The sequence below is a fragment of the Furipterus horrens genome, unplaced genomic scaffold (assembly GCF_987537825.1).
Source record: "Furipterus horrens unplaced genomic scaffold, mFurHor1.1.pri manual_scaffold_17, whole genome shotgun sequence".
Classification (NCBI taxonomy): Eukaryota; Metazoa; Chordata; class Mammalia; order Chiroptera; family Furipteridae; genus Furipterus; species Furipterus horrens.
The window spans coordinates 113,143,723-113,414,545 of record NW_028327187.1 but is presented as its reverse complement, the minus strand read 5'-3'; the positions used below and the strand labels follow the sequence as shown (position 1 = coordinate 113,414,545).

Below are 270,823 nucleotides of genomic sequence, written 5' to 3'. Positions count from 1 at the left end.
AGCACAGACCAGTGACTTTTAGTTCAGTGCTTATGTCTTGCTACTCTGATCAATTGCTGTTGCAAAATGACCTCCCTTTAAAAGAAAAACCTGAGAACCAAAATGAAGCGAGGCTTTTCATGGAGGAGTCTACACATCAGGATTGCTGGCAGACTGTCTTCCTCCTGGTAACAAGCCATTCTGACCAAATGGAATTCCAGTGATGGGCTTCAGCCTCAGATTTCTTAACAGTAGTACCAGTGGCAATTGAGTAGGAAGGTCTTTGAATAGAGTTGCTATCCTTTCATCCCATTTCTTTTTGTAGTTTTCCTCTTTTTAAATTATATTTTATTGATTATGTTATTACACTTGTCCTGATTTTCCACCTTTGCCCCCACCCAGCACCCCCACTCCCTCAGGCAATTCCCCCCTCCATTGTTCAAGTCCATGGGTCATGCGTATAAGCTCTTTGGCTACTCCATTTCCTATACTGTACTTTATATGGCTATTCTCTGACTACCTGTTTGTACTTCTCAATCCCCTCACCTCTTCACCCATTTCCCCACACCCCCTCCCATCTGGAAACCATCAAAACCCTCTCCATATCCATGATTCTGTCTCTGCTCTTCTTGTTTGTTTAGTTTGTTTTTTAGATTCAGTTGTTGATATGTATTTATTGTCATTCAATTGTTCATAGTTTTGATCTTCTTCTTCTTTTTACATAAGTCTCCGTAACATTTCATATAATAATAGTTTGGTGATGATAAAGTCCTTTAGTTTTTTCTTGTCTGGGAAGCTCTTTATCTACCCTACAATTCTAAATGATATCTTTGCTGGGTAGAGCAATCTTGCCTGTAGGTCTCCGCTTTTCATGACTTTGAATATTTCTTGCCAATCCCTTCTAACCTGCAAAGTATATTTTGAGAAATCAGCTGACAGTCTTATGGGTACTACCCTGTAGGTAACTAACTTCTCTTGCTACTTTTAAGATTCTCTCTTTATCTTTAGCATTTTAATTATGGTGTGTCTTGAAGTGGGTCTCATTGCATCCATCTTGTTTGGGACTCTCTGTGCTTCCTGGACTTGCATGTTTATTTCCTTCACCAAACTAGGGAAGTTTCCTTTCATTATTTTTTCAAATAGAGTTCCAAGTTCTTCCTCTTTCTCTTCTCCTTCTGGGACCCCTATGATGCAAATGTTGGACTTCTGGAAGTGGTCCCAGAGGCTACTTACACTATCCTTATTATTTTGGATTCTTTTTTCTTTTTTTTTAATTCTGATTGGTTGTTTTTTGCTTCCTTATGTTCCAATCATTGATTTAATTCTTGGCTTCATCTACTCTCCTGTTGTTTCCCTGTAAATTGTTCTTTATTTCAATTAGTATATCCTTTGTTTCTGACTGGATCTTCTTTATGCTGCTGAGATCCTTACTAAGTTCCTTGAGCATCCTTATAACCAGTGTTTTGAACTCTGCATCTAGTAGGTTGCTTGTCTCCATTTTGTTCGGTTCTTTGCTTTGGAGTTTTGTTCTGTTTTTTCTTTTGGGCCATCTTTCTTTGTCTCCTCATTTTGGCAGCCCCCCTGTGTTTGTTTCTGTGTATTAGGTAGAGCTGCTTTGACGCTGTGTCTTGGGAGTGTGTCCTAATGTAGTAGGTGTCCTTGTAGGGTCCAGTGGGACAGTCTCCCCTATCACCCAAGCTGGGTACTCAAGGTGTGCCCTTCATGTGGGCTAAATACACCCTCCCCTCGTAGTTGAGCCTTGATTGCTATTGGCAGGTCAATGGGAAGGATTTACCCAGGCCAGTCAGCTGCAAGAACTGGCTGTGACCACTGATCACTGTCCTCTGCCCTCTGTGGAGGATCAGCTGTGCAGGGGCAGGGTGGTAGTGCTCTGATGTGGTCTGTAGCTGCCTGCTAGGTGCACAGGCCCTGGGATTGCCCAGGGGGTATAGGCCAAGGTCAGCACCCCACCTGTGTTTTGCCCCGGTGCTGTCCTTCTGGAGCTATAAAGCAATCTGGATGGCTGCTATTGTGCTGGTCTTGGAGATTCTCAGGTGAAGCCAAGCTGGGAATCTAGGCTGGCCGCTGCTAGTGCTAGGCCTGAGGTTCACTGAGGCCAGCTGTTGCTTGTTTGAGAGGATTTAGGAAGTCATGAAGCATGAGCCAAGACCAGCCATTCATATGGAAAAACAGCTTGGGTGGGCCCGTAAGTTGGGTGGGGCTGAGTCTCTGGGGATCTCCAAGGTGGGCCAAACAGTGTTAGCCAGGTTGATGGAGTCTCGGATGTGGCACCAGCTTGCCAAGTCAGTGGTTCTGTGTGTGTGTTAGGTGGGGGGGTTCAGAAAAGGGACAATGGCCTCTGCTCACCTCAATGCCAGACACTTCAATTTCTCCCTGTATGCCACTGGTGCCTTTCAAGCTGCTACCCTGGAGCTGGAGCTCAGAGGGAGTTAGTCTGAGTGGGTGAGTCTGTGTGTGGGTTCTTTTTTTTTAAATTATTTGTTTGTTTGTTTATTTTATTTTTAGAGAGAGGGGAAAGGAGAAAGAGAGGGAGAGAAACATCACTGTGTGGTTGGTTGCCTCTCACTTGCGCCCCCAACTGGGGACCTGATGTGCAACCTAATAATGTGCCCTGACTGGGAATCGAACCAGCGACACTTGGCTTGCAGGCCGAGGATCAATCCACTGAGCCACAGCAGCCAGAGCTTGTGTGTGGGTTCTTTAAGAGGAACTGCCTGGGGCTCCAGAAGTTTCTTTCACCGACTCAATCCCCACTGGTTTTTGCAGCCAGATGTTGTGGGGACTCATATTCCTGATACTGGAGCCCTGTGCTGGGGGGCCTGGTGTGGGGCTGGGACTCCTGGCTCCCGAGATGCCCCTCCCAGATTTCTATCCACCACACGGGTGTGGGACCAGCCCGTCCCATGTCTGCGCCCCTCCTACCTGTCTGGATGGATGTGGTTTCTTTAATTCCGTATTGTCAGACTTCCATTCAACTGGATTTCTGATGGTTCTGAGTGATGGTTTGTAATTTTATAGTTGTAATTTTTAATATTTTAGTTGTAATTTTGATGTGGTTGTGGAAGGAGGTGAGCCATGTCTGCCTACGTCATTATCTTGACTGGAAGTCTAGACTTTTTCTATATGTTTTGAATTAAATGGAATTTTGAAGCCTCCTCAGTAACCAAGTGGTATAAATATTGTTGCGTTGCCTCTAAATTTCCATCCTATGATCTGCACCAAGAAGTGATTAAAAAGCCAGACTTGCTGGTCCTTCATTTCTCTGCTAATCTGTTGCCATAAATCCAGGGTAGAATTACTCCCATTCTAGAGAAATGGCAAAATGGACCAATGGTGTCGGAAAGGAGGACAAGAGGTATGAAAATGACCTAAAGATTATTACTACAGGTACAGATGGTGTTAAAAGGGACTCTTCCTGACTTGGAGTTTTGCCCAAGGCCCCAACACAGAACACAATGTTAAGTACCCACTGATTCTAAGGAGACATGCTAGACCATCTACACAGGGCTCAGTGGAGAGCCCAGACTACTTCTGCCATCCAAGGCCCCTCACCCCTCTTCAGCTCATGTAGAAGAGAAGGCAAGAGTGAAAGAGGCCTGTCAGAATTCTGGAAGCTTCCTCCCACCTTCCAGGCAAGTGGAGAGGACTTTGAGAGAACCACTCAGAGAGATTGACAGGTTCTCCTGTCATGAAGGGGCACAAGAAATGGTGCTCGATTCACCTGAAAAACTAAACAGGTGAGAAGGCAGCGGGGTTTGCCTAAGAATACCTATGGCAGTGAAGAGAGAGGCTGCAAGAGGGAGCAGCCACTGCCCCGGGGATTAGCGCGGGTGTGGATGCTGGGGTTTTTCCATGGGCTAAGTGCATATTAAGCAAGTAGTTGGGCTTAGGTTGGTTTCGAAGGACCCTGCCCAAGAGGCCTGTCTGCAGGTGAGATCGCCAAACAGAAAAATGCTGGGTGGCTCATGCCACCAAAAGCGGGAGCTAGTGGTTAACCAGACAGTATATCATCTGAACCAGAGAATGGGTAAGAAGGGGCCCAGAGGGAGACTCCAAGAAATCCCCAAAATGAGCCCGTAAAAAGAAGAAAAGAGTCAGCCTTTGGACATTAGCACACAGTTTCAATCCTAGGTAACAGCATCATGAATCATATTAGTTTCCTGTGGGTGTCGTAACTGGGTGGCTTAAAAGATGGAAATTTATTCTCTCACAGTTCTGTAGCCAGAAGTCCAACTTCGAGAAGTTAGCAGGACCGCACCCCCTCCCAAAGCTCAAGGAGGAAACCCCTCAAGGCTCCTTCCAGTTTCTGGTGGCTCCAGGAATCCCTTGGCCTGTGGCTGCCTAACTCCAATGTCCATCTTTCTCTTCACTTGGCCTTCTCCTTTGTCCTCCATTCTTGTTCCTTTTCTGTTTCTTATAAGGACATTTGTCATTGGATTTAGGGCCCACCTGGATAATCTGGGATGATTGCATCCTGAGATCTTTAACTTAATTATATCTTCAAAGACTCCCCCTTTTTTTTCCCAAAAAAAAGGTCGCAGTCACAGGTTCCAAGGATTAGGAAGTGTACTTATCTTTTCGGAGGGGCGACCAACATTCAACCTACAACACTAATCAAAGAAGACCTTATCACTCCTTCCTCCTCCTGCCGTCACCCTGGAGAGACCAGAAAATAGTGGAATAAGCAGAAAAGTTGTTCAATAATGGGAATGAAGAAACGAATCCATACACCTTACCATTTGCTATTCCACAGAGTTACAAACCACACCTGAGCTGAGGAAAGGTCAGAGCTTGGAACTGGATGAGTATTTGAAAATTTTATGTTAGGTTAGAATGGAATTTTTTAAAAAAAGGTTTTATTTACTTTTTAGAGAGAGGGGAAAAGGAGGGAGAAAGAGAGGGAGAAAAAGATCAATGTGTGAGATACATCAATTGGTTGCCTCTCGCAAGCCCCCAACTGGGAACCTGGCCCACAACCCAGACATGTGCCCTGACTGGGAATCGAACCGGCAACCCCTTGGTTCACAGGCTGGCACTCAATCCACTGAGCCACACCAACCAGGGCAGAATGGACTTTTTAACAGCCTAAAAAATAAAAGGATTTCTTTATACCTGTAATTGGAAAAGCCGTGGGGTTATCTCAGTCCTCAAGCTCCAGCCCTGGAGGAGCCTTCAGGCAGGGGAGAGAGACCACAGAGCTTGTTTAAAGGCAATGGTGAGAGCGAAAAAGAAATGAGTTCCTTCTCACATACACCCTGCGGAGCCCAGCTTGTTCAATAAATTAGATTTATAGATGTCTCACTTTGTTCCTGTGATGGAAACAATCCTATAGCAATAAACTTTTGAAACTACGGCCTGTTAGGTTATCTCCAGAATGGACTTGCAATATAGTATTTCAACAGTTTTGTCACTGCTGGTTGTTTGTTTTTGTTTGTTACTAATTACAGCTTTAGTCATGGTCTTGTCTTCCCTCCTTCTAGGTGAGCTTTATTACATTGCAGATTCACAGAATCACCCTGCTTCCCGAGAGCATCTAATCTAGAGCAAAGCCTTGCTTCCTCGAACCTTCCCCTAAGTTACCTTATAGGAGGGGATCAGCAAAGAAGGCTGCCACATTCTCTGGTTCTACCGTCACTTCGGTTTAATTGGACCCTCGCAGGGAAAGGTGTGTACAGGTGAGTAGTGCACATGGCTGCTTAATGAATGCCTACTACTTTCGCATCAACTCACGCATGCTAGGGGTGCAATAAATACTTGTAGAATTAACTACTGTTAAATAGATAACGTCATAGCCAATGTTTTGTCAATATTTAGCTGAGCCTGTCTTGACCGGAAGCAGAAAGGGTACATTGTAGAGTAGCTCAACAAACATTGCTGCTCAATAACATTAGCCAGGCTAGTTTTTTCAATGCGTGCCAAGATGCTGGACTATGGGCGCTGGGCCAACCTCCTCCGGCGAGCTGCGGAAAGGCCGCCTCGCGTCCTCTGACAGCTCTGCTCTGCGCAGGCGCTAGTTCCCCAGCACGCATGCGCTCACTGCGCCCTGTGCTCTAACCTGCGGGCTTTGATTGGTCGAGCCTTCTTGGTCCGGCCCTGGGAACCTGGAGTTCTCTCTAGCCGTGGAGGTCGCCGCGGAGGGCTCCCCTTCTTTGCCTGCGCTTCTCTGTGAGCCACGCCCCGTGTTCGCCTGGGTCTCTGCCCACCCCTGCTAGGGGAGGGTCTAGTGCCCTGGGCGGGCTTGCTCTGCGAGGGTGGGGGCGAGGGAAGGAGGGTCTCGGGGAGCCCAGGATGGGCCTGCTGGGGGGGCGGGCGGGAAGTGGGGAGGGTCTCCGGCGCGCCCTGGGCGGGCCTGCGCCGGGCGGGGGAGGGGTGGGGGTCTGTCTGCGCTCTGAGCAGTGTAGACGTGACGGTTATTGCGTCCCCTCTGCTCCTCTAGATGAGGTCGCTGGGGTGCGGCAGGCAGATCCCTCAGGCTGCCGCTGCTTATGTGTTTGGTGCCGGGCTGTCACCCTGGGACAGTTTGCAACAGGTTTTGCTTGTCGCTCCACCTGACCCGCTGGAACCCGAACCCGGGCAGGCCCTTGAGCTGGTCCCTTCCACTCGTTGCGCCTTTGCAAGGGATGAGCATAACGTGAGAGGGCCCTGGCACAGCGCTGAGTGACAATTCCGAAACGTCGATGGCCCTACCAACACTTCGCATTTCTCCCCATAGAGGGAAGGGGCTCCCTGTGTAGCTGGAGAGGTGTTATGTGGGTTACAGCTAGAAAGTTAATTTTTCTCTTTAGATCTTAGAAATACCTAAAACTCTAAACATATCCAGGTTACTGATTTGTTACCAGCTTTTGGACGTTTTTCTTTGGTCTTTCTGTTCTTTAGGGTTTAGGCCAGGTATGTGCAGACTGTAGTATTAATATTTACAAGCTCTTATACGCATTCGGTCAACTGATATTTAGGGCCTAGTCTTGCTGGCGCTGTATAAGCCTTTTGATATGTATTCAGAAGCTGGCAGTATGGGTGGGTATCTAAGCATTGTCTATATTAGCATATGCTCTAGAACTGGGATATCCAGTATGGTATCCACTATCTACATAAGGCTATTTAGTCCCTGAAAATGTGCCTAGTCCGAACTGAGTTGTGCAGGAAGTTTAAAACAGCGAACTTTTGAAGAATTAGTATGAAAAAGTGTAAAGTATTTCAATAACTTTTTATACCTATTACATGTTCAAATGGCATTATTTTTGGATACACTGGGTTAAATAAAATGTATTATTAATTTCACCTGTTTGTTTTTTAACGCGGCTACGAGGCAATTTTAAATTCTCTCTGTGGCTTGCATTATGTTTCTATTGGAGAGCATTGCTCTAGACTGGGATCAGCAAACTATGACTTGCAGCCCTATCTAGCCTGCCTGTGTTTGAAAAAAAGATGTATTGGAGCAAAGCCATACCCATTCTTTTATGTATTGTCAATGGTTGCTGTTCCTGCTACATGAGCAGCGGAATTGAGTAATAAACACACAGAATGGATGGTCTGCAAAGTATAATAAAATATTTACTATTGGGCCTTTTCAACAAGAGCTTTGCCAACCCTCTGTTCTAGAATAATGCCTGGTATGGTAGGTACCGGTAGATGCTAATGTCGACCTGTGCAACTGTCAGTCAGGCTTACTGTGTGACAGACAGAGTTCTAAGGACTTCATAAGGACTATCTAATTTAACTCTTGCATTACTCCTAGGATCAGCCCTGGCTGGTTTGGCTCAGTGGATTGAGCGTCGGCCTGCGAGCTAAGTGTCGCTGGTTCGATCTTCCAGTCAGGGCACATCAGAGAAGGAAAACTCTGACTCCAAAAAACCTCCGCTGCCTTGCGGCATACCTCTTCAGGGGAAAGGCTAAGGGAGTAAACCCCGACAGAAAATCCGGAGCCGGAGTCCCTAAGGCGGTTTGACGTTGTAGTCAACACCGGCAACTCCTGCGGCGCACCTGAACCCAAGCTGTATTGACTCCGTCTTTCCCTTGGACCCTTCAGCTGCGAAGAGAGGGGGGGTCTGCTGCATGGGCAACAGCAGACCCTCCATATCACCCTGCCCAGGCTCTGTAGCTTCAGCTTCACTGGAGAGGACACTCCAGCGTCATCACAAGATGTCGATTCAACACGGGAGGAGACAGATACCGTGTCACTCCCGAGTTGGACTGCACAGCCATTCTCGTTGGTGCAGATAGACACTTAAGAAGCTACACCATCGTCTCTCGAGACGGACGGCTGCCGACGACTCCTAGGATATTGGATTTCCCCCATTTTGTAGATGAGGAAAATGAAGTGCGGAATGGTCATGACGGTAACCCAGCATGCTGAACATGCATCATTTCTGGGAACTACCTTCTTGACCCTCCTTACCCTCAAATGGCTTGACTCCTAGAGCCCACTGGGTTAGCCTACAGTAGACACCACACCTCTTTTTTTTTTTTTAACTAGAATTTTTGTTAGTGATACTTTTGGTACTAGAATTGAGATGAGGTTGGTCTCTTGTGGAAGTGGAGGGGGCCCTGATCCTAGGTGCAGTGGGTACAAGCAAGGCGATCTGTAGTGAAAAGAATGAAGCTCACGAGCAGACAGGAGAAGAGAGCATCCTGAATGCTCTTCACTCATTGAACAAAAACTATTTGTTGAGTAGTAAATAGTGAGCACCGGCCAGGTGTTTGCCAGCTGTGTATCAGTGAATGAAACAAACGTCATTCTCATGGTCTTGTGGAGTAAGGCAGGCAATGAAAAAAATTAATGGGATATGCACCATGAAAAAACAATGTGCAAGTACTTTATGTTTTTCACAGGTTTCCTCATCCGTAAGAGGGAGATAACGCCTGTCTCAGTGATTATGAGAATTGGGACGACATGAGTGTATACAGCACGTAGAGTTGCTCAATCAAAGCACATTGCCTTCTGCCGTTAAGAGGTAAGTGCGGGAATTGGGTGCATCCTGACACTTAAAACATGGCAGCCCCCACTTGTAATTTGTAGAGAAGGTTCTCAGATTCGTTGTGCACAGCAGAATGTTTTTAATGTTTCCTGATTTAATGGGGGCTCATCTAGCAAAATCGCGGCCAGAGAGGGTCTGTGTGCTCAGTCTTAGAACAGAATGGAAGCTGTCTTTGGGCTGACAGCAGCATACCTGGGACAGCCCTGCCGCCGGAAGGGACTGTGCCTCTGCGGTGGTGGCAGCTCTGGTTTAAATCAGAATCACCTGGAGAGCTGAGACACTACCCAGGCCTGCCCTCAGAGATTGTGATTCATTCTGATACTGTTTTACCAAACAAGGGCCTGGCGTTCTTTGTTTTTGTGTTTTGCTGCTTCGTTTCTCCAGATGGTTTGGATTTGCAGCAAGGATTGAGAGCCACTCACAGTGAGAGAGAAGCCAGGGTCAGGGAGCTACTGGAGCAAAGGCCAGAGCTGTGACGTGGGCAGTGCCTGTCGGTAGTTCAGCCTGGGCACAGAGGAGGCTGGAAGGGGCTATTTTATTAACTGGCCAAGGACCTTGGCTCCATCCTGAGAGCAGCGGGGGAGCCCTGAAGGGCTCCAAGTGGGAAAATGAGGGAATATCTTGCTAAGATATGTACTAAAGAATGGGCCCTCTGACAAAACCCAGTGAAGGCGGTGAGGAAGCACCGGGAACCGGCCAGATGATGGCGAGCCCACATGTGGTTTCAGTATTCCTCCTGTCTTTGTCCCCTACTGGATGACGTCTGTCCTTAAGGAATGTAGTTGGCCTGCTTCTTTGTATTCCTTCCTTCCACTGGACCGGTAGCTCCTTCAAGATGGAGAGGATCTCTTTAGGCTCAGTGTCTAGCATGTCCTAGATACATAATAAATATTTATTGAATGAACTGTGCAGAACTCTAAAGCAGACACACAGCTCACTTTGTCTTTTTATGGTAGTTCTCAAAATTTTGTATCCCAGTGCTCCCATACTGTACCATCCTAGGCTCATAAGTGCTTTATGTTACATGGCTGTCCCATACGGGGAGTAGAAAGTTCGACAGGATTGAAATGCTGCTAGAAATAAGGAGGACAATGGAAAACAGCGTGGCAGATCCTTGAAAAATTAAAAACAGAATTACCATATAACCCATCAGTCCCACTTCTGGGTATACACCCAAAAGAGTTTGAAAGCAGGGCCTTGAAGAGGTATTCGTACCCTCTGTGTTCATAGCAGCATTATTCAAAAGAGCCAAAAGGTGGGAGCAACCCAAGTGTCCATCAAAAGATGAATGGATAATCAAAATGTGGTCTCTTCATTCAGTGGAATATTTTTCAGCCTTACAAAGGAAGGAAATCCTGCCCTGGCTGGTGTGGCCCGGTGGATTGAGTGCCGGCCTGTGAACCAGGGGGGTCACTGGTTCAGTTCCTGGCATGTGCCTGGGTTGCGGGCCGGGTCCCCAGTTGCGGGTGCGCAGGAAGCAACCACACATTAATGTTTCCCTCTCTTCCTCCCTCCCGTCCCCTCTCTCTAAAAATAAATAAATAAATAATCTTAAAAAAAAAGGAAATCCTGACACACGCTACAACGTGGATGAAACTCGCTGATATTATGCTAAGTGAAAGAAGCCAGTCATAAAAAGACAAATATTTGTGATTCCCCTTATATGAGGTATCCAGAGTAGTCAAACCCATAGAGATAGAATATAGAATGGCTCCAGGGGTGGGTAGGGAATGGGGAGTTCGTGTTTAATGGGTACAGAGTTGGTTTTGAAAGTTGAAGAGTTCTGGAGGTTGATTGCACAACACTGCATGTGCTTAACACTCCTGTATACTTAGAGAGAGAGTTAAGATGGTAAATTCTGTGGTATATATAGTTAACCACAATTAAGAATTGAAAATGAGTAAATATGGAGAAACGGTAAATAAGGGACAGATGGAGCAAAGAACAAATTGCTTACGCATGAAAGGAAAACATATGTGGATTTCCGTGAGTAAGGGACAGGTTTTGCTGGGACACCAGACCGCTGCTCTCATGGCACTGTCGCCCTGCCACTGTAGCCAGGTTTCCCCTCAGAATGTCCTAGAGACTCTGACCCTTCGTTGAGAAATTCTAACCTAAGTTAAATATTGCCTAACCTCCTTCTTGGCGTGCTAGACCTGTCTCTTATTAACCAGCTCGTTGATATCCAGCCAACTCCACTCCTGCTTTTTTGGTGTTCGTGCATATAGAATGAGTATAGAATGCAGGCAGGACAACTGTTTCTTCTTTGTTAGGGAACCTTCCAGCAAGTGGGGGAGAGCCTGAGACCTCATCACTATGACATGGTTCCATGACTTCCTCCAGACCCCGAGATCTCAGGCAGACCATGTTGAGGCAAATGTTACAGAACCCCTGGGCTGCTCCAATTGAAAACAAACCCACGGGCTCTTTAGTTAGGGGCCCGATTGCCCGCCGCCAAAATTATAACTCTCAATGCCAGAGTTTGGTGAAAAGAAAAAGAATTGTTTATTTAACAGTTATATAGATTTAGCTATTTGCAGATTTCTGTTGTTAAGTCTTATGTTCTTTAAAACACCCATAAACACATATCCTTGCCTCCCCCCCACCAAACCAGCCTAGTTTTAGAAAAGTCAGAGAAACCCTTTCCCTACTTTCCAAACACAGTTCAGCTTTACCACTAGCTGCCAATCATTCATTTCTGACTGGGGAGACCTCGTCTGTGTTATGGGGTCCACCAGCTTTTAACCCAGAACCTCATGGTTTCTCAGCCTCCTTGTAAACTGTATAGTTAGTCCTTTTGTAATCCACACAGTCAGCCTCAGCCTCAGTCCAATCCGCACGGTCAGCCTGGCTAAAATGTCTGCCGCTTATTTTTAAATCCCTGACTGCGTCCTCTGATGCAGCGGGTGCGGTGACCAGTTCTGACCATTCACAGAACCTCACGCAGGCTCTGTGTGCTTTCTCCATACCGTCCCCTGGTCCAAGACCCCTCCCATCCGCCTGAGGCTTTGGATGCATTAAAGCCATTTTGCATAAGAAAGACACTAGCCACCACCTCAGGCATGTGGAGGCATTCTAAAAGCTGCTTCCTTCTCCCCATCCCCCAGCAGCAAACTCTGGGGTTTTTTGGAACACCCCTGTTTCTGTAACACAAATGCCCAGCAATTGAGGGTGTGTATATTTTATTTTTCTGTGCTATCTTGCCTGGTCTTTGTTTACCGAGCTTTTGATTTTGGGGAAGACCTCTTTAAATGTCTTCAGTCTTTAGAGGTGGAACTCTAAAAAGGAAAAACGCCTGTCTCCTAGCGTGGGAGGAGAGCCATAAAGCCCCAGGTACGTGGTACGTGAGGAAGCGAGACTGTGATCGCGGAGAAACCGAACTGAACAAAACCGGGAGCAATCTCCTTACGCCCGAATAAGAGCAGTGAGCACGCTCAAAAAGCCTAAACAGCATCCAGGTCACATGCTGGTAAATAGCAGGGATTCAAACCCTTAATTTCCAAACCCTGTCTATAGATAAGCTGCCTCTTTGGGATATGGTGTAACCAAATGGGTAGACCCAAACTTCAGATCCGGAGACAAAGGTCCTAATCATAGCCACCAACAAAGGAAAGCCTGCCTTCTTGATAAAACTTTTTTTTTTTTAAACCAAGAAGGTTTAAAACCTCTAAAAACACCTCCCTGACCTCATCCACCCTTTGCCTCAGGCAACACTGTTTTGCCTGCTTAGGTCTCTCATTGTTCCTGTTCCTCCCTGTGTCCCGGCTTTGATCACCCTGGAACGTTACTCCATCCTTGAGTCTGCAGCCTGCCCCTCAAAGACTGAGAGCCCTTGGAGGGCAGGGACCGGTTCTGCATCATTTTGGTGTCACCGGCATCATCCAGCAAAGGGCCTCTAGACTCAAGAGAACTCAGGAAGTGAGAGCCAGTGTCTGTGGTTTTTCATCCTTAAAATGGGATGTTGTGAACCTCTTGTAAGAAGGTCCATGTTCAAGGGGACTGTGCAGGCTGAAGACCTTGCCTCATTGATTCCCCATTACCCGCCCCAGCAGTTCTGCAGCAAGTCCTGATAGTTTTCCCTCCAAAGTACCGGTAGTTTGCTTTTGAACAATGTGGGTGTTAGGGGTGCTGACCTCTGTGCAATTGGATGTTCTCGAGTGTGACTTTTGACTTCCTCAAAACTTAACTACTTACAGCCTACTGTTTACCGGAAGCCTTATGGAAAACATAGACAATTCACACATCCTGTATGTTCTATGTATTACATGCTGTATTCTTATAAAGAAAATATTATTAGAAAATCATAAGGGAGCGATCATACAGTACTGTATGTATTTATTGAAACACATCTGCATATAAGTGGACCAGCACAGTTCAAACCCATGTTGTTCAAGGGTCACCTGTACATCTCGAATTCATTCCTATCTTTCCATCTCCACCACCTTGGTGTCACTGCTACCCCTTGGCAGACCATAGCAGCTTCCTCCCCAGGCTTCCCGGGCTTTCATGCATCCACGCTCACTTTCCACTACAATCCATTCTCCAAATTGCAGACACAATGCTCTTCTTAAATCATGAGTCAGATGTCACATCCCTTCTTTCAAATGTTCCAAGTCATCCTACTATTCTAGAAGTGAAAAAAAAAATGTCCAGTCTTTACTGTAGCGTATAAGGTCCTTTGCAGTCTGCCTTCTACTTGTGTCTCCATTAAAAACAGACTTTGGCCCTGGCTGGTGTGGCTCAGTGGATTGAGCGCCTGCCTGCAAACCAAAAGGTCACTGGTTCGATTCCCAGTCAGGGCACATGCCTGGGTTGTGGACCAGGTCCCCGGTTGCAGGCGCACAAGAGGCAACCACACATTGATGCTTTTCTCCCTCACTTCCCCTCTCTCTAAAAATAAAATGTTAAAAAGAAAGAAAGAAAAGGGAAAAACAATGATCTTGAAGTACTGAATCTTGATTATTAGAAAAATAGCTACTCACTTTAGACCCTAAATGGATGGCCCATGGGTCCTTTCAGTGACCTTTAAATGACGGGCTGACTAAATAAATAAATAAAAGATTGCCCAGGTGGTCTCCATTCCAGCTTTCCCTGGTGGTGAAAACGCAAGGCTGGGAATCTTGGTTGTTCTTGAGCTGACCTACAGGGAAACGCTGGGGGGTGACGTTTGAGGGGAGAGGGAACTGTTTTAGAGGCAGGGACAGCCTTCGGAGGAAATTGTGACTGCTCATCTAGACACGAAGCCCCAGCGATGGAGCGCCTTCCTGGTATTCTGATTCCAGGCACATACAATATGTGGTCCTATGTGCCTGTAACTTGGTGTAGTGTTTTCGAGGCTCATCCATTTTATAGTGTGTATCAGAATTTCATTTGGTTTTATAGCCAAATAGCATTTCACTGTATGGATATACTACATTTTGTGTATTCATCAGTTGATGGACATTTGGGTTGTTTCTACTTTTTGTCTGTTATGAATAATGTTTCTGTGAACATTCATGTGGAAGTTGAATCATTTGGGACCTTCAAGTTTCTTCTCAATTTGAAGAAATTTCTTACATATACAGCTTCCACATCTCTCATTTCCTTAAAGTTTGTAGAAATAAATTTGCTAAGGAAAAGGACATTACATTTCACATGAAGGTTTTAAAAGACAAGATACCTGCCATCAGGATGCTCAGGTTCACATATAGACCAGATGGGCAGATTCAGGCCCACAGGTATTATGTAGGCAAGATTATGTACATTAATTATGTGGAGGGAGAAATAGACTGGTTAGGTAAAGTAAACATCTGCCTGCCCAGGATGAGATTTACACAGATGTAGTCATCAAGCAACTTTTCACACCTAAAAGTTAAAAACAGAAAAAAGTTAACAGAAATATTTTTTGGCCTAGGGACCACTTAGTCCAAAGGCCTGAGTCCTCTGAATTGCTTAGTCTGAACCTTGACCCTGTGGTTCAGAAATCTCAGATGCCCGCACAGTGGGGCCTGCTGAACACTTTGGGGTGCATCAAACCTGACTGCTACTGCCTCCCAAGCTGTGCTAGCTCACAACTTCTTTAGATCCCTTGGGACATCTAAACAGCATCCCTTTTGCCCTGTTTCTCATTCTTTTATATTCAGAAAAGTACTGTGTAAAGATGATAAAATCAACCAGTAGTTCCGTTATATAGCCGAGTGTTGGGAGGAAGTAGTCTAGCCTTGCTCAGCTGTACCCTGTGGGTGTTGACACTGGCACGATTTCATCCCCAATGTGACCACCAAATTCCATGCATGCAAGGGAGGTGACAAGTCTGGATCCTGGAAGCTCATTGATTGTAAAATTGGAGGTGGCAAAGGTAGTAGCAGATCTTCCAGCAAGCTTCCTTTAAGCAGTGGTTAATGCAGAAGCTGTTTCCAGTGCCATTAAAAAAAAAAAAAAAAAAAAAAAACAACTGAGAATCAAACTTAGGAAACTAAATCATGCCACACTGCAGATCCCATTTTCTAACACGTGGTGCCTATTTGTGGTATGTAACTCCTAGAAAACACGGAGTAGCGGAATGTGCTACGCTACCCTCAGGAAGCTGTGACTGGCAAACGCAGGCCTAAGAAAATGGAAAACTCTCTTTTCTTTACAGCTGTGAAAATGTCTGACAAGACCCAGATAGCTGCCAGAGCTTCCCTTATTGAGCAGCTGATGTCTGAAAGGAACTTTGAGGATCTTGGCAGCCCCCTGACTGAGCTACAAACTCTGCATGTGACTAAGGAGCATCTCCAGCAGACAGATGTGGCCAGGGCTGTGTACAGAGTCCTCAAAAACTGCCCCACGGTGGCTTTGAGAAAGAAAGCCAAATGTTTGCTGTCAGAATGGAAAGCTCTTTATAAGGATCCTCATTTCAAGGCGAGGGACCCCATGTTCTTCCCCACGGGTGGAAATAACAAAACTTCAGCACTTTCTTATGACTCAAGTCAAGATGAGACATCGGGTGGTTCCAGTTCTGATTCTCTGCTGTCGTCCCCGGATGTTATGGCAAAAGCCACTGAAATGATTGTGCCTGAAAATAGCACTAGTCGAATGGAACCTAAGGAAGAGCATGTCAGGGGTGGTGACCCTGAATCCACTGGCAAGAGATCAAGTGAGTTGCCGGATCCTGCCGTGCCCGTGAGAATGAAGTGCACAGAGCTTCTTTATGAAGCTCTGGCTCGTTCTTCCACGGATCAGCCCAAAGCCGAATTGTGGCAAAACTTGGCAAGAGAAATTGAAGAGCACATTTTTGCCCTTTATTCAAAGAACCTCAAAAAATATAAAACCTGTATCAGAAGCAAAGTTGCCAATCTGAAGAACCCCCAAAATTCTCACTTACAGCAAAACTTGCTCTCTGGGACCATGTCGCCGAGAGAATTTGCCAAAATGACTGTCATGGAAATGGCAAGCAAGGAACTGAAAGAGCTGAGAGCCTCCTATACGGAGTCTGGCATCCAGGAACATTGCCTTCCCCACATGGCAGAGGGCACACAGACAAAGAAAATAAAATGCAGACGCTGTGAGAAGTTCAATTGCAAAGTCACTGTCATCGCCAGAGGGACACTTTTCCTTCCGAGCTGGGTGCGGAGATCGAACCCAGACGAGGAAATGATGACCTATGTCATCTGTAATGAGTGCGGGGAGCAGTGGTACCACAGCAATTGGGTGTGCTTGTAATTGTAAAGAAATGTGCTCAGCAGCAGGTAATGGGTGACACCTTTTATTCGCACCACCCTTTTATGCTTGTTGTTTAAGTCTTATACACGCTGTTCTTCAAACAACCCCGAGAGGAAGGAAAGAAAGTCGTTTGCCGATGTTTACCGCACTGTCACTGAAAGCTGAGGGTTTGGATGGAGAGTGGCTGACTGTTTGCTTTGTGCTTTGTGCCCCTTAGTACTTTGCTGTCCTCAGAGTGGCTGAGAAGAACTCAACATAACCTAGGAGCGTGTTAGAAACGCAGGCACTCAGGCCCCAAGCTGCCGAATCCGAATCTGCACTTTGGCAGGATCCCCACGCCATCCTGTTCGAGACAGTTTGACAAGCGCTGTTTTAGCCAATAGGCCTGGAGTTTTCAGCAGTGGCTGCATATTGCAATCGTGTGGGGAGCTTAGACAGCCCACCGAGGCTCAGGGCCCGCCCTTGAACAATTACATCTGAATCTATGGGCTGCAGCCCAGGTGTGGACATTTCCTTTTTAATTCCTCAAGCTCTTTTAAAATGCCATCAGAGTTGAAAACTGCTCATACCTGGGCTCTCACTGGATTTTTTTCCCACAGCTCTGAGAAAAGACTGTTACTCTGGATACTTTACAGATGATGGAATGGGTCCACAGAGGTGCCGTGAGTTGCCCAAGCTGCACAACCAGAGATAGCCCAACTTGAACTGCTCCCAGATTTTCTTCCTCCAAACTCTGTCAGAGACTGCCCCAGCATTGACTTCTGATCAGTGTGTTCCTGGAGCTGTGGGACTAAATGCATAGCACCTTTAGGCTCTAACATTGAGTAACTAGAGCTTTGTTATTCCCCTCTCTTCTCTCACTCCTCAGCTCTCCCTTAAGCCGTGAAAGTTACCCTATAACTAATCCCACAGTGTTTTGTTTTGAGTCCTTGATTAGTTGAAGGAGTTGTTTTTTGTTTTTTTTTCTTTGCAAAGTTCTCCAAGGCATATAAACTCTTCAACTATGACATTTGGTTTCTGCTGTTAGGGAATGTTCATGTTCTCTAGGGCTTGTGTGATAGGTCTGTAGGGAAGGACAGAAAACTTCCTAGGCTCTGTAGCTGGGAGGCTGCAAATTAGACTGACAAAAGATGGGTTAGCAAGAGAAAACCAGTTTATTAACACTTGCAGCGTAATACACACAGGAGAAAACTCAGTGGTGAGGAACTCAAAGGGATGATTAGAACTTGGCCTCTTAACCAAGAACAATAAATTTGTAGAGAAGTAACAAGACAGAGAAAAGGGGCTTTAGGCTTCTAGGGGCAGCAGGTTGGGAAAGTAAATATATGAGGGGCCTAATGGAAGATAATATTTAGTCTGATTTATTTGTTTTAGATTCTTCTCAGTGCTATCTCCTCTCTGGTGATAAGCTTGTTCCCTTCCTGGTACAAAATTCATGAGGGGAATTTATGTTCTGCTTTCAGGGAGGACAGGGAGCTCATCCTGTGTCTGCTTTTTCTCATTTGCTTTCAGCTCAGAGTGACCCTTATGCCAGGATGGCATATCTTGGGATGGCATACTCTGAACCCCTCCAGGTCTGAAGTTCCAATTCTGCTTATGTCAAGACAGGAATGAATCTGTCAGCGGAAGTTCATTGCTTCAGCCTTTGAATCTACCAACATTTCTCTAATAAATGAATTGAAAAGGAAATGACGTCTTTGAGGCCTTACAAACAGTGTGTAACCAATCGATATAATTGGTTCAACCCAACAAGCCTTCTACGTGATTACAACTGATTTTTTTCTCTTTTAAAAATTCATAGAATGGTAATTATAATAGCTTTAAGAAGCTTGCTTCTGAGGTATCTACAAACCTAGACAACCTACACATTTTCATGAGTTCTTTTCGCTTACCTTTCTTGACTTGCACTGCCTGAAGACCTAAGCACATGTACAGTGTACCTGCCTCATGACAGAATTCCCCAGAGGGTGCTCAAAACTAAATTATCTTTGTGTGTTCAAATGGTTTTGAAGAAATCAGCTTGAGGCCATCAAATGTGAATTCTATTTTCATCTCTTTTCTCCCTGTTACTTTCCGGGGCTGCTTATTGAGATGTGACATGTTAGTCTTTTGAAGAGAAACTTGCAAAGTCACCTAAACCTTCAAGTGTCTTGAAGTGCGGTTTCACATGACGTGGAATGGTCTTAAAAACTATTCAGCGGGTATGAAAGAGCCCCGTACGTTAAAAACAGATGTGATTAGTTCATGTCAGTATTTCCTTTTTCTTTAGGGTTTTTTTTTTTGTGTGTGTGTGTGTGTGTGTGTGTATGTTTGAAGTTTGGTTTCTTTTGGGGGGTGTGGGGTGAGTAGTTTTTATTTATACTGGAATTTTGCAAACAATTTTAGGCAAAAGCACCTGAAATGGAAATTTCTTTACACTCCAAGATGTAAAAATCTAGGTACTCTTTCTCATTTTGTATTAACTTTGTCAGTGACTTTTGCAAGTAGATTTAGGAAAATAGTAATCTGGGTTTTTTCTGTGTTTTTGTTTTTGTTTTTGCCAATGAGGTAGCATTACATTTTCTAAGCATACTTTGTTTTTCTTTTATATCCTGTGGCTTATTCACTAAAAATAAAGGGTATTTAAAAAAAAAACAACCCTGCCTGTGGGGTAAAGGATCTTTCACTTAATTAAACATGTTGCATGAAGGACACGTGTAGGGGACCGCCCTGCATGGTTTTGGGAATTGTAGCCCGACTGTAAGCTAGGCCCCCCCAGGGGGCATATAAGTCTTGACCGGAAGACCGGGAAGGCTGGAGACGGATATGACCGAAAAGCCCGTTCAGGGGGTCCTTGTGGGAATTGGATTTAAAGAATGAATATTCTGCTTTGAAGCTTGCTCTGTTAAGTTAGCTACAGACCCTTTGTGACATCAAGTGCCCGGAAGGCGTATGCACTTGACGTCCATATAGTGCCAGGATGCCTAGCGGACTGTGACCCAGAATGCTTGCTGTGTTCTGTACATTGTTATTAGTATCCAGTGATTGTTAACAGTAATCCCAGCGTTTGAAATTGATGGATGATTTGTGTCTCCTGACTCTGTATCCCCTGGATACCCTCCTCAGTAAAAGGAGCTTGGAAGGCTTGATCGGGGCTCTTCTCCCCTAGAGAGACCAGCCACCTTTCCTCCTCCCAGACTAAACACAGTGTTTGGGTTGCCTATTGTCTCTCATCCGTGACCCTGAGACCACTGCCGGACAGGGAGTTTCCACTGAGCCGAGGGCGCTGGGGGTGGCCCGCCTCACACACGGAAGATTACATTTTTTGCAAACTGCATAGAGTGCCTTTATCTTTCATAATAACGATAAAGAATACATTCTAAGGTAAGAAAATCAAAGTTTCATAAAGAAAATTCAAAGTACTTTTTAATTTTTAGTGATTTTACATAATGACAAAATTCGCATGCATGTTTCAAAAGATCTCCCACTCTCAGCATAATACATTGGCACAAAGTGCCCACATACAATGTGTTAAAACATTTTTTATAGGTAAAGTCCTCACAACTGAGGGTGCCTGTCACAGACAAGGTACAGCAAGGGTCCACTGGGGCTGAGGCGTAGTGGCAAGGGAAAGGAGGGCAAGAGGGGAAGTCACAGAGTCCTTGGGTTCATGGAGGCCCTGTCAGCCATGATAAGGACATTGGGGTGTTTTCTAAGCCTGACGGGAAGCCACAGAAGCTCGGGAGCTGGCAGTGGTAAGATGTGAAAGGCCTTTAGGAAGGGTCCCTCTGGCTGCTATGTTAAATTAGACGAGGAGGGAAGCAAGGACTGATCCAGGGACGCCAGTTAAGTGGCCATAGCAATGGGTCAGATTTCACGTACCTGATGACAAACACGAGTGCACGGAGACGGCTCTCCCTATATCCTTATGGTTGACAAAAGTCCTCGATGACGGGCTTCAGGACATGCTATCCCAAAACACAGCACCTTGGCATATTGGATATTTTAAGCTGAAGGAGTTTGAGAAATGGCAGGTGCAGGAAGGACTCTCTGATCTCCCCCTTCTCCCCTGAGCCAGGTCATAGGACCCCCGAGTGAGAGGTGCTCTCCCCACAGCCACGGAAAAGGCCATTCTTACGTCCACACATGGAGGGATGCCGAGAGGGACTGGAACAAACAGGCCTTGCTGGCTTTCCCTCACTTTACTACCCTTTGTCCTCACATTTCCCCATGACTTCCCTCTCTTGTCAGACCTAGCATAAAACCACTTGGATTTAACTGTTTCTTTGGATATTTATTTCCTTACGAAGGCTCCTGTGTCACGTACAACGTATATTAAGTAAATGTGTATGCTTTCCTCTTGTTAATTTTTCTTCTGATACAGAGCCCCAGCCAAGAACCTAGATGAGTAGAAGAAAAATGATTTTTCCCACAGTCAGTTCCCTGGGAAAAATTGGTTTCCTTGACTAGACCCTTCCCTTTCTTTCCCCCGGGTGGGCGGGCCAGGGGAGAGCAATGGGGAAAAATCAGGACAACTGTAATTGCACAACAATAAAATGAAGTAATATGTATTTTTTAAAATATTTTAAATTAAAAAATAAAAAGCAAAAAATATAATTTTTCCCTCCCTACATTGGCAATATTGCAAATTGATGTTTCATAAAATACTACCAACCGCAAATTCCCTACCTGTGGCCCATACTAAAAAATAACGAACAGCACAGGAACTCTGCGCATTGGACGTATAGCCTGGCTCCTGGTTGCTGTGGTTACGGGGAGTCCTCTGCATTGGGCACAAACATCAGTTGTTATACCTGAATGCAGAAAGGCTCTCTTCATGGGTTTGCCCACATCACTCTCCTTTTGTCCATGTCATTTCTTTTAGATCAAAAGTTGGTACAATCGCAGCTCTGTCCCTTCCCCGGCCTTTCCTGTGATCAGAGGCTCCTTTCATTCCCGATTTCCATTTCCAAGGAGCAGCCAGGAAGCCCGCAGCTGGCAGTGCTCCATGGCCTCTGCAAGGGCCGGGCCTTCATCTCTTAGGTCAGATTGCTTTGTTATTTTTAACTTATCAGTAAATGTAAAATAATTGACTCCAATCTCTTTCTGTCTCAGAGGTATTTACTGTAAGGGTCTATGTTACAGAAGACACCTTCCTGCTTTCACAAGAGCCCACAATCTGAAGGGAGAACCCATAGCAACTTCATATGATCTTGTTTGCAATATTATTTAAAACTATTTCCAGAGACGTCACTATGTTATCAGAAAGGCGAGGCAGCAATGATTGCACATTGCTTTACACTCTGCCAGGCGCTGGGGGCAAAGAGAGGACCAAGACACCTTCCTGGCCTCAGGACCCACAAATGCAGGCCAAGCACCAATGCCAAGTAGCCAGCAGTCATTTTACACTTTAAGCGACTAAAGAGGCCGAGGCTCAGGGGTCTGAGGGCATTCGGGAGGGCTTCACAGAGGCTGTGACTCTTCGGGCAAATCTTAAAGTTAGCTGGGCAGAGGAAGGGCTAAGGATGTTCCATCACCATATTTACTGGGTTCCTGGCACTTTATATACAGGATCTCATTTAATCTTTACAACCATCCTGCCAGCATTTTATATGTGAGGACAGCAAAGCTGAGAGAGACTGTTAACGTGCCCAGCGGTACACAGGGACAAAGGCAGGATATGTCATGAAACAGGTGGGGTTTTCTTCTGCATATCAGTTTGCGTCCAGGAAAGACTGGACTTCCTGTTAATTCCATGCAAGGTGAAACCGATTTTTAAAACTTGTGGTTTGGTTATTTCAGTGACAGCAGCTTGTGGTCTGTAGACTCTTCCTTGGCTGTGCGTTCCTCCCTCTGACGGAGAGATCAGCCAGAAACACCTGGCATGGGTTGCCGGCTTTCCTGACAACTGACTTCGTCCAATTTTCTGAAACGGAAATGATTTTTAAAATATTTAAATGTTAAAATAAAAACATGTAACTTTTGAAGGGACATTTATATGTTTATGTTTTTATGAATTTGAAGGCTATAGGTACATGAATACAGTTCCAAATACCATTTCCTATAAAATATAGTGACCTTTATATCTTTATTCTCTTATCTGTATGACTTAGAAAAAATAGGTAACTCAGATAGCAGTTATGACAAAATAGCCAAGCTGCTTTGCATCCTTTGTTAAATTATTGCAAGTGTCCTACAGGACTGTAAAAAAATAAGAATTAAAATTAATTCGTTGAAAAAATTAATTTGTTGGACGTATTCTTGCTTTCTTTTCAAATATAAACAAGGTACAAATAGGAGTAGGCATTAATCTTTTTCTAATGATGACCCAAACTTTAAAAAAATGTAGAACAGCCATGGAAAATTAACTGATCTTATGAATAAGCAAATTAAAATATTGATCATTCAAAATTTTATTATTTTTGAACTACATATTCACTTTCAAAATGTATATAAACAGAGAGTTCTCCACCAGTTGCTTTTATTTATTTTTATTTTTTTTTTCAATTACAGGTTTTATGCAATATTGTTTTGTATTAGTTCTGGTGTACAGCATAGTAGTTAGAAAATCATAAACTTTACAAAGTGCTCCCCTGATATTTCCAGTACCCACCTGGTACCACACATAGTTATTAATTATAATATTATTTTTTGCAGGGTCTACAAATAACTTTATTGAAACTGAAGAAATAACACCACAGCCCTCCTAGATTGGGGACCACCCTCCCCACACGATTTCCCAGTCTTGAAGCACAGAGCTTGCACAGTAAGGAATTATTTAAAGTCATTTCTGTGTAGAAATCAGACTCTGCCCTCAAAACGTCATGGACTAGACTATTTACAAACTTCCACATTTTAAGTATATTCCTATTATATTGTTCTGTCCTTTGTCCCTGCCCAGGGACTCCAGTACTTTCCCCCAACTGACCTGAGGGACGGGCATAGTGCCAGGGAAAGGGTGGTGGGCTCCTCAGAGTTATTGGCACCAGCCCTTGGGTGCTGTCCCTCACCACAGGGTGGTGGATGGTGTCCTCCCAACGAGGGGTGCTGGTGCAAAAGGCAAGGGATGTACGTGGGTTGGCACACGCATCCGTAGCCCTTCCTGATCCCATCCTTTGTCCTCTCAACTGGGGGGAGGGGGAGAGGATGACATCAGGGGACAACAGCTAGTTGTAGTGAGGGGGCGATCAGTCCAGTCCTGGATGCAGGGAGAAGCCTCCCACACCAGTCCCTACTCCTATTAACAGCCAGCAAACTGGCCATCCATCTGGGGGTGGGAACACAGGCAGGGGGCAGGAAGGATCAGGCTCGCATGGCCCCCAGCCTCTGTCCAACAGAGGAGGAATTGGGTAGCAAACGGCTGAAATGCTCCAACAATAGGGTAATAAAAAGTGAGGGAAAGGAAGTTCCCGCTTGTGCACAGCTCCCGCAGCTCAGGGGCTGGAGGAAGGCAGGCCCTGCCTTGTAAGGTGCTGTGGCCCCTAGCAGGGTTGGGCCCTGGACGCACTTGGAAGAAAGCAGGCTGGGCAGGGCACAGGAGCCAGGCATCCGCGCTCAGCATTTGCCCTGCCCTGCGCCTCGTAGGCATTGCTGGGGAAGGCGGCATGGGAACTCTGCTGTTAGCCCTCAGCGGCCACCAGCCACTCTTGTCTGCACACAAACCAGCACCCGCTCCCCGCTCGGGTTTCAGGCCCGGAGTTTATTCAGGATTGTGCCTGCAGCCCAGGGTCTGCACTGGAAGCCACACCTTGAGCTGAGGTGAGGGTTTCTTGCTGGGGCAGGAGGTGGTTAGGCCCGCAACCCCCCCCCCCAGGCTCACCCCTCGTGGAGGGTCACAGGGAAATGCACGTGGATGAGGGGCTGGGCTGCAGCTTCACGGTGCCCTGAGGAATCGGGTCCTTAGGCACCTGCCTCAGCTTGGTGATGACTGTCCCCTCACGGAATTCGTGAGCCAGCTCTCCGTCCTCGTCACAGAACAGGGGGCCACAGCACATGGATACACTGGGGGCACAACTCGGCCTTGCAGATGCAGCAAAGCTTGCGGAGAGTTGTAGCAGGCCTAGCAGACTGAAGGGGGCAGAGGGCGAGGGAGGGGTCAGCCACGGGCCCATTACTTTCAGAGGTGCTGGAAGTGTGGCCTTCTGACAGCGCAGGCTCGATACCATGCACTGCTTACCTCTAACGGGACCCTCGCCATCCTGAGGTTCTGGGGTGCAGGGCAGGTAAAGGGGGGTCCATGCATCCTCGGCCGCACTCCCGTTGCCTCCAGTATGTGCCTGAGCGTGTCCCCACCGCCCTGTCCTGGTACATGTCACCTACCGAGTGGCAGGCCGCGGACACTTTCTCTAGACAAGCTTACTCAGCCAGGAACAAAGGGCGGCCGCTGCATGTGCCTACTACCTTCCCCGGACAGGCGTGCGCACCGGCCACTTAGCACCCGGGGTTGTCACCTGCCCGCCCCTGCCCCGGGCTCACTCGTGAGCAGTTAGCGAGTTCAGTTGAGCCACAGCTGCCCTAAGTCAATAAAGGTCACGTGAGAGAAACCCGTCGCTTCAGTCCGCAGTGCCTGGCTGGCTGCATGGGGGACGCGTCGTGGGTATTGGGTTCGCCCTGTGACACAACGACAAGTTCGGGCTACTGCTGGCGGAGTGTGCGATTCCCCGAAACCCTCCCAGTGCCACAAGCTCCCGCCTTCTCTGCCGTCCCCGCCTATTGGGAGTTGGGCCCCGGTAGCCGAGGGCCGTAGCCCGCATCTGCTGTTCTCCATCACCTGGGGCTCCTCTCGCCGCCATCCGCCGTGGAGCAGGCGAACCGACAACGGAGTGTGCCGGTCCCCGGTGCGAGGGCGTCTGCGCTCTGCACTGAGGGGTGGTAAGTTTCAGAGTCGGAGTTTTAAATTTGTTGCTTTTCCATGAAATCTTGCCGAGTGCCGCTTGCTAGTACCACCTCTTCTTTCGGTGATGACGGAAAGAAAATGGCGGCGGGAAAAGAGAGCGGCGAGAACAAGGACGGATCTTTAAGCCTGACAGCCGAAGAGAAGGAGGTGCTCAGCGGGTTGGACAGGTACGGACCGCCGTCGCAGTCTTACCTGGCTGCACGGAGGCTGCCGCCGCTTTCTGGGGAGACCCCGTTACAGCTTGCCTTCGGTGGCAACAGGGGGTGATTCCACAGCTTTCCAAGCGTTGGATACCGGGGCCTTGAGCTCGGGAAGGGACGGGTCGGTGGCTCTTATACAATGTGACGAGCCTCCTGTATCTCCTTTCACAGCCGGCTCTTTGGGGTCCTTAGGCTTCATGAAGATGGCGCCAGGACCAAGACCCTGTTGATAATTTGACGGTGGCTAAATGGTGTGGGGGTTTCTTTTGGGAATGATGAAGACGTTCAAAAATTGACTGTGGTAATAATTGCACTATTCTAAATACACACCATTGAATTATAGGCTTTGAATGTGAATTGCATGGTCTGTATATTATTTTTCAATAAAGCTATTATGAAAAAAGCAAATGAACTGGGGGAGGGAATTGGAGACAGGATCTCTACTGGCTGTTTAGCTCAGTCAGTTATTCTGAACCTTTCTGTACGATCCCATGTCCCACTTGACTCATCTCTCTAATGGAGAAATACAGCAGTTCTCCTCAAAAGGCTTCCGTGGAAGCATCCCAGCCAGTTCCACCGACAACAAACCGGCCCAAAGCTTCAGTCCACCATCAGTGCTCCCCATTCCTCTCTGTTTTTTCCCCATTTCTCAAGCCACAGATTTGAGCTGCATTGTAAATGATATCAAGCCCCTGGAACCTACAGAATCTTCTAGAATCAAACCAGAGCACTTGCCATATACGTCCCTGCTTAGATCTGTACTCAGAAAATCAGCCCTACACTGACTACTCACAGTGCATTCTGGGATCAGCAGTATCAGCATCACCTGGGAGCAAAAGCAGAAATGGGGACCCCATGCAGACCTACTGAATCTGAATCTCCCTTGTCACAAAGCCTTCAGCGAGTCCCACGCATGTTCCAGAGTGCAAAGTGCTGTCCTGTCCATAGCAGTTGGAGCTGTGAACTCTGCATCCCACTTATACCTTTGTATGAGATGGCCAAGTTCCTAGCTAGCACTGCTCTCTCCACTGGTCTTGGTCACAACCATCTCCATCCTCCGTGTTGCTATTTCCAAGGGACAGTTCTCAGCCATGAAACCTATCAGCAGCATTTACACTCTTGCTTCCTTCTTGAAAACACTTTTTTTCACATGTCTTGTAGTAGGTCACTAGCCACCTTGCTGGTCCTTGACTGTGCCAGGCACACATCTGCCACAGGACCTTTGCACTGGCTCTTGCTTTTGTCTGGAATACTCTTATCCCAGATTCCCAATGACTTAACTTACCTCTCTCAATCCCTAGCTCAGATGTCATCATGGGCAGTGAGGCTTTCCCTGGCTGTTTAATATGTTCCTGGGTATCCTTCCTGACTTTTTTTTATAAAGCTCATTCACGATTTAATACAATGCTTCACTTATTTATATGGTTTATTGTCTGTTTCCCACCCACTTCCCTTCACTAAACTGTAAACTCCATAGGGTCAAGGATTTTTGTCTGTTTGGCTCACAGCTTATCCCCAGCCCCTAGAACAGTTACGTAAAGGGTTAAAAACAAGTTTAGAGGGAGCCATTGTAGTTTACCACATGCAAAACAATTTGAGAGTAGAAAGAATGGAGAATTGGAAAAGAGGAGACATACTTTTCCCAGAATATTTTTGATCTTCCTCATGCAGTGTCTTTGAATGAGTACCAGATATAATATAAAATCTCAGGTCATACAAGGGGACCCACAAAAACCAGAATTTACTTATAAAAATTTGTGTATTCTTACATGTTTAGACTTCGGTCACCTTCAGAATACTCTCCATTTGATGCAATACAACTATTGAGACATTTTTTCCACTGCTCAAAAGTTTTTGAACTCATCGATTTTTATGCCTTCTAGTGCTTCCACCGTTTATTGTTTCACCTCTTTTACATCAGCAAAACGTTTCCCTTTGAGGACTTTTTTCATCTGGGGAAATGAATAAAAGTCACTAGGTGTGAGATCAGGTGTATAGGGAGGGTGGGGCATGGGGATCATGACATTTTTTATCAAAAACTGCTGCTCTCAGTATGGTGTGGTCTAGTGCACACTGGTAAATCACCCATTATGAAATGGGCAAACAAATGCATTGAATCTTCAAAAATATTCACTGAAGCCGAATGCAGCCTCTCACAACAATGCCAGCTGGTACACTGATACAGGTGGGTTTCTAGAACACTCACTTAGCAGGGGAAGCCTGTACTACAAGGGGCCCACCCCCAGAAGATAATCCCGATTCTTACTGAGCTCCCCCCCCCCCCCCCCGTATATGCTCAAACTTGAGGGTATAGATAATTGTCTGGTTGTCTTGTGAACTTTCCCTTTTTCTGCATTGTTCTCCATTTTAGTATTCAGTCGCATTTTAACTGGAAACAAGGAAAAGGAGGTCAGAAATAAAATTCCATTTGTTCATTTCAAGTATTTACTAAGGAATATAGTTGAAAGAGTTGTTTGGTGATTTTATTGTTGTTGACTTAATTATGCATTACAGACTGTACTTGCCTGTGTGTCAGTGATTCAAAAATGGCTCTTTGAAAATAATCATCCCCAAAACATTTACGTAAACACTGTTTGCAACTTGAGTCTTTTAAAGCTCATGTGCATTTATTTATTTATGTTCCAATTCAGTGTTTTTTAGGATATTTACAAAGTTGTGTAAGCATCACCATTATCTAATTTCAGAACACGTTCATCACCCCCAAAAGAAACCTAGTCCCCATTAGCAGTCACTCCCCATCCCTAGGTCCCTCCAGCCTCTGGTGGCCACTCACCTGCTTTCTGTCTCTATGGATTTGCCTGTGCTGGACATTTCATATAGTGGAATCAGACAACATGTGGCCTTTACGTTGGGCTTCTTTCACGTGAGTTTTTAAACTCCAGAATTAAATCATATTTTGCTAACCAAAGGAACTGTACTGACCTTTATTTAAAGTGCAGCTTTAGCGGAATTTACATAAATAATGTAACATTTACACCTGTCACAATTACACTTCTTCAAACTTTTGTGTCAGTAATTATTTTTGGTTAACCACATGCAAAACTTGACATATTGAACATGCAGAACTTCAACTCTTATCCACAAAATAAAGGTCATACAGTTTTTTCTTTAAGAAAAAGGAAATATATCCCTGGCTAGTGTGGCTTAGTTGATTGAATGCTGGCCTGCGAACCAGAGGGTGGCTGGTTCGATTCCCAGTCAGAGCACAAGCCTGGGTTGCAGGCCAGGTCCCCAGCTGGCACATGAGAGGCAACCACACATGGATATTTCTCTCGCTCTCTTTCTCCCTCCCTTCCCCTTTCTCTAAAACTAAATAAATAAAATTTTAAAAAACAGGAAATAAGATATTTTTCCTCATTTCCTAATTTAGTTGGCAAAGATGAGTTCAATCAAATTTCATCACTCTACTGCCTTTAGTAACGACTTGCAGTCATTGCGTTTAGTGAGGACTAAAGTTCAGAACTCTTAGCAACAAGTAGAATCGGTTCCCTCTGGCATAAAATGACTGTGCTTTTGAATTGTGTGGCTTTTTGTAAACTAGTCCCTTCCTCACATAATTCCATTACATCACAAGGCTGGGGGATTTCACATTTAGCTCGTCCACTGAATTTTTTGTATTCTGTCTCCTCTATTTTATCCCTGCTTTATATTGTCTGTGTATACGTTTTTCCCCTTTAATTGTCCATCAAGTTCTGTTTGTAACCCTCAAAGCTCCAGCGTTAACTCTGGGCATGGTAGATGCTTAATGCAATTTTATAAAGTTGATTTTTACTTTAGGTGGGGGTGGAATTTCAATATGATTTCCTATGTGTTTCTGTTCCGTATATTTCACCCCGCACTTTGGAAGCACTGCATCTCACTTTAATAAACTGGGTCATTGTTACTTTTATTGTTTCAAGCCCAATCTCTAGAAAAAATAATTTATTCCAAATAAATTTATTTAATTCATGTTATGGAATTTGAAACTTACCAAATTAATAAAACAAAGAGTCATAAGAGCCATGCTAGATGTATTATTGATTGAATATTTGATGACCCTTCTGGTGGGGCGATTCTAGAACACCACAGCACTCAGATCAAACTGGCCATGTGACAGTTTTGAGTATGTGAAACAAGAGTTTCTTCTTGTATTATTATTGATTAGTTACTGTATTATTTTCCATAAAAACAACTGTAAACCTACTTTTGCCCACCCCCGTATAATGTTAAGTGAAAAAGAATGTTCAACTCTGGCTGAATGGCTTAGTTGGTTGGAGTATGGTCCTGTTCACCAAAAGGTTGCAGGTTCCATCCCCAGTCAGGGCACATATGGAAGGCAACCAATCTCTGTTTCTGTCTCTTTCTCTCTCTCCTTACCCCAAGTCAATAAACATATCCTTAGGTAAGGATTAAAAATGCAAAATAATTTTTAAAAAATTTTAAAAAGGAATGTTACCCAATAGTATATGGAAGAAAATCCCAATTTGGTGAAGGAAACATTTCTTATATAACTTTTCAGTATATATTGAAATATTTATGTAATATACTATGTTGTTATCTATTTTCACTCTGACTTTACCTTCAAAGGTAATACAATGTGGTTTGAGTTAATGTTTATGCTTGTTTCCTTCTTAGTACAGCTATACAAGAACATCTATGCAATATTGAGAACAAATCTCTTATTTTGGCCAATGGCTTGAGAAAAGTATCAAATTTCTGATTATTTAGATGGCGTTTAATGATAACATTGCCTACTGTTGAGTTCTGTGTTTTCCCTCGTATGTGAAAAGTATAGAGGCATTCCTCGGAGATATTGTGGGTTTGGTGCCAGACCACTTCAATAAAGCAAGTATCGCAGTACGGCAAGGTGTAATCCTTTTGGTGGTGGAGGGTCTTGCCTTTAATTTGTAAAACAACACATTTGTGAAGTGCAATAAAGTGAAGCTCAATAAAATGAGGCATGCCTGTCATTATTTTAATTATAGTATTTATTATACCTGAATCTAGGGCCTACTTATAACTTTTCACCCGAGACACCAGCAGTGATTTCTTTCCGACTCCAGATTGAAATGGAGTATTAACACTCAATGCTCACATGCTAATGAGTAGGTGTCATTTTAAGGAGTGGAATCATTAATGCTTTGCAACCTTGACCTCTTTTTCCTCCATGAGTGATGCATTGCATGTTTATAGAATATGAAGATGAAAATCCTAATTAGATGAAGAGAGTCAAACTAGGTCAGTTCTTAAATGCGTTTCATCAGTAAGCATGTTCCTGGAGCAAGGGAGATGAGACCATCATACTCATTTGTCTCAGCTTGCCAACCCTACATGTTCCATCACAAAAGTCCCCCAAACTTGCCCTCCAGGGAAAAAGTCTACTCATGCACTGCCAAATCAATTGGGTAGAGAAGTGAACGGCAGAAGAAAATAGTATTCCTTTTTTCCCATATAAACACCAGTTTTATTCCAAATAATCACCTAATTTTAAGAATGTCTCTCAAGCAGTTTTACAAAAAATTACCCCAATGTCATTAATTCTGGAAATTCTGTTTTGCACATTAGTACTACCTTAGTTGAACTGTAACATTTCAAAAATCCCAGAGCTTCTATATATTTCATTTTTTAAGTTAAAAAATTGTTTTATTCACGATGAATGATGCTACTGAAAACTTTACTTGGTAGACTTTTAGTTACTTTAATGATATTTTTAATCTTATAAATTAGCAACACATATATAATATATATAAAATAAGTTAGTCTAATGGCTTGTATTAGAGGCCAGGGAGTTGCATTTTGTTAAACCCAAAATGAGGAGAGTTGAATTTAGATTCATACAGAGAAAGGCGGACTCTGGATGTGTCATCCTTTGTATTGCATTGAGCAAAGTCTATTTCCTTTTTTCCATAAAATCAAAGACATAGTTTTCATTTTCACCAATAACTTTATTTACTTGGATATTTTGAGTCCGTCAGCTCTCTCCTGCTAGTGGGTAGAGGCCAGCGGGTGATGCTAAACATCTTCCAATGCATGAGACAGCCCCACAGCAAAGAATTATTTGGCCACTATGTCAATAGTACCAAGAAACTTCCCAAACCACTTTTGATATGTTCGATGAGTCACAACACCTTCTCCACACACTGCACAATTTTTTTTCTTGCATTTCAGTTGCATTTTAACCTTGCTTGAAATAATAAAGCATAATACACCGAAAATGTTGCATATCTTCTTCCATCTTCAATATTAAAATGGCTGCACAAAAAAAAAATCACCAACTTTGATAAGTTTCTTTAAATGCACGCTGATGTGACAGCTGTCACAGTACAGTTTAACAAAACTGTTTTGGATGAAGTTAAAGACAACTAAGTGCTACTAGAGCCATAGTATGGAGAAAACTAAACTAATATTTTGGCCAACGCAATATATCCTAAAGCATCAGATGAATTGTAAGAAGTTCAAAGAGCTTCTTATTACTCTTGATTTTTGAAAGTTTCTCTTGAATAATTCTGAGCTTTTCTAGTATTTGAAGATCAAACTTAAGGGTGCAAAGCAGCACAGAGCAAGTACGAAAATAAAGTGTTGCTACAGGTTTCTAGGAAAGGCTGCAAGGATTTAGACTGCACTGTCATCTGAAGCAAACTATCATTGACATTGGCTAAGAGTATTTACTAGGTATACTCAGATTATTTAATATTACTGCCTCAGGCTGGGCAGCATAGAGCCCCCTTGGAGTTGCTCTCCACTCTCTGCTCCCGCCTCACCCCCCAGCTGGGTCTGCAGGATGCCCCACTCTAGCCTGAGCTCCATGTAGGCCATCCTTCTGGCAGAACTCACATGGCAGTGGGCAGGGAAAATCCCCCACGCCTGATTTCGTATTCCGTACACACTGAGAGAGCCCTGGAAGCTAAGCCAGTTTCCAGGAACAACCCAGCCTGGCTGCGGCCCTCCTGGCCCATTTGCCTCCACCACCTGGTGTGGGCAAGTAGGCAAAGTCGGAAGCCAGGTGTCTCAGCCATGGAAGGACGACACTCCAAGCCTGGGGTGCCCCAAGTCGGGGGACTGGTAAAAAAAAAAAGGGTATTCTTAAGTGTTATTTGGCTAGTGTTCAAGTAATACTTATTTCAGGAAAAGTAACTCATTATTCTTTCTTCAGGTGCTGAGTATAAACTACACTCAAGATACGTTGCGTGCTCCACTTAATTTCGGGAAAGCCTAAGAGTCACTTGTAGGACCTACTTAGAACCCTTTTTGAAAACTCAGGTTTCTCAAGGCTTCCTTTAGGCCAAGACGCGATAATTTATTTCATAAGAGCACTTGTTAATAGCTGGTTAGTACTAGCAGTTGCAGAGATACATTCCTATTCCATCACTCCTTGATTATGATTATGACATACGATTTTCAGGTAGCATTTCCTTAGTGACCCTGGGCATTGCTTATTGCAATTTAATCCAAAGTACATGACTCTATATTTTTTCTTTTGAAAAATTAACTGCAATGATTTTATGTTTTACTGTGTAGACTTAATTATGTGTTTGTGAATATCTCTTCCCTTTCCCTATTTTCAACAGATTTGAATTTAATAAACCTGTACTCATATTTTCTTGGGGAAACATCCTGCATGAATAAAAAAGATTTTTTTTTCTATAAAAGAAAACTTCATTTAAACTCAAACGAGAAGTCAGTCTTTTTTACATGCTTCATTTTCACAGGTATTCTAAAACTGTCTGTTACACTTGTGAGAAACTCAGACATAACCTTCCTAGTGCTGAATGAAACGACTACATAGGATTCATTGCCTGAAAATGACTCCCTGAACAGCCAGAAATTACTTAATGATAATCCAGCAAGTCATAAAAGTGAGAGATTTCTCCTGGGAAACAAGCAAACGAAATCTACTGAACAAAGTATATTGAGAAGTCACTAAAAGCCCCTCCATCCTCCTTGCATTGTTAAGACCCACGTGTTCAACTCCGTATATAAAGCGAGGAATTAAGAAGCTTTTCCAATAATGCCCTTTCCGACTACTGCTTTATTCTTAGAGATGACAGAGGCAGTATTTTAACAAGAATAAGAAAAAATTTAAATCTAATCCCTGTTATTCCACAATGTTGCAGTTGTTTTCATTTTTCATCTACCCGTTTGTTCTTTGCGCATTCGCTTTCCCATCGAATTCACAACATCCCGTGATGGTGCTTATGCGATCTGTTTATTTTCACATTACGTAAACTTTTAAAGGTAACTAGCACGTCGTGCCCTCACTCGCGGAACGCAGCCGGAGGACACGAGGAATAACCCAGACGAAGAGAAACCTCGATTTAGGGAAGACAGGCAGTCCCGGAGTGGGCGAGGCGGGGGCGCACGGCGACTTCGGGGCTCCCATTTCAGGCTCCGCCCCTCCCCTGCCCCGCCCCTCCCCCCGGGCCCCGCCTCTGCCCGTCGCCATATTGTTCCCTCGGCGCTGGGCGGGAGCCTCTGGAGTCAGACTCTGGGAGCGCTTTCGCCGCCACGTCCACCCCGCCGGTCCGCGACAGTCTCGTTTGTCTCGTTTGTCTCGTTGCCTCCGGACAGGGCAGGCCGGGCTCGCGGACATCCTCCGTGTGGCCGCGAGGTGAGTGGGGCGCGGACTCCCTCGGGGTCAGCCGGGGGCTGGAGCCGGAGCCGGAGCCGGAGCCGGAGCCGGAGCCGGGGGTGGGTGTCGCCAGGGTCTGAGCTCGCGCGGGGCGCCAGCGCAGTCTGGGCCTCCGGCAGCTGGGGAGCGGGGCGCGCGGGGCCTGCGCGGGTCACTCGCCGCACCGGCAGGGGCCGGCTGCTCGCCCCCTGCCTCCCGATGACAGACGCAGCGGGCAAGACGCGTCCCCAGACACGCACGCCCGGGGCGAGAGGCACACACAACCCACGGGGACGCACACATCCACCAGCCTTACGCCCAGCCACTGGGGGCGCGCATCCACACACCCCAACCCACCCAGACCAAACCTGCCCCGAGTGGTCCGCGCGGAGAAAGCAGAGGCGCTCGCCCAATTTGATGTGGGCGACTCATGCCGTGCTCCCTGGGTGAACCCTAGCGGCGGCTCCTGACCACCCGAGTGAGGAATTGGGAATGTAAAGCCAATCGTGGGGCTAGAGACAGTTTGGGGTGTTATCTGATTCAGACTGGCTAAGGTGTCAGAATCGAGTTCCTTACGTTCTTCCAACTTCGTATGTAAAGAGGCAAGATGAGAATTGCGAGTGCTGACCGAATCGTGGTGGAGGTATGGGTTTTGTTGTTTCTTTTTAAGTGATGACACATCCCGTGACCACGGCTCTTTTGAGGAATGACTCTCTTGCTGGTTTCCAAATTGTCACGTGACCATTCTTTATAGCATTTCAGAGCCCAGATGAACCAAAAGGTTGCGGGTTTGATTCCCCGTCAGGGCGCCTGTGGGAGGCAGCCGATCCATGTTTCTCACATCCATATTTCTATCTATCTCCCTTTCGGTCTCTCTAAAATCAATAAACATTTTTAAATTACAAAATTTTTTTTTTTACTTGTCTTTCAGTCTCTTAACACAGCGGTAATGGAAAATCCCTAAATTGCCTGTAATTTCAAAAAAACCAATACGTGGAGCTAAACTGTAGAGATGAAGGAAACCCACAACTCTTCGGTCTGGGACTTTTCTTTTTTTTAAGAGTTTTAAAATTTTATACCAAAGGCGTTTGGGAGAGAGTTAAACATTTTAAAGATTTTATTTATTTTTAGAGAGAGGGGAAGGGAGGGAGAAAGAGGGGGAGAGAAACATCAATGTATGGTTTCCTCTTGAGTGCCCGCAGCTGAGGGGCCCGTCCTGCAACCCAGGCATGTGCCCTGACTGGGAATCGAACCGGCGACCGTTTGGTTCACAGGCTGTGGCACTTAATCCACTGAGCCACACCAGCCCTGCCAGGGCTGGGCTTTTTAAGCAGACTTCTTCTTAGGCTCTTGTTTAGAAGCTTATGTTGAAGTTCTCACTACTTGTCTAGAACTCTCAGTATCTTATTTCGATTTCCAAATCTAAGACAGTGGTGTGGCAGTCTGGTGCTTTCAGTATTTTTGTGTGGACATTGTTGTGCATTCCTCTTGCTTGCCCTAAGAAGTTTCTGGCGTGGTGATATATTTATTTTTGAGAGTTTGGTGATGTGGGGATAGTTTTGGTTTATCATTGCTGAGGTTAAAGTGGACCAACAAAACTAAGGAAACATCTTTGGCCTTGATTCCATCCAGGTTCTTGGGGATAAGGGAAATACTTAAGTGCTGCTCCCTCTTTTCCAACCTCTCTTTTCATTTCTATCTCAACCACTTCCATCTGGGCTAAACTACTCTAGAGGCCTGAAGGTAAGTTCCTTTGGTTTCAAAAGTTAAATTTTAGCCTCCCCTCATTTCTTGGGCAGCCTCTCTGGCACTGGATGTTGTGTGTGCGTAAACCCTGTACGTGCATCATTTCATTTAATTTTCACAGCACTTCTGCGTTATTGCTCCCATCTTACAGATGAGGCATTTGCTGGGGGCATCGGAGGGTTGGGTCTCTTTCCCGTGGTCACACAGGGCAGAGCCAGGATTCAGAACAGGCCAGTGTGAGTTGAGAGTGGCAGTTCTCAAGTGGGGACTTTGATAGTGTCTGCACGTGTTTTGGGTGCTGCTGGCATCTGGTGGGCAGAGGCCAGGGATGCTGCTCAACATCCTACCATGCACCGAGCAGGCCGCACACAGAAAGTCGTCTGGCCCAGAATGTCACTAGTGTAGGGGGCGGGAAAACCTGCTTTTAGAACGGTCTGTGTAACTTCAGAGCTCATGTTTCAGGATTTCTGTAGTTCTTCAGATGCAACAGCATTTTCCTATTTAGGAAACCTCATGATTTTAAGAAAGAGCAGGGGGGAAATTTGAGAACTTCAAGAGATTTCCTTTGACCAAGAGGCGTATTTATTCATTTGAAAGATTAGGGGGTGAGCAGCTAATTTCTGATAACAGAATCCATTTTTTAAAAAGATTTTATTTCTTTATTGTTAGAGAGAGGAAAAAGGGAGGGAGAAAGAGAGGGAGAGAAACATCAATGTGAGAGAGAAACATCGGTCAGTTGCCTCTTGTTCAAGGGACCAAACCCACAACCCAGGCACGTGCCGGAACCAGGAATGCAGCCAGTGACCTTTTGCTTTGTGGGATAATACCCAGCCAACTGAACCACACCAGTCAGGGCTACAGAATCCATTCTTTTTTACAGGCAAAAAGTGACCAGAGGAACTTGAGAGTCATTCAGATCCGTGGAAGTAGACTTAGGGAGTTTGGTTTATTAAAATTGTTAACAAGCGTTTTCTGACGAGCCTGTCATGCGCTGATGGAAAGGCGCTGCTGAAAAGAAGGGCAGTAGGCAACTTCCAGTCTAATCACGATCGTAGGATCAGGTTAGGACTTGTCCTAGAACAGAATGTATTGCCGTGGCTACTCAAGGTGAGGGGCGGGGTGTCATTAAAAAAAAAACCAAACAGCAGGTGTGTGCGCATGCATAGGTAGCCATATCATGATAGTTACTGTGTGAAGAAAAGTTCATGTGCTTTTGATAGCTTTGGAGGTTGACCACGTGTGAATATTTACAAGAATCAAATCGAGGAGCCATTATGGTTGAGCACAGACATTCTTAAATTGAGCCTCAGTAGACAATAGCTATGCATGCATTTTATCGTTGAAATCAAGAAACAACTGATGAAAATATTTTTTTAAAAATGACCTTTGTTCCATTTTTTTTTTTTTTGTGCATGTTCGCCATGACTATCTAAGACTAGGCTCTTCAGTATATGTACTTCTTCATTCTGATGGCAGATGTAACTTTTAGGTGGACTTCGGGAGTGACTGATGGAGAGGAGGAGTCAAAAAAGAATGCTCTGAAAGTGTTGTTCACGCAGTCAACATGGCATCTTTTGTGGGTGGCTTTGCTTTTTGACTCATGCTGATGGACAGTGTAATTCTTTGCTAATGAATAGATTTGTCTGCCTCTTATCAGGAGTTGTCTACTGTGGGGTAGGTGGGATGCCAAATTATACATCTACAATGATTGCTATCTCATAGGATCTAACAGAGGAATGAATGCGTGTTCTTTCCTTAGTTGAGGGGTTTTATCCGGGGAAGGGTCAAGATGAATTGGTGCAGGAAGAACTTCCATGGGCCTCTGAGGAGTCTTGCTCAATCTCTGTAGCTGGCCTGCTGCTCTGGCCAAATTAGGTCACCACATTTCTCTTTATGAGATTAGGGGAGACCAAGTAGAGACATCAGATTATTGGTTTCCTAGGAGTTCTGCCCCAGGCAATTTGCTGGTTAAGCGGTAGGAGGAAATGAGCTAAGTGGAAGTGTGTGCGTTTCTGTTTGAAATGTGCCTCACTTGAAAGCTAGCTATGTAATATATTTGTTAGTCCAAACCAGGGATAAGAAAATAGGGCTTATGATTTAAGTAGGTTGTCAACAGAGGATATTTATTAAAGAATTTTTTTGGGGGGTGGGGAGGAGGTGGTGAACTCACAAAATGCCTCAGGAAGTTTGGAAAACTGTGATGCAAATGGAAGGTCAGGATACCTGAGGGCGGGGACCTGTGACTCAGGTGCGGAGGTGGAGGGAGGCCTGGCGGGGGGGGGGGGGGGGGGGGGGGCAGTTGCAGGCAGTGTTTACCAGGGAGCCCGGAGGCTCCTGGGCTCATTCCATAACCTGGGCAAGAAAGCTCTTTCCCGAAGTGCACCTTGGTACATGTTGTGAACTCGAGCTCTGGGTATGTCCACGTCTGAATTGTTCCATTACTTTTTATTTTTGACCGTGCTGGGTCCAGCTTTTGGAATGCCGTTGCTAATCATGAACATACAGAGGATCTTTAGATGTCAGTGAATGCTGAGTAAGGTAACAGCGAGATCTGCATGGGGCGGATGGGGTGCAGAGAGCCGGCTGTAAGTTTTGGAAGAGCAGGTGAGGCTTGACGGAACCTGGCCCATTTTATCGTGGGGAGTCTGGCTGCAGACTTCACTTTTGTCTCAGGTCGGATGCCTCACAAATGTATGGTACCGAGGGATGGAGGAACAGGATGGCACAGCGTGATGCCTTCATTCCACGGCCACATTTAATTATCCAAGTGTGAAGGGTAGCAGAGCCGTGTAAACTTAACGGAACTGTTTTAATTCGAAGTTCTTGTGCGCGGTGTTAAGTCTTCTGGGTACAGAGAGGCTAAGGCAGTTTTTAGGTTAGTTCTCATAAGACTGGTTGTGTTATCAGTGTGAGAGAAGCGCCCCCCCCCACCAAAAACAAAACCTGACAGATTTCTGTTTCTAGAACTTGCTTTGAAAAACTCGAATAGAGGAGTGTTTAAATGACTTAACACCCCCCAAAGGTTAGAACTCACTAGGCTATGTATGGTGTAAAGCAGTAGCTCCAGTCTCTCTGCAGCTTCAGGCTTGTGTAATCAGAGCAGTGATTAGATGAATGTGCCTGAAAATACATACCTGGTTTCCTTGGGAGTCACAGCGAGGAACAACAGAACTTGTTGAGGACCATATGTTGGTAAATCTAGAGCATTCTCTGGAATGAGTTCCTGCCTTTTATTTATTTGTTTTTAGAGATAGGGGAAAGGGAGGGAGAAGGAGGAAACATTGATCAGGTGTCTCTTCGCACACGCCCTGTCTGGGGACCGAACCCGCAACTCGGGCGTGTGCGGGACGACGCCCGACCGACTGAGCCGCACGGGTGAGGGCAAGTTCCTGTCCTCTTAAGTAAAATTTCATAAACAGTTGTTTTGGAGCAAAGGGCTGCCACCCTCGATACCCTGTTCCACATCACTATTTGCACAGTACTTGAGCTGAGTTTTTATCACACCAGCCCTAGAAAACCAGCCTTGCAAAGATATGATGTCATCAAAAGGAATGCGGTATGATCTAATGTTGAAACTGGGAACTACCTGGAGTGCCAGTTGGCATGGTGGCCTGCAGACGTCCAGTACCTCCGGGGTTCCCTGGGAGATTTAAAGAAGGCTGCCGTGCCCGTTTCCTGTGCAGACTGTGCCTTGATATCCCCTCTCCGTCATCATCCATCGTGTTTCATCCCCGTTTCCTGCTGCTCACGCTTCTTTAGGAGTAGATCTGGTGGAGGAAGGGGCCTCTGGGTGCAGAGCGGTGGTCATGGGCTCCCCAGCCATTCAGAGGAACCCTTGCGCTCCCATTCAGTCCTGGCCGCCTGTCTCGGGAAGTGTCAAGAGGTGCGTTAGGGTTCCTGGTCTCCGCAGTTTGTCACGTAGCGGGCCATTTCTTTCCCATCTTCTCAGTTTTGTTTCTGTCTCTCGTGTGTGGTTCCTTCTCATAGTCCCTTCTTGGGTTTGTACATTTTTTTGTCCGTTTGGCTGTTTGGTGGGAGTGAAGGTGTTACAGAACCCCTGGGCTGCTCCAGTTGAAAACAAACCCACGGGCTCTTTAGTTAGGGGCCGGATTGCCCGCCGCCAGAATTATAACTCAATACCAGAGTTTAGTGAAAAGAAAAAGAATAGTTTATTTAACAGTTATATAGATTTAGTTATTTGCAGATTTCTGTTGTTAAGTCTTATGTTCTTTAAGACACCCATAAACACATATTCTTGCCTCCCCCCCCCCTTACCAAACCAGGCTAGTTTTAGAAAAGTCAGAGAAACCCTTTCCCTACTTTCCAAACACAGTTCAGCTTTACCAGCAGCTGCCAATCATTCAATCCTGATTGGGGAGACCTCGTCTGTGTTATGGGGTCCACCAGCTTTTAACACAGAACCTCGTGGATTCTTGGCCTCCTTGTAAACTGCATAGTGAGTCCTTTTGTAATCCACATGGTCAGTCTGTTCCTTTTCAAAGCAGCAAGGTATGTCCCTTCCTTAAAACTGCATCGTCAGTCCCAGTTAAATTCACATAGTCAGCCTCAGCCTCAGTCCAATCCGCACGGTCAGCCTGGCTAAAATGTCTGCGGCTTATTTTTAAATCCCTGACTACGTCCTCTGATGCAGTGGGTGAGGTAACCAGTTCTGACCATTCACAGAACCTCCCGCAGGCTCTGTGTGCTTTCTCCATACCGTCCCCTGGTCCAAGACCCCTCCCATCTACCTGGGGCCTTGGATGCATTAAAGCCATTTTGCATAAGAAAGACACTAGCCACCAGCCTCAAGCATGTGGAGGCATTCTAAAAGCTGCTTCCTTCTCCCCGTCCCCCAGCCGCAAACTCTGGGGTTTTTTGGAACACACCTGTTTCTGTAACAGATTTAGTTTAGAAATCGCTGATGTTTATATCCCAGGGTTTGGGAAGACCTAAAGGCTTCAGCCTTAGCATATACCAACGTTAAGAGCTTGTTAGAAAAGGGAGCCGGCTGCCTTAGGTTGCAGAAAGGTAAGGGCGTGAAAGGGAGAGAAGGTGGAACCTATTGTCAAGGGTAGTTTTATGGACCATTAAGTAGGAAGCATTTTCAAGGTCACTGCCACGCTGTGGCTGAGAGCACCAGTTAAGATTTGAAGGTTTTATGCCTCCAGCTAGAGGTGTGATACTTGGTAAGATTCTTTCCCAGTTGGGCCTCCATTCCCTTATTTGTTTAAAAAAATGCTTACTTAGGGGCTTGAGATGTGGTTGTTGGCATTACATTTTATGGTGGGGTCTTGGATTCAATGATAAAATTTAAATTAAAACAAGCCAAAAATTACAGGTTTCTTTACTTTCACTAAACAGGCAATTGAAATACATGGTACAGGAAAAGGTAAGATTATTTTAAAATGAAATGGACAGAATAAATATTCAATTTAATTTTCCATCTATGATAATTTCACAATAAAATCATCGTTTACGTTGTAAAAAACACTAACAAAAAAAAATGCCAGAGTACCCTTTTGAGATTCTATATCATGTACATCCAGGTCCTGGCTACACCTGAGAGAAGTTACAGTCTACTGGGTGGGCCTCCAGGGAGGACACTGGTTAACCACCAGGGTGTTTTCTAGAAGCATATGATGGGACATCCTAAGGGAAGCAGTTTTCTCTCTATTCACTTTAGGGGTGCATATGCCTTAGGCCATTTAGATGAGGACCAAGGAGAAGCCTTTGGGGTGGCCATTAGGAATCAATTGTCTGGTGACTTCTGCATACATAGGAGTCGGGGAATCAAGCTGGGAACCTGTGTGAGCGGTGAGCTGTGGAGAGGGCTGATCAGGCATAGACGGGAACTGGGTAGTGATGGCACAGGAAGTTCAGGCTTGGAGAGCTTTCTGTAAGCAGAGTCAGCTTCATTGCCTGGGGGCAAACGGGCACCCATGATGGAGAAGTGGGATGAAGGGAACTCTCTGGAAAGCTCCCTCCAGCAGTCTTAGGCTCTCCTGTCATTTTGCCCGGGTGACAACTTTTCTGCGGAACGAGAGCCTTTAGTCTAGCTGAGTCCCATATGCCAGCCACAGAGCTGTCCTCTTGAACGGTATCTTGAGAAATTTCCACTTCTCTTAGCTTACTTAATTTCTCTAACAGTCAAGAAGTTCCACTTTGCTGTGGCTTTGTGCCTCATGGGCACTGTTTGTATACTAACTCTTCCCCAAATTTATTTGGTAGTTCTCCAGCTCATACACTTTTCTGCTCCAAATTAAAGACATCTGGTTTCTTATCGAACTTGAGAGGAGTCAGAACCAATGTTTCCTTAAGTTACAGCAGATCATGTTTTAATGTGTGTTCTGAAACACGTATTCGAATTCATTTCTTTCATAATGCATTCTTCCTGAAATAGCCGGTCTTAATTCCCAGTACTGAATTCCTATCTTGTGATCTTTATCTGGTTTTTGTTTTTTCTTTCTTTCTTTCTTTTTTTTCTTCTTCATTTTAACTCTGTCCATCCAAGTGAAACCTTAAACGACCCCATTCTTCTTTATTGTCAAGCATTTTAGGTGCCTTTTATAGGTAAGTGTCTTCTTACAGGTAGATACAGTTATGCTTGTTTCTTTTAAGGACCCCATTAAACACAGCAAAGAACAAAACACCTTTACTTCCAGGATTAGCAGTTTCCCCTAAGTCTGTGCGCTGAACCATCACAGTTCATGGCCATAGTATTAATGAAGTTTCATGAGTGGGGGAGAGAACGGAAAATAGTGATACCAAGTAAAGAGGACAGTTTTGAGAGTGTTATGAGCTACACAAATGGGTCACACGTAACATACTAATGATGCAGGCATGTATTGATCATTTCTTGAGGTCCAGATTCCTTTAAGAATCTGATGAAACCTTTGTTCCTCTTTTCAGAGGAAAGCTGAAGCTCACATGCTTCCATCCGTGCACTCATCCTTATTTCACATGTGATTCTAGGTTCATTTACCCCTGCAGCTCCTTCATGGACTCCCAGGTAAGCACGCTCTGTACATACATTGTCCAGTCCAGTACTCATGTAGCAATTTAAGTGGAAACTTAAGTGAAAGGAAATGAAGTTAAAAATTCGGTTCTAGTTGGACCAGCCACATTTCAGGTGCTCTGTAGCTGTGGGAGGTTAGTGAACACCGTATTGGACATCCTTGTAGAAAAATTCTGTCAGATAGTGCTGTGTGCTTTCGTGATGGTTTAAGGAGATGTATTGAGTTGTTCAAAAAGTTCTTACGGTTTTTTCCGTAAAATCAAAGACACATTTTTCATTTGCCCCAATACCTTTATTGATTGGGATATTTTGAGTATGTCGGCTGTCTCCTGTTGCAGGAAGACAGATCTCTAGGTAGGGGCATTCTCATGCCCCACCACCCAGGTGGCATCCCGTGACCCAGGACATGATGAGCAACTCTCGTCTCCGCCTTCGGCTTTAGGCTGTCGAGGCCACTGAGTCGTGGAATCCTGGGTAAAACAGGTTCTGTTGAGTACTCCATCTGCCTCCTTGTTAATGAAGTCTTAAAACGGAGCTGGCCTTGAGGATTAGTGTGTCTGCCTTGCTTCCTTGACAGGTGTTAGCTAAACCAGGAGTTACCCCGGCTGTATTTTACATATTAATGCTACTGTAAGAATTCTTTCACTTGTAAAATTCTCCTGTTGTTGGCTGGAATGTCACACCCCCTGTTCTGGTAGCTTTTGAAATCCTAATAAAAAGAGGCTGAGGCTTCCCGCTCTCCGCTGGTGGTCAGAGCGAGCCACAGTCCACAGTCCTCCGTTCGTTACTGGCCAATAATCCTGCCTGCCGGATTTATTTCAGCGTCCGAGATCGTAATCAACACTACAGTCTCCCGCTATTGGCTTCTAGTGGGTGGAGGCCAGGGGTGCTGCTATACATCTTCCAGTGCATGAGACAGCCCCCCACAGCAAAGGATTATTTGGCCAAAATGTCAGTAGTGCCAAGAAACTTCGCAAACCACTTCTGACACATTCCACCAGTCACAGCACCTTCTCCATACACTGCACAGATCTTTTGTTTGAATTTCAGTTTCTTTTTTACCTTTCTTAAAATCATAAAGCATAATATGCTGAAAATCTCGCATATTTTCTTCCATCTTCAATATTAAAGTGGCCGCACAAAAATTCACCAATTTCGGTAAGTTTTTTTAAAAAATGCATGCTGATAAGACAGCTGTCACAGTAGAATCTAAGAAAAACTTATTTCAAGTGACATTAAAGACAACTAAGCTCTACTAGAGCCTTCGTACAGGGAAAACTATAGGAACTTTTTTTGGCCAACCCAGTAGTTCCTTAACCAAATCTGGTTTTTCCTCTTCTGTTTCCCACTGTCTCCACAACTGTTAATGATTAGTTAGTATACCCAACTACAGACAGGCCTTGTTTTAAGCAAATGGTGAGCATGTGTCTCCTAAAAAGCTTCATTAGATGACTCATCTTCCGAAAAGAGACATCATGAAATGAGCCCTTTAAATACTGTAGGTTGAGGTGCTATGCCGTGAGAAGTGTGGTTTGATTCCGGTCTTATCCTCCTCTAGCTGTCTCTGCGAGGTAATGCTAAGGGGTCGGCTGGGTAATCATTTCATCTGTCAAGCTGTGTCCCCAAGTTGGTCTGTTCCTGCGGTATTTGCTTTAATTCTTCCTTTTTCTTTTTTCCAGTCGACCTCTTGTAGTGGAGCTAGACTTCACGACTTCCTTGACTTGCCTCTTGCTCAGACGCTTCAGCAGGACAATCGGGAAGCCTTAGAAACAAAGAGTGGAGTTAATTAGGCTAAGGGAGACACGCCTACATTAAGATATTATAAGGAAATAAATATAGCTCCACTTAAAATTGAAAGAATGTAGAGCTTGTCCATGTTTTTATTTCCTTGGTTAGTTTCTTGGAGCCTCAGTTTCTTAAGGTCTGAAATGAAATAAGCAGTGTGCCTCTAACTAGGGCAGTCAGGGTGAATGCAAAGGAATGTGTGGGTATGAAAAACAAAATCTGTTCCTAAACTTATACCAGGAGTGATAAATTCAATTTAGGTGTTTGGAAGTGAGAACTAGCCAGGGAACTGCAGAGTATGTGTTTGAAAATCTGAAATTTTGAGAAAAGCAGTGTACAAATCCAGCCTACTCTCCCCGTGGCTGCTTGTTAGAAGAATGTTATTTTTTTCAACTACCAGTTCCCTGTTGCAGTCAGCAGTACTTATTTTAAAGTGGTTTTCTCATTAGAGTCACAAGTAAGAATCAATTTTTTTGCCCCTTCCCATTGTATTATAATAGACCTCAAAAGTAGATGAGAGAAACAAAGAATTGTAAGGATGGAAAGTGCAAATGGAAAAATAAAAATAGAATAACAAGAATAAAGGAGAAAGTAATTTGTTCTTAGTTTAGCACTTCTTTGGTACGTCACCATGTGTAAAGCTTGGTATAAAATGTTGCAGAACAACAACAACAAAAAGAACAAATGAATGATGGCATTAGGTGTCGTGCGTCCTGCCCGGGGAGCCGAGCAGACTCCTACACAACTGACCGGTTAGAGCATAAGTGAACGTGAGCTGTCATAGAGCTGCAAATGATTAGAGTGAAGAGAAAGATTAGGCCGAGGAGGCATAGAAGGCCTCTTGGGCGAGGAATCTAAACGAGGCCTTTAGATGACTCGGATTTTCATAGCTGTCCTGGTGTAGAGAGGGGCCTCCCAAGCTAATGTAAGGGCCTGATCAAAGGCCGGACGGTAAATGCCTGTGATAGGTTTGGGGATGGTGACTTGTAGGGTTGTAATTGGGACAGGCTTGTAAGCGAGGTTGGGTAGCTCTTTGAATGCCTCGCTCAAAATCCTGTATAATAAAAATAATGAAGAAATAAAGGGCTGTAGTTGTCTGTAAGAATGGAGACAATTAGGCCCATGACCAGTAAAAATGTCTGCCTTTAATGAAACATTCCTGTTAAAGTGTTCTCCATGCTCGGGTCTGACTCCCTCTCGGTTTATTGTGGTATATGGCTTGGGAAACCAGCAAGGGGTCGCAGAAGGCCAGACAAAAGGCTACTACTGATAAACTATCCATAAACAATTGATAGTGCAAGATAAAAGTCCACAACAGAAAAATTGGAAAAGTAGTATTATGAAAAGGAAAGGGCTGACATACAGTTCTTTCTATCTTTAGTTTTGAGGTATCTGCTGAAAACATGGTTCTTTTTCCTTCCTGCCAGTGACCTACTTATCCAGGTCCCCATTGAGATTAGTGTGTGTCATATATGTGTGTTGGTGCCAACACATGGTATTGTAATCCTAAAATAGTATCTATTGTGCTTGTAACCGGTTTACTTAGAAGGACAGTGATGCAGGGACAAGGAGATTATTTGTGGCTCTGTGTAAATCTAATTTTAGGGTCTTGATAATAAGACCTTAGGCCGTGTGTGTGTGTCTATAAATTTATACCTACATTATTTAACTCATCATAAACTCCATCTTTCTAATATACGAGGCCTGTCCAGAAAGTATCCAGCAATGTAATGTGAAAAATAGACATTTATTGAAGAAGATACAAGAAATATTATACACAGGACAATGATGCCTCAGTCCCCTTCCAAGTAGACACCTTGGGACCTCACACAGTTCTCCTGATTGCCACCAGCTGCCTTGTATTTTCCTGAATCTCATCAATGGTCTTAAATCTCTTCGCTTTCAAAGGTGATTTTACTTTTGGGAAAAGCCAGAAGTCTCTGGGTGCCAGATCTGGGCTGTAGGGGCTGAGTCACCGGAGAGATTTGACGTTTCACCGAAAAACTCTGCAGGAGACGTGATGCATGAGCGGACGTGTTGTCTTGATGAAGCTGCCGGTCACCAGTTGCCTGTGGCTGTGGCCTTTGCATCATCTGAATAGTTTCCGAAGAGGAAGATTTGACGCAGATTCGTTGCTCTCCTTGCTCAATGACTAGTACAGTAAAGTCGTCATCGTTCACGTGTGTGCATTCCAGTCCCCTCTCCTTGGCTGCCCGCTTACATCAGTGGTGCACAAACCGTTCTTGTTAACAATGGTTGGACTTTTTCCAGACCTCATATACAGTTCAGTAGTTTTTAGTATATTCGCGAACTTGTGTGACTATCACCACTTTAATTCCAGAATATTTTCACCTCCCCCCACCCAAAGAAACTACTAATTAGCAGTCACTCCCTATTGATTTTCCCTCACCCACATTTCCTGAAACCATAGATGTACTTTCTGTCTATGGATTTGCCTATTCTGAACATTTCATACCAATGGAATTACATATATGGCCTTTTGTGTCTGGCTTCTTTCACTTATAATGTATTTAGGGTTTATCCATGTTGGGGTAGCAGTACTTTACTCCTTTTTATGGCTGATTAATCTCCCTTTGTATAGATAATGCCTATTTTATTATCCATTTATCAGTTGATGGACATTTAGGTTGTTTCTGTTTTGGGACTTATGAATACTGTAATGCTGCTATAAACATTGACGTGTAGGTTTTTATGTGGACGTAGGTCTTCATTTCTCATAGGTCTTTGCCTCAGAGAGGACTTGCTGGGTCATATGGTAACTAACTTCCTGCGGAACCACCAGGCTGTTATTCATTATCATTGTATCATTTTATATTCCCATCAGCAGTGTGAGAGAGTTAGTGTCTCCGCAACCTCTTCATAACTTACAATCTATCTTTTTGATTCTAGCCATCCTAGTGGCTGTGAAGTGGTATCTCGAAGTTTTTATTTGCATTTCTGTACTGGCTATTGATGTTAACTATTTTTTGCTCATTTTTAAGTTGGGTTGTTAATTTATTTTTTATTAGTTCTAAGAGTTCTTTATATATTGTTACTTATTTATTTTTTATTAGTTCTCAGAGTTCTTTATATATTCTAGATACAAGTCCCTTATCAGATATTTGGTTTCCAAATATTTTCTCCCATTCTGTATGTTGTCTTTTCACTTCTTTTTTTTTTTTTTATTCTTATTGATTATATTGTTACAACAGTTCCAATTTTCTCCCCCTTGCTCCCCTCCACCCAGCACCCCCCTTCCCCCAGCAATCCTGTCTTTTCACTTCTTGATAGTGTCCTTTTTTAAGCACAAAAGTTTTTAATTTTGATGAAGTTCAATTTATTTATTTTTTTGTTGCTAGTATTTTTGGTGTCATGATGAGTTATTTTTAATATAATCAAAATTATAGAAAAATTGAGCAAGCAGTTGTCCCTGGGGTCTGGTGGGTAGCAGTATTTAAAGAAAATTTAAAAGATGATTTTGCCCTGATCGGTGTGGGTCAGTGGGTTGGACGTCATCCCATAGACTGAAAGGTCAGTGGTTTGCCTTCCAGTCAAGGCACATGCCTGGGTTGCGGGCCAGGTCCCGGTCTGGGGCGTGGGAGAGGCAACCGATCGATGTTTCTCTCTCACATCAATGTTTCTCTTCCTCTCTTTCTCCTTCCCTTCCCTTCTCTCTAAAAATGAATAAATCAATAATCTTTAAAAAAATAGAAGATGATTTCCATTTCATTGCAGCATTCAGTCAAGCTAGACTTTAACTGAACATGAAACTTTTGATTCATTTTTATATATTTTTGATATTTAAAAAAAGTATGACTTTGCAACCAAACCAGAACTCTGAAGATTGAACTTGGTTTTGATTATTCTAGGTTTTCTGGAGGACTTTAATATAAATCTGTAAGCTTTTGCATGGTGTGATCATGATGTACCTGCTACTTGGGTTTATCACTCAACAGTGTATTTCTGTAGTCCCATGTCTCCTTGTGGACATTTAGGTCATTTCCAGAAATCCTTCCTTGGCTTCTGAGGCCCTGCCTGCCCCAGGTCTTCCTTCAGTCCCGTCCACCCGGAACTATCCTTTCTCTGGACTCCAGTGCTCAGGCCTACCTTGGACTCCCCCAGTACATGCCAGGCTGCCTCGGCAGGACCTTGGCCAGGGCTGGTCCCTCTTCTTGGTTGTGGCTCCCTCCCCTCTTCTCACATTTTCTTAGCTTGTTAACCAAACCCACTCTCCCTCGGTCAGATCAACCGATAGTAGAAGCAGACCTTGGAAGGCTGAGTTCTAAGGACAGCATGCAGCAAAAATGACCACTGAGACGTCCCTTTGGAATAGTACACACAGGAAACTGGGGTATAGTCGCTCACTGACACTGTTGAACACAGCCAGTTTTTCTCTGGCTTTGGAAGTTAGCGCTTTTTCTTTGACCGAGTGGCAGATGAAGTACCTGGCTGTGTTACAGAATCAGGGTGCAGGAAATGGACATCCACCTGGTGGGTGGAATCACACATAGCCCTGAGATGCCCCTGCAAGGGGCAGGTTTACACATCACATCTCTCACCAAGGGAGATGCTGGGTAGAATCCCCTGTATTGTTTAGGTTGTTCTTTGGTTTGTGGTTGAATGAGAATAGTTGTATTTTATACCAAGTACAGACTCTCATTTGTAGGACTCAGCACAGTCGTAATGTCATGGCTTTGCGTGTGATTGTCCCTCCTCAGCTCCCTGAGACTGCATTTGGCTCGCAGCCTCGGCACGTGGCACACAGTAAGCACAGAGACGGGGTGGGGCTCGCACCCTTGGCACGTGGCACACGGTAGGCACTGAGACAGGGTGGGGCTCGCATCCTCAGCACCTGGCACACGGTAGGCACAGAAACGGGGCGGGGCTCGCATCGTCAGCACCTGGCACACAGTAGGCACAGAAACGGGGTGGGGCTTGCATCCTCGGCACCTGGCACACAGTAGGCACTGAGACGGGGTGAGGCTTGCATCCTCGGCACCTGGCACACAGTAAGCCCTCACTAAGTGCTTGTTGAAAAACTGCTTTCCCACCGCTCCACTGAATGCTAGGCCTCTGGGGTGGTGCTCGAGAGTTCTACAAACATTTGCTGGGCATTTCACTTAATACATGTTAAGCCACTGAAGCTCTGATAAAACTTAGGTACACTCAGATGTGCTTTGTACTGCGTATTTTCATTATACTCGCCACAGCAACAGCCTCAGAAATAAATGCGAAGGCACCTAAGCATAGTGGGTCAGGTGCTGGGCTTTCGAGTGGTCTGCTGCATTCTGAACTCATTTCCACCTTTTACCAGCCGTGTGAGCTTGAGCAAGGTGTGTGACTTCTCTGCGTCAGTGTCCTCGTGTGCAGTGTGGGGACAGAGAGAGGCTTGTGAGGAGCGATGGCAGTAAAGCAGAGTACGTGGCTTTCGGGCTCCGTCGGTGTTGGCGTTGTTATGAAAGGCACACCTCGGTTTGTTGCTCTTTGCTTTATTGCTTTTTGAAGACAGTGCAGCTTTTTTCCCACAAATGGAAGGTTTGTGGCAACCATTAGCAAAAAGATTATGAGTCACTGAAGGCTCAGAAAATGGTTAGTATTTTTTAGCAATAAAGTTTTTTTTAATGTATGTACATTGGTTTTCTTAGACATAATGCTATTGCACACTTAATATCCAACAGTATAGTGGAACCATAACTTGTATGCACTGGGAAACCCCCAAATTCCCGTGACTTGGTCCCTTGTGACATTTCACTTTATTGCAGTGGAGTGGAACTGAACGCTTAGCATCTCTGAGGTATGCCTGTATCATTACTGCTCTTTGGTCTTTAACTCTGAAATGTCAAGGTTTGGAGTCTCATTTTTTTCGTTGCTTGAACTGATAAGTTAAGGACTGCTATACGTAAGTCCAACAAAAATGCCCTTCACTTTGGGGGGAGGTGCGGGGGCTTGAAACCATTGGTTTAGACAGAGGGAGGCGGGGTCTTGAGCACAGCTCCACTTCGTCACTGGGAACCTTCACGGTGCATTTGATCTCTAGGCTGGGATCCTTTGGCTTCCCACTGCCTGCCTGCATAATCCTCTCTTCTGTTCCACTGGTAACTAACTAAAATTTGACTCAAGAAATAGCCATAAAAGAAGCCTCTTTGTAATACTGCCAGTAAAAACTTCTTCTTGTATTAATTCCACAGAGACGTCCTGCATCCTATGAGGAGCCCGGCACAGTGGTGGATCTCTCTCCATTGTCTGTGCCTTGAGTGAATCTTCCCAAGAGTCCAAGAGGTAGGTACTGTTGTCACCATTGTCCCGTGAGCTTCAGGATATCAGGTCGATTGCCCGTGGGTCTGCGTTCTTGGCCTTCGACACCAGGAACCAGTTCTCCTTTCTGATAGTGGGCTTTTATTTGGTTCAGCAGAAAGTTTTCACCTTGGCCTTGGCTGCCCAGAAAGAAGCCTCATGACACTCTTTGCTCCCTTAGCCCGACTCTTCCTGTGTCCACTTGGTGCCCTTTCCTGGCGTGGCCCTTCTTTTTTCCTTCTTCGTGTTAGCTTTATTTTATTCTCTGGAGTATGATGATTTTAAGCCACTAAAAATATGGGCAAATGTTGAAGAGTGAGTGAAATATTTTACATTTCATCTTAACAAAACGTTATAGCTGTCTGAGTGAAACTTAGAAGAAAAGGGCAGGCAGGCAAAAAAGACTTCTAGGGAAAAAAAAAACAGTGATTAAAATGTAATATTTGAGTCCAGGACTTTTTTAGGCTGAGAAAGGTCATGGGCAGCTTTCAGGTGTAATTTTCCCTTTAAATTAAGAATTAAACCTTGACTGCTGTGGTTCAGTTGGTTGGGCATCATTCCACAACGCAAAAGGCCGCCAGTTCGATTCCTGGCCAGGACACATGCCTGGATCACAGGTTCAGTTCCCCAGTCTGGGCGTGTGCGAGAGGCGACCGATTGATGTTTCTGTCTCACATGGATGTTTCTCTCCTTCTCTTTCTCCTTCCCTTCCCCTTTCTCTAAAAGTAAAGAAATAAAATCTTTAAAAAAAGAATTTTGCTGCTAATGAAAGGCAGATCTTTCTTTCGTATTTTAATTCTTGTGTTTACTCTTAAAATTATGAAAACAGATTGAATATACGTTGGTGAGCTGATCTCTGATTTTTTCTTTGCAGATGATGATGCTTGAACTGAACGGTTAAGGTCAGCGTTATGACCTATGTAGTGTGCTTTTCTCATTCAGGTTTCCTTACAGAATTTCGTTCTGTCACCCAAATTGTGTTTTAGCCTTGGGGAGGATTGTTGTCTTTGGGCAGTCATTCCAAACTGTGGATTATAAAAGACTTGACATTACATTTCACGGTAAGTTCAGATAATAACATAGGGTATTTTTATTCATTCAGCTTATACTTCTACTAAAGAAGTTTTAAAGGATTTTATTGTTTTACAAAAGAAAAAACATTTTAAATGTCTGTAAACTGATTATGGTTATGTTAATGTATAGATTACATGGATCTACCTTTTTGTTAGATGTCATTGGGAAATGCGATGGTTTATACAATGATGTGTATCACCATGTATGTTTATATACAGTTCTATAGTTAGAATCAGAGAGGTGTGTGTGTATTAGTTGTTTTAATCAGTGCCAGCATACTCCCCAATAGGATATCTGGAAGGCCCCAAAATATAGATGGGGAAATGTAAACAGTGCACCCTGTTTCCTGGTGTGTGAGTCTAGCATTCCACAAATTTGTTTGATCAGAATAATGTCACTAACTAGGAAATCCCACTAACTAGGAAATGAAAAAAGAAAAGAAGTATCCATGTGGCCTGATGAAGTTATTAATGACCAGTTGCAAGGAATGTCTTAAGACTTACCGTATTTTTCGCACTGTAAGACGCACCTAGGTTTAGAAGAGGAAAACAAGGAAAAAAATATTCTGAACCAAATGGTGTACTAAAATCTTTAATAAAATATAACACAATCATGTTTCAACCACATAAAAGTGAACAGCAGTCAACAGCGGTATTAAGAACCATCACCACTGTCATTAACAAATGAGGAGAGACTTTAAGGTTCAAGTACTCTTCTAGTTTTCCGGGAACCCCAAGAATTCATCATCGCTAGTGTCAGAATTTATGAAGCTCGGTTGCTCACAATCACTGATATCACTTTCTTCGCTATCTTCAGACACCCTGAGGTTCAGCAGTAAAGTGGGACAGTTAAGCATCCACAGGGGTTTCACGTGAGCCCACCGCTTCCTCTTCTAACAACTGTCGCCACCGCTGACAGGTCAGGTAATACACACCATGGTCTGTGACGCGTTTGCTCTATAAGACGCACAGACGTTTCCCCCCACTTTTGCGGGGGGGGGGGGTGGTGGGGAATGCATCTTATGGAGTGAGAAATACGGTAATTTGGTAGACCTGCAGCCCGTCATCTGAGTGGAGATTGTAGATTGCATAATCTGGTTTATGATTTGATGTAGATATTCTTACAGTTCAGGCTGTACAATAAAACTTGGTGCCTGGTAAGGCAGGTATAGACCTATACAAAGCCTGGGACACACGATAGACTAGGATGACGCGCATCTGTGACACCCTCGTTACACAGCCCGGAACTTCTGTGCTCACATATCTTAAACATTGCGTGGAAGGAACAGCCTTGGGATGGGGGCTGCTGGGAAAGGCTCCCGGTGTTGGTGATGACCATGCTGATAGCTCTGAGGGCCCAGCAGTCCGTCAGCGGCGAGTTCGGTGGAGCGGGGTGGGATCACCAGCAGAGGGAACAGTATGCGCCAGGGCGAAGGCAAGGGAACGCGTGTGAGCTGAGCAGGTGGAGTTGAATTTCAGTTCCATCTGAGTGCGCTTTTCCGAATGACTGAAGCCAAGAATGGGGAGCAGGGCCAAGCACCTTGCCTTAGGAGTTGGACTTAGACTTGCACCTGTGGAGAGCTGCTGATGAAGGTTAAGGAGGGGCATTCAGCAGCTACTTGCCCTAAGTCAGAGCAGGCGGTGTGCTTTTTCGGATGTGTTTCTCCCTTTATAGTTAGTTGAAGTGGTTTAAGCAAGGCTGCCAAGAAAAGAGGAGGCTGTGTAGTACCTCGTTATATATGTCAGCAAATGAGAAGGCATGACATTCCTTCAATTTCCTCTGTAACAGTCATTTAGTCTGGGCATTGGGCTGAGTGATCCATTGGCAACGAGAAGTGTCCAAGAGCTGTGCAGCTTGATTGCCTCATACTTTTGTTGGCCAATTTAAGTTGTATTGATTATTAGCAGTAAGTACTATAGTAGTAATTGAAAAGAGCCAGTAAGAGTCAGGGACAAGTGGCTACAGGTTTTACCGGAACAGTATGGCAAGTAGTTGGAAATACAGAATTCTTGCACGTTGTAGGAAGTGTTTGGTTACGTTACACTGGGTCACGCTTGAATAGCTAAGAGATAGCCAGATAATGTTTACTGCCGAGATTCTGCAGATTCATCTCAGTAACATCACAGTTGTTCACGTCTTACCGTCCCACGGGGGGACTCATACTATCTACTGTCATGTTCAAGTTAATTACCATTTTTGTTCTAGGGCTCTGCTGTCCAGTACAGCTATTGGCTCTCTAATGATGGCTATTCAAATGAGTTAAAATTAAATAACAATTTAGTTCCTCCCCCCCCCCAGCCGTATGCCAAGTGCTCTGCAGCGCCATGTGGCTGCCGGCTGCCATGTGGGACGCTGCAGGTGGAGGGTGTAGCTACTGCCAAGGCCATCTTCTTTTATAGCTTTCCTTATGCTAAGGGCCACTTAGTTCTCAAATACGTACAGAGTCTGGGATGTAGTTGGATTCAGAATCACTGGGGAGAAGGGAGAATAGGGAGTGACAGAGGAAATAGGATAGCCACAGGTAGATAATTGGTGAAGCTAGGTTTAGGGTTCATGGGTATCATTATATTATTATCATTATTCAGAAATTTTATGTATGTTTGAAATTTTCCATAAGAAAGAATTAAAACAGAAGCTTAAATAGGAACAGCACTTAGAAGCAGCCTGGATGTCTGAACCTCCCCCTCCGCCCCCCAGGCTGGTGCCTGTAGTGTAGGAAAGTTGTTACCCTGCCTCAGGGTCTTCCCTAAGAGGTACTTGCATAGCACCATGCTTTTATTTTTATTAAAAAGATATATTTTTAAGATTTTTATTTCTATTTACTTTTTTTAGAGAGGGAAAGGGAGGGAGAAAGAGAAGGAGAGAAACATCAATACATGAGAGAAACATTGGTTGCCTCTCGTACACCCCCAACTGGGGTCCTGGCCTGCAACTCAGGCCCTGACTGGGAATCGAACCTGCAACCTTGCAGTTCACAAGCCAGCTCTCAATCCACTGAGCCACACCAGCCAGGGCACGCCATGTTTTTATTTAAGGTTTACTCTATTCCCCCTCGAAACTCACAAGTAACAGCATAGGCTCACACTTGTTAAGTTGGAACTGCCCAAATGAGTCTTGTGGGTAGAATGTGCTATATTACAATATTACATTAAAAATTCTATGCCCTGGCTAGGTAGCTCAGTCGGTTAGAGCATCGTCCTGATACTCCAACGTTGAGGGTTTGATCCCTCATCAGGGCACATACAAGAATCAGCCAATGAATGCATAAGTGGGACAACAAGTTAATGTTTCTCTCTCCTTCTCCCTTTCCCTCTCCCCCCACTCCCCCTCCACATCCCCCTCCCTCCCCCCCTCGCTCCTCTTCTTTCTCTTCCCCTTCCTTTCTAAAATCAAATAAAAATTAAAAAATAAAGTAGAAAAATTCCATTGCTACTGACATTAATTTTGGCAAACTCAAAGTAGTGTTCCTAATGAAGAGAATAGTTCATTTACTCAGTGTTTGGCTTGTTTTTGTTCACTGCCAAATCAGTTGGCTTCTGTCTCTGGTTTCCTGGTTACCAGCTCCTATGATGACAGCATGGGAAGAGAAGAAGGGGTGTCCTTGAGAAAACCCCTGGCAGGAGGGGAAAGCCACTGTCACTGTGTCACCAAAGGGCTGTTTGAAGTTGTCCCAGAGACTTGCCTACTTCAGCATCCTACTGCGTCTCTAACAAAAGGTGGGGGAGGGGGGAGGCTTTTTGTGAGTTGAGAAATGGTTGAGAGCAAGGTGTTTGGGGTCAGACTTGTCCTTGAGTGCCAGCTTCTGTCGGCTGAGACCCAAAGGAGGGGCCTAGTGAGCCCTCACCAGCTGTCGTGGGAGTAATGGTGGGGCGGTGCCTGGTGTGTGCTTGAGTGCTCTGTAAGTGGCAGTGCTTACTGTTAGGTATTCTCTGTGCAGAAAGGAGTTGGGGCTCTGTGTTTATTTCCTTTAACCGCTGCTATTCATAGAATCCTGTAGGACGGAGTACAGGTCTAAAGGGTTGTAATGGTACCGTTTTATTTTACAGGGTTCTGAAGTCAGAGATCTTGAGATTAATAATGGCAGGAAAATCATCACTTTTTAAAGTAATTCTCCTCGGAGATGGTGGAGTCGGAAAGAGTTCTCTAATGAACAGATATGTGACTAATAAGTTTGATACCCAGCTCTTCCATACAATAGGTGTGGAATTTTTAAATAAAGATCTGGAGGTAGATGGACATTTTGTTACCATGCAGATCTGGGATACGGCTGGTCAAGAGAGGTTCAGAAGCCTGAGGACACCCTTTTACAGAGGTTCTGACTGCTGCCTGCTCACTTTCAGTGTCGATGATTCTCAAAGCTTCCAGAACTTGAGTAACTGGAAGAAAGAATTCATATATTACGCAGATGTGAAAGAGCCTGAAAGCTTTCCTTTTGTGATTTTGGGTAACAAGATTGACATAAGTGACCGGCAAGTGTCTACAGAAGAAGCCCAAGCCTGGTGCAGGGACAACGGCGACTACCCTTACTTTGAAACAAGTGCAAAGGATGCCACAAATGTCGCCGCGGCCTTTGAGGAAGCAGTTCGAAGAGTGCTTGCCACGGAGGATAGGTCAGATCCCCTGATTCAGACCGACACCGTCAGTCTGCACCGAAAGCCTAAGCCTAGCTCCTCTTGCTGTTGATCGTTAGAGAGGTTGCCCCGTTATTCTGACCAACCCACACATACAGATAAATACAGTGGGGAGGTGAGAATGAGCATTTGCAGCAATGGATCATCTACTCATAAAATGAAACTAATCATATTGCTGCTTTATAAAATGGGTGGGAGAAGGGAAACATCCTCTCACAGAAGAACCTATTTACTCAGCAATGGCCTCTTACATTTATAACTTGTAGTGGTTGTTTAACGTTTAATTTAAATATGTAAGTTACAGAGCTAATAGGTGAGCAAGACTTTAATTATGATTAAAACAAAGCACTCGACTGTTCTAGAAATTGTCCTTCTTTTCCTGGGAAAATGGTGAACTACTTTTTATATATGTATATTTTTATGTAATTAGCATTCTATTCCTGGTTTGGGGGTAAAATTTCCTAAAGCAATAATGTTAGATATTAAAGATTAAAGTTGAATGCATTTGCACTGCAATTTGATGACTTCTTCATTCTCTTCAAAATTATTTGTGTTCACATTTTTGTTCTACATTCAGAATTGATCTCACCAGTAATTGCTCGTCATTTGTGTGCCACAGTTCACAGCGTCCCCTCCCCCAACCCCAGAAGCCAACGTTATCATTCTTAGAGGACATGGGAAGGACTGTACTTTGTGTGAAGGTAACAGAAGACATCTTTATATTTGGTGTGTATTTATTTAGTGTCTTCTCTTTCACTGCGCATTGTTTAGTGATTTGCTCTCAAGATTTTTCATCTTGCTGCAGTGACCAGACTTACTGATAAATCCAGTTGTGGTCTTTTGTGGGTAAAGTTCATGTGCTGCACATTCGTGCCAATTCCATCCTCCAGAGGCAAACCAGTGCCTAGACCACAGCTCAGTGAAGACAGATCGTGTGCCTTCAACAATGGGATTTTCTTTTCTTACAATGCTGGAAGCTAGAAGTCCCATTTCAGGGTATTGGTAGGTTTAGTTTCTGCTGAGGTCTCTCCCTGTGGCTTGCAGATCACCTTTGCTCTGTGCCATCCCCCACACCCTGAATCTATGTCTAAATTTCCTCTCGTAAGGACACCAGATTGGATTAGGGGCACCCAGATGGGCTCATGGCAACTTAATCACCTCTGAAAAGGCCAAGTCTCCAAACACAGCCACATTCTGATTGGTCTGGACGGGGCCTAGGTCTTCAACATAGGAATCTGGAGGGGAGGGGAACAATTTGACCTATGACTTGTGTGTGTAGGTCTTTATAAAATGTTATTTTGGTATTTGTATAGCTTTAACTAATACTTTAGTGTTTCTAAAAACTTAAGCATCTTTTCAACCACTCTTATTTTCAGATACCTACTTAAGGATTAGGTTAGTTGGCATTCAAGAGGTCTAAAGCTGGGCAGCAAAAATGATCAAAGGAACAGGTCTTCATGTGTGTAGACAGACTTACAGAAGGACAGAAGGGAGAGTAATCCAGCTTTAAACCACGATTTAAAGGGACCCGGTGAACAGTGGCTGGTATAACCAAATATGGTACTCAGATGTGATAACTAAGAACAAAACATGACTGAGTAGCTTTATCCTTCAAAGAAATCAACTGATGGAAAAGCTCTTCAGCCAGTAGCAAAAGGGAGCTGAACATGTTTTGGAGAAAGTAATAGGTGCTTTAATCGGTGTTACCTATAGAAAGATGAGAAGTACGGGGAATATAAGCCGGGGAACAAAGTAGGTGGGGCAGGAGTGGTGGAATAGCTGCAGATGCCCCAAAGCAAGTGGAAGAACTGTCGTTTGGGGGCGAGGGGCCAGTGGGTTCATTAATTCAAGGTAGAGCTTCATCAATGGGCTACTTGAAGTTTTAGTGACCTCCTTCACCCTTGTGAAAAATTGCCTCGTTGAAGTTAAAACATCCTAGATGTTCTTTGTCTTTAAAGAAAACCTTGTTTTACATTTACATAAAAATTTGTGCAAGCTTTCCTGTAATGACACTGACGCCAGTGTTAGTACAATACCAGTGGCTTGTGGGACAGTGAAGTGTTACAGAGAAAAATGGCTTGTGGATTCTGAGGAGTCACCACGCTGGACTGTCAACCAGGAAGTGCTGTTGTGACTGGAGAGGAAGAACATGAGTCTGTCAGGCAGAGCAGAGATCGATGGTCTGTCGTGGTGGCAGGGTAAGCAGCACTTTAAAAATTCGATATTTCCACAATCTTGGACAAACATCTTTATTTAATAGGGGGAAAATTATCCATCAAAGATACAAGACCAAACTTTGAATTACTTGCGCAATTTATTCAGAATGGAACAAAATTCTTCAACTATTCACAATTAGCACAGAAAATCCATGGTTATATTACTTGTTTTTTGAGCGACATTTACTCATTTTCAGTAAGATCCCACACTTGTTACAGCGTGAGAGGCCACTCCGGCTTCTCCGGTGTACAGCTAGGAGTGCAGATGTTAATAATGCGAGCTTTGCTTTGTTTACAACGCTAAGATTGCCTTACAAATTTTTACTAGCACAGATATCAACAGGTGTATTTCATCCTTGGTATACAGTCTACGGGAAAGGAAATAAAAGAACACGACCCGGCCCTTTGGGCCCAGCCCCTCATTCCAGAAGGACAGCAGGATCACTGTTCCCAGTCTGAGATGGGGCAGGCATGTGGCTTTGAGCACTGCAAAAGCTGTCTGCTTCAGCTTCCTGGGTAGCACTATGCAGAGTGCCTGTACATTTTTATAACATCTGCAGGTGTATAGGTAAGCCCAGGTATGTGCTATCAACTTCATTCCCCACTGCAGACGCTTTAGTTTCAGATCTGTCTGCCAAATCCTGCCAGTGACATTCGGTTCTGGACTGTTACATCAAGATCAAGCTATCTGAATGACGAAAGTCAAAAGTTTATTTTCAGATTTTTAAAATAAAGGTGTTTCAAGGTTATTGATAAAGAACTCCTTATAAATAACTATTCCTAAGCAACTAATGATCTATTGATAATTCTAAGAAAGTAGTATTTTTTACCAACCATAAAAGTAAAATTCATTAGGTTTAGATAAATTGAGAAAAGTAAAACTTTTCCAGGCTATTTTATCAAGTAACTTAAAATGTGCACATTCCCGAGTATATCCTGTTGTGACATTCGTTCCGAATTTCCTTGTCTTCAGCTTAAAAGGTGTTTCTTCCCAAGAAACTGGACTTTTCTGTCAAATGCACTGGATCGAATAGGAGAATTGGGTTCATAAAATGGATTCATTGCAAACTAGGAAAGAACATAGTATTAATGAGTTTGTCAGAATAGAAAGATAGACAAATCATAGGTCTAAATTTTTTTTTTGAGTTTTCAAACAAATCAGACATTCAAAACTAAAGTCTGAAGACTGTTTTTCATTTTAAGTTCCCATGAAAATGGTCCATGGTTAACTAGTAACTTCCCCTTAAGGAAATTTTTGTTTTGGTGTTTTAGTTTTGAGCAGCACCTGTGATCATATGGTAAGTGTTGCCTGTGTAAGCAAAATTACCTTGCAGGATTCACCGTGTGTGTAAAATACTAATCTTACGTTCATTTTAAACACATGGATCAACCTGTAAGGCCCTTTGGCTCCATGAAATACAAACTAAAAATCTGCCATATGCTCAGAGATAAGAAAGTTATGCCTCACTGATACTAAAAGTTGATCATGTGGTAATGTTTTAATAATCAGGTCTTTAATTCTCTCCTTTAACACAAGGCTAAGTGATCAGTTTCTCAGATAATGTAATGAGCATCTTATAACATGTAAGAGAAAATTAATAACAAATGGAATCACTAATGAGGAAAGGTGTTACCAATTTTTACACCTTAATCACTTTGTCCACCTTCCTAACAGGGCTAAATATGTTTATTTGCTAGTTCTGACTAGGAATATTGATTGTTAGCTGTGCTGATAGGCAAAAAAAAAAAAAAAAACCAAAAAAAAAACCCTTGTTCAGATACATAACACTTAAATTAGGAACATACTGTTGCCAACAGTGCAGTCTAACTGCTGATGTCCTATTATTTTTTTCCGATTAAGTATCAAGAAATGTGGGTGGCACTACTTTCCTTCAGTTACTACTTGATAATATAGGAATCACATCCCTCTTGTTTATGATCTTATTCTTGCATTGTAACTTACATATGAAGTATATGGAAAACATTTTAGATTAAAATTATAAAGCAGTTTCCCGTATGGAGAATACTTCCTTTCTCTCTCTCTCTCTCTCTCCTCTCTTTTGCTCTCTCCCCCTCCCTTCTCGCTCCACAGGAAAATCAACTATATGCACCAAGAGGGGGACAAGGAAATCAATTTAAACATAACCACTTGAGTTATTTTCCTAACTACCCGTTAACCTGCTGGGGAAGCCTTGCCTGATGGAGGAGCTGCAGGGATGGTTCTGAATGAGGAAGGGCCAGTCTGGGGTGAAAACTACCCTAAAGGAGTCACTTCAACAAGCCAGTTGCCTGTCAAAACTTGAAACCCTCTTCATAATGAGACTGAAGAAGTTGTAGAACATACCATACCTTTATGTATAAATCGTAGACATCAGTAAAGAAGTTCTTTATTCCATCTTCTTGCCTTATGTCATGAAGCATAATAAATCTCATATGTGAAATAATTAAGGTATAATCTTAGAAATGGACAACGAAAACCAATCAGTTGGTACAGTATTTTCAAATAAGTGACACGGTGCATTTTGCGATGGAAAAGTTGAATACAAAGTGGGTTCAAAGTTAGGTTGGTTTTATCTTAAAGAGAACATAATCTTTTAAGGTTAAAAAATAACTACAAAATTAACCACCCTTGATAGGGTTCAGATAAACCTTAGTTTTATATACAAGACTTGGTTTTAAAATGACATTAAACAAAATGTATTTTTTTTCCCTAAAAAGAAAAAAGCAGCCCCGTAAATGGCAATTTTTTACCTGACACTTAGAAGTCCACAGACTCAGCCCGGCCTCTGGGCCCCATGTTCTAGTCCCGTTATTTCAACCTTTAGTTAGACATCTTTATTGAAAAGGTAAGGATATGACCTGCAGTAACGAACGCTGAAACAAACCACTCATTGAACTTGTCCACAGTTTTCAAGTACATGTTGTTTGACAGCCACATGTTCTCGTCTACCAGGTCGAGGGCAGCGTGAGCTATGAACTGGTTCAGATGCCGATGGTCGTCCTAGGTGACAGTGTGAGCAGCACCAGATTAACATTCCCATACAGTGTCAAGAAAGCCAACACTGCCTTCTGTCAATTCTATATGTAGTTCTTGGGCGGGGGGTGGGGGGGGGACACTTTCTGCTTTTATTTCACTTATTATTGGCATGAGACTTATAGAAGATCTTGAGTGTTTTCATAATCATATTCTGCTTTTCAATTTGGTATCTAAAACTCAACAAATTAGAAACAGCCAATTATTAATTATAATATTAATAAATGAAACGCGTCCAAGAAACGGAAAAAACAAATACTAGGTTGAAAAAAAATAGGTCCTTCTTTCAAGAAGCTTGTATGTTTTAAGAGGAAGACAGCTATAGAGAGGTGCCGTTGGCACAGACCTCAAGGTGGGGTGAGGAGGGAGGCTTCCTGTGCAGTGACACCTGGTGAGTGGTATAGACAGGTGAGGAGGTGGCACTCCTAAAGGGCTAGCATATGCCTCTTTCAGGTGTAAGGAGTTTATATGGCAGGGGGACATGGGAGCAGGAGGAGGCCATACTCAACCCCTATGAGCAGTTGGTCACCTGTGTGATAGCAAAAGTGCCCTGTCAGAGCTGGGCTTGTCCTTTTCATGGGTCGATGTGGCTTAACGGGAGAAGGTGGAAATGTCCCACCATAATGTTGAGAGGGAATTCACAATCTGGAATGCAGCCATACTCCTGTGGAATTCTTATCTTCAAAATGCATTTTTCAAAGAACACCTCTTTTATGGGTTGAATTATGTCCCACGCCTTCCCCCATTCCTAGGTTGAAGTCCTAGCCCCTCAGTACCTTGGAATGTGGTCTTGTTTGGAAAGAGTGTCCTTGCAGATGTAATTAGTTAGCATGAGGTCATGCTAGAGTAGAGTGGACCCTGATCCAGTGGGACTAGTCCTTAAAAGGGGACATTTGGACAGACACACCCAGGGAGAATGCCCTGTGAAGACTGGAGTTCTGCTGCCACCAGCCAGGGAACTAGGACATCGGGACAGGCCCTTCCCTAGCACCTCCCCTGCCCTGGGCGGCACGGCCCTGACCCTGGATCTCGGACTTCTGGCCTCCAGAACCGTGAGACAATACATTTCTGTTGTTCTACACCACCCAGTTTCTGGTACTTTGTTATGGCAGCCCTAGGAAACTGATACAACGGCTGCTGAGAAGGCTGTTCGTTGGCCTGGAATCCCTCACACAGATGAAGCATGTTTACTTCCCTCCCATTGCCATGATGCAGCTAATTCAATCCTTAGAGAAATGGATGTATTTTGTGTCTGACTTACAGCAGCATTTCCCATTATTTTACACTGATGGCCAATATTGAGAGATCAGGACAAAACTAGAAATGCTTTCAGAAGGTAAGTGGTAGCAGGAAAAAAACTAAGATATGTCCTGCTTTATGTACCACCAGCCCACTGGAGTGCACAGGAACTATATTTAAGTAGCTGTGTAACACAAACCAAATATTGCTACAGAGATGCCTCAAATCAAAGCTTTAATGAGCAGTGAGCTTACAGGAATGTGGGGAAATAATGTAGCAACAGCTGGTAGGATAATCACTTAAATTTTTATCATATTTTGGTGGCAAGATGTGAATAGTTGGAAAGCACTGCAATGAATTTTAAAGCTCAATTCCTGCCTTAACATTAGAGCTTATTTTTGGAGCTTGGGAGAGACACTGCACAACTTGTCAGCATGGATTAGTACAGGAAGATGGCAGGGACCCACCTGTTCTCAGCTCAAGACTATGGCTCTGTTTACTCTGAATGGTGTTAAGTTCTCCAAACAAGCTTGCTTTTTTAGAACCATTCTTAACAACAATGAAGTTGGGTATGCCACTGGGGAGGAGCAGGGGGTACCACCCAGCCAGTAGATACCACAGAAGGCAACTGAAAACTGCCCTAGTCTCAGGGCAGCAGGAAGACATGTAAGTAAGGGTCTCTTTTAACCTCCCAGGTGTAAATGGGTGCACCACATATGTCCCGATGAAAAATGTGATTTGCTGGGACAGAATAGGCTTTCATGGCATTTAAGGCAACAACGACTGTTCTTCCAGACCCTCTGTGGGTGGAACATGTTTCTATGTGCTTAAGGAATAGCTTTTTCTAAGGGTAGCACAGTGACCTGAAGACCAGGTAAAGAAACCCAGAGTGTTCTGCTAGTACGTGCTAAGGCTATGCTGAATTACAGGAAGAATAAACAGTTCCCAGGACATTCCCCTGGCTGGCTTGTATCAACCCATGGGACTGCAGAGCAAGCCTCCTTTAATAGTGGTGGATTCTAGTTCCCTCATCTGTCCATGTCTCTTCCAGTTCTAAAATCATATCACACCATTATCATTAACACAGCATAACAATTCTTGTGGGATTTTTTAAGGTTCCATACGCACTTTGGATTCTGCTTTTCCAGCTGGCAAAAACTCCATTTCAAAAACTGGATTATCATGGTGGCCGACAATTACAAAGTAAAAGCTTCCAGACATTGTCTTCAATGTACGGCTCCTGATGAAATGAAAATGAGACGTAATTTTAGTAATCAATACTGAAAACCAAAAATCGTTAACAGGAAGTCTAGAATTCAATTTTTTAAACTTCAACCTGACAGTGCGGAAAAGGCCAGGAAGCTTGGCCTGCTTTCCAGTATACGGTTACCGCAGGTGCCTGGCTTTTGGACCTTACAGATTTATACCTGGGATGTGCCCTGTAGAATCCAGCACTGTATTTTCACAGGGAAACTGAAAGACCTCTAATATAATGGAGCATTTAGAGTAAGCTGGGGTGTATCTGGACTGGCCTAGTAGTTAGCATTAGCACTAACACAGGGGAAGATAGATAAAGGGGGCCGATGAGGACATAATTGGCTTGCCTTAGGGGTTTTCAGGAGAGATGGTTCCAAGTGGGCTAAAAACAACTCTACCTCATGTCATTTACACAAAGGATCCTCACAGCATTTAGCTACAGACCATAAGCTGTACTTGGCTTCTTCCTACCTGAGGCATGTATGCTACAGATACAAGTTTCTGCAAGTAAAAGAGCCTATGGTATAGCTCTTCAACACCATTTATGAGAAGATTCTACATTCTAGAGAAGATGGAAGAAATCATAATCCAAAAGAGAAAACATTCTGAGGCCTTAGGAGGACTGGAAACTAGGGTTCATAGGTTTGCTGAAGAAATGAAACAAATAGAAACTGATGGGTGGGATCAGTGATTTGTGGCTTTCAGCGCACAGTCAAAATCCAGACGGATGGATGGATTCACCTATGTATTTGTAGCACCGGGTATGTGGGATCAGACACAGCTAGGTTCAAGTCTAGCTGTGCCACTTACTAGCAGTGTGACCACCCAAGAGTCCTTAATCTCCCACTCCCAACGTGTGTCCTTTCTCAGAGTGGCGAGTCATTCCGAGTGAGATAGAACACTTGGATCTCCCTTAGGGTGAGCGTGAAGACTGCACGAGCTAAGGCAGTAAGGACCCAGCAGTGGCCCCTAGGGAGACGCTCAGTAAAGGCTCTCCAAAACAACACAGAAGAGCACATGCACAGGAGACGTGGTGACTAGTAGGGCCTCCACTCGGAGCGGGAATCCGCTTAGCCAGGAGGGTACAGTCCCGGGGAAAGTAGAACCAAGGTGTGCCAGAGCCCAGGGCGCCCCAAGCTTCACTGGGACCCCTGCTGATTCACACAGAACACGCATCAAAAACCAATGAAATCTGAAGTCAAGTTCCTAATGAATACGACATTTTGTAAAGGAAATCAGGGCCCAGCTGGCACGTTTAACTCTAGAACTGGAAGGCCAAGTCTGTACAAAAAAAGGCAGACAAGAGACCTCTCTGGCATGAAGAAGTAAGTAGTATTTAAAATACTATTTGGGGCAGAGGTTGGCACCCCAGAGCCTGCAGGCCAAATGTGGCCTACTCCATCCTTTTACTAGCATCGATGGCTGCCTTTGCCCTACATTGTGGCAGAGGTGAGCAGTTGTGACAGAGACCACCTGGCCCTTGACAGAAAAAGTTGGTCCCTGTTTTAGGGCGAAAATGAGAAAAAGGCCCAAAGAGTAAAACTGGGTAACAAAAACAAGTGGGAACGACACAAAAGCTATGTCAAACTAAAGCAACAATTCTCAAGAGAAAGTGAGGGGAAGAGGGATGGGATGGGAGCTTGAAATTTTAACCAAGTCAACAATGATATCATTCGTTTTTGCTGGAATAGGTTTCCTAGCTGCAGTTTTCCAAAGGCAGGGCTTACTTTCTTCAGTACAAACATTTAAGAAGCAGCAGAGGGGGAAAAAAAGGCAGCTACCCCACGCACAACCCATGCACGTTTAAGAAGTGGCAGAAGACAATTACCCCCCTACACACTCTCCCCTGTATGGAAATCCATGACTGGGAGAGAAGAGCAGTGCTAAGTGCAGTGTGAGGATAAACAGGGAACTGAAAGAAACACCACATAAAGGTGGTATCACAAACTACCTAGCTGGGCAGAACTGGAACTGCTAAGAATATGATTTCACAAAACAGCTGAAGAAGGGAAGTAACTTCCATTGTCACAAGGAAAAACTGAAAGGTGAAGTGTTAGGAAAGGAAAGCATGCGACCCATTGTCTCAGGAAGGGGATATCTACAATCATTTAATGTTTCAGGGCTTACCACGCCTAGGCAGTGGGCAAAGGGGAGACACTCCAGAATTCTGTGCTGTTTGTACGTATATGGAACTTCCTGCAAGAATGGAAACGCTCTGTACCTGCGCAGTCACTGGAGGCTAATGAGCATTGCAAATGCGGCCAGTGCATCTGCAGAACTGAATGTGAAAGGTTATTTAATTTTAATTGATTAAAATTTAAATACCCACATGCAGTTCATCGCTACTATATTGGGCAATACAGCTCCAGATCAATGATTCCAAACCTTTCTTTTAAGTACTGGGATTTCCTGTACCTTCCCTCTACCCATGAAGTATTAATTAAGCTCCAATATGTAACACAATACAAATAAAGCAAACTACATATCTTGGATTAACAAATGTGATTATATATCCAGTGATCAGTGACATTTGAGGAGTCACAAGCACAGAAAAGAGTGATAGCATCAGAAATAGGTGTTATTCCTATGTTAAGAAACAAAAAGGCTTATCTCCTAGTCAATAATTGGGTACTTTCAAAGAAATTAAAACACTAAGAGAAATATGTATTAAATGGCCATCTTTGGCCAGACACCATACTAGTTTTCATTATATATTAAGTCATTTAATGCAAATCCCTAGACGAAAAAGAGGAGGTTATTATTCATTCAGTATAACCAGGAGTTATACTGAGAACAAGTCATGCCAAACTTGGAAATCCAGGAGCTAATAAGTCCTCATTACATGTTGAATAAGGCACACAACTCACAGCTGACTAAGAATGTTAAAGTGCTCCAAGTCAGAAGACAGTATGAGATCTCTGGGGAGTCTTGGAAGTTGACCTTAGCCTAATCCAGCTCAACATCTGCATCAATAACTGTGAGTTGAAGCCAGCTCATCACATTCAAAGATAACACCCCAAGGACAGCAAATGTATTAGAAGGCAAAAGTCAAAATTCAAAAATATCTCATTAGGTATGAAATTAACAAAGAAATTAATAGGATGAAAAATAAAGCCCTGTCCTTGGGCTTAAAAAAATGAACTGCCCAACAACAGGATGAGGAAAGCTATTTTAAGAGCAACTGCTCTTAAAAGCCAAAAGTTTTCATTTACTGTAAGCTCGGTAAGAGGCAGTCTGATAGTGGTAAAAAAAAAAAAAAAAAAAAAAAAAAAAAAAGCTAATGGAAGTCTACGCTGCACTGAGAGAAGATTGTGTCCTCTTCACTAATCACATCATCCCCGGGTAATGTACTCAGTCCTGGGAATCACATTTTAAAAGAATCAATAACTGAACTGTGGGTTGGGAGGAGGGTGAGAGCTAAGCTAGGGAATGTTCAGACAGAAGCTGCTGAAGGAACTGAAGATGTTTAAACTGAGGAGGGGAGAAGAGTTTGGGGGGAGGGGATGGTGTACAAGCACAACTTTATAAAGACGATGTGCTGTCTAATGAAAAAGGGATTTGACTAGGGTTGGCAAGCGGGTTTCCTTTCCTGAGCCAGTTCTAATTAACTGGTAGTGATGGCCAGGAACTGGGAAGGATTCTAAGACTCAGTGTGGTCAGTGGGAAAGATCCCTGGGCTCCATTATCCACTGTCATGGGTTTGGGAGAGGGCAGTTGCCTACGTGTGAGTGCCACGTATTTACTCTTTTTGCCACCATCCACATCACACCCTATAAAAGCCCAGATGAAGTCACACTTTCCAGAGATGTGCTCCTGCTGGCTTCCATTTCCACCCGCTTCTCCTTTTTTAAATGCTTTGCCCGGTCTACAATGCATCTTAGTTCTTATCCAATTCTCTGGCTACGTTTCCATTACTGCTTCTGGAGAGACTGCCTCCTTTTCTAATTAGATTTAAGCATCCTGAGTACTCTGCTGACTTTTATCTTCCTCACTTCATGCAAAGCTGAGGGGGTACTCAAAGTTTAGCTCACTGATTTTCAACCAGTGACTTCTGCCTTTCAGAGGCCATCTGGCAATGTCTGGAGACATTCATGATCGTCAGAACTGGTGGGGAAATGCTACGGGCATCTATCTAGTGGGTAGAGGCCAGGGATGCTGCTCAGCACCCCATAGCGCACAGGACAGCGCCCACAACAAAGACTTTTCGGGCTCAAAATGCAACAGTGCCACAGTTAGGAAGCCTTGGGTTAGCTGAGTGACCTAGGCAAAAGAAGCAAAGCCCCCGAGCTGGCAGACGTTTGCAGGGTGCGATGCGTGGGCTGTGTGGGATCTGCCAACCCGGGCATAGCCGGGTGGCGCCAAACGCCCCAGGCCGCAGCAGCATGGAGACAAGGTGAACAGCCGGGTCACGCGGGGCCCCGACCTCCCCCGGAGCATCCGCCTCCTCCCCAACCTTCGCCCTATCCCCTACCTGCGCCGAGACTCAGACCATTTAAATATCCTGGGAATTTCAGGGGCAGCAACCCGCCTCCCGCAGCTTCCGGACGGTCGGACACTCCTCGCGATACTCGGATGTTTCGCTCTCGCGACAAGTGGGCGGGGCTTCCGGCGGCCGCGTGGCGCAGGCCAGGGCGGGAGCTATGGCGCTCCTGACTAGGTTGCCTGGGGTTGGCGGGCCTTGGGACAGGGCGGGCCCGGCTGTGAGCAATGCCGACTCAAGTGGTGCCCCGCCCTCCATGGCCTCAGGTTTCCCAGACCTCCTCCTTCGCTGTCGGGAGAGTCGCACTCCCGCCCAGCGCGCGGCCCCGCCCACCCGTAAGAACCCGGAGAAAGGAAGTACATTTGTTTGCTCACGTTCCGAGTTTGGAACGGGAGCCCGGTGTTTCGCAGCCCAGTGCTTCCCGGTTCTCTGGCACAGAGGCTGGCCTCTGAGACAGAGGCGGATTGCCCTCGTCCCCACCTCGAGGCGGGGCAGGCAGGGCTGGCTTGGTCGGAAGCCGCCGCGGGCGGGCAGAAGCAGGTAGATAAACCTGCCCCTTGGGCACGGGAGGAAGTGAAGCGTCCTGTTTGTTTTCGTTAAAGCGCCACTTCCCGCGGGGCCTCGTTCCGTGCGTTTTCAGAAATTCACATCCCCTCTGCTTGCCAGGTAATCCGTAACCATCTTCTCTTCCAGCCCACCATGCCCCCCAAATATGACGTGTTGACTCAAGATGAGCTGCGCAAAGGGCTGTACCAGATGTTTAAGGACCGGGGTATACTGGACTCGCTCAAGGTATCAGTTCTAGGCATATCTGTTATATAACTTCGACAGGTGTGACTTGTAACAGGTACTCCGCACTTAAATCCATCCAGGTCTTGGGTTTTTTTAAATAGTATGTTGTATAGCTTGTATTGGTGAGTGACGATTTTATGTTTTGTATAACTCGTTATCCTGGGACAATAGGCTCAAATGGTTTAGAGTTTGAGTCGTCTCAGAACATATTCAGATAGGTTTATTGAACTTACGTGAAGATAGAAGCGAGTAACTTTATCAAATGAGCACATTATAGTAAGATCAGGGTTGTTTTATGAAGCTGGTTTATAAGTTCCTGAATTAAGTGGTTTTGTAATAGTCACAGTTGAATAAAGTATATTGGTACCATATAGGAAACATTAAGTGTACTGCTTACCCTAAAATAGTTTGGGGAATGAGAACATTCTGTTGTGAAATTGTTGAAAGGTATGACTATTTCATTTGGGCAGCAAATACTTATTAGTATGAATTAACAGCAAGGAGTAGGATGACCTCAAGCGTGTTTTCACTACTAATATACATTTTAAAAGAATGTTTTACACTTAAAATGGGAAATTAAGGAAGAGGGAGCTTCGTTTCCCCCTCCCCCCCCCGTTGTTTTTGTAACTTAAACATTTGACTCATCTGAAAAATAAAGGGAGAAAGTCATCTCTGATAAAAGCACTAATTGGCATAATGGGGTGTGTGTATGTGTGTGTATTCTTAGTTCAATATATGGGGAACATTTTCCTGTGTCCTTAAAAGTTTCTTGAAATTGTCATTTCGCTGGCATCAGGCTCATGTTTGGGTGTATCGGTAATTTATGTAGCAGTCCCCTGTTGAATATCTAATTTGGGCAGCAAATATTTAATCACTACACTTCGTGTATAAATTAACAGCAAGGAATAGGATGAGTTCAAACATGTGTTCTTTACTATGTATTTCAGAAGTGTATTTTACACTCAAAATGTGGAATAGGTTATGCCCATGTCTACACATCCTTCAAATGCAGTTCTCATTTTTCACCTAGGGTAGATTAAGTGGCATTGCTTATGTTGTCATATTACTCTTATTCCTGGAAAATCAAATCAAAGGGCATGAGCATTTCTTTTTAAGGCTCTTAGCGTCTTGTTCTAGAAAGAGTGATATATAGTGAATATTCCACCAGCAGTTTGAGAATGCTTGTCTCACTCCAATATTATCATCACGACATTTTAAAAAACAATCTAAGCCCTGGCCGGGTATGTTGGTTGGTTAGAACATTGTCCTGATGTGCTGGGGTTGCAGGTTCGAACCCTGGTCAGGGTACATACAAATTGGACCCCCACACTGCCCCGCTTGCCTCTCCCTTTCCCCCGCCCTCTCTCCCTCTTTCTTTCTAAAATCAGTAAGTTAAAAAGTAAGAACCAATGGAAGATTGAAAATCTGTTATTTTATTATTCATTCCTTTGATTATTAATGAGATCGCATATATTTTCTGGCCATTTGTATATTTTCTATGGGTTGGCAGTTTGTGTCTCTTGCTCTTTTTTTAAATGTCTTAGTGTTTTCTTATTAATGTATAAGAATACTTTTAATTGAAATTATTAATCTTTTCAATTTTAATTTGGCTCTAAAGTATTGATGTTATATGCTTTTAAGGATTTTATTTATTTACGAGAGAGGGGAAGGGAGGGAGAAAGAAGGAGAGAAACCTCAGTGCACAAGAGATATGCTGATCAGTTGCGTCTCCCACTCTCCCAACTGGGGACCCGGCCTGCAACACAGGCATGTGCCCTGACTGGGAATCGAACTGGCAACTTTTCGGTTTGCAGGCCAGCACCCAATCTACTGAGCCACGCTAGCCAGGGCTGATGTTATATTTTTATATGGTCAAATCTATTGACTTATTTTGCAGATTATTCTCAGTAAATTTTTCTCTAAGAGCACAAATATACACTTTTAAGTTTTTAAAAGGCTTCAGTTTTTTTTTTTTTTTGCAATCCTCTGATATTTGATTTTATTTATTTTTTGTTTTTTTTATGTGTTTTTTTAAGTATATTTTATTGATTATATTATTATAATAGTTCCAATTTTTTCCCCTTTGCTCCCCTCTGCCCAGCACCACCCCTCCCCCAGCAGTCCCCCTCGCCCCCAAGTCCATGCCCATGGGTGCTACATATTAAGTTCTCTAGCTTCACCCTTTCCTATATTATTTTTTTAATAATTTTTTTGACAATAAAAAATAACAAGCTCCCCCTCTCAGACTTAAGACCCTTTATAATCTTATAAAGGACAATGGGCGAAGGTCTTGAGCTCCTCTAGCTGCTTCAAGCTGGACATGGTTGTCGTCCTACCTACCCTTGGGTCCAGAAATCCCTAATAAGAGTGAGGGTGTGGAAGGGAGGGTGGCCTTCCCACATGGGGAAGGATCGTGCAGACTTCAGGTCAGTTGGCTATCCCTGGCGGACCATGGCGTGCTTGGTTTAACCGGCTGGCATCCTTGTTGTATTCTGGGGGCAACAGATTTGGCAGCAGGGTTAGAAGGCATCATTCAATCCATAACCACTAGATGACAAAAGGCAGGGATTAATTTTTCAATGTCCCACATTAGGGAAAAGAGGGGCTTCTTTGGAGGAAGGTGTGCCAGGCACATCTCACCTGTCCAAAACCCTTTTGCCCACTATACTTAGCTTGGGCTGAGGGAAATATTTTAGGTTTCCCTCCTCTCAGACCTCTGGGCTCTTTCTGTCCAACCCATTAGGATAGAAAAGAGAAACCAGTTTTAAATTGAAGCCCATAGACCACCAAATTCTCCCCAACCCAGCCACTTAGTTCAGCCACACCATTGAGTCTCAGGAGGCAGCGCTGCAGAGAGGATCAAGTGAGGCCTATGCGTACAGACAATCACTCAGGTAATGTGATCCTAGGCTTATGCCCTCTGGTTCAATTTTGCTCATTTGTTTGTGTTGTTCATTAGTTTCCTATATTAGGTGATAGCAAAAGGTATTTATCTTTCGTTGCCTGGCTTATTTCACTAAGCATAATTCTCTCTAGTTCCATCCATGTTGTCGCAAATGGCAGGAGTTCCTTCTTTCTTTCTGCTGCAGAGTATTCCATTGTGTAAATGTACCACAGTTTTTTGATCCACTCATCTACAGATGGGCATTTAGGCTGTTTCCAGCACTTGGCTATTGTAAACAGGGCTGCAATGAACATAGGGGTGCATAGGTTCTTTCAAATTTGGGTTTCAGATTTTTCAGATATAATCCTAGCAGTGGAATCGCTGGTTCAAAAGGCAGTTCCACTTTTAGTTTTTTGAGGAAACACCATACTGTTCTCCACAGTGGCTGCACCAGTCTGCATTCCCACCAGCAATGCACCAGGGTTCCCGTTTCTCCACATCCTCGCCAGCACTTGTTGTTTGTTGATTTGTTGATGATGGCCATTCTGACAGGTGTAAAGTGGTATCTCATTGTGGTTTTTATTTGCATCTCTCTGATGGCTAGTGATGTTGAGCATTTTTTCATGTGTCTATGGACCCTCTGTATGTCCTCCTTGGAGAAATGTTTGTTCAGGTCCTTTGCCAATTTTTGAATTGGGTTGTCTGTCTTCTTGGTGTTGAGATGAGTAAGTTCTTTATATATTTTGGAGATCAACCGCTTGTCTGAGGTATCATTGGCAAATATGTTTTCCCATATGGTTGTTTTCCTTTTCATCTTGCTCATGTTTTCTTTTTCTGAGCAGAAACTCTTTAGTTTGATGTAGTTCCATTTGTTTATTCTTTCCCTTATTTCCTTTGCCTTAGGAGATATATCAGTGAAAATATTGCTATGTGGGATATCTGAAATTTTCCAGCCTATGTTTTCATCTAGGACTTTTATGGTGTCACGGCTTACATTTAAGTCTTTGATCCATCTTGAGTTTATTCTCGTGTGTGGTGTAAGTTAGTGGTCTAGTTTCGTTTTTTTGCACGTCCCTGTCCAGTTCTCCCAGCACCATTTGTTGAAGGGGCTCTTCTCACTCCGTTTTATGCTCCTTCCCCCTTTGTCAAATATTAGTTGACCGTATAAACCCGGGTTTATTTCTGGGCTCTCTATTCTGTTCCATTGATCTATATGTCTGTTCTTATGCCAGTATCAGACTGTTTTGATTACTGTGGCCTTGTAGTATAATTTGATATCAGGTATTGTGATTCCTCCTACTGTGTTCTTCTGTCTCAAGATTGCTGTGGCTATTTGGGCTCTTTTTTGGTTCCATATGAATTTTTGAAGTATTTGTTCTAGGTCTGTGAAATATGTCATTGGTATTTTAATAGGGATTGCATTGAATCTGTAAATTGCTTTGGGAAGTATGAACATTTTAATGATGTTGATTCTTCCCATCCATGAACATGGTATTTGCTTCCATTTATTTGTATCTTCCTTAATTTTTTTCTTCAGAGTTACGTAGTTTTCTGAGTACAGGAGGTCTTTTACCTCCTTGGTTAAGTTTATTTCTAGGTACTATGGTAAGTGGGATTTTTCTTTTAGTTTCTATCTCTGAAATTTTATTGTTGGTGTACAGAAATGCCTTAGATTTCTGAATATTGACTTTGTACCCTGCTATTTTGCCGAATTCACTTATTAGGTCAAATAGTTTTTTCATGGAGTCTAGGGTTTTCTATGTACACTATGATGTCATCTGCAAATAATGACAGTTTTACTTCCTCTTTTCCAATTTGGATGTCTTTTATTTCTCTTTCTTGTCTGATTGCTGTGGCTAGAACTTCCAAGACTGTTGAATAGGAGTGGAGAGAGTGGACATCCTTGTCTTGTTCCTGACCTCAGGGGGAATGCTCTCAGTTTTTGCCCATTGAGTATGATGTTGGCTTCAGGTTTCTCGTATATGGCCTTTATTATGTTGAGGTATGCTCCCTCTATTCCCATTTTGCTGAGTGTTTTCATAAATGGGTGTTGTACTTTATCAGATGCTTTTTCTGCATCTGTTGATATGATTGTGTGGTTTTTGTCTTTCATTTTGTTTATGTGGTGTATTACGTTTATTGATTTGTGAATATTAAACCATCTTTGCATCCCTGGGATGAATCCCACTTGATCGTGGTATATAATCTTTCTAATGTGTTGCTGGATCCGATTTGCCAATATTTTGTTGAGGATTTTAGCATCTATGTTCATCAGCGATATTGGCCAGTAGTTTTCTTTCTTTGTTGTGTCTTGACCTGGTTTTGGAATTGGGGTAATACCGACTTCATAGAACGAGTTTGAGAGTCTTCCTTCTTCTTGGATTTTTTGGAATAGTCTGAGGTGGATAAGAGTTAGTTCTTTCCTAAATGTTTTGTAAAATTCACCAGTGAAGCCATCCAATCCAGGGCTTTTGTGTGCCGGGAGTTTTTTGATTACTGCTTCAATTTCACTAGTTGTTATTGGTCTGATCAGGCTTTCTGCTTCTTAATTCAGTTTTGGAAAATTATATGTTTCTAGAAATTTGTCGATTTCATCTAGGTTGTCAAATTTCTTGCCATACAGTTGTTCATAATAATTTCTTACAATCCTTTGTATTTTCGTGGTATCAGTTGTGATTTCTCCTCTTTTGTTTCTTATTTTATTTGGGTCCTCTCTTTTTTTCTTGATGAGCCTAGTTAAAGGCTTGTCAATTTTGTTTATCTTTTCAAAGAATCAGCTCCTACTTTTGTTGATCTTTTGAATTGTTTGTTTAGTCTCTATGTCATTTAATTCTGCTCTGATCTTGATGATTGCCTTCCTTCTACTCACTCTGGGCTTTGTTTGTTGTTCTTCGTCTAGTTCTTGTAGCTGTAGGGTTAAAGTTTTTATTAGAGATTCTTCTGTACTTTTTAGGTAGACCTGTATTGCTATGAACTTTCCTCTCAGGACTGCTTTCGCTGTATCCCATAAGTTTTGGGTTGTTGTGTGTTCATTATCATTCATTTACAGAAACTTTGATTTCTTCCTTGATGTCATTGTTAACTCATTCATTATTATTATTATTTTTTTATAATTTATTTATTTGTTTGTTTATTTTATTTGTAGAGAGAGGGGAAAGGAGAGAGAGAGGGAGAGAAACATCACTGTGCGGTTGCTTCTCACGCACGCCCCCAACTGGGGACCTGACGTGAAACTTAGTCATGTGCCCTGAGTGGGAATCGAACCAGCGACACTTGGCTCGCAGGCCGATGCTCAATCTACTGAGCCACAGCAGCCAGGGCCTAACCCATTCATTATTTAATAGCATGTCATTCATTCTCCATGAGTTTGAATGTTTTTGAGTTTTTTCCTTGAGGTTGATTTCTATTAAGGCATTGTGATCTGAGAAGATGCTTGACATAATTTCAGTTTTCTTGAATTTGTTGAGGCTGTTTTGTGTCCTACCATGTGGTCTGTCTTTGAAAATGTTCCATGTGCACTTGAAAAGAATGTATATTTCGCTTCTTTGGGGTGAAAAGTTCTATATATATCAACTAAGTCCTTTTGATCTAGAGTGTTGTTCAATGCCTCAATATCTTTGGTGTTTCTTTGCTTTGAAGATCTGTCCATTGTTGATAGTGGGGTGCTAAAGTCCCCTACTATAAGTTTGTTGCTGTCTATATCCTTCCTGAAGTCTTTCAAAATTTTCCTAACATATTTGGGTGCTCCTAAGTTGGGTGCATATATGTTTACAAGGGTCATATCTTCTTGATGGATTTTTCCCTTAAGTATTATGAAATGCCCTTCTTTGTCTCTTTTTTTTTTTTTTTTCTTTCTTTGTCTCTTTTTATGGACTTTGCTGTGAAATCTGTTTTGTCTGATTTAAGTATTGCTACCGAAGCTTTTTTTTTTTTTTTTAAATTTGTTTATTTTATTTTTTAGAGAGAGGGGAAAGGAGAAAGAGAGGGAGAGAAACATCACTGTGTGTTGCCTGTCACTCATGCCCCCAGACTGGGGACCTGACGTGTAACCTAGTCATGTGCCGTGACTGGGAATTGAACCAGCGACACTTGGCTCACAGGCCGATGCTCAATCCATGGAGCCACAGCAGCCAGGGCTTACCCCAGTCTTTTTTTCATGTCCATTTGCTTGAAACACTTTTTCCATCCCTTCACTTTCAGTCTGTGTAGATCTTTTGTTCTAAGGTGGGTCTCTTGTAGACAGCATATATGTGGGTCATGCTTTCTAATCCATTCAGCTACCTTATGTCTTTTGATTGGAGCATTTAATCCATTTACATTTAAGGTTATTATCGATAGGTACTTATTCATTGTCATTTTACCCCTTTGTACTTGTGTCCCTCTCTGTTTCTTCATCTTTTTTAAGCAGACCCTTTAGCATCTGTCGCAATAATGGTTTGGTGGAGATGTATTCTTTTAGCCTTCTTTTGTCTTGGAAACTCCTTATTTCACCTTCCATTTTGAATGAGAGCCTTGCTGGGTAGAGCGTTCTTGGTTGTAGGCCTTTGTTTTTCATTGCTTGGAATATTTTTTGCCATTCCCTTCTGGCTTGTAGTGTTTCTGCTGAGAAATCTGATGATAGCCTTATTGGAGCTCCCTTGTATGTTATTAGTTGTTTCTCTCTTGCTGCTTTTAGGATTCTCTCTTTGTCTTTGGATGTTGCCATTTTAATTATGATGTGTCTTAAAATGGGCCTGTTGGGGTTCATCTTCATTGGGACCCTCTGTGCTTCCTGGACTTGCATGATTCTTTCTCTCCTCATGTTAGGGAAGTTTTCTGTCATTAGTTTTTCAAAGAGGTTTTCTATCCCTTGCTCTTCTTCTCCTTCTGGAATTCCTATGATACGGATATTATTACGTTTCATGTTGTCCTGCGGCTGTCTTAGAACCTCTTCAGTCTTGTTCAGTCTTTTTTCATTTTGTTGCACTGTCTGGGAGTTTTTGTCTACGTTGTCCTCCAGCTCGCTGATCCGATCTCTGCTTCCTGTAGCCTGCTTTTAATTCCTTCTACTGTGTTCTTCAATTCAGAGATCGTATTCTTCATTTCCTCCTTGGTCTTATTGATAGCTTCCATGTGCTTTTTCATGCTGGTGTAATTCTCAGTAAGTTGTTTGTAGTTTTCCTGAAGTTTCTTGTAGTTTCTCTGGAGTTCTTTGTAGTTTTTTTTTTAGCTCGCCGAGCTCATTGAGCTTCCCCATAATCCATGTTTTGAATTCCATATCTGATAGTTTGCTCCCCTCTATTTCATTTAGCACTCTCTCTGGGGATTCTACCTTTCCTTTTGATGGGGAGTTGTTTCTCTGTCTCCCCATTTTTGTGACTCCTATTGTTTGCGGCTGCATCTTAGATTGATCTGCCTTTACTGGATCTGCCCCTGGTGGCGTGAGATCGTGTCCCAGTTTGGGCTTAGGCAGCCTGTTGGAGACAGGGATCTACTGCCTTTGTCTGTCTCCTTTTGTGGTTGATCTATTCAATCTGTGATTAGCCTCCGGCTTAAGGACCGAGGGTGTGGCAGCCGAGTTCCTGTAGGTGGGGCTCTTGCTTCCGCTCAGGCTGACGCCACTCGAACCAGATTCGTCTGGCTGCAGTCAGTACTGCGGATGAGTCAGCGCTGGGAGCTGCTCCGCTGCTCCCCCAGTTCTCCCCCCAGAACTAGCGCCCCAAACTCTCCCGAAGCGTCTCCAGTCCTGTCTGCCTTCCCTCCGCTTGAGCCCAGGGTAAGTGGGGGTAAAATATTTTCGTAGGTGATCCGGTTAAGAGCTTTTTCTCCCGCCGTTTCTCTCCCGCTAGCAAGGAACGCAGGCCCGCGGCTCTTCGCTTTTCCCAGCTGATACTATTTTACTTTCCTCTCTGTTACTGTCGGCTGGGGGTTTAGACGCTGTCCTTCTCAGGGGGAACCCCTGGCTTCTTTGCTGTTTCTCAGTCCCTTCAGTCGCGCCCCCCCCACCCCCAGACTGGTCCCGGGAGGAGGTTAGAGTAGCTTCCAGGTACTGCGCCACCATCCTCCTCCGCCATTTTGGGGTCCTACAGTCCTCTGATATTTTAAGCGCTCAAAGGGCTTCGGTTTTTGTCGTTAGCGCCTTAACCCGCCTGGAATTAACTGTAGCGCGTAATGCCTTTTAAAATACGCTTTCTAATGTGGAATGGTCCCTTGCGTTCCTGGGCATGGCATTTTTTGTTTTCTCGGTTAGGTTTGAGGGTGTTTCACTTCCTGTCTGCGCTCGGTGCGTTTCGCTGTTGGAATGGCGCTAGCCTTGTCCGCTGCGCGGTGCGGGGCGTCGCCTGCGGTTGGCTGTCTTTCCTGGGCGCCATCTTGGTCAGTGGCGGGCGGAGTTTTCCCGAGCCCGAGCTAAGTTTTGTCTGCTCAGTTCAGCGACTGGGAACTGCGTGAGTTCTGATTTTTAAAATTTATTGCGTGTTTTAGCGGCTTAGCTCGTATTCTATTTGCATGTTTGAAAAGAATTCGTATTTATCGTTTAGCATAAAGCAATAGGTATTAAACGAAATTTCCAGATCTTTTTCATGTTTTGAGTACTCCGTCTGTCAGTGTCTGAGTGAGATGTGCTGAGGATTCCCAGGACTTTTCTCCCACGGCCCCTCCCTCCATAGTAATTGCCCTTAGGGTTTTTCTCTTAGGGACATTGCAAGGTTTAATTCTGAAGGGGTTTTCCTGTTTGCATTGGCTGCTGGAACGCTCAGCCAGTTTTGCAGGTCCTTATACCAAGTGTTAGATGGCACGCATGCTTTTTGTATTTGTCAAGATGGGAATTCATCTATAATGTTTCTTTTTTTTCTACTCTTATTTTCCTTTCTACCTGCTTATATTACTTATTTAAATTTTGGCCGGTTTTAAGTACTTGTTTGCAAGACACCCTGAATCACTTTAACAGTTAAGCTGGATCTAAGTATATTACTTCCTTAGTATGTTACAAATCTAGTTAAACCACCTCTAAATTTTACTGGCGGAGAATGCTGTGGTTTCTTTTTCTTGTTCTATTATTTCTGTTACTGAACTGTGTTAGATGAGGCAGAGCATGTATATTCTGCTCAGTGTAAATGTCTTTCATGTTATAGGATTTTTGATGTGTAAGTCCTGTTCTGTACTGGTCATTATATACTATTCTTCTCTAGCTGAAGGATAGAAGGTAGAGGTATAGCAACTCCATTTGTTTCTTGCTTGTATTCTATTAATATGATTACATTAGATATTATTTAGTGTTGAACCCCATGAATATAGGCAACATACTGTTAAACTCAGCTCAATTACATGTTTCCAGATTATATACAAAATAGATGAGAACAAATGTCAGTAGTTAGTTAATTTAGGGATTTCTTTAAAACCCAAAGGAATAATAACACTAGTTATATCCTTGAAAAAATGACCCACCTTGAACCTAAATTTCCTTATATATAAAATATGAGGAAATTATTGTATTTCATGGTGTCTCGAGATGGAAATACTGTATATGAAAGTGCACCTTAATAAGCCTTCTTTGGTTTTACTGCTTTTTCTCTTGCATTTTTATTTCCTTTTGGGGAACCCAGTTTTATTTTGACCAGCAAGCCCAGTAAACTGTTCTCAACCAATGCTGTTTCCATATTCTCCAACAATTCAGAGAGGTGAGGAAGCAGTGGGTTCATAGGGAAGACAAGTGTGTCATGGCTGAAGTTCTCTTGGAAGCTGGTGAAAGCAAGCTTCTTTGGCTACAACCCACGGGCTGCTGGTCTCACAGGGGAAGACCAAGTGCAACAAAGACGCTCCTCCCTTCTGGTCATGGATCTCCAGCCTCTGTGGATATAGACAGAAAGATGCTAAGTCATGTGGCAAATGTATCCGCATTGCAACAATCCTGCTGAGAGTTTGTTCCTTCTCGTTTGTTTTGCTCTAGGCACAGCTGAGAAAGCAGCTCATTCAGGAATTGATGGACCCCGTGCTGAGTGGAGAAATGCAGCCCCAGTCCATTGCAGTGGAGGAGAGCGCCCTCTTAATCGGCGCCTCCAACTCTCTAGTGGCAGATCACTTACAGAGGTGTGGCTACGAGTACTCGCTTTCGGTTTTCTTCCCAGAAAGTGGCTTGGCAGAAGAAAAGGTAATGTTTTTCCTTCCCATTTCTCAGTTTTCTATTAACAGCCTTTTTTTTTTTTTTTCAGATGATAGTCAAGAGCTACATCATAGTCCAGTGCTCCTTGGCTGGCCTGGTCCATTTCTCAGTCATCTTTAAAGTCGCATCATAGTGTTGTTAATAGAATGCAAGAGAGGGGTCCTCGGGCTGATGTTGTTATAAGTTCAGTGGAATCTCAATTCGAGTTTTGTAAAATTGTGACCTGTAGAATCATGAAATGGTTTAGAGCTAGAATTGGGCCGAATTTGGCTACAGATGATTACGTTCCCTGTAATCCACTAAGACTCCTAACTGCCACTGACATTGAATGTCTGTTGAGGGCGTGGCACTGGGCTGGCCACACTGCAGGTGTACGTGTATCCCAGATGAGGAGCCAGAGTCTGCAGACGTGGGTGACTTTCTCAAGGTCACAGGATCTCAAGGTGGCGACACAAGGTGGTAAATCTAGATCTCTGACCTGTGCTCTTGTTACAAGGCCGCAGTCTCTGTCCTGAGCAGTTCTCTTCTCTGTGCTTCCATAAGAGAAGGGAGGATAGCATCAATTTTTTAAAAATCTGTGGCACTCCCAAGTATTAAAGCATGTTTTACCATCTCATTATTTTAACTATTACTCCACCATTACCTTTGTTTGAGCATATTCGTTATACTTTATTATTTTAAAGGGAGATACAGCAAATTTTCCCTATATTTTTAAAATAAATTAAAGTTTAGAGGACTTTAGGTTCACAGCAAAATTGAGCAGAAAGGGAGAGTTCCCATATGCTCCCTACCCTTACATGTGCTCAGCCTCCCCCATTATCAACGTTTTTACAATCAAGTGTACCTGCCTTGTGACGTCATTATGTCCTGAAGTCTATAGTTGATGTCAGGGTGCACTCTTTCTGTTGTTCCTAGATTTGTACTCTCTTTATCTTATCTCTGACTGGCCAAAAGTTTTACATTCAGAAGTTTTGAGAAGTTATGAACAGTGTTAGTATTTGAAAAACTTAAATTTCAATATGTTTTATTCATTAACAACCAAATTTTATTTATCAACATTAGGAATTCCTTTTTGGTCCATCAGTGTCTAAGTTTCTAATTACATTCCACAAGTTTGCTTATTGCATGAGTAACAGTCAGTTATATAGTTATTAAAGTATTAATCTAGTTCACACGCTTAAAGATTTTTAGTACTAAAAAGTGCCATGTGGAATATTTCCTTTAAAGGAAAATGAATAGAAAATAAATCAATGTTTTCAGGATATACATAGTAAATGATATATACTGTACTGGCAACATATATTAAGAATAGCTACCCAAAATGTTTCTTTAGAACTATTTTCAGTATACTTGAGTCATTCATAGTTGTAAAGGCAGTAAAAATTTACTTATTTACATCTTGAAGCAATAGTACTTTAAAAAAATGTATTGTAATTGAAAGACCCTGGAATTCACTCAGGTATTCACAGGTTCATCAGATATTTGAGTGTTTGTCATCTCTAAGGCATTAACCATTTCTGTCGTTTTTGTTAGGCATGTCATCTTCATTGTGGAGTATTTGGAGATTAATTACATGATCAAGAAAAATATTTTCTCCATTTGACCTCAACATGTTTATTGTAATTTATTTAATAGCATAAGGAATAGCTTCAATTTTATATTATTAACACCGTTATAATCTTATTTTTTTGTTTAATCTGAAGATGATTCTTAGTTTTATATTCAGAAACATCCTAATTTATCATTTAAACATTGATGTAAAAACATCTACTTAATTAATCTTTTTTTTTCCCCTTAAGGTGTTTACTATGCAGGATCTATTACAACTCATTAAAATCAGCCCTGAATCCAGTCTCTACAAATCACTGGTAGGATTATTTAGTTTTTATAACCTATTTCGGTTTGTTAATTATACCTGAATAGTCGAGTAAAAGTAAACTCTTTTTTCTTTTAACAGGTTTCAGGATTTGACAAAGCCAACAAAAAAGGTAGGAGCGTTCATCTTTATAGAGATATAATAACATTTTAGTCATGTGACTTTTCCTATGAAAGTGTGAAACTAATAATTTTTAGGGGGAAGAATAGGGAATCTAATTTGAATTAAATAATGATTTTTCTTGCTGACAATACTTGACCTTTTAAATAAACAGAACAATTCATCTTGTTTTGACAGACGTAGATCATTTCTTCCAAACTTCAGATTTTTTTTAATAGCTCTTAGATACTCAAATAAGAAAATTGGAGACAGTAGCCCTACAATGGATTGAATGAAATACTCTCTTTGTAAAGGTATCCATTGTTTGGAACAACAAGTATTTTATAGGCTAGCTATCCCCCTCAAGTGCAATTTATAGAGGGTTGGAGTAATATTTTCTTAAAGAATGAAATATCTGTTCAGTCGTGTGTTACATATTTTTATTCTGAAATGTTAATAGAGGCCTGACAGATTGCTTTAATTTGGCCTTGATAACCACGTTCATAAGAGTCAATAACTGCTATGAGACAATAGAAAATATATGTGTCAGTCTCTGCCCCCAGTTCCTGGCACAGAGCTCCTAAAACCCTCGTAATTTCCTCGGTGACAGGCGTGATAGGCGTGTCTTTTGTTCCAATGAAGCAGCTCTGGGTGGTCTCCTGGATGGCTCCTGGTGGGGGCCGGTCACTGGAAAGAACAGTCTTGATTATAAGCCCAGATGTTTTAGCCCCACCCCCAGTCTGCTGAGCAGGGAGAAGGGCTGAAAATGGAGTTGAGGAGGGATCGTACATTTGTGATGAAGCCTCCATAAAATCTCCAAGCCCAGGTTTTGGGGAGCTTCTGAGTTGGTGAACACCTGCAGGCGCCGGGAGAGTGGTGTGCCCAGACGCCCCAGAAATCCTGTGCACCTTTTCATACCTTTTTACCCTGTGTGTTGTTTCCCTCTGGATGTTCATCTGTATCCTCTATCGTGCCCTTGAACAAACTGGTGAACATAAGTAAATGTTTCCCTGAGTGGGCCTGAGCCCTTCACCTGTGGGATCTCACGCTGTCTCCAGTCCAGGTAGGCGCTAGCAGATTCGAGTTAAATTGTACGATACCCCGCTGCTGTCACAGAGTATTGCTGGGCGTGGGGAACCCCCCTCCCCCCCCAGTCTGGTGGCCATCAGTGTCAGAAGTATAGTGCTGGGTAGCTAGCGTTCTGTGTAAAAAGTAAAGGAGACTCATAGGGAAGAGAGACCTAATACAGAAGAGGTGGCTTGTTTCCCTGGAAAGAAGGGGGGGAAGCAGATTTTCTTCCTTCCCAGCTGCCCTAGATGCCAGACCGAGGGCTCGACTTGACGATGGCCGTTGTAGCATGAGCGTAAGCTGGTAACTTGCCTGTAATGCACAGTTATTCTTTACGTCTTTAAAGTAATCTGCAGCGTTATGTAGTGGTCCTTCTATGTTGTGCAGTCCTGGATTTAGTCTGTTGTCAGCATTGCTACTACCCCAGCTGGGACATTCATTCAGAACTTACTATTCAGCAAACATTTCAGTCCCCCCTTTCTCCAATGTGTGGGACTTAGCTGCCTGGTCTCTTCGTTAGCAGAGGATAAGTCAATTGGCTCACAAGACGTTCTAGACTGACTGCTTAATAGGTTATCCATATGGAAGTCCACTGTGGTAGCGATCCTATATTTTATATTCTCAGCCAGTGTTCCCTAGTGAAATTCTCTGTGATAGATGCGTCTCTGCTATCTGATTGTGGTAGCTACCGGCCGCATGCGGCTGTGGAGCGTTTGAAATAAGGCTAGTGTGACTGAAGAACTGAAATTGTAATTTAAATTTAAACAGCTACACGTGCATAGTGGCTATCATATTGCACAGCACAGGTCCGAGGTGTATTACTGGTATGTATAGTTTATTGCAGAAAGAAATTTGGCGCTTAAAGGGATATTAAGAAATAATCCACTTATCATAGGTACTTATATTATCCTTAAAAACAGCTTTTCACCTTTCCATATTCTCTGTAAATGCTTCTGGTTCAGAAAGACTTCTGGCGAACAGCTCTTCCCAGCTTCACCCAGCATCCCGGTAAAATTTCTGAAACCCAGAAATCAGCACACATGTCAGGTATCTTAGTGGCAAAGTTTGAATAGAACTCTTTGCTAACAGTGAAACAGCCACTGTTAAAATGAAGTGATTTTAAAAGTTGGTGGCTTCCAATTAATAGAGTAAGACCATCAGAAAAGATGTAAGAAGATATTTTGTGCCCAGCTGTTGTCTATGCCCTGACAGGGACCTGTGGTCTGATCTGTCTATTCTCCAAGGTTGCTGATCTATTGAATGGCCATCGTACTTTTGCCTTAGGTTTCACTTACCCATTCTTACCCTTTATTTTTCCTGCAGAGACAATTCTGCTCAGAAAATAGATGGGCGGAAAATTTGGATGAGGGTAGAAAACTTGGGCACTAGCTTTTTGCTTCCTGGAAGTGAAGATCCTAACCTGTGATTGGCAAAAGCATAGATACATAGTTCAGTGGGACAGATCAGAGAGCCCAGAAATAGATCTGTACAAATATACAATTTGTTTTGACAAAGAACAAAAGCAATTTATTGGAGGAAGTGAAACTGGACAAGTCGGTATTTGTGCTGCCTGTTACTACCAGAACCAATAAGTAGAGACAAGGATGGAGTTTTTATGGGCACTTAATTCAGATCTGCGACTGAGAAGACGGGGGTCTATGTACCCTCAAAAACCTTCTTAACATCTTATATCAAGATGACATTTTTCATAAAGAGAAGAAAAGTGTAGGTAAGGGGTTTGGAATTCACACAAAAAGGTTAATCAGATAAAAGTTGAAGTCTGGTGATTTTCCTGGCATCCCAGCAATTCTTTATCTACTTCTTGACATTTTCTCCCTGGAGCACAGTGGCTCAGATACTATCTTGATGGCTTGCAGTCCTCCTGGGGCATCAAGGTCAAATTGCTTGTGGGTTTCTGGGAGTCAGGGTAGGTCTGGTCATACATTCCAGTTCCTGGAACAGGAGCTTTTTACATGTATTACTAAGCCTATTAAGTGTAACTTAAAGCTAAGTTTTTTAAAGTATATTTTATTGATTATATTGTTGCAATAGTTCCAATTTTTTCCCCTTTGCTCCCCTCTGCCCAGCACCGCCCCTCCCCCAGCAATATACCCCCCCCCAAGTCCATGCCCATGGGTCATACATAGAAGTTGTCTGGCTTAAAGCTAAGTTTTTTTTTACTTTTGCATTCCTCCATCAGAAAGATAGTCTTTTCAACAAATGGTACTGGAACAATTGGATGTCAACATGCACAAAAATGAAACTAGACACAGACCTTACACCTTACACCAAAATTAACTCAAAACGAACCATAGATCTAAATGTAAAATGCGAAACTAAAGCTTTTGGAAGAAAACAGGAGAAGATCTGTGTGAATTGAGTTTAGGAATTAGTTGTAACACCAAAAGCATGACACATGAAAGAAAAAAGGGATCAGTTGACTTTATATTTTAAACATTTTGTTTATTTATTTTTAGACAGGGGGAGGGAGAAAGAGAGGGAAACATTGATGTGCGAGAGATATATCAATCAGATGCCTCTCGCACGCCCCCAACTGGGGACCTGTCCCGCAACCCAGGCACGTGCCCTGACTGGGAATCGAGCTGGCAACCTTTTAGTCCGCAGGCTGGTGCTCAATCCATTTAGCCACACCAGCCAGGGCAGTTGACTTCATTAAAATTAAAAACATCAGCTCTGTGAAAGATACTGTTGAAAAAATGAAAAGGCAAGTTATAGACTGCGAGGAAATGTTTGCAAAAGACACATCTGATAAAGAACTTACATCAAAAATATACAAGGAGCTGGGTCTTTGGCTCGCCGGCTCTCAGGGTCACTTGCTGGCTCTCTGTTCCTCAGGGGTGCCTGGATGATTGATCATGCTGCAGCTTCCTGCATTTACCAGTGGGTGGTATTTTGGATGGCAAGGAGCTCTAGGTGCTGCTTAGGATCAAGTTAGCCTGGCAGAGGGTGGCAGGGTTATTCTTCTTTGGGTGTTCTAGAGGGACGACCTCTGAGGCAGAAGCGTGCCATTCTTCCCAAGTTGTATAGCTTTTGTATCTTATGTTATTTTAGTTTGTAAACTAACCCTATTGATATAAGAATTAAAAATTAACAAGGGGAATGATAGAACTCAGGTGTTAAAGGAGTTTAGCCCTAAGTGTTACGCTTCCGTGATTAAAGTTGTAACTAAAGAGGTAAAGAGTTTAACCTAAATTGATAGGTGACTAATGCATGTAGAAAGTTGTTATTCTAAAATTTTGAAGCTTTTGAATAAAAACTCCTTTATCACCAAAAACACACTCTTTCTCTCTCACTCACACACACTCATTCAAGGAGCTCATAAAACTCAACACTGAAGAGATAATCCAATTAAGAGGGAAATGCAAATTAAAACAATGAGCTGCCACTTGCACACCTATTAGAATGGCCACATGCGGAACACTAACATTAAATGCTCACCGGAATGTGGAGCAACGGGAACTCTTCACTCATTGCCAGTGGGGAGGTGAAATGGTGCAGCCACTTTGGGAGACAGGCAATTATTTATGGTTTTGTAGAGGTCTATTCAACATTAAAATGTTTTCTGGAAAACTTTGTCCGTGCCCCCTTTAAAATTTTCTTACTGATTTGTAAGAACTCTTTGTTGTGAAAATCAGTGCTCTGTTTTCACATTATGGCAAATACTTTTTCCACTGTGTCATTTGTCTTGACTGTATTTTGTGCCATATGTAATTTGTTAATTTTTGTGTTGTTAAATATTTTTATTGCTTCTAGATTTTTGTCATGCTTGGAAAGGACTTCCCTGAGAAATTATTCTTAAAAGATACATAATGTGAAAAAGGATAATGTTATAAAACCCACGTTCATAGCGTGACTGAACAAGGGTTGAATGAAAGAAAGTTGCGAGACGAACCCGTGTGTGTGCCTTGTGTTTTCAGGTTTTCTCGTGCAGTTTCTGAAAGAAATGGCGGAGCTCCATCGGGCCAAGGAAACCTGTGACGTGGGCACCCAGACAAGCAGGGCGCTCCCCAGCAGAGACTCTCTGGGTAACTGGAGGCTTCTTTCAGAATCGCCGTCTCCTGGTTTCTTTCTGATGGAAGGAAACGGCCTGCGTCCCTGTGTTAGGGGCGCTTCTGGCCCAGGAGGGATGGGAGCTGCAGGCGGGGTGCGCCTTCCCTCGGCTCCTTTGGTGGACAGGGCCGGGCGCTGCTCTGCAGTGCTGCTGCTCCTCTGGGGACCGGCAGGGCGACACTTTCTGAAACTCGTGGGGATGCAGAAGCCCATGTTCTTGTTTGTGGGGTCCAGCCTGTCTGCTGGGAGGTTCTTCCATGGGTCTCACCTAACTGTACTTCACAGCCACTAGCGTGAGAAGACCCTGGTCTGTTTGCATTGCAGAGACCTAGAGAAGTCAGTGGCCCATCAATCCGTTCATTTTGTTGTTGAGGAAACAGGTCATCAGAGGAAGGAAAGGCAACCTGGAAGCACCCAGTCTGGGTCAGAACTGATGCCACAGAACATGTTTTCTGGTCCGTGACCCAGAGCCTTTTCCGCTGCACGGCCTTTCTGCAGTACCTTCCTGTCCTTTCGGTGTTGTATGCTCAGGACAGAAGGGACACACAGCTGGCTAAGATGCTGGGAGCCACCCACTTCTCCACCTTCCCTGCTCTTAAGGAGTAGTGGTGTCTGTAAAAGTCCCGGTATCTTAATCCGCCTCTGCCTGCCTTTTTTTCCTGTGCATACCTTTTGGTGGGCATTGCGGTGTACATGGTTGAGATTTTACTGTCCGGGTTTGCACTTCGCTGTGTGGTTGATTCAGATCCACATTTGGTTTGGGGGGCCGTGGGTCTGCGGAGAGAGCAAACAGAGGGAGACACAGTCAGTAGAGCTGGCTCTAGTCCCAGCTGTGCCATCATGCACGTGACTACCCCTGGGGTCACTTAACACTGCGTGGCCATCTGCGTCCTCCCCTGTGAAAGGGAGACTTGAAACTCATCATCCTTGATTCATGTGAAAGTCAGTGTTTTGGACGTGTGACTCGACTTTCAGCAAAAACCAATGAAAGAACTCTGCTTTGGCACGAAGAGACCGCAGAGAGACGCCGGTGTTGCTGGCTTCCTCTGTCCTCTTGGCTTTCTTTCCCCCTGACATTTTATGATGAAAAACTTCAAACATTCAAAAAAGTTGAAAGTTTTAGAGTGAACACCTGTATACCTCGATTTCACCATTAAATTTGTGTTTTACTTGCTTGATTACTTACCTGTCCACCCATTAATCTATCTTAATTGTTTTAATTACTTCAGAGTAAACGGCAGACATCCCTGCACTCTCCCCTAAGTGTACTCTTTTGAACAGACCTCTGGCCTCTTGCTCACCTGACCACATTCCTCTATTCTAATTTCCTGTTTTTTGTTTTTTTTTTTAATAGCTGAGAAGCTTCGGCTTATTGATGATCAGTTTGCAGATGCTTACCCTCTGCGTTCAAAGTTAGAATCTTTAGAAATAAAGTTGAATGAATATAAGAGAGAAATAGAGCAGCAGCTTCATGCAGAAATGCTACAAAAGGTAAATGTATCTTGTTGCTATTAACAAAAATGATATTTTTGCTTACCTTTTCATTTTTAATCTTACGTCTATCGGAAAATATCTAGACTCTTTATTAATGCCTGTGATAATATACTGTTGTGCATATTATTTTTCTTTCCACTTGATGTCATATCTTGCCTTTTGAATGACTCCTTGCAGGGATAGTGGATGAAATGAAACTAAAGATGAATTAAACTCAGTGTGTTTAGAGCATGAATGTTAAACCTAACCATGGAGAATTTGTTACTCTTTTTTTAAGTATCGTTATTAGTATGTACAACTATTTGTACTCTTTTGGCAGTTGAAGCATTTTAAAAATAATGAAGTGGTAAAAATGAAAATGGAAGAGAAGAGGAAGTACGATATGGAATTAGCAAAGTTCTGGAATGACGTTGAGAGAGCTTGTCAAGCAAAATCTGAAGCCCTCCTCACTCGGGAAAAGCTGTCCCTTGAGAGAATTCAAAAGTACCAGGAGGTAATATTTTAGAATCATGGACTGCGTGGCTCTTGCCTGTAGCTCTTAGTGGATTGGCTCCAAGTGCAGGAGAGAGATGGGCACTCGCTGGGAGAATTGTCCTTGGGAAGGACACACAGACTTCCTTCCTCCCGAGACCGCTGGGAGGAAACCTGGGCGTGAATGTCCACGTCTGGAGGGTGAGCGGCTCATGCTAAAAGGAGCGGCGTAGCCACCCGAGGAGGAGACCAGAGGTGCGGGCTGGCTGCGGGGGGTAAAGGCGGAGCAGCTCTGAAGCAGACAGGACCGCTCAGGCTGTTCCGGGGGCCCTGCTGAGGCAGGCAACCTGGAGCGGAAGTGGACCACCCAAGTGCTTATAGGCGGTGGTTCTCTTGTAGCTCTCGGGAGGATTCGGAAGGTCAGCCAGGGCAAAAGGGCCGTGTTTGGGGAGCGGAGCTTCACGGCGCTGAGTTCACTTGGTTTGAGAAAGGCAGCCAGCCCATTGAGTTGACGACGCCGGGGTTCGGCACGGTGGTGAAGGGAACTGGAGCAGAGGGTGGATAGCTCTCACCTGGGGGAGAAGGGAGGGCTACGTGGCAATTTCAGAGACCTCAAGGAATAGGTCTGGGGACACTGAGGTGTAGAAGAACAAGGGTGGACCCAGAGGACAGGAGTTGCAGGTTGAGGTTTCACGTGACGCTTCCATCGGAACAAAGCCAAAGGGCCCTGGGGTAGAGGAGTGCAGGCCTGCAGGTGTCATCCGGTGGCCGTTTGATCTTGTCACCCGGGAAAGTGACGGGACGGGAGGTGGAGTGGTTGAGGAGTGGTGGCGAGTGTGTGGGCAGGAGGGATTGGATCCTCTCCTTTAGGAAAAGCAGGTTCCTTTCCCGAGGGTATGTCAGCCCAGACTGGATCTGGGGCACCGTCTCCTGTCTGCAGCCCAGAACTATTGCTACCAGGGGCTGGTGGGGGTAAGCGGCTTCCTCCCGGCATCAACCCTTGCTTGGAGTGTCTACGATTTTGTATGGAGCATTTCTGGGAATGGGGCTCATTTTAGCTACAAAAGTAAATGTTGGAAGCACAGGCCTTTGAGATGGTTGGATTGTGTTCAGACTAACATTTCCATCTTCAAGACCAGAGCCTAACTAGATCAGATCCACCAATTAGTTACCAGCCCCGAGTCCCCGTTTAGTGCGTGGGTTCTCTGAAAGCTCTGGAGAAGGTCCCATGCCTCTCCTCCACCACCCGGAATGTCCTTCCCCTTCTCTCCCTGATGACACTGTCCTGTCCTTCAGACTTAGCTTGAATGCCACCTCCTGGTGACACCTTCCTGACTCCCACTGATGGACCCATGTAGGCCTCAGTCCTGCTGTGGGACTGGATTCTGGTTGTGATGTCATCACACCGTAGGGTGGTGGTTTCTCTCTCCCTTAGTAAATTGCGAATTTTGTAAAAGATGGGAGACTGTACCTGCTCCTCTCTTTATATCCAGCTCCCAGTGTGCTTTTTGACGTGATATTCAGTGCCTCCTTGCTCCGTGAACACACAAATGCAAGGGTGGCCTGTTCATTCCAGGGTTCATACGAACTTGCTAATGCTGAGTGAGAATGACCCAACTTGAAACTCGGACAACTACCGAACCGCGGGGATTCTATTTCATTTAATTATATTGCTGAGCGTACATTTTGTTTCTGTTTGTTGTTGTACAACTTTTCAAAACTTGTGTCTGAGAGATGTCAATTAAATAGAACAATTACACAAGGGGTGTTAGAAATATCGGGTAATGTAGCTTAACAGTTATTGGGGGAGGGAGCAAATTTTTCTGTATCTAGAACAGGCAAAGTGCATACCTCGAAGTGTGGAACCTCTTGAAAGGGAAATTGTCACTCCGAATATCTGTACTTTGATTCTTTTCTGGAATTTAGGAAGCAGTCTATTAGTTCAAACATTTTATGTTCTTGAACTTGCTAAAAATTAATGCTTTTCCATACAGGTGGAAACAAAAGAAATTTATGCTCAGCGGCAGCTTCTACTAAAAGATATAGATTTGCTAAGAGGCAGAGAGACAGAGCTGAAGCAAAGAATCGAAGCTTTTGAAATGTAAGTAATATGTTTTCATTTTGTATATTCAGAATCTATGCAATTAAAAAGAACCACATAGGTCTAAGTATTCTAATGTTAATTGTCAAATTGTCAAGTAGAGTTCTTGGTTGTGAAGTTGCTGTCACCTAGTTTTAAAAGGCACAAGTAAAGAAAACGAAGATCAGGATTTCGCTTTTGAAATATTAGACATTGGGATGAGAAGCAGAATGAGACGCTCATCAGGCTACAGTAAAACCACACAAATAATTTGAAGAAGCTAATAATGCTTTAAGAAGTCATGTTGCAGGTTCAGTTGTTCCAGTCTAATGAGTGCATGTCATATAGTAACTGAATTTCAGATTCATTTACCTGCTCTGCTGTCAGCGGAAATCCAGTGGCTCTGACTGGACTTGTCCTGGGTGAAACCATGTCTTGTGATATGTGTGGACTTAGTCTAAGCGCTTACAAATGTTTCATTCTTCAGATTTTACCCGGGATTAACAGCAAGCTCACCAGTCCAGTTTATGGAATAAACTTTCTTTCCCATTAGGTTCTGCTATTAACTGATGCTCACAGATGCTCTTTATTTCATTAAAGGATTTGTCTCCCTCGTTTAAATGGGCTCGATTCATTTGGTTTCTCCTCTCTTTTTGGCAGTACTGAAGTGGTGGGAGAGAAAAGGGAAGTAAGCACCTACGCCATTGGGCGCAGTTTACTGCTCCTTCGCTTTACCGGTTAGCCAGCAGGGGGAGCTAACACATGGAACTGAGACCTTTGCTTGGGTCCCCGTTCCCTAGCACTTCTACTGGAATTGCCGTGTGGTTGATTTAAGGTCTCACTGTGAAGGCCATTCTGTTCTTCAGTATTTGGGAGTTCTGACTGATCTATCTTCTGCCCTCTTGGCCCTCTTTTCAATATTCAATTACTGGATTATTAAATACCAAAAACAAATTTTCTGCCTTTCATACCTATGGGCTAATCAGTTAAATCTCATGGAAACAATGTTACAGGAGAGACAAGCCCTAAAGTACACTAACTTAAGTTTGGCGTGTGGCTGTATAACTTAATAACATTATTCTTTTCACCTCTGAACTGATTATGGCCATTGATACCTTTAACCGTCCTTTGAGCGTGAATCATCTGTGGAAAAGCACTTTGGTCCTGACACTGCCACACTCCCTCCAGCCTGGTGCCACCATGTAGCTCCATGCGCGACTTCAGATCCACCGTAACCAAGTCAGTTCACCAAATAGGTGGGAGATTTCTGGCTCCTTTCGCTTACTTCCCAGAAGTGACAGTCCCATGACACGTTTGAGTCTGTGGAGCTAAAACCGCACGTTATTTTTCTCTCCCAAGGCTTTACTTCAGATATTATAGTTTTATAATTTGCTTTTTATCTTTTTCTGATTTCAGGGCCCAGAGGCTACAAGAAGAAAAAAATAAAACCATGAGTGATGCCCTCAGGAGACGGGAGCTGAATATAAAGACTATGGAGGAGGCCTTTGAGGAGAAGCTCAAGAATGAACTTCTAAAGTAATTGTTGGGCGTTTCTAAAGAACTAATGTGTTTGAGTTCAGCTGATGGAAATGTGGCAACGCTAATGAACTAGATAAGACTAATATTGTATGGTGAACGTTAGTGTTTAAAAAGCTACCTGTTTTCATTGATAGTCAAGCCTTTCCCATGAGTGTTTGCACTAACATAGTTTTAAAAAGATACAGTACAGAGAATAGCATGCTGCTTGTTCTTACTCATAGCCTCCCTAACAGGTGTCGAGGGCCTGTCATTTGCTTTTATTTTTAGGGCACTCTGTGACTTGCTGAGCTTGCACTGCTGATAAGCTATAAAATTGGAATCGTAATTTTATTTCTCTTTTCCTCTGCCCTACTTGTACTGCCACTAAGATGGGGGTATCTGTCACTTTAAATTATTTTACCTAGTGATCCTGGTGTTTGTAAGTGAACATGTATGTGCCTTGTAGTCCTTCAAGGTTCTGGAAAGCCAGAATCAAAAGGAACAAACTAAAATTAACTATATGAAGAAAAAAAAAAGATGCATGGAAAGGAAAATACGAATAGCTGTGGTTACTATGGCTTTTCTATAGTCTGAGTTCTACTGTGTTTCAGTGACTAAAATCTTAGTGCAAAGACATTAAGCCCATGTGGTAAGTTTTCTCTCTAGTGCTTACTATAGTGTCTGGCACATAATAAGTGTTCAGTTAATATTTGTTGGGTAAATGAATTCTTGATGAAGAGTTGACTCACCTGAGCTGCCCTGGTATTTCTTAATCATTGGCCTCTTTTTGCTACCTTGCCCATGACTTGTCATTGATAGTCCATTACATAGTACTTGCCGAGGTTTCTTGAGGTTATTCTTTAAAAGAATTCTAATGAAACAAAAGATAGTACCTTCACATGTACTGATCTTGAAATGGTGGGTGTTTTCTGTCTGTATTTTACGTCACCTCCTTGAGTATAGTACAGACTCTGAAGCATCTGTAGTTGTTGAACTTTTAGGAGCACATGCGTAGGTGCGCATGTGAAGTTCACGTCGCCATGGAGGTGGCGGGCGGTGTGGCAGGGTCTGGCCAGATTTGGCTCCCCTGGGACTGCGGCACGTACTGGAGTCCGGAGCATAGTCTCCACAGGAGTGCTTCTCTTTCCCTCTCCCATCTCTGAACCCAAACATCGGCAGTAACCGATGGTAAAGATGAATAAAACGGCTCAAGTGTGCCCTCTGGGATTGCTCACCCGGACGTAAAGGTGCTGGCACTTGGCTCTCACGCTGTGCTCAGCCCCTGAGGCAGCCGTCCTTCTGGCGGGCCAGGCAAGGCAGGCAGCTGGGAAGTGCCTGACTCTTTCCTTTGGGGATTTAGAGTCAGTTGTACGCGGTGCAAAGTTCACTTGGTTTATTTTTCTGTGCCAGTCCAGACCGCCATGAGTCACTGTCCTCAGGAACCTCACAGTAACCCGAGTTTGGGGACCCAGTTTACAGGACTGCACAGGCTTACTGGACCCTGCACACTCAGCAGTGGGACCTCTGGCCCAGTCCTGAGAGACCTGGAAGTCGCGCCACGCTCAGTGCCCTTAGGCGCCGGTGCCACAGCTGAGCTCACACACTGCTAAGGCTCTGTCCAGGAAAGGGACAGGAGCTCATTTCCAGTCATTCTGCTTCTCAGGTATCAACTAGAGCTCAAAGACGAATACATTGCCAGAACGAACAGACTGGTTGAAGAGGAAAGGAAGATTAAAGGTGATTCTTGGGGGAGGGGCACTGTCGATGCATTTCTGATAAATGGCTGGCTTCCCAGTTTGGGCCTCTTCTAAATTTTAAAAATAAAAATATATATAGTTCACACTTCATTGTTACTACAAAATTATACATTTTTGTCATTTTAATTTTGCAGGATTTAAAAAGCAATCATTGTTTCTCACTATGTTTTCACAATCCTTCATGTCTAACCTTTTATATATTCAAAAAGGTCAGCGATTTACTGGCAGGATTTTATCCTACTTTATATGTATACTTTAAATAAAGAGTAATGTGTCAAAGATGACCCTTAAACTGAGAGGAAGTAGGGTACTCAGGACAGTTTCCCCCCATCTACTTCCCTCCCTCCCCTTTGGCAAGCATCAGCTTGGCATCTGTATCTATGGGTCTCTTTCTTTGTTTTGTTTATTCAGTTCTTTAGATCCCACATATAAGTTAAATTTATGTTATTTGTCTTTCTCTCTGATTTATGTCACTTACTATAAACTCTAGGTTCATCCATGTTGTCACAAATGGCAAGATATCCTCTTTTACTGCCAAATAATATTCCATCGTGTATATGTATTATATGCATAATAGCAAACATCTTTATCCATTTGTCTATTGATGGACATCTAGGTTGCTTCCATGTCTTGGCTGTTACATGTAATGCTGCAATGAACATAAGGGTGCTTGTGTATATCTTTTGAAATTAAATCTTTTTGTTTTCTTCGGATATATATTGAGAAGTAGAATTGCTGGATTATATGGCAGCTCTATTTTTTAATTTTTTGAGGAATCTCAGCACTTTTCCACAGTGGCTGCCCCAGGCTGCATTCCCGCCAGCAGTGCACCAGGGTTCCCGTTTCTCCACATCCTCGCCAGCACTTGTTGTTCGTTGATTTGTTAACGATGGCCGTTCTGACAAGTGTGACTTTATAATCTCATTGTGGTTTTAGCCATGAGAAAGTTCAGTTTTTACTTACGGAAAATTTTATTTTAACTTTTCTGTCCCCTGTGACATAATTCCTTATTTCTTTTACTTCTAATATATTTTTATGCTTCATGATATCTTCACTTGACAGATAACCCCTACACTGTTGTATACATTAGCCCAGGACTCGGAAAGTTGGATACTTTTTCAATCTCATTTCAGTATATTTCTTGGAACTTGCCTGTGATGGGAAGCTGAACTTAAGGTGGAAATTTCAAAGGAATTCTTGGAGGAAATGAGGGCTGGGTGCTTGCTACTGACCTGTAAGGTCACCTAGTGTATATCTGCTCCTTTGTGACTTTCCTGCGGAGAGTAATACTTCTTTAGAAATCAGCACCATCATGGAGTCAGCAAATTATTTTTTGGTGGTATATCTACACAAACTTGTACTAGATGAAGTGAAAATGACAAAATAGTGACTCTAAAATCGTAAGACAAGTCTGTCTTTAAGGAAATTCAGATCTGTTGGCATGAGGGCTCTGTTGGCACATGGTGTGGCAGGTCAGTGTGGCAGCAGAAGGAAGTGCACCACACGTGTGACCGTTAAAACTAACTGCCTATCACCCGTTGGGCAACAGGGCTTATTTCTTACTTGCCCTACTGATTTTTTTTTTTTTTGACTGACGCCTCCTCTTGTAGATTATGAAATAATGATCATTAGGTCTCATCTGTTGGCCATAAATTCTTAAGTGAGTTTTGTATTCACTAGGAAAACGTGATGTCTGATTGGTTGGCTCTCTTTCAGAAAAAGCTATACGTTTGCAAGAGGAGCTCACAGCTGTTAATTCAAAAAAGGAAGAACTCAATCATTCTGCAAATCGTGGGAAAGAACTTGAGGTAATTGTTAAGCCTGTTGATTTTTTTTGAAATCAGTGTTAGGCAGTATATGAAATTTTAGTTTCAGCCATACACAATTTATCCTAAGTCATGTGCTAGGTGTTTTTGGCCCGTTTATTACATGACTTAGAAGGTGATGGCCCAGCGCAAGTTAAATCAGCGGTTCTCCATTTCAGTCTTAGTCCCCTAGGGCAGCGTAGAAAGAGCACGTCCTCTGGGGCGTAGAGTCCTGCCTCTCCCTTAACTGCTTGTGTGCCTCCAGACACGTTCCTCGAGCATCAGGGTATTGCCCACAGTCCGTGGTTGTTGAGGGACTTCAGTGAGCTGACTCGTGCCTAGCCTATAGCGGGTGACTAGTACACTCTTCGTCCTTCCCATCAGCAATAGGTAAAAGTCCCTGTCATTACATCAGGGTCTTAGAGCTGAAAACAAAATGAGGTGCACTTTTCATATGCCACCGTTACTTTATTTCTGCTCATTCATGTGTGCGTTCTGAAGGACAGAGCTGGAACTTGAGGTACTGCAATGTGGTCTGTATATAAAATTTATTTTTGTAGCTGTCATGATTTACTTGAGAACCCTGTAGGCTTTTGTATGCAGCCGTGAGGTGTACAAAGGAAAGGAAAGCTCCCACAGCCTGTTTGTGATAGCTCCCCTTTGATTCATATTTAAAAGCATATATCGCTATGGTCTGTGACAGCTATTGGAACCTTAGGTGCATCTGGAAAATGCACCTAATTCTGATCACCTTAATCAGAAGCAGTTGCTCTGTAGGGCGCGGCTCTACATAAGCACAAAGTTGGGTGCGCTCTCCCCTGCCCCAGCTCTTGGCCAAAGAATGACTCTAATTGTTGCCAGGTGACCATGATTAAATCATGATAGCCAGCCTAAAGCAGCCTGCCAGCTTTTATGTGAGCAGTGCTGTGAAGTCCCTGTTCAAATGCAAGCTTGACTTTTGCAATTCCAGCTGGAGCTCGAGTCTCTGAAAGCCCGGTGCTCGGTAATAGCGAAGCAAAACTACCTGCTGAATGACAAGGTGAAGGAGATGAGTGACTACTCCCTTCTAAAGGATGAGAAACTGGAGCTTCAGGCACAGAATAAACTACTCAGGCAACAACTGGAGAAGAGTAGAAATGAAAACTTGGATCTCGTAAACCGTATGTTCTTTTCCCGATTTGCGTGTTTCTGTAATTCATACTAGCTTACTGTTATGAAACTGCTTTGTACCTGTAAGGGAGGCTTCCCCTGGGAAAATTTTATAAAATTAACATTGTTGATTTGAAGTTATTTCCTTTTTGCTTGCTATTTGCATAATTAATAGTACCACTAAGAAGAAATATTTTTAAACTGTACAAATCTGCCTCTCTGGATTGTACCGGTCTCCCCTCGCTCTCTGCTGCTTGGGTTGGCCAGTGGGGCACCCTCAGCCCTGGGAAGGGGGGGATGGGAGTCAGGTCAAGCTTGTTGTTGTGCACTCACTACAATCCTCTGCCCCCGTGTAAAGTGGCTGTGGGCTGGCCCTGTGCCTGTGAGCCCGGCAAGGTCCCAGTGCGTGCGCATGGCCTCGCCCAGCGCTGTGCGCCCGCGCCAGCTCCCCCGTCCTGGGAATTCTTTGCTCCCTGCTCCTCGCGGCCCAAGCACGGTAACACCGTGGCCCTGTCACTAGCCCAGGGAACACCACCATCCTCTGCGGCTCCCTTACATGAGTCACCCTTTATGAGCAGGTCCTCCAGTGACTGAAACGGGGGAACTGCACCTGCTTTCCGCCTGCACCCCGAATGGTGCAGACAGATGCACAGGTCAGATTGCACCTCGGGGTAGCCATCCACTGGTTTTGATGGAGGGCTCTTTTTACACCTGTGCATGGTAGAGGAAAGCAGCAGGCTTTCAAGTTACTTGGAGCATTGGAAATAACTTTTTTACTTGGAGTAGGACTAGGAAGAATAGTGAAGTTTGCATTTGCATGCATTAAATTCTTCTGAAATTTGGGTCGGGGTTGCTCTTAGTCCATTTAATAGAATTAATATAACATTCATTACATGCATACAATGAAAAGAAAGAACTATTTAGAATTTCTATGTGCTTTTGTGAAGTAGAATGAGAAAACTTATGGTTGGTAATCACCAGCCTTTTTTACCTTATTAGGCATGGCTCAGCCATCTCCTGAGCTGGTAAATCTTCAGAAAGAATTGAAGAAAGCGGAAACTGCTCTCCTCTTAGACCATAAGGAGTTCGAAACCCACAAGGAAGCTCTGCAGAAACAGTTGCACAATGAAGTGAGTACTGCGCTCTGCTCGGCCAGGTGTTAGGCTGGCCCCTTTGTACCAGTGTAAACTTGGCATGTGTCCCACCAGCGTAAGTCAGACCGATGTCCGCACCAAAAACTACTCACCTATTATGTAAGGGTATCCTCAGCCAAGAAGATTCTTGCGTGATTATGTGATTTTATTGTTATATTAGTAATAAAATCCAGAGGAAAGCAAGTGCATGTCAACATGACATTGCCCAGTCCTGATGGAGCTCGCTATCGGTGACTCTTAAATCTCACCCTGCAACCTAGACACATTGACACTGTCTTCCTGGTGTCCACCTCGTGCCCCACAGTGCCTGTTCTTTGCGATGAGTGAGAAGGGAGAGGGGACACTTGTCTGTTCTGTTGTTGTTTTCTAGAGACTGTGCATCACAAGCATAAAGCTGCTCAGCATTGGCAAAGAGAACAAGCCACTAAGAGAATTGCTGCTTTGGAAGTGAACTGGGATTTCTTTCACATTGATTTCTTTTCTTTCTCTAAATCTTTTCAGGTTGAGCATTCTGCCAAGCTGACGGCCCAGATCTTAGAGTCCGATGCCACTGTAAAGAGGTTGACTCTTCAAGTGACTGATTTAAAATTGCAGCTGAGACAGACTCAGACAGGTTAGAGACATTTTTAACCTGTAAGCGTGGACATGTGTGTGTAAAACCCCTGGCGTGTGTGGAAATATAATGATCGTTACTCGTTGAATTTTTAGTAATTCTCATAGTAGGGGAAAAGCCGTAGAAATATGTCATCTTAGAAGTAAAACTCTCAGCTCTGGTGGCTGGTGTGGCTCAGTGGAACGAGCGCTGGCCTGCGAACTGAAAGGTTGCCTGATCGATTCCTGGCCAGGGCACATGCCTGAGTTGTGGGCCAGGTCCCCAGTTAGGAACATGTGAGAGGCAAGTGTTTGATGCTTCTCTCCCTCTCTTTTCTCCAAAAGTAAATGAATAAAACCTTTAAAAAAAGGAGGTAAAACTCTATTCATTTCAGGAACACCAACGGGGTCACCAGCTAATATGGCTGGCTTTCACAGGCACCCCACGGCTTGTGAGAGCCTCATACCCCTCATATGAAAGGTGTGTTGTTGATGCAGAGGTCCCCAAATTCATCGTGGACCTAGGCTTTGCTTTTCTGTTTGTTACCCCGATAGTAAGATCATTCTGACTCCTCAGTGGTTTTACGTATTCCTTGAGAGTGTGGGAGAAGCAGGGTGGCTTGTCACGTCCACGTGAGTCAGGTTGATGATGCATGATGCTTGTGTTTTTTCACCCTGCTTTCGAGGGTAGTTCCCTGACTTCGGGCTCATTGAACTTCTTCAGACCTCAGTCTCATTTGTCGTGGGGCTGAGAATCCCTGCGGTGCCATGGTGAAGAGGAGGCAGAGGCGGGTCTCAATCGAGCGCCTGGACAAGCAGACACTCAGAGTGGTGACTGCTCTCGGGTGGTTACATGTCTGCACTGAGGAGGCCTCATAGCTGCCCCTTCCTGCTCAGACACTCAGAGTGGTGACTGCTCTCGGGTGGTTACATGTCTGCACTGAGGAGGCCTCATAGCTGCCCCTTCCTGCTTCTTAAGAAGTGAACTGAAGCTTAGGTTCCTTCTTTCGCCGCTTGCAAGCTCAAAGGAAGTTCGTGTGTGTTGGCAATTGAACTGATTTCTCGCTCTTCTTGCTGCTGAGCCGTCCTCAGTTCCCATTTGACTCCTTCCTCATCAGTCCTTGTTCCTTTCTCCCGCACTAGTTTTGTTTTTCTCTCTCCCGTTCTTCTCCTTCCTGCTCCTTAGTTCCTGTCAACAGTGTGATGTGTGCCAAACTGCCCACAGCTGAAATGCCAGTAATGTGGAGTCATGAAAAACAGTGCGAGGATGGGACAGTTTCCAACACGTGCATGGTCCTGGTGGCAGTGCGGGGCAGTGGCGGCCACACGTACTGGCTGTGCGTGCACAAGTTACAGCATCTTTTCACCTTGCTACGTGTGACCCCGCCTCGGCCTCCATCTGTAATATGGGTGGAGTGGGAGTTCTCAGCCCACAGCTTCACTGACATGTCACTTGCAGGTCCTCATTCCCTTACGTGAAACTTGCCCAGCAATGGATTTTTGTCACAGCCCTGGCCATTATGGGGCAGCATCCTTTAGTGGAACATGCTTGCAGTCAAATGAATAAATACAGGTTATGAATGGGTTTACATCAGTTCAGGTCAAGTTTATTAACCAAATGAGTTCAGGTCCGGTCACGGTTTATGACCAAATAAATTATGAGTAAATTTTCAGTTCTCAGAGCTTTTTGTATTTCAAGATTGTGTATCATGGATTTTGAATTAAGAAAGAAGGCCTAAAAAAGTAAAAGAAGGCCCCAAAGAAGGCCCACGAAGCTGTAGCTTGAATATAAAAGCTCTCAATATATGGAAATAAATAATTATTAGCATTACCACGGCTTCAGAAATTGTTTAATGGCGTATTCTTATTATTATCTTGTTTTATTTTTCAAAAAATATCCTCAAGCATGTTTGATTTTTATTCTCTGCTCGCTTGTCACATTATCACTTTGTGACCCGCAGCCCTGGAGAATGAAGTGTACCGCAATCCAAAGGTGTCTCTGGTCAACGGATTGATGGTGTCCCCCGGCGGCGGAGTAAGCGGGGATTTCACGAAAAACCCCGTCAAACGGGAAAAGCTGACGGCGGGCACAGTTACCCCGAGATTCATCAACTACCGGAGTGCCAGCTCGGAGGGCAGCTCCCCCGACTCCAACATGGAGTTTGTAACCCACACCAAGGTGCGGATGAAGGAGCTGGAGCACGAGGCCGAGTGCTTAGAGAAAGCGTTCCTTGACTACAATCAGAGAGTCAGCCAGGGCCCCGCCGCGGAAAGCCCTGTGGCCCCGCAGAACCCGCCCCCGCTGTGCCTGCGCGGGAACTCCAAGCGCGCGGTGACCAGTTCCTTGGAGAGGCGCGCTCTTAGGGAGGCCACGGCCGTGCTCAAGCCGCCCCCGGGGCTCAAGCCGCCCCCGGGGCTCAACGGCGTGGAAGTGCTGCCGGACGGCGGCGAGGCCCCGTGGCCCCGCAGAAGCGCCAGCAGACGCCTCTTCGCGCCGCTCACCAGACCTAAACGGAGCCTTGATGCTGAAATGCGCCGGGAAGGTAAGCTGCTGCAGAAAGGGTTGCGGGGTTCTCTGGACTGGGATGGTCCTTGGTGGACCTCTCATCTGTGTGTGAGTGAGCCCTGGAAAGCAGGAGGGAGCAGAAAGTGCATGCTTAGCAGATCCTCGGAGATCCTGGGCCTGGGAGGGCCTGGGGGAGAGCCTGGGCATTGGAGAGTGTGGGACTGGGAAGGGCTTGGGCCTGGGAGAGCCTGGGACTGGGAAATCTCTAGGCTGAGCAGTTGGGTCCTCACTGTACTGGTGATTGCCTGCTGACCAGCAGCATCTCTTCTATGGCGCAGGGTGGGTGTGGGAGGCAATGGGAGAGAGTGATAAGTTCCTGCATTTTGCTTGGCCTGCAGAGGTGTTCAGAGAGTGACAATCAGTGGCTTCTCCCTTACTGCAGAGTAGTTGCACACATTTTATTGTAATCACTGCACTTCCGTTTAGGTGCTTGAGTTGCAATGCTGTGGGTCATTTATACATCATACGCCACTCTTTGAAAGGGCAGTAGAATTTCTTTTCAAACGAATAGAACTCCTTAGAAACCATATTGCCTTTTCCCCACGTAATTTGTAACATTCTTATCCTGATTTTCTTGTGCCCCTTAGCTCTGGGCCGTTCCCACGTTGCTTCCCCCAGTCCTTGTGCTGAAAGAATGCTCCAGCCTTCACCATCTGAGTCTAGGCACAGCCTTTCCATCCGTTTGCTCTCCAACTCTCTGGAGGAGAAGGCCAGGTGAGTCCCATGTTCTGGTCGGCCTCAGCCAAGTGTGGTTAGCTGCATAGCATCTCAGCCTTGACTTGTTTGGGCTTTCAGCTGATACTCAAGACCATGTGGCAGTAAAGATTTTGCAGTTGCTGGTTCAGTGGATTGAGCGTCGGCCTGCGAGCCAAGTGTCGCTGGTTCGATTCCCAGTCAGGGCACATGACCAGGTTGCACGTCAGGTCCCCAGTTGCAGGCGAGAGTGAGAGGCAACCACACAGTGATGTTTCTCTCCCTCTCTTTCCCTTTCCGCTCTCTCTAAACAGTAAAATGAACAAACAAATAAATAAATTATTTAAAAAAAAAAGAGTTTGCATTTGTATTGTAAGATGACGTGTGATGTTTCAGCATCACCTGAATTACCTGAAAGAAAGTTCCTTTTAACAAATAGGCAGTCTGCCCTTGTTTGCTAACCCTGATGCATAGAATATGCGCTGTGCTATCAGTGAGCATCGTCTAGCCCCCTGAATAGAGTCAGCAACACACAAAGTATGCAAAAGCAAGGAGATTCCGTTTACTTTTAAGCTTGTAGTACTTTCACACATCACTTAAAAGCCATTTAAAAAGCTATTCTGGCGTTGAGGTCCAAGCACACAAAATCCTGATTTGTCTGTTGAGCTAAGTTCTGAAGTGGCAGTGGGTCGTAGGGTGTGCTTGCTGAAACAGGACACAGTAGATGTCTTTGAAGCTTGGCGATGGGTCACCCAGGCAGGGATTTGAGTCACATGTGGGACTACTGTCTGTGCCTGATCCTTATGGGGGAGACTGTGACTCCTTAGTTCTGGGCTCCAGCCGGGGCATCTATCTGTGTGTATATTGCTTCAGTCCTATTGTACGGACTTGGAAGCTGCCACATGTGCCTATTGTGGTCCCAGTGCATGTTTGGTTTATTTATTTATTACTAACTTCTTAAAAAGATTTTATTTATTTTTAGAGAGAGGGGAAGGGAGGAAGAAAGAGACAGAGAGAAACATCAGTGTGTGGTTGCCTGTCTCACGCCCCCATTTGGGGAAACTGGCCCACAACCCAGGCATGTGCCCTGACTGGGAATCGAACCAGCAACCCTTTGGTTCACAGGCCAGCACTCAATCCACTGAGCCACACCAGCCAGGGCTATTTATACTTTATGCGATAAAGTAAAGCCAAGAGGAGGGACACATGGTGACTAAGGGCACTTTGATACACACGGTGTTTTTAGTATTGCTTCTTCAGCTGACCCATGCTGATGGTGTGTAGAATTGATTTTTTTCAAAAACACTATGTGGTTCTTGAAAAAATCAACTCCTAGGAACACCATTGAGAGTGTAGCATTACTCTTTGTTCACAGTGGTGGTGCCTGCCTCCGAGGGTCAGGTGGCTCTGTCCTAATGCATGCGTTGCTTACTGTGCTGCCAGGTTCCCAGAGAGCACCCAGGCTGGGCAGCTCTTGTTTTTCAGCAAGCGCAAGTACTTTTTAAAGCATTTTCTCGAGTCATAAAAGGATTGCACCATCATCCTGTGCTCTTGGGTGTTACGTTATTACAGTGTCACACTCATGAATTTTATTCTTCCAACCCAGTCTTTATGAGAGACAAGCTGAACTCCAAGACAGAATTGAATTTTCAACACTGGCCAAGCAGTCTTTGGAGGATATTGAGGACTCTGACTCATCTTTTGAATGTAAGTTAAAATATAAGTACTGGTTTTTATAAGTTGAAAATGTAGGAAGCTCGGCTTTGTTGAAACATATCCATTGGTATAAAAATGAAAGCAGTTGCAAGTTAGGACATTTGTATTTTGTGATAAAACCATGCATACAGATTTATTGCCTCATTTTTACATTACAAAGGATTTCAGGGGTACATTTGAGTTCCATTTTTAAAAAATTTCAGGATAACCAATAAGTTCAACATTGGACCTAAGCCTACAAGTGAACCCTTAATTTTCTAAGTTTGGGATTGCCTCAGATTTAAATAAGTGACTTTTTCATTTGTTTATTCCCCCCCGTTGTTGGGAATACGAAGATGCTAAGTTATTTTCTTTAAGTTGTACAGATTCTGTTGAGAGCACCATTGCCTAGAAGCTGGTGTCCAGGCTCTGGCCCTGCCTCCGGGTGTTCCCTGGGAGCCTGCTGCTTAAGTATGAAATTGGGATGTAGAGTCAGTCAGCCCTGCGGTTCTTTCCAGCCTGGGAAGTCTTTATATTTGTATATGCAGTAGTCCCGCGCTATATCACGGTTCACTTATCGTGGTCCCGCTGTATCGCGGGATTTTTAAAAATATTATATGTAATTATTTATCATGGATTTTTTGCTATATCGCGGGATTTTGCGGTACTGTACACATATGTTGTTAAAGTTACGTAGGTTTAAGAATGTAGAATAAATGTAAGGTTCCCACTTCGTGGGGGAGGGGAGGGGTCTAGAACGTAATGCCCACGATAAGTGAGGGATCCCTGGTAAATATCGTTCCGCGTTGTGAGCCTCAGCGCCAAGTCGGAATGTATATTTTGGACAGTTAAATGAGAGGGCTTAGTAAAATTTGCACAGTCTTTGCCACCTACTTTAATAACTTTGTTAACCCGTCGCTATGCAAATGCAGTTCAGATAATTATCAACAAGCTGGGTGAATTCTTCTGTCACTTTCCTGTTGGGTTATGAATCTAATTCTGAAAAGAAATCCAACTCTTTAAAGTGTAAGGACACTTTGAGAAGCAAGTACGCTGCTTTAGAATTAATTCTGTAAGGAAAGGCCTGGCCCGGTTGCTTTGGCTCAGACTTCAGCGCTCTGCAGTGAGTCAGCCCCACCCTGCACTCCCCTCCCTTGCTGTGCTTGTTAAGGGCTCACGGGACACTTGTTTATACTCATGTAGCTGAAGGGGACATGCCAAAGCGCTTGGAAATCAATGGCCTCCATCCTGCCGGTGACATGCCGCACCCGGATGCTGCGGCGGCCGTTCTTCCTACCAGACCTGTCTCCCCTCACTACTCAGGTAAGTCTTCCTTGGCCGTGACTAACAGGTAGCAGACCGCGTACTGAACACCTGTATTGTTGGAGGACTTTCCGGAAGCATAAATGACACCGAGCCTTGGGCTGGGTGGGGGCGTTTCATTGTTAGTGCCATTTCTGAAGTACCTCCCAATGGGAACATGTAACGACAGTGCCGAGGAGAAAATTGTGAAGGAAAGGGTTCTCATTTAGACTTCCTGGGCCAGTGGCTTTTAATATTTTTCTTTACATGTCCAAAGTCTGCGAGAACAGTTACCTTTTTCCTTAAGAGACTTTACAAAAACCATTCCATCTTAGGAAATCATAGTGTAAAATTGAAATAATGGTTAATAGCCATACGCATCTTCAGTGTGATAATAGTATGTTTATAATTCTTTTTTCTATTTGCTTCCTTCATGTATTAAAAAATCAGGACAGAAAAACTTCTCTGTTGCGTTTTTCAGAAAATCTGATGACCTTGGAGGGGTTGTGGTCATCAGACGTGTCTGGCCCACTCTCTCTTTCCTCTTAATCGTCTGCAGAGCACTCACATCTGTCCCCAGTGGGGACGGACAGGGAGGACAGCTCTTGGGGGAGACCAGAGCTTCATTCTAGCCAGGTCCTTTTCTCCTTCAACCAAAGTGTTCATGCCTCAAACTTGAGCGGAAATTCCTCAAGGAAAATCCCATTGACTGTTTTCCCAATGTTTTTGTGGGGCTCCCATCACAAAACCTATGTATGCAAAGCTTCCTCTTGTAAGTAGTTTCTTGGTTTAAGTCGACCTACTCGGGAATATGAGGAATTACTGAAAGAAGCAAGAGACTTTGAAAGGGTTCATGTTGCTGATTCCAGAGTGAATCATTGTGGGAAGCCCTTGTTTAGACACTTGAACAAGGACCTGTTCTGTCCTGGGCACGTTGCTGAGAGCGGGGCACACAGCAGTGAGCACCCCCAAGCCCGTGTTTCACGGAGCTTTTGGTGTGGAAATGGGACAGTGAGCAGGCCATCCCCGAGGGCTCCGGTATCCTCAGTCCTGAGTGGGGCCTGCCACCCACTAGTGGATGTGACAGGCAGCCATTCAGCAGAGAGAGACCTGGGCAAGTAGGGAGTGAAACTCAGATCACAGGGTGAGGAAAACCAACGAGCCGATAGCTGTTCTGCCTCTGAGGCGTAACGTAAATTACAGTAGTGACTTTTAAAGTTACTCGATGATGTGGTTACATTTTGATCTTTGAAAAAGTCTCTTACAGCCATCACCTTCCCTCTTCACCTGGGCACAGAGGGAACTGAAAAAGGCCAGAGCTTGGTACCTGTGAGGCCCAGTAGAAACAGTGCTTTTCTTTGCTCTTACATCCAAAGAGGCTTGTGTACGTTATTCTGCAACTACGAAGTGCAGTCACGCGCCCCTTATAGCAGCGGGGATGTAATCTGAGAGATGGGTCCTTAGGTGATGTGTCATTGTGCGAACAGCGGGGTGCAGTTTCAGGAAGCCTCGATGGTACGGCCTCCTGTGCGCCCATGCTGTGCGGTGCAGGCGGATTGCTGTCAGGGTACAAGCCTGTCCGGCATGTCACTGCACAAAAATGTGACAGTGAGCGAAGCAAGAGAAAATGCTGCCGGCATGAGGCGGGGGAGGGTGCTGTCCCTATGTCACGGCACGCCGTTTCACAGCACACCTTTCTCTGTAAGGAGGAGGAGTCCACTCTACATCACTGACGTGGAGTGTAGCCCAGTAAATAAGAAAGCCCGGTGGCACAGAGGTTTAGTTTCATCAAGTATTATGCACTGTGCGTAACTGTGTGCTGTCCTCTATATGACCGGTGTCACAGTGGGCTTGCTTACACCAGCATCTCCACGAACACGGAGTACTGGCCTGCGCTCTGACGTCCCAACGGCCATGGCATCGCTAGGAGGCTGGAACGTTTCAGCCCCATTATAATCTAATGGGACCGCCGTTGTATATGTGGGCTGCTTGCACAAAGGGGGACTGATGTCGGGGACAGCATTGGCTAGGCAGTTGCAGCTGTTCAGGTCGACAGTGACAGGGACCCTAATGGCAGCAGGGGAGGAGTTAGAACCTGGAAGCCCTGGTGGCTGAGGGAAAGTAGCGTGGAAAGAGCAGGATTAAAGGCACAGGAATGATCACTTCAGGTATGAAGCTGGTGCTGTGGGATTTCCATGTGTTCATGGGAGGGGAGCCTGTGAGAAACATGGATGGTGAGGCTGGGGAGAGATCAGGACTGGAAAAGAAGATACGGGAATGATCGAGGCAGACAGCTAAAGCCCCGGAAAGGGATCATCCGGGAGGAAGTGCAGTAGGACGGTGAGGTGGCTGGGGCCGTGGGGGCTGCTTCTGTACTGTTCTGGGCAGGAGAGGCTCAGGCGCCTTTGTGGGAGTCAGGGCAAGAGTTAGGAAGCTTCTGTGCCACTGAGTAGGGACCTACTGGCAAGTCAGAGTCCTAAAGATGGTGCAGGGATTATAACCAAGTGCACAGGCAGAGATGTAGGGCGTGGGAAGGATGAGGAAGGGGGGAGGGGAGGGGGGGGAAGTGCAGTGTGGAGGCGGGACAGTTGAAGATGTTCATGGTACGGGCGACTCGTGTCCATCTCAGTAAAGTAAAGGGCGGGTGCCGTGCTAGGGGTGGGGGTCGGGGCTGCACGGCCCCGAGGGCGCGGCGACGAATCGAGCGGCCTCCCTGAGTCTGCAGGGGCGCCTGGAGGCCCGGCAGCCCCGCGTTTGTTTGCACACCTGATGCTGGAAGCTCCACGCTCGTTTATTTTCTGCCCCTTCCCGCGCAGAGGAGGAACAAATCGAGGAAGACACTGAAGAAGAAAAAATATGGCAGCTGGTGAAAGAACAAGAGCAGAGAGAAGAAAGAAGGCAGAGTCAACAAGAGGCTTTGCAGAGGGAGCAAAGAGAACTAGAAAAACTGGATCGAGAAACGGTAATAATTCTAAGTGTGGCTGAGGTTTCCATGGTAGTTCCTGCATAGCACACCTCCAGTGAGTACCTGGCTCTCAGGGACGTGCGGCCGTCATGTGTCCCCAAGTCACAGTGGTCGGTCCCTTTTACAAGAAACAGCCTGCCGTGGGCAGGGGGACCGCGCAGGCCCATCTTAGGCGTCTGATAGTGAACGGGGGCATTTGCAAGCCCAGCCCGTGTCTGTGCGTTCTCACCTGGTCCTGACAGCACTGCCGTAAGGGAAGGGCACTGTGCCTTGCTATAGCTCTCCCCTTTGTAAGGGCGGTTTACAGGTCATCCAGCTGGGACCACGGCAACTCCAAAAAAGGCACTGCCAGTCTGCGGTGGCTTCCTCAGGCTCCCCTGCCTGCCTCCTTCCTGATTCTCTTTGGCCTTCCATGTCCTGACTCTGGTCTCAGACAGATGGATTACTCTGGCCACTTCACACACCTGCTGAATCTTGCATAAATTAATATTTTATATGGATGTTCCTTGAACTCCTCCTTAATTTAGTCTATAGCACAGGGCACATGTTTGTCCCCCTTTGATGGTAGCAGTGACTTCAATGAAAAAAAGGAAATAGTTTTCTGACAAGTAGATTTTACTTAAAGGATCAGAGTTATATTATTATGTGTTTTTAAAATATATTTCTATATTTCCTGTTTTGGTGGCTATTTCATAGTGGATAATTGAAGAGTCTTTGAAGATTGAAATGGAGAAAGCATTAGACGTGGGTGAAGAAATAAAAGAGCTATGTGCTCTTGGTGAAAGTCCTTTGGAGAAATACATGAAAATCATCCAGGAGGATGAGGACGAGGACGAGGACGAGGACGAGGACCAGGAGGAGGACCATGAGGTGCTGATGCTGTGTGCCGAACATGTGCGGGGGGGCGGGGGGCCGGGGGGCCTGAGGGAGGCAGCGCATGAGGGCTCTGTGTTTCATTGGAAATCCTTGGGCCAGGAGTCTGCCTTCTCTACTGGAGACAGAGGTAAACGCAGAGGAAATTCGAAGATCAAATGAAGCCTTAAATCTTTTAAATATATTACACTCCTGACACAATGTTATCGCTTTTGCTTGGGTAAAAGATTGAACAGATTTTCATTTGTCAAAGTTTGTGAAGTTGAAATGTGTCTTATTTTCAGAACAAGAATGAAATATAATGGAATTCCTGTTGGTGGACAATGAATGAATCAGTACTGTCTGAGACATTAACGTGTTATATAAGTCTGAAGTACTCTGGGTATTGAGAATACATATTGGATAGTTTGATGTGCTTGCTCAATTTCATGCCTAAAAGCCACCTCTTTTTTGGTTTCTTAAATTATACACACACACACGCATACACACACACACATATTTAAAGTTGTCAGGGAAATTAGTGTTTAATAAAATGAATGCTTATCTAATTTCAAAACAATTCTTTGCCCCTCTCTATCAGAGCGCAATAAAGGTCATCGGAGAAGTTTCACAAGTGGACCCACTGCCATCTAGTGACAGAGACGGAAGGTATGGTTTCCCCAGTGCTGTGTTCTTAGGCAGCCATTATCATATTGCTGGGTTTGTTGGCCAAGGGGGCCGTTCAGATGTTGGAGTCTGTCTGTAAGAAATTATTGAATTAATCGAAATTATTGACTTCAAAACAAATCTGTTGCAATTTGAAGTTGTGATATTGCTACTGATACAAACTGTAAGCGAGGGCAGAATCCCCACAGGGATGAGAACATTATAAATAAAGGTCCTTGAATAAACTGGACAAGAGTTTTACAAATTAATTTTGTTTTGTCTTTCCCTAATTTAGTTTCGCAGGCCTTTCTCATGAAGAACCAGATGACTTTTGGTAACTACGCGTGCTTCCCAGGTTCCTGTTGATAGAACCACAAAAGGCCTATGCGTTTTCTGTAATAAGAAAGTTCTCAATAAATAGTGTTTGTGTAATCCAGTGTTGTTTCTTGTTTTAATTATGTGGTACTCTAGTATAGAAACCGAAAATGATCTAGTCAAGTGACACCGCTTCAGAATTTCTCATTTTTGGCCCTTGTATTACTCTAGAATGAACTGCTCTTTTTTTTTTTTTTTTTTTCATTTTTGTGTTATAATTCTTTGACAACTTATCTTACTGGTCATATTCCTGTCCTGCATTTTGGAAGTGTCATCTCTGTTTCTTCCTCTCCAGAGTGAGGCTACCACCTGTCATACCGAGGCCATCTTTCCCAACCCTGCCCTTCTGATTTGTCCCTGAAAATAAAGACAGGTTTTCCACTCCAAGCTCTAGAAATAATACAGTATGACCACTGGTCTTTTCTTTTGACGTCTTTTTCTTGGGAATCAACATAAGCCCTTAGACCAGCGGTTCTCAACCTATGAGTCGTGACCCCTTTGGGGGTCAAACGACCCTTTCACAGGGGTCGCCTAAGACCATCGGAAAACATGTATAATTACATATTGTTTTTGTGATTCATCACTATGCTTTAATTATGTTCAATTTGTAACAGTGAAAATACATCCTGCCTATCAGATATTTACATTATGATTCATAACAGTAGCAAAATTAGTTATGCAGTAGGAACGAAAATAACTATATGGTTGGGGGTCACCGCAACATGAGGAGCTGTATTAAAGGGTCGCGGCATGAGCAAGGTTGAGAACCACTGCCTTAGACAATAATATGAAGAGAAGGTAACATTTACTGGACACGTACTGCATGCCAGGTACAATTTTAAACCTGTACCTGTGTTAACTCGACTCAACGTTCATAGCCACATGAGGTGTAGGTACTACGACTACCTGCATTTTCCAGGTTAGGAAACACGGGGCACAGAGAGGTTAGAGACCTGACCAAGGCTTGTGACTGTCAACCTATGGAGCCAGGGCACTTGGGTGTCGAGACCACCTGCCTCTAGTGTGGGCTGTACTGGAGCTGCTCTGGTGGAAGACTGCCCAGGACTTGGAATGGCTCACCCATGAGGGGTTCCTCTCCAGAATGACCTTTAGAAACTACCTGTGAACCAAATCAAGGTAACTACCCTCGAACGCAGCACCAGCATAACTTCCACACGGGTAAGAGGAGACCAGTTTGCTCTTGTCCCACCCCCCCTTCTTCATCTTTGTACAACTGCGGCCCCTCCGTCCAGCATCCTGCTGAGGGAGCATCTCTGGCAAGTTCTTCAGTGACATTGCCATTATAGTCACCAAGAAATGCACGCAGAACTACCTTGAGGGTGAACAGGCCCTCAGTTTGCATAGACTGAGGGGTTTCCTGGGACATGAGACTTCTCAGTGCTAACCAGTGGCCACCCAGTCTGGTGTGTTCTTAAAGCTAAAATGAGTCCATTGTAGGCAGCATATTTATGGGTTTTTTTGTTTGTTTGTTTAATCTATGCACTCTTGATCAGAGAATTGACTTCATGTACATTTAATTAATTGATAGGTAGGGACTTACTGTAGCCACTTTGTTGTTTTGTAATTGTTTTTTCTCTTGTTTGTGATTTGATGATTTTCTGTAGTAATATGCTTAAATTTCTTTATCTTTTGTGTATCTACTATAGGTTTTTGCTTTGTGGTTACCATGAGGCCTATATAGATCATATAACAGTTTCTTTCAAGCTGATAACAACTTAACTTTGAACATACATAAAAGCTCTACATTTATACACTCCCTCTCATTTTATGTTTCTGATGTCACAATTTATATCTTTTTATATCTTGTATCTACTACAAATTGCTGTATAGTTACTTTTTAATACTTTTGTTTTTTAAACGTAATACTAGAGTTATAAGTGATTTACCGCACACACACCATTGTAAGAGTATTCTGAATATGTATTTACCAATACCAGAGAGTTTTATACTCTGCATGTTTTCCTGTTGCTAAATAGTATCTTATAGTATCTTTTTATTTAAGCTTGTAGAGTTGCTTTTAACACTTGTAAGGCCAGTCTGGAAAACTCTCCCATCAATTCTGAAGGACATCTTTGCTGGGTATAGTATGCTTGGTTGGCAGTTTTTATTTCTTTCAGCAGTTTAAATATATATCATGCCACTCCCTTTTGTACCTTTTGTACAGAAATTTCTGCTGAAAAATCTGCTTATTGTTTTATGGGAGTTTCCTTGGATATAACAAGTTGTTTTTCTCCCTTGCTGCTCTTTAAGATTTTCCTTTAAATTTTGACGATTATAATGTCTCATGTGCATCCTTTTGGATTCATCTTTTTAAAACAATTTTATATATTTATTTACTTTTAGAGAAAGGGGGAGAAAAACAATCACTGTGCGGTTGCCTCTCACGCGCCCCCAACTGGGGACCTGACGTGCAACCTAGTCATGTGCCCTGACTGGGAATCGAACCAGTGACACTTGGTTCACAGGCCAACGCTCAACCCACTGAGCCACAGGAGCCAGGGCTTAGATTCATCTTTTTAAGAACTCCCTGAGCTTCCTGGATCTGGATGTCTCTATCCCCATGATCAGAGAAGTTTTCGGCCGTTATTTCTTCTTTCTTCAAAAAAGATTTTAGTTATTTTTAGAGAGAGGGGAAGGGAGAGAGAAAGAGAGGGAGAGAAACATTGATGTGAGAGGGATACATTGGTCAGTTGTCTCTCGCACACGCAACCGACTGGGGACCGAACCCACCACCTGGGCACGTGCCCTGACCGGGAATTGAACCTGCAACCTATTGGTGTAAAGGAGGACACCCCAACCAACTGAGCCCCCTGGTCAAGGCTTTGTAAATATTCCCAGATAAATCTTTCAGGAGATTTTTATACCTTGGATTTGTAAAACAGCCATCGGCACATGAACCCTTATGAAGGTTCTTCCTCATACTTTCCCCAGACTTAAAGTTTTATGTTAATGCCATAGGTGTATTGCTTTCATTCACTGAAGCTAGTCAGAAACTTTCTGTACTTTTACAGAGAACTATAAAGTGTTAATGGTACTTTATGTAAAATACAGCCCTGTGGGTGACATCGTTTTGTCATATTGCTCTCGCTTAAAAGAGATTTGTCAGAAATGAAAAATATAGCACTCTCCTATAAACTTGATTTCATATGAATGTGAAGTCTTGATTATGCATATATTTAAAAATGACACCATACTGAGGACAGAGAAAGATAGTATTTATGTATGTAAAAAGGCAACCGAATGAAGCTATAATTTTATTTCATTTCTGTTAGTACATCCACAACTATTTCCACCTAAATAGATATTTAAAATAAGCATACACAAGTATTGACTATTATCTACAAATATTTATTGTAACACTTGAATAGAACTACAGGAAGCCCTTGGCACTGATAGAAAATATTGATTCACTGTTAGGTTACAAAAATTTATACATAGCAAAATTTAATGCTCTTTACATAAAAAATATTAGACTACTAAACAAAACTTTCAAAAATTCTTGGTAATAGCTACCAGAATTAGAAAAGTAAAATTAGGCTTTAGACAACTGCTTCTTCTAGAACACTGGACTCTTTAACAGCACCTGCACTGCTGGAAAAAAACATTAAAGTCTGTCATGCCACAGGAGAACGAATCACCAAGCTATTCTGGAACGCCTGTTCTACACAGAAGAGAGCTTCTCCCAATTAAAGAAAAAAAAAAAAAAAAAGTCAAGGTCCAATTAGGCATTTTAGGCATTAACAACAACAACAACACAAAGAATCAAAATGAAATGTACTTAATGTTCAATTTTAATAGCATATTGATAAAGGTATGCTTCCTTTCATTTTAATACATTTCCGCACATGTATATGTTTTAAAATCCAGGAAACAGCCAAACCACAAGTTAATTCTTAACGTGAATATACATAGTTAACCCTATTATATTATGCAGCCCCTTTTAAAAAGCACTGATGCACCCAACAGTTATATGTATCATTTCATAAAGAACAACACAAAATTTACCATCACTAATACCCAATACCTATAGTCACTTAATATTCTGGAACACAATGATTTAGAAGGCAAGATTCTTTTGAAAATGGCTTAAACTCAAGCTTTTTTTTTTTTTTTTTTTTTTTTTTGCTGAACATTGAACTTTATTATTCCCCAAAACTAAGATTTAGATAAGAAAACGTGAAATAAATACCAATCCTAATTTAAGTTACTTAAGTATTCAAGTCTATAAAAGTAGGAGGTTCTGTGGTCTGTTTGTAATTAGGTTTTAGATAGTTGGTATGAAACTGTAAACTCACTTTTCAGACCACATAAAAATGGTTTAGAATGGTGGTCATTTTAATAAGGTAACACTTCTTAATTATGAAAAACATTTGTGGAAAAAATTCTATGGAGGATTTTGGGTCTCCCATTGTGACAAGTTCTTAGAAATTTACAGCAAATACTCATTAAGGCAGAGCTGACATTTAATTCCCAAGAAGAATAATGACAAGTGGGTCATTTTATTAAAACGAGATCTTTTATAAAATTGACTCTGGAAAAGCTTGTCAATGAGTCAGAATTCAGCTTCTTCGATGTAGGTATAGCAGAATTGTAGTAGCACATTTTAGCATCATTGAGAAAAGATTTCTGATCACGAAATTGTGTCCTAGTCAGTTGTAAAAATCCTGATGAGCCACTGATAACTGGCTGCTGTCAGAAGTGGAACTTCACACCAGTTCCATTTTACTCCCTATTAGACCCATTTGGGGACAGATGGCACACATGCATGTATGGTTTCATCCCCTGATGCTGGCACATCATGGGTCCCTATCAGAGAGTATGCCATATCCTCAGTGCCTGTCCCAGTAGGACTGCTCTGGCAATAAATGTGAACGTGCCACAAATTTCAAAAGGATGAACAATCATTTTGTTAAAGTGTTGCCTTTTAAAATGGCTAACATGAAACCTCCAATATCTGTTCTAAAGAAAAAGATTTACCTACTGGAAGGTTTTCCTAGAAATACATCCCAGCAGCTTGAGACAGACAGTGAAGTGTTTGTAGTTCTACATGAGTTTGTTTGATGGGAAACACATCTGTACTGCAGGGCAGCTGTGTGATGATTTGTCAGCTGTCAATTCGGCGGCTGAAGCACTCTGGCAAACATTTATGTGTAAGAATTGAGTTGTTCTTTTGACCGGGACTGGATATCTTGCAGTTCCTGTTCTTCCTTTGCTTTGATATCCTGGTAAGCCTGCATTTTGCTCGCATCCTTTAAGTAAGCCCAGTTAGAAGACAGTATCATGAGGAAGTGGATCTGGAAAAGAAGGGTGAGCATGATGGCTAGTGAGCATGTGAGAGGCAAAGCAAGCCACTAGGGAGATTAGGTGTCTTTACTGTAAAAGGGGGAGAGGGTTATTCTGGATTAATACTTATTCTGCCATCAGAGGCATCAGATACTGAGAGCATGCTCTGCTAGTAGGCTTAATTATTAAAAGGCTGAAGAAAAGTTAGTATACAGACATAATGAACTTGAAAAAATGGCCAAAGTTATTGTTAAGAAAAGGCAAAAATAAAATACAAGAGGGTGGTTTTTACCATCTTGAAAGTAATTTTAAAAACTATTGCAGAAGTTCAGAAACACGGTGGTGGTATTTTTATATAAGTGCGGTGCAAAGATCTTTCCAATCTGTAGATAAAAATCAATTCCCCAAAAGGCCTAAAAGTATGAACAAAGTTTATTTTGAGTAAATAATAAACTACATATTTAACATGGAAAAATTAAGTGAATGTCAAAATCAAACTTAAGAACTATAAGCAAAGCATGCAGTCTCTGTGTTAACAAATTTTTAGTAGTGAAACTACATTTTCCATTTTACGACTGCTATTATTTCATTCCACAAAATGTAAAAAATCCTCATTGTCATTCTTTACAGTTGATGTGGTACACACTCCTTCCCATTTCTTTTCCTCACCTTTCCTGCAAAATCTACATCTCAAGATCCTTATATTTCATATCTCCTTCTCAACATATTTGAGACTTTCAGATCCAGGAACAGTTTCTCTTCCCATGAAAAGCTTACATGCAGCTTGAGAACTGGCTTTCAGGAATCAGTTACTACTCTCCAAAAATGTAATTTAAAGTTGTCAATTTTGTGGGCTCTGAAAGCAAGGATTGTGCTATATATTTAAAAAAAAAAAGTCCACACGCATAAATCCTTTTTCTCAGAGAAAACAAATCTGTGGCCTATATTTTACTTCAAATTTTCATCTGACTTATTTGAGGTGCATTTATTTAGTAGTGAACCATGTAATCGTAAAAAAAAAAAAAATTAAAATTAAAATACACTTGTAAAGTGTTTTCCAGAAGGAGTCTGACAAAACAAAATCCAGAATAAGATGGTTCTCTTCCATTTCATCTTCAGCACGTGTTTTCATTTTCGTCACTGAACTTGGTTATCAAGCCAGCAAAAATAACGGGAAATGCAGGTATTTCAGAGTTTTAATACTTCATTTAGAGATACTACTCAAAGTTTTAAGTTCAAGAAAGTTATGTTTTAGTGGGTGCTCAGCAATGTCAGTAAATAACTGAATCCTTCTCAAAACGGGGAAATAGCCAGATCTCATAATTTTGGCATTCATGTACGGTAAGTGATCTTATTAATGCCCCACGCCAAATGAGTTCACTAAAGCTATTTACAAGTTGCTGGTACAAAACTGCAGAAACCTAGACTCTGCTTTAGTCTGGGGTGTCAGTGATACTCATGCTACATCGTATAGCCCTCTAAAGCGCCTTAGGGGGCTTATGTGATTTAGAATTTAGTGCAGCAATCTTCCCGACTCTTAAACTTCAAAACCGCATAGTTATATGTAGTAGCCATCATGTAGATCAGCTGGTGGAAGAGAACAAAACAGGACAGTAAGATAACAGGCAGTGAGGGCCGTGCCACGAGACTTCTACACTTGGGTGGGGAGGGGTTGCCAAGTCAGCCTCAGGTGTTTCCTTTTCCCACTTAACAGTCACAACAGAAGGTTCTCATGCCACGCACGCACACCTTTTCTCATTTCCCATATACTGTACTGGCCCTCGGCTCTGCCCTCACCACGTTATTACAAAGACTAGAATGTGTTTAAAGAATGACAGGACAGAGTTCTGGGTCAGCCGCATAAGATGAAGCTAAGTGCCCTGTATTTCTCTTGTCTTTCCAAAACTGCCCACCCAGCAGCAGTCAGTCCTCCTTTTGCCTGTCGTTCAGCAGAGAGCAGGCAGCAGCGCAGAGAATGGGTCACCACCACGACTGAGCAGGTGGTTTCTTTCCATGGGCTGTCACGGGGAGGAATGACTCCGTGCTTGGGAAACCTGGGGGCGACTCACTCCTGAGCAGGTGACGTGTCCCCCTTGCTCTAAAACCTGATATTTCTTGAAATCACAAACCCAGCCCCCCCAAAGTACATACCAATATGCATATACACATATATACCTGCTTGTGTTTATACAGCTGACCCTCGCTCTTTGCAGATTCTGTATTTGTGAATTTGTCTCCGTACTCAAATTTTCTGTAACCCCCAGACCTGTGCTCAGCGCCTTCACAGCCCTCCGTGGACACGTGTGCGGTGGTGAAAGAGTTAAGTCTCCCAGCGGAGGACCAAGGTGACACTGCCTGTTCCAGCTCTCAGTCTCCACACGAGTGTCCTTTTTGCAATCTGTTCAGTGCCCTGTTTTTGCATTCTTGTCATTTCACTTTTTAAATGCCCCCTGCTCCAAGTGCCGTCCAGTGTTTTTAAGTGCAAGAAGGTTATGGGCTGCCTTACAAAGAAAATGTGTGCACTCGGTGACCTTCATTCACAATGAGTCAGTGGCGTCGGCCGTGAGTTCAGTGTTAAGAAATCAACAATGCATACTAAATAATATGCCTTTGAACAAAATCACATAAAATGAGGTTTTCTATTTGATCGGTCCGTCAAAAAATGTGACCGAAGGCTCCCGGAAACCTAGTCCTGTGTTACCCCCAGGAGCAATGGCTCCGTGTTTGTTAATTCAGTGTCCGAGGAGACTATTGCGCATCAGTCCTGTGCACCAAAGGATCACTCTGCAAGTATATATGTATATGTGCATATCTCCTTTTGGAAAATGAAATGGGTAATGCCTCCCGGGACCACGTGTCCATGCCTAACTGCCACAATGCAATGCTCCAGTCCTAGTTAATAGGTGTTCCGGGCATCGGTACCCTCTCCTCTTTCCGCAGAAGCCAACTTACATTACCTATGATCAGTGCCAGGCCAGCCAACTAGTACACACTGCAGTGTGGACATGTGGTAGGTTTACACAGGTGAAATTTAACCAACCTTGAGTCTGCTGGAAGGGAAATCTGTCATTATAGAGACTGCTGGGAGGGGGAGCTAGGCCAGGCCAGTCCTCGGGCCATTACTCACCAGGGCAATGACGGTGGCACCAGCTCCGGCACAGGCCACAATGAACAGGTGATAGGACATGTAGAACTAGGAAAGAAGAGGGGACCAACATCAGCATTCATGTATGATGAAATGGCCTACACCCGTTCCAGTGCCCTCTGTCATCTTTCTGTGGCTGTTTTCTGCGAGGCTGGGTGTTGGTGTGCACTCCCATCATGCCCAGTTGGAATCACCTGGTGGGTTTTAAAACTTCCTGATGCCCAGGTCGTACCCTACACCGATTAAATCTAAGTATATGGGGGCTGGGCCTCAGCCATCAGTATACTGCAATGCTCCTTGGCAACGCTCCACGCAGCCAACGTTGGGTGCTCCTGCTTTGAGCCAGTCCGCACTGTGGATATACGGGCTGACCAGCCAGGTCAGTAGGGGCTCATTATTTTGGTAACTGCTTTCTGAAAGCATACAGTATTCCCTCACTTATCACGGGTATTACATTCCAGATGCCCCCACGAAGTGGGAACCTTACTTTTATTCTACACCCTTAAACCTACGTCACTTTAACAACATACGTATACAGTACCGCAAAATTCCGCGATAGAGCGAAAAATCCACGATAAGTAATTAAATATAATATTTTTAGAAATCCCGCGATACAGTGGGGCCGTGATAAGTGAACCGTGATAAGGGAACCGCGATATAGCGAGGGACTACTTTATCAGGGTTCTCTCACACATGCAAGCTCCTACTAGTGCAGTTCAGAAGTTTATAAAGTTATAAATCAATGCGTGAACAATATTCTAGGGCCCAGAGATTTTAAGCCAAACTATGTTAGGATTTAGTGCCAATTAAGGGTGAACGAGAAATAAGAGCAAATCTCTCTAGAAATATAAATGATTAACTGTGACTTGATTTATAAAAATTTGGCTTACATACAAATACAGGGGGATCTTTTCTCTGATTAATTTACATTTGTTCTGGGATAAATGTTCTAGTTTGAAAAACTATCTGAAGGTGAAAGAGAAGAGTTTATATATTTTCAGATTTGCAGGACGGGGATCACTCCCAAATTACTGCCAAAAGAGAAAGATTTCTGATTGCTAAAGTCCTCACTGAATGGGCTGCACCAAGTGAAAGGGCCCTTTTCTAGGTCAAAAATGTCTGAAAATTGGTGATTACATACAGTTCACTCTTTAAAAGTCTGCAAAAAAAGAAAGAAAGAAAAGAAAAGCTTTCCTGAGCAGCATGTGAGGCTTCACTCCTGCTCTTTCTGCCGAGTAGAACCGACGACCCTATTTTCTGCCAGTGGTCGTCTGTGAGCCTCCGACAGGAGCGGGGTTTACCTCGTTTGTGTTGCAGATGTTCTCAAGGGCAGAGCCGCATATTTTTCCTGGGAGAGCATTCCAAGGAATGATGCCTGGGAAGGGGAAGGCCAACAGAACGTGAGGCATAGTGCCAACCGCAGTGCTTTGTGCTCTCCCCCTGTCCCCACCGCTTGGGATGCTAATTGCAACGCAATGGCAGGCTACAGGTCTTCATCAGCCACGAACAAATCTGCCCTCTGCACAGCAGGCTGTTGGGAATAATTACTAAGTCCTACTTGGACAAATAGGTCACGCGCAAAGTCGAATGGTCTATGAGAGACTTCACTTGATACTATTTTTCCTACAAATCATGCTTTGTTTAGTTGAGCTTACATCTGTAAACATTTTTTAAAATTTATTCTTTAAGTATTGAATTTATTGGAATGACATGGATTAATAAATTAAAAAGTAGCTTTTCAAAGCTAGGTTTTCCCTCCTATGAATTTATGAGTTATTATAGTTCAGCAGCTGCAGGCTAACCGCCCCCACCCCCCAATAAAGCAGTTCATCATGCTGAGGTCAGGTCCATTTCCCCATGAATTCCTGGTCTGTGGCCTTGTCACTCCAGCTCTTTGTTAGGAGCTTGTGCCATGAGATAAGTCCCAAGATTGGGAGTCTGTGCTCAGAAAGTTACATGGCAGGTTGTCTGACAGAGTAATTTATGCTTATGTTATGTAATTTGGGCCTGTGTTTTGTATGTCTTTGATTCTGTATTCATTTTTATTGTTTTTCAAATGACTTGGAAATACTCTGGGATTGAAAGCCCTGACGTTCATCACAGAAAGTGGGGCCAACATGGCCTGTGGTCTCTCACCATAACCCCGACTCTCCCCTGCAGGGACATTGCTCATTGGGGGGCTGCTGCTCTTTCTTTAATGAGCAGGTGAGTGCTTAAATATTAAATACAGCCCAAATTACACTTTTCCTAGGACCTAAGGAAGGAGGATTAAAAAGGTCCTTGAAAAACCAAAAAATAAAATTAAAAAAACGTCCTTATTTGCTCCCTCCTTGCCATGGGCTACCAGTAGGTCTGTGCCTCAGAAGAGTGGGACGTGATGACTCCCACAATTGTCAGTGAAACCAGTGACTTCAAATATGGAGTTAAAAAGATGATGACCAATAACCCAAAATTTGTAGTGAAAAATTTCCAAGAATAGGGAAATAACGCATGTAGACAGTCATTTACAAATGCTTTAAAAATCAACTTTAGCCTTGGCTGGTGTGGCTCAGTGGGTTGGGCGTTGTCCTGCAAACCGAAAGGTCACGGGTTTGTTTCCTGGTCAGGGCACGTGTCTGGGTTGAGGGCCAGGTCCACGGCTGGGGGACAAGAGGGAGGCAACCGACTGATGTTTCTCTCTCACCTCAATGTTTCTGTCCCTCTCTCCCTCCCTCCCTTTCCCTCTCTCTAAAATAAAAAAATATTAAAAAATAAAAAATCAACTGAGGCTCTGTTTTCAATCCATCATAAAGAACAGTGTGGCTGAACCTTGGTCTTTATGACAAGAGATCATTAGGCTGGTTGCTGGGCAGCTTTAGACAAGGCTTGTATTAGGTTGTAAGGTACAGCTGAAGATGAGCCACACGAGAAAAACAAGCAACAAAATTGAAATACAGCAGTCATCTCTTTCTTGAAAAGCTCTGAAAGAACAGTTATTTCCTCTTTTGATTCTAATGAAAAGCTTTCCCTCTCTTTGTTTTCTGCCAAGAACAGGATTTCCTGCCACCCTGGCTAGAAGCACTAATTAAACTCCTTACTCAGGGGATGCTGCCTTCTCTCACTCAGCAGGGAAGTCGAGTCTCAGCTTAATTGACAGGCGCAGCAGCGGCTCCTTCTGTGCCTTGTCTAAATGAACCGACCTTAGCTGCGTTATTGGAAGGGTCCCATTTATTTGAAAATATGTTTGAACCTGTTTCCAACAGCAGGCTTTTAGAGAATACATTCTGATGACTTTGAAATACATTTGGATTTTATGTTGTGTGTGTCAGTATACATGAAGTTTAAGCAATTGGTCATTTCAAAAATACCTGCTTTGAAGAGCCTGACATATAAATTAATTGGGTTGTACAGTATATGCAATACTTTGGATAGAAAGTAAGATGGAATGAAACTGAAAAATTGAAAAAACTAGATAACATTTTTCTAGTGGACATCCAAGTTTTTTTTGTTTTTGTTTTTGATTGAACTGCATCATGATAGAAGTAGCTTCTCATTATAAAAAATTTTTTACTGCATACTTGAAAATACAACAGAATTCTGAATGGCAACTTGTAGCAACAAAGAGCCTAAATGAGCTTTTCATTCAGAAAATGGAGCATAAAGAGGGAAAGGGTATACACCATTCCAGTGGAGAAATGTACGAGAGATCACAACAATTAATAGATGCCGGTGTAATAACTAAGGACAAGAGCGTAGACGTTAATTGGGGGCAGGGGCTACAAGGAAGTACCGTATTGTCGGATGTCCACACAGATCTGCTCCACACCGGTCGTCCCGTTCGTCTGGGGAGACTTGATGACTTCACAAGTGGACCATATGTTGTAGAACATAAACACGGGCACTGCGGAGAAACCGAACACGCCGAGCCAGGCCACTCCCAGCACGTAGGTGAGGAAGACAAACTAAACCAAAAAGGAAGAAGAATCATTCAGTCTGCCAAGGCGCATTCCTGGGAGGCACGAGTCTGCATTTCCAACCCAATCCTGAGCCAGAGGGATGCGTTCAGCTCAGACCACTGCCTGGGCCACAGTAGCAACGAGGCAGTGACCAGGGAGAGAAGAGCCGAGGGTTGGCAGCTGGGGCAGGGTGATCATGCTCTCCAGAGCTGTAGGATGGAGAATGTTACTATGTGAAACCAAGTTAATTTAAAGTCTTTCTTTTAACAAGGGCCTGAGATCCCAAGAGGTGATCTCGATCTCCCTTGTCCAAGGTCACAGAGCTGCTTAGTGAAAGGACCGCCCACGTGGCTTTCTTTCCAAACACCAGTTCCGTACTTACCATGGGACAGTGTCTGGGTGGTTTCGCGGACCACTTGAGTTCTAACTTCATGTTAACTTACCCCAGATTACCTTTATTTTACATAATAGATGAGTGGTATAATTAGCAGTTGCTACAGGAAGCTCTGTCTCGAAAGGAACTTCACTAGTTTCATGATCCTGTGCTATTATTAAAAGTATTAGATGCTTGAACCTATATTAAAAGTTTGAAATAGCCTTGAACACAAGCTTAATGCTCAGTGAATCTGATAAAATTCCCATTTCCCTGCGGTTGTTTTCACCTTTAAGGGCTTAGGACAAAACCATGCCGTTCACCCACACATTGCCATGGGCAATTTCAGGAAGAATATAATCACATTGCTTTAGTTTCTTCCAAACCTGCCTTGACTACCAATTTTCAGAGAACTCTGAAAGGCTGTTTCAGAAACATTGTGGTATTTATATTTTCATAACGTGCACCCACAGAGCTGTGTGGGTGAAAGTTTGGAACCCAAGTTTGGCTTTTTGGTTTCTCAGGCTGATGCCGAAGACCTGAAAGTTCCATTTAACTTTCTATACTTCAGGGAAGACCTGTACTGTGCCAAGTGGGCCTTGGGGTCAAGCTTAGGTCACCTCCTGTAGGTCACCCCAGGAAACTGCAGAAATAAGGCATTTTCTCGCAAGGGCATTTACACTTTTGGAAGCATTTGCATTTCTAAAAATAGCCAGAAACAGATTCCTCCCCAATGCTTATGGGTGGGCTACTCCAGACTAGGCTTTCTTCTTCTTACCCTTCAGAAGAAATCTTTCCTTTCTAATAACACCACGACTTGGAAAAGGGCTGGCAGTTCTTGGTTTGGTGAACCTTCCCTTGCAGTGGTGAGAGCCGCCAGGGCAGCCGGTGCCCAGGGGAGAGGGCCCGTGGGGTACCCCTGTCCTGGTGGCCTCGGCATTCAGAATTCTGTCCTTAGTGACAGACCGTGAGCAGCCCACAGAGCCTACACCGATCCCCATCTGGCCTGGGCAGACAAGTTTGCTGACGTCCAGTTCAGAGGAGAACAAAGCTTAGAAAGAGCTTATTAGAAGACAGGCGTCACGGAGGGCAGCTCCAAGAGGCTGCGAGGCTAGTACGCGAACATCTTTCTGGCCGCAGTCCACATGCAGGACATGAAGAGGGGCATTGAGACCATGTGAAAGTTACCTCCTTTCATAGTGGGAACTTAATACGTGAAAAGTCTTCAAAACCCTCATTGCTTATACCTCAATAAGGGAAATGTTTGATTTAATACCACCGGCCATAGCTTTCCCTTCACTAGCAAAAACGGATTGAAGGTATTTTCATATTCTTAACTCTAATTGTTAAGAACACTACAGGCATAGTTCAGTGTCACTGAGCTTCGTTCTACTGCGTGTTTTATGAATGGAAGGCAAGACCCTCCGCCAGCAAAAAGATTTCCACTTGCTTGGTGGCGACACCCCACGGCGGTGGGCTGGCAGCGAGCGCGCGGCGTCTCTGAGCTGGGCTTGCATGTGTGTCAGGGCTCTACGTCTACTCTGAATGAACCTGCAGCGCTCCCCAGCTACAACGAGGCCCGCAGGGGTGTGGCTCTGGCCGCGTGTCGGAGAGGCCGAGGTTTGCACTCACCATCCCGCTGATGCAGCGGCCGCAGGCGGTGGTTTTAAACTCCCCGTGCAGCTCTTTCACGGCGCTCGTCGTGTAAAAGCCCTCTGCCAACAGAATGATCCCGTACAGGAAGAAAAAGGACGCGATTCCGTAGATGACATACTGCATCAGCTGGATTCTACAGAAAGGAACACGAGAGCCTGGGAAGTTAACCCCGCCGCATGGCAGGCAGACGTTTCCAGCCTCTGGAGGGAGGGCATGCGAGTGACGTTCCTGTGACGTCTCCGGCCCCTCCGATGGCTGCACCGGGCTCATGGGGCACCCTGGATGGGCATCCGTATCCACCCCACTGCAACCTGGGCCTTTCTTCCAAGGGGAGCCCACTGTTGAGGAGGACAACATTCCCGGGCAAGGGAGACATTTCCTTTCGTCAGGGGCAGTTGTAATCTTGTAATAACCCAGGACCTGTGCTCTGAGGGTTAGAATTCTCATATTGCAAATAAGCAAACACAAGGCACTGAGGCGTTGAGTTACTCACGCAAGAATACCGAGTTAGCGGCCAGCATTGGAACTCTGATCCAATGGACAACGCGTTCCTTCTGTCATATCAAATGCCTCCCAACCGGGCCTAGTGGTTAATGTAATCCTGAAAAAGCCCCTAAGCAAGCACTCAGGGGTTCCATAAGTAATAACTTGGGCAGATGTTTGTGGCATTGAAATTCTCACTATATAAATGGTAATGTTTAAGATACAAAAAGTTAATTCACAGGTAATATTGTGTCCTATGAAAGTTGACGGGGACCCAGATGACTGGTCCTCAACCCTTGGCCACCCATTGAAACTACCTGGGGAGCTTTAGGAAATACTGGTACCTGGGTGCTATCCCCCGGAGATTATGACTTAATTGGTCTGCGGTGAAGCATGGGTATGGGGAATTTTTAAAGGTTCCTGAAAGTGTGAGAGCCACTTATCAAGCTTACTAGCTAATGAAAGCAACACACCTTTTTGCAGGCTCAGTCGTCGTAAATACTCCAGGTGTTCTTTGTACATGGTTGTATTCATTCAGTAAGTCCTGTACCCTGCTTGATTCTCTTTACAACCTTCCCTACCCCTGCTCACTTGTTTGGCTGTCATTCATGAAAATATAAAGAGGAAAATTCCCTAAGGACCCTTCCAACATTATTTTATTATTGTTCCATAAAAATTCGTTCATGCCTTTTTCAGTCTGGTGGAGAAGTTTCTTATAATCACGAGACACCTAAATACTATGAGACTTTGGGAGTCAAGGAAAGAAGAAGAAAACACTGAAGGCAGTGGAGAAAGGGGAAAGTACATGAAGGAAATACACGATTGCTGGGCTTGCATAGTTAAGAGAATCTGCATGGGAGTTGTTGAGACTCCACTGAGAATGATTCCAGAGTGGGGAGGCAGAGATTTGGGGCTCAAGCCACCAAACTTCCCCTTTTCTGCATTGGAAGATGCTCTGGGGGTTTGTTCTTTTGCCTGAAGAATTAATATCAAGGTCCTGTTCCTATAGAATTAGAGGGTAGTTGGTTCTCAACAGGGTTCCTATTACTCCAAGGATGCTCACTTTCCTCTGAAACCACTGGGGGGCGCTTGTTACTTGGGAACCGTGATCACTGGCGTGATGAGCACAGCAGCAACCTATCACCCTGCCACAAGTCCCCTAGGTCCATGGCTACAGTGTGTGCACCTTGCCATTCTCAGGTGAGATCCCAAACACTCTGGGTGCCAAACACCCACTGCATTCTTGGCCCTTCCTTTTTCCTTGTCTCGTGGACCTTTTTGTTTCTGCATCCAGTGAGCTTTCATGAAAAGCATTAGATTTCTGCCAGGGGAGCACACTGTAGTCTTTTTAAAAACATCATGTGGTGGTTGCATTTTAGATGCATTTTAAAAGGGAAGCAGGTACTTACACCTCACTCAGCAAGGCATGGTCACTGGTGTTGGTGGAGAAGTGTTGCTCAAGAATCGCCACGGTGCCTGCAAGAGCCACGTGTCCACAGCCACAGAACAGGGCAACCCCAGAGAAGCAGAGGATGGTGGCCACCAGAGAAGCATAGGGGACTCCTCCCAGACACTTGATGCAGCATTCGAAGCAGCCTGGACCCAAAGGAGAGAAAATGCTGCTGTTATGGGCCAGATGCCTCTGGTCTTCACGAACACCAAATGTTATTAGCAAAGAAGGTTCTACTTTTCCATCTTCCCTCTCAGGCTCTATGGTTAATAGCACAACATCTCGGGGCCAGTGGGGGTAGTTGTCACCATTTCATAATCTGTGGGTGAGGACTCTGGGGCTCCAAGAGGGAACATGGCTTAATTTGCTTGGGATGAGTGGCAGAGCACACACTGACAAATAAATATGCAGTAAGTTGCAATTCTAGAGCTTCCTGACTGACCCAGGGTTGGTCGGGGGACCTGCTCAAGTGACAATGTGGAGCAATCATTCCACTAACAGTCAAAAGCAAGGACAGCAGTGAAGCCGCAGTTCTATAAAGAAAAGTCACCACCAACTTCCCCCCCAACCCCCAAACTTCTGAGATTTCAAGCACTTCTATTTCTGTAGCAGCCAATGCCTTTGCCCGATCCTTTACCTCCTGGGCAACCAGAAGAATCAAATACACTAATTATACTGTTGCTGCATTCAGAAGAATATCAACGTGATCATTTTGGAAAGGTGATGGGTATTTTGGTCCCTAGAAGTACAGTCTCAAGATCCACTCAAGTGGATCCCCTCAAGTTTCATTCATGTCATTATAAGAAGTTAATTTTGCAATAAAAATGTCACCCAGCCCAAGCAGCACAAGCAGTTTATTCATAGTCCTCCTCCTCCCCGGCTTCCATCTGCCCCCTTCCCCGATTCACATGTTCAAAATAAGAACCCAGAACTGGTGGATGACATTTAAGTACTTGAAGAAGGAAAAGGAACAGAAGGGGGAGAAAAAAAAAAAAAAAGACAAAATGAGCATCCATGAAGTGAAATGAAGGAGAGAGAGAGCCACAATCCACTCTTCATCTTGAGAAGACTAAGACTTTTACTTGTTTTTAAAATAATCTTGTACTTGAGATGTCCATGGAGCCCTCCCCATGGGGCAAAGCCAGATGCCACTTTCAGTTCGGGGATTTATGTTTCAGTAGAGCAGTGCTGCCCTCAGGATAATGTCACTCCCTCCCTGACCTCCCATCCCTGTCTGTGTTATACAGACCCTCAAGTACATGGCTTGTCAGCGAAATCGAACTTGGAAGGCATTACGAGGCCCAGCAGCAATCAAGAGCAGTTCATTACTTCAAGGCAAGCACATGAAGCCAGCTGCATTTCTTTTCCCCAAATGATCTTTACAGTGGACAGGGAATGACTACCCAGCATAAAACACTGGAGACGGGTTTTTCCATTCTGATGAACATCCCATTTGAGGTGAGCATTTGCTTAAACCTACCACAGTACCAGATTTCCCTTCAGCTCATTGCAAAATGAAAAATGTCAGGACTTCATAAGAAAGTGTATTTCCTTTTCTTTCAGAAGATGATGAGCTGTTTTGACAAAGACCAACCTCCCCGAGATAGATTTATGAAGCCACATAAAATGGGAACCAGTGCACAATACAGTTCGCTAGCAAGTGAGCACCTTCAAGAGCTTCGAACACTAGAGATTTGTAAACAAGGATGATGGGGTTCAATTTTATTTTCTCGTATCACTTTCTGGGGGCTGAGGTGAGGTGAAAGAATTCAGCTGAAAGTCCAGGCTCCCGAACTGAGAGAAATCCCCAGCTCTAATGTGTCCCATTGGATAAAACAGAATAGACCTGTGTGCATTATATCATTCACAACATCCTCCACTCTGTCTTCATGGTGTAAGGAACAAGATGAATGTCTGCTTCCCGAGCTAACAAAGTTATATCTGGTCCCTGTTGGATAGAGACGTGTGACTTTGACACCTGCGCTGTCCAGCACGATGGCCACTAGCTCATGTGGCTACTTACGTTATTTCAAATGAAATAAAATAATAAATTCAGTGCCCCAGTTGCACCGGCCACATTTTGCATGCTCAGAAGCCACATGTGCTAGTGGCTACCCTATGGGACAGAGCAGACACAGAACATTCTGTCACCATAGAACACCGCTTTGGAAGGTACAGTCTGACCTGCCACGTATGTGATTTTTCTGTAACATGACCTGGGTTCTAACTGGGTTTCACTTTGGGTTTTATTCACTCAGTACTTTTGGAAGACCTGCGGGGTGCTAAGCACTGGGGATACAACTATGAAATCAGACGTCTTTTTTGCCTTCAAGGAGATCAGTCTAAAGCTGCAGGCAGACACATGACATCATTATTACAGTACAGCATGATAAGATACAGACCGCTGGAGAGCCAGTGGACGGTGGGCAGGGAAGGGGCGAGAAGGATGGGAAGGAATAGAATTCACATTGGAGACGGGTTAGGAATGGCTTTCTACAGAAAGGCCTACCGTGCAGAATGCAGCTCACATGCTGATGTTGACATATAACCTGATAAAGTGCTGTCCCTTCCTAAATATTTTTGTTTTATATATACTTCTATATATATTTGCATAAACCCACATCCTTTCTCATCACTTGCAGTTAGGTTAGGTGTTATGGCATAGCACACTTGCCCTTTAACAAGATAACTCGTCCTTCCAAACCCAGCTGTCGTTTCAAAAGTCTTTCATCCAAAGGGTTATAGCATTCCGCTTCTTTCAAAGGAAATCTCACAGCTGCTCCCTGACTCAAAAAGACCAGCGGGGTTCGGAGAGTGCTGCCTGCCGTTCAGTCCCGAGCCCGGCACCAGATCAAGACCAAAGTTTCCGTCCCATGCATGCCTCACAAGGACGCCATTACCCCATGCTGCGGGTCTGGGTTTATAACAGCAGGGGCAAGCTGGGACTCAAGAATTTGGGGGATCGCATCAACCAATCATGGTCTGTCAGCAGATGGTTTCATTTGCGGTGGAAGGAACTCTGGCTTCTGCTGAAGAGAAGTCACCATATTGGTCATCATTACACACACACAGATAAAACTCTTATGGACTCTGCCGGCCAATGTGCGTAGACGCTTGTGGAATACAACATGGGAAAAATTTATAGGAAATAAATTTATCTGAAGGACTAAAATTGTCTGTGTGGTGGATATCTAACAACTTCCATGCCCATCTAGAAGGTATTTCTCTCCACAGTGTGTAAGGTATCTCTGAACACCGGGCAGTTTGGTTGTATGCCACATACTTTTCCCAGAAAAACCAAAACTGCTGCAAAAAGTAAAAATAACCTAAATATATTTTCTAAGTACGGATGTCAATACTGTTAGAGTCCTCACATTAACCGCATTTCTGACTTGAAAAACATGAATGTGCATATGTGGCACAGGTGGTGGTGGAGGCCAAGATGGCGATGTGACCTGTGCAGTCTTGTGGGGCCCTGAGCTTGCTTTACTGCTCTGCTATTGCCATCTTGAAGTTCTTAATAAGTTTTGAGCAAGGGTCTCTGCATTTTCATTTTGCACTGAGCCTGCAAATTATGGAGCCAGTCCTTGGTGCATTTATGTGGGAGGAGGCAATTTGTTTCATTTCACGGTGTTAAGAAATACAGCCAAGAGAGGCAGACATCGCCTTGCCTCCCATATCATCCTGATGTACAACCACCATGAGAGTCCATATAAAGGGACTAGCTATGTCCTAGAACTAATGAGCGCCCCCTTCACTCTGAGAGAGAGTAGCCATTACCCACTATAGTATCCGAGAGTCAACAGTTCAGTTCTCCTAAACCAGGGGTGAGCCTGTAGGTTTGTAAATAAAGTTTTATTGGAACACAGTTCATACTCATTTACAAATTGTCTGTGGCTATTTTTTCCTACAGTGGCAGAGTTGAGTAGCCGTGACAGAGAATATATTGCTTACAAAGCCTAAAATATTTACTATTTACAGAAAAGGTTTGCCGACTTGTATCCAGAAGCACTGATATCCAGAGTGTGATAGCAGAACCAGAAGCATCAGCATCACCTGCGAACATATTAAAAAATGCAGATTCTTGGGTTCCACCCTAGAAAATTGGGAAGGGGGGGTGGACCCAGTAATCTGTATTTTAACCAGCCTTTCAGATGATTCTCACATGGACCCAAATTTGAGAACCACTACCCTAAAGAACCAAGCTCTTTACTGCATCGGCTCTGCTGACTTTCTTTTGTTACTGCCCAAATTCCACTCTAATGAAACTCTAACTCCACAAAATGACTCCTTGCTTCTGGCTAAGATGGATTAACAGGGACCTAATTTATTCTCCTGCCTGAAACTGGACAAAACATACGAAACAATGGTCTTTGAGATATTAGACATCAGGCAATGAAGAAACATCTCCGGCTAATAATGACTGAGTTATTAAAATACTCAAAAGAACCGAAGAAGCAATGTTAGAGGACCTGGAACTCATTTCAAAGAAGCAGCTGGCACGGGTTCATCTGAAGGCACAGCTCAGCCCTCACTCAAACAAGAGAAACTCTTTCCATAACCTTGCTGTGATCATCACTTTCGGTATTGGGGTCTCTTAAAGGTCTTGTTTAATTGAAGCTGTCAGTTAAGCAGAGTGACAGATATGGGTGAGAATGACAGCACTGAGAGGGAGGGAGCAGCTGTCCATTCACTCGTTTCATTTCATTCAATTAGCGTCCAATGCTCACCGAGTGTCTTCGATGTCCCAAGCACTTTGCTGGGCACCGGGGACTCAATGGTGAGCTGAGATACGCGTGACGTACACGCTAATGGAGTTTATAGTCTATGGGGGAAATGGACATTAACCATATGGTTCTAAGCTCAGAAGTGCTTAGACTTACTTAAGGTTCTGGGGGCTGGCCAGGGATAGCTTCCACAGTTTTAATATGAAGGGTGAATTTGAGTTAATTAGGTAAAGGGAGAGAAGAATGGGTTAGGGAAGGTGTTTCAGGAACAGAAGGAACAAAAGCTCTATGGTGGAGAACAACAGGGTGCTTTCCCAGGCATGAAAGAAGCCAGAACACAGAGAGGACACAGAGGGAGGGACAAAGAAGGCAAGAGAGGTCTATTGGAGGCAGATCACTTAGGGTCTTAGGCCACCTTAAGAATTCTGGACTGTATCCTCAGAATGCTGTGAAGCCATTGAGCACTTTTAACCACAGGAAACAGACTGGATTTGCAAAAGATCACTGGTGCTGACGTGGTGGGAACACAGTGGAAGTGGAGATGCGGAGGAACCCAGTGTGAGGGTTTGCACGAAAGGTGACAGGCGCCTGGGCCAGGGCAAAGGTGGTGGAAGTGGGAGAAATTAATGGGTTTGAGAGATGATCAAGGTGTCAAATGGGCACCAGTTGCTGTGGATTTATTTGATCATGGGGTTGGGGATGGACTGGTGAGTACCAAGGATGGCTCCCAAATGTTTGGCATCTATAACTGGATGGATGTTGCGTTGTTCTCCGAGCTAGGTTTATCAGAAAAAGGGCTAGGGTTGGAGGACAAAGATGTTGAGTTCCCTCTGAGACATACTGAGTTTCAGGTGCTGGGGTGTCTTCTTAAGGGAGGATTTCTGGCACGCAATTGGATACGTGGGTCTGTAGCTGAGAAGAGCTAAGGATGAACACTGTCAGCTTCTACTGGAGAGCAATGAAAACTTTCAGAGGTCAAGAAAAGATATGAGTGGATCATTTATCAGTTGAAAGTACTTTGGACCCTTTGTTTTGGACCAGCAGCGTCAGCAATACCAGGGAGCTTGAGAGAAATGCAGAATCTCAGGCCCCACCCCAGAGCAGCTCAATCAGAATCTGCATTTTAACAAGACCCTCCCCTCCAGATGACTTGTGTACACACAAGGAAGTTTGAGAAGCCCATTTTTTGTCAACAGTCCCATCTTTCCAGTCTCAGGAGTGGCACCCAGAGTCCGTTTGAAGCGCCTGTTTTGTGTTCAACCGTATTTGGTGTTTTCCCCTTAAGAGAAGGCCCACTGGGCTTGGCCATAACTCTAGCAAATCAAATGGCAAGTTCCAGGGGCTGCAACGAAGAAAACAAAATGTTCCAAGTTGTTCAGCTGTCTTGAAAAGAGTGCAGCTAGAGTGCTTTTTCTGAGCCAAGCAAGTCCTCTCAACCTCAGAGTTTTTGACAAAGATGCTTTAGAGCCACACCATAGATAGGGTTTGAGAAAACAGATTTAATCCCTCACCCCATCCCACCACGGGGATGGCTGTGCCTGGACAGACAAAGGAACTGGGTCTGTGATTCAGGCTGTCCCCATGTGAGAAGTCACAGACAAGGCTGTGTTCAAGCTCACACCAGCTAAGGAAGGTCGATGCTTTTCTTGGATATTCCTATATATCCGCACTCAAGTTTTCCCGAGCTTCAAACCAGCAAGGACAACATTGGTTAATGTGAACCAGAAAAGGCAAGGGAAGCATTTTTTTATTTTTTTATGACTATGACCTACTCAAGTAAAAAAAAAAATCAATGCCAGGCCTTCTAGCATATTTTTCTAGTAATTCTCAATACCTCTCACTAAAGCCCCAGAACCTCTTAGGTTAATAATGTCATAAAGCCTTCACTTAGCTGGTCTCTTTGGCTAAAGAGAATTTAGAATTTTAGGTTTTGATTCACACAAAAACTCCAGTGTGCAATAGCCTAAGAGAGTTTAAATATAAACCACATAGTAGGGAGAAATAAATACACATCAATGCCTGTAACACTCAATGGCCATTTTGTCTCCAGTATCTCTAGAACCTTTTGTGCAGAACAACAGAATAAAACACGTTTTGTCCTCAGGCCTGCGGATGGCCGTTGCCATGGCTGTGAGTTCATAGCGGCCCAGTGATTTGCCCCGAGTTGTCTGTGATCCTTGCTGCACAGTTAATGCCGGCTCAGAAGGAGGGCCAGTGGGAACAAGGGCTGGGATTCTTCCCCAGGGAATGAATGTCACACACACACATGCGCACACACACACACACAGCCTTCCTTGCTACTTTACGGATTCCTAATGAGCCACAAAATTAAAAAGAAATGCAGAAGTGGCCAAGGTTTGCAACTTTCAAACAACCAGCATCAGGAAAATGGAGGCGGTGAGAATCCTACTTAAAAGAAGCAGAAGTGAACGTCAGCTGACAGATGCCTCCCTGATTTGAGATGGCCTCAGCAGCAGTTTTCAACAGGGGGGGTGACTGTGCCCTCAGGGGACATTGTGTAATGTCTGGAGATATTTTGGATCATCACACTTGGGGGTAGGGGGCACTACTGGGTCCAGTGAGTAAAGACCAGGGATGCTGCCAAACCTACAGTGCACAGGACAGCACCCCGCCCCCCAAGTATGTGACTCCAAATGTCACTAGTATGAGTTGGGGAATCCCTGAGACAGTGTGAACAAAAAACTCTACAGGGTTTAGATCAGTGGTTTTCAACCCAGGACACTGGGCAGTGTGTAGGGAGACATTTCAGTCTGCACAACTGGGAGGTGCTACTGGCATCTAGCGGGTAGAGGCCAGGGATGCTGCTAAATGCCCCACAGTGCACAGGACATGCCCCCTGCCCCCGCCAAAAGAATTGTGAAATACAAAATGTCAATAGTGCCACAGGTGAGAAATCCAGCTCTAAGGTTACAATGTGCAACCCTGGTCTGAGACGCAATTTTTAAAAGAGGTTAAAGTAAACTTTAGTTGGTTTAAAAAAATATTAGAGAAGAAGTTTTCAATATTCCTTCACAGTAGAAGTATCTGGAGACCATTTGAAAGCACAGACTTCACCCCAGACCAATTAAATCAGCATTTCAGGAGGTGGGACTCAGGAATGAGAGGTTTTGCTATTTTAAGAACAAAGACCCACAGGGGACTTCAGTGGGTACCCAGGTTGGAGGACAACTGTTACAGAGCAGGGTCAGCAAACTGTAGCCCAGGGGCCACACGCAGCTCTCCATATGGGCTGCGAACCAAGAATGCTTTTTTGCATTTCTAAATAATGGGGAAAAAAATAAACCTCAAAGGAGAATAATATTTCATGACACATGAAAAATATGTGCAATTCAAATTTCTGTGTCCATAAATAAAACTTTGTTGGAACACAGCCACACTCCTTCGTTGGTTGTGTGGCGATTTTCAAGCTACAAAGGCAGGGTTGACTAGTTGCCGCAGATATTAACCATCTGATCCTCTACAGGAAAAGTGAGCAGATAAATCCCCCGGGGAGCTGGTGGAAATGGAGATTCTTAGTTAGGCAGGTCTGTGGAGAGGAGCGTGCATTTCTTACCCGCTGCCTGGTGGTGATTCCATTCTGCCAGTCCAGCAGCCCCACAGTGAGCCACGAGGGCAGATAACAGAGTTGTCAAAGCAGGGAGGGGTCTGTGCAGGCCTGGGAGACCCTGAGACTCTTTGGGAGGTCTGCAAGGCACAGACTCTTTATAATAGCACTAAGATGTGATTGAACTCACTGTGTTGACATCTGCACAGTAAAAGTGCTGATGGTTTTGCACGGACCAGGGAGTGGCACCAAAGTGTACCAATCAGCAGCGCGTTCTTCACCACCATGCACTCATAACAAAGATCAAAACAAAATAGACAGTTTCACTCAGAAATGTCCTGGATGCAGAAAAAAAATGATGAGTTTTATTAAATCTGAACCCCTGAGTGTACAGCTTTGAAAATTCTGTGTGATCAGATGGGAAGGATGCAGGAAACACTTCTGCCAGGTACAGAAGTGGGATGTTGTCCTGAGGCGAAGTTCTTGCGTGATTGAGTTACCAGCTGAACTAGCACCTTTGTTTGTGAAACACCATTTTTACGTGAAAAAAATGGCTGACAAGCTACAGTTATTAACACGTAGGTATCTGGAAGAAATTTTTACAAAAATGATCCAAGTGAGCTTGTCCCTTCAAAACAATTGGTAGTATCTGTTGCCAATCAATTTTGGAAAATTGCAGCTGACATAGGAGAAGCGCCGGCTTCCAAATACTTACAAGGCTTCTTGATAAAATCGGTGGTAATATTAACAAATGTGACTTTTTAGATAGGGAATAATGAAAGATCTGCACAACTCAGAGAACCAAGACTTTTCAGATGAGCAATGTATGATATTACAAAATCATTCTCAAATACAGAGTCAAGATGGAGCAACATATTTTAATGGAACAGAGTATTAAAAAGTCATAGATATGGTTTCAGATTCCACATAACAAACAATCTTTTAGAAACCACCACTTGGTGAATTTTGGTGTATTATCAGGAAGAGTTCCACAGATTTAGGAAAAGGCCATTAAAAACACTCCTCCATTCTCCAGCTACGTATCTGTGAGACCCCAAGTTTCTTTCATATAATTCAATGAAAACTAGATACCCCAAGATGCCTTTGAATGAATGTAGAGGCAGCTATAAGAATCCAGGCATCTAATATTAAGCCAGATATGAAGGAGATTTGCAAAAATGTGAAACAGTACTACTTTTCTCACTGAAGTTTTATTTTTTGGCAAATAATTATCTTTCCTAAATTTTACTTATGTTAACATGACCCAGGGACATGGGAGTGAGGTAGGGACAGATTTCCTTGGTCTAGTATGAGGGACTAAGGAAAGGGTATATGGTGGCAGCAGTGTAGACACCCAAGAAGAACAGAAGGATCCCATGGCTAGGACAGATGGAAAAGCATTGGGGAAGGATAGCAGGACCAGCCTGGTGATGGGTCCTTGAGGGGGAGTTCAGGGTGTGTCCAAGCTTCTCAAGGACACCTGTCTTTCTAGCTCCTTCCTGGACGTTGCCCCAGTGTTCTTGACAAACTTGGCCACACGCTGAGCTGCCCTCATACACTGAACTCTCCCCAAGCACCCCCCCTCCTCACTGCCCACCACAGGAGGCCTGCAGCATTATGGGCACCACTGCGCTGGCAGTGAGGAGGGAGGGAAGGGTTATAAGCAGCTGAGTGACATGATCCCAGGTATGCTTTTAAGAGAATAATCTGGCCCTGGGGTGTAGGCTGGATTGGAGTGGGTACAAACTCTTCTACTGTAGGTGGTAGCAGAATGGGTCTTGCGGAGTTTTATTCCAAATGCATAGGGCGCGTTCAGTGGAGGCCGGAAGGATAAAAATCAGACAAAGCTCGGGGCTACTAAGCAGTTAACATCACACAACGTTTCATGGGCATGGCTTGGTGAGAAAAAGTGAGAGAATTTATGTGAACAAGTTTTCGTAAGTGTCATTCCAGAAAATGTAAACTAATGCAGAGACAGAAAGCAAATCAGTGGATGCTTGGAGAGGGTAGGTGAGAGGTGGGCTTACAGAGGAACCTGGGGGAACTTTGGGATTGATGGACCTGTCACCGTCTTGCATGTGTCAAAATTTATCAACTAGGCCACTTTAAATATATGAAGTTTATGCATGTCGATCATACCTCAAAAAATGTTTTAAAAAAGGACTAGCCTCTTAAGTTCGACTTTTACAAAAGACACTAATAATTTGAAAAGGTCGTGAGTCCGTTTTGGGAACTAAGGCTTGGCAACAAAAGGCAGGAGCCACATCAACCTGGGTGGGGTGTGGTGGGAGGATAGAGCCTGTGGCTGCAGAATCCACAGACTCCCCCTAGTCAGTGACAGGTAAGTGAAGGGGCTGTTGTCATTGAGGGGAGAAGACAGTGCTCTATGGGGACAAAGGATGCATTTCCACTTTGAAACATGTATACGGCTTGTGGCAGGCATCCTTCTCAGACACCCCAACGATCCCACCTCCTGAGATTCACCTCAGAACAACATTTGTGGGCTGAGCCTAGCGACTTGCTTCCCTGAGTGGGTTTCAAGACACTGTAAGTTCTGTCTTGCTAGCTAGCGTTCTCTTTCTCGCTGGCACACTCTCTTGTCCACTCACTTGCTCTCTCTGATGAAGCCAGCGGCCATGTCGTGGGGGAGCTGTGGGAAAGGCCACATGGCAAAGAATCAAGGGAGCTCTTGGGCCAGCAGCTAGTGAGGAACTGAGTCCTGCCAGCAAGCACAGGGGTGAGCTGGGAAGTGAATGATTCTCTGGTTGGGTCTTCAGATGAGACCCAGAGATAGACAAGCTGAGCCCAGACTGCCAACCTACAGAAACTGAGATAATATATGTTGTTGTTACTAGCCCCCAAGTTTAAGATTAATATGTTAGGCAGCAATAGGGCACTAATACACTGGTGTTTGCCTACAGCTACAATAGAACCTTTTTGCATTTTTTGTAGATACACAAAGATGCAATGACAATATAAAAACATCAAGAGGAGTTTGCTTCAAATTCAATAGCACCATCTGCTAAGGATATGGTGATTTGCCTTTGGGCATCTTGCTGGTAAATATGTATATGTATACAAGTTGCCTGTGAATTTCAAGTTTGTGTTGTCCTTCAGAAAGGTGTTTTGAACTGAAATAACACTTTAGCGAAGAGGTTATAATGAGGAGCTATTTCCTTAACCCAAGTTTTGATCCTCTACGTATATGGTGGTGGTGGTCAGACTTTAGTGTGCATCTGAATCGCCTGAGGAGCTTATTAAAACATACCAATTCCTGGGAACCCCCCCCCCCGAAAGACAGTGAGTGGGGCCTGCGAATCTGAATGTTTACCCAGCATCCTTGGTGATTCTGATTCAGGGCATTAGAGGCCCATACTTTGAAAAAGCACTTAAAGAAATGACCCTCGATAGTACATTTAGTAAAATATAAATAATCTTTTCCATTATCACGGAAAATAAAACTTGCTCAAGTACACTGAGAGGAAAAATAGATAGAAACAGCTCTATGACATCTATGGAACAGGACTTGGTTTATTATGGGAACACTCAGAGAAAGCCCTGATGGAGGCCAGAGGGGCTGAGCTTCCAGAAAGAGCCAAGGAACACTCCAAAGAAGGGCTGAGCTTTAGTCTAAAGCCTGTGAGAGATGGGTCCCCTCCACAACTACCCCAGTGGAGCAATGATTCTGAAACCTGGAGAGAAGAAGGTGAGGGCTCGTGGACAGAGAAGATTTCAGGAACTTTAGTGACTAGCAAAATTCTTAGGTATTCTCTACCCTAAATACATTGTATTTGCAAAGTGTGCTAAGAATGCGTTTGTGCTAAGTCATGTTGGCATTTTTTTTCTGAAAAGGGCCAGATAGTAAATATTTTTGGCTTTTTGGTGTGTATGGTTGTAATTGCTCTATTCTATTGTAGCAGAAAAGCAGCCAGCCAAGCTGGAAGTGAATGGGCCTCCCTGGTTCTAATAAAACTTTATTTACAAAAACACACAACCACGACGAAGACTCTATAATGCACACAAAAAGATTAAGGTCCCCCCCACCACCACCTGAGATACATTTCAAGTGTTTTCAGAAAAGACCTCAAACTTATTGGCCTTATAAACTCCAATTAGGAGAGAGTGACACTAAAGAACAATAAAATCCCATAGCATTTCCCAGGACTCATGGCCACAGGTGCCACTCTATAAAGCAGAACAGTGAGAGAAAGATCCCAGGATCAGCGTAGCCTTCTTAGGTCATACCTGGGCAAAACCAAGAGTGTGACCTGAGTCAGAGCAGTGAACAAGTGAAACATACTTGCTCGTCCCTCCTTCCCACACCTGCCCTCCAGGTCCCTGTCCCTCCATGGTTGCTCAAGAACCTTTTCTTGGCAATGGAAATCCCAACACTCGGGCTTCCTGCTAAACTCTTCGTGTGAAACAGCACCATCGTCCCACGCTCTCCCCACACTCCCCACTGTAGCCCACATGTGAGAGGGGTCTCTGGACTTCCAACACCAGAGCACTTAGGATTTGGGAGACGGGTAGAGAGGGGAATTGGTGATCGGTGAAGGGGGCGGTTTTTCTACTTCTTCCCTGGCAGAGTGAATGCTTACCTACAGATTTACAGGTGTATGAATAGTCATTCTTGGCCCATTAGCTTGTAGTCTATGTTAAGTAAGAGCACCTTGCCTGTCATCAGATTATACTAAGGAAAACTATGAGGGACGTGTAAGAATTTCTCCTAAGCTCCCATCAACTACTTTTTCCTTGCCCTCTCTTTGCTACAAGAAAACAAACCTTTCCTGCTTTCACTGCTCCTCCCCATTCTCCTCCACCAAGATTTTAAACAAAGGAGTAGGAGGGGGCCTGCTTTCAGACAAGTAGATAAGAGAATCCAAGGTCACTGTCTTTCAAACTAACCAAGGTCACTGTCAGTGCATTAATGACTGGCAATTCTTATGCGTGCCTGTCCACAAACAGAAAGAAAAAGCAATTCCGTTTTCTGCAAAACTAAAGAGAGGTCAAGATCTCAAGGGTAAATTCACTCCAATTCCTTCCTGTCTTCTTGCTCCTGCACCTTTCTCTAAATTAGTCCTTCTCAAACTATAATGTGCATAGGACTATTTGGAAATCTTGTTAAAATGCATATTCTGATTCTGCGGGTCTGTGGCGGGGCCTGAGACTCTGCCTCTGTAATAAGATTCCAGGTGATGCCAATTCTGCTGGTCCACAGACCACACTTGGAACAGAGGATTTAAATTCTCTTATACTATAGTCTGAAGGCTGTGTAACACAATCTACAGTAGCCCAAAGAATTTCCTACATGGTAAGCACAATAGTCCATTGAATGCAGGTGTAGCATTTACTGTTCCTTCTTTCATTAATGCCACCATCTGAGACCGCCATCTCAGGCTTGGGCCCCTAAGGCAGCATCACACCGGGCTGCCCATGTGGCCATCTGTCCTTGAATTTCCTGTAAGTCTAGAGAAGATGTGGGTATTACCTGGGTAAGGAAGTTTAAAATTGAAAAAAAAATTTTTTAAGCAACAAATGGTGATGGATTCCCTATCCAAGTTCTAAAAATGTAATCCTATTGGGAACTCACACCAAAAAAGTCAAACATGAAAGGAGCAAGGCAGAGTAAACTGTAGCTGCTGGGCTTTTCCAATGGAGAATAAGGAAGTTGAGGGCTTGGGAAGAGGCGGTCTTGACTATAATAACCCTTTTGGCAAAGATCCCCTGGTCAGCTTGTATCGTAAAACCTCTTCTCCCCTTCCCCCACTGAAAAGAAAATTCTGCAAAAAAAAAAAAAAAAAAGAAAAGAAAAGACACAGGAGCCATATGGAATTCTCTATTTTTTCTCTCACACCATCTGGTTTGGAATCTAAGTACAGAATGGCAACTGCATTGATTTTTGAAGCCAACAGAATCTCTAGGCAACTGGGAAGGTGACCACTTGGCTGGGTTCAGTCCCCTCACTCCAGGGCCTGCACTGTATTTTATACTACCCTACATGCAAGGTCCCTGTGGCTGTCTCCAGACACAAACGGTCCTGATTTCGGGCATTGCACAGAAAAAGTGGAAACTACATGTAGGCAGAGATCATTTCAGGGTCTCGGAAGCTGATTCTATAAATCAAGTTCAGTGATTTTGTGTCCCCACCCCACCCCACCCCTGCCGGACAAGAACCTGCTTGTTCACTGAATTCTCACATGAAATATCACTAGCAACCCAACTACTAGAGTTTTACCATTTCTCATGATATCATTCTAGAAGTCTAAAAACTCTAAACACTACGGATTGTTTATTTATTTATTGGTATATTTCATCCGTCAACAAAACCTGTTCTGACGCAAACTTATTTGGTGTCAAATCCTAATCTGAATGGACAAGAAGCTGTTCACAGGCTGCATGTCCTCAGTGTGGGCTTTCCACAAAGATTAATGTGTTGGGTTTGTGGGAGAACCCAGACCTTGCTGGGGATGTCCTGCAGCACATGGGGTATGTGCCATGTTACTTAAAAAAGAAACAAAAAACCCAAACTCTTCTGAATTCTGGAACCAATGTGGCCCCAAAGGTTTCAGAAAAGAAATTGGAGCCTGGTGCTTTTCTCTACTTAGAATGCCCATGCTCTGGTGTTTGGTTGTGGGGTTCAAAGCACGTATTTTTCCAATGCTCTTACAGGGAACTGCTCAACCAGTGGACAAAACTTGTCAGGAGCAATTGCTAAAGGACTGTCCCCTAATAAGATACTGATGTTTATACTCTTTACCACACAATCTAAGGAATAATTTTTTAGTCTTTTTTTCTCGATTTCCAACTAGCCTAGTGTCTTCTAACACATTCTTAAAATGAAGACTGTTGTCTCAATAAGTATTTTCTGATAAGCTGGGGACCTTCTTGTTACATTAACAAATACCATTCTATCTCATTCTGCATTATTGAACTGCACACGTAATGGTGCTTTTTTGGGGGGCAGTGCTTTTCAAAAACAGCTTTAATGAGATAGTTTCACCTGTTTTAAGTGTATAATTCAATTTGAGTAAATTTACAGAGTTGTGTGACCATCACCACTATCTGATTTTAAAACATTTCCATTACTGCAAAAAATATCACTTGTACCCCTTAGCAGTCACTTCCCATCTCCCCAGCCCCTGTCAAACACAATTCCACTTTCTATCTCTAAGGATTTGTCAATTGTGGAAATTTCATATAAGTGGAATCATACAATATTTGGATTCTTGTGACTGACTTCTTTTACTCGGCATAATGTTCATTCGTGTAGTAGTCTGTCAGTAATTCATTCCTTTTAACTGCTGAAGGGTATTCCTCCATTATACAAATATATCATGCCCAATGACAATTGTTAAAAAAAAAATCAAGATTCTAGAACTCTCCTTTCTTTAAAGGACTATGAAAACAAATGTGTGATGTCCCTTCTTGCCCACCGTTTCTAACCAGCATTGTTCAGGTATACGTAGAGCTGGCATCTCAGAGCCCTATGTCGAATGAAGGAATGCATAACTCAAGAGGTAGAACTAAATCCCAAGTCAGATTTCGTGTTGATTAACCTGAGCCACAGTTTAGGTTTTAAAAGAAAAATAAAATTGAAAGGTTGTATTAACTCAATTACTGGTGTTATGACTTTGTAATTCCATAGGTGAGTTACTTCGTACCCCAGGATTGTTGTTTCTAGAGCTGTAGATTCTACACTTTCATTTCAGAGATAGTCCTGAACAAAAAAGAAACTATTTGGGAGCAATGATGCTAAGGGTTCATGCAAAATTATAGCAAAATTTTACACGTATTGTGTTTATTTCACCCACCGCCATCCCTTTAGAGTCACATTTTAAGTAACGTGAGATCACTGCATTTTAGTTTTAACTAGGTGAACACTAGATGTGTGTAGACTTTGGGACTGTGGCAGGTGGCCGTACACATGACTCAGCATTCTCCCCCTGAGTCCCCCAGTCAACTGACGCACATTTCCCAGACCCAGAACCCAATGGTTCTGAGAGACCAGTGTTCTCATGAGCAAGGCAATTGGAAACTGGACACAGTGGACCTACCTGATGGGACTGGGTACAGTTATCTGATTCCCATTTCATGAGCTTTGACCTTCCCATCTCAAAGGCAACAACTGATGGCAGTGGGGCTGGGAAGCAATTTGGGGACACTCACAGTACTCAGAGCCAAGGTTCCTCAAGTATCCTGGCCTAGTTCTTGGTCTCAAGGTGGACATGGGTCACACACTGCCCCCCACACCATTATCAGTTCAGACACGGGAAATTTTGTGGTTAACCCAAAGGTGCAGCTCATTGTATATTCCTCCCTTTGAGAAGAAGAGGTGAGGGTGAGGGAAAGGGGGAGGAGGGAGAAGAAAAAGGCAAAAGATGGGGTGGAATGGAGAAGAGAGAAAAAGAAAGATGATTAAAAAAATTTTTAAGGGCCAATTCCACCCACGCCCCTGTGAAAAATTAAGGCATCAAGCAAAACATAAAATATCACCAATCTGAATGAACCATTACAAATCATATTAACGATAACAGTTGACTTGCTATTAGAATTCACCCCAAGGCTGTATTTACCTGGACTGCTCAAGGGGCTAGCCCTGTCCCCCAGGGTTGGCACGGGATGGTACTGGTGGTTCTTTGAGCCTGGGTACATCCAGTGGTACCTGCCAATTTCCATTTCAGCTCTGCTGTTCACTGCCAATTTCAGGTGGCAAAGAGTCAGTGCCTCTATCTCCAGCAAAGATTCTATATCAGCATTTTTAGTTATTCTTTTACCATATAGTTCAAGGAAAGGGGCAAGTTTAAAAATAATGTGATTGGAATGCAATCTTTCAGTACCATCTTATCAACTCAGCATGATAAATTGAGTGTTAGAATCTGCTTCTTCATTTTTCAAGTTAAGTTTACAAAAATCACCGCAATTCTTTTTTATTTTAGCCACCTCCTCCACCCCCACCCTTTAGAATGCTCATTTTGGTCAGATGATATTTATAGTAATGATTGCAGCGACACAAGCAAAGGTGACTACAGGTTCACTCTGCATCACGGCCCTTAGTCCCCGCCTTGAACATCTGTCAAAGAAGCCCATGGCCTGCTTAATCTTGGGCGACATTTTGGTCCTCTTGCTGACATCTGTCACCTCATCTTAAACTCAGTACTTCAGAGCCCAGGAAACGGAGTCAAAATGCCCATCGGTGCTGGTGGAAGAACCAGAAGAAGGTCCACTGGCCTCCTTCCTGATTTCCTCTTGGGAAAGTGGCTCTGAGCCCTTCATAGTGACCTCAAGCAAGAGGATTCCCTGTAGCTCTATCACTTTTGATCTGAAAAATGTCATCTTCCTTTAAAAAAAATTTATTCATACCCAACACACGGTGGGTGCCCCCAAAATGTGTGCTCAATAAATACTTGGTTGAATGAAAAGGAGCTCCCTGAGACCCTATGGACCAAGAAATGGACCCTTGGGTCCCCCTGCATACTGACCTCACCCAAGCCAGGCCACACAATTCAGGGACTCTGCATAGGATACATCTATTCCCTGTCCTCATCCCCTCACAGGGTGGAGAAGTCTCCAGACATTTGGGCAATCAGGCACAGGCTGCTAGGCAGTGACAATGAAAGCCATGGACTGCCTGACACTAACGTGTTTTCTGGGAACAACATGGCAGCCATGCCTGAGATCCTTAATTCAGCCTAAAATAATTACTACTCCAGCAGATGTGGCGATGGGAGCGGGAAGTGGATGGAGGTTTTCCAATACTTCTGGGAAGGCCTTTTTATGACAGTAAATCTTAAGATATGAAAGAAAAGAAAATCATGTCTATTTCATGTGTTTGAGCCAAACTTAAATAAAGATGTTAAATATAAAATTGTTTACAAAATTTCAAAGAACACAGTATACATTTGGTTTAAAAGGACAGGGTCCCCAACACTTAGATTGCCAGGAGAAGCCTCAGCTTGAAGGGCATATTAATATGCAATTCTGGGCAACTGGCAAGAAATAGGAAAATGTGCACACCCGGGATCCTGCCTTACTGTAGGATGTAACTGTTCTCCGGAGGGAGTAGGAGAGATGGGCAAGAGACCAAACTATATTCTTGAACAAGCAGAAAAGACTGTGACATCTTAGATACTATTTATGGTTGGGGCTGACGTGAGTGGCGGTGGCTGATGGCCATAGACAAAACTGTGGTTGGTCATCACCAAAGATGGGTATGACGCAAACAATGGGAAATCGAGGAAAAACGAAACAAAAGAATGCCTTGTACATGTTTTTTCATTTTCTTAGATAATGTGATTTAGTGACAAGGCTAAACAAGTGAACTGTAGATGGCAGATAATGTAGGAAATTATCACTGGAACCAACTCAGGGACAAAGACTGAGCTGCTTAGGAAGGCCATATTCACGGGGCAAGGTCTTTGAAAGCTATATCTATCATCCTTCATTTTTATTTATTTATTTATCCGTTCGGCCTTCATTTTTAGCTCTTATTAAAAATATGAAAGGAAAGCTGTAACCACACTACAGACTATAGCAGAGGTCGTGAATAATGGCCACCTGGTTTTGTAAATAAAGTTTCACTGGAACACAGCCACACCCAGTTGTTTACTATCTATGGCTACAATGGTAGCTTGACTAGTTACAACAGAGACTGTGTGGCTCACAAAGCCTAAAATATTGACTCTCTGTCCCTTTACAGGTGAGGTGTGCTGACCCTTGATCTGAATATAGCTTTTAAGGCTGGGATATATAAAGAAGTTAATGCAATTAATCAAATCAGCCTACAAAACAGGAAATTATTTTCTCTTATTGTATATTCCCTGAAGAAAAATATCACTGGGCTGGCATTGTCTGCTATTTAATCTGCCACCTATCAGCGAAAGTACAGTCAAAACCAAGCTTAAACTACACGTAATGGTCCCTGAAATGAGTTAGGATCCTTCTACTCCTATGACATGAGCTAAGAGGACAGAGGAAGGATGATGGTTCCAATAACATTATTAAATGAATAAATGAAGGAAGGAACAACCAGGTACATTTGTGAATTAGAACTGTAGCCTCCCTCTCTTCAAAGCCAGTGTGTCACCTTCTTCCTCTGTCCCACAGCCATCCTGTTCCTGGCCAACCATCCCACATGGATGTACATTTGGTCCCAAGGAGACAAAAGCAAGAGAGTGTCTTTAGAATTAATTTAACTCATTCCAGTCCCAGTGAGGGGAAACTGGTCATGAAGATAACTGGCTGTTTCACATGGTCTTGGAAACATCAAGGCTAGTCAGGCATGTTGTTGAGATTATTTATCCTAAATCAATCTCTGCTTCCAAAATAACAGAGAACTATAATTTTTAACATTACAACCTGAATTCAAGATTTCCACTCAGTTGCAAGGTAGGCAAATCTAAATTTCTAGAATGAGGTCAGAATTCTTTGTCTAATGAAAGAGCAAGACCAAATCTTGAAAAGTATGCCAATGGAAACAACAATATAAAAGTAAGAGATGCACCAAATGGCTCATTGAGATCTTTTCCACACTTAAGTTTTCTAAAAAATATATTAAAATAAAAGCAAGCTGTATCATACCTACCACATATGTCCAGCACCATCTGGCTGGCCACGCTTTTCTCTACAGCCTATCCCCAAGACACCCTCTCTTCAAATGTCCTCCTTGGAAGATTCTTATAGGGAAAAACTGCATCTAAGACATTCTCTGTACCATAGTCATATAATCAAGTTAGAGAACATGAAGAAAAAAATCTTAAAATAAAATAGTAATTCAAAGATCACCAGAAAAAGTGTAGTGTGTTAAATGTGTCACTCGGGGTTTTTAACATACATGTCATATGTTGTAGAGGAGTGATTTTCTTCCTAAACAAAAAAGAAAAGAGGGTCCAAAAGTGTACACATTTTCCCAAAAATCAAAAACAAAACCTAACCATGTAAGAAATTATATTTATTTGATTAAAAGGTTTAAATGGCTGTGTTAACTTTTTAATCAAGTAAAAAATTTGAATTCAGTTCTGACTTTGACAATGTCCTGTATTTTATTTTAAATTATGCATTATTTCAAATTTACTACAGTTTTCTTCCTATGTGGTTAGGAACTTATTTTGATGCCTAGGATTCTGGAATTTATTTGAGCAATGACTCATAGGAGCTTAAATAGCCTGACTATAATTGCTTCAGTAGATTCCAATTTCCTACATGTAATAAAATAATTTCCATCACAGATACTTAGACTTTTTTTCACGCAATAGAGCAACTGATTCAATTGTTTTTCTACCCCATGACTCCATACTCCCAGCAATTCTAGATGCATTGACTTTCACAAATGAATTGACATCAAGTAATAATCCACAGAAATAAATAGAAACCATTTAACTTTCCATTCTTTATTATTAAGTTTCATTATCTATTTTGTTTAATTCTAATTCATTTCCTCCACTTATTCCATTTCAGTGAATCTGCTTACTCAGTCCTCACATTTTGATTTAATTTAATGCTTCCAACTTAAAAGCTGTCATTTGTAATAATTTGGCATTTCTTACATCTGTCTGAGAAAACCTGCTTGCTTTCCTTAAAAATTCCTGGGTAACTACTAAATGCTTCCTGTGAATTTTGATAATTTAGTGGCGTTCTGTGGCAAAAGCTATGAGACTATTTCAAAAACACATTTGCTTTCTTTTTTAAAAGGACTTGGATTATTTAAAAAAAAATAGGAACAAAGTCATTCTGATTTAAAGAAACAGCTCTCTTTGTCCTGCCAAAACTCCCGGGAAGTGACATCAACTAGAAAAGTTGAGGTCGATTTATAAAGTAAAATTTAATTTATACTCTTAATAAACACTGTAATAATTATCCAAAGCCATTAATCCAGAAGCTTCTGGGCACTGGTCACTAGGCAATAATACCCCAAAATGAGAGACAGATATCTCCTGTAGTGCTAATTATTAAAAATGAAGGAACAGAGGGAAAAAAATATATGTGCATAAAAAACTATGGGAAATGACAAAATATATAGGATTAAATTTGGTAAATTCAATCTCCTGGAAGGTTTAAAAGGAGGAAGAAAAAAAAAAAAAAAGAACAGCTTCACCTGCTCAAGAATTATATAATGCATTCTCTAATTATGTCAATTTTTAAAATGTTAATTTCAATGAACAAAACGTTTATTTTATAAATTGAAAATGAAATCTGAAGGAATACTGGTATGACAGACATGTGCCAACGTGTTGTTATCGTTTTATGCCTTGGATGACAACGGGCGAGCGAACTGAGGACGCTACGAAGGTGACACCGGTGTGAGCTCTGACTTGTGCAGTTACGGACCTGTTAGTCTAAACGAAGATGAGGAGAGAAGCCGCCCTCCAGACCAACACGTATGGCAGGTGGTTCCCAGAGCGATCACAGCCCCTGTGGCTGCAGTGAAAATACGCTCCCTGGCCCATATTCCTACTGCGGCAAGTACTACATATGTGACCAAAGCTCGTATTAGCATGGCATTTTTGAATTCCTTAACAAATAGCTAGTGTGTATCAATTTGACTAATTTTTAAAGTTCTCCAGGAATTATCTTTTGTTTCTACTTTTGTCTCTAAAAGCATAGCTAACAAGTTTTCCTATACAGATGGTCAATGGCCATAGTGGCAGCCTGTGGGTTTAATATTAAACAATATTTATTTGACGCAAAATAATAACGGTCTGTAAGACCAAACAATGACGAGATACACAATTGTATAGTAAGGATTTCGTGGTGGTTCTATGCCCCTTGCTTGCTTTTGGAGAGAAAAGTGAAAGGTTTGTTTCTGCGGAGACCAAAATGGTTTTACCTGCCACCGGCAGACACCATATTAATAAAAAGTGTGTGCTAAACACAGTCATATGTTTTAGGAAAAACCTGTTATCAACTGGGATAGGCTTCCTCATAACAATGCTAGATTACTTGATCACATCCCCAAACTTTGTCTCTGATCATTATGGAAATGAATCTTTAAGCTGTCATCTCAGTTCATAAATTCTCTTATCGCTATTTGTTCGCTCATGTACATTTAAAATATGTACATAAAAGAAAAGGCAGGGTTGTTTTGGGGCTCTGGGGTGTTTTTTTTGGGAGGAGCAGTAGGTTTGATGCAGGGATTGAACTAAACTACCAAATTTAAAATCGAAGGGCTATGTACTTAATGCCACTGAATTGTTATACACTTAAATGGTTGAAATGGCGATTCTTGTTTCTGTCTATTTTATCATACTTTGAAAATAATTAATTTGAAAACTAAATTGCTCTGGTGACTATATAATGTTACTAAAGTATTGTGTGCAGGAGAAATCTCATGTAAAATAGGGCAGAGCCTCAACCCCCGAGTGCTGTTAAGTTGGAAACATGAAATTGCCATTTTGTCATGTAAAATGGTTGACTATCAGCAATTTCACAGTTCAACCTACATATTCATAAGTAAAACCTCCATCCTGGAGAATTACTACTGTCCAGTGACTGTCAGTGGACGGCAGGGTCGTGAGAAATAATAACCTTCCTTCGCACGATGGCTTTTGATATTGCAGCCAGTGCGGTCACAGAATCCGGTCCTGTGCCTCTCTGGCAGTTTCTGACTTTGGGGGAGGGAGACACATTACCACGAAGGGAGATGCCCTTACACTAATAGCAGCTGAGCTGATTCTGTGGGTATCAAACTTGCAATCAGTCATTATCGAAGAAGAGATTCATTTTAGCTTCTATTTTCCTGCCACTTTCTTACCACAAAATACTTCTCTCTATTTAAAAAAAAACCATTCTATATGTCAAAATTGTGATATGTCCTAAGATTCTCTTTCAGGAACAAGTATCAATCCCCCCTCATCCACCAAATCTCCAAGTCATAAAGAGCAGATAACCCCCCCGCCCTCTTCCATCAGCACTAGGCAACAGGGCTGACATCCCCTCTCTCAAGCTCCAACTTCCATGGCTGTGACATGTCCTAGCCAGGGCCTGATACACGGACATGGCCATCATATACAGTCAGAAAATGAGAGACTGTCCAAACAGCTAGAGCACGAGTGGAACCAAAGCGTCTTTAATGTGCGTGCCCCTCCAGTGTCTCCTTGGCATGAGCAGCCCACAATGCATCCCATGTCCCCGGACTAGAACATGCAGAACACAGAATCAAAGTGATGACATTCCATTAATTAATAAAAGACAGTTTCCCCCAATGCAGCTCCTCATGGTGACAAGCCTCGGACACCTTTCTATGCAATACCATGCTCGGTAGGAAGGTTTGGAACAGGAATGGGTTGCAGAAAGGCTGTTCTATTAATTTCACATCAGGTTACAGGAAAAACAAAAAGCACCCTGAAAGCAAGACCATGCCATAGGGATTACTTACTTCTGAGCTATTTTACAAGAGCCACAGAACCAGGCTACCCCCTTTTAAGCACCCCCAGTGAAAAGCTTTAAACAGGCTATTGTCAGCGCTGGGTACCTTTTCTCTCTTGGCTTTGTTCAGTATTTTCCTCGGCTGGAGTTTCCATGGCCGGCTTCATACCATCCACCAAAAATGCTTCTCCCCGCTCCCCCCAACACACACTTTTCCCCTCCTCTTCCTTTTCTTTGGACTCCCCTCCGGCTCTTATTTACACTCGTGTGATTGAGAGGTTCTGTTCTTCACTACAGTAGATTACAGTCCCTTCCAAGATGCAAAAGTCTCGTCAGCGTCAATTCCCCTCTGCCTACTGGTCCATAAAGACGGCTGCCAAGGAGCAGGCGGCCATACGTCACCGAGGATCCCAGTTATAAAACAGCCTTTCTGTGTCCGATTGTGCCTCCGATCTCAACGCGGCTCCGCTCGCAGGGGGAAGGACCAGCTCCCCACCGGGCCCCTTCCTCCCTGCTCTCCTAACACAAGCTCCGCGCGCACTTCTTTCTCCTTGCCAACTGCGCCCAATGAATGCTAATTAATTCTCCCAGGAGAGAAGAGATTCCTGACATCAGAGGAGGGCTTGCGGAGAAGAAAGGAGCCCCCTCCCACCACGTGACTCAGCGGGCTGGCCGGCCGCGAAGTGTGTTCTCTCAGGGGAATGCACGTCTTCCATAAGCAAGCCCTTTTTTTTCCCGTGGGACCCCTTTATGGGGCATCACAACTGGTTATATTTCATTTACCCCCAACCCTGGCAGAATATAGTCAAAGGACTTGCCCAGGGTCTCTATTATATTTGCGTTCTTTCAAATATGTCTTTCACACAATCTCTAAGTAGATAGATTAATATAAATATATATGTGGGAAAAAAATACCTAAGAGGGAAGAAAACCCAAGAACGGGTATAACAATAGCAGTGTAGCAATTCGAATTAGAACCAGTCTTCTGGTGTCTTGCTAACATATGTGATAGAAAGAAAAACTTTAGCTCAAGACTAATTCATAAAGAGACACCTGTCCTTATTTTTAAATAATCATAATATTCTACAACTGTATCTAGCTGACATTTTGGTGGCTTCTCAGAAAGAAAATCAGAATAGAGTGGTTTTTTCTTATTGGACGTGGTTATTTCTGTATGGAGCTTTGTTCATTAGAACCCCTGGTGCAAAGTGAAAAGGGAAGTTTCGACAGCATTCTAAATGCTCAGCATAAAAGCTATGGTACCAATGATGATTTTGATTGCTGGTTTCACAAGCCACCTTGCACACCCAGATACTAGTGGGCCAACATTTTCAATGTTCCCATCCAAGCATATAAGCCTTATCATGGTTGAGCCACGTGTTTCCAAGCGTCCCTAATTTCTGCGCCATGTTTTAAGCATTTGGTTGAACCACTTAACTTCATTTTCCCTATCAGAAAAGTTTATAGAAACTCAATTCAAATACATGGATAAATACTGATAACCACAGGGCAAAGGGCTCCTTGACCAAGAACAGACTCTGGTAGTTGGTTGCAGGGAGCACCCATTTTAAAAGCAAACATAAAGACAAGTTAGAGACCACTCTATCCAAAGAAAAATCTCTCTCAAGTTTTCAGGGTGTTTTCCTCAACACTTAAAAAATTGCACATTGCCCTGGCTGGTGTGGCTCAGTGGATTAAGTGCCAGCCTGTGAACCAAAGGGTTGCCGGTTGCATTCCCAGTCAGCAACATGCCTGGGTTGTGGGCAAGATCACCAGTTGGGGGTGAGCAAGGGGCAATCACACATTGATGTTTCTCTCTCTCCCTTCCTTCTCCTCTCTCTAAAAATAAGTAAATAAAATCTTTTTTAAAATTTAAAATGTACAAGATCCTGAATCAAAGTCCTCTAACAGCCTGATCTTTTAACAATTATGTCTAGATAATCCGCAAAGTCTTCTGCATTCAATACCGAAGGTCCTACTAAACCAAAAAAGATTTTGAAAACCAGTTTAGCCTGTTTCACATTTTCTTTTAATTTTACATCTCATTTTCCACCTTAACCATTGTCCTAGAAAATCTCACCCACCATCAGCTATTTACTTAAATTATGGCCCCAGTCAATTTTTATTGTCTTGTGGCAAGGGGACTGACAAACAAGGCAGTCTAATTTTCAGATTTTCAAAAAGAGATTCATTGTGTAAATGCCCTACAGCTTCTTGATCCACTCATCTACTGATGGGCACTTGGGCTGCTTCCAAATCTTGGCTGTTGTAAATAACACTGCACTGAATATAAGGGTGAACACACAATATGATATACAGATGATGTGTTATAGACTTGTACACCTGAAACCTACATACTTTTGTTAAGCAATGTCACCCCAATAAATTCAATAAAAATTTTAAAAAGAAGATTAAAAGGAACAGACAATTTTTTTAAAACAAGGTTAATTTGTGATGAACTACCTCCACAGAAAAACCCAATGATGTGTCCAAACAGGATGGTCTTAAACATTTTTGCAAAGACTACTGAGGTGCATTCAGACAGAAAGATGGTAATTGTTGCTCTGTGACAGGTTTGTTCTCTCTCAACAGCTCAAATGAGAATTAAAACCAAAACAAAATTTAGTTCAGCACAAAAGGAGACAATTGTGATTAGCTATATTATTGATTTTATTTTAGAAGTGTCTAGCAAGATCATTCAATTATAAAACTGCACAAAAGAATAATTATTTGGTTATGACTTAAGAATATTATTTTTTTAATGTCTGTAAAAGTGGGAAGGCAGAATATGGAAGACAGTCCAAATTTAAGGCCAACTCTAGTTCTGTATCATAGTCATGGAAATCAAACCCATGGGACAAGATAGTCACAAATTCTCCAGTTGATATTTTTACCTACTTTTGCCCTGAAAAACTCCATGTATTATGTTTGTATCATTTAATGTACCATGTATCATTAAATGTATCATTTTTGCCTTATTCACAGCATCATTATCCTTTCATTAGGCAAACAATGTATGACAATTCTAAAAGTTACCACAGTAACTTTATAAGCAGCCTCAGAAACCTCCTGGATGTTTATGATAAACCATCTGAATCAGATTGTTACTAGCAAGAAAGAGGAGTAAATACTTATAACATTCCTCGGGTACACATCCATATGTAGGATGGGAAATGTCTTGCAGAACTGAAAATAATTCTTTGAGCCCCATACGTTAAGGCAATCAGACTGAAGGTAAGAATACTTCTAAAAGTCAAAATAGGAATAACAAATAATGACACAAAATAGATGTATTAGTTGAACCATACAAAATTGCTAATACTAAGAATAACAGCAGTTTTATATGGTTCAACTTACATATTTTCATGCTTTCTGTAGAATCCCAGTCAGTTCATAAAACATACACAGAATAACCTTTCAAGTACTAATAACTACAATAAGCATAAACATGTACAAGAATTGGTGCCTGTCTTCATGTAACACACAGACTAAGGAGACCCTCTTAAACCAGGGTGATCCTACCTGGTCCAAGACTGTGGTACCATAACTAAGAAGATGAGAGGAGGTGGGAGAGAATTTGGGAGAGCCTTCTGAGAGTTGAGTTGGCTATTGCAGTTGGTTAGAAACTTTCTAGGTAAGGAAGGGTATAGAAGGGAAGAGTAGGAAAAGGCATGGAAGGGCAGGGAAGAACAGGGTGGATAAGAATAGGGTAGGGCAAAGAAGGAATACATAGGGAAGAGAAAAAGTGTTCCAGAAAAAAACTGAAAAAAACATATGAAAAGCAACAGTGTGGTGATTGTGTGTGTCGGGGGGGGGGGGGGAAGGGAGCATAAGGGAACTAAATGGTAATGAAAAATACAATAAAAATGGTATTGTCAAAGTGTTGGAGACATGACCCTTCTGACAGAGGTTCCAGAGCATAGGGTATATGATGGGGCTGGTGGGTGGTGGAACCGGTAGATTGGTAACCAGTAGGCTGAACACCTCGCTAATCCAGGAGGCTGATGGAAGGCTTAAAAGTAGATCTGATCTGTGCTTTAGAAAGGTTGTTCTGTTGATAATGTGAAAGAGAGTGGGGAAGGGCCAGACTAGAGGCTGGCAAGCTATTAAGAGTCACCCGAGGGTCTGAATTAGGGCCTGAACTATAGCATGGAGAGACATGAGGACCCGAATGCTATCTGATTGGATTCCTATGTATAGGAGTGGAAAAAGAGAAGGATGTGAAGGGGAGTCTGGGGTTTCTAGCTTGGGTGAGTGAGGAGATAGTCATGCTATGAAGCAAAATGGGGAACCAAAGAGGAGGCAGCAGTTTGGTAGAAGAGACGAGCATGCGTAGTTACTGGTGCCCTAGGACATCCCTTAGGAGCTGTCCAGGAGACATTCAGGAAGGTGGCTTCAGAGGAGAGGAGCTGCCTGGAGACAAAGATCTGGTAGTCTTTGATGCAGAGGAGTCCTTGGGAGTATAAGGCATCCAGCTCTACCCAAATGCCACCTTCTCAGGGGACCCTCCCTGACTTTCTTGTCTAAAAGTATAGCACCCAAATGCCCAGTCCCTTTTCCTGGGTTTGATTTTCACTCTTGCTTTAACCATGACCCAACTCTGATCTCTCTATTCACTTATTTATAGTCTCTCTTCCCCCCAGGAATATAAGCCCCTTAATGGCAGACATTTTTGTTTTGTTCTCTGCTGTATTATCAGCTCCTAGAATAGTCCCTGGCACATAGTAGGTCATCAACAATATATTTTAAATGAATGGTGAATGAATGACCAGGGAGACAAACAGATTACAAATACACTAAGATTAGAATGTAAGGAACATTGACTTTAAATATAAAGGTAAAGGAAAACCTTTAAGGTGAGGATAAAAAAGGACCACCAAGGAAAAATCAGAAAAGCAGGGCAACAAGGCCAAAGTGAGATTATTGAATTAGAAGAAGGTTCCATGAAGGGCATGAAGTTAACAGTGTCAAACAGTATAGAAGGAGCAACAAGAATGAGGACTGACAAGCAGAAAATACCTTTTACCAGCAAATAGTCATTGGAATGTCCATGATAGTGTTGGTTGAATGAGGGGGACAGGAGCAAGACTCCCAAGTCTTTTTCATAATTATTACTCTAAAAATCACAGGCGCCTGTGGTCTAATTGAAATGTTAATCTCATACACACATAGGGCTCATGCCTATGCCTGTACGTATTGGTCCAGCTTTCAACTTGTCGAGATGATCTTGATTTTTCTTCTATGATCTATTCCATCAATAACTTTCCCAGGTTTATTTTATCTCTAACAATTCTGGTCATCAATTCCACTGTATGTATATGTGTGGTCGAGGGGTCTCCCACACCACCAAGAAGTTCCTTAAAACCAGTAGGGTGTCCTACAATTCAATTTAATTTTGACACTACATGGAGATAACATCAGATCTTACAGGATAACAACCCAGTCCCACAAGAATGGCCCCGCCCCCACCATTGAGAGGCCAGTCACAATTCCTGCTTATCCCCTAGGCTTCTGCTCCATGGTCTGCTGCATGGGCAACAGCAGACCCTCCATATCACCCTGCCCAGGCTCTGTAGCTTCAGCTTCACTGGAGAGGACACTCCAGCGTCATCGCAAGATGTCGATTCAACACGGGAGGAGACAGATACCGTGTCACTCCCGAGTCGGACTGCACAACCATTCTCGGTGGTGCAGAGAGACTCTTAAGAAGCTACACCATCGTCTCTCGAGACGGACGGCTGCCGACGAGTCTGCCCCATGGGTATAGATCAAAGGTTTAAACATGCCTTCCTTGGGTTTGATTAATTTGCTAGAGTAGCTCACAGAACTCAACGAAACACATTACTTTCTAGATTACTGGTTTATTATAAAGATATTAAAGGATATGAATTAATAGCCAGATGAAGAGATGCATAGCACAAGGTATGGGGAAAAGATGCAGAGTTTCCATGCCCTCTCCAAGCAAGCAATGTTCCCCAAGTATCCACGTCTTAACCAACCTGGAAGCTCCCTGAACCCCCATTCTTTTGGGTCTTTACAAAGGGTTTACCATATAAGCATGATTGATTAAATCAACCATTGGTGATTAAATTCAATCTCCAGCCCCTCTCCCCTCCCTGGAGGTGGAGTTGGAGGTGGAGACAAGGACTGAAAGTTCCAACTCTATAGTCACACTGTGGGCTCCACTGGAACCCAGCTCCCATAGTTAGGTTCAGGAAATTCCAAGGGTTTTAGGTAGCTCGGTGCCAGAAATGGGGATGAAGATTCTCAATATAAATCAATCGCAACATCGCAGTCTCCAAGGATAGTAAATTTACTATATGTGTCTTATATGCTTGTGATGTAAATAATTTGTGGAAGTGTTGAACATAACAAGACCAAGGTGAGAGAGTCCTGTGTATGCACTATGGACATCAGCCTGGTTGGCTGATTGGTTCGTTCATTCATTCATTCATTCAACCAGGATTCATTAAGCACAGATTACATGCTGAAAACTGAGTTACTATTCTAAATTATATAATTATGATTGTTCAGTCAACTGGAAATTCATTGAGTTGCACAATCATCTACCTACATTTCCTTATCATAATCACATAGCTATCAATAAAGTTTGTCAAATGTCTACTTCTTCCAAATTTCTGGAATTATATTTTAAGTTTCTTTTGGCCTCTGAATGACTCTTTAGTGGGGAGTCATTAATCACCAAGAAGGGATGTTTCCATATTCCTTCAAACTAATTCCTCTGAGATTTTCACATTTCATAGAACATTTTTTCCTCAGAGTCCAGCCTCCCAGTCAGTACCTAGGGGCAGAGCCTCTTAGTGGTCCTGCAGTTCCAAGAGACAGAGACTCATTCACCTTTCCATTCACCCCATTTACCATTCTTGGCTTTCTTTCTAGATTGTTTCTTTCCTCCTGGTGTTGGATGTCCCTTCCTTTTCAGTGAGCGAGCATGCCCTCCAGATTCCTTAAGCTTCTTCATCTCCATCTCTTTACTGAGTAAGGAGCTAAGACTGCATTTGTGGAAGACATCAATGGAGACTACTTCCAACAAAGACAGGCAACTCAGAGGCAGTGGGTTTCTGGAGACCTATCCCTTCCACAATGTTTCTGGGGCACGCACGGAAGGCATTCACGTGTCCCCACATAATTTACATGCCCAGCAAAAGAGATCAATACCCAGAGCACCAACACCAAAACCAAAGACAACCTCACTTCACATTCTAGTTTGAAAATCCCTTACCTGCTTGAATAGATGAATTTTAAATAAACCGTGTCTTAAAAGAAATTGTTACGTGACTACTATTCTCACATTACTCAAAATCAAAGATGTGCTCTAGCAGCAAATACGTGAGCCTTTGAAGACAATAGGGTTACAAATACTGCAAAAATTCTGAAATCTTACGTTTAAAGCAGAAAATGTATTCTTTAAATAAAGTAAATAATATTCAAAATATTAAGACCTGTATTCAAAATTGTGCATAAATTAAGAAACTAGAAATATAGCATAGAGCCAGAAATTTAGAAAGTGATTGAGTCCTTTCCATAATTAGATCTTCCCAAAACTTTATCAGTTTGGCAAAGCTTTGTCTCTTATTATCAGAATAAAAATTTATTTTTTTAACTTATTGATTGGCGGCGGGGGGTGGGGGGGAGATTTGTTATTTCACTTATTTATGCATTCATTGGTTGATTCTTATATATAACCTTGGTGTGTCAGCATAATGCTCTAACCAACTGAGATACCTGGCCAGGGCTGAAATTTCCAATTTTAAAGTCAACATGGGTTTTTAATGCCTTTTGATGCCATGCTCTTATTCTCTTTCCCGATGTATTTCCTCAATCCCTCCTCTGTTTGTTATACCTGCCTTTATAAAAGACAACAGTGCATGCAGTTAAGAGCTGAGATGACAAACCAAATTGGATGATGTATATGAAAACTCTTATTAATTGCAAAGCCCTGTAAGTATAAGCCATCAGCATTAGTGTTTCTCTTTACTGGTAGAGGAGGTTCCCAGGCAGGTCACTGTCACGAAACGGGCTAAAAGCTCTAACAATGAGCACAGAGAAGGTCTCTGTTAGCCAGTCTCTTCCCAATCTAATCAGCTATTCATTTAACAACAGGCAGTGTCCTCATTAGGAACTGTGGAAGCCACCTAAACAGTTATTGCTGAGTTTGGCAAAAGCAACTTGAGGGGGGATGAGCCTTCCTCTTCTGGCAAAAATGGCACTAAACCTCATTATCAAAAGGAGAGGAAAAGAATACATTTGGCATGAGGAGACTGAGGCTTTACAGGATGGAAACAGGTGTGGCATGAAGAGTTTCACCCTATCAGGCTGATGAACGGGCACCGGCCCAGGTAGTATTGTGGCATGAGGCAGAGTGTGCATTCTCCTCACTGGTGTGGACCGCATCTGTCTGTCTCAAAATCAAGGTCAGCATTGCTCCTTCTCTCCCATCTCTTAAACCTGTGATGTGCAACCTCAGAACTAGTGACATCTGGGAATGGATAGTTCTTAGGTACGGGGGCTGTCTTGTGTATTGGAGGACATTTAGCAGGATCCCTAGTCTCTCCTCACTGGATGCCAGTAGCTCTACTCTAGCTCTGACCACCAAAAAGTGTCTCCGACACTGCCAGATGCCTCCTGGTAGGCAATATTACTCTCAGTTGAAAACTAGTCTGAAATCTATATTTTCTTCCATAAGTTTCCTCTGGATATTGTGATATTCTTTCAGCCAATGATTCTCAAGCCTGGTTGCAAACTGGAATCATTTGGGAAACTTTGAACATAATGATACCTGGGCCCTATCCCCAGAGATTTGGATCTGAGAGTCAGAAGTGTGTGGTGGGCACAAGGGCTTCAACATATTTTCTGGGGGACACAATTCAACCCACAATGGGTGGAGGAGAGCTAGTGAGAAAGGCTATCAAGTCTGGAGCCATGTGGGCCCTGTCTGTGCAGCTGCTCAGTCCAGGCATTTTGGAAATGAAGACGTGAGTGTTACCAGCAGACAGGAGCCAATTATCATCATGGGAGCGGATGAGATGTCAAGGGAGATGGTACAAAGGAGAAAGCTTTGCGGGTGCCACTCAATGTGGGGGTCTCTAATGAAAGAACTACTCTCAAAGGATGCAGAGGACATTGAAGGAGATCCAGGACAGGGCCTTGTTACAGGGGAGGAGGGAATTTTGAAAAGGAGGAGGTAGTCCACAGTCAAGGTAGCCACAAGGTGAGGACTTGGCCAAGGTCACTGGAATGGAAAATCCCAATTTTCTTACCAGCATCAGCAGAAAGATTAGAATGGGATCCAGTTCAGAGAGGAGCTACTGAAGGACTGGGAAATGAAGAGAAGAAGCAGGGGGCAGCCAGCTTTGTAAAGAACTCCAACAGGCAGGGAAAGATTCAGGCAGATTGAGGAAGAGGGGACACTGTAAGGAAGAGAGTCCCCAAATGTTTTATGCTAAAAAGAAGGTGGCGTTCGAAAGAGAAATTGAAGAAGATACAAGTGAAGGTGGATAAATGACACATTGAGATCACAGAAGGGGTGGAGGGCCAGCTGTGGGTAGGAGGATGGAACACTTCTCCTTCTGAAGTGGGAGTGTGAGAGGAAATGAGGGGAAAAAGAAGCTGATCACAAGATTTAAGGAAGTTCATCTTACAGGAAGTGGTAGTGATACAGAGGTTAAGAAGGCAACCTGTCTGGCCTTGAGAAGGGTTCATTTGTTATCTCATTCAGTCCACATTACAGCCCTAAGAGGGAGGTATTATCAGCCCCATTTTATGGGGGACATAACAGAAGACATGACGGCCATGTTCTTTGTAAGGGAGGCAGCTTGCCCTGACTCTAGATTGCCAGGGACCTGAGTTTTCAGGGTATCAGAGAGCCAGCAAACCCCACAGGATGAGACTGGAGGTGGAGTAAGGGAAACAAACAATACCCTCCCTCCTCACTGTATGTCTTATCATTTTGGGGGAAGTGGACCCCAACAGGATCGAACCACACTTAAAACCAAAACAGAAATAAGGACCAGATGATGGGTTTTTAAACTGGGTTTGACTTAAAAAGGAAAGTTTCTACTTCCTATGTACACAAGGCATACATCAGGAGTCAGCTGATCTAGTGACAATGTGCTTTCTGATTAATTATCACACCCTGGTGAGGAGCTTAGGTCCCTCATAAGGAGTGGCATCCCCCTGCGAGGGCTCCTAATGAACTCGTCCACCAAGCATGCATCAGCCAACACGAACAGGGGCAGGCCTTCCAAACCCGTTAGCTGTTGAAAAGGCAGCTTACTGGGATCTCAGTCATGTCTTTTTCAAACAGAAATCTGGTAGAAAGAGAGTTTTAAGATTCGTTAAAATCTCTTCATGGATCGGGGAGTATAATTTTTAGTACAACTGAAACAATATATTTATGTACCTTTTACAATTGAAAAAATAGGCTATTGATATGCTAGGATAGAAGGACTGTGATATTTGTCAGCCCTTGAAGTGCCAGGATAGACTGAGGTGATTTGGGTAAGCACATGGCTGTCACTTTCTTCTCTCTCTACTCTAGATGTGACCTTCCTGAAACTACCTACTCAGATGAAGGACATTGAACATCCCAAACAAGAAATCTCATACCAAGTGATCCTGATAAACACACCAAGGTATGGAAACCATTGAGTTACAGAAGAATATGATTATCCAACATTTAGCTTGATAGAATATTTGGGATTGATCAACACATCGCTGGACAGAATGTTTGAAAATTACTTTCTGACATTAGAACACCTGATTTTACTAGTTCAGGAAAAACCCCAGGACTTGTAGATACATAATTCAAAAGCCCTCAGATGCAAGTCTACTGGAAACCAGTACCTTGTTGGGTCAGCTGCTGGGTGGGCCAGGGTGGGTTATAAAGTATAAATTTCACAAAAAAAAGTGAGATATTTCATTTAATCTACTGATGATCAGAATTTACACTAAAAACAACCACCAGTCAGGACTCTCGAAGAGATTTTTCAACTGATCACTCACGAATATTCCTAACAGGAGACTGGTTTCTAGAAGCCAGTCTAGGTTCTTGAGGGACAAGTAACACCAAAGTAACTTTGAACTTATCATACTTAAAGAAGAGTAAATTAGAAAAAGTTGCTTTCTCCCATGAACATTTTATAAGTCAGTTTTATTCAACATCTTCTTCTGCATCTTCGATATTGTTCGTTCAACCAATCAGAATTTTGGTTGTTACTACAGCGCCAGTTAGAGTCACCTAACAGTTTCGCAGAGCCTGTTATCTTTGCTTCCCTCTGAGCAGTCTTACACCCAGCAGTTCTGAAAAGTCTATGAAAGATGCTGAGATCTGCCCAGCGGACAAGTACTCACTCACAGGACTCCTAACTTTAGCTGGATCGGGCAGTTTTACTTTCTTCTAAATTACATAATATTCATAATGTTTACATCAATGGCATACTGTACTGTTAAAGTGAATCTATATATTTTTAGGATAGGATCACTAAACCAGGTGAATGTCATCTTCTACACTGACCTTGCAAGCCACTTAATAAAACAATTCCCATATTTTTGGGGACTAAAATAATGTAATGTCAGCAACACACCAGTACACTTTAAAAACACTGTGTTCGTTCTGTGCTTTCAATCGACAAACAAGGTCACTTACACACTCAAGTAGAATAGGAATGGCCAAATGTGCTTTCCAAGTGGTTACTAAATGGCAGGTGTCAGTGCAGAGAGGAAGGTTTGTAGTGCTATGTCATTGGGCTTTGTACCTGCTCTGTGCCATGGATATGGCAGGTCCCTTATGTTCATTTTACCACCATTGAAGGTGACCTCACTGAAGTCAAGTCACCTAGAATTTCTTCACAGAAACTATAGTGAGAAGAATTTTGTTCAATTCTTCCCTGATTTTCTGGCCCTGCTTAAAGGAAACATTATGTGCACACAGAATTCTAAAAGCAGGAGGAAAATGTTAAAACTGTCCAGTGCTTCTCTCCTTTTCCAGTCTGTAATCAGGGACAGGACTAAAGATTCAGATTTCTTGACTCATAGCCAAATATGCTCTTGTTTTCACCTGATGCATAGTTAGCAAAGTAAATATTCCATAGGGTGTAGCTCAAATGCCAAATCTGCAATGCACACACTAGACGCAGGTATTCTCTCTAAATTTTACGTCATATCTTTGCAAAAACACATTCATGTATCTTACAAACTACCTTTTAAAAGTTAAATCATATTGGGCCAAGACAGTATAATAGAGAAGACGGCATAAATCTTTGGAAATCAATGCTTGTTAACATCAATTTATCTTTTTAATGAAAAGCCACAGATAAGCCATGCTATTGGATTAAGTGAGCTAATGCATGCCATGGGCTTTGCACAAGAGCTAGGAACACTCAATGAAAAGCAGCTATTATGATTAATAGGCGAGACCAGAGTGGGGTTGGAAAGGCTTTTTCAAGAAGGCAATAAAGCTCCAGGATGGAGCTTGTCAACCAGCCCCAGCCAGAGCATAATAAATGAATAATGGTCACCTGCTCCACCCACTCTCGGGGGCAACCTAGGATAACTAGCAATCCGCTCCCAAGTTGAGTCCCTGCTCATTCTTTCCCACTCAGGAAACTGGATCAGACTGCAAGGAAGTGACAGTGGAGTATACTAGGGTTAGATGTGTACATTTATTTATAAAAGGAGAAAGGCAATCAATGCACATATCCCTGCTTCATTATTAGTAACAGATTGGAATTTCTCACCAATTGTATAAAGCATTAAAAGAATCCAAGCTGTTGTTATATTGCCAAAGAGGAAGTGAAGTAACAGAGAAGAATAAGGAAATTCTTGATTTGGCCTAATTCTTCAATTCCCAAAGCTAAATGTGAATTTGTAGCTTTTAAAAAACATGTCTGACCGACACTATGGATTGGCATATAAAGGATAAATTGAACACAGCGTTGTGATGTAAAATGAAACTCAACTGTATTTAGAAAATTTAAACATGTTTATTCCTAATTGGCCATCCTGATAATTAGCTCATTTAAAACGTCAAAAATCTTGTCTTGAGGGATTTGCTGCACAACCTTTTCTGCTGCTCTGTCCGTTTCATGGCTGAAAGTGGAAGGTCATGTGTGTACCATGTTCGCACCAAATAGTTGATCAGTCAATATGTAAACTATCTAGTGTATTTACTCCTTTTTAGAAAGTAATTTGATTATTTTTACTTAGTGGAAGATTCAAAAGGAATGAGATATGAATTTCAAGCCTGGTAACCCCATACTTGTTTTAATATATTCGATGGGGGGAGAGACAAAGTATTACACACTTTAATCTGCCCATGATTACTTTTATCATTGTGAATAAAAAGCAATTAGTATATTTACTGTAATGCATCCCAGATAGGCTGCCCTAAGCATTCTCTAAAACCTCTGCCTAAAATTTTAACTGTTGAACTTGCAGCCAGAACATTTCCATTCCCTTCTCTTTGCCCTTTTCTTCCTTACCCATCAGAAATCCGGATCTCATTACTTCTGGATTAAAAACATATTAAGGCTCACAGTCAGAAATATACAAAAGGTGATGAAGGTCAATTCTTTCCTTTTTAAATACCTGTAATTTACTGCTAGCAACAGCTAAGACAGGTTATAAAAATATTTTAAATCTTAATAACTTAGTTGTTTATTGACATGTTTATCAAGTGCCAGCCATGTGGCAGGGATGATGCCAGGCATTATGGATCTAAGAAGACACTGGAACCCTGACTGGTGTGACTCAGTTGGTTGGGCATTGTCCCACCAAGCAAAACGTTGCCAGTTCGATTCCTGGTCAGCACACATGCTTGGGTTGCAGGTTTGGTCCCCCATTGTGGCAAAAGGCAGCTGATCAGTGTTTCTCTCTCACATCGATGTTTCTCTCCCTCTCTTCCTCCCTTCCTTCCCCTCTCTCTAAAAATTAAATAAATCTTAAAAAAATAATAAGAGAGTAGAGATGGCTTCTCATTCGAGGAGCTGAGGTGCTCTTGGGAGCAGTTGCAGTTGGTGCTTTAAGTCAGTAAAATAGGTGGCTAATCGCTTCCTCATTATGAGGTCCTTGATCTGGTATGATTTCAACCAGAAAAATAGATTAACGATAGCTATTTACAACCTGTGGTTTTTAGTGCTAAAGCATGCTTACCATGCATGTGAACCAACAGAACCCAGGTATTAATTTAAAGTAGAAACAAATCCATACAGTCTCAGGCAGTGCCTGCATGCATCCAGGTATGTGAGCTACCTGTTTGTCGAGGTGAACGCAACAGCTCTAACCCTGGTTTCTATCCCATGAAGTTCCGTGGGTGTAAATAACTTCCATTTCTACAGTGCAAAGATATAGCATGTTTTAACTTTTCTAAATTTATCAAAAAGAGAAACAAAGATGCAATACTTAATTTAAAAAAAATAAAGCACATTAGAGGCAATTGCAACAAAGATCTCTTATATTTTTGTTTCACACCTCAAGCATACTAGTCCATCCCCTGTTATCTGTGGGCTTTGCATCCCTGGGTTTTATATCTGCAGATTCAACCAACTGCAGATCGAATAAACTTGGGGGGTGGGGGGGAGGAATCTCAGAAAGTTCCAAAAAGCAAACCTTGAATTTGCCATGTTCCAAGCACTACACCAAATCCATGGGAATGAAGTGGTGTGCAGGCATCCCCTGGGGTAGCCTCTATGCAAATGCAGCCTGTCTTCAGGGTATTGGTTCCAGGACCCTCCCCCGAATCCGAATAACCAGATACTCAAGTCCCTTATACAAAATGGCATAGTATTTGTACATAACCTATGTCGCACACTCTCCTGTTACCTTAAATCATCTCTAGGTGACTTATACTACCTAATACAATGCAAATGTTATGCAAATAATTAGTATACTGTAATGTTTAGGGATCAACTTTCTGGAATTTTTTTTTCCCTGAATATTTTTGATTCATGGTTGGTTGAATCCCAAAATGTGGATTTCATGGATACAGAGGGCCAAACTGTATAGATTCTATGCAAATACTATGCTATTTTATATGAGACACTTGGCCATCCTCGGATTTTTGGCATCCATGAAGAGGATCCTGGAACCGAACCCCCAAGGACACAAAGGGAGTAGTGTACCATTATTATTTGTAGGTACTCTACACAAACCTAGAATTCAATTAACATCCATTTTATAGCTTCACAGCATGGTATAAAATTCAATTTCATGAACTATACAGAATACACTACACGTATACATGACAAATATACAAATTACCTCCAATGAGTCATGTGAGATTTCAATGTGGAAGTACTTCTGCAGGTCTTAATGGCTGCTTGGTAATGCATGCATTATTCTTCAGTTATAAAATTCACACATTTAAAAATATAACTGAGTCAAAATACGTCCATAAGGAATTAAACCAGTGCACTTCCCTGCATAAAAGTCAGCCAGTCAGAGCAGGAAAGAAAACATGTTTTTGCTATGGTTCAATGTAGGAGTCCACATCCAATATTGTCATCTCATTGTATAGAAATCCTGGCAGTTTGCCACATAAAAATTCAAGGTTAACACATAACAATTTAGCCACACATCTAGTTATCCAAGGTGAGAGCCAATTGAACAAGCTGAAGATCTGAGAAAAATAAACACAACCCAAATTGTATTAAATTGTGATTAAACCGGGCTTTGAAAGCACAAGTGTCTACACAACCATTCAGTCATGGCCTTGGCATAATGAAGTCTTTGCTGCCATTTCAAAACATCGATTTCTTTTCTCTTCGCTACGCCTTGTCTAGGAGCAAGGTCCCCACCTCCACCCTGAATCCCTGCATAATTACCCCATCCTAATACATTTCATAATTTTAAGCATAGAGCCTTCCTGCGAAGGGGGTGGCCTGAGTCCCCCCAGAGAACATGGCTGTCTAGCACAGATGACGAGAGGGGTTGCCTGAGGGGAGGGCAGAGCAAACCCATGAGAACCCACTCAGCTCTGAGCAGCCCACAGAGTCCAGGGGCTTCACGGGTGACTGGGACTTGTCACCCTATTCATCCCCTTTCTCCCCACACAATAGGGGAGCCCCCAGCCCGCAGAAAGCCGCCTCCTTTCTTTATCATCATTCATATCTCAGCTATGACAGGCCGAGAAAGAGATTCGGTGGGGAAATGTGGCTCAAATTAGCATATTTCTCCCCTTCACACAATGGAGGCTTTTGAGCTTCAGCTTTTTAAAAACAGGGGAGAGAGAGGAGGAGGGGAAAGCAGGGCTGCTCTTAGCAACAGTGTCTGAATGTAATGATTTGCCTCCCTCAAAGCAGCTTGTGTTTTTCAATTTTCTTAAAGCAAGCCTCCTCTCGAATGGCCTCAATACTTATTAGAAAATATTTATTGGGCTACTGTGTAATAAACATCCTCCCTCTAGTCATTAAATTACAATTAAACTCTTTGATTAAAAAATAGTTACGAACCCTAAACTCTTTCTCTCCAATCCTGCAATGTAGTGGGACAGCTCTCTTTCTCCTGGAGAAATTGACAAAATGAAGAAATACTGTTATTGCAAGTATGTATTGAGAGAAGTCCTCAGAGGGGAGTCCCTTTGCCATGTTCATGTATAGGCTTCCAATCTCCAGTAATAAAAATGAAAAGAAAAGTTGAAAGACAACATGGAAGTTTCAATGACCAAGACTGACTATGGGGTGCAAGCCATTACTTCCCGTCACCTTTCCTCAGAGTCTGTCCCTGTCACTATTGTCTTTGCTAAAGGAGAGTCTTAAAGCTGCAAAGCAGACTGGCAAACCACACTAAAACATTTGAAAGGTCATAACAACATCAATCTAGTAAATCTATAGGAGGTCAGCCAAAGAAATGATTTGTGCTCCATGTCACTAAATATTAATTCTCCAAAAGGTTGAGTCTCAATTTGGGGGGTAGAAATTAAGATTTTCTGTGGCTCAAAATGAATTCTTTAAGGGGGCTCTGCCCTTCAACAGTAACTCAGGGCCATCATGGGTAATTGACATGACACCCTTCTTTACGGAAGCCCCAGTACCTTCATTGTAGCCCAGGCACACTGGCGTTCAAGGCCACCAGGAAAGACAAAGCAGGGAGATTCGGAGTGTAGGAGCTCTCCTGAGGGCCATTAGGGAGCCAGGGACCAACTCGGCTAAACTTGGCTCTGGAAGGTGGCCCAAAGGGAGAAGAAGGCCACTGAAAATGATGTTGGGGCCATCTGCTTTGCCTCCCAACCACGTTCCCATAGAGCTGGCCTGCTGCCTTTATTGGAAGCCTACATACAGCACCCTTCGCCAGGCCCAGGTCCCCCTGACAGGGACCAAAGTTCATTTTGTGTGTATGACGGAGTCTACACTCAATAATCCCGACTCAGCCTCTCTCTCCTTGTTTTCTCTTTCAGCCCCAAACCCTCAGGTCTGACCTCCACCTCGCTTTCTCGTCTATAGCTCACGCAATGGCACCTTTTACTCTGTTGACTCACTGGCCTGGATAGATTCTCAGTTTAGGTCTCTGCTCATTCCAGGTCTGCCAGGGATTAAAGCTGAACTTAAAAATCTGATGTTCAAAATGACAGTTTAATTCTCTCCCATTTGATCTGTAGATCCAACGCAACAACTCAAAATCCTGGCAAGCCCTTTGAAGCTATCAACGAGCTGATTCTAAATTTCTTATGGAAAGGAACTAGAATAGCCAAAATCATTCTGAAAAAGGAGAATGAAGTCAGAGGACTCACATTACCCGATTTCAAGACACAATAAAGCTTCACCAATCAGGGCTGTGTGATTGTAATAAAGGACAGACATATAAATCAATGTAACAAAACAGAGAGCCCAGAAATTAACCCGCGCAAATATAGTCAACTGACTTTTGACAAAGATAATTTGATGGACAAAAAATATTCTTTTCAACAAATGGTGCTGGAACAATTGCATGTTCATATACAAAACATGGACTTAAGACACATACCTCACACAAAAATCAACTCAAAATGGATCATGTGTAAAATGTGAAACTATAAACCTACTAGAGAAAAATATAGGAGAAAATCTGCATGATCTTGGGTTTGGTGGCGGGTGTTTCAATACAAAACCAAAAGCATGATCTACCAATGAAAAAAAATTGCCAAGGCAGACTTTCTCAAAGTGATAGCTTAAGAAAGCATCAAATACATGGTTTAAAAAATTTTAAAGATATCTATTTCATCTAGTTAATCAATTTATGTGAAATACCTCATGTTGAATGATGCCACTGCAGTATCACAGTCCTGTTCCATGTGGGGAGCACCTAGCTAAGCATCACGTCACCCAACCCTCAGGTTCAGCCCTGATGTTCTTGTAGGACCCCACAGTAACCAGAGTCGCCCTGCTCCCTGAAGCCACAGCGCTTTCTTTTGCTCACCACAACGTGTTACGCTAGTGCTCTGAGCATGATTTTCCCACTGGCCTGAGACTCTGTGAGGACTGACACCATGTATGAGATTTTCTAGTGTTTCCTGTGCCCTCACTCGATAGCTGGTGCATAGTAGTTGCACAGTAAATATTAAAGAAAGAAACTCACTGACAAATATTCACATGGCATATGTTGGGTTCCTATTTCCAGTCAAACACTACCTAGAACATGTGCCTATATGCGAAAGAATTCCTTCTTCCCTCAGTGCTCTCATCCGCTGTTCTGGCCACACTTCCTTTCCTCCTTGCGATCCATCTGTGACTGTTTAAGAGGCTCAGTTAGGTGGCTGGTTTCTCTTTCATGAAGTCATCCTTCCTAATAGATACAAATGGTTCCTTCAGGTCGAAATTCTCAATTCTAAGTTTTAGGCAACAATCCCTTTTTAAATCCCTAGTGGTTCATTTATAACACATACATGTAAAGGTATACACATATTTTTACACACATTCACACATGCATATATATACACACACACACACACACACACACACACACACATATATATACATATATATACACATTTATGACAGGAAGAATGAATAAAGTTCTGATGAGGACAGGGAAGCTGAATTCAGCTTAGAATATTTTGAACTTAGAAGGATGTAAAATATTTAAGTGAAAGTATGTGGATGTATATGCATGTGTGCACATCACATACCTGCATGTACCATAATAAATACATAAATATATATATATATATACACATTTCAATAAGCTTACACACCTACATATGTACATGCATGCACAAACACCTCACATATAGATACATGTGCACAATATACAAATTTGTGCATACACATATGTTCATCTAAATATTTCACATTCTTCTAAACTCAAAATGTGCTAAGTTGAATCTTTTTTACCCCCATCTAATGCCTCCCTCATCCCTCCCAATTCTGTTCTTCCTGTCAGAATTATCACTATCCTCCCAACAACTTACTTTTTATAAGTGTTCAGAATACCAGCTCCTCCATTTATCAGCTAAGTCACTTTGGAAAGTTATTTAACTTCTACCTCTCTGGACATCCATGTCAACATATGTATAATTGTCATAACATATTCCCACATCACCATATTGCTTGGAACAGTCATTCGAATTCTATAAAATCCCTCTCTATACATATACATTCTCTCTCCCTCCCTCTCTCTCTCTCTCTCTCTTTCTTTCTCTCTCAAAGACATATTAATTGGCTATGACTTCTCCACATTGGATTACTTACCAGATGTGTGTGTGTATGTATATGTGTGTGTGTGTGTGTGTGTGTGTGTGTGTGTGTGAGAGAGAGAGAGAGAGAGAGATACAGAGTTCGAACCACTTCTTGGCCTTTTATCCAATCTCTCCCAACCTTAGGCTTGGATAGTAGAAATAACTGTCTAACTGGTTATCAACCTCTACATTCTCCCATCTCAAATCCCAGATCAAGGCATATCTGTCCAAAACCAACACTTTGAGTCATTCCCACAATCTACAATGGAACACTGCCTACTAGCTCAGGTTGATTCTCAGACCCGCATGGATCACTTGCCTCCAAACTAAGCCATCCATGCTCACCCACCATGCTCCTCTTGCTTACTCACAAGTACTGTACCTTCTTGCCTCTGCCTCTTGGACCAGTTTCCTTCTCACTCTTCCCTCTCCACTTCCACTTGTTCTAATTCTATTCATTTTGAAGGCATAATTCAAAGGGTACAGTTTGTGAGAATCCCAGTGATTCTGTTCTAACCGTCAGGTCTATGCTCCCCAATTTACAACATTATGACATCCTACCTTTTTTTCCAAAGCACCCATGTATTTATTTAAGTCTTATATCCCAAAACCCCTGGCTGGTTTGGCTCAGTGGATTGAGCGTCGGCCTGCGAGCTAAGTGTCGCTGGTTCGATCTTCCAGTCAGGGCACATCAGAGAAGGAAAACTCTGACTCCAAAAAACCTCCTCTGCCTTGCGGCATACCTCTTCAGGGGAAAGGCTAAGGGAGTAAACCCCGACAGAAAATCCGGAGCCGGAGTCCCTAAGGCGGTTTGACGTTGTGGTCAACACCGGCAACTCCTGCGGCGCACCTGAAGCCAAGCTGTATTGACTCCGTCTTTCCCTTGGACCCTTCAGCTGCGAAGAGAGGGGGGGTCTGCTGCATGGGCAACAGCAGACCCTCCATATCACCCTGCCCAGGCTCTGTAGCTTCAGCTTCACTGGAGAGGACACTCCAGCGTCATCACAAGATGTCGATACAACACGGGAGGAGACAGATACCGTGTCACTCCCGAGTTGGACTGCACAGCCATTCTCGGCGGTGCAGATAGACTCTTAAGAAGCTACACCATCGTCTCTCGAGACGGACGGCTGCCGACAATATCCCCAAAAGACTTTGACCTCTGATGGGTCAGGGGCCATATATGTTACTTCTCTGGTGCCATGCCAAAACACCTAGCCTATGTTTAGAAAAATGTTGTCACATTTAATGAGAACCCAGTGATTTTTGCAGTGCTTGTGTCCTATGGCTTTTAAAGTAAGAATATAATTTTTCTATCTGAAAGAAATAAAAATGGTAAGTAACTAGCACTTCATTACCAAGAGGGAAAATTTGGCAAAGTATATTATAAAGTACAAATTTACATATTTAACATATTACATCAGTAGGGCTCAATATGCAGAAACACTAAGTGGTTTTAATTTTCCACCTACGGTTTTTGAATGACCTCGATGTTGAACAGGTGGCACATCCATCTGCCAGTGGTAATTTTTTTATTGACCTGATTAAAGAACAACTATTCCCATGGTAAAAAAGACCCCGCCAAACCTATCAACCTTAGGCACACAATAACAGTAATTAGAGATGCATCTTTCCCTAATTAAAATATGAGTCAACAGGCAGAACATAAAATAATGTATTATTAACATTTATTCAACATATTTCTTTCACTGGTTATGATGTATAATTAAGCCAAAACCATTTTTTAAAAAAAAGTACCCTATAATTCACCCACTTAATATGTACAATTCAAGGGTTTTTAGATCATTCCGCCCTTTCCACATGTTCAAATTCTATGGTTGCAACCATCACCACAGCCTAATTTGGAATATTCTGGTCCTCCTTAGAAGAAATTCTGGAAGCATTCTCCTTCCCTGGAGTACGCCTGCGCTTTTCCCTTCTCCCTATTCTTCCCCCACAGGCAGGCATCTCTTATACTCTAAGGGAACCCATGAGACTGGCAACCAGGGAGCAATGGGCAGTGGCATCTCATTCGAGGCTAACCCCTTGATCCTGTTTCCGGGGCCCCCTTTCCTCTGACTTCTTAGTGAGCCAAAGCAGCTCAGCCTAGGCTCATTTCCCTACCTAGTCCTTCTCCTTTTGCTTCTTCTACCTGGGCTCTTCCTTGTTTCCCTGTCCCCAGCTTTAATAGATAGCCTCTAAAAATAAAAAATAAATAAAAGAAATTCTGATCACATGAGCAGTCAATCCCCATTCCTCCTTACCGTACCAAGCACACCAACTCTGGTTCTAAGCAGCCACTAATCAACTTTATAAATTTGCCGGTTCTGGACATATGATATGTGGTCCTTTAACTTAGCACGTTTTTAGGGGTTACCCATATTGTAGCATGTGTCAGAATTTCCTTTGTTTAATTGATGAATAACATTCTATGGAACAATATACTACATTTTGTTTATCCATTCATGAACTTATGGCTATTTGGGTTGTTTCTAGTTTTAGGCTATCATGAATAATGGTGCTATGAACATTGGTGTACCAGTTTTTGCATGGACATAAAGTTTCATTTCTTTTGGGCATATGTCTAAGAGTGGAATTTCTGCATCATATGGCAACTCTATGTTTAACCATTTGAGGAACTGCTGGACTGGTTTTCAAAGCAGCTGTATTATGTTACATTTCTACCTGCAATGTGTGAGGGTTTCATTCTAGTCATTCCAGTGGTGTGAAGTGGTATCTCATTGTGGTTTTGATTTGCATTTCCTTAATAACTAATGATGCTGGACATTTTTTATGCACTTATTGTTCGTTTTGTATGTTTTTTGGGAAAAAAACTATTAAATCTTTTGTTTATTTTTATTTAGGTTATCTTTATATTCTTGAGTTGTAAGACTTTATTAGAATATATTATATGAGCACGTCCCTTAAATATATGATTTTCAAATATTGTCTTTCATTCTGTTAGTTGTCTTTTCACTTTCTTGATGGTATCCTTTTCAGTACAAAAGTTTTCGCCTTGATAAAGTCCAGTCTATCTATTTTTTGTTATTGCTTGCACTTTGGGTGTTGTATCTAAGAAACCATTGTTTAACCCAAAGTCATGGAGATTTACCTCCATGCTTTCTTCTAACAGTTTTAAAATTTTAACTTTTACATTTAGGTCTATGATCCATTTTGAATTAACTTTTGTGAATGGTGTGAGGTAGGGGTCTAATGTAATTCTTTTGCATGTGGATATACAGTTATCTCAGCATCATTTGTTGAAAAGAGTATTTTTTTCCCCACATAATTACCTTGGTACTTATTTTAGTCCATTTGGGGTGCTATAACAAACTACCATAGACTGGATGGCTTAAACAACAAACATTTATTTCTCACTATTCTGGAGGCTGGGAGGTCTAATATCAAGGCACCAGCAGATTTCGTGTCTGGTAAGCTTTAATTGCCTGGTTCAGAGACAGCCAGCTTCTCATTGTATCCTCCATGGTGGAAGTGGTGGGGGAGCCCTCTGAAGCCTCTTATAAGGGTACTAATCCCATTTATGAGAGTTCCACCCTCATGACCTAATCACCTTACCAAAGCCCTACCTCCAAACACCATCATTTTGGGGATTATGTTTCAACATATAAGTTTGGTAGGAGGTGGCCACATGCATTCAGTTTATAACAGTGCCCTTGTTGAAAATATTCACCACAAATGCAACGGTTATTTCTGGGTTCTCAGTTCTATTCTATAAATCTATATGTCTACTCTTATGCCAGTACCACATTACCTTGATTACTGTAGCTTTGTAGTTTTGGCTATTTGAGGGATCTCAAATTCCATTTTGATAAAATTCTATTTTAACATAGATTTTGGCTATATTAGAAGTGACTGAAAAAACCTAATTTCACATCTGACTGATGCTTATTAGGTGGCAAAAACTTTTAGTGCCTAATCTTATGATAGTTCGTCGTCGTCGGCAGCCGTCTGTCTCGAGAGACGATGGTGTAGCTTCTTAAGAGTCTATCTGCACCGCCGAGAATGGTTGTGCAGTCTGACTCGGGAGTGACACGGTATCTGTCTCCTCCCGTGTTGAATCGACATCTTGCGATGACGCTGGAGTGTCCTCTCCAGTGAAGCTGAAGCTACAGAGCCTGGGCAGGGTGATATGGAGGGTCTGCTGTTGCCCATGCAGCAGACCCCCCCTCTCTTCGCAGCTGAAGGGTCCAAGGGAAAGACGGAGTCAATACAGCTTGGCTTCAGGTGCGCCGCAGGAGTTGCCGGTGTTGACCACAACGTCAAACCGCCTTAGGGACTCCGGCTCCGGATTTTCTGTCGGGGTTTACTCCCTTAGCCTTTCCCCTGAAGAGGTATGCCGCAAGGCAGAGGAGGTTTTTTGGAGTCAGAGTTTTCCTTCTCTGATGTGCCCTGACTGGAAGATCGAACCAGCGACACTTAGCTCGCAGGCCGACGCTCAATCCACTGAGCCAAACCAGCCAGGGTGGACTGCTATGTGATACTCCATAATTTATCCCATCTCCTATAATGGGCATTTCAGTTGTGTTTAATCTGGATAAAGATACATTTTTCTAGTTGTAAATGTGGAATTCAATGAAAGATTTTTTTTTCCTCTTCTGAAGGAGCCCTTATACTGGGGACGCAGATTCTAGACATGACTAAAACAAAAGCATGCTTCCTTGCTGCCTTCTGCCCCTTCCAGAGCTAGTGTAGAGGGTCTCTGAGTCAGGCAGGAAGGGATGAGGTTTGCTGGCCATGAGGTAGGGGTGGGTGGTCATTCCTACAGCCTGAGAGGACTCAGAGTTAAAAGATGCTTTAATCACATACACAGCCTATGAAAATCAAAGACCTCACTTAACAAGTTCATCAACTTAGTACATTCAGAATTATTTGAACAAATAGCACCAAAATTATTGTTCCAGTTGGATACAAGAAGATGACTGCCAAGCCTTGACCACAGAGACATGGAGTCCAGGGAACTGGAGAATGCCATTCTCCAAGTCAACGCTGGGATTTAGAAGTATCTCCAAACATAGGTAAGACAAAATATTTCATGGTTTGGTCTACAGCATTTTTCAGTTGTCTACAGCTACAGTTGGTTCCTCCTTAGAAGCTAACCAACATATTTCCTAGGGTCTGACCTATCTAGAGTTCTTGAACCATTCTTTATCATTGACTATATACTGTGAACAAAAAGAAGAAAACAGAAGAGGCAACTCATTGTCTTTAATATAAGGTAAGACCAAGAAATTTGGGATATACTTTGCCTCATTTACTTGATCATCATCTAACATTTGCCAGAATGTTTTCTTTTCTACAGTGGAAATTTAACTACCCCAAAACCTTCTAACTTTTTCAGTATTTATTTAGGATAGACTGCCATTTTCCATCTCACAGTATTTTTGTTCATTTGTATGAAATGGCCTTCCATCCACCCTATTCCCATAGCCTGTGCCAAAAACAAAAGGCTTCTTATATACATAGAAGGTAGATTTGATTTTTCCATGCAAGCATAAGTTGAAAGTAAAAATTCTCTCTCCATATATATATATCCCACTAAAAGTTATTTAGCTTCCAGGTTACCACTGATAATATGTTTATAAATTTATATTTATTTTTAGGATTTTGTTTAAATCTTTAGCATTCTCCCACTTCTGTGGGATGCTTTACCGTCTCAAGATTGAGGACAGCAAGCAACTTGGAAGGAAACTTTATTAGAACATGTTGAATTTTCAGCTACATATTCTGTAAGGGGTATATACCTACGCAGAACCTGGTGTAACCTCATTATGCATTTTCTCTGAAACCTCCCCTTCTCTATGAAGGAAGTTGTATCCTTCTGAGGATTCTTCTCAAGCCACAAAGGGGCCATGTGGAAAAGTGGTGGGTTCTTTGTCTTAGAAAGAATGGGTGGGGAGCCCTATTCCCAGAAAAGAGTGCGAAAATCCCTGCTCTCCATCCTCCATTCCTTTCTCCCTTTCTCATTTTCCACCTTTCTCTTCCTCTGCCATTTGATTGTCTCTCTGTAACATTTAAACCACTAGTTTTTGCACCTGAGCACTGTTCCTTTTCCATATGTAATTTTCTCTACTGAATTCTGAGTTTCCATTCATCCATTAATCACAGCTCCCAGTCATCCCCTCCACCCCCGTCCCCAGAATTTCTAGATTCATTTGTCAAATTGTGATCTGTGTGTCTGGGCACTACTATCCATGTTCCCAGGCCCTCCTTGAACCAAAAATAAAACAACAACAACAAAAAAAAACCCAGACTCTTACAAAGTCCACTGCTCATGAAAAGGCTGTCTCATACTCATTGTAGGCTTATATTTCTGTCTTCTTGTTCCATATAGTAAAGTGTAAAGAAGCCTACTCTGACCAACTACAGAAAGATAGACTTCTTCTCTCTCCCACCCACCTTTTTTTAACTAACTTTTTCTTCTTTGATTAATCATCTTTCCTAGTACTGACTTACACTTTTTAGGCAAACGTCAGTACTGTGGTGGACCACCAACACGCACAACAATTGCTCTTTTTTTTTTCTTTTTAATATTGTAATGCCATATTTTTTAAAGTTTATTTATTTATTTATTTTTAGGGAGAGGGGAAGGGAGGGAGAAAGAGATGGAGAGAAATGTCATGTGTGGTTCCCCCTCATGTGCCCCCTACTGGGGACCTGGCCTGCAACCCAGGCATGTGCCCTGACTGGGAATCGAACTGGTCACATTTTGGATCACAGGCTGGTGCTCAGTCCATTGAGCCACAACAGCCAGGGCAATTGTTCATTTCTTGACCTCATCAGATGCAGATGCAATAGGGTGAATGCTTTCTATGAACTATACCAATGAGACTCCTACTAATGGACAGAGACAAGCAGATGGCTTAGTTGTTCTGTCAATATGTCTATTTGTATCGAGCTTTCCCCCCGACATTTGTCATTGACGTTTCCATATGTTAAATACATAAACATAGTATTATAAATCCAAAATCAGTAATAATATAAAGATGAGACCTTATGAAACTGAGGTGAGGGAAAATACCATCTTATAAATCTACAAGTATACATATCCAAGAGTTGTTGCCACAGTTCTCAGTGTTGACCATAAGAATTTAAGAGAAAATCAGATAAGAGAACAATATGTCAATTTTTAAAATTCCAAAATATTTTTAATGTAATTAAATTACATTAATATTAACTTTTAAAATTTACCAATGAGTTTCTTTCTCAAAGGCTACTTAAACAAATAAGGATTCCTGTTCTTTATGGATTTCAGGATATTATTTCTAAATATTCCACCTAAACTCTAATGCAATATTAACTCCATCTATATTTTTGTGTAGTTTGAATACATGAATTATGATTCCATTCAGCCTCCTCACCATTGCTCAGGCCCTCACAATATCAATTTCTTTATAGAAAATGGAAGTGTTTGCTAATCTGTTAGCCACTCAGCTTTAAGTGGATTAATGCTGGTGCATTAGAAAATGGTTCCTACATATTACATTAAATGAGTAATTCCAATGTTGGACTTCATAACAAAGCCAAAAAGGCCCTCCAAATTATAGCTTTCACACTAGATGAATAGCAGGGTTCTTTTTCAAGCAACTTTACAAATAATGTCATTTAAAAATTAATTGATTTTTAAAATTCTCTGTTATTTTTAAGATTTTATTTGTCTCAAGATATAGAAGGTGGCATACAGAATACAGTAGTCCCTCTCAATACTGTGATTCACTTATCGTGGCCGCACTGTATCGCGCGATTTTTAAAAATATTATATTTCATTATTTATCACGGATTTTTTGCTATATCGTGGGATCTTGTGGTATGGTACAGAAAATGCTAAAATAAATGTAAGGTTCCTACTTCACGGATTTTCACCTATTGCGGGGGGCGGGGGCGGGGTCTAGAACGTAATGCCCGTGATAAGTGAGGGATCACTGTAAACACCTACATTTTCTTTCCAGAGTCTAAGCCTAGAACCACATGAATATTCAGTGGCCATTATAGAAGTATTAAGGGAGCTACCAAAAGCATGAACTAAGGATTTCAAACCCTTTTCTGGTTTACTCAGACAACTGCTCCACATCACAAACGTTCTTCACCAGCAAAACTGCATGTGAGAATGAGATGCCGCTTCATACAAACTAGAATGGTCAAAACCCAAAAGATAATAACAACAGTTGGGAAGGATATGAAGACACTGAAACGCTCTGACATTGCCTGCTGCCAGGAATGTAAAACGGTGCAGCCACTTTGGAAAACATCACGTAAGTTTCACAAAAAGGGAAACACAGAGTTACCATATGACAATTCCACTCCTAGGTATATACCCAAGAAAAATGAAAACATATGTCCACACAAAAACTTACACATGAAAGTTCATAGCAGCACTAGACATAATGGCCAAAAAGTACAAACAAATCAAGTGTCTACCAACTGGTTAATGGATAAACAAAATGTGGTCCATCTATATGAATGTAGTGGAATATTATTTGGCAATATAAACAAAGTACTGATACACACTATAACACGTATGAACCTTAAAAACATGCTCAGTGAAAAAAGCCAGACATAAAAGAATATATACTATATTAGTCCATTTATATAAAATGTTCAGAAAAAGCAAACAGAGACAAAGTCCATCAGGGTTCCCCAGGGAACCTGGGACTAAGGATAGGAACAGGGATTAACTGTAAGTAAGCTCAAATGATTCTGTTGGGTGATGGCAATGTTCTAAAACTGGATTGTGGTGATGGCTGTACAACTCAGTAAATTTACTAAAAATCATTTAATTGTTTTTAAAACTGATGAGCTTTATGGTATGTAAATTACACCTTAATACAATTGTTTAAAAAAATAGATGTGGGAGAAATAGCCAGGAAATAGGTACAGTCATTCAAGTCAGAGATGATGGTGGTCTGGACCAGGCAGGAATGAAATTAGAAAAAGGTGGACTGGCTCAAGAGAAGCTGAGAAGACAGAGCTCTCAGGATTTCCATATGCTTCTCCTTACCCACATTAGCATTCTGTGAACTCTTATGGCACCAGTGCACCGTTCCATTCATTTTGATGTAATCACACACTGTCTTACATTATCGGTTGATTGTTTTGTGCATAATGTCATTGCTTAGAGGCTGGAAGTGTACATGGTGCACCATAAATACCCATGAACAGATGAATGGTGAAACAATTACACATAATCAGCCCCATACTGAATATCATTGATTATTCTGGATTATATTAACAGTCATCATAATGCTCTGACTATAAAACAAGCAATTACCTTCACATAGGAGTTGCTAAAGTCATCAACACAATAGTAGTAAAAAATCAGCTTGTTAGAAAATAACCACCATAATTGATAGAAAAAGGGAACAGAAGACAAAGTCAGGAAGTTAGTCAAAAACAACATTTACAACATATATGTTTTGAGGGAAAAATTAAAATATCGGAACACTTTGCAGAATATGTTTGTCTTCTTAATTAAGAGTCTGTCGATTTACTAATTCAAGTCTTAAGCCCATAGTGCAGTGGACAGAACAGGGTCCAGGATATAGGAGTCTGGACCTTGACTGAACCACTCATATGAGTTTGGGCAGCTTCCTTGAAAAAAAAAAAAAAAAGAAGAGATCCCTAAACATCTTTCATAAACCCCATGGAAGACATCAATGAATTCTGTGTAGCATTTAGGACATGCAATAAATCAAAGTATTATTGTTCTTATTGCAATTATTTAAAATCGTAGTGACCTATTTTACAAATGAGTTAAAGCTATATTAAACTCACTCCTTGGGAAAAACTTTGAAGTTCAATTGAAAAGCATTCTACCCAATAACTAATTTCTGTTCCAAGTCTTTGAAGTACAGGGAAGAGAACAGAGATTTTGAGTCAGAGCTGGGTTCTAATTTCAACTCTGCCACTTACCAGTTGGATGACCTTGGGCATAAGAACTTATACTCTCTGTGCTTGAGTTTTCCCACTTGTAAGTTGAGGATGATAACTCCTTCAGACTGATGGGAGGGTTAAAGAGATCTAATACACATGAAGCACGTTGTACCGCCAGGGACACAGTGGGTCCTTGATGAACAGTAGCTACCATCATTATTACTCATATAAAATCATGATTATTTAAAACATGACTGGCTTATGGCTCTACACAAAGTCTGTACTAAATCACCAGATGTCTCAAGGAATAACAACACATTTTGTTCTGGAAGGATGGATGAAGTCATCTCAGACATGCAATGAAATAAACAGTTGAAATGGAGAAAAAAATGATCCCATCTTGAACATTGCAGGCCTCAGTTTCCCCTAGAGAAGTCCAGTTTCCACAATTTTTAACAACATGAACCTTTAAAAACAACATGTAGCCAGGGTATCATTGTCAGAAAGGTAGATACTTCCTTATCTCAGAGGTATACATATTTTTAGAAAACAGAACACATTACTTTGCTTCTTAATATTTTACCAATGAATTAATAGTGTGTCTTTGTAGACAAGAGCAACTGGCCCCCCAATGACCCTAAGCAATCACGCAACCCACATAGCACATTCCAAATTCCATGGACACTTGTTCAAAATTTATTTCAGAATGGCCTCTTTAACATGATTGCCCCTTGCCTTGCCTATTACAAATGATGATCAAATCAAGTTAAAATGCATCCCGACATCCTTAGGTAGGACATCAACTTTGATCAAGAAATGAAAATCATTTTTAAAGTTATCGTGCACCACTCTCATTTAACACATAATATGTTTAGTGAGAATGTGAAGAGAATTCCCTTTGTACAGCCCAATGTATGTGGTCTTTGGAATAATTAAGTTTTTTTAGAAAGATAGCTAAGTACACAGAAAATCCTCTGGTGTATTCATTCATGAAATACAGAATGAATAAGAACATTCTAAATATTTTATATGTGAGCCTAAAGATAATAAGAAAGATGTTTCATAAGGATCCTGTCTAAGTTTGAGTTCTTCTAGGAGCTGAGCCTGAAACAGGGCTTGGTTGCAAATAGTTCATTTGGAAGTTGATCCCAGGAATTATGGGTAGGGGAATGTGAAGTTAGAGAGGGGAAGAGAAGGTAGCCAATAAAGATAGGTTAACATGCAAGTTATTGCTGTGGGTGACTGGCTGCTAGTCCCACTGGAATTCTAAGAGACAATACAGAGCACGGGCTGCAGGGTCATCGCACCAAGGGGCAGGGGAGCAGAGGTTTTTATGTATCAATGCCTGTCAACTATTGGTTGGGAGCTTCTCCTGGAGGTTGTTAATGCTTTGGAACTTCTGGCTTGCCAATAGATGAGCAAGGCAGTCTCTAGTGGCCAAAGCACTCAGGTGACAAAATGCAGGTGCTGGCACTTTGAATTCAGACCAGGGCTTACTGAAGTGGTTAAAGGGAGGGGACATGGGCAGGGCCCCACAGTGTATGCTGCAGATACATTACTTAGACTATTTAAAAGGAAGCCCCATAGAACATACATCAAGATGAGGGCTAGAACCTTCAAAATTGCTAATTCCTGCTCAAAAGTGAGCATACTACTGGAAAATCTGATATGAGTCCACAGAGCAGTGAAGAGGTTTTTTGTTTTTTGTTTTTATCTTGTCATCAATTGCTTTTTATATAAATGCAGCATTTACTTGATAAAAAACAAATAGGTTAAGTATGACATTAGCCATAATTAACTGACACAAATTATGGTTGATATCATAATTAACTTCTTTGGGTACAGGGTCATCAATCTTTTTTTGTGTGTAGTAAATAGTTTAGGGTTTCTCCACCATATGGCCCCTGTCCCACTTATTCAACTCTACGGTTGTAGCAGCCATAGGTGAATGGGTGTGGCTGTGTTCCAAAACTTTTTATTTCCAAAATCAGGTGACTGATTCATGGGACATAATTGATATAAACAAAGAGAAAAGTCAATTCAAAGAATGTAGACTTTTTCTTACTTCACATGACTTCTTTTTTTTTTTTTTATTTTATTTTTTGGTTATTCAATTACAGTTGTCCCATTTTCCCCCCATTGCTCCCCCCTCCCAGCCCACCCCCTCTCCCACAATCATATCCCTCCCCGTTGTCCGTGTCCATGAGTCATTCATACACGTTCCTTGACTAGACCCTTCCCTTACTTATCCCCTTTCTCTCCCTCCCCCTCCCCCCTGCTGACTACTATTCTAGTCTTTGCCTATTTAGTTCGTTTGTTTGTGCTGCTCTTTAGTTTCAATTCACGTCATCTATACTACCTCCCCTCAGCCCTTTTTAAAAAAATTTAATATGTAATAAAGTGACACAAACAAAAAGGCAAAACATACAAGGAACTATACATTGAAAACTCTCACTTGTCTGGCCTCTGCTCACTGTCTTACTTGCCCCTCACAAGTCACCACTTTTACTAGTTAAAGCATAAATTCACACACTACCCACCTCTCCTACACACAAAAAAACAGCATAGTATGTTTACCATTCTGCAGCTTGTTCTTTACTTCATATACACTTCATCCTTTTTTTCCAGCCACCTAGTAGTTCCTAGTGTGACTGTAACCCTGGGAGATTCATCCGGCCCCCTACAGACAGACATTGGTTTCTGGTCTTTTGCTGTTACAAATGAGTGCTGAGGGGAGCATACAATGAACAGCTTTCATTTTGTACAGGTATAGTACAGCTATAGGATACATCTCCAGAAGAGGGATTCCCCAATCAAAGGATTGATGAATTTATGATTTTGACAGAGACTGACAACATGTCCCCAACAAGGGTTGCTCCATGTTTGCATTCCTGCCAGCACACAAGGGAGTGTTTCCTAAACTCGTTTACATTGGGAAAAAATGCAGAAAAACAACTTTAAATAATCACTGAGGTCTCTGATCAGAGACTCACTAGGAAGACTCGTGGGACTCGGTATATACCTGTACTCATGGCTAAGATTTATCAGAGTAACACAGGACCTGAGGGGAAATTACACATGTAGGGTCTGGAGGAATCTGCACGCAGGCTTCCTTAGGCACTCTCCCTCCCATGACGAGTCACACAGGCCACACACTCAGTCCTCCGCAACGAAAACACAACACGGATGACATGTTTCTGCTCAGGAAAGCCATTAGAAAGACTTGTGTTGGTCACGTAGGACTGTCTGCCTAGACATATCAAAATTTCAGACTCCAGGAAGAAAAGCAGGCATTCTGCATAAAGCATATGGCTTGTACGGTCTGGGCACTCTGAACCAGCCTTATTGGTTAGGGAGAGTTTCAAATACATGAGGATAACTGTTTACCAGTCAGTTTCCCAGTGGCCAGCCAAGGGCCAACCTTGCAAGCAGGCCTTGTTAAGGAGAGCAGCCTCAGGCCTGCTATGTCAATTCTTTTCTGCACAATCTCATAGGATACAATTATTTCAGGTAAGCCAGTCAGCTAAGCTGGAAACGAGATGGCCAGTGGCAGGAAGTGGGTGTGGCTTTTGATGAACGCTGGCTCAGAGAGATGAGTTCTGGTTGGTTCGATGCTTCCCTTCACACCATTTGAATCCAACTGTAGCACCCAGGCGCTGCTGCAGGAAAATGTGCTTGGCATGACAAAATTGTCTCCTAACAAAATCACTATTTATTTCAAGCTGCTTCTTTTAAAAAACGACCCCGGGGATTCTTTCGTTCTACAGAACCACCAAGAGGCAAAAAGGAACTGAGGGCTGGTGCTGCCTTCATAGATTTTCATGAAAGAAAGACTGTACTAGCTCAGTGAGAAAGCAGACTAGAGAATAAGTACCTTTTGGTTGGCAACTGAGATTTAAATATAGAAATTTCTTTAAGAGACGATTTCTCTCTGTAGCATGTATTTTCTAATGATTCTACGAAAGCACATATTTTCTAATGCAATCTACTTGCACAACTTAAAAAAAAAACAAACTAAATTCTTCACAGATGAATTAAGTCGAAAGGCTTATGAGAGGTTCTTCTCTAAGCCTTCTAATAATCCCATTTTAATTTTTTTTATTGTTTTTCAATTACAGTTGTCCCCTTTTCCCCTAATTTCTCTCCCCCACCCAACCCACCCCCTCTCCCGCAATCATATCCCTCCCCGTTGTCCATGTCCATGAGTCATTTATACACGTTCTGTGACTAATCCCTTCCCCTACTTATCTCTCTTCTCTCCCTCCCCCCTCCTCCCTGATAACTGTTATTCTATTCCTTGTTCAATTTTTAATTGAAATATACATAATTAAAATACACAAATGAGAAATGTATACCTCACCCCATTTTACAAAACGGATATATCCATGTAAGAAGATCCCAGATTTTTAAAAATATCACTAGCACCCAAGACGCCCCCACCTTCTTGTGCCCCTACCATCCTCCTCAAAGTTAGCCAGTAGCCTGACTTTTAACACCACTGATATGTTTGCTCAATTTTGACTTTTATATAAATGAAATCATATGGAATGTTTTCTTCTGCATCTGGTTTTTTTCATTTAACAACTTGCTGGTGAGATTCATCTACATTGCTGTACATTACAGTGATTTATTTACTCCTGCTGTTGTAGAGAAATCCACCGTATGAACATGCCACAGTTTATCTGTCCAGTCTACTTGAAGGACTTTCGGATTGTTTCTAGTTTGGAGCCATTATGAAGAGTTCAGCATATTCATTTTTAAAATGTTAGCAAAAAAAAAAAATTCTTTTTAGTTGATGAATAGGCATAGAGTCAAGTATACAAACTAAGTACACAACTTGATGAATTTTATACACACACACACACACACACACACACACACACACACACACCCCTATATAACCAAACCCAAGAGCAAGATAGAGAATATTTTTGTCAACCCAGAAGACTCCCTGAGACTCTCAATTTTCAATCACTTCAAAAAGATGAGCAACTGCCAATCTTTAAATCCACCACATATCATCCATTGAGGTCGTCCAGTGAATTGTAGTAAAGCCACACACTCTGTCATTTGCTTATGACCTTAAAAAGGTCACTCTGCTTCTGTTTCATCATCTGCAAATGAAGGGGTGGACCTAGATGGATCCATCCCAGAGCCCTTTGCAGCTGCAATAGTATACATGGTCAACAAAAATCACAACTTCAACTGTGTTAATCCCTTGTGCCTAAATCCAAGTTCTTTCTGCTGCTATTTTATCTTGGAGCTGGCTCATTAAAAAAGTAGGCGCAGTTAATCAGCATTTCTCGCTTATAAACTTTCCCATTCCTTACATATCACTCTTAAGTCATCCTCAGCCTTCTCTTCCTCAGGTTCAATGATTTGCAGCTTTCCTTTCCAGGCTGGCTCTACTCCAAGCCTTTGTGGCTCACCTCGTACCATTTTCTAATTCTCTACATGCCTCTAGAAGCTAAGGACCCCCAACGGAATATATAATTTTAGTAATGTTGAGCAGAGAAGATTAAGGAGGGAGAAGCCCAGACAATCAATACTGCCTCCAGAGCCTTCCTCTTCTGAGTGTGGGTTGAAACCAAGCCCACAGCATCACTGGGATTTCAGGACAAATGCAAATGTCCTTGCTGTGCACCAGGCCAGAATCTGCATCTTCATAAGCTATCAGGTGACCCTATGTTCATTGGCGTTTGGAAGGCAAAGGATGCTATATTCAAAGTAAATCTTGAGGAGAGATGGCTTACTAGTTTCTATTGATTCTATAACAAATGACCACATATTTAATGGCTTAAAACAGGTATCCCCAACCTACCTTCTCCTTGTCGGTGGACACCCTTCACATTACCGACTGAGCTCCACCTCCTGTCTTCTACCCCCCACTCAGCCTGAGCTCTGCCTCCCGTCTTCTTCCTACCCAAGTCCATGGAAAACTTGTCTTCAGTGAAACTGTCCCTGGTGCCAAAAAGGTTGGGGACTGCTGGCTTAAATCACCAATTTTTGACCTTTTCCATCTCATGGCACACTTAAACTAATTACTAAAAGTCTGCACTGCACCAAACAATATATTTTTGCTGATCTGACAAAAATAGGTATAATGATTGATTTACAAAATAATAATAATAATAATAATAGTAATTACCTAACCTTTTTGCTCTAAAGTGACTTTTCAAAAAATCAGATGCCTTGTATACAAGGATTTCTGGTACCAAGAATTAGCCAATCAGATGCAACCTTTTTATGCAGCGTGACCAATAAGATGCAACTCTGTTATATGACCTATATATTTATGGTTCAAGACAGGGAATTCACACTGGATGGCTATTGTTGTGTTGGTTGTTATCATTTTTTGTTTGATAACCTAAGGGAAAAGAGGTCAGTGCCTCTCACTAAATAGTCAGGTGTTGCAAGTTTTAAAAATTCTTGCAGCACAATAGTTGAAAATTGCTGGCTTAAACTATACGAAGTTATTCTCTAACAGTTCTGGGGGGTCAAAGTCCAGATTCAGTTTTACTGGACTAAAGTCAAGCTGTAGGAAGAGCTGCTTCTTTCTGGAGGCTTTAGGGGAGAATTTCTTGGCCTTTTTCAGTTTCTAGTGGCTCCTTCTTCTATCTTCAAGGCCAATAATGTAGCATCTTCAAATCTCTGTTCCTCTCATCCTGGCTTTCATCTTCACATATTCTGACTCTCCTTCCTCCCTCTCATAGGGACCACTGTGATTACATTGGACCCACTGGGATAATCTTCCCATGTCAAGATCCTTAATTATGCCTGAAAAGTCTCTTTTGCCATATAGAGTGATGTATTCACAGGTTCTGGGGATTATGATGTGGACATAGTAGTTGGGGTGAACGTTATTCAGCCTACCACAGAAGAGGAGGAAGAGAAATAGGACAGAACGGGGCAGCAATTATTAGCCAACATTACCTATCAGTTAATAAACCAGCCCTGGCTGGTTTAGCTCAGTGGATTGAGCGTCGGCCTGCGAGCTAAGTGTCGCTGGTTCGATCTTCCAGTCAGGGCACATCAGAGAAGGAAAACTCTGACTCCAAAAAACCTCCGCTGCCTTGCGGCATACCTCTTCAGGGGAAAGGCTAAGGGAGTAAACCCCGACAGAAAATCCGGAGCCGGAGTCCCTAAGGCCGTTTGACGTTGTAGTCAACACCGGCAACTCCTGCGGCGCACCTGAAGCCAAGCTGTATCGACTCCGTCTTTCCCTTGGACCCTTCAGCTGCGAAGAGAGGGGGGGTCTGCTGCATGGGCAACAGCAGACCCTCCATATCACCCTGCCCAGGCTCTGTAGCTTCAGCTTCACTGGAGAGGACACTCCAGCGTCATCGCAAGATGTCGATTCAACACGGGAGGAGACAGATACCGTGTCACTCCCGAGTCGGACTGCACAGCCATTCTCGGCGGTGCAGATAGACTCTTAAGAAGCTACACCATCGTCTCTCGAGACGGACGGCTGCCGACGACGACGACCTATCAGTTATCATTTACATAGGTAGTAGAATCAAAGATTGATTTCAAGGATTGAAAACTATAGAAAATTTCTGTGCAGCATATGATTTTGCACCTTAAGATACAGCAACAGTTAAAGGACCCATACAGGGCTTTAAGCCAACAAACTCTGAGCTTTCCTCTCTCTTCACAGCATCTCAGACTTGGAAGAAACCCTGATAGTAAAATGCCTCAGTTTCCATATTGTACAAAGACACTGAGATATTGGCAGACTAGTGCCCCCCAACAGCACAGGCCAGGATCTGAGCCCATGTTTTACCCAACCCATCCTACCTCTTTTCAATGTTTTAAGAAAAACTTAGGTTTGTATTATTGAACAGAATGCTAATCAAACTTCTGATAACTACATAGTACCTAAGACTAAAATTCCCTAAATTCATTTATGATTTCAATAAGAACTACTTGAGCACCTACTGTGTGATGGTAGATTCTAGGGTACACAGAGACACCCAATTACTGACCCTTCTGGAGCCTGCACCATTAGGCAGACAAACAAGAAAACAAAACTTTGTGTTGTAAGCATGCAGTATGAGCAATACTGCGATAAGGATTAGTTCATGATTTTCATTCCACTGCTATGACTGCCTTCTATGTGACAGAAACCTAAAGAATGCCAGAAAGCACAGAGGAGGGAAGCCCTGATTTGGCACTGTGTGCATTGACAACTTAAGTGCTGCCTGGTATATCTCAAAGAAGTTGAGGCAAGAGGGAGCCCATTTATTAAGGGTCTGAAAACACCCTGTTTTGCATAACAGGTGTTTATTACCTCTGTGCTTAAGATAAGGCATGCTATTATTTCGGATCTCAGAAACTACACAAATATCATTCATCTTATTTGTCTTTCAGCATTAAGTATTTGCGAACCCCCCCCCAAGAGTAGTTTTCTTTCTCTCTCAACATTTCCTCAGCCGTCTCTAGATCATGTGTTTGCTACTCTCTCTCAAGTTCATAATTATTTAGGATTATAAAGCAATGGTACACTGGTCAATGGTTAACAACTGGCTTTCTGGTGGGGTGGGGGAACCCAGATATATAACATTTGTCCTTTTCCACCAGGTAAATACTACCATCATGGCCAATCTTAACCCTTTGAGTGCCAACGTCGCTGTGTGCAACGCTGACAAATTTTCCCAAAAGTGCCAGTGTCAGTGCCAGCGTTGCTCCCAGGGACTTTTTTTTCGATGGCTATAAATGTAAATAACAAGGGAATAATTTGTATTTTGTGTTTTGTTCTCTTTTTTTGTACCTCAGATTATATGTTGATACAACTTTTTCTCATGTTGATCCAAATTTCGAATTACACATGGCACTCAAAGGGTTAAGCTGCCAATTTCATGTCACTGAACTTGGAGTGGGAGGAGAGACTCATAATCAGGGCAAGAACCAGTACATACCAGCTCCAACACATCACTGGACAATCAGGAACCCTCTGTAATTGTACTGTGAAGTTGACAAACCTTAGAAGACTACACAATCTGAGTCTTCCCCACGTGCTCCAGTCTGGTCAGTTTCAAGCATAAATTGTGACTTCCACACCATTGCTCAAATTTTTTCCAGGACAGTCTATTCAACCCTTTCAAGTCTTATCTTTGCCAGGGACCTTCCCTTGCTATGCCTATCCCCTCTAAATTCTCCCCCTTCTTGCTGATCTTCCCCAATACTCATCTGCATCTCACACCTTGAATTATATTTGCTCATGTGATTTCTTGATAGTTTAGTGTACATGCACTGCTAGTAACCTACCCATGATTTCTGTAAAAATAGACTAGCATGGGTCCTTTTGGCATTATTCTTTTATCTATCACCACAGAGAGTATGGCGAGAGCTCCGTAGCCCCTGCATTAATTCTTTGAAATAATCTAAATAGTCCCAAGAACAGGATCTCTGTAAAAACCATTCATCATACCTGTTCTAAAATACAAGAAAATCTAATATCATAGAGCCCTAAAATTTTCAGAAAGTGGATTTTCTTTAGTTTTGAGGTATAATTTATATACATTAAACTTTACCCATTTTTAAATGCACAGTTTGATGAAATTTAGTAATTATACACAGTTACATAATCACCACAATCAAGACACAGAACAGTTCTCCACTTTACAAAGTTCCCTAGTGCCAAAGTTCAAACTGTTTTTCATAGTGTCTGCACTAGTCTGCATTCCCACCAGCAATGAACCAGGGTTCCCATTTCTCTGCATCCTCACCAGCACAAGTTGTTTGTTGATTCCTTGATGATGGTCATTCTGACTGGTTTGAGGTGGTATCTCATTGTGGTTTTTATTTGCATCTCTCTGATGGCTAGTGATGTTGAACATTCTTTCATATGTCTATGGGCCCTCTGTATGTCTGAGGGCCCATAGACATATGGGCCCTAGTGCCTTTCTGCAGCTGGTCTCCTTCTCCAACCCCCGGCGAGCACTGATCTACTTTTGTTCCTATAGTTTGACTTTTTGAGAGCGTCGTAAATGAAACCATACAGTATGTTTGCATTTGTCTTTTTTCACTTAGCGTAATGTTTGAGAGTCTTCCACATTGTGTGCATGCACGTGTCTTTCTTTTTCATTCCTGAGCAGTATTTCGTAGTATGCATATAACACAGGCTTTTAAAAAAATTTATTCACCACTTCAAAGACATTCGAGTTGTTTCAAGATTGGGGTTATTGTGAATAATGCTGCTGTGAATACTCGCTTTAAGTCTTTGTTTAAGCAGATTTTCTTATTAGTGCTAATTTTGTTTACATCTTTGGGGTTTTAATATATCAGTCACATAAATATATTATACTTATTATCTCATTTAATGCTAACATCAACCCCAAGGGATGGGTACTTCTAGTTCATCTTTAAAAAAAAAAGTCGCACACGTTTTTACAGTTAAGAACTTGAGGAGTCAGAATTTGAATCCTGCTATCCCATATGACTGTCATAGGGATTAGACTAGTTAATAAAGTGCTTAGAATATTAAGTGTTCAATAAATGTTAGCTATTATAACTGTGCTCTTTCCCACACACAAGTCTACCACCCGCAGAGTATTCAATAGTGTTCAAAAGTGAGGGTGTACGACTACTAAAATAAAGGAACAATGTGCCTCACCAATGTACGCCTGTCCCTTTTTCCTCGGCTCACCTTTCTTTTGTTGCCCATCCTCCATCTGCATCCCGATCCAAAAAAGAAGTCCATGTTTTATCATCTTGGCAACTGATATTACATTGTAGCAACAGCTGAAACATCACTAGGCGCCAACACATGCCCTAGGACAAATACTTCACAGTGAGTTGAAAGAAAAACTTCATTAGCTGCCCAGGTGGTTTTCCTACCAGGAAAGAATGTTAGAAGACAAGAGAATCCTCACTAGCATTTTTTTCATCATCCACCTCTTTTTCCTCCTTTTAGTTATTTCAGTTTTAGGAATTTTAAGAATAGGGCACAAAAATGTCACATATACCTTGCTGAAAAGTAAAATATGACTGTCATTTAAAATATACAGGAATCTCACACCATTCTGGCACAGTGAACGATTTAGTATAAAAGATGGCTCCCGTGTGGAGCTCAACCAAGGCAAAGCATTCACTACAATTCCAGAAGGTATTTTTAAAATAAAAATACAGTCACATATGATAAGCTGTGGTGAGAACAAAATAGGGAGGTACCCCAGTATCTCTGCTCCTGATATGGTAATTATCCTTTCTTACCCTGGTTGATGCTATTGAGTAGCAATTTTGGCAACTCTAAGATTTTCCCCTTGTGAACGAGACCATTGACACACTTAAACCCTAAACACATTTATATATGCTTTTAAATAAGGACTTTTTTTCATATCCTTTGTTAAAAATAAGTATACTAGGCAGAAATACCACAAAGTATCCAGTGGATCTCAGACCTTGGAAGCTCAAAAGCCAAACAATAAACTTTTGTCTGCCCTCAGTTGCAGTCTCAGCTTCCTGGGGACAGGGTAGTCAGGACTCAGGTGGAGACGGGGAAAGACTGGAAAACACTGGTGGCTCTCTCTTTGGTTGAGGTCGCATGCCTGAGCTTGTGACAGTTAACCATATACATCACAGGACCCACTGTAGTCCGTAAGAATTTCTTCTGAAGACCACAAAGACTTCAGCAGTCTTGGCTTCCATGACTTCTTAAGAATCATCCCATGGCTTCAGGTTTGAACTCCAAACACCACTTTATGACATAAATGATAAGTGTACCATGGCAGGTAGGTACAATATAAATAATATGAAGCAACAGTAATAAATAAAAGTACACTTAAGAGCTTTTGGAAAATTCCCAATAAGAAAAGTATATTACCCTTCTCCACCCTCAAATAGCTGTCTCTTTCACTTCAGACATTGTGGAAATATAGTTTAAACATTGGTGTAACATAACTGTAGAAAGCCATAGAGCTTGAAAGCAATCTTCCCTCTCCCCTACCCTCAGCCTCACCAGTGTTATACATCTTGGATAGGCAGCAAGCAGAATCTTTAGGAACAGTATCCTTCTCAGTTCTGCTCAGATGATAGGGATCTTTTGCATTTTTACGTATTATTTAATTTCATCAAAGCATCCTTCAGGAAGTCTTTGAAAAATGAACAGCAAAAGGTATAATTTCACAGAGTCTTAGTACATCTCACTTCTGGATAAGAACCGATGTCATATCCACATGCAACATCCCTTTGAAATAAAAACCTACCCGGTTTTGTTCACTCGGGCCACAGTAACTGTTTCCACCCCCCACGAAAACGGTACATTATAATTCCACAACGCACCGTGCTTTAAAAGAAGGGAGTCAGACTCAGTGGAAACTTCGTTTGAAGACACCAGGGATTCAGCCCCAGAAGAAACCACAAAAGCTCTAACACTGCAAGCAAAAATAAGCTAGTAGTAGTTATTTCGACGCCAAACTGTCAATTGTGCGACCTTTCCACGCTGGCCGCTTCCCAGGGCTCATTATGAGAAAGGTTGTTCTTTCTCTCCCACATGAATGCAGCTTTTGAACACACTTTTCTAGTTACGTTTGGTCCCAGTGCTGATGGATTATTTTAACCGTGATCTCCTAATGGGAAACTCACTCACTTTCTTTCTAGAGAAAGAGCAGCCTTGTGATAATTATAGTGGTTTTAAAAACTCCAGGATGTGTGGAGTTTTGAAAAAAAAAGGAGATGAAGTCTTTGGCATAACAACAGAGAAATAATTTCCCTGGGGTCCATCCTTGTCCCTTTTCTTAAGTTTTCAGTAAAATGGTGAACAAAACCAGAAATACTAATGTTGAAGTTTCATATTTTGTATCATATGTGATAACCAAATCAATATTTTTCTTAAAGCAATTCTTTGTGGTATATTATTTTATTATATCCAGAATTGATAACCAATGACTGCAGGATGTGGCCCATTTATTTCTGGAAAGCAGTGAAAGGTTAATGAAGGCAAGAAAAAAATGTTGCCATAAATTGTATCAATAAAGTTATATTAAAAAGGTCATCTGTTTGAGTCTCCCCTGTGTAGTAAAAAGGAACATGGAAAATCAGCAAGATACTTGACAAATCTGAAAGAAATCGATGCTGACCCTTAAACTTCTGCCCATCTCTCTCTCCAAGGACATGCATGGCAATGTAGATAAATCACTGAAGCAGATCCCATGGAGCGTCTTATTCAGCAAAAAAACAGAACAGCTGATAAATTCTGAATCACTTTGCCTGGTACTGCTGCCAATTCCCTCCTATAGAAAGCAGACAGGGGCTGCCATACTGGACCAAATGCTGAACCACCACCACCCCCCCACTTTGGGGGAGAAGCTGGCAAAGTGCAAGGAATCTTGGGAAGAAGTGGCTATGCCTTCTCACATTAGGCAGGGGAGCAAGGTTCTTATGCCAGGCCACACAGCACATGCGGGGAGTGGCTTGCACTTGAAGGGTTTTCAAATGTTCAGAAATTGGCGATTTTGAGTCAAGGGTCAGAGTTTTCAAAGGAACACGGCTTTAGAGGATTGTAATGATGTCATAAGTGATATTCTGGTAATATACTCATCAAAGAGCCCTTAAAAGAAGTGAAAAAGAAACAGTGGGAAGCTGAACAGTATATTGGAATTGCCCTTCCATGCACCATAGATGAAAAGAGAGAGAAAGGGGATGCATTAAAGGACAGACCAGAATTTAGGAGGATAAAGTCAGAAAGAGGAGCTTCCAAAGTATTTGTGTGCATAGAAAATGCAGCAAAGACTGTGTGCTGGAAAGGCCAGCAGGTGCCCAGTCCTTTTAGAAAGAGGTTTCATGAAGACTTTGAAAAGTCACTCAACCCTACATGTCACGAAATGTAGGTTCAATTCTGTTTCCTCATTTTTTAATATAGGTGGTAAAATCACTGGCCTACAAGGCAGTTACAAAGCTCAAATGCACATGAGAACACTTTGTAAACTGTAAGGCAGTTCACGCCATCATGATCAAAAAGAGCAAAGAAGTCATGGGATCCATCGTGTTTCAGTTCTGACAGGTAAAAGAAAACCTGATGAGCTCCTCCACTTCATTCTGCTTCTGACTTCTTAGACAAGAACAATGACCCTCAGCCAGGAAAGAGTATAAAGAAAATACAAATAGAAGAGAATCGAGGCCCCGAGGTGATTAGAAGATATTCTAAAGGAATTAAAGCAATACAGTGATGACAAATTACACTCCAGGTACTCAGAGAGCTGGAAGATGAAATAGCTAAATCCTCCCGTAAGACAAATGGAGTAGGGAAAATGAATCTGTAATTTTCAAAAAAGGAAAGCAAGATATATCCCTGAAAAACTACGGATTGCTGAATTTGATAGACATCCTAGTCAAGAGTCTAGACTACATTAGAAAGAATATCTTGTGAGCGCTTAGGAGAGGAGGCAGTGGTTATGAGATGTAAGAAGATTACATCTTGCTTTTTTTTCTGAGAAGGTAATTAGATTGTTAGGCTGAGGGAATTTTCTAGACATGAGGTATCTGGGTAGAACAAGGTATTTGTACAGGTCTTTCAAACTACCCTGTTCACAAGGGAATGTGGAAGAGATGGCCTTTAGCGATGTTGACACCCAACAGATTTCAAGGCTGTGGCCAGCAGCAGTGATAAGCTGTCAGCCTCGAGTCATTGGAGTGGTCTGGGCTGGCCCTTCCCTTTCATATTTTATCAGTGGCTCAGACAAAGTTACTGATGCCTTCCTGATTAAATCTGCAGGTGCTGTGGAACTAGGAAGTGAGGCCAATGCACTCGACCAAGTCATCAGATGACAAAAGCAACTTGACAAGATGAGAAGAATCTGAAAACCATAAATGTCACAGGGACAGATGTCATATCCTAAATTTAAGTCTTAGGAACCAAATGCATGATTTCAAGATGGGGTCAACATACCGAAAAGGACTGAGGAACTTAGTTAATATAAACATTAACTTGAGCTCAATAATATGTTCACCCAAAGAGGACAATTAGAGCTTACATTAAATGACCAAAACCGGGGAACCAAGATGACATCTGTTGTTTGGTGTTCAGTTGTGGATACCGCACTTCTGGAATAACTACAAGAAGTCAATGAACTGGGAGGGCTGGTGGGAAGATGAGAAATTATGCATGCAAATACCTAGCATAGAACCTCCTTGTGAACTTAGATTCTGTGAAATGTCTCCATTTCACATCCAGGTATGACATCAGAATACCGAAGAAGATTGAAGTTGGGCGACAAGTTTTCAAGAAAGTAAAACATTCTTCATAGACATTAAGAGAGAGAGAGAGAGAGAGAGAGAGAGAGAGAGAGAGAGAGTATGTGAAGGTCCTTCTGGAAAACGGTTATTTAAACTATGAGAGGAAATGCTTTGTATTTAAAAAAACTTAGAGTGCGGTAACTGACAACTAGTAGATTTCAAAAAGAAAAGGTCACTACCTCAGCAAAAGTAATTTGGCAGTTTACTCAGTTTCTGAATTTTGAAGGAAATCTTCACAACTAAATAAAAGTGTATTTTAAAATCAGATCCAAACCCAGTCTTGGATTTTCCTTGCACTTCCTATTTCCCACAACTTTTGCTAATAGAGAATGAATTAGATATGTAAATCATCTCTCACTAAAAGTGAAATGCAGGATCTTAGTCATCATTTCTGAGATAAAATTGTCTATTGTTGGTTATTAACCAGCCTACATATAAAAGAATAACCTTTAAAATGTGATGGTTGCATAAGAGTTTTCCTTTACCCCTTGGGTCAAATGAGGGGAAATTCCATGGCACAGAATAAAATGTACGCTGTTTCCACAGAAAAGATTGTTTCCACAAAGTTTGGCAATAGCATTCTTGGACAACTAATATCTTTTCTTTCTCACACTGATTCAATACAGTGATTCATTGCATGGCTCCCTGAAGTGGTGATTATTGATTTGGACATAACATAACCCACATTTTCCCCTTTTCCGGGACCCTGGGGTCATTTCTTGCCTTAGTTCTAAAGACATTCCAAAGTGGTTAATCGTGTGCATAAGTAAACAGTACTGCATGGGATGCTTGGAGATACTGTAGATACTTTATTCCAAGAATCTATTTCTAGAACAACAGATACATAGAACATGGGACGCTGGGGGAGTATTCTAGCTTAGGATTTTACCAAAAGATATTAGATGTCCATCAACTGATTAATGGATAAAGAAAATGTGGTACATATCCATACAGTGGAATATTATTGGGCCATAAAAAGGAATGAAGTACTGATACATGATACAACATGGCTGAACCTCAAACACAGTATGCGAAGTGAAAGAAGCCAGACCCAAAAGAGCACGTATTATTCCATGAAAAATAAGAGTCCACAATAGGATATGAACAGAAAATGAGCTATAGAGGGAGAAGAGTAGATTAGTCACTGCTTAGAGCTGGGACAGTGAGTTAGGGGGAAATGTCCAGTGACAGCTAATGGTTACAGGTTTTTTTTTTATTACTTTTAATTTTTTTAGAGGGACAAAATGTTTTAAAATTAGATTGTGGTGATAGCTGCACAACCACATGGATGTTCTAAAACAGTGAAGTGTACACTTTAAATGGATAAACTGTGTGGTATATGAATTATTTATCAATAAAGCTGTTCAAAAATCATTAGGGAGTCATGATGAAACCGTGGGCCATCAATGTGCAGTCTTAGGTTCCATGCTGAAACTGTCTCCCTTTGGACTTTTTTACTCTCCTAGAATACCCTGTTCAATGACATTTAACTTATTGTCCATTCCTTTATTTGTAATTTATTTTTAACCACTCTTTGAGGGGACAGTGAGAGAATTTTAGACTTTCAGAAGTATCACAAAAATATTAGTTTCCTATATCTTTCACCCAGCTTCTCCTTATGTTAACATCTTATGTAACTACAGAACATTCATCAAATCTAAAAAATATTAATCTTGATACAATGTGATTAACTAAAGTACAGAACTTATTTGGATTTTTCCAGTTTTCCCACTAATGGATCCAATTTAGGATCTCACACTACATTTAGCTGTCCCATCTCTTTAGTTTTCTTTAATCTGTGACAGTTCCTCAGTCACTATTTTTCATGACCTTGACTCTTTTGGAGAGTTCTAGTCATGTATTTTGTAAAATATTGCTCATTTTGAATTTATCTGGTGTGTCTTCATGATTTAGTTCAGATTATGCATTACTAGGAAGGAAACAGGAGAAATGATGCTGTGTCTTTTGCAATGTATCATATCAGGGAGCAAATGGTGTCAGTCTATATTAGTTGTGATGTTAACCTTTATCCCTTAGCTAGGATGGGATCTGCAAAGATTTTCCACTGACATTTATAATCTAAAACTTATTTCCATACACCCAAGAATATTTATTCATGTGTCAGAGAATACAGTAAGCTCTAGGGCAGTGATGCTCATTCCTGTCTGCAAATCAAGATAGTCTGTGAAGCCCTGACCAGTGTAGCTCAGTGGGTTGGGCATTGCCCCACAAAACAAAAGGTCACTGGTTCAATTCCTGGTCACGGCACATGCCTGGGTTGCGGGTTTGGACCCCAGATGACGCATGTACGAGAGGCAATCAACCAATGTTTCTCTCCCTCTCTTTCTTCCTCCTTCTCACTCTAAAATAAATAAATAAAATCTTTTTAAAAAAGACGATGGTCTGTGAAGACTTTTAAACACACATCCTTGGGTTCAGTCTCTCAGGTTTCCCGGGAGATCCTGAGAGTGGTCTTGGTGGAGAGGCAGAGAGAATTAAGATAGTGGCCCTATCTTAGAGGATCCCTCCAACCAGAAGGAAGAACATAGAGAGATAAGTCATAAAGTGATGGTAACCATTCTAATATGATAAGACCTGAGGGCTGTGTAAGCACAGAAAAATATCCTCTAACACTTCTTCAGGGGGAGTCAGAGTGCCTGGACCCAGTCTTTGGAGGTACCCGAGTATTAAATAGCTCAGGTCTCCATGCCTATTTCTTTAAGTAAGTATGTCTTTGTACTATGAATGTATGTGTGCAAAGAAAAGTATAAAGTGCTTCCAGTTAAGATGGAGGCATAGGTCGACATTCTTCACCTCTTTGAGCAACCATAAGAAGGATGACAACTAACCTCAAAACAAAAAAGACCCAGACCTGCCAGAAAATTGAACTGTATGGAAGTCCAACAATCAAGGACTTAAAGAAGCCATATTCATCCAGACAGGTACAAGGGGCAGAGGCAGGGAGCCTGGGTGGAGAGGATGTGGTGTGGTGGCAGTGAGGCAGCAGTGGCTGGCAAAAAAGGCAGTCTTGCATTCAGATCACATAGCCCAGGGTTCCAGCGCTGGGAAAATAAAGCCTCATAAATTCTGTCTATAAAAACCAGTGAGAGTTGGGCCAATGGAAAAAACAGATGGTCTCTCAGGAGAGTCCATTTAAAGGGCCCACAAGGACTTAGAACGCATGCAAACTCACCCACTCTGGGAATCACCATCAGGGCAACAGCAAGAAAGGCACCAACTGCATACAGAAAGGAGGAGAAGTGACTGGAAATGGGTGAGTGCTGAGCAAACCTCCAGCAGCCAGGCAGCAGCACTGTCCCCTCTCTGCGCCCCCATGGCCCCACACAGAGCCACAAAGCAGTGAAGCAGGTTGTCCCATCCTGGTGATTACCTAAGGCTCCGCCCCACACAACTTAACAGGTGCCTTTTATAGGGAGTCATATCAGCTCTACCTAATACACAGAAACAAACACAGGAAGGCTGCCAAATTGAGGAGAAAAAGAAATATGGCCCAAATGAAAGAACAGAACAAAACCCCAGAAAAAGAACAAAACGGAGATAGCCAACCCATAAGATGCAGAGTTCAAAACACTGGTGATCAGGATGCTCAGAGTACTCACTGAGTGCAGCAACAACATAAAGGAAGAAGTGAAGGCTACAGTAAGTGAAATAAAGAAAAATCCACAGGGAACCAACAGTGAAGGGAAGGAAGCCGGTGTTCAAATTAATGATTCAACCAGAACAGAATGAAGAAACAAGAATTTTTTTTAAATTGAGGAGAAAATATGAAGACTCTCAGATACCTCTCAAAGTGCCAACATCTGAATCATAGGGTTGCCAGAAGGAGAAGAGGAAGAGCAAGACATTGAAATAAAATTTTAAAAAAAAAAAAAAAAGAGAAGGGGGATAAGTAAGGGAAGGTTTTAGTCATGGAACGTGTATAAATGACTCATGGACATGGACAACGGGGAGGGATATGATTGTGGGAGAAGGGGTGGGTTGGGTGGGGGGGGAGCAATGGGAAAAAAATGGGACAACTGTAATTGAAAAACCAAAAAAATAAAATTAAAAAAAAAAAGGAAATTGAAAACTTATTTGAAAAAATAATGAAAGAAAACTTCCCTAATTTGGCAAAGGAAATAGGCATACTCACCCGGGAAGCACAGAAAGTCCCAAACAAACTAGACCCAAGGAGGACCACACCAAGACACATCATAATTAAAATGCTAAAGGCTAAACATAAAGAGAGAATATTAAAAGCAGCAAGAGAAAAGAAGAGAGTTACCTACAAAGGGGTGCCTATAAGACTATCAGCTGATTTCTCAAAGAGACTTTGCAGGCGGGAAGGGACTGGCAAGAAGTATTCAAAGTGATGAAAAGCAAGGACCTGCAAACAAGATTACTCTATCCAGTAAAGCTATCATTTAGAATGGAAGGGCAGATAAAGTGCTTCCCAGACAAGGTAAAGCTAAAGGAGTTCAGCATCACCAAGCCCTTATTATATGAAATGTTAAAGGGGCTTATTTAAGAAAAAGAAGATAAAAATAATGAATATTGAAATAACAACAAACTCACAACTATCAACAACTGAATCTAAAAAATAAAAACAAAATCCAACTAAGCAAACCAGAATAGGAACAGAATCTTAGGTATAGGGGTCATTTGGAGGGTTATCAGCTGGAAGGGGGAGGGGGGAGGGGGTAAATGGGGGGAAAAGTACAGGGATTAAGAAGCATAATCGGTAGATGCAAAATAGACAGCAGGATGTTAAGGATAATACAGAAAAGGGAGAAGCCAAAGAACTTATATGAATGTCCCATGGACATGAACTAAGGGAGGGGACAGCTGGAGGGAGGGTTAATACCAGGGGCAAAGGGGGAAAAATTAGGATAACTGTAATATCATAATCAATAAAATATACTTAAAAATTGAATTAAATTAAAAAATAAAATGGTTAATTTTGTTATGTGAATTTTGTCTCAATAAAAAAGGAAAGATGACCATATGTGCTTTATAAAACGGTTTTGGGATTAGATGGGTGAATCCACATTAAGCAATTAGAACACTGTTCAACACACAGTAAGCCCTCTAATGATACTGATTATGATTATGATTATATCATAGTCCAGCTGCTTCATTCTATGTAAGTGCCATTAAAATGTGCTCAAGGGATCTAGGCCACACAAGTGTCTCAGTTTTTGCCTAATGAATAATTAAAAACCAAACATTCATATTTTAAAATGCATTTCTTTTTAGAATGTATCTGAAGTATCCCATCCTCCACGTTCTCCCTCATCAAAATAGCAAGTTCCGATTTTTATTAAACTGTACTTTGTCTTCTGAAAATTAAAATAAGATTGGGATTTTTTTAATGACAAAAACATTCTGTCATCTTTTCTTACCCTGAGCAACAACACAGGAGAATACTTAATAGTATGTATTGTGCAAAAAGACACATTTCAAATTGAGCTGCCAGCGATTTACAATGGATATATTAATACTATTTTTATCCAAAAGAATGAGATTAAGAAAGACATTATGAGGCAGTCAAAAGCTTTGTTTCAACAGTTTGTAAACAGATGCAAATAAAGATTGAGGCTCCTGCCTAGGAATAAGTCAGAATAACTTCATAAAGAAAAGCCTGCAATTTTCTGGGGCTTAAGGAGAAAAAAAATTAACCAAAAAATGGATGTTGGGGAACATTAACACAATCAATTATGTATTTCTTGGTAATGAGATTCAACAGGTATTCATTGAGCAATGAGCATAACCAAAACATCTGTAAGATGCTGGGGAATACAAAACTGTTGAGCCACTAATAAAGCTGGAGGCTTATCAGTAATACCTACAATGCTGGTACAAGGAAGTAATGACAGCAGTCCACCCTTAAAATGACAAAAGTATAGCAGCAATCAAAAGCTTGTGCATTGTTGAAAAACTGTTGATGGCTGAATTGTGTCCCAACAAAAAAATGTATGCTTAGGTCCTAACCTCTAGTACCCATGAATGTGACCTTATTTGGAAATAGGTTCTTTGCAGATTAAATCAAGTCAAGATAAGGTCATACTAGATTAGGATGGGCCTAACCCAATGATTGGTGTCTTTACTTAAGAAGGGGAATTTGGACACAGAAGAGAGACACAGTGAAAATGTGAATGTAGAGGTAGATATTGGAGTGATGCTTCTACACAACAAGAAATGCCAAGAATTGTGCATGTGCAACCTCAGAATCTGGGAAAGAGGCAAGAAACAGGTTCTTGTTTAGAGCCTTCAGAAGGATTCAACCTTACTGGTACCTTGGTTTTGGACTCTAGCCCCTGGAACTGTAAGAAACTAGATTTCTGTTGTTCAAGCCACCGGGTTTATGGTATTTTGTTACAGTAGCCCCAGGAAATGAATTCATGTTCCACTTCGAGCATACCTTCTTTAAGGGCCATGAGAGGCTGAACAGAAGAGGGTCAAAGGCCCGGACTCTGCAGTCAGATAGTTCAGCCTTGGCACATAACAGCCATGTGGCCATGAGCCAGGTTCTAAATCTCTCTGTGCCTCAGTTTTCTTGTTTTTAAGGGGGAACAGTGATAGGATCTACCTAATTGCCATGAAGATTAAATGAGCTCCAAATCAGGAAGTCTGCATTATTGCCATTATTATTATCCTGAAATGTTTAGTTTTTACCCTATATGCATAACAATTCCTCCCTTCGAACTCCCCTTTTCTCTGTGGCCTACTTCTTAATTCTCTGACATTCTAGTATTTTAAATATGGTAGAACCCACACCTATGTTTTGATGAAAACCTGAGCTTCATATGCAATAGAATCAAACCTAGTTTTGTAACCTCTAGCTGTTACTAGTATAGGCCAACAATAGAAAGGCGAAAATATTACCCAAGCGCCTTTGAGCATAAAGAACGTGTATCCATCTCTGTCCTTGAAAGGCTGCAGTTGGTAGAGAAACTAACATCCTTGAAGCCAAAAGGAATAGGGTAGACACAAAAGATATGAAAAGGTCAACAAACAAACAAACAAACAAAAAACTCTAGGTGGAGGTGAATGAGATACATTCATGGGATTGCCAAGGATGCATGAACCATCAGAAACTTCAGAGAACCACCAGGAAAAAATTCATGGTGGAGGCAAGGAAGTCCTAACGTGAGTTTCAAAGAGAATGGCCATTCATGGTTGAGCAGGATTGGTATGATAGTGGTGATATTTATACAACATTGTGAGTGTATTAAATGCCACAGAACTGCATACTTTAAAATGGTTAGATGGTAAATTTTGTTATATGTACTTGACCATAAAATAAAAGTTAATTAAGTGAAAGAAATGAAACCAAGGAAGAATTCCACAGGAACAATAACAAAAAGCCATGGTAAGGGAGACAGGGCAATGTGGTATGTGGGAAGAGAACTAATGGAACTATATTGGTCACAGGGGTGAGATTAACTTTGTATAGCACCTAAAGCAATCCTTTTTAATCAAAGATAAGGGAAAAGCCAAAAGCAACAAATGATGGCCTTCCTCAGGGCTTTATACAGCCTGATCGTGCAGATGGGTCCTACATGACATGTGGATCACTCACAAGTGTATTTAAATCTCTTTAGAAAGTCACTGATAAACTGCTGTTGATTGGTTATTCATCAAGGGAGACAAACACAGGTTAAGATACAAGATGTCTACATCTTTGTCTTCAAAATCTTAAGCGCCTCCCTTGTTAAATTTTCTATATGCAAATGTTCTCTGATGAATGTCCACAGGTCCTGCATTCCCAGCATAACTGGTCACCCAGGAGTGGTACTAAAAGCCCTGCCTGAGTAGATAATGGCACAGGGAACTTTAAGCTGTTCATAGGAAACATTAGGGAATGAGATGCCAGAGTGCAGAGCAGATGGTGGGATGAATCCGGCCAGATGGTCAAGGGTGGTCTGGAACAATCTACTGCTTGTGAAGATGGCCTGCTGCTGACTCTGAAGGCAAAAGGAAGCTTCTGCAGGGCTGTGCAAGCTTGGGCACAGCACATCCACCTATAAATACTGGGGCAAGTGGACAAGAGAATGGCTGTTTCCCAGCGGAACCTAGCCTCCATTATAGAGTGCCGCATGTCTGCCTTGAGTGGGCCTGTTGTCTGGTAATGTCTAATGTGACATCATGCACATACCATGATGCTGTGTCACCCTGTGTCCAGATCTGGGAATAATGGACAAGCTACTGGGGTAATTTGGAAGCACTATCTCAGCTCCCATGCTGGATGGTGGGGTGGAGGAATCTGGAGTTTGTATGAAAACAGGCAAGGCTATTTTGGGGGGGGTCAAACAATTTCTGGCTGTGTGTTTTGGTGTCATTGCAAGGTCTGGGTCATGGGGCAGGAGAGGATACTTCCCCAACCATAGCGCCCCACAAAGCAGCCCCTTGCTTTACCACACAGCTGAAGATCAAGAGGCAAATGCATACCAGCTAGAACAGTCAATGATTACATCAGCTTTCTGTCCGAATAAGCAATGCTCTCCATTTAGAAATGGGACATATCCTTTAAAAGTTGAAGAGTGTATTGTGATATGGGACAAAACAAATGTACCAAGGTGTCAATATTCTCTAAAATATAAATTATGTTCTACCAAAGAGCATGTGAACCTAACAGGGATGCTGAGGTACAGAGTTTCCTTAGGGTGCCTGATAACATGTAAGTTACATAAATATAGGAGAGTTTGGGAGCTGGTGGGCTATAATCTGTAAAGCTCTTAGGATCCAACTTACTTCTCCAGTGCAGTACTGAGACAAAAATAATGGTTTCAGAAACTATTTCTGGCCATGTGGGTCCTTGGATTCATTTGATTGTTTACAATATTTTCAAAATAATTTCACTATATTTGCTTCATCTCTTTATTCTAAAAATATGAGATCTGTCTAGAAGGCATCCAGCCACATAATATGAAAAATAGAGACATTTACTGAAGAAGATACAAGATACTAGAAACATTGTACCTAGGACAATGACACCTCCCTCAGTCCCTTTCAAAGTAGGCACCTTGGGACCTCACACAGTTCACCCAATCACCATCAGCTGCCCCATCATGTTTCCCTGAATCTCACTGATGATCTGAAATCTCTTCCCTTTCAAAGGTGATTTTAGTTTTGGGAAAAGCCAGAAGTTGCACAGGACACCAAATCTGGGCTGTAGCAGGGCTGAGTTACCCGGGTGATTTGATGTTTCACCAAAAACTCTGCATCAGAGGTGACACATGAGCAGGCACGTTGTCCTGATGAAGCTGCCAATCACCAGTTGCCCATAGCTGCGGCCTTCTGAATCATCCAAATAGTTCCGCAGAAGAACATTCAATCTTAATGCAAAATTTGATGCAGATTTGTTTTTCTACTCACTCAGTCATTTTGAATGTGCTGGCCACACAGCACACATGCTCACTCAGTGGCATCTACCACTCCCACTGACTAGTACAGTGAAGTCATCATTGTTCACGTATGCGCATTCCAGTCCCCTCTCCTTGGATGCCAGGTTACATTGTTATATTAACAATGAATGGACTTTTTCTGGACAGGCCTCACTCGTATTTCACAACTAAGTATTTCAGTATGTATTTAAAAAAGGATATTTTCCTACATAACCACAATACTAATATCACCTCTGCAAGAGTTAACAACTTCTTAAGATCATCCAAGATTTGTCTATATTCAAATGTTGCTAATCACCCCTCAAAATGTCATTGACAGCAGGTTTGATTGACCGGGATTTGACAAGGGCCTGGATATGAGACAATGAGCAGCAAATCTAGAAAGCAGAGAAATTAAAATAAAAAAATTATGTCTTAACAAAGCTGATTTAAAAACAATCAAATAAAGCATCCATACTTTTGTGGGTTTTTTTTTCCCCCCTGGTTAGGATTTAAAGTAGGGGGGGAAAAGGAACAAATAATTTGGGGTTAGAAGGGTTCCCCTACAACTTACAAATGCTCTGATTACCCCTAAACTGCCCTATCATCATGGGGCAAAGGGATCACCACCAGTGGGTGGTTCAAAGAACAGAGCAGAGGGGTCCGGGAGGGAAAAGGATGCATTTAAGTAATTTTAAAAAAGAAGGTTTATTTCCTTACTATCCCCTGGTAGGTAGTTGTACTTTTTATAATATACTTTAGCTAAAAATCAGTCAGCGTTCCTTAAGCAATGCTATGGTCTGAATGTTTGTGTGTCTCCCTCCACTCCCAATTCATATATTAAAATCTTCCCTCCAAAATGATGGTATTAGGAGGTGGGCTGTTAGAAGGTACTTAAATCATGAGGGTGGAGCGCTCAGGAATCGGATTTAGTGCCCTAATGAAAGAGGCTAAGAGAGATCCTGCCCCCTGCCACCACGAAAGGACACAGAGAAAAGACAGCTGTCTATGAACCAGGCAGCTGGGCTTCATTACACAGCGAATCTGCCTGCACCTTACTTTGGACTCTCAACCTCTAGAACTGGGAGAAAGAAACTTGTTATCAATAAGTCATCCAGTGTGTAGTATTTTGTTATAGCAGCCTGACAGGCTAAGACAAGCGGATAATTTAAAACCAAGAAGATCCACATAAACACAGGGTAGCTGGTGGCATGAGCCACCCAGGGATTAGAAACTCACAGGGGGAGGCTGCAGTGTAGACAGTCCACCTATGGGCAGTTGAGAATGCGGGTTTCAAATTCAAACATAATGCTTCCATTTGTTCTCAGTAGAAACTTTTTTTTATCAGGACTGCCAGAAGCTTCTTCCAATGCAGACTGTTAAATTTGACTCAGGAAGGACATAATTACATCAGTTCCACAGCTCTGAGAATTCTGATAAGAAGCTAGCCCAGAAACCTTATAAATATTCCACCCAATGGTTGCATCCAACAGGAAGAAGCTAAATAAAACATGAATAGCCAGTGGCAATTTTCAGTTTCTGTGAGGGTTTCTTTTCCTTTGCTTTGCAAAGGACACAAAAGACCCTTTGCTTACATACCCACTGATCCTCCTAGACATGTGTGAGCACATATATGGTTTTATGTCAGTCTGAAATAGCAGAGCCCAGTAGGGTAAGGGCCCTGCTACACATCTGTAGAGGCAGAAAATGACGCTTTTCAGACGTCAGGGCTGGCAGATGAGCTGGTTGCGGGGCTGGAGGGTTGTCAGCAATAATCCAAGCAAGGAAGGGACAGTGTGCCCAATCTCATGTTCTCATGGAACACAGACAGGGCAGCCCCTCCCCCACTCGCATAAAATTCTACGAAGCCAGAGTGCCATTTTCAAAGGCAATTCAGATCCCATCACTCCCCTGCCCCACACCTCTTATTGCTCTTGGAATAACATTCCAAGCTCTGCAAGGTCTTCAAGGGGCCAGCCCCTGCCTGCTTCTTGACTTCATCTCCCTGCCATCTACCCCCCAAACACATGAGTCAGCTTTCAGTACCTGAAACAGGCTACATCGGTTTCTCCATGGGGCATTTACAACCTGTAGTTCCTGGGCCAGACATTATGCCCCAGATCTGCACCAGCTGGCAGCACCTGCTCCTGAAGGTCTTAGCTCTGCCATTACTTCCTTCCTTCTGCTGCAAGGTTCTCCTTTATTGCTTGCTTACCTAACCCTAGCTCCTCACCGTTATGCTAACCTGTCGTAGAGACACCAAAGCACTGTTCATACGTTGAAATGCACTTGATCGCTTACCTGCTCACTTGTTCGCTGCCCAGGTCTCTTCACTAACATATAGGATGTGAGAGCAATACTCTCGTTCACCTCATCCATCACTATGGATGGTCCCAGCAACCAAAACGGTAACTGGAATGCGGAAAACACTCAGTAAGTAGTTAGCAAATGAAAAAATAAGCCAGTTGAAAGTGAGAGACAGGGCAACGAAACAACTTTTCAATGAGGACGATGCTCATTTAATAGCTAATGGTATTATAGAGGGTGGGGGCAAAAGTAGGTTTACAATTGTTCATATGGAAAACAATACAATAACTAATAAATAATAATACAAGAATAGACTCTGTTTTGCATACTCACAACTGTAAACCTACTTCTGCCCCTTACTGCTTGGTACTAACTCCTTTCTGTCTATTAGCTTATTTGATCCTCATAACCCTAGTAGATAGTTCCTATTACTAGTATGAGCCTTCAGCTAAAGAAACTTAGGCAGGAGCCCTGGCTGCTGTGGCTCAGTGGATTGAGCGTCGGCCTGCGAGCCAAGTGTTGCTGGTTCGATTCCCAGTCAGGGCACATGACTCGGCTGCACGTCAGGTCCCCGTTTGGGGGTGCAAGTGAGAGGCAGCCACACAGTGATGTTTCCCTCTCTTTCTCCTTTCCCCTCTCTCTAAAAATAAATAAACAAAACAACAGACAAACAAATAAATTATTAAAAAAAAAAAAAAAGAAAAAGAAACTTAGGCAGGAAGAGGAATTTGCCCAAGATCACAAAGCCAGTGAGTAGTCAAGGTGGGACTTGAACCCAGGTGCTGTAGCTACAGAGATCTCCATTTAACCACTGGAGTATAGTACTCCCACCTCCTAATGTCGTCAGGGCGTCAGGGCCTGGTCCTTGACAAGTGCAAACTGAAAGAGGATGCCCTTCCAGTTCAACACTGTGGAGAATGGTCCTCAAACAAAAACCGATATTTCATATGCAAAGTGTTTAGTTCCTAATACCAACTGTTAAAGATTTCTATCACATTTCTTTTCAAAGAGCTCCTTTTCTCAGTATTCAAGTCAGGGCAAGAATCTTGATCAGTTATCGATCTCTCAGTATGTGGGTTTAGGAATGAAAATCTTGAGCTGTGTCATCCAACACAGTAGCCACTGTCCACTGTCACTACTGGGCACTTGATTGGGGCTAGTCCTGTTGGGAAGTACTGGAGTTATAAAGTTCACCCTGGACTTCAAAAAGACCTAGCATAAAAAATAATGTAAATATCTCAATTTTTTATATTGCTTACATGATGAAATAACATTTTGTATACATTGAGTTAAAAATATTACTAAATTAATTTCACCTAGTCTTTAACCTTTTCAATAATTTGTAATAGCCATTTAATAATTACATAAGTGGCTTGAATTATATGTGTATTGAACAGTGCGAGTCTAGAGTATTCTACAATAGTTCATATTGGATGCAATATTTAGAATATTTTTCCATGTTACAAATGCATATTTTTTTTAATCCTTACCCATGCATATTATTTTTCATTGCTTTTAGAGAGAGGGAAAGGGAGAAAGGAAAGGAGAGCAACATTGATATGAGAGAGAAGCATCAATTGGTTGCCTCCCATACGTACACACCTGGACGGGTCATCAAACCTGCAACTTATGTATGTGTCCTGATCAGGAATTGAACCTGCAACCCTTCGGCTACAGGATAATGCTCCAACCAACTGAGCCGCACTTGCCATGGCAGAAATGTGTATATTCTACCTTTTATTTAAAGAGTAGTACATTTAGTAGCCATAAAGCAATTCTGCATTGTTGTGAACTAGAGGGTAAATATTTTAAGGACCCATAAACTGATAATATAAACTCCCCAGTCTAAAGATTCTGCAGATCTTACCTCATCTTTATTTACTCCCATTAAAAGGTTCTGGAACCGTGGTGTAAGAAGAAATAACAAGCAGTCCCATTTTTTTGGCACATTTTTTTGTCTCCTGGGAGTTACAAAATAATGCAGCATGTCATTAAGTGGGCTGAGTTTTCCCATAGACTTTAGATAATGGAGCCTGGGGTCCTGACCAAGGACTCCAGATCCAAGAGATGAAAACATAAACAAATGCAACAGAAGGAAACAGACACCCTCCAGCCTGCAGAAGTATACAAAATACTGACAGGAGGACCCAGTAGTGGATGGGCCCAGAGGAGGTGGCCTCATAAAGCATTTGGCCTTCCTGGAAATTTATATGAGGGGAAACTGAAACCCAGGGGAAGGGGTAGGAAAATAACATTTGTCAATCATCTATATATATTTTGCAAATGTCACCTCAGTTAAGGAGGAATCCAGTAACTTGGTAGTGCAGTTGTCTCATTCCCAACTCTGCATTCCTGGAACAGTGCTGTTTTTTTTTTTTTTTGTTTTTTTTTGTTTTGTTTTGTTTTTTTTACCCATTCTGTACCACTTTTCTTACAGAGTCTAAAAACTGTGCATAAATAAACTATAATTATACATATTAGACTGGTTTATTATAAAGTATACAGGCATTGTATACAAAAAGAAATTTCTGTGACTTTATTTCATCCCAGCTCACATATTAGCTAACACAAGCACTAAACATTCCATTAATTATCTTGCTTGCCCCCTTAGAAAGAGGATTTCCTGGCTATTCAAATAGATGTCTGAGAAGTATAAGCTAAATACCTTCCATCCAATAAGTCTTCTCCTGCTCCCCCCAAAATAGAGGCACTCTCCAAAAATATTCCCTATAGTTTCACAATAGTGCAGGCATCATGAAGGTTTGATTGCCAAGTTAGCAGGCAGGGACCTTTAGAGGCAGACCTGCTCCCCATACTGTCCTTTGCTGTTTCTACCCCTCCTCAGCACAGTCTTCACAGGCAACTTAAGGGCATGAGTGGGGCAGAAATTAGTCAGCACCCCCTGCCCCCAAAAGGACATAAAAGTGCTTAGAACCCTACATCTGTGTAAACAGACCCCAGTGTTAGGACTACCTCTTGAGGTCCTACATCCTCCCTCCTTTGGCCACTGCTGCAGACAAGTGATGGACGGAGGGAACGATGTACAGTCGAGGTAGAACATCTGACAGCAGTGATGGAGCAGAGAAGGAAAGTGTGGCTGGCAGAGAAAGGCTTGCCCTTCTGGGAAAAAGCCACATACTATTTTATGTTTGGATTCTGAGAAATTTGTTTTCATTTTTTACCCCCATTGCTTCCAACTGTTATCATAATGGCTCCAAGTGAAAAACTGACATATCTTTTTGAAAGCTAAAACATGCAGAGCAAAAAGATCAAATACCTGATAAGCACAAAAACACTGCATGCTTTCGTGACACACTTATAATTTGTTAAATCAGCAATAGAAATGCAATTCTGACCTTACTATCTATACCTTTCTCCTGATTTTACAACTCATAAGCATAAAACATTTATTGTTTCTTAGTTATGTACTGCAAAAACATTTCACCAAATTAGTATTCTACATATGCATTGATGCAAATTTATTCAAATTTTAAGCAATGAATTAGACAGCAAAATCTCATCCTGAAATTTCACTTTTAATCAATGATTAATCTAGGAACTCTATTGATATCTTTGTAGGCTACCACATTTTTCTCCAGTGAAATCTTAAAACACTTCCTTTAAATATTGCATTTCTTCATCTTTATGTTTATAGTCCTGTATGCTTCCGGATATAGCTGTTTCAATTGAGCCTGTGAAGAATGCTTCCACACATACACAATATTTATAAGCTCCCAGCACTGTTGACATTACAGGGCACAGAACGGATAGAGTTCCTACAGAACCCAGTCCTCTGTACTCAAATTTCAAGACACATTTCCTCTTAGCTTACATGAAGAGAGGCCATGAAACCCTAAAGCAGATATTCTTCTGCCTGCATCGTCACTTCCCCAGTTCTCAATATGACTGACCAAAGACAATGACTTTGTCTGGGTCCCACCTCTCTCAGCCTTATACCACTGCTGACTCAAAGATAACAAGAGCATAATACAGAACTCCTTATTCTCTGTGGTTGATGCATGAACTTGTGTACTAAGCTACAGATGCCCCTTCTCACAGGGCCCCTTGTCTTCCAATGACATTAACTGCAGTTCCTGTCCATGCCTACTGTGTCCACTGACAAATACTTTGTGTTTCCACTTTTGGTAATAAACAGGTAAGTCAAGCTCAAACAATGATGACCAAAGTGGAAAGAGTTAAGTTCATCACCTTGCGTTTCTCCTTCAGGAGGGTGTTGAGCCACCTTGGGGGAAGACATTGGTGTTGGAAAGAATGGCATGAACTTCCTCATACCGTCCTGGCTATACCAGAAATGCCAGTAGCAAGAGGACATGAGCTCCCTCCACAGGAAAACCTCAGAAGCCCACTAGAGGGTTTCAATCATAGACCTGCCATCGACATGATCCCCCAGCCTTACTTCTCTCCTTGTTGAAGCCTAGAGTGAAAACGGTAATTCCCAATGTTGGGACAGAAATGACAACGGTGGGTTAAGGCAGCAAGTCTGTATGCTGGCTGCACATTGGACTCACCTGGGGAGAGTTCTACAGTCCCCCGCCAGGCTACACCCCAGAACAATTACATTCTAATCTGGCAGGGTGGGGGTGGGGTAAACCAGAGACCAGTAGCTCCTAAAGCTGCCCAGCGAAGTTTAAGAACCAGTGGTAGATGGAGCATATCAGAACTGCTGAGCACTTTTTGGTTCCAAATTGACCTCTCTACCCTCAGAATTCATGCATTACGAGGCCCATGTTCCTAATTGCTGGGTTTTATATTCTACAGGTGTGTGGGAACAGAAAAACAGAATGAGAACCACTGAATTAGGTGATGCCCTTTGCAGTAACCAAACTCTATTTTTCTGTGATCCTAGTAGGGCCTCCCATCACGTATGGAAAACAATAAACACTAATAGGAAATGTCATGATTTTAAAACATTTCTGCATGCAGTCATGGGTTACTATAAAGTTCACTTTCTTGCAGAAAGTCATTTGGTTACAAACTTGGTACTGAAAAAAAGCTAAGCTTTCCATCATAACGGATCTTCCAATGCACGCGCTAAACTCTGGAAGGTAAAATTAATTACCTTCAATTGTCTCTCACGCAAAGCGTCAAAAGAGAAAGAAAAACATACACATTTCATTCTCTTCCGCCCTGGTAAATGAAATCAGCAGTGGCATTTGTCACATGGTTTCTAACCGAGCCAACATTTGGCAGTTCAAACTCTGCCCTTTCAGCCATTTCTATATTCTTTGTTCAGCAGCAGCACACACACTGAAGCATTCTGCTCAGGCTCCCAGGGAGGGCAAACAGGAAACGCATTCTTTTCTCTGGGAGAGGAAGATGTAGCTTTTTGCCTTTAATTTTTCTTTTACATGGGGTAAGGTTTTTTTATGCCATCCAGTTGGCTCCTGCATCTCCCACCTCCCTGCCCTTTTGTTCTTGTTCTGCTTGGTGATGATTTAAAAAATGGAGATTAGTAATGAAGGAGGAAACAAGTTTGTTTCTTTTTTGCCTGTGGTCTCCCAAGTTAATTATGTAAAATGGAATCACAACTGATTCTGATGGTAACGACACCTCTTTCTCTGCAAAACCTCCAGAAATATACAGCACTTCCCTTCATGGCGGACTGAGTCAACAGCTCTCCAGGCCAACTAGAATAATGGGACATTAACCAGAAAGGAACCTATACAGTTTCTCAGACTTGGGTATGTAAACAAATTACCTGGGGCTTTGTTAAAAATGCCGGTTGATTCTACAGGTCTGGGGCAGTGACTGAGATTCTGCATCTCCAGTAAGCTCCTGGGGCATGCTGATGGTCTTGTGACTGCATCTTCAGAAGCAAGGACAGAGCTGATGTTCTCCAACCCAGCTCATAGAGATCTTTAAATTTAACAGAATCTATGGGGAAGGGCCGAGGCACTAAGGAAATATTCCAGATGATTCTGATCTAAGCCAATTCCCAGAGAGTAACATCAGAGAAGTAGTGCTTAGAGATAAGCCCTTCACCTTGCAAACTCCTCTGGTAGAAAACAGAAGACGGTAAATCTGAATGTGTGAATAAAGGCCAGTGCCCATTCCCAGGGAGGTTAACATATACGCAGTACTAGTAGTAAATGCATCTGTCCAACAGCTATTTGTGACATGCCTGCTAGGTCCCAGGAAAACTGAGCTGGACATTGGGGATACCATGGAGAACAAAACAGAGTGGTCTCTCACCCTGAGAAAGCTGACAGTTCAGGGCAGAAAGGCATTAGTCAGACAATCACAAAAATCCTTATAATTTTAGGCCATGATAAGTGTTAGGAAACACAAGTACCGAGTATAATGAGAATGTGGACCAGGGTGGTGGATTCACATTGGACCCCGGCAAACATATGGTTTGTTGTCCAACCAATTGCAGAATGTTTGAACTGACAGAGACTTTGGGAGCTTGCACTTCCCTAGACTGATTTTCCAGAGGAGGAGACCTGACTTCCCAGTTCAGAATCCTTGCCACTGTAGCATATTGTCAAATAGAATTAAATACTAAAGAAAAGCTATTAGCTACTTGGTATTATTGAATTACTCTCAGTAGTCACTGAAGAAAGAAAGAACAGTTGAACTTCCCAATCTGTCAAGGGCAGGAGTTAAATAAGTTACACCAAGTTATTCCATCTGGGCACCATCAATATTAGGGCTGGATTATTCTTTGATGTGGGGACTGTCCTGTGAACTGCAGGGTATGCAGCAGCGTCTCTGGCATCTACCCGCTCAATGCCAGCGGCAGCCTGCTCCAGTTGTGAAGTAAACATATCTCTAGGCATTGCCAGATGTCTCCTTGAGGACACGATGTCCCTGGTTGAGAACCGGTGAGTCAGAAGGATGTTTTCTTCAAGTGTCACCTCTTCAAAGGCTAAATAACTGGGCTCAGTGAGACTCAGGACCCAAAAAGAAGACACATCCTCCATTCTCTACAGAAAAATCCAGTTCTTATAGATGGGAAGCAGTGATATCTCCACCATAGTGCATATTAAAACCACCTGGGTAGACTCTAAAGCTCTCTATGCCCAGGCCACACCCCAACCAGTTCAACCAGAATCTCTGGGGGTGGGGCTTAGACATCAGTATTTTTGAAAGCTCTCCACGTGAGCCCAAAGCACAGCCAAGGCTGAGAACCACTGATCTAGCACTTGGTACTCAAGCATGGTGGTCCATGTATCAGTGGCGTTGGCATCATCTCAAGGTCATTAGAAATGCAGAGTCTCAGGTCTCACCCCAGACCTACTGAATGAGATTTCTGAGTGATTCGAAGGCACATTTAAGTTTGAGAAACTCTGCTCTGGAATTCATAAAAAATAGTATCTTGACTTGTGAGTAGTCATGCTGATCTTTTTTTTCCAGCTGCATAAAACAATTCAGATAAAATCCAAAGTAAACTTGCAAATGGTAATTTTGAAAGAGCTTCTCAATTTCCCTCCTCTAAGCTCCAGAGTCTGCACTTTCGGGGGTGGAAACACCAAGGGAGAAATGTGGCCTGTTTGCCATCATGGACATTTGTCTGAGCTTGCAGTCCCCAAGAAGGGACCGGACAGGACACACTGCTATGTGCTCCGTGGGTGCTTAATAAATATTTGTTGGCTGGCTGACCAGCCCAGATGTGAGAACAATGTGTATTTCTTTCCGAGCTGGGGGAAATTTATCCACCTAACCATTTCATATGATTTAAGGCGAGAAGTCACAAGTCTGCCTGTCTCTTGGTTTTGGAAAGCAGTGGGGCTGGAGGAACGGAAGGCAAGGGAAGACTAGAACAATCAGAGGCAAAGCAAGAGGCTGCACAGAGCACAGAATGCATTACTGTACTCAAGGCATGAAATAAACAGAAGCAAAGTATGCCAATCACCGCATAATGAATTTGCTTCTGGCTGCCAAAGTAGGAGCCACAGAACAATGAACAATGTGAGCGGCTTCTGTTTCTACAATGCAGCCTTGTGAATGTCCACAGGCAGAAAATTTTGCCTACCATGCACTGGGCATTTTTCTTTTTGGGTAGGGCTCTTGACCTGGGCAGCAAATTGTGTACCTAAGAACCATTTCATTTCAGGGCTGGGAAAATGAACATTTGAACCTCCTGTCCAGCATTATCCTGGGTATGACAGGGTTTCTTTTTCTGGAAACCATTTTATTAGTAAAAGCAAGTGTTCAAAAGAGCAGCTCCTTGCCAACTACACCATCTCATACACATGACTTGGGGATAATCATGCGTCTTTTGAGTACTCAGGCATTATTTGTCATCAAACTTGACCAGGCATGTCGGTATCCTCCATAATTAAGTTTTAACATGTATTGAAGTAGATCATGATAATACAACCAACGGCATCAACTTATGTGCATGATTATGTTTAGAGTGGCCTACCCAAATTGTCCCCAAACTGGCATTTTGAGAAGTACAGGGATACTCACTTCTGCAGACAAACCTGGGGTCTTTATTCACGTTGATCACGTAAACATAGGATGGATTTTCATTTTGTTTTCTCCTCTGTAAATCTCCTTTTAGACAACAAAATCTCTACTTCTTCAATTACAGGTTCACAGACACCTGAGCCAAAGATTGGGCACATTTCTTTTCCTCTCCATAATTCAGTTTCCTCGTCTACGTACTGGATTGTTGGATGGTGGCTACACAGTGTGATTTCTTGGGAGACAACAAGCTCAAAGCTACGTGTGATGCTGCAACTACAATGAGAAAACTGCTCCTGAAAACACACAAAGGCGACTTTTCTGTATCGTCCAATACCCTTTCACTCCCAGTTCAAATAAAGAAGCACTTTGGTCCATTCAGTTTTCTTGAAGCCAACAGTCACCCGTGTTACTTTCTTCCCTCTCTCCTTCCCTCCCTTTACACCCTGGACACTCCTCCATCTTCCTTGGGATACCAACTGGTTCCACAGAGAACCTGAGGCCTCCTTCCTGAGGCTTCGATCTAAAATAAGTGGTCTTCTATGTAGCGCATAAGGGTTAGGAAGTATAGACTTTGACCTTTTGTTCCAATAGTCTCCAAAAAAAATTTTATTTAAAAATAAAAGCTCATATAGTCCCAATCCATGTAAATTTAGGTACATATTATATCCTTAAAGTATGAGAAGTATGTGTATTAAATATAAAGTTAAATTTCTTTATTTTTATGTATTTACTTTTAGAGAAAGGAGAAGGCAGGGAGAGAGAGAGAGGAAGAGAAACATCAAGATACAAGAGATACTTCGATCAGTTGCCTCTTGCAGGCCCCCAACCCAGGCACGTATCCTGACTGGGAATCAAACTGGTGACCTTTTGCTTTGTGGGATGACGTTCAACCAACTGAGCCACACTGGTCAGGGCTCCTTCCCGATTTTTAACCACCACGTATAGGTGTGATCATTCACCGCATGAATGAGATGGTATGATGGAAGTGAAAGTATACATGGTAGTTGAAGGAATGAAATAATTCCCCACATCACCAGAGTTTAAGGTTGAACACAGTAAGCTTCATGAGAAGAAAATGAAAGGCCTTGTGGGCTTAAAGAGGGAGGGAATGATGTAGAGGTCACTTCTGCCTTCAGTGGCCAGAATTTAAACTACGTGGTGGCTTTCTCCTGTTACTTGCCATGTCTAAGCTCCTGACAGACACTTGGGGGCAGACAGAAAATATGTTAGGCTTTGCGGGCCACATACGGTCTGTTGCAATGGCTCAAGTTTGTCATTGTAGCGCGAAAGCAGCCTTAGATAATATGAAAACAAATGGGCATGGCTGTGTCGTAATATTGAATACAACTTTATTTATGAACACTGAAGTCTGAATTTCATTCAATTTGCATATATCATCAAATATTACTTTTCTTTTGATTTTTCTTTCAACTACTTCAATATATAAAAACCACTCTCAACCTGTGAGCCACTCAAAAACAGGTGAGAGGGCCAATTTTGTCCATGGGTCATAGTTCACCAACTGCTAACCTAGATGCTTATTTTATAAGCAGGTTCGATCCCCAAAATACACACCTGAGTTGGAAGCTGTGTTTATCCTAACTTCTACCAAGTTAAAGATTTTCACTGCAAATGTAGTATTTCTTCAACATGGTCTCAGGGATCCTCAAGACCTCACATCTAAGAATTTCACCAAAAAGGCATATCGTTACCTTAGTTTCTCAAATGAGCAGATTTTCATCCAAGCTTAAATTGAGTTATCTGCTAGAATGAGACAGCAGGGTGGTCACACTGAATCTACAACAAATCCACCTTCTTTCAGTCAAATATTGGCTTCCACCTTGTCTCTGATCAACACACTACTGAAGCTGATGAGAATTTGTATAATGTACTAGCCTAAATCACACTTCTTTTCCCTGCTCTGTGTCTGGGGGCCAATCCTAATGAAGCAGTGGTTATACTTGACTGAATGGCCAGAGACAGGCAGAGGAAGAAGGAAACCAGGACCACGAAGTGCTGTGTCCTGGGTTACTGGTCCCTGGAGAGCCAAAGGTTTTTAATACTCCACAAGTAACGGCTCATAACCGAGAAGTCACCGACTAGCTGGTATCTTTACTTTCACTCCTGAACTGGAGGTCAGTGAGAAGATCCCTTCCACAGAGCTGGTTTGTTTCATTTGCTGAAGGTAACTAAGCACAGTGCACGTATGTTTTTGTCATTAGGGTGCTGGGCAAGGAGAAGGGTTTGCCTTCTGTGCAGGGACGTTATACCACGGACAGAGGTCTCTCGCCTGTTCTCCCAGAGGGTCTTAGACATACCTAGAGATTGAGTGTAACAGGCTGCAACTCGGCAGGGCGCTCCATTTCTCCATGTCCTCAGAGACCTCATGAGGAGACACTGCTGGCACTAGGCCTAGATGCTCCCCATGGTTAAGCAAAGCTGGTTCCAAGACTGAAACTCCCTGTCGCTTGGGGAACGTTTCTCTCTCCAGGACATCTCCGGGAACATTCACTGTTTCCACAGGGCATTGGGGAGACGAGCAAAGCGTGGCCAGTCTGATCTCCTCCAGGTGACCCCAAAACATCTCAGTCCACTAAGCCATGAAGCAAGGCCACTGATGAAATGAATGTGCATCACAGCCTCCCTGTGAATGACACAGAACTCTTCCTTTCTGAACTAAACCCCCATTCATAGCAAAAGACTTGGAAAAACACTGTGCTCTGCTATTGCGGTAAATCTAGACAAAATACTGTGAAATCTAGCTAATCAGACAAACCAGACAGTAAAAGATAATCTTGCAATTGCCATCCAAATTGGATCTTCCTGTGTGCATTTGTATAGGGCAGTTCTTTTCATCCGTGAATATTTGAGTCTATTTCATTCCTCTTATAGTTAGCAATGCAATTTTTGTTATGAACAAAATCATAGCTTCAGATATTTACTTGCCACTAATTATGTTGAGCGGAAATTTGTAAACCTCCTGAGAGGAAACCATACAGCATATCAAAGCTGGTTAGAAACACACTTTTGGGTTTTTTCCTGGACGGCGATTTGCCATGGAAACACTTTATATTTTACACATTGCATTTGCTACAAAAGGGCCTCCTGATTTTAACCTACTTTAAGGAAGTAGCATATACATTTGCTAAAATGTGGAGGTATGGATAAGTAGAGAACCAAAGCAGGCCTCCCATACACTCCCCCACTCCGCTCCTCTCTGAGGACTGCTTAGCCCTGGGAGATATAAATGACAATAATAAATGAGTTTCAACCCTGGCTGCTGTTGCTCAGTGGATTGAGTGTCAGCCTGTGAGCCAAGTGTCGCTGGTTCGATTCCCAGTCAGGGCACATGACTAGGTTGCATGTCAGGTCCCCAGTTGGGGGCGCGAGTGAGAGGCAACCACACAGTGATGTTTCTCTCCCTCTCTTTCTCCTTTCCCCTCTCTCTAAAAATAAATAAGTAAATAAACAAATAAATAAATTTTAAAAAACCACTAACAATTTAAAAATTAAAATTAAAATGAGTTTTCAGTCACTGTTTTCCTCGCAATGTTACAACATCGTTTTGGTGAGAAAAGAGCTCTTCGTTCCTTGCCATGCAAATATTTTCTTTTGGGGATTCTTCTCATAATGAGACACATCTTAATTGAGAGTGTCTACTGGGGCACCTCGGCTGATGCTCTGCTTTTATTACAGCTTCTAAATATACCCACATAATCACAACAGCCCAGTGGGGTCAGTAAGCTCCTTAACATCTCCCTGCTATGGGCCTGCCCCACAGCGAGGCACTGACAATGGCCACAATTAAACCTGAAAATCTAATTTCTGCAGAGCATAATAATAATCTGGTCATTTTTTTTTCATTTTTAGTTGTATTAAGATTTCTAAACTTGTGTTGAAACATGCTGCTTCCATTTCCCTGGAGAGGAATAATATTCCTTTAGCAAAATTCTTAGGTCAAGCCCATGTGTGTTTTGGAATGGACCAAAAGCTGGGAAAAATAACAGATATTATCCGGGGGGGAAATCATAGCCAATTTGTAACAAACCCTTTTGGAAAAAAACTAGCATGGAGCAGAAATTTTCAGACTGTATATTGAGGATTGCTAGTTCCATGAAATTGTTAATAGGTATTTCAGTTAAATATCTTTGGAAAATGATATAACTGATATCTCTAGCATGGAAATTAGTAATGAAGTTTACAAAATTAGCAGGAAAGCAACTATGTTTTAAATCTCAAGGTTCCAGACACTTCTATGACCTCAAAATCCACACTGTCACCCATGGAATGTCTGTCAATATCTTGAGATATTGGTGTCCAGTTGATGGGACAGAGATGTTGGGATATCATTAGGATTTTTTAAAAAATCTTAAATATGGTGCTTATTAACAAGAATTAAAAAATGTATATAGCTAGAAGATAGGTAGTTTATCATTTTAATAGTTAAGTAAGAGAAATGAGACCTCTGTCTGTCTGGAAAACAACAGAATGCACCACTGTGACTCACACATTGTGAATTTTCAGGTGCCAACCCCAAATGAAAGGCGTCCCTGATGTGAAACCATATCTTTTACAGAGATTAGAAAACAAACAAACAAACACCAGACAGAGCCAGCTAGCTACTCAGAAAACACACATTATACCTAGCTATTACTCTTCAATACTTATAAAAGCTATTTTTTGACAGAAGAATTAAAATGCTTTACTAAACAATATTAGTCTGGACCATGTGAAATTGCCGATTTTGTAGGTTAAAAATAATGGTCACATCTTAGCAATTTCATATGGTTCCCTCTAGCAGAAGAATGCCATAGAGCTAGGTAGAAGCGATAGTAGTCTAGCATTAAAAAAAAAAAAAAAAACATGAAAAATTGTGATGGTTCATATGATTAATTTGATTTTACTAGCGAGAACAACAAAATAAGGAACATTTATTCCAGATGACAGAGTCAACTGTTCAGCAGACATGTTTTTATTTGTAGGAAAAGTGTGGATGTTTTTGCTTTAAGTATATGTAACCCATAGGCTCAACAATTCTTGCCCAACAGCTGAGCTAAGTTGATGAAATTCCATGCGCCTTGGGATGTTAGAATTGTGTATTTTAGATGCTTCTCTCCTTCTGGGTCAACAAGTTTTAAAATCAACTTAAATGACCCAATAAATCTTTTTTTTTTTTTTTCCCTTCTATGAATGGAGCGGCATGCTTTACTTGACATTAGTTGACTATCATGCTTTCTTACAAGAAAGACTGTAGTTAGTATAAACTTATAAATACCTCTCAGGAGCACATTGCATATTAAAGTTCTTTTAACCCAAATGGAAAATTACATTTGACGGAAAAGGACTTTGAAACAATCCATTCTCAAATGAGCTACTTTTATCTCTTGCTATTATTGTTTCAAAAGATTCAAATACAAACTGAGTAGATGACTGCACTGAAAACTCCAGATGCTGCCACATGTCCTACCCATGAAATAAGGCTGGCTTGTTAATAACCATACCTAGCCCTATGTATCAATCTGCATTTGCCACTTTTGTGAGGGGAAACTCTTCCACCGCAAATTATTCCTATGGTTAAAAAGAATGTTCAATCTGTGGGTCATAACATTGCACCACTTTTCCTCCCCAGCTGCAAGTCATATTCAAGAAGCCAAAGGAATGTCCCAAGTTTGTTCCAAAAATGTCCAGATGGGCTCACTCACATACCACTCCAATAAACAGTGCCGGCCAAGCGTGCACAGCCTGGTCAGCCCACTACGTTCACACTCCATGAGGTGCAGCCGTTGCAGTCCTTCCAGCAGCGGGGTCTCCTGCTACAGGATCTCATGATCACTTAAGTCTTTTCCTTTTAATCTGCTTAACTGCAGTTCTTTCAATTGCCATGGCTTCACTTCCCCATTTAAACTGATTAGAGATATCTATTAATGTCAACTGCAGAGCTTGACCACTGCAAATTGTTTGGTGCTACCATACGGGGCTAATATCACTGTCAAGGAAGAGAGGGGGTGTTTTTATTAGTCTGTGCTGCCTTCCTGGAGGTAAGCTTGTCATTTCGTTTAGGCAAGGTTTGCAATTTCAGCACTAGTGACATTTTGAACCAGATCACTTTTTGTGGTGAGGGCTGTCCTGTGCATTGTAGGATAGTTACCAAGAACCCCTGACCTCTACCCACTGGATGCCAGTACCAGCCCCAGATGTGACAACCAAAAACATCTGCAGAGATTGTCAAATGGCCCCTGGGGAGCACATCGCCCCTGGTGGAGAACCATTGCTCTAGACATTCTGAAATTCTGAAACTAGTTTGAGGACCTCTTGCACTGCTTTCATGTTCTCTTGGGATATTGCCGCTCGCTGGGTCCCTGGACCAGCGGCGTCTACAGCATCTGCGAGCCTGTCAGAAATGCAGACCTTCAGGCCCCACCTCAGATTGGCTGCATCAGAACCTGCGTTTTAACAAGATCCATGGCTGATTCTGCTGCACGGTAAAGTTTGAGAAGCACTGACCTATCATGCCCTAGAGGTTGGAATCTATCAGTTAGTATCTTATAAAGAAAATGATTCATAACCAAAGGTGTTAAATATAGGCTGACAAGCCAGAATCAATTATTATTCAACAGCTGCTTTCTTTCTGTTTGTTTGGGGCTAGATGTGTTCTTTCTCTCCCTCCCTCCCTTCCTTCCTTCCTCCCTCCTTCCTCCCTCCCTCCCTCCCTCCCTCCCTCCTTCCCTCCCTCCCTCCCTTCCTCCCTTCCTTCCTCCCTTCCTTCCTTCCTTCCTTCCTTCCTTCCTTCCTTCCTTCCTTCAGAGAGGAACTGAGGGGAGCAGAAATCACACACTTGCTTATGCCCCACTTTCTCATAGGAACTGGCTCAATGACAGTCACCTAGCTGTGGGTTCTGGCCCCTCACTCCCCAGCTGCAGGGACCTTCGCCAATGTCTTCTCTCCCTCCAAGCCTCCATTTCCTGCCACCTGAGCAAGTTGCCATGAGGATGAAATGCAGTGATTATTAGAAGGTGTACACATGACCTGGAATAAAGTTTGCATGAAATGTTAGCTTTCTCTTTTCCTGTTAATCAATCTCTCCAGTCATAAAATTTTAAAATGTCACTTGGGGGAAGGGGTTGGCAAATGAATCTATTCTTTCTTGTTTCGGATTCTAAATAAATCATGAATAGAACTTTAGTATATTATAAAATATCTGTAAATAGATGAAACTCTTATCTCATCCCCAAAATAACTTGTTAAATAGGGTGAAGACAGGTGGAGAGTTTAATGTAAAAGCTCATACAGTCACTTATTCTATAATGCCACCTACATGGGCCTAGAAATCATCATTGTTTGCAAAAACACACAATAAAAAAACAAAGGACTTATAGGAAAGAATGGAGTTAGGAATACAACAATCAAAAACTTTATCAGCCCCGGCTGCTGTGGCTCAGTGGATTGAATGCTGGCCTGGGAATGAAAAGGACCAAAAGGTTGCCAGTTTAGTTCCCAGTCAGGGCACATGCCTGGGTTATGGGCCAGGTCCCCAGTTGGGGGCGTGCAAGAGGCAGCTGATTGATGTATTTCTCCACACTGATGTTTTCCTCTCTTTCTCCTTCCCTTCCCCTCTCCCTAAAAGTAAATTAAATATTTAAAAAACTTAATCAGTGACATATATTTAAAAAGACAGAAACCTAGTAAAAATGGTTTTTAGATGTTACATGATTAAGAAATATAAGTACCACTATAAACATTTCATATCACCTTGCACAAAGACCTGAAGTTCCCTTGTAGAGATGGGCGTCAGAGGGGTTGCAGCTCATAAGTTACCAGAAAGGGGCGGAAGGAGTGTGATCTGAAATCAAAGGGCAGGTTGTAACCCTGGGTGTAAACAAGTGTGGGTCCTAACTGGGGCGAACGGAGAAGGTTTGGAGATGTGGGAAGTGTGTGCGTGTGCATGTTTTGTGTATCCCTCCTCTACTCAGGTAAGCTGGGTACACTTTTCTGCTTCCACCTAATGTTTCACCAGGAGAAAACTGGCATGTACGCAGATGGTTATACTTATATTATTCCCTGACATCGATTGCATTGGAACACATTTGTGATTTCAAAACAAGAGTTACAGAGGAAGTGACTACTGTATTTCCAACACTGCTTAACTTCTCAATCTTGACTGTTCTGTAAAAACAAACAAACAAAAAAAACCCAAAAACTTTTTAAAAAAATCCTCATCCATGGACATTTTTTTCATTGCTTTCTAGAGACAGTGGAGAGGTGGGGGGGGGGCAGAGAGAGAGAAACATCGATGTGAGAGAGAAACACAATCGGCTGCCTTCTTTTACACACCCTGCCTGACCGGGGGTCGAACCCGCAACCTGGGTATGTGCCCTGACCAGAAGTCAAACCCATGACCTTTCAGTCCATAGGAGGACACTCCAATCAACTGAGCCAAACCGGCCAGGGCAGGGGTCCTTTTTCTGAAGGACATATTAATACAGAATCAAATTCATCAACTATAGTCTGAAGCCTCCAGAGACATCTAGCTCATTTCCCCCTATGCCAATGCTTCCAATAGGATCTCACACCATTCTTGGGTTTCCAGAGAGTTCAAGAATTCACAGAAGTTACACAATGTGGTGAATACGAGCGGCAGCAGTGGAGAAGGTTCAAGACTTACAGAGAGGAGTCAATACACAAACCCCTGTATGACTTGCATTGCCCCTTCACCTCTCTGAGCCTCATTATCAAATCTCTAAACTGAGGTTACTTTGAAGATCAGATGAGATAACATATCTTGAGATTAACCTGGCTAGTGTTTAAAAATATCAGTTGAATATAAATCTGGACACAGATTGAATTATCATCATTAAGGAAGCATGATCCTTATCCTTCTAAGAGGTAATGTTTCAAAAATATCCTTTATTTTACTGCCTTAGCATAAAATGACCATTGGGGTGGTTATAAAAATGCAGAGAAAATAGAAAATAAACATCCCAAACATTAAGTAGGTTATAGACACAGGAAGACATGGGGGAAGGCAGTCACTTCCATCAGCCCAGAGAGAATTTCATTTCCTCCCTCAAAGTTTTATTAGCTTTAGTCTCCCTGGTTTCTTGTGTTACAGTCTGGAATGTCCTACTTCCCTGTATAAAAAAGAGGATTCAATCTCCTGAGTCTACAAAAATTATTCTTGCTCAATCCATCCCTCCTCTCGTGGCATCTGAAGGAACTTCAGAGTCATCTGACTTGGTTTCATTCTTCCCCTAATCCTGCCAGGAGTGAGCACCTCTTGTTCCCAAAGTCTAGCCAGGCAGACGAGGTCATGCTGCAAATCCAAAGACTTCTGCTTGCTTGTTTTGCGGACTCCAGGTTCAAATCCACTTCTGGAGCAGAGAACACACACTTGTAGGTGAAGACAGACACAGATTACAAGAACTGGGCTGTAAACTTGGTGAATCCTCCTGTTACTCTCTGCTCAACCTGGTGCTGATATTTAGACCCCAGGGAGCCTTCCCAACCAAGGAAGAGATGCTTTGAAGGCTGAAGTCTGTCTGCTGATTTTATTTTCCATTGCAAAATAATTAAGTGACCTCTGACTTTTAAGTTTACTTTTTTTTAAAAGAATTGCTAAGTGTCATGTAAAAGTAAAGAGTGACAACACAAAGTTACACCAGAAGTGCACACTTCTAGTATCAAGACTCATGATTTGCTGCTCTGACTTCAGAATTCCTACATGATTATGAGGCTGCTAGCGGATACCAAAAATGAGTTGACCGTTCCACAGGAGTCCAACTATGTGGTTGCCCTGGTAGACTCAGTCCACCATCGCTACAGTAGAATCTTCTTGGATGCATATCCTTCACAGTAGAAACACAAAAAGGATATTATTTAATAAAGTATTTCTTTTGGACAATGGGTATCTTCCAAAACAAGTGGGAAATAGCCCAGACCTAAATACATGAATGTTTCTCCTCACTTATTGTTATTAAAGGTGATTCCATAAATGTGGATTGAATTTATTGTAGTATTGACGTAAATTATCTCACTTGGCCCTTTTAGCCACTCTGAGCTAGAAATAGCATGCTTCCCTATTGTGTTGATAAAAATGGTTTACCCATAAAATGATTTCTCACCATTGCCTCATTCACTCCTCAGGGAGGGGACGACCCCGTTTCTGACAAGTTTACTTAAACACAGAGGTTAAGTGGCTTTGCCTGAGATCATGAGATGGTTCATGGAAGTCACAGCACTAACACCCATGTCTCTGGCCCCATCACTGCCCACAGTGAATCTGACTCTGCAAAGTGAACTTCCCTAGCTGCCACGTCCCAAATGTCTCTACCTCTCTGTCTCCCACCTAGGATTTCAAGGCATCTCCAGGGTTCATAAGGCCAGACTCAGCATCTGAATTAACAATAGGCTAATCCCAAGTACCCAGCTATCAACCAGTCTAGACAAATACTACCTCCCAATTACTGAACATTTGCCATGCACCAGGCACCATGTCAGGTGCTTTTCTTACAGTGCATTATTTACTATTCACCATATCAGGTAAGTACAACCCCCAATTACTGATGAGGAAATTGAAGCACTTGCTCAAAGCAGGAAGTTTGCAGAATAGAGACATGCGCATTCTACCCCTAGGCTCATGTTCATCATCCTTTTGTCACACAGGTCCTCAGTGCAGGGCCAGCTTCCAGACAGGGAAATGTCAGGATGGCACAAGGTCACCATCGCAGTCGCCATCACCCAACACCAATGCATTTCTCTGACTATGCAGGGTTCTCCAAGAGCTGGGAGAAGTGCTTCCTTCCTCACGGAATCACAGGCCCATTGGATTTGGGAGCTGTCTCACTAGGGCCAGGACCTAAACATAAGCAAATACAACATGGCCATAAGGTGGGGCCAGGCTTGAGTATCTGTGACTGGCATGGGTTGGCAGAGCTGGAGGAAGGCAGAGCCAGAGGCAGTCATGGCAGACTCTGAAGGCCACGTTGGCCATGGATGCGAGGACAATAAGGTGCTCCAGGCAGAGCTAAAGATGAGTGGCCTCTGGCAGTTAGGAGAAGGAGGACAGGATAACTGGAGGGAGAAGGGTTCTCCCCAAGACATCAAGCAGTAGGACAGGGTTTCTTCCCTGCTGGCCATGTGCATAGCCTTCTGGGCTCCCTTCTCACATTAATTTGTTTAATGCATGAAATAAAACACATAGGAGCAGAAATAAAACTTATTAAACTAAAGTACAACTACCAAAGTAAACTAATTTGAAATATACTTCATAAATATATGTAATCATATAATGTACTTATACATGCATGTATAATATATATGTTCTTTATCAACACTGGTGAGGATATAATATGCAATTTGCAACTAGTGATGAGTATAACAATATTCTGAGATATCTGCAACAGCTGTAATGAGATATGAAAATAACTGTGATTTCTATTGCTGGCAAAATTGCACACAGAACTAAAGTGACTGTGTGTGGTTGGTTGCCCACATTCATAAGAGAACAAATGCTAAGTTTCTGTCAGAGGTTAGGGAAAGCACAGGTATGTTTTTGTCTTTATACCAATTCCTCCTGAGTTTCATCCCACAGACCCCTGGAAGGCATGCAGAGCCCTTCAGAAGCCCTTGTTCTAGACCAGGGGCAGCAGACTATGGCAGGAAAGCCGAATCTGGCCTACAGCCTATTCTTGTAAATAAAGTTTTATTGACACAGAACCATAGCTATTCGTTTACATATTCTCTAGTGCTGCTTTTGCATTACAATGGCACAGTTGAGTAGTTGTGACAGGTATTTACTATAAAACAGTTTGCTGAGCCCTGAGTTAGACAGACTCAGTGAGCTGGAAATTCTCTAAATTTTTGGGATCAGCAGGGGCTCAGGCTTGACATGACACTCTAGAGGTGGCAAAGGGGCCAAAGAGTCTAAGCATATCTTCTACCATTACAAAAATTTTTAAATTAATTTATTTTAGAGAGAAAGGGGAAGGGAGAGGGAGAGGCGGGAGAGAGAGAGAAACATTGATTTGTTGTTCCACCTATTTATGCATTCATTAGTTGATTTTTATATGTGACCTGAGTAGGGATCGAATCCACAACCTTGGCTCTAACCAACTGAGCTATCCAGGCCAGGGTTCCAAGCATATCTTTAAGGCTTGACCAGGCAAGCACCTGATGCCTCACGATCCTTGGGGCTTCCTAGACTCTAAGGCTTCAAAAGGCAGGCGCTCGCTGCACAAGCAATTTGTCTCTGGGCCTGAGATAGAGTAAGGCCGGAGGAGGCTTTCTGCAACCCAGGCCAGCTTCTGCCTTTGAGAAAAGTCAAATTAAGTGATGATTTAAGGATGCACTATGGTTTTTAGCAGACAATCATCTGTACTCAAATGTGGCTCTCCTATTCAGAGTTCTGTTTAGTTCCTGAGAGCATCTTAGACTCAATGGTTGACATAGAATACTTTCTAAGTATTATGGAAAAATTACCTTTCAGAGTGGGCTTCCTGTAAAATGCAGAACTCTCTGTGGTATAAAGAAATGCAATGATATAAATATTGCATATGCATAAGCCATCTGTACAATATGGAAATGAGCACTTGCAAGAAAGAGTTTTGTAGTCCAGCTAGCCATTCCACCTCTTTCATATTGCCCTGGGTTTTTCAGAAAGGCCATATATGCAATTCGCTATAACAAGATATCCCATGAGAGGGTCAAGGTTCTACCACATTTCCTGCCTCCCAAGTTGGCCCGGCTTTATATCATGTGCATTCGTTCTGTGTTTCTAAGGGTAAAAACCTCTATTTGATCTTGGATGTGAGATTTGGCCTGAGACAGCTATGTCGTCCATTCATGAAACAATGGGATACAACCAAATCAAACAAACCTCAGAATTCATCTTGATGCTGAATCTTAACCAAAAGTTCAGAATTTTAAAATGAAGCAAGAGCTATGTTGATTCAAGAGTCACTGATCTCATATCAATTTCATTTATGCATTCATCTGCCAGCTTCATACACATAATTCATTTTTCCCCCAAATAAAGAATATCTAGAAACCTTCAAAAACTGTAGAGTGATCAAACGCACTGTGAGGGCTTCCTCTTTTGATAATTTGAGCAGCTGCTGTGGCAGAATTGTTTTTCTTCGCTCCCTTTCACTGGGTTTTCTCTCTAGCAGCTGCTTTTGTTTTTTGTTCATGCACCTCCTCCCACTTCCCCTCCCCTAACGTTACAAAGTTGGGGGCTGGGGGCGGGAGTGCTGAAAGACAAAGCAGTGCTTGTGAAAAATTTGAGTAAATCTGGGCTAATAGCCAAATTTAATTCTAAAGACCCATTTTGGAGGCTCAGGACTAAAATGGAACCTAGTATAGGTCTGGCTGTTTCAAGGACACCATGTCCCTATTACAGAGGAAGGCAGAGAGGAGGGCAAGAGATTAATTTGATTCTATTGGGCACCATGTTTTGAAGATTTGATACATATTAAAAATAAATCATTTCTCACAAGGCTAAGCTCTAAAGAGATTTTTACTTTGAAATAATTTATGATTAGATAAATTTTTAAACTTAGTGACTGTACTACACATCGATCATTTAGTTCTTCTATATTTTCCAAACCACAACCTTACTAGACCTTAACTTCCTAGAAATAGAGCAAATCTAGCATTTGTATGTGGTTTTTTTTTTCTTTTAAGAAATGTCCAACCTAATGACCTTCACATTTTAGGATTAAATCCATTAGAAATATCAAGTGCTTCAAAGAATAGAGCAGCTGTTGGAAGAGAAATTCACCACCCGAGTTCATAAACTCTTTTCAATGATCAGATTACTTCCAAAACTGATTCCAAAACACAATTTTAATAAGACAATCTCAATATATCATTCTTTTATTAGTAAGGTATGTGGTAGTTATGCGAAACAATGCTCCTTTGTGTTTTATATTCATTTCCAGAAAACTGATGGAACGATGGTCACAGAAGCGAGACTACTAACTTGAGAATGATCTAACTGCCCTTAAATTTGATGGAATAAATGTACAAAAGAGTTTGTATGCTGTTTCTATGTCTCCTATTAGTTCTACAACCCAACTGCGGGTTAATTAAGACATAAATCTAATTTTATCTTTCCATGTACTGTCAAATCTGAAGAAGCCACAACAGCTCTATGTGGGATAATGTCACAGATAGAACTTGTCATGTACAGACACTTTGCCAGGCATATCCCTTACATTTTCCCATTTACTCTTCATGATAACCCGGAGGTTTTGAGTGTAGAGACTGTGTCTTGGAGAAGCTAAATAACTTGGTAATAAGGGACAATACCAAGATTCAAATCCAGGTTTGTCTAACTTTAAAATGGACTTAAATATTGCACTTCATTTTTAAAGTTAGCAGAAAAAAATGCTTCAAATAACATCTATCAAAGTTCACCTACTACATTTTCAGAGGACTCTCTCAAATCTTAATTTATAGCCTATTAATTTTCACTTTACACATGATTATAACAGCTTGATCATCTCTTTATCATCCACTGTCTATGGCTGAACTCTAAAAATGTTGAGAAGGTGTCACTGAGAGCACAAATCAGATTAAAGAAAGAAAATTATGAAAATGACACATAACACCTCAAAAGCACAGCTATTTTGAAACCATTTAGTGCTTGGGCACAATTCTTCCCACCTCATCCTTATATTGTAACATGGCACATGAGTGGTGTCCGTTATTAAAGGTAACTATTTATAAAACTTAATCAAAGGCCACAGATGCCCCCTCAACCAAACGATCAGGTTTAATATCACAGTAATGAGACATATTGACATCATGTGTCCCCTGATATAATATATTGTGAAGGACCCAACATTAGACATTCTGTAGCATTCTTGCCCCAAATGCATAACCTCAATCTAATCATAAGAAAAAATCAGACAGACCCAAATTAAGGGACGTACTATAAAATACCTGACCAGTAAGCTTCAAAAAAGTGGAGGTCATGAAAGACAAGAAAAAAGTGAGAAAGTGTCACAGATTGGCAGAGACTAAGGAGATGTGACCACTGAATGCTATGTAGGATCCTGAACTAGACCCTGAAACAGAAAAATGAAATTATAGGAGAAACTGGTGAAATTCAAATAAATGTTGTAGTTCTGTTAACAGTATTGTACCAATGTACAATATCCTGGTTTTGATTATTATATTCTGGTTTTGTAAGTTTACATTGGGAAAGCTTGGTGAAGGGTATATAATAATTTTATACTATTTTTACAACTTTTCTCTATCTAAAAATTATTTCAAAATAAAAAATTTAAATAGGTCTAATTCAGTTCCACATACATATGGAAATATACATATTTTAGAACTATCTACCCCAGAAATATTTATTGCTTATTTTTTAAAGATCTTATTTACTTATTTTCAGAGAGAGGGAAAGGTAGGGAGAAAGCGGGGGAGAGAAACATCAATTTGTGAAACACCAATCAGTTGCCTCTCACACGTGCCCCAACCCGGGATCAGGCCTGCAACCCAGGCATGTGTCCTGAACAGGAATTGAACAGTGACCTTTCACTTTGCTGGATGATGCTCCAACGAACTGAGCCACACTGGTCAGGGCCCGCAGAAATATTTAAAACAAAAACCTTTTAGTTCTTTATGAAAAGGGTAAACTTTCCATTTAGTAAGCACACACATATTTATTGAAAAACAATAAATATCTCATTCCCATTTAAGGCAGTACTGTCTGATAGTAACTTTTAAAAATTAAACTTATTTTTGAGAACAGTTATAGATTTACAGAAAAATTGCCAAGATAGTACAGAGAATTCCCACAGACCTCACTCCCAGTTTCCCCTGTTGTCAATATCTTAACATTAGTATGGAGTGTTTGTACCCTGGCTGGTTTGGCTCAGTGGATTGAGCGTCGGCCGGCGAGCTAAGTGTCGCTGGTTCGATCTTCCAGTCAGGGCACATCAGAGAAGGAAAACTCTGACTCCAAAAAACCTCCGCTGCCTTGCGGCATACCTCTTCAGGGGAAAGGCTAAGGGAGTAAACCCCGACAGAAAATCCGGAGCCGGAGTCCCTAAGGCGGTTTGACGTTGTAGTCAACACCGGCAACTCCTGCGGCGCACCTGAAGCCAAGCTGTATTGACTCCGTCTTTCCCTTGGATCCTTCAGCTGCGAAGAGAGGGGGGGTCTGCTGCATGGGCAACAGCAGACCCTCCATATCACCCTGCCCAGGCTCTGTAGCTTCAGCTTCACTGGAGAGGACACTCCAGCGTCATCGCAAGATGTCGATTCAACACGGGAGGAGACAGATACCGTGTCACTCCCGAGTCGGACTGCACAGCCATTCTCGGCGGTGCAGATAGACTCTTAAGAAGCTACACCATCGTCTCTCGAGACGGACGGCTGCTGACTCGAGTATGGAGTGTTTGTCATAACAATAAGCCCCATACTGGATACTTTCATTCATAAAGAGGTTGATCTAACTGGCCCTTCGGGCAGGCTCACTACATAGATGACAATGGAGATAAAATTGACAATAATTATGTACTTACTGAGCACTTACTATGGACCAGGCATTGTACTCACAGTCTGAATAAATGATCAGACTTAGTTTTCATAAGAACAGAATTAGGTAGGTGCCTTTTATGATTCCCACTAAATGGAGAACAAAATTAAAGCCCAGTGAAGTTCAGGGACAAACTCCAGATCATCGAGGAGGCAACGGTGGAGCCAGGATTCATACTTAGGACTGGGTTCTAAGTATACACACTCCTAATCACAGCAGGTGTCAATCAACTGAAACATCTCCACAGGTCTTTATCTATGTTTCCCTTATCCTATACACGTTCACATCATTTTAAATAAAGTAAGTAAAAGGTGTACTCCTTCCAGCTTAACTTCATCAGCAATGGGTCTAATCAGCGTGCTTTGTCCTGATTCATATGATTGAGGAAAATGGGGAACTGGACAGGACCCTATAAAAATTCACCAGCTACCTCCATCCAGGGTGGTGTGGTTCCATTAACCAGCAATGTTTGGGCCACACTTCAAAAAGTGTACACTCTGTCTCACCACGTAGAGGCTGGCCCAGTGATCTCAATGCTGGCTGTACTTTAGAATCACCTGTGAACTTCGAAAAGTCCCTATGACCAGGCAACACCCCAGAAAATTACACCATAATCTTGGGGGTGGGGTGGGACCCAGGCATCACCATTTTAAAATCTCCCCAGGTGATTCCAGCATGTAGCCAGGGTGCGAACCACTGGGCCAGTGCACATTTCCCTTTATGCACAAGGAGACCAGGGATAGGACTACCAGTTCTGGGTCTGGGCAGTAACCCCTTTTTCAGTAAGATCACCCACTGACAAAAGATGCTAGCCACCTGTCGGGTATGACAAAACATTTACGAACAAAATACAAGCTCTTGTGACTTATTCACTCCACAACCTAAGGAATTAGAGAAATAGGAACATAACTACCATGGAAGGAAAGGCTGCTCCTAGAATTTCTCAGCAGTGACACCAAGCTCATTAATTTCCTTTGGGAAGAACTAATTATACAGCTGAAATATAAAAGAGCAAACCTTGAGTGTGCTGTTGTAAATACTTTATTCTCCAAAGGGGCTTAATTTATGCAGGATAACGTAAGCATTAAGAAGCTATAATGTGGCATGTTTATATTCATGTTGAACAACATGTTGCAAAGAAGTTATGAAAAACAGGAAATACCAGCAAACAAGTCATCATTTGTAACAAAAATTTTTGATAGCACCTTATACTCTTCAAGAAATGAAATTAATAATATGATGATGATGATGGCAATAATAATGGTAGTAATGATAGCACCTGAAGCCAAGCTGTATTGACTCCGTCTTTCCCTTGGATCCTTCAGCTGCGAAGAGAGGGGAGGTCTGCTGCATGGGCAACAGCAGACCCTCCATATCACCCTGCCCAGGCTCTGTAGCTTCAGCTCCACTGGAGAGGACACTCCAGCGTCATCGCAAGATGTCGATTCAACACGGGAGGAGACAGATACCGTGTCACTCCCGAGTCGGACTGCACAGCCATTCTCGGCGGTGCAGATAGACTCTTAAGAAGCTACACCATCGTCTCTCGAGACGGACGGCTGCCGACGACGACAAATGATAGCTTAAACACTGATTATTTTCCATGGTCCAGACATGATTCTATGCACTTTACATATATGAAACCATTTACTGCTCAATCCTACAAAGCAGGTACTTCTCTGTCCATTTTTCAGATTAGAAAATCAAGGCCCAGAGAAGTGCACTTGTAGGTAACTTGTTTAAATCCACCAGTCTGGCTCCTAAGTCCACTCTCTTCACCATATAATGACACTATTGCATCTGATCCTTATGTTAGCTTTATAATCTACGTTAGCATACAAAAGTAGTGCTGGCAGTGTTGACATGTCCACTGAGGCCTAGAGTGGCTCACGGACAGATAGGATCACAGAGCTTTTAAGGGTTCAAATTAGAATGGAACCATGTGCTGACTTCCATTTCAAGTCTCCTTCTTGCTCTGTCATAAACAGTTCTTTCTCAGAAGCCTATCTATAAATAGCAATGTCCAATACAGTCTTCTGCGATGGCAGAAATGTACCAGGTTTGTGTTGTCCAATGTAGTAGCCTCTAGCCACATGTGACAGCTGAGCATTTTAAATGTGATTGATGTGTCTTAAGTACTAAATTTAATTTAATTGAAACTAATTAAAATCAAAATAGCTAGTGACTATCATATTGGAAACACAGCTAGAGAGGCCATGAAAGGTCTATCGTTTTCACCTTTTACAATTACTTTTCAAACCAGATTCACTTCCAGGCTCTATTTCCACGCTCATTCAACAGCCCATTGGTCCATCTCAGGCTCTATTGAAAATAAAAAGACCACCAAGGGGTTTATACAAGTATGAGCTCTCTGATCTCATTGAGTATTTGCCAGGCAAATCCACTACAGCAGGCTCAGCTATCAGCTGAAATACATGACTCACAAAATGTAGTCGAGGAAGATATTTCCTGAAGAAAAGTCATCACACGTTTCCTTGCATGCTGAAGATGGAGTTTGTTTTTAGAGAGCTGAAGAAGGTCTCAAGATGAGGCAAATTTGAACTCCACTGACCAGTAGCCTAAACTACTACTGCAAACTGAAATTTAAGGCATTACCACCCCATGTAGGGTGTTCATTATTTCCTTTGCCTTCACCATTTTCTTTTCCTAGCTGAGAAAACTGATGCCAAGAGGAAGGTAAACAAGCTTGCCAAGTACTCATAGGCTGAATAGATAGTATATCCAAGAATAAAATCCAAAATATCGCCTCGTGTAAGGGTTCAGAACAAGCCACCGCAGGAGAAGGGTTTGCCTAACCTTTCCTTCTATTAGCAGGAAGGTGAAAGTGATGGCAGGCACTATGGCAGCCTTTTTGGATCACGAGATAGAAGCCAAGCCTTGAGTATGACGGAACAGAAAGACAGACAGAGCCCAGGTCTCTGACTCCTGTTTGTACAATGCCACTATACCAGCTGGTACTTTTACATCGGAAGGATACAAACTCCTGGAATGCTTAAGTTATTATTAATATTTTAAGGGGCTCCATTATAGTAGATAAACCGACATCCCAGCTACTTAGTATGATAACAAGTAATACAATTATCTGTGGTTTGTTCTATTAAAAATAATTATAAGAGTTTACATACAAAAAACTGTTCTTCAAGCCACCTGGCATCCAATGGTGCTATTGAAGTATCTCCCGAGAGAACAGACATTTACATTATTTTACTGGGTCCCAAAATGAAGTCCTCAGGTTAGTCACTCACCTTACACATTAGATCTGGCCCAATTGATTATAACCACTTTCCAAAAACCTAACCTACTATCAAAAATGTACCACTATTGAGACCTGTAAAACAAATGCCACAAGCTTCCCTATTCCATTTCCTACAATGGCAGAAGAAAATACATAGGAGAAATGTCATTCTCCGTACCCCACCTCTCTCTCTCTCTCTCTCTCTCTAGCTGAAGGTTCCTGTGGTTATAAGCACCAACACCCAACAAATCAACTATACGATCAAATGATACTGATTGTACCACCTCCATCAAGAGGAGGTGAGGAATGCAGAGTACTGAGGTTCAAATACCAGCCTTTCCAATTCCTGGCTCTGTGACCTCAGTGGTCATATCTGTGAAATGGTGAGGATTACATTGGTTGATGCTGGTAAAGCATTCAGAACAGTGTCTACACATAGTAAGGACTCAGTAAATGTTTTATATGCACATCATCTACATGTGCACACATACCTGTAGCATGTATGCATTATACACAACAGATATGTGCATTTTACACAACTTATATATGTGTGTGTCTGTGCATACATGTATGTTACACGCAACATATCTGTTCATTTTATATATATTGGGTATGTATTGGGTTGGCCAAAAAGTTCACTTGGTTTTTTCTGTAAGATGGCTCTAGTAGCACTTAATTGTCCTAAACTTCATTTGAAACAATTTTGTTAGATTGTATTATAACAGCTGTCATATCAGCATGCATTTTTAAAAAATTTAAATTGTTGAATTTTTGTGTTGCCATTGTAATATTGAAGATGGAAGAAAAATGCAACATTTTCAGCATATTATGCTTTATTATTTTAAGAAAGGTAAAATGCAATTGAAATGCAAAAAATAAAGATTTGTGCAGTGTATGGAGAAGATACTGTGACTGATCCAACGTGTCAAGAGTGATTTGTGAGGTTTTGTGCTGGAGATTTCTCGCTGGATGATACTCCACCGTCAGGTAAACCAGTTGAAGTTGATAGCGATCAAATTGAGACATTGAGAACAATCAACGTTCTACCACGTGGGAGGTAGCCAACATACTCAAAATATACAAATCAATAAAGTTATTGGTGAAAATGAAACATGTGTCTCATTTTATGGAAAAAAACTAAGCGAACTTCTTGCCCAACCCAATATATGTGTATATATGTTTGCATGTGTATCTCCATTTCTTGACTGATATGCACAAATGTTCGGATTTCTGTGAAAACCAAGTTGAGTCATAAAAACAAAGTATCCTTCTGTCCCAGTTAAAAAACCTATCAAAGTTCATTCTCCTGCATTTGTAATATACCTAATAACTAAGTGCATCTGCCACTTAAACACCCCCCCAGGGGCTCTGAAAGGCCCAGCAGGATTTTCGGCTGCTCTGACCCAATTGCAGGAGGGGGATGTGGCCTGTGTATACAGAGCAGAAAGGGCACCTGAAGCGGCAGTCTCTGGACCTGCTTCACAAGGCTTTGAACTATCATTTTCTTTTCTCAGTGACCAAGAGAGCTTGTTTGAGCCATCAAAAAAGGACACTAGCATGGAAATACAAACACACTGCCAATGAAAGATTTCCATAGTGGCAGAAATGGATCAAAGAAAAGCTCACAATAGAAGCAGTCCTCTTCCCTGCACTGCCCCCAAGTTTTCCGAATGGATGTATTTTTAAAAACACTGTGTTGTCATTGCCTAGGTCTGCGAAGCAGGACAGATTTCTATCACTGATATGGATACTGAATACAGTTCGTGCACAGACACACCTACATCAACTGCTATTCCCCAGTCATCCAGAATTTGAAATGTTTTGGAAGCCTCAGTTATTTGCAAAAGAGTCAAGTACAAAAAGACTCAGAATGGTCAACAACTGCCACAAAGCCCACTCCACAGAAGAACCACAAAGCCCCTGGGCGCCCACTCCGGGCCACCAGATGGAAGATAATACAGCACACAGCACTGCTTAAGTTAGCCTACAAAGCATGTGTGTTTGCTTATTAATTCGTGCGTGTGTTTCAAGGAGGCTCCATCTTAAAAACAAATTAACAAAACAAACAAAAACCCAAGGCAGCAGATTGGCTATAACGGGAGCTCCGTGAGGGCACAGGGAGATAGAAATACACTGAAATATTCAAGTCCAGTGTCATAGTAGGGACTCGAGTGACAAGTGGGCACTTCTGTCTCAACACCCACATGGAGCTGAAGCACAACTCAGCCCGAGTCCCTCAGTTATCGACAACCAAGCTGCGAAGGTTGTTCCATTCCATTAATCATGGCAAGGACACACATCAGTTATTTTTTAAATGTTCAAGTTTTCAAATGGTGGAAATTTTAAATCTCTTTAGCGCTTTATAGTAATAACCTCTGGCGTTTCTCAAAACAACGTATGTGATCAAGTCATTTGCTGAAATGCCGGTTAAATTACGAATGACTCACTGGACATAAGAAAATTATGTGTAGAAATTTTTATAGCAAGCAAACTGTGGATATTTTTAAAGCAGGTAAGCACAGCCTACCATTTTAAGTACAAAGTTACCATGGCAACAATAACATACCCCATCTTCTCTACCCTAAAGATAAGTTTTCATAGCTAATAAAATTATAGAAAAAATTAAATGAAGCATTCCATTTAAGAGGAAACTGTAGGAGACTGGAAGTTGTCAGCCATTCAAGCAATACCTTAATTTGTTTTTAGTTTCCTGCAATGGTGTCTGCAGGCTTTTAAAGAAGGAAGCCTCACATAATGATGATGTTTCATTATGCAATTATAGTTAATGACATCATTTATGATTTATTGGGTGGTCCAACTTGTAGTTTTGATCAGCTTAATCAAGCCCTCTCTATTTTCCTAAATGCATTAAAGTATCAAGGATAACTTACTCCATTAAAAAAATGACCTTTTGCAAAGTCCTGATTCTCCCTGAGTGATGTTCACTTGCTGAAAAATTCAGATAAAACTGAATCTGAAACCCGTTAATACTCTCATTAAAATAGTCACTATTATGTAAAAGGAAAGAGAAATGTCTTCTCTATGGTGATACATGGGGCAGCAATGCAGACCAGTATTGGTACCATTCTTTCACCAGAAGACAATGCTTTTTTGAACACATCTCTTTTCCTTTGCTTTTAATCCTTATCATGATTTCTCTGCTCAGAGGTACGTGTCTCCCACCAGACTATGCACTCTTCCCCGAGGCCAAGGACTCTCTTATTCACCACTTTAGTTCTCACATTTTCAACTGCACTTGGGCACTGAACGTGCACTGTGCAAGTTTATAAGCTGGCTGGTAAAACAAGTTGTCTCTAACAATGCCTTTGATGATGTCAATAAAAGCATCAACATCCCAGCAAATAATTACCATGGATGTGCAGAGCTGGGGCTTCAGGTATTAACAGTCTTCTTTCTCTCCAGGCATCTCTGTAGCTGACTGTCACAATGACAAAATGTTAGACCTTCTGTGTGGCATCATAGAGACATTTCCTCATGGGAATGGAAGAAGAGATAGCTCCCAATTTACCTGTGCAGATGCTCTACAGTGGGGTCAATTGTTCTCTCCTTCATGGCCGCTTACTTCCCTGACTTCTCAACTTCCTTTATTTACTTATTTGGAGAGGCCATCTAAACTCTCTTCAACTTTAGGGAATGGTGAAGAGAGGCCAGACCTTTTATCCTACAGATATCAAATAATGGTAGGGCAGTATGGCAGATATCACAGAGAGGGACTAGGCAAAAGGCCTGGAGGTGGGGGTGGGAGATGGGAAGAAGAGTTTCCTGACTGGCCAACATGTGACTGCATGATTTTTGTTCGATAATATTTTCATGAATAAACGCCTGTTTTCAAATATAAAGATAAGTACTATAACAAACAGGGTTTTGATTACTCGAGGTTTCATATTAGGATGAATTCTTAATTCTAGAAAACCAAGGTATGAGTTTTCCCATTCTTAATGTCACCCTCAAACAGCAATTTTATATTTATTTCAAGTAAGACCCATGAATGTTTAGCAGTTTTATAGAAATAACACTTATCCTTGATAAGACTTTCAAACAATCTGTGTAGAAATCTCAGTGGGTAAAATTATAGTGATTTTTTTTTCTCACAAAGCTGTTAAAGTAAGATGCACCAATTAAGAACTCATAATAAGATAGTACCATATTCAGATATGTTTTGGAATAATTAAACTGTATAGACATAAATCTTAACACTTACCTGGAAATGACCACATTTTCACCAATTTCAACTGAAAATATGGAGGAAAAACTTTCCTGCAAATATAAACTACACTTAATTTTCTATGCCAATATTAAGCCACCAAAAAGCACTCATTAAATATAAGTGAAATGACAGGCTGAACATAACTCAAGGACTCGCTCCATCTCATACTTAACAATTACCCAGACAGCTGTACCACATACTTCAGGAGAACATATCAGACACAAAGCCACATTTACAGAGGAGACAAATTGGGGATGATTCTTTGCTTCACCAAAGGAGCTGCTGAAGAACAGCATTCTTTGGTTCTTAAGTATTTGTGAGGGAAACTCCAGGTCTGGGGACAAATCTAAATAAAGCCTTTGAAGACCAACTCCAATGAGGCTACAGCTTCATCTGCAAAGTTTCGGGAAAAAAGTGAATGAGCACTTCTTTGGTGTCACTGCAATACCAGACTGGAATTGGCCCCTCAGAGAGAATATTTAGGCTGCTACTTTCTTTTTCATTGTGGGATGGAGAGGGTGTATTAGACTGAACCACATTATCTGCCCAAAATAGTCTATTGTGGTCTATTTCATGTCTCAACTTAAGAATTGCACCCAGAATTGAGAAAGTCAGGGAAATGTGATACTTAAACCAGCCATTGTACTATTAGCAATTCTTAGACTGAAATAAAAAAGGTTAAACCTACTGCTTGAAATTGAATGGTGAATGAAGAAATAATTGGCTTGCTTCGATGTTCTATGCTGTCTTCTTTTGGTATTGTACGTGAATATTTGAGAGTTTGCCAGAAAGAGACTGAAATAATAAATAAAACCTTGAGGTAAAAAAGAATTTCATAGTTCAGTTTTATATCATACATGGTCTTATTATTTGCTTCATTATTCTTATCAAAGACAATGCCTTGCTTGTGGTAAGAGTTTAATGGATATTGATTGAATTAAATAAATCGATTCAAATCAGCACCAGTAATTAGCAACATCCAGAACTGGGTTTTGTCCCCATCGAGAGAGGCTTGTCCTGATGGCACCTTCTGAACAGGGCAAATTTTCTACACCTAGGTCCCTTTATTTGGTGTCTAGGACCTCTTGCCCTCTTTCAGCCCGAATCATACACCTTTCCATAGGCTAAATATTTTAAAGGTTTTCAAAGACCATCTTTTACAATTTCAAAAGTTCACTGTAACCCTGGCTGGTGTGGCTCAGTGAATTGAACACAGGCCTGCAAACCAAAATGTCGCTGGTTTAATTCCCAGTTGGGGCACTTGCCTGGGTTGTGGGCCAGGTCCCTAATTGGAGACGCACGAGAGGCAACCACACAGTGATGCTTCTCTCCCTCTCTTTCTCCGTCCCTCCCCCTCTCTCTAAAAATAAATAACTAAAATCTTTAAAAAAAAAAAAACAGTTCAGTGTAAATCAATGTATCCCTGCGATGGAACTCTTGATATTTGGCGCCAGATGACTTGGGAAGGGGGCTGTCCTGTGCACTGTAGGATGTTTAGCAGCATCTCTGCCCTCTACCCACTAGATGCCAGCAGCACACTCCCCTCGACTCCACACTCCTTTCTACTCCACTTGTAACTACCAAAAATATCTCCAGACATTGCCAACTGTCCCCTGCGGGGTAAAATTGACCCCAGCAAAGAACCATCAGTATGACAAATTCTTTCTTAAACAAAAAATAACTCCTTGTTGCTTTTTAAAGGATAAGAGGCCTCCATTTGTCACCAGTTCCTGAAAGAATGAGTGCCTGACCCCAAATACTGCCTCCGTGCACTGAGGAAAGGGTCTGCTCAGGCATCTAGTCCAATATCTTCAAGCCACTAACCAAGTAGAGGTTTGTAATCAACAGCCCACGACTGTCACCATCACTTTAGTCAGAATTTTTCCTTTTAGGGATAGCTCACTTGGCACATTAGGGCTACAGAAACTGCAAGTCAATCACAAAGTAGAAATAGTGCCATTTTCTTTTAAATCCCTAAACACTGAAGATGATAAAAAGTAAAAAGAACTTAATTTTATATCTGAATTTAGACTTCAGTTTTAAATTCTAGAGTTTCTATACTGAGAGGCCATTCCAGGATAAAAACAGGTGACAAAAAAAAAAAAAAGTGAATGTCAAGAATGGATTCTTACAACTGGGGCCTTTCGGGATTATTGAAATTTAAAAGTGTGTGTGTGTGTGTGTGTGTGTGCGCGTGTGTGTGTGTGTGTGTTGGCTGGTGCAGAGACAGTAGGCAGTAGGTAGAAAGTGTCCAGCAGTGCCATTTTGTTCTGGCCATCATCATCATCAAGAGGAAGGGAGTAACAGCACTCTATTAAAAATTACATTTCCAAAGATATCTCTTAGGACAATTTACATTTGTGATTTCTGTTATCTCCAAATAAATAAAAGTTTGAGGCCTGTGGAGGAATAAGAGTATTTCTTTTTTTTTTTTAATACCATATATTCTGTGATGTGATGGGGAACAGTCGTGAACATAATCTCATTTGACGGCTGAATAAACCACTTACCAGAATAAATCAACCTGGCCCTCCAGCCCAATGCTGGTCTTTTCTTTGGAGGGTAAGCAGCTATGTAAAAATATTCCAGGAAAAATTTTCCATTTAACTACTTAGGGAAACTAGGTAATCTTGAAATGACCAAGGAAAGTTCATTTTCATGAGTAACATCACCAAATATGGAAGTAACACTCAACAGAAGAGCCACATTTAAATCATTCTAGGGTTACCTTAGCAATTAAGGAATCAATGGAAAATGGGCTTTTTTTCCCTTTCTCTTTCAACTAAGAATTGGCATCTTAAATGTAAATGTGGTGTTTGTAATGGAACAAATTGGGTCATATTTTTCTTTTAGAAGAAATCCACATTTTAACATATTGAGGGTTTTATTTTCTCATCTCATTATAATATATCAAGGACTTAGGTAAAATTCTCTCACTTTGCTTCAGCTGTTTTGACCAGGCAGGGACATAACTCAGAATCAGCCCCACCCCCTCCACCCCCGCCAGCTTCTATGTTACTCTAAACACTTGCAGAAGTCACAGGTCTGTGAAAAGAGGCATGACATCCCATGGCATTATATTTAACCCTGATTGATTTACTTTTTCTTTTTTAAAAAGCCACAGAAACTATGAGAGACCTGTAATAGATTTTGAAAAGGTGTGCAAAAACGTTATTGGGGGGCGTAAAAGAAGATCTAATTGTATGAAGAGATACACTATGTATACAATTGGAAGGTTGAATATAGTAAACACAGTGACTATCATGAAAATCATTTATTAAATTCACTGTAATCCCACTCAAAATCCTAGTAGAAATGTTTGTGGAACATGACAAGCTGATTTCAAAAGCAAAAATGAAGGGTATCTCAGATACTTTTAAAGAAGAGCAAGAGGGGGAAAGTTCTCCAAGGAGATAACCAGGCATATTATAATCTACAGAAATTAGGATAGTGTAACATCAGCACACAGATGGCAAAATAGACCAAAGCACAGAATGGAGTCCAGATATGTACACACATACACAGTAAGGAAATTTAATACATGAAAGACGGTATTCTATAAAGATCAGTGGGGAAAGGATGACTATTAAGTCCCTGGTGGTTGATGCATAAGAAATATAAAATAAAAATAGATTTGTAATTCATACTATTTCAAAAAACTAAAATCCCGATGGAATAAAGACTGAAAAACGAAAAGCATACCTAAAAAATCTTTAAGATAAAATACATTAAAACAGGAGAACATCTTCCATCACCTTGGAGATAGGAACAATTTTAAAACAAGGCAAAAGTAAAAGGCACAAATCATAAAAGACTAGAAAGACTGACAATTATTCTGTACAACAAAATATGTGTTTGACAATGTTAAAAGATAAGCCACAGAGAGTAAGATGATATTGACAACATATTTAACTAAGAGTTAGTGTATAGAATGTATAAAAAAGTTCTACAAATCAATTAAGAAAAAACAAAGAAAGATAGAAATGAAAGAGGAAATACAAATGGCCAATAACTTATCAAAAAGTTTCAACCTCAAACGATGACACACCACTTCCTACCTATTGAATTTTTGATGAATTAAACACTGTGACAAACACTAAATGCTAGTGAAGATACAGAGAAATTAGAATGCTCACACACTACTGGTGGCAGTATAAAGTGATACCACTACTTGGCGACACTATACAATTTAAAGCCAACTTTATATGATGACGAAGATCCATTCTGCTGACAACATCATCGCTTCAGTCAACAAGATGACAAAATTCCTCGGTGAAGAAACGAAGACATTATTATTGTCTATGTCCAAACAATACAAGAAGAAAAGTTATTTTGGTAAAACAGTTTTATATTTATTTCTGAAAAACTTCAGAATGAAAACCAGAATCAGACCTTCAGATCTTTTTGCAAATCTGCACTCCACTTGGAATCGTCGGCAGCCGTCCGTCTCGAGAGACGATGGTGTAGCTTCTTAAGAGTCTATCTGCACCGCCGAGAATGGCTGTGCAGTCCGACTCGGGAGTGACACGGTATCTGTCTCCTCCCGTGTTGAATCGACATCTTGCGATGACGCTGGAGTGTCCTCTCCAGTGAAGCTGAAGCTACAGAGCCTGGGCAGGGTGATATGGAGGGTCTGCTGTTGCCCATGCAGCAGACCCCGTCCACTTGGAATACCCACTAGCCAACAGTTAACTACTGTTAATTCAGACAATTTCTAAAACCCCACCTTCTTCAGGAAACTAATTGAAGGGAGGTCTCGACATATTATATCCTTATACTCTGAAGACATAAAATATTCATACCGATTATATCCTGAATAAACACGCAACACCTCCAACTGTCTCTTTATTCACAGCCCCTCATGACGTACTTTCCATTCCGAGGTGGATAATGGGGATGCCTTATCTTTGTAATCTCTCATCAATTATTTTCAAAGTCCTTATCACACCTGCTGTGTCTATGTTTCCCCCTTAAAAAGGAGGGTAGGTGGCAGTGGTTCATTCACTTCCCAGCACAGCTGTATGCACACAGGCATTTAATAAATGCTTTTAGCTATAATGATTTAGAAGGAGGTCTATTTTCTGGACAGAAAACATCACTGGGTTTTAAAATAATGTTATTAATGCTGACCAAAAGCTGTAAGACATGAGTTCAGACTATATGATTCCATTTATATAAAGTGCAAGAACAGGAAAGACTATGTTGGCAGAAATCAGGAGTGAGTAACCCTGGTTACAGGTGCCTGAAAGGGAGCTTGCTGGGGATTTCTGAGGAGCTAATATGTTCTGCTTCTTAATCTATGTTCTTAATTGTCATACTTACCATGGAATATGCCATGTGAGAAAGCTAAAAGAAAAATATTTTAAAAAACTGCTGCAAGACTAAAGTTATCTTAAGGGTTTGAATTTCTCTGCTAATTACATTGCTCCTTGTGTGAAGGCACAGATGCCTGAATTTAAGTTGCCATTTGAAATCCATCTAAAAGAGTGACCTGATGCACATACAAAATAGGAGATTTTCTAGGCTCCTTCTAACATTTGCTGCCAACGTTCCTGCTCAGATCTCTCAGAAAATACCACCTGAAGGTCTCCATCGGTGGGTAGGAGTTGAGGACAATAGAGAAGGGGCAAGAAGATGACTGCCTGCCATTAAAGGATCTCTATGATCAACACAGGGAAAACCAGTCCTTTCTCTTACAGCTCCCACGTCTCTCAAACACATGGGAAAACATAATGAAGTCAGGACTACAGACCTCAAGGATGGAACAGAACATGCAGGAAGGTTGCCTTAAAGGCTTAATCTGGGTAGATTTAATTATAGCTAAGGAGATGAATTCTAAATTTAGAAAGGCCATCAAGGTAATTAAGGATGTTAAGAATTGGGACTACATCCTTGATGTCTTTCTACTTAATGAAGAGAACAAAAGATGATGAAAACGATTTTAATAAGCAAAATGAACTTCATATTGATTTAGTCCTTTCAGAGATCAAGTACCCTGAATATCAGAACAAGCTGCCAAGAGAAGCTCCGCACTCTATTCGCAGGGGGGTTTGGTCTCGTTATTGAGATGGTTTAGGTGCCATTTTCCTGCAAGGAGAGAGTGTATTACGTGGTCTGAAGAGCTCCCCTGTTATAGCTCCAGATTCTCTGGTTTTATTGAAAAAAGGGAAAACAAAACAAAATTTCCCTCAGCTAGAAAAATCAAGCATCGCTTTCCAAAGGACGACACCTTTTAAAGCAGAGATCTTCCCATTTTGCAGATGTGTTCAATCAAGTCCTCAATAATGTCACTACTCAGATTTTATAATACTGTGAAGCACAAAAGGTTTTCAATCCCTTTACTCTAAAGAAGTGATTCTCTAAATGGAGCGATTTTACCACCAGCCCCAAAAGTTGTTATTTGGCAATGTCTGGAGGCACTTCTGGTTGCCACCAGTAGGGGAGTGTTACTGGCATCAGTGGGGAGAGGTCAGGGATGCTGCTAACCATCCTACAGTGCACAGTTCAAAATGTCAACAGTGCTAAGGTCGAGAAATCATGCTTTAAAAGTACACTTGAAAGGGAAGGGAAGGAAATTTATTTCAGTCGACATAAAACAAATATGGAGGGGGACTGAAAAAACCCAGAATTTATTTATAAAAATTGTGTATTTCTTCTTACATGTTTAAACTTCCATCACTTTCAAAGTTCTCTCCATTTGACGCAATACACTTATCAAGACATTTTTTCCACCGCTCAAAACAGTTTTTGAACTCGTTGATTTTGATGCCTTTTAGTGCTTCTGCCATTTTCCATTTCACCTCTTCCACATTGGGAAAACGTTTCCCTTTGAGGACCTTTTTCATCCTGGGAAACAAAAGTCAATCAGGGGGCGAGATCAGATGAATTGGGAGGGTGGGGCATGGAGTTCATGCCATTTTTGGTCAAAAACTGCTGAACACTCAGTGTGGTGTGGGCAGGTGCACTTATAAACCACCCATCATGAAATGGGCAAATGGGTTGAATGAGTCTTCAAAAAAAAATTCATTGAAGCCAAAGCACAGCCTCTCACAACAACGCCAGCTGGTAAACTGATACAGATGGGTTCCTACAACACTAACCTAGTGAGGGAAGCCTGTACTATAGGGGCTCTCCCTCCTGAAGATAATTCTGGTTGTTTGTGCCCCCCACCCCATATACAAGCAAATACTATGCAGTAACTCTAACTCAAGATTATTTACAATAGATCTTGCCACATGAAGTTCAAATATACTGAGTTACGTACAGCAATTAAAAGTAAAATTTAAAACATCAGGTTTAAACACTTTTTCCCTTGGTAGATTTTTTTTAATCAAGTAAGCAATTTTTACTTCTAGAAATTAAAATCCTATTTTCTAATTCTTATAAAATGTACTCTTGTAAGTGGTCAGCTTATCTATCAGATGCACTTATCAGATATAAATATCAACCTACAAAAATAAATTTTAAAATAAATAGCCAAGATTGATCAAGAAAAATAAAGAAAATACAAATTATCTACATCCCTAGGAATGAATATCACTACTGATCCTAAACACCAGAGGATGAAACACATAATACAACGTTATGTACAACTTTATGCCAATAAAATCAATAACATATAAAACAGAAAAAATCCTTCAAAAACACAACTTCTCTAAACTAAAACAAAGAGGAAGAGGAAATCGAATAGTAACTACCTTTGTGAAAGAAATACAATTCAAAACATCTCCACAAAGAAAACTTTAGACCCACAGAGCTTCACTGGTGAATTCTTTCAAATATTTAAGGAAGAAATACTACCGCTTTTAAAATCAATAATCAAAGAAACATATAGACAAGGATCAGGTTTCATTTCACCAGCCCTTCTGGAATCACACAAAAGATCACCCTTTCCATCCCAGAAAGGCTCACACTTCCCTTCTTCTCTGGTTTATCTTTTGAAAGACAGGAGGTGATAGACGAGACTAAACATTTTTACAAGATTCATTTATCTGTCCATTTGTAATCAATTAAAGTTTGTTATACCTCATCTGGCTTTTTCTCTCCCCCGCCACTTCTTATTTTCTACTTCCCCCCTACACGTCTTTGCTATGGACAGACCAGTTTCTCCAGGATCCCATAGTAAACCTTGCTCACTCCTATCCTTTCTTCCATGTGTACCTTATTCCTTTCCACCCTTCTCAACGCACCTAAAAACCCAAATCTCCACCAGAAGCTTCATATGAGCTGGAAGGTCTCACCCTTTTCAGAACTCCTAGACTCTTATTTAGAATTTTACAATTAGACAATGATTCAATCTCATTGGGTTTCTTTTGTCTCCTCGGGTAGAATGCCATTTCCCCCCAGCTGTTGCTTCCCTGCTTAAAATCCCTTCATGATTCTCTCTGTGACCAAAAGGGTAACGACCAAGTTCTTCACTGGCCTGGCCTGTCTTCCAGCCTCAGCTCTCCCCGGTCCCCCCATGTTCAAGCCATGTGCAACTCCGAAACGTGCCCAAGCAACGGTTTCTGTCATGCCTCCTGCTTTTCCACATCTGTACCCAGGGCCTGGGATGTTCTCGCCCGGAAACCCTCTGACCCCTGTCGTTCTGCTGATCCTTCAAGACTCACATCAAAGGTAACTGCCTCCTCTGGGAACCCCTCTGAAATACCACCCTCTTTTATTCCCTCAGACAAGAGGACATTATTCTACAGGACCTTGTACTTACTTCTCTTATAATTGTTTATCTGCCCGTCTGAAGTGCTTGTGGGGATCTGAGGACAGAGCTGGGTCTTGTTTATGTATTTGTTTCTTTTTTGCTTCAAGACAGCACAGCACCTGGCTCAACCAAGCAGGACTCCGAATGCTCACAGAGTGAGCGCCTGTCTTGTATTTGAGAGCTTTCATAGCGATGGGCATCGGACAAGAACTCAGACGCTTAGACGAGGGCACTTGCTAGCTGCATGGCATTGCAGCAGACACTCAGCCCAGTGGTACAAGATGAGAACAGAAACACAAGGCTGCTGTTACCTTTCAGTCCTCAGGGCCATAATGAATTTCTCTGAAACCGTGTTTCACCCCAAGCTTCCCTGAACTTCAAAAATACAACAGAAGGAAGTATTTTTCACCAGAGAGAGGAAAAATATTTTATAACATCAAAAGAAAAAAGCTCAAGGCATAAAAAAAAAGCAATGAAATGACACTCAAACCGCTCTTTAAATTGTTTCTGTGTCTGTGCATGCCTGCAGCAATCAATTACTTCTAAAGCAACTTCAAGCTCCGAACTCTGTTATTCTGTGAATATCTGTGCTAAAAGTATTAATATTATTAAAGAACAATGATTAATGTCATTTGCCCTATTAAATTAGTATAGTCTATTATAGTCTATAATACATAAATACAATTTTATGTACCTTGAAATCTACACATTTAAAGTGATGACAGACCTTAATAAAATGCATTTCATATGATAAAACCTTTACCCCCTTCAACAAATGTTTGTGGAGCACCTACAATACTCCAATCATTTGAATGAACATTGGAAAACAACAATGAATAAAAGTCTTTGTTCCTGACGAATTTAGTATTTGAACAGAAAAGAAGGCATATGAAAAACACTAACAAGCCAGATAAGAGTAACCAGAAAAATTATGTTAAAATTATTAAATGGGTGATATTGGCTTTAACATACATTAGGATCTCTCTAACCAACATTCACCCAATAAGCCCATATTCTCTATTCTTTTTGTAAACCACACTGACCACTGTCCACAGAACTTGACCTCAAAGCTATTCCCAGGACATCTTTGGACTACTCCCACCACCTAAATTTGTACCTAAGAAGAGTCAGTTCTTTGTCACCAAACCTGTTTATGCCAGTTGTACTTGGCACTTTATTACATCTAATTCAATATTACACACATTAATAAAATATGAGTGCCCAAAAATGAGCTTTTATTTCTTTGAAAACCAAGCCATTGTTTCAGAAAGTCTTAACAAAGAGGAGACACTTGGAAAAATAGTTGCAAAAAGAAAAGCACAGGCAAGACAACTTTAAAGCTATCTAACTGCTTGACCCTGATACAACAGATAAGGATGTTCTCTAAGAAACTCTCAGAGGGGTCAAGTGGTTTGGGCAACAGCTTTTTCTGGAGCAAAAATATACTAAATAATTAATTACTTCCTGTTTTTCACAAACTGTACTCCTACTGGACTACAAGGTTTCTTCAAAATTTCAGTCGGCATGGGAAACTTGAAGGGAGTATTCTCCAAGACCGAGGGTGGGCTGTTACTAGATGTCTACACTCAGAGGGAGGCAGGCTAGCACATTCTGGGACGCTGCCTGCTGGGGCTAGTCCTCAGGATACCGTTCTTGGACTGCAATTGTGTCTGAATTCCTAAGCAAACTTCTAGGATGGGTGTTGTCTATATGGGTCCTCAGTGTGCCCCTTCCTGAGCCTTTCCTATGAAGGTAGCCTGGCCCTGGGGGGTTTGGGGGGGGGAGGCAAGGAAACGCTCTCTGCAATGGCCAGCTCTGAGGAGAAGAGGGCAGAAGCTGGAGCTGGGAGCACTCCTCCACCAGTCTCCTTGGAGAAAGGCCAGTCCTCCTGTTGGCAGGCACATCAAGATGCCAGCATCCAATGCAACTGCAGATGATGCTAATGATGCTGGCTTGGCGGATACAAAGTGTTCAATTAGGGAGCTGTTTTCTCGTGTTTTTCAAGCATAACATTACCCTCTCATTTGTTTTCCTAACTTACCTCCATTTCAATGTGTAAGAGTTCCCCCCCCCAATAATTTCATCAAATATTTTATTTTGTAATAACCTGAGATTAAGAAGAGAAAATGATTTACCCAAGGTCACACGGCAAGTTAGTGGAGTTGCTGGGGTGGGCACCTGGGCCTCTGGCTTGCTCAGCTTTTCCTGTTTCTTGGTCCTGGGAACAACAGCGCCAGCGGCACCTGGGAGCTTGCTAGAAGCACAGAAACCCAGGCCCTGTCCAGGCCCACTGAATCAGAAGCTTTTTATTTGTTTGTTTGTTTGTTTTTAGAGAGAGGGGAAAGGAGAAAGAGACGGAGAAAAATATCACTGTGTGGTTGCCTCTCACTCACGCCCCCAACCGGGGACCTGACGTGCAACCTAGTCATGTGCCCTGACTGGGAATCGAACCAGCGACACTTGGTTCACAGGCTGACGCTCAATCCACGGAGCCACAGCAGCCAGGTTTGCTTTTTTTTTTTTTTTTTAAACAAGATCACAGATGATCTTTATGCACATTACAGTTAAAGAACTGCTCTAAATCTAAACCAAAAATTTTAATGCTATTTTGTGAAGTGTTAAGTTCATAATCTTCACATAAATTTTCTTACCACAAGATGGATCAAAACAATTACTTGGCTGTTTTTTTGTATCTGATCATTTCACATACAATTTTCACTTAAAATTATAGGCAGCTAATGAAACAAAATCAGCTTTTCTCTCTGGATACATGATCCATATTATAGCAGGATGGATAGCTCCTGCATGACTTTTAAGAGGTTACTGCATCGAGTCCATTCAGTTGCTATGTCTTCAGGCGTATGAATAAAGTAACAATCAGAATTCTGTTAGGCAACGTGAGTTTCCAGCAGATAAACCCAGAGCAATACTGAGAATGTGCGCACATGTGTGTGCACACACGTGCACAATGGCCAACTGTGGAACTCTTCAGCCAGTGAATTAGTTTCATCACCCTCATTTAGTTGGTGTACCGCATACAAACAACACATCAACATTTTCCCATCGTGCAGAACAACCAAAGTTACTGACCAAAACACACTGCAAACATCAATTGGCTCATTGCATTTACATGAACTGCCCAGAATAGGCAAATCCATAGAAAGTAGATTAGTGGTCGCTCTGGCTCGGGCTGGGGGTGGGGGGGAGGGGAGAGTGAGGAGAGACTTCTAATGGGTTCAGGGTTTCTTTTTGGGACAATGACAATGTTACTTAGTGGTGCTGGCTGCACAACTAAATATACTAAAAATCCCTGACTCTGTACTCTTAACCGTGCCAATTGTGATGGTATGTGAATTATAGCTGAAAATCATAAAAAAAATCAATGGGCTCAGCAATAAAAAATGTCCTAAGATGCATTGAAACATACAGTTGTACACACCCCCACTGCTCATTATTTTATTTTTCAATTTAAAGATTTGGAATACCATAAAAATTTGAGTCTGAAGGGGCTTGTATTTCCACAAACCTCCCCTATTCTACCAGGAAATTAACTGATACGTTTAAGGAAGTGACGCACATGAGAACCAAAGTCCCAACTCAGTGGACCAATGGTCAGAATTTTCCCAACATTACATCATTTCAATTAAAGCATTCATACGGTATGTTTGGTAATTGAATACATCTGGAAAAAAATAAAACCAGTTCATGGCCCTGTGGTGTATTTACTAAGGACCTATTAAAGAAAATCAGTACATTTCCTTATTAGCATGAAGGGAACTTTCTTTTTTTCTATAAAAACCAAAAACTAAAACCAAGGATACAGGCGGAACCAGCGAGGTATGCACAAATTAACATAAGTTGGCATCTGAAGTGCAGAGCTAACAATTGTCCAAGACACAAAGTACTTCCCTGAGAACAGGCCTCTGCTTTGGGCATTTGCTTCATGAGAACTTCCACACCTACTGAAAAGTGAAACCCTCACTTTAAGCCCAGGGTATTGTGAAAGCCATTCTCAAGAAGCTGCCCGTGTGATAATTAAAGGCTCAATTTCTAACCTGTACAAATCCCAGCGCCTGGCGTTAAAAAAAAACGAGAAATAACTTCATTTCAGGAAAATTAGTTAGTGCTTTCCTCAATGCCGCACTTTGTGGAACTTCAACATCGTTGCCCCAGGCATTGCCAGGATAGTTACAGGCTAAACAGGAGTCCTGATCTTTGTGTACGAAACTCATTTAAAAGGGAGATTTAAGTGATGTAACTACTCACGTGGGGCATTAGAATAACCAGAGTTACAGGCCCTGCAATTATGCCCTTTCAAGAAGGATTTTATCCTAGCTGTCTCCTAACTCTTTGGTAAGAACATTTCCTGTTGGATTCAGGGGCTTTATTTCCTTTCGTATTTTGATCACTTAGTAAATAATTTTTTTAAAAAAAGATTTAACTACAAAATTCTTTGTGCTTCCTTATAGTGCAAAATACTGTGCCCTCCTTACCATACCTCGCCAAAATTTTAATTGGTACAAATTACCCCCCTCCCCCACATACACACATATATATCCCAACCCACACTCAACAGCAGAGGGGATGTAGGATGGGGGTTAGGAGTTAGGGGTTAGGGGCCAGTGATGGCGGGTGGTGGGGGCGGCAGAGAATTCCCAAGCCCTCACCATTAACCGTCAGTGGTCAAACCCACAGACTGCCTCATTAGGAATGCTCTGGAGGGGTCTTCAGTCTGTGGTTTTCGTGGCGCTGGTGGCTGGAGTCTGTCAGCCACTAGAGAAGGGTAACAGAGGAGGGAGAGAAAACCCTTTCCCCGGCACGGCGCTTAGACATTTCCAGGGGTGCTGGGGAATTAGGTTGATTTCCACCGCACTCTACGAGTTTCCCTTTAACGACATGTTGCTGACGGCAGCATCTCGGGGTGTTAGGAGGTGCCAGAAAGAATCCTCCAGCCGCCTAACATCCGCGCCGGCCCAGGTTGGAGATTTTTTCAGTCTCCAGAACTGAGCTTTCACCGTTAGCAGTCGGTCCCCAACTGCACTGAAACCTGCTTGGCACACGGTCTCCACCTGCGCCCAGGTCCCCATTTTGATAGTTGGAACAGGGGACAAAGAAACCCTCCGACCCATCCTGTCCCTCTCCCCTCCCACCTTCCTGGTTTGAAGGGTCATGGTTTTCAAACGGGGTTTTATGACAGACGTGGGGAACTGGGCGTTTGTTTCATGTGGGTTTAAGGTCAATTGAACCGCTGCAGGGTGGGACAGGACCGAACTCTGAGCTGGGAGCTCGAGCGACAGCGAGGGAGAGCGTCCCGGGAAATGCGCAAGTAGCATTGAAAATAAATGCACTTCAAATAAAGCCTCCTGGGACGCTCCGTCTGCTCTCTCCCGGGAGCCCCTCTCTTCTCTCCCCGGGGTGCAGCAGAAGCGCCGCCAGAGCGCTGCCCGGGCGGGGAGGACCACAGGATGTGGCAGGGACGCGCACCTGGGCGTTCCGGATACCTGCGCTGCGCCCCTCCCACCTCCAGCCTCCGCCCCCGCGCCCTGGCCCCTTGGCAAAGGTGCCCCAGGAGGCCCCACCTGAGCAGGGGTGGGCGCGGGGCCGTGGCGGTGGCGCGGGGCCAGCGCGCTGTCTTACCCATGGTTGGAGACGGGCGGGAGGGGCGGTGGTTCCCCGGGGACTGGCCGAACTGGTGGGACGAGTTTGCGGGTCGGGCGGGCACGGACGCGGGCCGGGCTCTGTGTGGGCTGCGCTGGGCTGCTGGGCTGGAGGCTGGCTCCTGGTTCCCGGGCTGGGTGGGAGAGCGGCGCGGCTCCGCCTGCACTAGGGGCTGGCCGCGCGGAGAGGGTTCCTGACGTCAGCGCCGGGGGCTTTGTGCGCCCGCAACGGGGCCCGAACCCGCCGCAGGAGCGCCCCGGCGGCCAGCCAAGCCGGCCGGCGTCCCCTGGGACCCCCGGACAAGCGCCCAGGGGCGCGGAAACTGGAAAAGCCACTTGGGGGGTGGGTGATACAGGGAAAGGGGAGTGGGCTTCCAGGATCTCAGAAAAGAGAACTCAACAGCTGGAGGGACTTTGCTGTTTTAGTTATTACCCATTGTGCAGACAGAGACACCGAGGCCTGGGTCACTGCCCCAAGGCCACCCAGTGTTTGACAGCGTTGCCCCAGTCCACGGTCCCAGAGCGGATGGTTTATTTAATTCAGCAGGTCTCACCCCAGGTTGCACATTAGAGTCAGCTGGGGAGCTTTGGTGTCATCAGGACCTCAGCCGGGTGGGACCAGTCAAAACTCCCCTGGCCGGTCCACCGTGCAGCCAAGGTTGCCACCACAAGCTGGCATTCATTGTGGGTAACAAATGATTTCGAAGGGCACAGGTGGCACTTTCCAATCTGGGGTGGTGGCAGACATGGTGGTGTCTGTAATCAGCCCGCTTGCTCCTGGAAGCCCACCCCTGACATGCTCTGGGAGACGGTTCAGGCTTGCCCCGGTCACCACTTCACCTGCTCAGGCCTCGCGCTTGAGCCTCTAAGTGAATTAATGGTTTAACCGTGTCTGGGGTTTAAATTCCTTCTGTCTCCTTAGAGAAGAATTCTCCTGTCTCCAAAGGTATTAGAAAAGCGCTGAGACCCTGGCAGTTTTCCTATGGCTACTGCTTTTCTGACACATTTCTGAGCCCCTGATAGTTTATGTTGTGCTTCTTCATTGTTTCAAAAATACATCGTGTTACTCGAACTGAGGATTATATAAACAGTAACAGTAGATGGTACACTTAAGGGACATTTAAGCCAGAAAAAAGAGGCTTCAGGACTGAGAAAGCATGGAGGAGGCAAACATTTCATCTCCTGAAATTTATTGGATTAGAGAAGATTTTATTAAGGCAGGGCTCTAGAAAGCCTAATAATATTTTGCATAAAAGGACAGAGATTTGTGCTTGGCCGATCTGTAGCTCATTTTCACAATCCCCAGGAAATAGTCATTGCTCGTTGATCTCATGTAGTAATAAAAGCGCAAGGAGCTCATAGGTTTAACTTCTGTCCTCCTGTTGCAGGAAAGCAATCCATTTGAATGAGGCCTGAATGCACGTGTATACAGGAATCCCACCGCAGGTGACAGTGACTAGGAAGGCCTGCAAAGGGCAGAGACAACAGGAGAGAAGTGGGTGGGGGCAAGTAGGAAGTCATCCTAAGTCCTCGTTTAGGGAAGGGTGTTTAGTTTGGTTGATTCCTGCGTGGTGGGAGGCCCCTTGGAGACAGTGGAAACAACAGAATGGGACTTGGCATGGCAATCTGAAATAGTATTTGGGCACGATATGACCTCACTCAGCCACTATGGGAGCGAGAATTCTAATGTTTTGTGCACTGGGATGAAAGTAAACCCTTTTTGTACACTTTCTGTCATTCCCTAGAAGGCTCAGATTTTTTTTTTTTAACTAAAGAAAAGAAATAACAGCTGTCCAAATATTGGCACTAATCACATGGATGCTGTGATAAAATCCGAGTTAGAGCAAGTGTGTATACATTGTCAAAGAAAAGCCACACTTCAATAGAAATTTTTACTCACTTTGGAAATGTCATGGACTGAGTTCAACAGTCAATTGTCCTGAAAATCCTTAAGAAAATGGAACAGCAGTGGGAAATTAACAAGGCTATATTATAGACAGGGTGCAGAAGACACCTAATATGCACACTTCACTATTAGTCAAAGAAATGCTATTTGAAAGCAATAAACCAATTTTCTCATATTAAGTAGCTAAAGCCTTTTAAAACTCAAGCAAGTCTACCTTGCAAGTGGGCGAATAAATTGGTAGACCCTTTCTGGAAGGCTGTCTGGCAGTATGAATAAAGAGACTTAAAAATATTCATAGCCTCTGACCTAATAATCTCACTTCTGGGCCTCTGTCCTAACTAAAGAATGACTGTTTCAGTGAGAATTACTGTAAAAAGATGGTTATCACAGAGCAAGATGTAATAGCAAACAAAACAATAAAAGCAAAAACAAGAAAGAAAGCAACAACTGTTCACTAAAAGGGAAGTAGTTATATAAATTATTATGGACTTAGCTCAGCTGTTCTAAGCTGTAGATGATTTTGCGCCCTCCCTACTCCACCCCCCGCAGACATTTGGCAATTTCTGGAGACAGTTTTAGTTGCCACATCTTTCGGGTGAGGGCATTCTGAGATTTTGTGGAAAAAGGAATGGAACTCTTCAGTCCAAAATTTTGCTTTATTTTCTATTGTACTGTATTTTATTTATTTACTTACTGGGGAGTGATGGGGGTGCAGTGGCCTTGAGTAGGAAGCAAATGGAAAGTGGCCCAAGGTAGCAAGAAGCAACAGGAAAGTAACAAAGTAACGTTCCTGTGAGGTTGGACAGTACATCATTTCATTAGAGGAAAAATTAGTTTAAATGCACATCTTTGAAGACTGCAAATAAACCCTAAGACTTGGGTGTGAATCAAGATGGTTTTCTAAATGTCTACATTTACATTGATATTAGAAATATCAACTGTCCTGAGAGTTGGCAAGTTGAATGGAAGAAGGGCAGACAAAAAATACAATGTACATAGAGTTCTACAAGGCAGGGGCAGTCAGTGCCCAGCCAAGGGGTTGGGGGTTGGGGGTTGGGGGTCGGGGTCGGGTTGGGGGCCGAGAAAACCTATGAGGAAGAGTTACCTGGATCTTGGAGAAGAAGCTGAAATAAAGATTAAAGCACCTCCAGGCTGATCAACTTTGCCTTCTTCTACATTTTCCCATGCTCAACCTCGGGATGGAAGAGGAGAAGATAAGATTTTTGCCTGCTTAAGGTTTAAGGAGCTAATCATTCCCTGAGGTCATCATGAGGCTTCCAGTGGCTTTTCCAGTCACCTGCAGGAGACCAATGGAGGTGTCTCTGCTCTCTGCATCCCTGGTCCTCTCCTGAGGAACTTCCTGAGCATCTTCGGGGAGGGCCCTAGATTCCCTCTCATACTGTCTTGGGTAGCTTATGGCGTCCTGACCTTTTGTTGTGTTTCCTTTGCGAGGAAACTTGGTCGGGTGTCGCAAGTCACACACTGAGCACATGGCAAATCTAGATTTAGATTTGAATCCTATTCTATCCTAATACAAGCTCTGTCCACTCCACCACATTCCCATCCATAGAAAATGTTTCTCAGTTGTAAGATTCCTGATCTGGGCTGTAATGAACATGTGCAAAGCCTGAGCCAGGGGTCCCCTTTCAGAATCAGTCTCCAGTTCAGCTGTGGCTTAGGGTATGGGGACCATGGCTACATCCTGCCATGAGTCTTACAGAGCCACAGGCTAGAAGTGGGCAGGATGCAGACAAAGTAGAACACAGCCACATCCCAGGATTCAAAGTGGGCTGAAAGCAGATCCAGCCTTTAAACACAAGTCATTTCATGCTGTGTTTTTTGTGAAGCAGAGGTATTGGCAAGTGCTTTTGCTTTGAGCCTTTCACTCCGCGAGTCTGGGTTATATCCACCTCTAACGCTTGTGCCTTTCACGGGACTCTGTACTTTTGGACTGTGGCCGAGTTACCCAGATACATGAATCTAGATCAGAGTTCACAGTGAGGCACCGGGAACTCACAACAAACACCAAAGAATACAGCTAATTTGATAGCGTGTCCTTGTTTTTGCAGATGAAATTTTACATGAAACCATGTACACAGCTCAAATTTATTTAATTATTAGCCCATCATTTTTATTAGCTAGCAATACTCCTCCAACACTTCCCATTTGCCTAGTAATAATGAATTTGATAGCCTTTGGAAAAAATAAAGTTGCTTTGGGCTAGGATTTTCCTGCCATTTCTCTCAAGTGATTCTTGAGAATGTGTCATAGAGTCTCTGAGTTAAAGGACCTTTATAACTCATCGAGTCCAACCCTCCACATTCAGAAGTCCCTTGTATCCTGTCCATGGCTGTTAGCCATTCAGATATAATTGAATACTTCTCAGGATGGGGAGCTTGCTACTATTATTTCTCAACAAATGTAACTGTTAAAACATCTTCTGTCCCAGGTTACTGTGGGCCACCCAACCTTCTGTAAGTTTGCAAAGTTCCTCTTTAAGTAGGTCTGAATGAGATGTAAATCTCCAGCTGGTTAGGTTGGAACTCCTTCTTCCCTTGAGTTGGAAACACTCCAAGTAATATGCATTTATGTTTGTTTGTTTTTATTGAGGTAAAAAACACAACACGTAAAGCACCCATTTTCAAGTGTGGAATTGGGTGGCATTTAGTACATTCATAATGTTGTGCAAACATCATCGCTATCTAGTTCTAAAACATTTCACCACCCCGAAGGGAAACTATCCATGTAGCAGTTACTCCACATTCCCCCACCTTCCAACCTGCAGCAAGCACTCACTCATCTATTTTCTGTCTCTATGAATTTGCCTGTTCTGGACATCTCATATAAATTGAATCATATAGTAGGTGGTATTTTGTGTCTGGCTTCTTTCACTTAGCAGAATGTTACAGCATGTACCAGTACGTCAACCCTTTTTTATAGCAGAATAATATTCCCTTATATGGATAGGCCACACTTCTTTATCCATGCATCTATTGCTCATTTGAGTTGTTCCCACCTTTTGGCTATCGTGAGTAAAGCTGCTGTTAACTCTGTGCACATTTATCTGTTTAACTCCTTTCTTTGAATTCTTTTGGGCATATATACCTAGGAGGATTGCTGGGTCATGTGATCATTCCATGTTTAACTGTTTGAGGAAGCATCACACTGTCTCCCACAGTGGCTTCACCATTTTACATTCCCACAATCAATGTCTGAGGGTTCCAGTTTCTCCACATCTTTGCCAATAGTTGTTATTTCACGTTTTTAAAACTGTAGCCATCTCAGTGACAGGGAAGTGGTATTCTAAGCAATCTATTTTTTAGGACCCCGTTGGCCTGGCCTCTGAGGCCCTGCCTAGGCTGACCATGGTCTCCTCCTACATGCCCTCATTTTCCATGTTCCGGCCTCGCTGCTCTCACAGGCCCTCCCTCCCAGTGGCCCTGCACATGCACAGGCTGAGCCCAAACCTGAGCATCGCTGCCTCCAGGAAGCCCTCTCTGACTCCCCCAATTAGGTTGAACTCCCCAATACACAGTCTTGTCGCACCATCCACCTCCCCTTCCTGGGTCCTGTCACAGTTGCAATTTTTCTTCAGATTATGTGCACATACAGTGTATATGTTTTTCTCTTCTGTTTGGCCATGACCATAGTGGGAATAAATAAAAATATCTTGATTAATTAATTAAAAACTTTTTGAGGAGCCTTGGGAAACTTCATGTCCTATCCCCTCCTTCCCAGGACTCTGTTTCTATAATAATAGCCACCTGTCTTTCCTGCATCATCAATATCTACCTTTTGACTTCATCATTCCTGCTGGTTCACACACATGTTTCAGCCACTGCCTTATTTTCTTGCTGCCCTCTCTTACCAAAACTTCTTGGAAGAGCCATCCATATTGCTTACATGCCCTCACCCCTCACTCTCTGAAGCATACTCCAATAAACCTTGTGTCCCTGTCATTCTGCTGAAAATGCTCTTGTCAAGAACATAAATGATTGTATGTGACAAGATGGGACTCTTGCTGCAGAGGCCGCAATTCTTCTACAAACACATCCTTATCTAGGCTTCCATGAACCTACATATTTCTGGTTTTCCTTCTACCTCATCAGATGAAACTCCTCAGTCTTCTTTGCTACAACCTAAATTTATCTTGTCATGACTATGTTTATTTCTTATTGTCAGTTTCACACCATAGATTGGATGATCCAGGTAGGCGGAAAGCTTGCTCATCTTGATCATCACTACGACCTCCACGTACAAGAACATATCAGATGTCCAAGTTTTTATTAAATGAATGAATATCTCCTCCACTTGAACTTAGATAATTCTGAACCTGAGGATCTTTAAAATTCTTGTTTGTGTAAAAATATCATGGCATCTTTGAGTATCGTTCTGAGTTTTGATTCTTCTACCTAACCTATTAGCTTCCTCTTGTGAAAATGAATAAAGGAAAACCACATTCAAAACAGAGTCAGGAAGCCATGAAGGGAGGGCTTTCATGCATATACCTCAGCTGGAAGAAGCTTACTTTACACACCCCAGCAGGAAGAAGGAAGATTTTCTAGTTGCCCAGCAAGAACTCAGCCAATGAGAAGCCACTACAACTAGAACTTTCACTCCCTTCCAACGAACTTTTGCTCAGAATCGCCCCTCCCAATTTCTTCCCTTCCCCTTTAAAAACACACTCATCTCCTCTGTCTTCTGGATTTGCTTATTGTTCCTCTGCTATTTCAGAATAAACTTGATTTGTTTTGGCTAAACTGCTTAAGGGTTTTAAAGGTTGACACCCTCTTACTTTTGGTGAATATGCTTTTCAAATTTTCACCATCTTGTAGATAAAAATATTGATTCTGACCATCTTTCTTCCTTCCCACTGACCTCAATTCATTAATAGGCATTCTCTGAGCATGTTTGTTTTCAGCCAGCTGGGTAATCTTTGATTGTGTTGGCACCCAGCACGCATTTCTGTATGTTGTCCACAAGGAAAGAACAACTTCTGTTGTGGAAAAAGGCCATTGTCTATTTCGTACACACAAAGTTCTAGGTTGATTCAGCTGTTCAGCTGGGGCAGACACCTGTTAACAGGATGATTTCCAAAATGCACTGTGAGAAAAGACCATGTAAATCCAAGAAAGAGGAACAGATGTGACAAGTATGCAACCCCTGCATATTTTAATGCCCAGAAACCACCCCTCCTCTCCTCTCTCCTCTCCTCTCCTCTCCTCTCCTCTTCTCCCATCTCCTCTCTTCTGAATGGCTATCCCTATGCTTCAACTCTTCCTGAAGTACAGAAAGGATGTTGAGCATATTCGTGTTCTCCCATCTAGAAACTTTATCCAGGAAAGCAAGGAAATTGGAGGAAGCAGGGGAAAGGAAGATGGGGGTGGGGGTGGGAACTTTTGTGCCTTAGTATATGCGAGTTCCCTGCGATCAACTATTTCCTTTAAAAATGCTTAATCTTAATTGTAACTCTACCATACATTTGTTGATGCACTTGACACATCACTGAATGTTTCTCCCAATGGATTCATGAGATAGAGGTAAGCAGGATCAGCATTATCAAAATTTTGCAGAAGAGATCATAAGACTGAGAGTGGTATAGTACCTTAGCCATGGTTATAAGACTCACGGATAATTAGAACTAGAACTTGTTGACTGGAGCCTCAATGGTTCCTTGTCAATTTTCCTTCCCACCTACCTATATCAGCATCCAGTTAAAAGTGTGACAAAGTGGCTGTTGAACCTGTTGTTTTCTTTTGGGCAAGTGATCTAACTCCTTTGAACCTGTTTGCTTATGCTTGAGAGGTAGATACTAATGCTCATGGCACATGCTACCTTGTGGAATTTTGAGGAGGCTCCAAAGAGTATTTAAAAGCATGAAAGTAAAGAGTAAATTAACAGAAAGAAAGAAAGAAAACACATGGTTTAAGGTAAAGTCCTACCACCAGGCTTATATTTTTGTTGTTATTGCCATGATACGTCAAATCAATCTCTCTCTCTCTCTCTCTCTCTCTCTCTCTCACTCCCTTTATTTAAGATGGAGGCTCATGCTTCAATCCAGTTTCCTGGTGTTTCTTCACATGACCCCAAGGATCTGTGATCATATCTGCAAAGATCCGCAGAGTCCAGGGATGTAAACTGACAGACTTGAAATCCCGGACTCATGTAAAAGGAACAGGAAGAGTTCATCTCAGCTATCCTGAGGGCCAGCTGGACCTTTTCCCTGTCATCCTCTGTGTCCTCTGTCCACTGATATTTATTAAATGAATGAATGACTACAAAGAGCAAACAGACTTGGGACTAAACTTCATCTTGGGCCCTGATTAGCTGAGCCTCAGTTTCCCAATCCACAAATTGAAGACAATAGACTCTTCAAATTTTATTTTATTTATTTAAAATTTTTTATTTTTTAAAAATTTATTGGGGTAACGTTGGCTAATAAAATTATATATAGGTGACCATAAGCTCTTTGCAGGGATGGTAGGAGGATTTAAATAATAGCTATTTGGTATTTTTCTCTTTCTCACATTCAATTTACCCGTAGTTCATCCCTCTTGTAATGGTATCTGCTGTAGATTTTATTGTTTCTTTTCAATTTTTGCTCCTTGTCAAAGGCAGAATAAAACTAGACAGTAGATTGTTCTGCCTTCTCTCCATCATGTGATCTGCCTCAAACTAGTGTTTGTCCTTTTTCATGTAGTCATGAGTTTAAATTTTTTTTGTGTGCTTTGCAGGTCACAAATAAATGCACAGCACACACCAGGATAAAATATTAGCAAATCAGTCCACTTACATAATGTTCTTTAAAAAAAAAATAAGGCAATCAAAAAATATAATTCTGCCCTGGTGTGGCTCAGTAGATTGAGAGCCAGCTTGCAAACTGAAAGATCGCTGGTTTGATTCCCAGTCAGGGCACAAGCTTGGGTTGTGGGCCAAGTCCCCAGTTGGGAGTGTGCAAAAGGAAAACGCTGGACGTATCTCTAGTGTATAGATATTTCCCTCCCTCTCTTTCTCCCTACCTTCCCCTCTCTCTAAAAATAAATAAATAAATAACTGGGAAAAACATAATTCTAATTTTAAAAATTGTTACATTTCTTTTGATTTCTTAAAATACAGTTGAATTTGATTGAGATAAAGAATCAAAATCCTTAAAGAGAATTACATTGAAATACCTTTCTATCACCAAACAGGTCATATTTTGGGAGCAATTTCCCAATCTGTAAAAGGAATAATGATTGCTTTAGAATAATCATAATTACATCCTCAAAAGGCAATTTTTATCTCAGCTAATTTTTGCTTTGTACTGTCAAATGACTGATTCTGAAGCAATTATAAGGCTCAGCATTATTTTTCTCCACTTAATAGCATACCCATTACCCTGCACAGTTCCCTGTTTTTCCCTGCCATGCAGGCATTTGAAAACAGTAGTTTGCTATTTAAGCTTATCAAGCAAAATGTCATTTAGGAAGCTAATTTGATAATCCACCTTTGCGTGTGTCTTTGTACCACAGCAAAGGGCCAGAAAAAAATATGTAGGCGTGTGGCTGTGGAGGTAGGATTAATCCTCTCTCTGCATTTGGTTTTGCTTTAAGGAGTTTTGTGTGGGTGGTGGGAGCAGATTGGCCATCTGAAAAAGATGGGCTCCTTTTTCTCCGTGGAACACAGGCCCCTTCACAGCAGCTGCGCACAGGGTTTCTTTGCATTTTGTGTCCCTGCGCTGGGCCAGGTCCTTCGGGGATGCAGTGTGTCTCCAACCCCTTCCTGATGCCTGTGGTATTGCGTGTCCCCTCTCCACAGGTCCACTTGAGCCAGGCTCCGTCCTTGCAGAGGTTAATGGTCACATCCTAGTAAGAGAGCTAAAGAGTGCCAGTGGCTGGCACTTGGTCTGTCCCAGTTAAATCTACACAGCTGACAGGTGTGACCTGGCGATTCCGTTAAGAGCATGGGCTTTCAAATGGACTGAGTTCAAATCCTGCCTCTGGCTACACAGAAGCTGTGGGGATTCCAGACAAGTGACTTGAACCTCTCTGAGAAGCCTTCTTCCACAGTAGAATGGGAGCAGAATGATGCCTCTCTGGAAAGGATTGCTTTGAAGAGGCAATGGGTTGATGCACTTGAAGAGTGTGGCGCAAAACCTCACTTTCAGTAAGTGCTCCATAAACAGAAATTGTAGAGATGGCACAGGCAGAGTGGCTCTGGGAGGACCGAGTGTGGGGGAATCCGGCCTCATCTACACTCCTTATGCTTGGCTCCTTCAGAAGGCTTTGTTGATTGATTCATTTTAGTTTGTGTGTGTGTGTGTGGGGGGTGTGTCCTTGTGTGGCCCAAGAACACTATCCAGCTGGACAGTGATCTCCAAGCGTTCACTATATATATATATATGTAGATGATGGGTGGAGATATAAATTTTATATACATATATTGACACCTCTCCCCTTTTGGTAGCGTTAAATAGTCTTTTTTTAAGCATTAAGGCTTAATCACAAGAAGCTGCTGGAGTGGAGTTCTAAACCCAGCATTAATTTAAATTTTCTGTTGGGGAGCTTTGTCACCCCAAAACCATCCAGCATCTATGTCATGGCTCCTTGCCATGGGTGATGTGAGCAGGCATGCCACCCTGCACAGAAAGGAGACTCTGCGGTGGGGGAGGAGGGCCATGGTACAGCCTGGTGGCTTTGACGGAAGCCACCGGCTGCACAGACGGCTGTCCCACCCCCACCCTGTCCTTGGCTCGGACGGCACAGCAGTTGTCTCCCTCGCAGCTCCCACATCTTACTCATAATCACTGACTGTTCTCAAGCTGTCTTTTTCTGATTTCCTTTTTCTTACTCCTCCACCCCCTCACATTTTTTTTTTCTTTTGGCTTCCATTCTCTCCTCCGAGTCCCACCAGCCCAGCTTGGCAGGTTTTCCTCCCTTATGCCACTCTCTGTGTCAACCAGGCCTTCCAGCCCTTTCCGCTTTGTGTGAGGCTGAAGCTGTGTGATGTTGTGTGTCTGCTCGTTCCTAGGAGCAGTGGTCCATGCTCTTTGGGAACATCTCCTCTGTGTAGCCAGTGGACAAAGCCCTGGTGGCCTGGGCGACCTATTTTATTCTGCTCAGCTGATTGAGAGGTACAGCGAGTGACCCCTCTGTGTGGCGAACTGATGCGTTACTTGCTTTGAGGGGGCCTCACACCCTCCCTCTGCCACTAGCCTGCCAGACAGCAAGGATTCCCCACTCTCGGGGCTGCTCAGGTTAGGTGTATGTCTCTGAATGTGACTGCCATCTGCCTGATGCAACCCACTGGGGATGCTTGTGAAACAGCAGGCTCCTGACCTCCTAAACAGACCCTCTGGAGGTGCGGCCAGGGACTCTGGGTGATTCTGATGCCTGCTCATATTGGACTGGGGGAAGGATGTTTGTTAGTTTCCCCTTGCTGCTGTAACAAATTACTGCAAACTTGGTGCCTTAAAACAACACATCTATTCTCTTCTGGTTGTGTAGCTTAGAAGTCTGAAGTCAGTTTCACTGAGATAAAGTCAAGGAGTCAACAGGGCTGCGTTCCCTCTAGAGGCTCCAGAAGAGAATGCCTTTCCTTGTCCTTTTCGACTTCCCATGGCTGCCTGTGTGTCTCCGTTCACCCATCTTCGAAGTGTATCACTCCAGTCTCTGCTTCCCATATCACACTGCCTTTTCTCTTGTTGCTCACCTCAAAAAGTGACATGATATGGATAGTCCAATTTAACACGAACCCTTAAAAGTAGAGAGCTTTCTCAGGCTGGTAGGAGAAGAAGGCAGAAAAGGATGTCAGAGAGACCGGAAGACTGAGAATGCAGGGGAGCCATCTTACGGAGGTGACAGAGGGCTCCAGGCTGCCAGCTGAAAAGGAATGGGGACCTTGGTCCTCAGTTCTACAACCCAAACAACTGAATTCAGCCAACAACCTTAAAGAACTTGAAAGTATGGTCTTCCCCAGAGCTTTCAGAAAGGGATATCAGCCTGCCTACGTTTTGATTTCAGCCTTGTGAGAGCCTGTGCAGAGAACCCAGCCATGTCACGCCTGGACTCCTGGCCTATGAGAACAATGACATAACAACTTCGCATTGTTTCAAGCTACTCAATTTGTGGTGCAATGGAATTTCAGTTGCCGAACTTCATTCATTCCAAAAGCTGTTCGAGAAGCAATTTGTTCAATAACAGAATCACACAAGTGACTGATCACATAGATATCGGCATGAAAGTGTTGTTGGGTTGACAAATGAAGTTTTGTTCAACAATCAAGATACTTCGTCTGTGAGCAACTTGGTTGATAACTGAATTGTCTGAGATGGGAGACATTTGAGAACTGAGGCTTGACTGTAATTTGTTATGCAACGATAGAAAACAAACGACAGTCAGTTAGCCTACCACCACTCTATGGCTGATAACTTCGACTATGGCTAACCTTTTCTTTCTATTCATAGAAAGAAAAAAATGAACTCACCAAGGGGCAAGAAGCTGTGAGCTACGGATAGACCACAGTGATAAGAGAATATCCCTGCCCCTCCAAAGATATGCGCATAATTCCAGGACCTGTGACTGTGTTACCTCCTATGGTAAAATGGACTTTGCAGATGGGATTAAGTTAAGGTTCTTGAGATGGAATATGATTCTGGATTATCTAGGGGGGGGCCAATGTATTATAACAGTCAGCGTTCTTATAAGACGGTAGCAAAACGGGGGTGTCGAGTCAGACAAAGGAGGTGTGAGGACAGAAGCAGAGGTCGCAGTGATGTGCTTTGATAATGAAGGCAGGATTCTCCCCCGCAGCCTCCGGAAGGAACACAGCATCGCCAACACCTTGATTTTAGGCTTCTGACCTCAAGAACCATAAAACAATAAGCTCGTGTTGTTTTACGCCACTGTATTTGTGGTGATGTGCTACGGTAGCAATAGGAAATGAATGCAACCCCTCACTAAACAGTGCGGTGACTCCAGGGCCAACAGCATATAAGGGCCATGGGTCACCTGGGGGAGTCAGAGCGGAAAAGCTTCTCCACGTCTTAGTTTCGGAGTCAGGCTGGAGAGGGTTCAGCTGAGTTATTACCCAGTGAAAGCCCTCAGGAGAGAGGGAACAAGCATCATACATTTCTCAGAAAAGGGCTCCTGACTCTTGATTGCTTTATTCTGTGGGGGCCAGCAGCTAACTGGCCATTTGTAGAAAGGGAAGGAATCATGGATTGGTTCCAGGGGCATCTAAACTGAACTCAAGTCACTTAATAAGGAACAAAAATGTCCTTTCTCTTCATGCTAAGTATTCTTACCACAATTAAAAAAATTAATGTGAGATCAGTAATAATATGAAAAACTGACATTTTCTCAAGCTTATGCACATGAATAAAAACATCTTTAGGAAAAAAACATAAAACCAACCGGGGAGAAGTTTGGCTACCTGGCTCTCCATGATGCCAATTTATAGGAACGTCTTCCTGACTAACAATTCTCAATTGGTGTTTTTGGTGTTCGCTTGTTTAGGGTTTTGATTTTTAGACAATTTACCTCAAAAAACTTTTCGACCCTTTGCTATTCAAAGTGCCGTGCCTGGACCAGCAGCATTAGCATCACCTGGGAGCTCATTAGAAATTCAGTCTCAACCCTGACTGGTGTGGCTCAGTTGGTTGGGTGTCATCCTGCAAAGCAAAACGTTGCTGGTTTGATTCCTGGTCAGGGCACATGCCTGTGTTGCAAGCTCAGTACCCTCACAGAGTCAACCGATTGATGTTTCCGTCTCTTTCTCCCTCCGTTCCGCTCTCCCCCTAAAAAAGAAAAACAGTCTAAAGCAACTCCTCCCAACCTGCTGAACAAGAACCCACATTTTAACAAGATCCTCAAGTGATTTGCATGTACATTAAAGTTTGAGAACTACTGTTGCAGATGACCAGAAATACAGGCAATGGTTCATAGTCATAATTCTTTTCTATAAGGAAAAAGTACCATTTTGATTCTCATAATGATTTAAAATATTTTAAATTATTTTATCCCTAAAGTAATACAAGCTCATTATAGAAAAATGGTGAAAAATACCACCTGCCCTCCCAACACCCTAAGGTAACCACTATTTTTATATGTGTACATTGTGCATCCACATCACACTGCAATTGCTTCAGTGGCCTTAAGGTAGTAGAATGGCTTATTTCACCATTCCCCAATTTTTAGGCAATTTTCACCAATCTAAGCAATTCCGTGATAATGCATGTCTTTGTGCACATAGCTTCTTTTTTTAAATTGAAGATCACTACTTTAGAATGGCTTTCCAAAACTGAAATTACTGACTGGGTCCTTGGTAATAAACACTCAACAAGCTCATTTTAAGAAATTGGTGGTACTGTGTGTGTGTGTGTGTGTGTGTGTGTTGGGAGCATAGAAATGTAATCTGTTTCATCTAGATTCTGCTGCAGAACAATAGTTTCATCCCTATTTGTGAACAACTTGGCCTGGGTTCAGCCTATGAAAATGACTCTGGCTCTAGGAGATGCCCAGTGACATTGTCGTAAGGGAAGAACTGCGCCCAACCTGGGGTTCTTGTCTTCTAAGACACTAACTACCCTTGGTCATCACCATTACCTCAGGGCAAAGTGGGTTATGCAACTTGCTCACCTTATGATCATTTATTGTTCATGGAAATAGGTGGGTGCCATTTTAACTGTTTTGATGGATCACATTAGTAACAGTGGTTGTCATTGTCATTTGATTCCTGTCCCTTAATTTTTCACATCTGTCAGCAAAAGGGGGACAAAGCTTTGGGATTTTTTGGTCTGGTGTACCTTTTGTGTGTGTGTGTGTGTGTGCGTGTGTGTGTGTGTGTATGTTCAATTTCAGTGGTTTTAAATATCAAGCATCACATCAATTTTATAATGTTTTCATCACCTCTATAAAAACTCCAGACAAAATTGTAGTCACTTCCAATTGTTCCCCAAGACTCCCCTACCCAAGACAATCACTAATCTACTTTCTGTCTCCAGAGATTTACCTATTCTGAATATTTCATACATAGTTGACACTTGAACAACATGGGGTTTAGGGGCATCAACCCCCCCAATGCAAAAATCCACATCTAACTTTTCACTCCCTAAAAACCGAAGTACTAATAATTATTGTGGACTGGAAGCCTTACTGATAACATAAATAGTTGACTTAACACATATTTTATGTGTCGTAGCATGTATATCTTATTCTATTTATGGCCGAATAATATTCCATTACACAGATAGCTCACATTTTCTTTATCCATTCATCAGTTCATGGACAGCTGGGTTATTTCCACTTTTTGGCTATCATGAATAATGCTGCTATGAACGTTCATGTACAAGTTTAAGTGTGGACATATGTTTGCATTTCTCTTGGGTATGTACCTAGAAGTGGAATTGCTGGTGGGCATGGCAACTCTGTGTTTAACTGCTACCAGACTGCTTTCCAAAGTGGCTGCACAATTTTACATTCCTACATTCCATTTTCTCCACATCTTCACCAACACTTACTATTGTCTATCTTTTCAATTATAGCCATCCTAGTAGGAGTGAAGTGGCATCTAATTGTGGTTGTCATTTGCAAGTTCTTCACAGATAACGGTGTTGAGGATCTTTCATTGTTTATTGGCCATTGTGTAGCTTCTTTGAAGAAATGACTATTCAAACCTTTGGCCCATTATTTTAGTTGGGCTATTTATCTTATTATTGAGTTGTAAGATTCTTTATATATTCTGGATTTAAGTCTCTTATCAGAGAAATGATTTGCATACATTTCCTTCTGTCTTGTGGGTTGCCATCACTGGTAGCCATTTGAAGTCAACACATAAAAGAAGCTATACCATTTAGAAATTTTCTTTTGGTCTTTCTCCAGCCACAATTTTCTGGTGTGTGTGTGTGTGTGTGTGTGTGTGTGTGTGTGTGTGTATTAAATGTACACATTAAGTAGCTTTTACAGACAAGTTTCCAGAGCAGGAGACAGAGCATTTGTTTGCGTGCCTGATTCTGAGGGTCTGATTCTTACAGTGAGTGAAACTGAACCAACAACGAAAATGAGAAAACGTTTATTTTCTCTCTTCTGTGCTCCCTCCACCCCAGCCTTACTACCTAAACATAGATTTCCAGAGATGGTGGAATGGAAAAGAGAGGTAATAAATCATCCACATTTTAGTAGGACCATTTGGCAAATAACAATGTAATACTCTAAATGAGAGGATGAGTTCATAAATTGACCCTGGTGAAATTTACTGCAGAATAAGGTCTTAATGGAAAAGAATAATACAAATTCTCAGGAAATTACCCCACAATGACAGGAAATAGGAAGGTTCAATGTATTGGACAAATGGTCCTTTCTGAAGAAAATTGCTGATCCTTTCACTAATGACACTGTATGAAGGTTGATTTAAAATGATAGGTATCTGAAGAAAAGTAGGGACACTGTCCCCCAAAGC

At 42.5% G+C, this 270,823-nt stretch overlaps 5 protein-coding genes across 19 annotated transcripts; 3 read left to right on the top strand and 2 right to left on the bottom strand.

Annotated features, from left to right (window-relative positions):
• The first annotated feature begins 6,056 nt into the window (after positions 1-6,056).
• Positions 6,057-24,390, top strand: TCEANC (transcription elongation factor A N-terminal and central domain containing). Of its 4 annotated transcripts, none has more exons than XR_016508628.1 (3): positions 6,057-6,165; positions 8,830-8,951; positions 23,295-24,390. XR_016508628.1 is itself a non-coding variant. In XM_090265060.1 (3 exons), the coding sequence occupies exon 3, from the start codon at positions 15,603-15,605 to the stop codon at positions 16,656-16,658; it is 1,056 nt and encodes a 351-aa protein (XP_090121186.1). In that variant the 5' UTR covers positions 6,057-6,165; positions 8,830-8,951; positions 15,595-15,602; the 3' UTR covers positions 16,659-17,251. The 4 variants fall into 4 exon arrangements, 1 of the variants encoding a protein (XP_090121186.1); XR_016508627.1 differs by lacking the exon at positions 23,295-24,390 and adding an exon at positions 18,171-18,347; XR_016508629.1 differs by lacking the exon at positions 23,295-24,390 and adding an exon at positions 17,258-17,599.
• Positions 24,391-34,278: 9,888 nt separating this feature from the next.
• On the top strand, positions 34,279-57,385 carry RAB9A (RAB9A, member RAS oncogene family). Of its 7 annotated transcripts, none has more exons than XM_090264002.1 (5): positions 34,279-34,341; positions 51,076-51,166; positions 52,124-52,242; positions 53,072-53,173; positions 56,302-57,385. In XM_090264002.1, exon 5 carries the CDS (start codon positions 56,333-56,335, stop codon positions 56,936-56,938), a length of 606 nt encoding a protein of 201 aa, XP_090120128.1. In that variant the 5' UTR covers positions 34,279-34,341; positions 51,076-51,166; positions 52,124-52,242; positions 53,072-53,173; positions 56,302-56,332; the 3' UTR covers positions 56,939-57,385. The 7 variants fall into 7 exon arrangements, with proteins under 7 accessions (XP_090120128.1, XP_090120129.1, XP_090120133.1 ...); XM_090264003.1 differs by having other exon boundaries at positions 53,072-53,178; XM_090264007.1 differs by lacking the exon at positions 53,072-53,173 and having other exon boundaries at positions 52,168-52,242.
• A 1,764-nt stretch (positions 57,386-59,149) lies between these two features.
• TRAPPC2 (trafficking protein particle complex subunit 2) lies at positions 59,150-69,270 on the bottom strand (the record flags this gene model as incomplete). The annotated part of the gene is made up of 5 exons (XM_090264172.1): positions 59,150-60,170; positions 61,452-61,537; positions 61,959-62,103; positions 64,504-64,615; positions 69,104-69,270. Coding segments are annotated over 5 exons (609 nt in total), but the record flags the coding sequence as incomplete, so codon positions are not given.
• Positions 69,271-69,450: 180 nt separating this feature from the next.
• OFD1 (OFD1 centriole and centriolar satellite protein) lies at positions 69,451-111,236 on the top strand. The gene is made up of 24 exons (XM_090265123.1): positions 69,451-69,652; positions 69,806-69,904; positions 80,716-80,916; positions 82,728-82,796; positions 82,886-82,916; positions 87,910-88,017; positions 89,397-89,533; positions 89,856-90,029; positions 92,002-92,108; positions 93,504-93,623; positions 95,269-95,342; positions 97,079-97,170; positions 98,138-98,327; positions 99,316-99,446; positions 99,972-100,083; positions 102,023-102,604; positions 103,215-103,341; positions 104,927-105,027; positions 106,219-106,338; positions 108,830-108,837; positions 109,136-109,279; positions 109,979-110,152; positions 110,736-110,803; positions 111,096-111,236. Exons 2-24 carry the CDS (start codon positions 69,812-69,814, stop codon positions 111,136-111,138), a joined length of 3,006 nt encoding a protein of 1,001 aa, XP_090121249.1. The 5' UTR covers positions 69,451-69,652; positions 69,806-69,811; the 3' UTR covers positions 111,139-111,236.
• GPM6B (glycoprotein M6B) lies at positions 110,695-254,568 on the bottom strand. 6 transcript variants are annotated; one of them, XM_090265119.1, is made up of 8 exons: positions 151,280-151,749; positions 144,387-144,506; positions 127,481-127,667; positions 125,565-125,721; positions 123,394-123,565; positions 120,926-120,999; positions 119,607-119,672; positions 110,695-110,894 (listed from the first exon to the last, which is right to left on the bottom strand). In XM_090265119.1, exons 1-8 carry the CDS (start codon positions 151,338-151,340, stop codon positions 110,877-110,879), a joined length of 855 nt encoding a protein of 284 aa, XP_090121245.1. In that variant the 5' UTR covers positions 151,341-151,749; the 3' UTR covers positions 110,695-110,876. The 6 variants fall into 6 exon arrangements, with proteins under 6 accessions (XP_090121245.1, XP_090121242.1, XP_090121246.1 ...); XM_090265116.1 differs by lacking the exon at positions 110,695-110,894 and adding an exon at positions 115,875-116,490 and having other exon boundaries at positions 151,280-151,746; XM_090265117.1 differs by lacking the exon at positions 110,695-110,894 and adding an exon at positions 117,370-118,066 and having other exon boundaries at positions 151,280-151,747.
• Positions 254,569-270,823: the final 16,255 nt, after the last annotated feature.

Coding starts and splice junctions, on each gene's coding strand:
- TCEANC (XM_090265060.1), top strand. CDS start 15,603: ATGTCTGACAAGACCCAGATAGCTGCCAGAGCTTCCCTTATTGAGCAG.
- RAB9A (XM_090264007.1), top strand. CDS start 56,333: ATGGCAGGAAAATCATCACTTTTTAAAGTAATTCTCCTCGGAGATGGT.
- OFD1 (XM_090265123.1), top strand. CDS start 69,812: ATGCCCCCCAAATATGACGTGTTGACTCAAGATGAGCTGCGCAAAGGG. Junction 82,917..87,909: donor TGACAAAGCCAACAAAAAAG/GTAGGAGCGTTC, acceptor TTGTGTTTTCAG/GTTTTCTCGTGCAGTTTCTG. Junction 99,447..99,971: donor AGAAACAGTTGCACAATGAA/GTGAGTACTGCG, acceptor AAATCTTTTCAG/GTTGAGCATTCTGCCAAGCT.
- GPM6B (XM_090265116.1), bottom strand. CDS start 151,340: ATGAAGCCGGCCATGGAAACTCCAGCCGAGGAAAATACTGAACAAAGC. Junction 123,566..125,564: donor GCCGCTGCATCAGCGGGATG/GTGAGTGCAAAC, acceptor TTTTTGGTTTAG/TTTGTCTTCCTCACCTACGT. Junction 116,491..119,606: donor GTGCCACCGTCATTGCCCTG/GTGAGTAATGGC, acceptor CTTCTTTTCCAG/ATCCACTTCCTCATGATACT.